Source organism: Onychomys torridus, chromosome 5 (assembly GCF_903995425.1).
Source record: "Onychomys torridus chromosome 5, mOncTor1.1, whole genome shotgun sequence".
Classification (NCBI taxonomy): domain Eukaryota; kingdom Metazoa; phylum Chordata; class Mammalia; order Rodentia; family Cricetidae; genus Onychomys; species Onychomys torridus.
This window is the reverse complement of record NC_050447.1, coordinates 95,723,578-96,011,935: the sequence shown is the minus strand read 5'-3', so window position 1 is coordinate 96,011,935 and position 288,358 is coordinate 95,723,578. Positions and strand designations below refer to the sequence as shown.

Genomic DNA, 288,358 nt, shown 5'->3' with positions numbered 1-288,358 from the left:
CTCTTTTTCATGAATTTAATTTTTTACATATACATATGTATGTACATACATGTATATACACGTATGTTCCTTAATATATAAAAATGCAACCTGCTTAATCTGTATAATGTTACTTATAAGTATCTCTTCAGGGTCTGCTACTGAATATCCAATTGGTATGTGCATGTTTGCACAGGTAGACACTACACACACACACACACACACACACACTCACACACAGAAATCTATTGTTCAAAGTCTTTAGGATTTACACTTTTAAACATCTGGGATCCATGTTACAAACCAAATGATAGTCCACCCAGAGTAACACACCAAGTAATCTCAGAAATTGGAAGGTAGAAGCAGAAGGTTCAAGAATTCAAGGTCAGAAAGGGTTATATGAAATAATGCCCCAATTAAAAATTTTTTTATCATTGTAAATTATTTAAATTACACCTATGTCACTCTAGAACTCAACCTTTCAATAAAGTGAGAATAAACACAACTATTTCCTGTATTTGAATATATTTCACCACAGAAAGTTTGGGGATGTTAATATTCAGTGTTTATTTGAAGTATTAAAAAGAACAGTTGATACATACTGATAGTTAATATTGACTAATTTAACACATGATTGAAACATTAATATACATAAATGAGATAATGTTTTTAACTTTTAGGAGTCTAATGTACTATCCATTGCACATCAGAGTGTTTTTTTAATTATAATTTTAATATCATCAAAATAAGATTAAATAAAAAGTCTGTAACATGTTAGGGTATTGTGAAAGAAATATTTAAAGACAATAGCCTTTAGTTTATTAAAAAAAATCCTATTGGAATGGACTGGCCTTGTCCATTGCTACAAAGAACTAAGATTATTATATGATTAGCACTGCAGAAATTTCAAGAATAAAACCTTGAGGAAAAATATAAATAAAAGAAAGCTGGATCTTGACATCATAATAATTTTTAAGTTTTTCTCATGAGCCATGGACAGTTTTCTGAGATTTTTAAAGAAATGTTTGTTTGTTTTTAAAAACTATTTTAGTCCCATGCATTCTCCACAACACATGCTAAAATTTATTATTTCATTTTATTTTCATGAGAAAAACATGGGAAGGTACCCACAAGGGGAATTTCTATGGTGTCTTTTGCCAAGAAATTTCCACTGAGATTCATTATCTACGTGGAGAGCAAAGTCTTACAGCTTTATAAGGCACAAGAGCCCTCCTTTACTTTGTTTGTTTCCTGTGGTGCCAGGACTCAAATTCAAGGCCTGGTGCCAACAGGCAAAGTGTCTACCCTTAAGCCAAATCACCAGGTCCTTCCTAACTCAGTTATTTTTTTCAGAGTAAGATATATTTCCTCACTTTAAAATACTTCTGATTTTTCATATCAAATATTAAGGATTTATGGTATATAAAGCCACTCTAGACATAGGGGATAGTCAATCCTTATCTACTATTAACACTGAATTCTGATAAAAAAAAGACCAATATTCACTTTTACAAGAAAGTGGGGGTACCGCCACAAAAAGTCAACATTAATTCAAGGTAGGTGTTTTATATGGGTAGAGATTATTCATCTGATTTGATGTAAGTTTTGTATAACTCTGCATGCTATGAGATGTGCAAACTTGCATATTAGAGAATGTGTGCATAGATTAAATTTTGATACTAATAAGAACCTTAATATTTTACAACACTGAAATGCATTTTTAAGGTTGTCCAGAGGTGCTTCTTGCATTGGAATTTCCACTAATTAAAATAAATGTACACAAATATTAAAATGTTGAAGACCTTAATATCAGATTCAATTGAGATGATCTGAGAAATTAAAAAAAAATAGAAGGAAAGAAAATGCAATAATTATGGGAGGAAGAGAACTGTTAGTATTTGGATGCAACTAGAAGAGATATTACATTAAATATTGCACATTAAAAAGCAGATGAGTGTTGTGGTCCATGCCTGCAAGCACAACATTGGTGAAGCTGAGATAGGAATCTCATCACATATTTGAGGCTGCCGAAGCTATCTGGTGAGTTTCAAAAAAGCCTTCAGAGTAAGACCATGGCTCAAACTATATGACTGAAAGAAAGGGAGGGTGGGGGAGAGTGGGGGAGAAAAGGTGCTCTTATGTATAATGGACTTACAACTAAACAAACAGACAAAAATTATGCACAACTGTCTAAATGTATGACAGATTACGACTCACAATGTGAAATTCACTAACATTCACTAACGGATTCATCGTATGCTGATAAGTCATGCTGCTTTAATAACATTTTATCTCTAGGATTTGCAATAAATTATTTTATCTTATTTTTCAAGTTCTGAATTTATTTCAAGAGATCATTTCCTCTTAGCGAAATGCTTGACTTTATAGCCTAAGTTTAAATTGGTAAGTCAGTCAAAAGTTTGGAGAGTAGAGCAATATTTGTTGTTTCTATGTCACTCCGAAGTCATCTAAACTTTAATCTAACTGGAGCATGGTCAGTAGATCACAGATGTTAGAATTTAACATGAGGTAAGTCAACGTGGGTGGTTCCTAGGCATTCTTTAGATCATCCATTTATTATCCTTATTCTTCTAGCTCACATAAGATCAATCTAAGTTTTTCTTTACTTGTTTATTATTCTATTAAAATATGCTGTATTGTAATTCTTGCTTAAATGTATAGAATCATTGATCTTTCTCTTTGTTGTACCAAAAGGCAATATTTATTTAATGCTTTCAAATATGAAATCAATTCAGTGAAGTGACATTCCAAGAAAAGTATCTTAATAACTCATGTTATATTTTATTTAACTCCATATCTTGACTGTCATAGAAATTCCATACTAAAATACAAGTCTTCACCTTCACTGGAATTCACCAGTCAACAAAAGTAATGAATCTAGGCAATGAAAGTGCTCCAAAGATCTTCATTCTTTTGGGTTTCTCCAACCATCCATGGCTGGAAATGCCCCTCTTCATAATGGTGCTTGTTGCTTATGTCTGCACAATGCTGGGAAATATCTCAATTATTGTTCTATCCAGGATAGACCCTCAACTGGACAGCCCGATGTACTTCTTCCTTTCTAACCTCTCTTTCTTGGACCTGTGTTTCACTACAACCACCATCCCTCAGCTACTTCTGAATCTTTGGGGCCCAGATAAATCTATCAGCTATGGGGGCTGTGTGACACAGTTTTATGTTTTTCACTTCCTGGGGGCTACAGAGTGCATCCTCCTGGCTGTGATGTCTTTGGATCGCTATATTGCCATATGCAAGCCCCTACGGTACCCATCCATCATGCACCAGCAACTGTGTATCCTCCTGGTGTCCATGGCATGGCTGAGTGGTTTGGCCAACTCCTTGCTTCAATCAACCCTCACTGTCAAACTGCCACTTTGTGGGAACAACAAGGTAGACAACTTTCTCTGTGAGGTCCCAGTGATGATCAAGATGTCCTGTGCTAACACTGCATTCAATGTAGCTATGCTCTCCATTGTAGGGACTTTCTACTCCCTGGTTCCCTTGTCACTTATCCTTGTTTCCTATGGGTTCATTGTAGCTACTGTGCTTAGGATTCGTTCCTCAGAGGGCAAGAAGAAAGCCTTTAATACATGTGGTTCTCATGTTGTTGTTGTGTCTCTTTTCTATGGACCGGTAATCAGCATGTACGTACAACCCTCATCTTCTAATTCCCAGGACAAGAACAAACTTCTGTCTCTGTTCTACAGTTTGGTGACTCCTATGCTTAACCCTTTTATCTATACTTTGAGGAACAAGGACATGAAAGGAGCCATGAGGAGGCTTCTTGTCTCATTGTATCACAGGGGAACAGAGTAAACCTAACTTTTAAACCCATCCTCTGCATTTGTGGCTTCAGTTCTGACATTATCTTTTTAGCATCCATGAGTTCTGTTCTGTCTACATGTCTTCCCATCATACTGCTATTGTTTCTTCACTTAATGTAAACTCTAAGCCTAGTTTGTCTGCAGTTTGCATGAGCATGAAGATGACCACATAACTAAGTTGCTTTGTATCTATCTAGAGATCTGTTGTAGAAACCTAAGGAATTGGCAATAAATAAATGCTTACTGATCAATTTTGTCAAGCTACAGCAATAGTAACAAAAACAACAATAATGAGGGTAACTCAAAACAATAGAAACATAAATTTTGAATGTCATTTTGGAAAATAAGTAAAAATAACTTAGCCTGCTGTTTACCAAGGCTTAAATTTCTATTCAAGAATTATCTATTTCATAGCTGGGTGTAATTGTACATGCCTTTAGTCCCAGAACTTGGAAAGCTGGTCACAGATGGATCTCTGTGAGTTTAAGGCCAGCCTGGTCTACATAGTAAGTGCCAGGACAGCCGGAGCTACATAAAAGCACCCTGTCTTGGCTGGAGGTGGGGGAGAGAATTAACTATTTCATGAATTACCTGCAAGATCAAGTGAGTTGTTATCTCACATTTTGTAAACTGTCAACCACACATCCACTAGTCTTTTAAGAAGAAAATTCTTTAAAAAAATTGACTTTTATTTTCTATAAGTCTTAATTGATTCTTTTCTTTTGAGTTACTTGGCTAAAACTAGTCTTTTTAGGTTTCAAAAGGAAGAGTTGATGATTAAAATCCTTAGAAAGATTTACATAATTCCTAGAATTGAAATTTTTTGGGAAATGAGATGTAAAATAGATAAGCAAAATGGAAAGCAGAGAAAAATGGAGAAAAAGGTGGAGAAAAAAAATAAAGTAAATTGGCTATCAGATTATGAAGTTTTACATAGAAATGAAGCCTAAAGACTGATGATGATATGTGGTGATATATGTTATTTTATTAATAATATCAAAAAATAAATTAGTAATTGTCTCATACTTTTGTGCTCCCTACCACAACAATACTGTCATCTTTCAACTTCTTTTAGAGGAAAATGTTTCTTTGCTTCTCTAACAACCAAGAATGTATAGAAGGTCTTCATACTCCACCTGTTATTTTCATCCAAACAAAAACCAAAACCTATTAATAGAAAACAAACCTGAGACACAATATGTCTTGATTCCAACCAGTTATTAATGATGATAAGTTTTCTCACTTTTCAACATGTGCTTTATTGCACACATTCTTTATTGTCTGTGCATGTACAGCACACACACATGGGTACAATACACATCTACCTGTAGACTTCAAGGGGAAAATGTTGCACATTGGTTCCTGTTAGAGACAGAGAAACTTCATTCTTTTGTAGACTAACTGGGTCCACAGATAGCCACATCTACTAAGAATCGGGGGAAAAAAAGGGTATAGTTTAGAAAATAACTCATTAGGAGACACTGAATCCCAGACTCACTGAATCCCAGAGACAAAAAGAAGATTAGCTGCAGGCAGGGAGAGAAGTAAAACCTCACTTTGGGGTTGAATTATAGGTAGCTTATTATGATACTTTGAGGGCTGACAGAAAGCTGTTTGTAATAGATTATTATATTTCCCAGGTGTTTGAAATACTAATAAGTAGTAATAAATATAGTTGTAAATATACTACTTTAGGGCATAGTTTTTTTTAAGATTGTGTAAAGATTTTTAATATTTCTTAAAGACTGTGTGTAGCATGAATCTTAAAGGTTCTTATTAATGAAATCAAACCTGAGGCCAGTTATTGGGGTGAATGCTGGAAGATCAGAGACACAGAACAAGCCACAGTTTCCTCACTTTGCTAGTTCCTCAGGTGATCCTGTTTCCTCAGGCTGGAAGCTTCTGAGTCCTCATCCCAATGGCTCTCAGCTGAACTGTGCTGCTCCAAAGCCTGAATGCTAAACCAGCCAAATGCTTAACTAACTAAATGCTTAACTAACTCTGGTGCCTGGTTTTCACGTCTTATATATCTTTCTACTTTCTGCGTCACTTCCTGGGATTAAAGGCATGGGTCACCATGCTTAGCTGTTTGTAAAGCGGCCTTGAACTCACAGAGATCCACCTGGCTCTGCCTCCCAAGTGCTGGGATTAAAGGCGTGCACCACCACCGCCCAACTTCTGCTATGGTTTATTCTTCTCATTTTCTAGCCACCACTGTGGCTCTGTATCTAGTGGCTGTCTGTTCTCTGACCCCAGATGTTTATTTCGGGGAACACACAATATTTTGGGGAACACAATACCACCACAACTGTGTTTACAATTTTAAAGTCAGTATTCATTAGATAGTTGTTTCATCTTATTAACATTGTAACTTATGAATAGATGATAACTTATTGCACTTTAAACATTAAGCACAATATTGTTCTCTTTCTCTATTGAATAAACTTTGTCCTGAATATGTACGTAACTCTTTAATTTGTACCTCTTATAATCAATAAAAGAGGCATAACTTTACATGAATTGTGTCAAAACATTAAAATTCAAGTTTGGATGTTATTTCTCAGTAAACATATTGAAGAACATTTCTCAAATGCAGGTTTTAGAAACATGCAATTTTCTCATGTGTGAGCAAATGTGTCTTATATACATATCTTGAGAAATCCTGCATAAAAATCTATGTTGAGCTTGATGTGGTGGCAATACCAGCACTCAGGAGACAACAGCAGGAATATAATCACTAACTCCTGACCGACCTGGTCTACTGAGTGAGAGCAAGCTCCAAGCAAGCTGGGACTATGTAGGGAAACAATGCATAAAAAATTGCCAACAAAAATTTTATTGAAAAGCATTCTCACTTAATTTTTATATGATTCACTTAGTGAGGACATCATAGGGAAAAAACTTTGAAGTATCTATTGGAAAATGAATTAAAAAAATCAGACAAGAGCTGGGCATTGGTGGCACGTGCCTTTAATCCCAGCACTTGGGAGGCAGAGCCAGGTGGATCTCTGTGAGTTCGAGGCCAGCCTGGTCTACCAAGTGAGTTCCAGAAAAGGCACAAAGCTACACAGAGAAACCCTGTCTCGAAAAACAAAACAAAACAAAACAAAACAAACAAACAAACAAGAAATCCAAAACAAAACAAAAAAATCAGACAAGGGAAAATTATGGTCCCAATAAAGATAAAAATTGACACTGTAATTACTGACAGACAAAGAATGACTAAGAACATAAACAGAATTTAGATTCTTGTTTGAATAAAAATTTCTAGTGTCCAGATTTAGAAGATAAAGAAGGTTGACAAACACTTGGCCCCAATGAACCAAAAGGAAGAAGAAGATGACCCCAATTAACAGAATGAAAGACTGAGGATTGCTGGGAGGAGGAACAACAGTCTTTCCCCGGGGAAAGGCACACCTCTACCAGAGCTTCAGTGTGGTGATATTTTGTTTTTCTATTTTTTTTTTTTAAGATTTATTTATTTATTTTGTATACAGCCTGTATGACTGAAGGCCAGAAGAGGGCACCAGATCTCATTACCTCTGGAAGAGCAGTCAGTGCTCTTAACCTCTGAGCCATCTCTCCAGCCCCAGTGTGGTGATATTTTATTTGTGCTGAAATGTGCTGATATTTTATCTGTGCGTTAATAAATAAAGCTTGCTTGGAGATCAGGGGGGAAAGGCCAGCCATTTTAAGTAAACAAAGAAGTCAGGCAGCACTTGCCGTTGACCCCTTAGCAGGCAGAATCTCTGTGTGTTCAAGGCCACACTAGGGAACACAGCCAAGTGTGGTGACACATGTCTTTAATCCTAGTACCAATCATAGAGACCTGGAGGTCTGTACAGACAGACAGTGACAGAACTGTGTAGGAAGAGGAAGTGAGGTAGCTGGGCTAAGAGAGTCAATGAGAGGGCAGAAAAGTAAGACATAAAAAGCTTGGGTAGACAGGAAGTCGTGCTCTTTGGAAGTTGTGGAGTTGGTGAGATGAGGTTAGCTTGTGACTTTCCATATTGCCCTCATCTCCCTAAGGCTTTAATCCAAATTTCTGGCTCTGTGTTTTTTATTTTATATAAGACCATTTAGAAATTCAGCTACACTTCAGCCCTGAAAGTTTACACACACATACATTATACAGACTGAGCAGGTTGTATTTATGTATTTAGGATTATATGTACATCTACATTATTTTTATGCAACAAAAATTGATTTTAAAAGAGGCTATGGATTTGAGAGAGAAAGGAAGCGTATATGGAAGGAGCTGGAGGGATGAAAGGCAAAGGGGAAATGATGTAATTATAGTCTCAAATACTAAGAGAAATATTTTTTAAAACATAGAAACATTACAAAAGACACAAAAATATCAGAATATTATAGTGGAATACTTTAAAAACTTACTCCATTAGAAAATCTGAAAGAAATGGCTGAATTTCTACATTGATCCAAACCACCAAAGTTATACTTAGAAGAGATCAATGACCTGAACAGACCCATAACAAATTCATAAATTGAAACAACAAACAAACAAACAAACAAACAAACAAAACTTTGGATTAAAGTACAACAACAACAACTCGGGGCTATGCAGATTTCACAGCAGAATTCTACCAGACCTTTATTAAAGAAACAGAAAAAGGGAGAAAGGAGGGAAGCTCTGTTGAGTCGGCCTCTAGGTGGCTCTAGAGGCAAAGACAACTGACTTACACCTTGCTCAGCTCCAGAGAGACTCCCAGGATGATGCTGAGACAGGCCCTGCTAACCCCTCAAGTGCAGGTTAAAACACCGAATCAGTGACACACCAAATTCTAGGAGGCAGACATCTGTCTGCAGAGACAGCGGTGCACCCACGTCCACAGAGCGAGAGCCACGCACAGACGCAGGCTCGTGCTGCCTGACGGCCTGACAACCAAGCCCACAAGCAGTGAAGCATTGTAGGAAGACACTTCAGGCCTCATAGCACAAAAAGACACCACGCACAGACTAGATTGACCCTCATTTCTCTTTCTCTTACCTCTGTGCCTCTCTTAATACCTATTTTCAATGCAGAGAGCTAGCCTTGTCGTGTCTGGTATCCCACATTCTTTCAGACTATACCAGAGAACATTTTCTGGCCTAGAGTTGCGGGCCTCCTTGTCTCAACCTTTAAACTCTACGGTTAGCAGGAGCTAATCTCTCTTCTCTTCATCTCTGTTGTTTCGCCTTCCGTGTGCTTTTCCCTCTTGTGTTGAATTTTATCTTTTTTTTTTTTTTTTTTTTTTTTTTTTTTTTTTTTTTTTTTTTTTTGTATTGTCCTTATACTACTCGCTGGTTTTCTTATGATAACCTCCTTTCCAATCCTAGAAAAAAACGAGATTACAACATAATTACACCAATTCTCCCTTCCTTTTTTTTTTTTGTGCCTCCAAACCCTCCCACATACCCCTCTTTTCTCTCTTTAAAATTTATGACATTTTCATTGTTATCACATACATATATACTCCTAAATGTAATCTGCTCAGTCTGTATAATTCTACTCATATGTATGTTTTCAGGGCTATTTGGTAATGAATAACCAGTGGATGTGCTCTTCCTAGAGAAGACTTTTCCTCCCACTCTTAGCATGCCTTTGTCTATAATTCTTTGTGTAGGGACGAGGCCTCCTGGGCTTTCCCACATCCACTGTAGCATCCTTGTTCAGCTCATGTTTAGGCAGTCATGAAAGTGAGATTTTATGAGTATAGCTTTTGGAGTTATGAGGAGACAATTTCACAGAAAACTCTCCAGTTTTCTGTCTTTCCGATCTTCTCCCTTTCTCACAATGTTGCTTGAGCCTTAGATGTGGGGGTATTTTGTAGATGTATCCATTGGTTGTGATTTATGTAGTGGCCTTTATCTGTTGCAAAGAGAAGTTTCCTTGATGAGGAAGTGTAACAAGTCTTTTTCTCTCCTACCAGTCAGCTCCCAAATAATGACACAGAGAATTATTAATTATATGAAAGCTTGGCTTATAGCTTAGGCTTGTTCCTAACTAGCTCTTACCTCTCTTGCATTTTGTACCTCCTGTTTCCTGTCCATATCTCCTGGCATCTCCCACATCTTACTCCTCCTCTTCCTTTTTCTCCCTGGAAATCCCACCCATATCTCCTGCCTAGCTATTGGCCATTTAGCTTTTTATTACACCAATCACAGCAATACATTTTCACAAGGTGTACAAAAATCCCACAACATTTCCCTATTTTAGTCTAAATAAAAAGGAAAAATTTTAACTCCAACATAGTAAAACTATATATAATAAGAACAACTATCTAGTAAGAATTATACTCACAATGTTTAGTCTATATGTATTTGGCCAATTCAGAGAAAGTACTGTATTATCTATCCTGTCTTAGTCCAAAGTTTTATGCCTAAACCATCTTCTATCATAACTTGTACTACTATCCTAAAAATATCTTTTTAGACCTAAAACATCTTTTCAGATAAACGACTTAAGTTTTTATATTTTTCAACTGTTGGGAGCTATGAGATTGTAACATTAAGCCTGGGGGAGAGAACATATTATTCTGCCAAGTGCGCAATTCTAGGCTGCTGACGCCAGCAGGAGGTACATTGTAGGCAATAACGAGACTGTCTGTTCTTTGACTCAAGGACAGGACAGGGATGTGGTCTTTGTAAGACAGCATCTGCCTATGCTGTGTGAGTGTCAGCATTGTTCTGAGTGCAACTTTTCTATTATTTACTCTGCCTTAAAGTTGTGTGTGAGCAGGCTGAGAAATAAACTCAGGGCTGCAGTATTCACTGACAGTCCTCCGGAATCTATCTTATGTCTCTGTCTTTTCTTAATTAATCTTCACTCCCTGCTCAGATGCTGTTTCCGACTACGCCAGCAGGTACCTGCAGGTGGCGTCCGAACAGAGACCTGAGAGAGCACCAGGAATTTTAGCTCGTAAAATTAAAAGGTAAGGTGACGCTGAGTAACTTTTGAGAGAAGAATGGGCTAAGGTGATAGCCATCTGCTTTTTGCTCATATGCTTGAAGGTATGTTCCCCGCTGGAGGAGCTAAGGTAGGACAACTGCAATTGCTCCAGTTTCTGAAATTTGTAGAGGATGTATGCCACTGGTTCCCTGCAGAAAGGACTGTGAGCCGATTTGTAAAAAGATAGGAATAAGCTGCAGGATTTTTATGATATGTATGGACCTGGGAAGGACCCGGTAGATACATTCAGTTTATGGGCACTCATTAGAGACAGTTTATGAACAAGAGAAGATGCAGGAAAAGTCTGTAGTGGCAGAGAAAAAAAATTGGAGAAAGTGAAACTAAACCTTTCACCCAGAAGAGACTATGTATCTAGAACCTGTTACAGATCTGTTATTAGAATTGGAGCCTTTAGATTCTGGAAAAGAGAAGGAGTTAGAGGAAGAGGCTGCTAAGTCTCATCATGAAGATTTTCCACCTTTAATATCTATTGCTGTGAAGAAGGCAAAGGGAAATCAAAAGGAACTGAGGAAATACAAAACGTTAAAGAGATGGTAGAGTCTTCGACACAAGAAATGAAGGAGTTGCGAGTGACAGAACCAGACAGGCTTTATCCCTGCATTTCAGAGTCCTTCCTCTACTGTAATAGCAAGATTAGACCTGCCAGTCAGAGCAGAAAAACCTCCAGTGATTGTGGTGTTACATAGGCCGCCAGGGTAATGGCCTACACTGTCAGTAGCACAAGCTTCTTTACAGACAGTAATAAGGGAGGCTGCAAACAGAGGCGATGATGTTCAGGGTTTTCAGATGTTCCCTGTAATAGAGCAAAGGGATGCTCAAGGGAATCTGGTCAGAAGCCATGCTCCAATTCCATTTAAACAACTGAAGGAGGAAAAAACTGCATGAGCTCAATATGGGCCCATGGCTTCATTTTCAGAAGCTATGCTGGAGTCCATGGCCACAGACCCCGCCCCCCAGGAGACTGGAAACAGCTAGAGCCTGTCTGTCAAGGGGGAGACTATCTTCTTGGCACAAGCAGTTAGCAAGACCAGAAATGCCTTTTCTCAAGTATATATTATCCATTACATGGATGATATTCTTTTAGCCCACAGGCATGAAGGACACCTCTCAGCAGCCTAAACAAATTTACAAAAGGCCTTAAAAGAGCAAGGGCTTAGGCAGGCTGTGGTGGTACACACCTTTAATCCCAGCATTGGGGAGGCAGAGCCAGGAGGATCTCTGTGAGTTCAAGGCCAGCCTGGTTTACAGAGCGAGATCCAGGACAGGCACCAAAGCTACACAGAGTAACCCTGTCTCGAAAAACAAAGAAATAAAAGAACAAGGGCTTGTTATAGCCTCAAATAAGGTTCAACATGAACCACTTTATTCTTTTTTAGGTTATAATTTATATCCCAAACTATTCTGCCACAGAAGATTCTAATTAGCAAAGATCAGCTACATACTTTAAATGATTTTCAAAGATTATTGGGGGATATACATTGTTTGAGACTTCGCTTCAGGGGAATCTTAAACCTTTGCTTGACATCCTTAAGGGAGATTTATCCCCCACATTGGAGAGAACCCTTACAGAGGAGGCTAGAAGTGCCATGGAAAAGGTAGAATTGGCTATTGTAGAGTAACAAATTCAGTATATAGATTATTCTAGAGGATGGGAGGCATATATCTGTGCTACTAAACATACACCTATTGCTGTATTGTGGCAGGATGGTCTCCTGATGTGGCTGCATTTGCCTATGTCACCAGCAAGAGTCTTGACTCCTTATTATGATGCAATTGCCCATCTTGTGCAGATGGCTAGGACAGATCCTAAAAAGTATTTTGGCAAAGAACCTCGGTTGATTGGAGTACCTTTTACTAAACTACAAGTAGACATGGTTATTCCAAAATAGTGGTACCTGGGCTATTGCTTTTGCTAATTATTCTGGAACCATTGAGAATCATTATCCTTCAAAAAAAATTTTACAATTTGTGTATTTAGTGTTTCCAAGGGTCTTTAGAAATGAACCTGTTGAGAAAGCCCAGACAGTGTTTACAGATGGCTCTTCAAATGGAAGAGCTGCTTTTGTGTTTGAAGGTCAAACTTATCCTTTTCAGACTACCCCAGCTTCTGCTCAGATAGTAGAACTTCATGCAGTAGCTGCCATTTTTCATAAGCTGAACCAAACACCTTTTAATTTATACACAGATACTCATTATATTCCTAAAGCTTTGCCAATCTTGGAAACAGTGGCCTATTTTAATACTGCCAATTCTGTGGTGCAGAAGTTATTCAACCAGATTCAGAGATGCCTGCATTGTCAAAGGCATCTTGCTTTGTTGGTCATATAAGGGCTCATTCAGGACTCTCAGGGCCTTTAACCAAGGGCAATGATTCTGTTGACCAGGCTACTATGCTCACTGGAATATCACAAACTGAAAAGCACAGCATTCACATGCCCTATATCATCAAAGCAGCCAGAGTTTAAGATATCAATTCTGTATTACAAGAGAAGCAGCTAGACAAATTGTTAAACAATTTGCCTTGCATTCCAAACAGTCCTGCAATATAGTATTAACCCCTGAGGATCAAACCTAATCAAATTTGGCAAATGGACGTAACTCATATCTCCAAATTTGAGTGATTAAAATACATCCATGTGACAATAAATACTTTTTCTGGTTTCATAATGGCTACTGCACAAACTGGAGAAACCATAAAGCATGTAATAGCTCATTGTCTCAAATGTTTTGCTATCTTGGGGATGCCTTCCTGCATTAAGACTGACAATGGGGTCCGGATATACTAGTCTAGCCTTTCAGTGTTTCTGTTGCCAGTTTCAGATTGTACATAAGACTGGCATTTCCTATAATCCTCAAGGGCAGGGAATTGTTGAAAGGGCACATGTGTAGCAATAAATCTTTTTTTTTTAAAATATATTTATTTATTAATTTTTTTTTTCATTTTACATATCAACCCCAGTTCCCCCTCCCTCCCTTTCTCCCGCCTCCTCACCTCCCTCCCACTCTACCCCATCCATTCCTCAGAGTGGGTAAGGCCTCCCATGGTAGTCAACAAAGTCTGGCATACCAAGTTGAAGGAGAGCCTATCCCCTCCCCATTGTATCTAGGCTGAGCAAGGTATCCCACCACAGGGAATGGACTCTAAAAAGCCAGTTCATGCACCTAGGATAAATCCTGGCCCTCCTGCCAGGGGACCCACAAACAGATCAAGCCACACAACTGTCACCCACATTCAGTGGGCCTAGTTCAGTCCCATGCAGGTTCCTGAGCTGTCAGTCCAGAGTCAGTGAGCTCCAACTAGCACCGGTCATGTGGGCTTCCCCATCATGACCTTGACCCCTTCTTTTTCTCCTTCTTCTTCTTCTTCTTCTTCCTCTTTTGAATGCTGAATGCCGTTTATTGAAGGAGAGAGGAGGTCTTAAATACAGGCTTACAGCACAATGGGAGGACCCTGGAGAGCAGAAGTTTGCTTCTGATGGTTTTTTTTTTTAAGCAATAAATCTTAAAAGGTCTTATTAATAAAAACAAAAACTCAGAGCCAGGTATTGGGGTGAATGCTGAAAGAGAGATCAGAGAAACAGAACCAGCCACAGCCAACCTCACCTTGCCAATTCCTCAGCTGATCTTGTTTCCTCAGACTGAAAGCTTCTAAGTCTTCACTGTAGATGTAACCGTCTTGTTAAATAAGAAACACAGAGCCAATTTCAGAGTTAATAACCAAGAGGTCAGAGCAATAGCTGAAAGCTGAAAACCTTACCCTTCACTGCTTCTGCTGTCTTTCCTCTCTGCAAGAGACCTACTTCCTGTGTCCTGTCTTTTTTAAAAATAGACTTTCTGTTCTGCCTTCTCATTGGTTATAAACCCAACCAAATGACCTCCTTGTCACTGCCTGTCTGTACAGACCTCCAAGTCTTCTATGGTTGGTATTGAAATTAAAGGCATGTGTCGCCATGCTGGCTGTATCCTTGAACACACAGAGATCTGCCTACCTCCACCTCCCAAGTGCTGGGATTAAAGGCGTGCACCACCACCACCCAGCTTCTGCTATAGCTTGCTCTGACCCCAAGGCAACTTTATTAACATACAAATAAAATCACATTTCAGAACAAATAAAATATCATTGTATTTCCTCTTTTCTATTTTAATAAAAAGAAAAAAGTTATAACTAATGTAAGAAAAACTATATACAAAAGCACAATAACTATATACCATGCATACAAGCAATAAATACCTAAAAAATGTCTTGTCCATTCAAATTTGACAAATTCAGAGAAAATAATTAAATTATCTATCCTAGTTTGGTAAGTCCAAAATGTACCTGATTCACTTTCTATCCTAACTTATATTACTAACAGAACTCTCTTATAACATCTTTCAAATTTATACACTTACACCTCTTAGTGAGTTTCTTTTCTGAAATTCTTAACAAGGAAAGCTATAACTATAACTAACTGATCTTCAAACCCTTCAGAATATGGCATTTAAAATGTTTTAATAACTTAGAATTTTTTTCTTTTTTGTTATGACTATGAGACATGCTGGCTCCTGGCAGTACCAATCTATTTCAGAGAAAATATGGGCATTGAAGAAACTGCATATGGAGTTAACTTTCATTGTGGCAAAAGTTAGCCACTGGACAACAAAATATCCTTGAATCAACTGCTGACAAACAGGACAGACAGGACATGAAACAAAGGACTACCAATTCTTGCCAAAAACAAGTGTGGTTGTGGCTTGAACAAAAAGCATCTTCTGAAGCCAGGACAATAAGGCACTATCCCTGAAGTGAGTGGCCTTTGCAATCTGGAAAAGGTACTGTGCCCTTTTCTTTGAAGGCAGCTAAACAGGCAGTGGGCTGTTGGCTTCTGATGTGCAATGGAACAGCACCTGAAACAGTTATTCTTGAAGAGTAACTAAGCTCACACCTCTCAATAGTAGACTGGCATTTAATAGAGGGATGTGGAGAAGAACAGGATGCTGAGGTGAAGCCACTTATACACAGCCAAGAAGAATGGACAGCTGAATTCAAAAAAATATCAACAATTTCCAGAATTTAAAATCCTGAATCATGACATGACACTACTGGAATTCAAGTGTTTCTGGTACATGGACCGCTCTCACCAAATGTGAGGTCAAACTGTTGACCTTGTGTACATTCTAGTTTACAAATGAGTCTGTCAGATACGCTAAGCCTATAGGCTGAAGATGATGCCCCAACACTGTGGAGAAACCTCAGGTGACTGTCCAGGCAGCTGGCTGTTTCTGTCAACTCACATTTTTTTTTCCTGGAAGCTGCTTTGCATGCACTTCCTGTTTTTATTTTTTATTAGGTAGTATTATTTCCTTCTTGGATCTCTGAGGGAGTTGAAGATCAGTTCGTTATAGTTTTCCTTGTTAAGAATTTCAGAAAAGAAACTCACTAAGAGGTATAAGTGTATAAATTTGATAGATGTTATAAGCATTTTGCTGGTTAAGCATTTGGCTGGTTAAGCATTTGGCTGGTTAAGCTTTTAGGCTTTGGAGCTTTTCAGCTGAGACCCATTTGGATGAGGACTCAGAGGTTTCCAGTCTGAGAAAACAGGGTCAGCTGAGGAACTGGCAAGGTGAGGAAGCTGTGGCTTGTTTTGCTTCTCTGATATTCCAGCATTCACCCCAATACCTGGCCTCAGATTTGATTTTATTAATAAGAACTTTTTAAGATTCCTGCTACACTTCACCCAAATGGATCTCAGTTGAACTGCTGCTAAAAGCAAAAAGCTTAACAAAGGCTCTAGTTCCTGGTCCTTGTGCCTTATATAACTTTCTGCCATCACTTCCTGGGGTTAAAGGTGTGAGTCACCATGCTTGGCTGTTTACAGTGTGGCTTTGAACTCAGAGATCCAGGTGGATCTCTGCCTCCAGAATGCTAGGATTAAAGGTGTATGTGTCACCATTTTCTGGTCTCTGTGTCTATCTAGTAGCTCTTCTGTTCTCTGATCTCAGATAAGTTTATTAGAGTGCACAATATATTGGGGGACATAATATCACCACACACAAGGGAATCTTAAGACTCAGTTACATAAAATAAAAAGGGGGGAATTATATCCTTAATCATCACAAAATTCACTGTACCATGCTCTTTTTATTTTAAATTTTTAAAATTTGGATAGCAATGGATGGTCTACTGCTGATAGACTGTGACACCCTCAAACACCTGACACTTATGCACAAATGAAGTAGCGCTTATCTGAAGTCTTGGCTCAATAGTCTTTGAGGCTGGAACAATCAATTAGGAGCTTTGAAGTTGTTCTGGATGTAGAATTTTGAGGAAACTGCAACAGGCATTCTAAGAGCCTAGATTACCTTGGCTATTTGACTTTATTAGTGTCTGGTTCTTCTTTTTTCTGAAAACACATAAACTTTTAAAGGTAACAACATAAATATCTGTGTTAACGTAAGTATGGAATGTGTGGTGTGTACAAGTCAGCTAAAGATGATTTTTATTTTATGTTTGAGCAGGTAAAAAGCATCTATAAACTTTATGTTTGTTTAGAATGCATAACCAAACCCCTATCAATGCCATATTAAAGAATGGCATGTAGTAAGTCATGAGGATTTTGTAGCCAACAAGATTTATCATGTTTCATCCACTCTCAGAGCTGATCTCCATGAAGAGGGATCAGCATATATATCACATGTCCTATAGTCTTTCTTGGCTTCTTTCTTCATGTCTGTTGTCAAGATTTTCAGGATGTCTCCCCCCAATCATATCTGATCTTCATTAATTTTGAAGAGCACCATAACTTTTTGTTTCCTGTAGAAACAAAACCTCTTCCCCAATGTAACATATTTTTTGACTTCCATTCTGAAGTGAAGGCACTCATAAAATATACAGGTTGGTTTGCTTTAGCAATTTCCATAACCTAATGTCTCTCAGTAGCTATTGTTGTTTTTTTTTTTTTTTTTTTTTTTTTTTTTTTTACAACAAAACACCATACAAGATCCAGATGCCCTGTGTATTTCCCATATTTATGTGGCATATTCTTTTTATATTACTTTATTCTTCCTTCCTTCCTTCCTTCCTTCCTTCCTTCCTTCCTTCCTTCCTTTCTTTTTTGGTTTCTTTGAGACAGGTTTTCTCTGTGTAGCTTTGAGCCTTTCCTGGAACTCACTCTATAGCCCAGGCTGGGCTCAGACTCACAGAGATCTGCCTGCTTCTGCCTCCTGAGTGCTGGGATTAAAGGCATGCGCCACCACCACTCGGCACTTTACTCTTTCTTTAAAGACTTCATTTATTATTTTTAAACTATTTTTCTATGACTGTCTATGCTCATTTCCTTTTCTTTCTAGAGCATCTAAGCACATTTTAAGCACACTGTAACCTGTTCAGAGGTTTCCTCAGCCTGGATCTGACTTTACTCAGTGCCTGCAGCCACACACTTATAGCATTCTATGGCCACATGAGCCAGACCTTAAACTGTTCAGCAGCAGCAATGCCCTCCATCCTGTGGCTGGCTCTGCCCCCTCCCTTAGGTCCACAAGAGCTGAGTTTCATGCCTATGGCCCTGGCCTGGAGCTGGTCTATCTGTCTCAGCTCTGGTAGGTACTTCCACCTAGTCTCCCACCACTGAGTAGCGTGCTGCCTGCTGCTCATAAACTCATTCAAGTGCTCAGTAGCAGGGTCTCTTAAAAGAGCCATGCCTCTGTAGCTCAAGCACTGAGCCTACTCAGAACCTTTTCCCCCAGCTTTCTCAGACCCTATGTAGATTTACATGTCCCACAGCCAGCTCCCAAATAATGACACAGAGACTTCTTATTAATTATGAAAGCTTGCCCTATAGCTTAGGCTTGTTCCTAAACAGCTCTTACTATTTAAATTAATCCATTTATATTAATCTATGTTCTATCACATGGCATTACCTCTCTTCCATCTTGTTCCTCCTGTTTCCTCTCCATGTCTCCTGGCATGCCTAGGTTCCTCCTCCTCTTTCTTTCTTCCTGGAAACTCAGCCTATATCTCTTGCCTAGCTATTGGCCATTCAGCTTTTTATTGTACTAATCACAATAATACTCCTTCACACAGACTATAAATACCCCACAACAAGGAGGTGAGGGCTACACTTATCTGTGGGTATAAAATATTCAGATTGAGTTATGGGTCATGTGTGCTTAGTAAGATGGTGGTTGTTGGTTTTTCTCCAAGATCCATGACTTCATTAGCCTTAGGTAGTTGTCTAGTTTTCTAGTACCTGGCATGTTTTTTCTCCTGTTGAGCAGGTCTTAAGTTTTAAGTATAGATCTGTTGGTTACTGCCCAAGGTATGCATACTACCATTGCACTTTTAGGGTTATCATTCAGTGCTGGTTGTTGTCTTTCATAAGCATAATAACTGGGTAGGATTGTTAGTTGCTTCTCTCTTTTGAAAGCTTGCATGGTAACTTCTGGTACTATGGAAACTAATCCTTGGGAAGGAGGCTTTCAGGTCAGTGATGTCTGATGTGGGAGAGTCCAGTTCAATGTGGACAGTGACACATTTGGGCAAGTAGTTCTGGGTTATATAAGAAAAGACAGACTATAGAACTGAAGAAAATATTAACTAGCTATGTATCAGGCAGAGGATTAATATCTAGAATAATTTAAAAAGCAAAATATTAAAAAACCTAAATAATCCAATCAATAAAAATGTTAATGAAATCAATGAACATCCCTCAAAAGAAAAACAATACAAATGGCCAATAAATATATAAATAATTTTCAATATCCTTAACCATCATGGAAATATAAATTAAAACCACATTGACTTTCAACTCACCCCAGTCAGAATGTCTATTGTTAACAAAATAGACAATAACAAATACAGACAAGGGTGTGGGAAAAGGGGAATCCTTCTACAATTCGGGTAGCATTTAAATTAGTCCAGGTACTATGGGAACCAATAGGAAGGTTTCTGAAAAACCAAAAATAGAACTATCATATGACCTAGTCATTCTAAGCCCAGTTATATAACTGAAAAGACTAAATGAATGTATCATAGATACTTGCATATCCATGTTTATTATAGTGGTGTTCACAAATACCAAGGCATCAAGTCTACCTAAGTCTCTATCAACAGAGAACAGATAAAGAAAATGTGCTGTACATACACAACGGATTTCTTTTTTGCTAAAACTGGATATAATCATGTTAAATGAAATAAGCCAGACTCAGGAAGACAACTGCTACCTATTTTTTTTTCTTATTTGTCAATCCTGGATTTTATGTGTATATGGGCAATATTGTCTATAAATGGCATAATTCATAGAAAAGGTAGAATCATGTATGACTTGAAAGCAGAGGGAAACCATGGGAAGGAAGGAGACTATTGGCAGGGGTCAAAGAGGAAGTGGAAAGGAAGGTGTGTGTGTGTATGTGTGTGTGTGTGTAGGAGACAAATATGGTCAAAATATATGATATACTTGAAAGAAATTGTTTTTGTGAAGCCCAATACTTTTTACAATAGATATACTTTAATAAAAATGGGGAGGGGGCAAAAAGTAGCTGCAGATAAGTCTAGCAAATTCCAAGATATGTTACTTTCCATCTTCATGAAAGCCATGACAAAGATTTCCAAATATATCTGTTTTTTAAACGTTTCTAATTTACAAACTCATTCCAGAAGCAAAGTGCAAACAATGAACACTCATTTGCTTGTCAGGCAAATGACTCTGAGAACACTCTGTTTTGTAAACTACCCACACATGTTACAAACAACAGGGCACACAGCTGTGATAGCATACGCCTATAATTCCAGTCCTTGGGAGGCTAAGGCAGAAGGATGGCTGTGAACTTGAGGCAAGCCTGGACTATATAGCAAGACTCTACCTTAAAACAAAACAAAAATATCAATTAAAACAAAAAGTTCAAATTTCCTTATCCAACAAGTGGTCTAAGGATTTCATCACAAACTTAGCTACAAGGTAGGCATCGGGTACTAAATACATGTCTACATCAGCAGAAAGCTATACCATATAGAGAAGTGGAAAAAGTCATTTACAGCTTTAGCCATTGCACCCGACTTTCCCCACATTAATATCACAATTTACAGAAAAAGTGGAAATAAAGCCAGGAAATACTCAGAGGTATGTGGTATGCTAGCAGAGGCACGTTAGAGCACAAGAGTGTGTTTATAATGCAGAACATGAAAATGCATTTCCTGCTGTAAGTAGTCATCTATATCCATGAGATTGGTGTCATATTAAGAATGGTATTGTATTAAGGATGGTATCATGTCACCATGTTGGTTGGTGGTCAGCATGGTTTCTTGCCAGTGAAAGAATTCTCCAGCATATTGTTGTACACTTTGGAGCACATTGTATGTAACAACATGCAGTATGCCTTGTGAATATTTCTGAAATGTGGACCCTCGAGATGGCTCAGTGGGTAAAGCATTTGCTGCACAAGCCAGATGAATTGATTTTGATCCCCAGAATCCATGTTAAGATGACCATGTTGAAGAGGAAAGGACAAGGGACAGTTAGTTGTGAAGGAGTTAGTATTTCCCCTAAAAAGTCAGACCCACTCCTTTATGGACAATTTTAAGCAACTAAGAGACACAGAAGGAATGGTCCTTTGGTCAGGTCTATCTGGAGTCTAGTTTTGAATCTTGTCTGACATGTGGGTGATGTACCATCAGCTACAAATGAACAACAACAGACAGACAAACTATTGCTTAGATTACTCTACTGAAGTTGAGTCTCTGCAGAATCCCAGTAGAAACAGCCATATAATTCCACACACAGAACATACAAAACAACTAATAAGAGCAAACATTTAAGGAAAACTAATCTTAAAAAATGAAATACTTATCCATGCATGCATTTTTTAGGTGAGCAATGTCCAATGCCTAGAATTATTAAAGACAATTCTTAGAATACACACAGTTGGAGGAATGTCCAAGTATCTTCGTTAGAAAGAATACTTATAATGCAGTTAGGAAACATGAATATAAGCCTGGGAAAGGCTAGTATGTTAACAGTTCTGGTTTGTGGGACACCAGCTTCACAACATGACTTTTTGGGAAAGTATTGCATATTAGAAGTCTTATAAAGAGGTTTAAACACATATAAAAGAGTTGGCAACAATTACCATCACTACACGGAGGAGCTGTACAGAAGTGTGTGTGTGTGTGTGTGTGTGTGTGTGTGTGTGTGTGTGTGTGTGTGTGTGTGAGAGAGAGAGAGAGAGAGAGAGAGAGAGAGAGAGAGAGAGAGAGAGAGAGACTATAAGTCCTAGGTGTCCTGAAACTTTCTTTGTGGACCAGGCTAGTTTCAAATTCACAGAGGTCCATCTACCTTTGCCTCTTGAGTGCTGGGATTAAAGGTGTGTGCCCCTCCCCACCACTGGCACTTTGAGACAGGGTATTATACACACCAGACTGGTCTTAATTCACTATGTAGCCAAGGCTGGTCTTGAACTTTCTTGTATGTGTGCTTGTGTATGTATGTGTGGAGACTAGAGCTCAGCAGTGAGTATCTTCCTCAGTTTTGATCCTTTGTATTTCTTGAGATAGGCTCTCTCACTTAGGCTGACGTTCACCAGCTGGTTAACTTGGCTGGCCAATGATTTCCAGAGATCAGCTGTCTCTGTCTCTGCTCTGGGTTGCAGATGCCTGGATTTTTGTGTGGCCACTAGAGATCTGAGCTCAGGTCCTCACACTTTCATGGCAAGTACTGACCAAGCTATTTACTTAGCCCATATCTTATATACATAACAACAAAATACTTTTTTTGTCTAGGTAAATCCATGTTTATCAGCATCTTTAACTACTGAGTCATCCATAACAAAGAATTTCTCAATTCAAGTTTTCTCTCCCCAGTTTGTCAAGCTTTTAAATAAAAAGACTGATCAAATGGTGGCCTATAATATATCAATATAGGCATTTCTAGGAGTGGCTGTTTCACAGCAGACTTCCTGGTATTCTAGCTCTTACAATCTTTCCGGCCCCTCTTCAGCAGTGTTCCCTGAGCCATAGATGCAGGATCTGTGATGCAGATGTATCCACTGGGGCTGGGGTCTGTATGGTCGGTTGATCTCTGCATCGCATTCAATTGTAGCTTTCTGCAATGGTCTCTGTTTGCTGTAAAGAGAGGTTTCTTTGATCAGGGGTGGTAATTACCATTATCTGTGGGTACAGGGATAAGATTTAGAATGTAGTAAAGGATTATGCTAGCCTAGCACAGTGGTGGTAGAAGGTTGTGGTGATATTTTATTTGTGCTGAAATATGGTGATATTTTATTTGTATGTTAATAAATAAAGTTTGCCTGGAGATCAGAGGAAATAGCAAGCCATTAAGTAAACACAGAAGTCAGGCAGTGGTAGCACATGCCCTTAATCTGATCACTAGTTGAGGGAACAGAGCTAAGCATTGTGACACACACCTTTAATCCCAGTACCAACATAGAGACCTGGAGGTCTGTACAGACAGGCAGTGACAAGGAAGTGAGGTAGCTGGGCTAAGAGCCAATGAGAGGGCAGAGCAGCAAGGCAATAAAGGTGTGAATAGACAGGAAGTAACCCACTTTTGGTACCTGCAGAGCTGGAGAGGTAACTTTGGTTGGTGGCTATCACTATTTCCCTGATCTCCAAGGCTTTCACCCCTATATTTGGCTCTGTGTTTTTTATTTAATAAGACCATTTAGAAATTTGTCTACAGTATGTTCTTTTCCAAGGTCCATGATTTCATAGCCCCAAGAAGCTGAGTAGGTTTTCAATATCAGGTATGATTTCCCTCCTGTTGAATGGGCCATAAGTCCAATTAGATAGTTGGTGGTTGCCACCAACCTGAGAGTGCCACGTATTATGTCTTTATGCATATCTTGCCATGCTAGTAATTGTCAGGGTTCAGAGCTGTTACAGGTTGGTATGAGTATTTGATTGTTCCCCTCCCTTGGTAGCTTGTGTACTAGTCAGGGTTCTCTAGAGGAACAAAACTAATATAATTATTAGGTCCTGCTAGTTCAACAATGGCTGTTTACCAAAATCCAGTAGTTGTTCAGCCCACAAGTCTGGATGTCTCAGTTGGTCTCCAATATACACTGGAATCCTGAAGAAGTATGTTGTAATGCCAGTGAAGAAATGGACTTGCCAGCCAAAGTGAGGGCAAGCAGTCAAGGAAAGCAAACATCTTTCTTCCATGTCCTATATATAGGCTACCAGCAAAATGGGTGGCCCTAATTAAAGATGAATCTCCCCATCCCAAAAGATCTGGACTAAAGGTGGTTCTTCCAACCTCAAAGATCCAAATTAGAAGTGAGTCTTCCTACTTCACATGATTTAATTAAGACAAAATCACTCACAGGTGTGTACCCAGCCACCTAGTTATTTCCAGATGTAGTCAAATTGACAGCCAAGAACAGTCACACAGTTTGCATAGTATTTTCTGGAATCTTGGAAGCTATACCACAGGAAAGGCTTTCAGGTCAGATCCAGTTTAAATCATCAGAGTCCTGTGTCCTAACTATGTGGTCTCTTCAGCAATAGAGTCTTAGCCCCAACCCTTGAGAGGCAGCCAAAGGCTACATACATCTATGATCTACATTATTTTGAGAGTCACTTGGACTACCCTAACCAACCTTTCAAAAGAAGGTTTCTTGTGCCTGGTATTGGGTTTTTTGTTAGTCTATGGTTCTTGTAGAGTGTATTGTCAGTCCAAGTGGCTTAACTTCCTGAGAGAGAGAGAGAGAGTGAGAGAGAGAGAGAGAGAGAAAGAGAGAGAGAGAGAGAGAGAGAGAGAGAGAGAGAGAGAGAGAGAGAGAGTTTGTATTGGTATAACTTTAGGTAAATATAAAGCAATAGTATTCCTTGAGGCTTTATCAAACCACATTGATCTTTGTCCTTCATTCCCTCTTCTCTCTCTGTACTGACTATCCTCCCTCCTCCCCAGTTGGGGCCCCTTCCCCATTACCCCATCTCCTACTTCATGTCACCCAAAGCCTGCTATTTCCCTCCCAAGGAGCACCCTCTATCTCATGATCCTTTTAAACTTTTCTGGTTTCTGCAGTTTCTCATCTATGGTTCCTAGTTCCAAATCCTCAGAACATACAATGCAGTTACTTTGTGGAGTTGCTGGTATCTTTCCACATTTACTGAGTTCTGAGGACAGAACTTAAGGTAGTCAGGCTTCTCTGCAAGTGCTTCAACCCATGGAGTCACCTTTGTGTTCTCTGAAAGCATATTAAACTGCCATATAAAATTAGAGGATAACTTACTGAAAGCTGATAAATAACGCCCCCTCCCTGGGGTGTGTGCGCACGTGTGTGTGTGTGTGTGTGTGTGTGTGTGTGTGTGTGTGTGTTTTGATTTGGCCGTATATAGCCCCACATATTATGGTTGTATGGCTTCCCAGAGAGTTACTCAGTTTTATACCTAACCCGATACTCTCATATCTGCATGATCCTCCCACTATTATACGCGAATTTGTCAAATGCTCTTCTCCCAAATTTCCTTGTCTTTCTGCTTATTTCATTAAATCATTAAATCAAACCTTTCCTCTTGCTTTCATTTTGTAGAAGTAGGTTTGTGTCAATTTAAGAATTACACTTTTAACAAACCAAACAGAAACAAAAGACAACTAGAACCTAAACTTGACCTCTAAATCTTTGAAGATCAATATAAATTTTTATTGAATGTTCTAAGTGGATGGGGTTGCCATACTAAACTGTCCAACTTGGCCTGGTAAGTTTCTTTTTCTCCTACGTCCCAGCTTTTTTTTTTTTTTTTTCATCTATCTGTCTGCTCTCAGCTCATCTTTCCCTAGCTCACTGTTTTCACATTCCCACAAGTCTAACTCTGTTCTGCCCATGACACACCCTAAGACCTCCACCAGCGAAGTATATCCTTGTAAAGTAAATGTGAGAAAAACACATGACATACTTCTAAGAACAGAACAAGGTGAAGGTGACAGGATTTCTCTCCTGCGTAGGTTACGTGACTGGGAGTATGGAGGTCATTCCAATGACCGTCTTTGCCTGGCTGTGATGGTGAAGATGCAGTCTGAGCATATTTCAGAGGAAGCCTTCATACTAGCTTCGAAGCAGCAAGGATTCTTATTACATGAACTGTACATGGGGTGTGTCATAGGGCAGGGAACTGAGCGAGTCATCTGGAAGCCAAGGTTTCAATCTTAGGTTCAGAACTGAATTCTGCCCCCATCCCATGAACTCGTATGAGGACCCTGCTTCAGAAAAGCACAAAACTTGGTGGCATATTTACTACAGCTCTGAGATCTTGAATGGAGGACTCAGCTGTGTGCTCATGTTCTGAAGCAGTGTGACATTAAAGTGAGTGTGGCTTCACAGTGCCCAGTGAGGGTTAATCCACCACATAGCAACTCCCCTGTAGCCTTTTTTGGCTTCTTTCATTTGCATCCCTATGAATACTCCATGTGTCTTTCCTAGGGACACTGACACATCATGATTAGAACCTACAACTTCTGAGAAGTCTGTGTGTGTGTGTGTGTGTGTGTGTGTGTGTGTGTGTGTGTTGTGTGTGTGTGTGTGTGTTACATAGACTTAATGTTTCATGGGTATTACTATACTAAATAGCTCAGTCCCTTAGTTAAATTGCTGAGCAATCACCGCCAGAAGCCAGTAGACGGCTCTAAGATAGGTGTGTGCATTCCTGTATCCATAAGCAAATGTCAGAAGAGTCAATAGTGTTTGTTCCCAAACCTGATCATATCAGCTGCAAATGTTATTGTAAATGACACACTGTAAATGACATAGTCAAACATATAAACAGCTCAAAAAGAGATCCCTTTCCTATATCTTAGAACTCCAGGAGACTCTACAAATCACTGCTTATGTTATGTGTATATAAAAGGAGAAAATAATAGAAGCCTTGGAGAAAAGCACTTCAAAATTCCTTCTCAAGTCTCTTTAAATTCTGATTCTCTTTAGAGAGCAGGATAGTGCACACTGGCTGTTTCTGTATGAACTAGGATGTTAGACTGGACAGCTCATCCTGCAGACTTCCACACAAAGAAAGAGCCATCCTTACAATACTGCTGGGGAATGAAGAGTGATGTTTGAGATGTGAATGAAATCACTTACAATGCTTGCTCACCCAAATTAACTTGTTTCAGTTAATTGATTATCCCAGGTACAAGGGCTCCTATTGAACTGTATTTTAATACTTTACTCTGTTGTAATATGAAGAATTCTGCTTTCCCTCCTGTTTATTTTAAGGAATGTTTTGTGATTCTTAGCTGAAAATATTTTGAGAAAAATTCTAAGGTATTTTCATAAAGTGAACTCTTAATTCTGTTATTTGTGGCTGAGCAGCAGCAAGCACAGCTGTAAAGTTAAATGATAGGTTTGACAACAAATAGAGAGGTCATCTCCAGACAGCTCTTGACATGTTTTGGAATGAATAACATAACCGGGCTGAAAGATACTGTCATTCCTGACCTTGACAAAGAAGAGTCACTGCCTATTGGGAATTAGTTTGTAAAAGGTAAAAAATAAAGGACTTCAGAGAAACCCTTCTCCCAGACCTTCTTCCCCTTATTCTTAACCTGTATTATCTTAGGCAAAATGAGATCCAGACCTATCCCAGGTGGCCAGTATAAATGCAGACAGTAATCATATTCCTTAACTCAATGTCCAGACAACTGGTTTACCTGTGAGACTATTTGAAATTGAGGCACTAACTTCACTTTTAGTATGAATTTTTAGAAAGAAGAGGTTATGACTTGGCACAACCATTAAGAATCTGAATTTATACACTGTCTAAAGGGAGTGCCTCTAATAGTTCCATTCTGTTCCCAAGCAGGCCTTTGGGAATGAGAGATACCCCCATGATGGCTGTTCTTGGATGACTGTATATGAATTTGGCTAGAAGCCAAGATGTAGGGCATTACAGTGAGAGGGTTTCTTAATCAGATTATTTGAAACAGGAAGACTCATTTTAAATCTAGGTTACACCTTTTGGTGGAAGCCCAGATAAAAGGATATAAAAGAAGGATGCTTTGTTTGTGTGTGTGTGTGTGGTTTTTTTCCCCTCACTCTCATTGAGCAGTTCATCTGTCAAGGTGTTGCCAACATTTTTTTTTTTTTTTTTTAAGATTCTAAAGCAGACTGAAGACAAGCAGCTTTCCAGGAATCCCATAGGACTCCAGATTGAGACTTCTGAGACATCCAGTCCCCTGGCCTAAAGAACTGTCAGATTCTCAGCCTTTCATCCTAAAACAGCCATTGATCAACTATCAGAATGCCATATTGTAAGCCAGTATAACAAATACTATATATGAGATTCTATCAGTTCTGTTCCTTTAAAGAACCCAGATTAATACATCCTTATTCCATGGGTCTTCAAAAGTCCTGCTCCAAGATCTATCGATTAGAAGCTGTTAGAGGCCAGCCTGGGTCCTCACAGTCTGGGCTGGCTGAAGGCATCCAGAGGCCCCCCTGGTGCCACTCTGCCCAGGTGGGTGAAAGACATGTACAAGCCAGCCTGAGTCCCCACAGGTTGCAGACATACACAGGCCCTCTTGGTGCTTCAAGGCACCAGGCAGGTAGGTGCCGTTATGACAAGCGAGTATGTAGTGGAGAAGTGGGAGAGGAAGAGAAGCAGATCTGGCCATGTCTGTGAAAAGAGGCAGAACTGAAGAAGCAAAAGTGGTGAGAAGCAGGCTGAGGTGGGTGACCTGCTTGCCACACAGGGTCAGGGTGACATCCCGGCCATGTTTGGGTCTGTGATCTTGTTGCAGCTGGTGTCTATGTTGACATCCATGACCCATGTTGTCATCAAAGGCCATAAGGATTCTGGGGGTCTGGGCTGTCACCTGTGACCGTGTTAATGTCTGAGGGGTCACACTGCTGACACTAGGGCCACACTGATCTGAGTGGCCTGTGCTGCCACCTAAGGCCGTGGTGATGTCTGGGCCTGGGCTAGTGCTGAGGACCACATCTGGGTCCATGGCCCTACAGCAGTCAGAATCTGAGTTGATTTCCATGGCTCCTATTACCACTGAGGGCCACTAGGGTCTAGACAGACACCATAGACCATGTAGGTGTCTGAGGGCTGTAGTTAGAGTTTTCCTGCCTGGCCCAGAGTCAGGACAAATCTCTCTCACCCACCAGGCCCATAGATGCTTGGACCCAACCAAGTAAACACACAGAAACTTACATTGTTTACAAACTGTATGGCCGTGGCAGGCTTCTTGTTATCTACTTTTTCTATCTTAAATTAACCCATTTCTATTAATCTATACTTTGCCACATGGCTTGTGGCTTACCGGTGTCTTTACATGTTGCTTTTCATGGCGGCGGCTGGCGGTGTCTCTCTCCAGCCTTCTACTTCCCAGAATTCTCTTCTCTCTTGTCCCACCTATACTTCCTGCCTGGCCACTGGCCAATCAGAACTTTATTTACACAGAGCGATATCCACAGCAGAGGGCCATGCTGCTGATGGAGTCATACTGGTCTAGGTGACCTGTGCTGCCACCCTGGGCCATGGTGATATCCAGGCCTGAGCTGCTGCCTAGGGTCATTTCTGCATCAGTGGCCCTGTAGTAACCAGGGTCTGAATTGATATCTGTAGCTCCTGTTACCACCAAGGACCATGTGGATGCCTGGGTCTGGTCAGCCATCTGAGTTCATGCTGGTGTCCAAGGGCCATGTTGCAGCAGGAGCCACACTGATCTGGGTGGCTTGCACTGCCACCAGAGCCATGGAGACATCCAGACCCAATCTGCTGCCAAGGGTCATGTCTAGATCCGTGGTCCTACTGCAGCTGGGGTCTGTGCTGATGTCCATGGCCATGTTACCATAGGAGACCATATGAACTGTGCATGTTGAAATCCAAGGGCTGTGCTGAGACAGTCCCCCCCTCCCTCCCTCCCCCCCCCTCCTCTATCACTGGCCCTGGGAGAACTGGTCCTACCCCTGGTTGGACACTATAGCAGGAGAGCTGGGCCTCTGCACTAGGGAGAGATGGCTTCATCCCTCTCTAGAGGTGTGGGAGAGCTGGCTCTGCCCTTCACCTGAGGAGGGCTGGTCAGTCCCTGTGTCCTGGACTGACCAGCTCAGCTCCCACCTAGGCCCACACCCTAGGCCTTGGGTTGGCCCACCCTAATATCTACTTCATCTATGCTGGAGAGCATGAAGAGACAGGTCTTGTGGAATGATAGTCACAGGATCTCCATGACCGGGGCAACAGCAGGATATCTGAGGGAAGTTTTGGTGAAGGTCCAGTGACGATGGTGTGCCAAAGGTGAGTGGTCAGAGGCCTTGAACCAGACTAATGACTCATTGGAACAAACATTTGTGGGTGGGGCTGGTTGGACAAAGTGGTATACTGCATCACACACCTCAGCTCCCAATGCCACTAGGATGAATGAAGAAGTGTTGGAGAGCCAGGGAAGAAGGAGGAGCAAGGTGGGGTTTTTGTTTTGTTTTCAATTAGTTGTGTGGGGGAGTTTCTTTTGGTGGTGGACACTGCAGGGGTGAGGGGTGGATATGGAAGGACTGGGAGGTGAGTGGGATTGGAATGCATGATGTGAAATTCCCAAAGAATCAATAAAGAATTATGTTATAAACAAATAAGAAGCTGTTAGGAAATGGGAGGAAATTTTCACAGAAGTTGTGCCTCTTTGTGAAGACTCAGTGCAGTGGTTCCCCAGACAACAGATCCTTTCCTTGTCTTCCAATCTATAGATCTCCCTTCTCTACTCCTCTGATCCACCACCACCAATGCACCTCTTCTGCAAGCCCAAGGGGATACACATATCCAGTACCTGCATCTCCCTTTCTACATTATACTTTGGACATCAGGACTCAGAACCCCTGCAAAGTGGTTAGAATCTGCTTCTGGACTGAAGGCCTTTCCTTGGTCATCTTCTCAAAACCCACGCTTCCTTGACTCAAAGAGGGCTGGGTTAGCTACTTCACTTGTTCTTTTCATCAATTGTTCAACAGACACAAGTTAATGGAGCAAAGAGTTTCTTTATCTTCCAGTTTTAGTCCATCTTGGCAGGGAGAATGTGGTGTCCAGAGTGGCTCATTTCATGGCGTCAGGAGCTTCTTATATGACAGCAGACAGAAGCAGAGAACCCAGACCAGAACCAGAGACAGGTATGAACTTCAAGACCTGTTCCTAGTGACTCATTTCCTCCAGCTAGGCACCATGTTCCGAAGGGTCCACAATCTCTCCCAAATAGCACCACTAACAGGGAACCAAATCTGTGGGGAACCTGTGGGGGTCACATTCCACATTCAAATCATAACACTAGTGAGAAGAGCTTGGCAATGTGTCTGTGTTCCAGCGTAGAACTCCAAACTACACTTCCTGGTCATTATGAAGTTATGTTTAGTGTCAAATCAAAATAGAACATATGTATTTTACACAGCATCTTGTTTGCTTAACTTATGTTTCATATAGATTTAATTTTTTATATTAATTCTATATACTCGTCTTCACTGAATATTCTTCTGGGACCTGCATTTAGTTTCACTGCTGTTGAAAATACAAATTAGTGCAACTTCTCTAGGAAAATATTGGTATGTGGAAATAAGATACACACACACACACACACACACACACACACACACACACACACACTCTTTGGCTCAAGAATTCCTCTTCGGGTATTTATTCTTCATATAGATTTGTTGTGACGGGTCATCTTCACATCTTCATTTTCAAGTTGCCTAGATTTAGATTCACCATGGAAACGCTCCTGGGTGTGACTAGAAGAGTTTTTCCACAGGATCTTCTGAGGAGGGAAGTCTAACCCTGAGTGTGGGCAACACCATTCCACGGGCTGGGGTGCCAAGCTGAGCAAGTAGGAGCAAGTGGAACTGGACAGATGGCCCAATGGGTCAAAAGCATGGCTGCCTTTCCAGAGGAAGAACAATTCTCAGCATCCACCTGACAGCTCATGACCATCTGTAGCTCCAGTTCCAGATCTGATACCTTCTTCCAATGGCACCAGCCATGCATGTGACACACACACACACACACACACACACACACACACACACACACACACAGGCAAAATACTTGCACATGTACAGTAATAATACAAAGCTCTTGAAAAGAAGGAGAAATTGAGCTGAGCACCAGCGCTCATCCCTCATTGCTTCCTGACTGCAGATGCAATGTCACCAGCCATCTCACGCTCCTGCCACCAGAATGCCCCTCTGTGATGACAGTATCACTTGTCCAGCTGAGAGCCAAAATAAACATTCCCTTGAGTTGCTTCATATATATATACAATATAGTTCTGAACAATTGAAAGCAGCCTGTGTCCACCAGGAAGGGGTTAGTTACATGAGTTAGAGTCTAGCCTGGGGGCAGGGGAGCAGGGCTGTGATGCAGAGAGAAGAGAAGATGTGGAAATTCACTGTGAACTACAGCTGTCATTTGTTCCCAAGGTCAACAGTAATCTACAGAAAAAAGAAGAAAGTGAGACCGAGGTGGAAAGAAAGATTGGAGACAATGAATAAAAGTTATTATTTGTGTCTAATTTGTGGTTGGAGTGAGGTTATCTTTGTATGATGTTTTAATTTCAATTACACGAATGTGTTCTCTATTAAATGATAAAGTAAGACAGTGATTCTGAAATGTAGGTTTGTGTTTGTTTTTCTACCTTGGAATCATCAATCAATGAAATCTTTGGAGGAGAACATCATAGATACAAGATAAGCTGTTACAACTGGCACACTGCCTGTGGGAAGCAGCCCAGGAAACCACCCAGTCATCTATAGCCACCAGTGCAGAAAGCCAGCTGGGAAACCATGCCACATGGAGCAAACACTCCAGGAAGACATATTAACCCCTGTAATGGTGACTCTTAAGAACTAAGATTCCTATCAGACCCTTTCCATAACTTTTGTTCCAGTTTCCATCTTTGAATCAAGAGGAGAAAGCTGAATGTGTTTCCATAGCCAATCACAAAGACTGTTCCACTGCCGGTTAGCTGCTCCCATCATCTCCAGTTAGAGACAAGTGAAACACTCAATTTCCCCCATTATAACCCTCCCTACTCATCTGTCTGTCTGTGAGTCCCTGCCAAATGTGAGTGATGGAGGTGGCTGAGCTATGGTGTGTCAGTTTTCTGTCACCGTGACTCAAGATAAAGCAACTTAAAAGGGGAAAGGTCTATTGTCTTACAGTTACAGAAGGCTCACTACATGGTTGCTTGCTGTTTGGATGTGTAGTGGTACAGTAGAGCCTCTAGAAAATGAGAGAAAGAAAGAGGGACACAAACTGCTAGGACTGGAGAGATAGTTTGCCTATTAAGAGCACCAGCTGTTCTTCCAGAGGATCCAGGTTCGATTCCCAGCACATGATGGTCCACAACCTTCTGTAACTCCAGTACTACATGCATGTGGTACACACACACACACACATATATATATATATAATCAAAACATTCACACACACACACACACACACACACACACACACACACACACACGCGCGCGATATGAGCAGCAGTGTGTCCAAGTTCTGAATGAATACTTGTTGCCTATCTCATTTTGAGTATTTGCAATGGCCTGAGATTTTTAGATATTCCCAATTTTTACCTTTGACCCACAAGCTAAGAATGATTTCTAAAACACTCTCGTACTTATTATTATTCACTTAATATATTTAACATGTTTCAGGCAGATTAAAAGGACGTTGGATTCTGGGAACCTAGGGATTGTATGTGTATATGTGTGTGTCTTAATTCTCATAAGGTAGGGTTTTTAAAAAAACAACTTGGGGTTTTTAATGGTAGTCTAAAGGACAAATATTTTTAATTAGTGTGCTACAAGATAGGTTTTTTTCAAAGACACTTTGAGGCTTACTAGTGTGAATTTTCAGTTATAGAAATTCTGGGAGGAGGTCAAGCACTTGAGGAAATAATACTGGCTGTCAATCAAGAGCCTCTCTGAGCAGGGAACTGGATTTGTAATTCAGGTGAAAGTGGTACATGCACAGTTGCAGCTTTTCATATTGACCACCAGGTGGTGCCAACACGCCTCTAGTGGTTTTGCCAAGTTGCTTTGGTATACTGTTCTCCAGAGGTGTGGGAGATGGGTTACACACACTCCAAGCAAGTTACGGTTAATTATGAGTTCAGCTTTAGTTGCAGCTAAGTATATTCACCAGAGCAACACCCCCCCCCCCAGAACAACATGTGCAAGAAAATTAAGCAGCCTGAAATGGAGAACTATCACTTCTCAGTGGCCTCTGCTTCTCAAATCCCAGACTCTATCCAGATTTCCACCTGTCTGCCATCTGCTGCAGCGTGGTCCAGCCCTTCAGTGCTTAAGTTTGTTGTGAAGCATGTTCTTCTCAGAGTGGGTTGCCATTCCCAGATTGAATGTCTTGACTGGACTCATCTGTCCCAGGATGTCTTGTCAATAAAGTCCTGGTAGCTTTGTCCTTGAGTCCCCAGGACTGGCTGGAGAGAGCCATATGCTTTGCTTGGAAACTGCACTTCTTGGGCCAGAGGAATGGGTCAGAGGGCAAAAGCACCTGACACCAACCTGGATGGCTTGAGTTCTTTGATCCCTGCGACTGCCATGGTGGAAGAAGAGAACACTGATCCTGTTGGTTGGTTTTTACTCTTTGGCCTTTGGGGGCCCGCCACCCACCTCCCAAATAAATACATGCACGGAGACTTATTGTTACTTACGAATGCCTGGCCTTAGCTTCGCTTATTTCTAGCTAGGTTTTCTTAACTTCAATTATCCCATCTACCTTTTGCCTCTGGGCTTTTATCTTTATCCTATATACCTTTTTTTTTCCTTCTTACTCCATGACTTGCTATGTAGCTGGGTAGTTGGCACCTGGAGTCCTCCTCCTTCTCTCACTTCCCAGATTTCCTCTTCCCTGATTTCTCCTCCTATTTTTTCTTTCTGCCTGCCAGCCCCGCTTATCCTTTCTCCTGTCTAGCTATTAGCTGTTCATCTCTTAATTAGACCGATCAGGTGTTTTAGACAGGCAAAGAAACACAGTTTCACAAAGTAAAACAAATGCAACACAAACAAAAAAATCTTTGCATCGTTAAACAAACATCCCACAGCATAAACAAACATAACACATCTTTAATCAATATTCTACAACAATGTTCCCACCAATTGTTCTCTGACATGTTTGTGTGTCACTCCAACCCAGGAACACTAAGTAAATAAATAAAATATAATTAGAATTAAAAATGAAAGAGAAGCTGTTGTCTTGGAAGATGACCCTACAATCACTAGTATGTTGGAATGCATTCTGTAGGTGTCCTAGTCACTTCCTAGGAACTCAGAAAGTGTAGAAACCATGCACTGAAGCCTTGGAATTCAGTGAACTGGAAACAGGTAATTTGTGGATTACTAATGAAAGAGGTCATGAGGTACACTGTCTTGTTCCTGCAATTTTGGGGGCCAGATCCGCTTGAGAAGAGAATGTTTTGAGTTTATAGAGGAGCTGGAGGGATAGCTCGGGTTAGGAGCATGCACTGTTCTTTCAGAGGACCTGTTTGGCTCGCAGTACCGAGTCTTGGTGATTCCCAATACATTGTTACTCCAACTGCAGGTGCAGGCAATCCAACAACTTCTTCTGGCCTCCAAAGGCAACACACACACACACACACACACACACACACACACACACACATTTTAAAAATAACTTATAAAGCTAATCTTGTGCACAGACCATATATACTATATTGCGCCAAAGGATTGAGAGAAATCTCCAAAATCCCCATTTTTCTGCAGGAAAACATAAATGCTTCTGTTGAAAGGGATAAATAGAGACCAAAGGTGTTGTATCAGAGCAGGTGAGGATTTGGATTCAAATGACTTGTGGTTGTTAGAACTTTTTGGATTGGAATATATAGATAAAGTATTGGGGACTTGTAGTAGGTGTACTAGATGTGTTATTTCATCCAACACTCACAGAACTCACTTGTTAAATATAAGACAGAAGAGTATGGGGAATCTGAGAGTTGGAGTAGGCAAGTAGCTTTCCCAAAGTCACACAACTGAGCCAACATTCAAACTAAGGCTTGACTCTTAATGGCATACATTAGGTTACATCGCCTCTTAAAATTTACTAGAATGTGAAGCATGATAAGGTGCCGAGAGCTCTGACAGACTTGCCAGCATTTGTATTTGCCCGTATCTCACATGGGTCTTTGTTTTATTTTGTGTCACTGGGGGGAAAATATACCATGCCACAGTGATCTATTCCACCTGACAGGCAGAATCAAGTTGCGATGCACGACCTCTGAGCAGGCAGGTACAGCAGGGGAGGAAGCAGAGAGCAAGCACACTCACCACTTCAGATGGCAGCATTTCCAGTGCTCTGCAGTTCCCGCTGTGGCTGTGCACTTGGCCTGAACAGCTCATCAGCCTTGGTGTTGTCGGCAATGGGATCTAGCATCTAATTAATGTCTCTTACCTCCTTTTGCAAAATGAGAGTGGACTCTGCTCCTTTGAATGGCACCGCAGAAGTCATGGGCTTAATCAATTTGTTGGCAGTCCAGGGAAGAAATTCTGGCTTTGTTTTGTGCATCTTGTCAGGATGGGAATGAATTAAAGTACTCGGATTGTCAAGGTGTGCTTTCAAGGTGACTCAGGAGCCATGCTCCCCTTTCTACAGCCCAATTATGTTTTCTACCTTCCCTCTAGCTTCCCTATTCTCTAAACTATAACACTGTGTGTAGTCTGAAGTTTAGGAAGGTAAAATATTATTTTCTCTCCTGTATCTTTCTTGTAGTGAAATCAATAACAGTAAAAGCATAGACACACAACTCTTTTTATATGCCTGTAAAATACCGCAGGCCACAGTAAACTGTGTAGCATTTTAATGGACTTTCCCAGTGACCCTTTATAGACTTTCAAGGTTTCTTAGAAAAATGACCTGACTGTAGGACTACATGTATTAACGTCAGTCTTGAAGTCTTTAGAATCCCCTATGGACTAATTTTGATTACGGTGAAGAGCATCTGCATGCATTCATGCATTCATGCAACCAGCCTCTCAGGTTCCCATAAAATAATTGGCATATAAGAAAATAATACTAATCATAAATGTTCCAGTTCACGAGTCTTTCAAATTCATCCCTTCACAATTTCATACACAAATAATGTATTTTGTTCCTCCTCTTCCCCGTTATTTGCATAGCCCCTCCCTCCACTGAAATCTTCTTCTTTCCAACAGTCCCATTCCTCCTTTGTGTCCTTTTGGGGGTTGCCTACAGCATTTAATTAGGGTGGCCTAAGTGAGCATGGGTGGGAGATTATTTTCTTGAGTAAGGGCAAAGTATCAGTGACTACATCACTTAAGAATATGACTCTCCATCAGCGACCATTAACTGACTACAGCTTCTGGTGTGGGTGTGGGGCTTATGAGCCTGTCTCCATCCACAATAGCCCATTAACTTTTCAATGAAGGTGGGGTAGATTACCAGCTAAGAACATGGGCCCTGGGGCCTGGCTTCAACTTCTTGTTTTATATTTTGTGAGATGTAGCATCTTGAACAAGTAATACAATTGTTCTCAAGCTCCATTTCCCTACATGTAAAAGTGAAAACCACTGCAGCCCTGCCAAGGGTGAAGTGTTAAATGAAACAGCACATGCTCTGTGCTTGCCACTTGCCCCTTTGCAAGCATGGTTCTTGTTGGTGCTGGCAGCAGCATGGAGAGACTCACTGTGACAAGGTAAGACTGTGGTGCCAGGCCCTGGAGAGATGCTTAGCAGTTAAGAGTGTTTGCTGCTCTCCTAGAGGACTTGTTTTCTGTTCACAGTCATCCATAACTAGCTCTCGGGGCTCCAACATCCTTGTCTGGCCTCTGTGAGCACTCCCCTCCAATTACATCGGCTCCCCAAACACAATAAAAATAAATCTTAAAAGAGGGTAGTGGAGAGATGGCTCAGAGATTAAGAGAACTTTCTTTTGTTTCAGAGGACCCGAGTTTGATTCCCAGCACCCACACCATGGTTTACAACTGTCTGTAATTCCAGTCCCAGGGAATCCAATGCCCTCTCCTGGTCTCCTTGGGTACTAGGGCACTAGGCACAGATGTGATATACAAACATATGTGCATGCAAAAAGCCTGTACACATTGAAAAAATAAAAATAAGTGGATTACATCTATATATTACATCCATGTACGTGTGTGTGTGTGTGTGTGTGTGTGTGTGTGTGTGTATGTATGTATACTGAGGCACTAGCACTTGGGCCTGCCACTCCCTTGGCTTTGTGTATCCATGTGACCTTCTTCCAGGAGCCTGGACAACAGAGATAGCTCTTGCCATAGTCTTTAGACAGCTTGTAACCTCCACTCAGGCCTCAGCAGTCCTCTGCTCCCCTGGCATACTTGCTCTAAGTCCTGGCTTCTGCTGATATTTGCAGAGCTACAATGTGGAAATCACTATAAAAATATGAACACCTCAGGGGCTTCCTGAGCCTGTGCAAAGCACAATGAAATGGAAAGTCTCCTGGGTCTGGAGTGCCTGGAGCTGGCCCGAAGCCCTTGGTGCCAGTTTCCACCCGGCCTGCTGTTATCGACCTGGGCTTGTTGAGATCAGGAGATACACTTGCAGGGTGCAGAGGCTGGAGGGATTCCTGTAAGTGCCCCCACATGATTCATTTAAAACAAAGCAGCCAGCCAGGAGCACAGTCCCAAAGAAAGCCCCACTAGCCCCACTGTACGGTGCGTTTCTCTTCATTTCTATCCACCCCAGAGCTTCAGAAGTGTAATCCTCCTTAGCCATTGATTCGTGATGATGAGACCATTGTTTTTTTGAGATCGTGGTTTTAAAATCTTTCCCAGAAAATGGGCTTAAAAAGAAACCTCTCTCCACCCTAAACAAAAGACCAGATTAAAAGAGTCCCTGCCTGCATGAATATTTATTCTGGAACCTCTGCCAAATCAGATTAAGGAAGTTCGTCCTGCTGGGCAAACATGGATTCTGTCTTCAGACTTAATGAGAAAGTGACACCTTAATAGTGTATTGAAGCATCCATTTATCCATGCAGCCCGGAGAATGTGGACTGTGCAACTCGGGGCCCAGGAGAGGGGCTGCCTTTGGCAGTTCTGCTGGGGAAGCAGTGCCGTGGGAAGAGGACTCCAAAGACATTCTGCTTCACAAGAGATAGCACTTGGACACCCTGGTCTCCATGTACTTGGAAGAGCTCTCCTGATGCTACCAGGGACTACACCAGGGAGGAGTCGCTTCCTTCAAGTGGTGTCTTCCAGGTGTTTGCAGAGAGCATGAGGGTGCAGGGTGCCGAGGTTTCAGGAGAGGAAGAAGCTTGGCTCAAAATGGTAGATAAAACAAAAACAAAACAAAACAAAACAAAAAAATGGGCTGAACCAACTTCTTGGCTGCAGGAGACTCAGATTTTATGAGATGCTCCAAACATTTCAGACAGTGGATTCCCTCCTTCTTATTACATCAGTCTCCATAGCAAGAAATCTTGGTGCCATACTGCCTCCCCCCATCCGCACCCCCATGCATGCTGGAGCAGCCTTGGGTTCCTTTCTTAGAACATTTACTCAGCTATCTGAGACACAGTCTTGCTATATAGCCCTTTCCAGCCTTGAACTCATAACCCTCTGGCTACCCAAGAGCCACCATGCCTAGCTAGTATAAATGCTTCTTTTGGAAGGCGGCAAAAAACAAAATTCAATGGTGCTGTGATAATTCCTGCAAGTTCAAAGCATTGATGGCCATGAATGATATTTCATTATAAAAATAGATCCTTATTACTCATGGATTACGCATTTGGGGATTGTGTTCTTGCTAAAATTTGTTTAGAGAGCCAAGTTAATACCTGTGGTACCTTTGCAGCTGTTCATGGCCATGCTGAGCAGGGAAAGCAGATAGCCCCAGCCGAGGTCTGGAAAAAACATTCTGCCATCTGCTTTCGGCTGTCCTAGCACAAACAGGTGTCTTTTTCACGCTATATTTAGTGACACATTTTTGTGTCATGCGAGCATGCGCGCGAGCGTGTGTGTGTGTGTGTGTGTGTGTGTGTGTGTGTGTGTGTGTGAATTTCACTGTGTCAATGTCCCCAAGCAGTGTGACTGTGCTGTCTGGTGTTCCTCTGTCAAGGATGCCGCTTGTCTCATAGAGAAAATATGTGCTGAGAAACTTCATTGAGGCATGTTGTATGGTGCTGCTGGGGTGAGCTTAATGTCAATGAATTAATGAAATCTTAAATAAAGAGTCTGTTAGGCAAAAGCTCATGAAAGGAAATGGTTGGCTGCTTAAATGCCATGACTGCCTGAAATGAGAGCAATGTGTGTTTCCGCTGATGGAAGCAGCCAAGCCAGTGTTTGGAAGGACATGTGACTCCCAAGTCTCCCAAGAACCAACTGCCTGCTTAAGAACGGCAATGATACTTGGAAATAGCTGAAGCAAATGCAACCACTGATTCAGCTGAATTTTGTTTCCTACACTCGTATTGAAAGGAAATAAATTTTGGTTCAAAGACAGAATATTTTCCCATCAGGTTTCTGGATACTTTTAGTTGAGGTTGTTCCTATGGTTCCCAGGTAAGCACACAGTCTCCAGGGATGGGCAGGGCACGCTCATCCTGCCATATTCATTTGAGTCTCACACAGAGATTGCTAGCAAACCTGTTTTTCTTGTGAGGCCTGAAATTTTCTCCCCTTTTACCAGGCCCTGGTCCCATAAGACTCTTTTGTGGATGGAAACTGGAGAGGAGTGGACACAGAGATTTTCAGTAATTTTTTAATGTGGAGCATGATCAACTCCATTACAGTGAGGGAGCACAGAGCAGACATTTCATCTGGTAATAGGAGAAAGTAATTATGAGAAAACTTGAGGGTGTACAGAGGACATGCACACAGCAGGCCCAGATCTTGTCTGCCTAGGGGGCCAGGGCAGGAAGGCAATCTCACAGTAGACAGCTTTTCTTTCTTCCCTTTCACTATAAGCACCAAAATTCAATGGGTTTAATTGAAGTGTATCAATAGAAGCCTTTTTTTATAGCAAAAATAAGAAAGTATGACCTACAAAGCAACAGTAATCATTAATTCAAAATCAATTAAGTAATTTATATTTGGGGGTGCTTATGGTGAGTCAGTCATTGCCCGGGCTATGAACACAAGAATAAATGTGATAGCCAGATACTATCTCTGGAAACTCAGTTCAAGTTCAGGCATTTAAAGCCTCCAGACAAGGAGCCAAGGAACAGCACAGAGAGAGATGCAGGACACCAGGTGCCTCTGAGGAGACAGCACTCACCCATCATGATTTGTTCAAATCTAAGGCTGAAAACAGGACCTCAGGGTTAACCAACATAGAAATACTAGATAGGAGCTGAACCTTCACAGTTAGCTATAAATGATAGGGGACTAGAAGCTCCTCCAAGCACCATCAGAGTCAGAATGTTTTCAAGGCCTGGAGGAACCACCTGGTCAAATCTCTAAGAAGAAATGTGGATGGATTGATTGTTCACAGAGAAGATGAAGAGGAATTTCTCCGTTGGCTCCTGTGATGGTTGATGGTTGAGACTATCAACTCGACAGGCTCTAGAATCACTCAGAAGACAAACCTGGGCATGTCTGTGAGGAAGTTTCCAGACTGAGTTAATTAATGTGGGAAGATCCACTCTAAATGTTGGCAGCACTGCTCCATGGGCTGAGGTCCTGCACTGACTGACTATAAAGGAAAAAGCAAGTTGTGAAGCAACATCTGTCATTCTCTGCTTCCTGATGGCACCAGTTAACTTTTGTCAACGGGGGTCACGGAAAAGAAGAACCTGAACTGAGAAAATGCTGCCATCAGGTTAGACTGTAGGCAAGTCAAGTCCATCGGGGTATTTTCATGATTAATGACTGATTCGGGAGGGCCCATGCCACTGTTGGTTGTACTGCCTCTGGGCAGGTGGTCCTGGGTTATATGAAAAAGCAAGTTCAGTGAGCTGTTGAAAGGAAGTCGGAGGATAGACGAACATAGGATGGCAGAGAATGCTAAGGGAAGTCAGGCTCCCTGAAATGGCTGCTACTTGTGCCCAGAAAACACTGTGAAGAGAACCAGAGGAAGACAATAGGGAAAGGAAAAGACAGGAGCCTTCTGAAACACACCAGTGTCTGCTTAATGGACTTTCACTGTAGACTTTCCCATCCTGAATGTGTTGTGGGATATTTGTACACTGTGTGAAGATGTATTGCTGTGATTGGTTTAATAAAGAGCTGAATGGCCAATATCTAGGCAGGACTTCTGGGCAGAGAGAGAAGAAGTAGGAAGAGGAATCTAGACATGCAGGAGAGACACCAGAGGACATGCAGAATACAGAGGAAGCAGGAGGTGCAAGATGGAAGAGAGGTAAAAAGCCACAAGATAAAACGTAGATTAATATAAATGAGTTAATTTAAGTTATAAGAGCGACAAGCTTAAGTTATAGGCTGAGATTTCATAACTAATAGTAAGTTTCCATGTTGATTTTTGTGTGTGTGTGAGCTGGCAGTCGAATGGAAAAACTCCATCTTCAAGAATGTATAAAGCTGTTATTTTTCCTTTCTCTAAGGTGTGGTCTTCTGTCTTTCTTGGTCATTTAATTCTTGGTTCATGTTTAATCCCTTAGACAGCTACTGGCATCTGTTACAAAGCCAGTGAGCAGCACTCCTCCGTGGTCTCTGCATCAGTTCCTGACTCCATACTCCTGTCCAGATTTTCCTCAGTGATGGACTATGACACTAAAATGTAAGCCAAATTAAATCCTTTCCACCCAAAGCTGGTTTTGGTCAGTGTTTTATCGCAGCAGGAAGAAACCAAACTAGAACATTAACTGTGGGTTTACTGTGACCACCTGCTTTAAGTTCCTGCCACTATGCTTGACTGTACCCTCTCTAAGGTAAAAGGGCCAGCCAAAGAAACCTACCCTGACCCTGAAATCAGAGCCAAAGAAACACACTTTGGCCCTGGAAACAGTGCCAGTGAAAGAAGCCCAGTTTTGCCCTGAATATAGAGCCAACTCTGCCCCTGACCACCTGAGCACAAAACCAACCAATGGACAAGCAGGCAAACCAACCAATTCCTGAGCACAAAATCTAGCCAATCTCTGAGCTTGTCAAGCTCAGCGGATTGAAATCTGACCATTTCGCACCCTGAACTCTTCTCCTTGGAAAAACTCCTCCCCTAAGAAGCCGTACATAAGCCCTGTGCCTGTTCAGCTGGCACTGCCCTTCTCCACCATGGCAGAGACAGCCACTCTTCTGGACTCCTCCCCCAAATAAATCTCTTGAAAGAGTTTTGGGTGAAGACCTTTCACCTGAGTGGAGCAGAATTTCTGCTGAGAAACTCTCTTTGCAGAATAGAGCAGAATGCGATGGACACCTCTGTTGGGAAACTCCCTGAGGGCACTGCAGCAGAGCTCAGCTGTGATGGCTCTCTGTCTCCCAGAGGAGCAGGATTGCAACATCCTGTGGGGAGACCATCCCCCACTGGAACCCAGCTTCAGGTATAGCCTGACTTCGGTCAGGATACCTTTCTCCTCACAGCTGTAGGTATCCAGGCTACCTTCCCTTCACAGCTGTAGGTATTGCCTGACTTCCGACAGTCAGGGTACTTTTCCCTCCAGAGATGTAATGCTTGCACCCTCAAACTGTGACTCCCAAACAAACTTTTCTTCCTCAAGTTCCTTTTGTCAAGTATTTTGTCACATTGTAGCCTGGCCTCACACATGGGTATTTGTTGTGACAGTACTGGGATTTCATTGTTTATTGCATTTAGTACTTATTTTATGTAGAATTGGTGTTTTTCTTAAAAACTAAAATAAGGTTGTGGTGGATCTTAGTGGAAATGGCCCCTATAGGCTCATAGGGAGTGGCACCATTAGGAATTGTGGGCTTGTTGGAGTAGGCATGGCAATCTTGGAGGAAGTGTGTCACTGGGGGCCGGCTTTGAGGTTTCAGATGCTCAGCCAGGCTCAGTGTCACTCTCTCTTCTTGCTGCCTTTGGATTCAGAGGTAGAACTCTCAGCTTCTTTTCCAGCACCATGTCTGCCTGCGTGCCACCATGCTTTCCACTATAATGACAATGGACTGAACCTCTGAACTGTAAGCAAGCCCCAATTAAATGTTTTCCTTTGTAAGAGTTGCTGTGGTCATTGTTTCTCTTCACAATGAAACCCTAAGACAAGGGTCAACGATTCTCTTGCGCCCCTTGATTTCTCAGCGCTATGCCCCAGGAATCCAATCAGGGCTCAGAACTTGGGCATTTGTGCTCTCCTGTGTGTGCCTGTCCAGAGCTGAAGCTGCTGTGCTGTTTTAGGATGCTTAGTGTCCCTCAAAGGCTTAGGTATTAAAGGCTTGGTGCGTGGGGTAGCTGTGGGGAGTGGTGAGAAGATTCAGGTGGCTGGTGCATGCTGCTGTAGAGCATCTGGCACCCTGGCCTCTTGCACTCTTGTTTCCTGGCTCTGAGGTTAGAGGTTTTCCTCCACCACACACATCTGACGAGCTTTTCTTTTTATAGTTAATTACAAGTTAATTAATAAAGCTATTGTGTGACAGTGACAGAAAGCTGAGTATATATGGTTCAATTACACAGCAAGGTGATAGCTACAGGAGAGTTCAGGCAATTTTTCTCCACGGTGGTAGGAGGAAACCGGTTGGGCCTGTGAGCTCTTCCTTTGACTCTTGTAGTCTCCCGAGTCAGAGCCACAAAACAAAAAAAGGTTTGTCTTTGTTTCTTTAATAAAGATTAATTTATTTTATATGAGGACAGTTTTGACTGCATGTATGTATGTGTATTAAATGAGTATTTGGTGCCTTCAGAGGTCAGAAGAGGGCATCAGATCTCCTAGAACTAGAGTTATTTATAGATGGTTGTGAGCCACCATGCTGGTACTGGGAATCAAACTCAGGTCCTCTCCAAGAACAGCAGATGCTCTTATCCACCAAGCCCCAGTCCTCACAACCATCTCTAGCCTCAATGTAGATGCTTTTGAATGAGGAGGAGTGGATAGAATTCTTGCTAAAGGAATAAGCAGTTTTAGTGCAGCATTCTCTGAGTTTTATTGAGACTAAATGATTAAAATTTCAAATAAAACCAGGAATAAAACAACATCGTAACAAGTATTGGTGCTTAAAAGTAATATGAGATGCCAAAACACTGAGTTATGTGAATAACAAGATCTTGTAGGAGGACATGTTGGGAAGTGAGTACATTAGGCTTCTAGACTCACACCACCATGCTTTTCACTCCCAATGTTCCTCGTTTTTATTGTCTCCTTTAAAGAGTAGCTCCTGGCAGTATGCTGGTGCTCTTGGTCGATCGGCCTCCAGGGTGCATGCTCAGGTTATACTGAATTAAGAATGGTACTGTGGGGCAGAAATGAATGATGTGACATTTTAAAGTTTGTTATCCCTCCAAATCAATGCTCACATAGCCTGGCAAATCACCCGTGAATGGAGCTGTCCTGGCTGGACAACTGAAAAGTCTCAGTGTCCCTTCCATGGAGAGAACTTCAAATTATATCCACATGCCTATTTGCAAAGTCTGTGAAAGCAAGGCGTTCTCAACATCGTATCTCCCGTCTTATAATTTCTCTCAATCAGGTGACCCTGGAGCATTTGGTCCCCCAATATGAGTTCCCTTTGCATTGCTGTGACAACAGCAGCTGAGGGGAAGATTTATTTAGGCCGTGGTTTCAGAGGACTTTAGACCCTCAGTAGGGAAGACACAGAGAAGTGGCCCAGTCTGTGTCAGCAGAAACTTGTGGAGGAGCTGTTCTCATGACCGTGTCTAGGAAGCAAAGAGGGCACCGGGACCAGGGGCTATAGCCTTCAAACCTGGCAACCTACTTCTGAAAGCTGGGCCCCATCATCCAAAGGTTCCATAGACACCCAAGAGAGTGCCATCAACTTCGGTACAAATGTTGAAAATCTTGAGACTACAGGGGTAGGTGGCTTTTGTTACTTTAATAAACACCTCGGAGAATCATTCACTTTATTTGACTCATAGTTTCCTAGATTTCAGTAAGTCCAGTGGACAGGTGGATTCAATACTCAAACCATAACACCTCATCAAACTCAGCTCAAGGAAAGCTGAAAGGAGAGGCACACAGGCTGTGTTTATGTGGTATCAGTATTTATCACTGACAAAATGCCTGAGAGAATAAATTTAAAGGAGGAAAAATTCACAGTGGCTCATGGTTTCAGAGGTTGCACATGGTCACTTAACACTGTGGCTTTGGAGCTGAGGAGACAAAGTACTTTATGGCAGCAGGAAGATGGAGCAGATGGACTGCTCACCTCACGGCATCAGGGAAGGGTATATTTATATCTACCTCTATCTATCTATCTATCTATCTATCTATCTATCTATCTATCTATCTATCTATCTATCTATCTACAGAAGAGATAGAGACATAGGAAAAAGAGAAGCAAAACTAGTATTCGGATGCCACAATCCCTTTTGGCATTCTCCCAATGATCCAACTTCCCTCCACTAGACCTTACTTCTGAAAAATTCTACCGCCTCCTAATAGCCCACAGGCTGGGACCACACCTTTAACATACAGGCCTTTAGCAGATAGTCAGGGTCCAAACTGTGGCAGTTGAAGTTGTGGCCAATTGTGTCCACAGTTACCTTATTGCCAGCTGTTGTCTACTGGCATCATGACAAAAGTATAGGGTTGTCCTTGTTTGCTTTCAGATGCTATGATTAAACACTGACCAAAATTGTTATGGAGAGGAAAAGTTTATTACAACTCATAAGTTCCAGTGCATTGTCCAGGGAAGCCAAGGCAGGGACTGAGACAGAGATTGTGCAGGAACAGGGCTTATTGGCTTGCTTTTCTTGGCTTGCTCAGTGTGCTTTCTTATACAACATAGGACCACTTGCCCAGGGGTGGTACCACCCATAGTGGGCTGGGCTTGCCCACCATAATTAGTAATCAAGCACATCAATCAGTAATCAAGAACATGCCCCACAGAAATCTCCACAGGCAAATCTCATGGAGACAATTCCTCAACTGAGGTTCTCTCTTCCTAGGTGACTCCAGTTGTTTCGGAGGAGGAACAAGATACGAGATGTATGGAACTAGAAGATAGCTGGTGACACTGTCTTTGAGTCATCAGGTGTGCACAGCAAGCAGGAGATTTAGCTTCTAATAGTACCTGTAGCATGAATATTAAAGGTACTTGTTAATAAAATCAAACCCGAGGCCAATTATTGGGGTGAATGCTAGAAGATCAGAGAAGCAGAACAAGCCACAGTTTCCTCACCTTGCCAGTTCCTCAGCTGGTCTTGTTTCCTCAGACTGCAAGCTTCTGAATCTTTATCCCAATGGCTGTCAGCTGAACTGTGCTGCTCCAAAGCCTGAACGCTAAACCAGCCAAAATGCTTAACAAACCTAGTTCCTAGTCCTCACGCCTTATATACCTTTCTGCTTTCTGTTATCACTCCCTGGGATTAAAGGCTGGATTTCTGGGATTAAAGGCTGTGTCACCATTCCTAGCTGTTTCTACAGTGGCCTTGAACTCAGAGATCCGGCTAGCTCTGCCTCCCAAGTGCTAGGATTAAAGGCGTGCACCACCACCGCCCAACTTCTGCTAAGGCTTGCTCTGACCCATTTTCTAGCCATAATTTTTGGCTTTGTTCTAGTGGCTATCTGTTCTCTGACCCCAGATAAATTTATTACCTGCACAGTATTTTTGGGAACACAATACCACAAGTACCCAATATCTTGCTGCAAGAAATACATTCAATGATAAAGCATGAACCACGAACCCTTGATATTTGAGGATTCTGTGCCTGCAGATTCAGTCAACTGTGGATTCAACAAATTGTAGATCATGTATTGTGGTTAGGTCTGTGAAAATTATGTTCGTAATGAGCAGAAATAGACTTTTTCCTTGTCATTAAATTCCTTAAATACTACAATAGTGATTTACAGCATTTGTATTTTATTATGTGTCACTATTAACCTAGAGACAATTTAGAGCATATAGAAGGCTGCATATAAGTTCTATGCAGAGACCATGATCTTTTATCTGAGGGACTTGAGCATCTGAGGATTTAGGATCCTGGAACCAGCACCGTGAAGATGCTGAGAGATAATGGCACAGTCATGCCCATGCCATCGTTTGAACTTTGTCTTTATTGAGACAAGGATTCGGGTTTATGGGAAGCAGGACAAGGGAATCAGGGCTGTGTGATGTGTGGGTAAGGGCAGCACTGCTGTGAGAATATGCTCAGAGGGTCCCTGTTGTGAGTAAAGGGGGCTGATGCTGGGAAGTCCACAGACTTCCCACTAACAGAGGAAATATGTTATTTCCCTAGTCCCCATTTCCCACTGTGGGATTAACTATCTCAAACCTCTGGGCTATACCAAGCAAACTTTTCAGAATAGAAAATGTAGACAAATGTGATTGCTAGAGAGGAGGATTCTGGTGGCACAGGTGGGCTTGGGTGTACAAAGACTGAATCCCAAATCTGTGGCATGTTCGAAACGGCCAAGGAAGTGACTCACGGGTAAGAGGTGTTTGGTGTTTGCTAGACTTGATCAGAATTCCTGAGCAGATAGAGACCTCAGCCTGTGCTTCTTTCCATCTCTGGGGGATTGACTCCAGGACTCCTAAGGAAACCAGGTTCAAATTCCTTGTAGATAATTGTATAACATTTGTATAGAATCAACATGATCCTCCTGTGTACTTGAAATCATCTCAAGAAGATTTATCATGAAGTGAGTTATCCACTACTATAACAAGCACCCAAGATAATCCACATAAAAAGAACGGTTTGTTGTAGCTCACTGTTTTATAGGGTTTAGCTCATAACTGATTAACCCTGTTGCTTTGGACACATGGCAGTATATCATGGCAGAAGCATGGAGGGAGTTCATCTCATGGCTGGGTACAAATGAGAGGAAGAGGAAGGAGCTGGGGTCCTACAAGCTCTTTTGAGGGTGGGCCCCTAATGATCCCATGCTTTTCACTAGCCTTACCCCTTAACAGTTTCAGTACCTCCCAGGATTACTAAGCTGAGGACCAAGCCTGTAGTACATGGGCCTTTGTGAGGCATTTAATATCAAAGCCACATCACTTATAATACCTAATCTAATGTGAGTACTATGCAAACAGTTCTTAGACTGAATTGTTAAGGAATAAGCAGTTGTTTTTTTAATAAGTTTGATCTGTGGTTGAATGAATCCAGAGGTGCAGAAGCTGTAAACTTGGAGGACTGAATACTACAAATAGGGAGTCTATTATTATTATTATTATTATTATTATTATTATTATTATTATTATTATTATTATTATTATTATTATTATGTGTTTTAATTTTGTACATCAGCCATGGGTTCCCCTATCCTCCCTCCCCCACCCCCACTCCCTCCTTCCTCTCACACCCTCCCCTACATTCCCATGTCCTCCAGGACCAAGACACCCCTGGGGATTAATTTAAACCTGGTGGATTCACTATAGGAAGGTCCTGTCCCCTCCTTCCAGGCTGAGCTTGTGTCCCAAGGTTCCAAACAGCCAGCTCATGCACTAAGGACAGGTCCTGGTCCCACAGACTGAGTGCCTCCCAAACAGATCAAGCTATTCAGTTGTCTCACTTATCCAGAGGGCCTGATCCAGCTGGGGGCTCCACAGCCCTTGGTTCATAATTCATGTGCTTCCATTAGATTGGCTATTTTTCCCTGTTCTTTTTGTAATCTTGGATTCAACAATTCACGCTCTTGCAGTCCCTCCTCTTTCTCGACAGCTGGACACCTGGAACTCCACCTGGGGCCTGGCCGAGGATCTCTGCATCCACTTCCATCAGTTATTGGATGAGAGATCCAAGACGACTGTTAGGGTGTTTAGTCATCTGATCACCAAACTAGGTCAGATCAGGCTTTCTCTTGACCATTGCCAGCAGTCTACAGAGGAAATATCATTGTGGATTTCTGGGAACCTCTCCAGCACTCTGCCTATTCCTGTTCTCCTGTGGTCTTCATTTATCATGGTCTGTTATTCCTTCTCCCTTTCTGTTCTTGATCCAGCTGGGATCTCCTGATCCCCTAAGCTTTCTTTCCCTCAAATCTTGCCCTTCATTACTCCCACTGTCGTCCAGGTTGTTCATGTAGATCTCATCCATTTCTCTGTCATTGGGTGATCCCTGTGTCTTTCCTAGGGTCCTATTTTCTAGGTAGCCTCCCTGGAGTTGTGTAGCAATCTAGTCATCTTTGTTTTACATCTAGTATCCTCCTATGAGTGAGTACATACCATGTTTGTCCTTCTGAGTCTGGGTTACCTCACTCAGGATGATTTTTTCTAGATCCATTCATTTGCCTGCAAACCTCATGATGTCATTGTTTTTCTCTGCTGAGTAGTACTCCATTGTGTATATGTACCATATTTTCTTTATCCATTCTTCAGTTGAAAGACATCTAGGTTGTTTCCAGGTTCTGGCTATTACAAACAATGCTGATATGAACATAGCTGAGCAAATGCCCTTGTGGTATGACTGAGTATTCCTTGGGTATATGCCTAAGAGTGCTATAGCTGGGTCTTGGGGGAGATGGATTCCCAATTTTTTAAGGAAGCGCCATATTGATTTCCAAAGTGGCTGTACAATCTTGCATTCCCACCAGCCATGAAGGAGAGTTCCCCTTGCTCCACATCCTCTCCAGCATAAGCTGCCTTCTGTGTTTTTGATCTTAGCCACTCTGACAGGTGTAAGGTGGTATCTCAGAGTTGTTTGATTTTCATTTCCTGGATAATTAGGGATGTTGAGCAATTCCTTAAATGTCTTTTAGCCATTTGAACTTCCTCTGTGGAGAATTCTCTGTTTAGTTCTATAGCCCATTTCTTAATTGGATTGTTGGGCATTTTGATGTCTAAATTCTTGAGTTCTTTATATATTCTGGACATCAGCCCTCTGTCAGATGTGGGGTTGGTGAAGACCTTTTCCCATTCTGTAGGCTGTCGCTTTGTCTTGTTGACCGTGTCCTTTGCTCTATAAAAGTTTCTCAGTTTCAACAGGTCCCATTGATTGATTGTTTCTCTCAGTGTCTGTGCTATTGGTGTTATATTTAGAAAGTGATCTCCTGTGCCAATGCATTCAAGAGTACTTCCTACTTTCTCTTCTATCAGGTTCAGGGTAACTGGATTTATGTTGAGGTCTTTGATCCACTTGGACTTAAGTTTTGTGCTTGGTGACAGATATGGATCTATTTGCAGCCTTCTACACATTGACATCCAGTTATGCCAGCACCATTTGTTGAAGATGCTTTCTTTTTTCCACTGTACAGTTTTGGCTTCTTTGTCAAAAATTGTGTGTCCATAGGTGTGCAGGTTAATGTCAGGGTCTTCAATTCAATTCCATTGGTCCACATGTCGGTTTTTATGGCAGTGTCAAGCTGTTTTTAATACTGTAGCTCTATAGTAGAGCTTGAGGTTGGGGATCGTGATGCGTCCAGAGGTTGTTTTATTGTACAGGATTCTTTTGGCTATCCTGGGTTTTTTGTTTTTCCATATGAAGTTGAGTATTATTGTTTTCGGGTCTGTGATGAATTGTGTTGGTAATTTGATGGGGATTGCGTTGAATCTGTAGATTGCTATTGGTAAGATCACCATTTTTACTATGTTAATCCTGCCTATCCATGAGCATGGGAGATCTTTCCATTTTCTGACATCTTCCTCAATTTCTTTTTTCAGGGACTTAAAGTTCTTGTCATATAGGTCCTTCACATGCTTAGTTAGAGTAACCCCAAGGTATTTTAAATCATTTGTGGCTATTGTAAAGGCTGATGTATCTGTGATTTCCTCCTCAGCCTGTTTGTCTCTTGTATATAGGAGGGCTACTGATTTATCTGAGTTGATCTTGTATCCTGCTATGTTGCTGAAGGTGTTTATAAGCTGTATCAGTTCCTTGGTTGAATTTTTGGGGTCACTCATGTATACTAACATGTCATCTGCAAATAGGGAGAGCTTGACTTCTTCCTTTCCAATTTGTATCCTCTTAATCTCTTTATGTTTTCTTATAGCTCCGGCTAGAACTTCAAGTACTATATTGAATAAGTATGGGGAGAGGGGACAGCCTTGCCTTGTTCCTGATTTTAGTGGTATTGCTTTGAGTTTCTCTCCATTTAATTTGATGTTGGCTGTTGGCTTGCTGTAGATTGCCTTTATTATGTTTAGGTATGTTCCCTGTATTCCTGATTGCTCCAAGATCTTTATCATGAAGGGGTGTTGGATTTTGTCAAATGCCTTTTCTGCATGACCATGTGGGTTTTTTTTTCCTTGAGTTTGTTTATATGGTGTATTACATTGACGTACTTTCATATGTTAAACCACCCTTGCATCTCTGGGATGAAGCCTACTTGATCTCTCCCCGCCCTCCCTCCCTCCCTCCTTTTTTCCCTCCCTCCCTTCCTCCTTCGTGTCTCTCCCTCCCTCTCTCTCTCCCTCTTTCTCTCTCTTCCTCCCTCTCTTCCTCTTTTTCTCTTTCTTTCTTTTTGTTTGATTGGTTTTTAAAAAATTTATTTATTTTTCCTCCCATTCCCTCCTCCCACCTCCCCTCTGCCCCTCTTCAATCCACTCCTCTTCTGTTTCTGTTCAGAAAGGGGTAGGCCTCCCATGGCTGTCAATAAAGCTGGGAATATCAGGGTGCAGTACGACTAAGCACCGCCCTGTGCATTTAGGCTGGGTGAGACAATCCAATGTGAGGCATAGTTTCCCAAGAGCCATCCAAAGCACGAGGGGATAGCCCGTGCTCCCATTGTTAAGAGTCCCACAGATAGACCAAGTTAAACAACTATTACATATATAGGGATGGCTTAGGTTGGTCCCACACAGGCTCCCTGGTTGTTGGTTCAGACTTGGTGAGTTCCTATGAGTCAGGTTAGTTGTTTCTGTGGGTTTTCTTATAATATCCTTGACCCCTCTGGCTTCTACAATCCTTCCTCCCTCTCTTAAGTAGGATTCCCGAGCTCAGCCTAATGTTAGGCTGTGGGTCTCTGTATCTGTTTCCAGCAGTTACTGGATGAAGGCTCTCTGATGACAGTTGGGGTAGTCACCAATCTGATCATAGGAGATGGCCAGTTCAGTCTATGTAACCACTATTGTTAGGAGTCTGAGCTGGGGTTATCCTTGTAGATTTGTGGGAGTTTCCCTTGCATCAGGTTTCTACCTGACCCCAACACCCCCCACTTTCCAGTCCAGGTACTCTTCCCCTCCACCCACTCCAACCTGACCTCTCAAGTTCCCGTACCCACTTGCTACAGTCTACCCAAGAGATTGCATCTATTTCCCCTTCCCAGGGAGATTCATGTGTTCTCCCACTAGGCTCCTCCTTGTTACCCAGCCCCTCTGGATCTTTGGATTGTAGCATGGTTATCCTTTACTTCACAGCTAATATTCACTTAGTGTACACACCATGTTTGTCTTTCTGGGTCCTGAGTGAGGTAACTAGTTACATCAATTTGCTTTCAAATCCTGATGTCATTGTTTTTAACAGTTGGGTAATACTCCACTGTGTAAATGTGCTGCATTTTCTTTATCCATTCTTCAGTTGAGGGACACCTAGGCTTTACGGCAGAGTATAGTAATAAAAGCAGCATGGTATTGGCATAAAAATAGACACATTGTTCAATGCAATCAAGTCAAAGACCCAGACATAAATCTACACACCTATGGACACTTGATTTCTGACAAAGAAACCACAGTTATATGGTGGAGAAAAGAAAGTATCTTCAACAAATGATGCTGGCATAACTGGATGTCATGCATGTAGAAGAATGTAAATAGACACATATCTATCTCCCTGCATAAAACTCAAGTCCAAGTGGATCAACGACTTCAACATAAAACCAGATACACTGAACCTGATAGAAGAGAAAGGGGGAATGTACTGGCACAGGAGACCACTTCCTGAATAGAACAGCAGCAGCACAGACACTGAGAAAAACAGCTAATAAATAGGACCTCATGAAACTGGAAAGCTTCTGTAAGGCAAAGGACACGGTCAACAAGACAAGAAGGCAGCCTACAGAATGGAAAAAGACCTTCACCAACCCCACATCTGACAGAGGGCTATCTCCAAAATATATAAAGAACTCAAGAAACTAGATATCAAAAAACAAACAAATAATCCAACTAAAAAATGGGATATAGACCTAAACAGAGAATTCTCAGCAGAAGAATCTCAAATGGCAGAGAAACTCTTAAAAAAATGTTCAACATCCTTAGCCATCAGGGAAATCCAAATCAAAATGACTCTGAGATGGCATCTTACACCTGTCAGAATGGCTAAGAGCAACAATACAAATGACAGTTTATGTAGGAGAGGATGTGGAGCAAGGGGAACACTCCTCCATTGCTGGATGGAATGCAAACTTGTACAGTCACTTTGGAAATAAATATGGTGGTTTCTCAGAAAATTGGGAATCAATCTACCTTAAGACCGGGTTATAACACCCTAGGGAATGTACCCAAAGAATGCTCAATCATACCACTAGGACACTTGCTCAACTATGTTCATAGCAGCTTTATTTGTAAAAGCCAGAACCTGGAAACAACCCAAAGCACTTTTTTTTTTTCCAGACAGGGTTTCTCTGTGTAGCTTTGTGCCTTTCCTGGAACTCACTCTGTAGCTCAGGCTGGCCTCAAACTCACAGAGATCTGCCTGCCTCTGCCTCCCAAGTGCTGGGATTAAAGGCGTGTGCCACCACCGCCCCAAAGCACTTTCTTAAAAGGTGTTTCAGGGTTGAGCAGAGGCAGCCATTCAGGTCTGTCTCCAATTGAAATGAAAATGGTCTACAGAAAGGGTACTGAAGAGGGTCCCCTAGGCCTGTGGCACAGCAACCCCTGGAGTGGGTGGGTAGGAGGGTTTATTCACTTTTCTGGTCCACAGCGGTGCTCCTTCTGGAGACACTCAGTGTCCTCCTTGGTCTCCAAACACTTCTTCAATCTGAGAATTGAATGGGTTCTCCTTTCCCAGGACATGAGGCCACCGGAGCTGTATCTTCTTCCAGACACGATCTGCCAGCAGCAATGAAGCCACCTGCAAGAGAGCCGAAGGGAGAAGAGAGACTGATCAGCAGGCTTGGGATGCAACTCAGTTGGCTGAGTGCTTGCCTTGCACACAGAAGCCCAAGGTTTACTCCAAGTGCCATATAACAGAGCACTGAGGCACATGCCTAATCCCACCACTCAAGGGGTAGAAGCAGGAAGATCAGAAGCCAAACCAGTATACACAAGACCTTATCAAACTACATTGAAACTGACTTTGAAGATTTCTCTCTCTCTCTCTCTCTCTCTCTCTCTCTCTCTCTCTGTGTGTGTCTGTGTGTGTGTGTGTCTTAAATCTTTTATCACTGTTAGTATTATCTAAGAAAAACACTTTTTTTTTAAAAGAGGAAGAATTTCTTTTGCCTGTGGCCTGTAGACAGATCACGAAACATGAGAATGGTAGAGGGAAGCTGTTCACCTTATGGCAGCCAGGAAGCCAAGAGGAGACAGGCAAGGGCCAGTGACAAGCTCTTCCTTAAAATCCCACTGTCAGAGACTCCCTTGCTTCAGCCAGGCTCTGCCTCCTGAAGTTTATATCACCTCTCACAATTGCACCATGAGTTGGGGAACCTAGAGTTTAACACTAGAGTCTGGGGGATATTTCACGGTCAAAACTCAGCATCGTCTGTGGTGGGAAGGTCTGAGGACCATTCTTGTGTTCCCGGCTTCCATCTCTGTTTATTTGATCTCTTCCCTTGAGGTGGGTGGGGCCGATCACTTTGTCCTTAGCAATATGGTGATGATGAGCATCAGTCACTTCAGTGACTGTTTCCTTATATAGAACTTGATCTTGCCGGGCTGATGATGTAAGGAGCTGTGAGCTGATGCTAACCTCCCACTAAGGTCCAGCAGAAGCTGGGTCCTCAGTCCAATGCCGAATCTGTCAACCCAGATTGTGATTGCTGTTTTCCCCAATTTTGTCACTGGATGACCCCAGAGACTGGGTAACACACCTTGATTTTAGTTTTGTGACACCTTAAGGACAAGACCAAATTGAGCAATGATCATCAAAAACTGCAAACACACACACACACACACACACACACACACACACACACACACACACGTATATAGTTTTAAGTTCCTGAATTTGTGACTTGGAAATATAGAACAAGTATATATTCTCAAAAACCCATTCCTGCACTCCAGAAGACAGCCAGCAACTCTTCCTTCTGGTAGCCTCAGGCCTGGATGCTGATAAATAGAGGAAGCCTCCCCTGGAGGAACTCCTGACCTAGCAGTCCAGGAGCCAGATATGTGGAATGACCCCACACGTGGAGGGCTGTGAGAGAAAACTGCAAACCAGAAAGGGAGGAAATGCCAACTGTGCCTGGATAGGAAAGGACAGGCTCTCTTGGGAGAAGCTTAGCTTTCGAGGGTAGGTTCTGGATGTTTCTCAGGGAAGCTGTGCATATATATGGCAGAGGCCATGGCGTGTACAGATGGCACTTAGCACATGGGAAGAAAATGGTGTGGTCAGGGAGCTCCTGGCATCCAGAAGATGAGAGTGGGCAGGTGGATCGCTGGGGTTTGGATCCTGGAAAAGACATGGAATGTGGATTGCTTGGCTGGAACAAGAGACGGAGCGTGTCCACCACAGCAGGCCAAGAACTGGCTCTTCCGCCAAATGGCCCTTTCTTGGCTTCTGTAGCTTTAGGCTAGATTCACTTTGTCCTTAGTGGTAGCAGGATCACCTTGGTTGTCCAGTCCTCAGCCCATCTCCATGTGCCATGGATGAGGAGGCTTTTCCTCAGCAGATGATACATTTAGCAAATGGGCCTGGCTGATCCTCAGTGCCAAATGGCTCATCTCAACAGTAATTTTTAATGCTGAAATGAAGAGAAATGTGATTGCTGAGGGTCTGAGAGGAGACACACTCTGCAATAGGAGGGGCACTGGTCTCAAGGACAGTTCACCATGCCAGTTGACAGTGCTGAGTGACATTTGGTAGCTTTCCGGAACTCTGCGGGCCAAATTGCACAATATGTAGGACAGAGTCAATGATCAAAAGCTCTTTCTGGGTTTAAGCTGCGTGGAACACTTTAGTAATTGTTAGAAAAAACCAGGACAGACTGAGCCACTGCATTAATCAGCCCCAGAATTTGTATTTCAGAGACTTATGAAGTGGACCTAAAAAAAATCTATCCAATGAGACTTTTACTTTCAGGTATTGGGGCTCAAACTCAATACCAACTTGTGCATGCCAAACAAACACTGCATCATGTGTCTACCCCTAGCTATGCATCCAATTAAGCATGTGATCATTTTGTTTCTTATTGACTTTTTAGTAAGCATATGTACTGGAGTTCCTTATGACATTATCATATCATTATACTTCACATATTCATCCTATCACTCACACTCCCTTCTCCACAAACAGACACCCTTCTGTTTGATCTCTCTCTCTTTCTCTCTCTCCCTCTCTCTCTCTTACATACACACACACACACACACACACACACACACACACACACACACACGACACAACACTTAAATCTGGGGTCTGCATATGAATGAGAACACATGATGTTTGTCTTTTTTTCTTTCCAGATCTTTTGTCTCCCCCCAACAATTAGGCTTTATCCTCTCCCATGTAGCCTGTTTCTATTTTCATCACATACCTATATACTGAAATCTAAATTATGCAAATGAGAGAAAAAGTAACGTTTTTCTCGTGTCTTTCACACGTATCTCCCTTAACACAATGGTCTCCAGTCACACCCACTCTTCTGCAGATGATGTGACTTTATTCTTCTTTGTGGTTGGACAAAACTCCACATCACAGTTTCTCCACCTGTTCTTGTGTGGCATCTAGGCTGCCTGCATACACTGGCCATTGTGCATGGCAGGAAACACAAATGTGCAAGCATCTCTGTGGTGTGCTGACTTAGAAATCTTCAGGTGTACTCCAAGAGTGCTACAGCTGGATCACAGGGTAGTTTCAGTTCTGTGAAGAGCCTCCATATTGATTTCCTCAGTGGCTACACTAACTTATCTTCCCTTAAGTATGTGATTTTGATAGTATCCATACATCATACTATATAAAACATGTACATACACTGTATGCACATAGCACACATATCATCTGTCCACACACCACACATCCACCGACATACCACACACATTCTTCTTTGTATTAAAAGCAGGAGAAAAGCTCGGGATGACTATCAGGCTGGGGGAAAATTATCTCTCACACAAGGTACAACCTGTCTTTGAGGACAGAGGTCTGGCCTTCTGGTTACTTTTCCTGACATTCTTCAATAAAGGATGCTGATTCCAGGTCTGTAGAAAACTCCTGGCATGCTTTTTAGAGTTTCAACTTGATACATTTAAATTGTCTTTTTAATGACTATGAGGTTAACAAGGCCTTTGTGGGCATTTATTTCCCTAATGTTAATAAGGGAAGAGATAGGGGTGAAGGCATGAAACTGGAAAAGGAAACTGGAAACGAAAGAGCTCAGATTTGAGCTTGTGGTGACTGATTTGAAAGCAATGAATTGGCTGTCACTTTAACAGAGATGAATATATTCATGAGTGTATAGTGCTGAAATGCTGTGTCTACAGTGAAATTGGCAAGCCAATGTGTTAGAGGCTTGCGAGGGAATGATCTACTGCACTCATTCATTCATCATTCATTTGATTCTACTATACTCATTCATTCATCATTCATTCGATTCTCTTCATTGAGTGCTCTCTGCAGGCTTCTCGTCTACCCATTGTCTGTTGCCACTCCCATGATGCACCACACGGGGAGACACATAGTTGTCTTTCACTCCCTTTATTCTGAAAAGCCAGTTGTTTCTCAAGCACAGTGTGAGTCCTTTGTTTTGTTTCTATTCATAGTTTAAAATATTAAGCCTGTATCTAGACATTTCAGGACAGAAAATGTAACAAACAGAAAAACAGAATAAAAAATGATCTATAATTAGAATGGAGGCATCCTTTCCTAACAATGGGTATAGGTCTTTTTAGAGCACACACACACACACACACACACACACACACACACACACACACACACGTCTACAATGGTGTATTCATCTATACTTATAGTATTTTAAAATATGTTTTCCCTAAAGTGTAATGCACAACCTATAAAGTGAACTCTTTTTGGTAAACAGTACCAAGAGTATGTCAGAGGCACAGAGTTGTGTTATTCCCATATACTTACTTGGCTCTCCATTTCCACACTTCCCGTTTGTAAATAGAGTTTTTCATCTCTGTCTTTACCCAATGCACTGTACTCCATCAGACTGCATTTATTTTACAGATGGAAACTTTTTTTTTGAAACACGGTTTTTCTGTGTAACCATGACTGTCCTAGAACCTATTCTGTAGATCAGGCTGGTCTCAAACTCACAGAGATCCGCCTGTCTCTGCCTCTGCCTCCCGAGCGCTAGGATTAAAGGTGTCAGCCACCATCGCCTGACTAGATGGAAACTTGATTACATATTTTCCTAGTGCTTGAGAGAGTCTCTTCATGTCAATACACACACCCCAGTGCAGGAGAGTACCTAGGCTGGTGGCTCACTCACCCCCACACTGAACACATGTGTGGAATGAAATATTCAATAGGAGGTGATGGAGTGGGGTGGTTACCTGGAATCTCTGGGTTAACAGTAGGTCCCCCATGTTTGTTTTCTTTGATAAACTTTTCAGAGCCACTTCCTTGCTCAAAGGTTGTAGTTACTTTTCTCTCTGCTGTGATCAAATACCTGCAAGCAAGTTAAGGCCCTAAGGCTTCGTGTTGCCCACGTTTTAGTGGATTTCATTCCATCATGGCAAGGAAGGACTGCAGCTGGGGCCACTTCATCTGTGTCGGTGGGGGCTTGTGGCGTGACCTGTGTACATCTTAGTGGGTCAAATCTTGGTGGATCAGGAAACACAGACAGATGTAACCGTCAATGTGACCTATTCCTAAGCGACTTATTCCTGCTAACTAGGGACAGTTCAGAAGGTTGCACAGCCTCCACAAACAGCACTGCCGCCCAAGGACAAACTCTTTACAAACATGGGCCTGTGGAGAGCATTTCATGTGTAAGTCATAACATGCATATAAACACCTACAATTCTTAGCACAGTGAAGCCAGAAGTGGTTTCTGAATTCAAGTCAGCTTCCTGCAGTAAAAACAATGTTTGGTTTAATTGCTTGATGAGCTGGAGTTGTGCCAAGTACTTGGTGATCACTGCTGGGAATTAAGAGGATTGGGAAAAATCTATATTGACCCCAGGAGATACGGAGGATCTTGAATGAAACCGCTCTGATTAAGAACTCACTTTGCCTTCTTCTATGCTTTCTCAGTCTGATGTTAAAAACAGAAAATACAATTAGTTTAAAGGTTTGCAAGGGAATCTCCCCCACCCCGGAACAAACTTTTGAACTGGAGCTTACCCCTTCATTAGGATTTAGACAATGAGCATTAGACCTCACAGAGCAGCATGCATATGACGCTGTCATTTCCTTTTACAGCTAGCAACTCTGTGCACATTTGCTATGAAGGACAAGGATTTAGGACAGAAGTCCTAAGAGTGTATCTTTCAAAGTAAGTCTCCATCACTGAGTGTGTCTTCTAAAAGAACGCCTTCTCTGGGCTTAAACATGAACAGCCCACAGGATGAACCATGGAAATAACGGGAGACACACAGTGTTACAGCTTCCCAGAAAAACCCCGATATATGCTGTAGTTGAGAACCACTGCTTCCAAGGCTTGTTGTGCATATATACTGAATGTGTGGTTTTTGGAGGTTGATGGTGGTGGCTTTGATTGGATTTCATTATTAGCTCAGTAAATGACCCATTTCAGCCATGAGGATTGGAGTAAAGTAGTAAGAATGGAAGATTCCACAAAAATCTCATACTTTTTTGGCAACTATAGGGTTAGACTGAAGTTATGAGCAGTAAGACACCATTTCTCTGACTCATTGCCTGCCTCTGTGTTATTGAAAGGACTTGGCTGTACAGAGGCTAGTCAGCGGGCACTGCTACGTGTATACAGCTGCTTATGTATCTGGCTCATTCTCCAAAGGAAAGCATGTCTGAAAGAGCTGTACTGCTCTGTCAGGTGTGACCAATGCTTCTGTCATCCGGAAGCCCAAATGTTGCTAAAACCATAATATCTCCAGATCTACTGAAAATTCTTTGTTCTACCTCAAAATTGTCGTGGAAGAGTCGAGAAAGCAAGGACTTAACTCTCCATTGTCTTATGTAAGTTTCTGGCAGTGTCTTTTTCAGTTTTTACTCGCAAGCCCTGATCACACACTGGGGTGAGGAGGGCAGTGCTATGGAGGAGGTGAATTTCTGGCCTGTGCTACCTAGAGCTTGCAAATGTCTCTTCCCTCAGCCAATAAGCTTCAAACTAAGCCATGCTTCCTGGGCCAACTGTATGGCTATTGACAGGAGAACTTCCCAAGGAGATGTCCGCCCCTCAAACAAATACATCTGTGTGTAGCCCTCCTCCCAAAGTAGAATAAGAAACAGCAGGAGGACAGGATGCCAGCAGCGGCCCTGGCTGGAGAGTATCCGGATGCCTTCCACCCTTCCTCTCGGTAGCCTATTTTTGTTGCTGCTTTTTGTTTTCTATCTTTTTTTTTTTTTTGCTATAAAATCAAAAACCTGTTAGTGAAATAACCATAGAAGAAAATACTAAGCAAAAAAAAAAAAATACTTTTCTGTAATATTTTAACAAGAGCAAATACAACTCAGAGCGAGACTAGACAGATTTCATTGAAAACTTAAAATGGCTTGATGCCTTTGAAGTTGAACTGCTGCTAAATTTAATGCAGGCTTTACCAGACCAAAGCTGAAAATCTGACCTGCTTGTGTTTTCTCCGCAGAAAGAGTGCTCCTCGGAGTCCTGCAGAGAAGACTGTGGCCGGGTGCCCTCTGCTGCAGGAGGGTATTGCTCTCCTCCCCAGCCCTCCTCACCTGCCCCAAAACACTGTCTCTTGGACCTGGTCATGTTGGGCAAAACTGACTTTAAGACTGAAAACATGGCAGCGGTGTAAGATCTACTTAAACACTTACATTTAAGAAGGAATTTAGGTTCAGCTCCAGGCTCTCTGTAGTGAATGAGTGTTTGTTAGTCATCGCAAACAGCGAATTAGATAGGGCAGTTGCTGGTTTGCCCACAGGACTGGCCTGAGGTGACTGCGGAGGAAGTGGGTTCACTGGCCCAGAATGTTTTCCTTCTGCACCTCTCACTCTCTGCCTGGTTGTCACATGGGACCTCCATCAGCCTTCCTAGGGCTCTTGTATCTTGTGAGCTTACAAAGTTGAAGCCAAGGGAGATCTGGAGACTGTGCAGCTCTTAAATACTTCCATTGGCTCTGTGTTGTGTGTCTCTGGCAGTGGACAGGTTCAGGATTGAAGAGGAGTGAAGGGCTTGATTCATGGAGACTCCCTTGCTTGTAACATGATGTTTGTTTTCTCCTCAGTTGGGTAGAGACAATTTGTCTTCAGAACGAAAACAATTGTGTTCCTGTGTCCTGCTCATGTGTTCGCAGGCCTCCTACTTCTTTAACATGGTGCTCTGTAGAGTCAGTCAGATGTTACCTTCAAGTTTGAAGAGGAGGCGTTGAGTAATTGCCGGATAGTGACAGGGAAGGACATTGTTTTGCAGGGAGTGTGGTGTGGATGAGGCTGCCCAGGCTAGAGGCCAAAGATGTTGACACATGGCTGAGGAGGACCTGAGGGAAACTGGGTCTGGTGAGTGCCTGAGGCTCCTTTAAGACCTCCATTTCCTCTTGTCTGACGTGGGGCCCAGTGATGTTTTAAGCAGCTCTTCAGACACTGAAACTTCAGAGACTCAAGCAAATGTTTCACAAGGCTGAGCTATGTTATGTCCATAGGCCATGAATCAGGGCCTTGGGTTGACTCCATTTCTTTCTATTTTTTTTTTTTCAGTTACTTTCACCTAAGAATTGTCCATATTGACAGTGCAGATATAGTTGTAGATATTGGCATAGGTACATATGGTGAGGGCATCAAATCCAGGACTTCAACTACTCCTGAAAGGCTCTGTACTACTGAGATACAGCCCAGTGCTATTATGGTTATCTTTTAGGAATGTGTCTGGTTTCTGGCTTGGGAATATCCATTGGCCTCATTCCTCATGTAAAAAGATGAAACCTTCCTGGGATCTGCTTCGAATCTCCTCTTCTTTTCTCTCCATCTCACTCACATCTCTCTGTCCAGGCTGCGCTGAAGCATGTGGGACCCTCTCCAGTGCTCTCAGCTTTCTCTCATCTTCGGATCTTTGCTTGTGCTGCTTCCTGTGCTCAGGACACTTCTGCAGCTCTTCCTGCCTCTTCATTCCATTTGTTATTTGTGGTCTTAGTTATGCTGTTGCATCCTGCAAACATCCTTTCCTACCATCATTTTCTGCCATCTTCCCATCTCATCCCCCATGACATCATTCTTGCTTGCACACTTAGAGACAGGTATCACATTGTATTAATTATTTCCTCATCTCTCCCCTGCTGTGTGCTGTAATCTTAAACAATGAAAGTGGTTTTCTGTTCATTTTTGAGTTATGACAGTTGGGTAGGCACTCAACACATACTATTGGATGGCAAGTTGCCAGTCTGGACTTTTCAGCTCAGTTTGTATGATAGGTAGAAGGGTTTGAGCATAGCATCCCACTGCTGCCCACTTTAGACATGGCTCTGCCATGTTCACTCACTTATCACTCACTCATGCATTTGGAACAAACCCTATAGGAATCATATTAAGACTATGTGACATATCAGTGTTAGGACTCTGAGTTCAATAACCAATTGTATGTAAAGTAACCAATGTATGTAAAATGCAGACCAGGATAGTCTCCCAATTTGGTAGACTTTGCACTCTAAAATTATTTTAAGAGTCAGACATGGGCAGGCTGACATTTGATCCAGCAAACAAGTATGTTCCGAGGGATAAAACACAGCTCTCTTTGGGCTTTAAGCACTTTTTTGTGTTTGGTTTTAGGTGACACTGTAGCTGACCACCTTTTCATATCCCCATCAGAATGCTGCTGTGCCAAGAGGAGCTAAAGAACTCCTACCTCAGTCGGAGGAAGTGTCCCACTTGTCTTTAGTTCTAACTAAATAGGCAGCTGTGGCAGGAAGGATCATTTGACCCAGAAGCCTAGGGAACACAAGGAGCACCCTCTTCTAAAAAAGAGGGTAGAGCTTCATGTGATTCCAAACAAACAAACAAATAAACAAATAAAGGCACCATTCTTGTGGAACCAGATCCAAATTACCAGTTTCTGGCCAAAAATTCTCTGAACAACTCATTTATTGAACACACAGAAATTCAGTATTCTGAGTGCATTACTAAGATTTTTAAAAATTGGTTGTTTTAAACAGGGAGGTGGATATTTATTCTTCTCTTTCAAGTTTACCATGCATTGAGGTCTTCATTGCTGTTCGTGCATTAGGTGTGCCTTTCTTTTTTCTTCCCTTTTGAGGTAAGTTTTCTCCATGCCCATGGACAACTGCTAAGCTCAGGGCTGGGAAGATGAATTTCATTCAAGTTCTCAAGGGGATATCTGGCCCTTCCTGCACTCAGCCAGTGGGTAGGATCCTTACCATTGCCATATCATGCTGACCAAAGCTGGGTCAGAGTGCCTATGGTGACAGAGGACTGCCTGAGGCAAATGGCCATCCCACCCCGTGGAGAACCAGCTTTCAGGATTTTCAAATGTCACAAGAACTCCCCCATGCTTTCTTCTCTTTTTAAAATAGAAATGTCACAAGCAAGTCAAGTGTATGGGGCAGATAAAAGTAGAGCTTCTGTGGCTGAAGGCAGGATAATGGGAGGGGAGTGGGGACAAGCTTTACTAAGTCTCAGCCCTCAGCTCCCATGGGTCCTGAAGGAGTCAGAGCACAGCCCCTCCCTTCTTAGCACTGCTTGGACTCTGAGAGGAGGAATGACTTACTGCAGCACATTGCTAAAGCCATTTCCCACACATCTCACTTCCAGGAATCCTTGCGGTTTTTACGATTTTAAGTATATTTCCTTTTTTTGAGAATTTCATACATGTATAGAATGCATTTTGATCGTATCCTGCATTTTTTTTTTCTAGGCATTACTTTTCTTTTTATAGAAAGCATGGCTGATGGCTCTTTTCTCATTGGCCACTAGAGAACCCTGAGCAGGTTTTATAGGTCTCCTGGGACAGTTCCTCAGGGCTGGCCTCCACATATGTTATGAACTGTAGAAACCACATCAGAGATCCCGGTAAATTTTGTACCTTATTTTGCTTTCTCTCTGATTTTTAGCATTATTTTTACTGAATATTTTTGTGTTACCTATTTATGAACACTATCTAAAAATTCTTCTGGGAATATACTAGGGTAAAAACCAACACACGAATGCGTATATTTTAGAAAACCAAGCAGATAGCCTCAGCGACCACCATGTGGCAACACTTACCTCATTGGGGTGGAATCCATCCACGGGCTCAATAAGCTGCCACGGCTGGCCACCTCTTCTCTGCCACTCCTCTATGACTAAAGAACACACAATTGGAGGGTTACAGATAAGTCTCAGGATGCCAAGGACAAGGAGCTCATGTGATGTCATCCAGTCTCCCCTGCTCTTTTCTTTAATTCTTCTCTATGGATATTTTTGCCTGCATGCATATGGATGGGCTGTCTGTGTACTTGGTGCCCATGGAGACTAGAAGAGGGCATTAGATCCCTGGGTTGCAAATGGTGGTGAGTTGCCATGTGGGTGCTGGGAATTGAACTCTGGTCTTCTGGAAGAGCAACCAGTGCTCTTAACCACTGAGACATCTTTTCAGCCCCCTAGCTCTTATTGGACCTCATCATGGCTTCCATGAGCTGTTTCCTTGGGCTGGGAGTTTTCTGAATAACAATGATCTACCCATTATGTGATTTTTTTTTTTTTTAAAGTTAGAAAGAGCATGTGTGAAAGTGCTGGGCGAATGTGGCTTGTGTGGCAGGGAGGGCAGGGGAAATCAAGTGAGCGCAAAAATGTGCAGCAGCAATTTAAGTCCATCTGATCTTTTCCTCACGTGGCGGGACAGGCCTTTCTGCAGAAGTGAAGATGACATTTTGCTAATATCTCTTTTCACGCACGGCCATTTGCAGACACTGCCTACGTATGTCAAGCAATCACCTCAAACAATCATTCTGCGTGTCAGAAATATAATTGCATAAAATTATCTCAACACTGCATTTAGAGAGAGCATGGCTACAGAGAAAATATTATGAGCCCCAAAGTGATGAAAAGTAATAAAATTGTCCTTCAACAGGGATCAGAGACTATGCATGTCAGTTCCTCTAAGGCAGCAGTACAATTAATTCTATGTTGTATTATCACAAAGCCAATAAGAATTTCTCACAGAAATTGCAGTCCCTAGAGAGCTTTCAGAGAGAACCATCTGAGACTTCTGCTCCTGGCAGAACACCTCACTTTCCTGGAATTCATCAAAACCTGCAGTGTAGCTACAATTCCAATTGTTCTTTTCAGCCCTTTCTCCAGGTCTCCCAACCTCAAGGCCAGAAGACTGTGCCCTTACCTTCTCCTTCCCTGGGGAAGGATGGAGACACTGTCTGGGAAGTCACTGGCATAAGATTGAATCAACCCTCTGTTGCTTTTTAATTACTGCAGAGATGCCAGCTTCTCTTACTGTCCAACCTTTGCCCCTGAGGTGACAAATAATGTCCCCCCTGTCAGAGTTCACGGGGGAAGTGTCATGCTGATGTTCCCCTTAGCTTATTCCTGAGCAGTGTGATACTAGGTGGCTCTTTTTCTGTTTTCTTTGTTTTAGAGGCAGGGTCTTATATAGCTTGGGTTAGTCTCATTCTTGCTAGCTCTCCAAGGACAGCCTCGAACTCCTGGTCCTCCTGCCCCTACATCCAGAACACTAGCATTATAGGTGTGTACCAGCATGCCCAGCTCCTCTGACTCTTTTATAGTGCACTCCTGGTTTGTATTGGTGGTTGTTAGAAGCTGCTAGTGGTTAGCAGCATTTGTACTTCCTGTAAGACTCTAAATAAGTCATCGGCTGTGCCATTGTGTCATGGAGTGTTCCCCATCCAGAACCTCAAATTGCCTTATGCAGATAGAGGAGTGAGCTTCTCCCTCGCCACTCCCACCCCAGGACTGGTGTGGATTTGTCCTTTCAGTGGAAAGCTATGAGCTGCCCTGAGAAAGAATCCACACTCACTATTATGAAGAAAGCCCAGATGGTTCTAAACAAGATTGCCCCCCTCAACAGCTGGTTTCCTACTGTTGGCTGCAGCGTCCTGTGAGAGGACTGGCTCCAAGAAGCTGCCCCCTCTACACTTCTAGTTGCTTGCCTGCTCTGCCAGTTTTAGGGGGCACAACCTTGGGATCAGGTGTTCTGGTTTATGTTCAATTCCAATTGCTCTAAATTCCTTTGCATGTCATGCTGAGGTTCCTGTGGGCTCCAGGTCTCCTTCCTGACCACAGGACTGGTTCTGCCTGCTCAGGGATGCTCTAGTCCATGCCCTCCTCTGCCTGCTCATTTGCTGTGCAGTCCATTCAGGTATGCTTCAGGTTCTTCACTTTCCTCTTGTCCAGGAGGGCATGAGCCAGTTTTCTCTCCTTTCCTGGGACTTGCTTTTCAGTTTTCCAGCTTTATGTTAATTGTCTATCAAACCCACCTCCAGTCTGAATATCCAACAAGTTACTTGTAATGAAGAGCCAGGAATTTGAGGAGTTTCTGTAAATGCAGAGCTGAGGTCACTCCTATGGACCCTTGAGTGCTCTTTATATTTCTGTAGTACCCATCTCCTCTCTCTTTCTCTCCCTTGGAGGTCTCTAACACAGAAGTTGACAAGGATGGGCTGGAACAGGGATTCTCTTAGGACAGACATCAGGCTCTTGTCCTTGAGACCTCAGAGGTGACACTGCTCCCATTCTCTGTGTTCCTTTCACTTTCCTCATGTTGCTGTGACTTCCTTTAGACCCAGTTTACTTTCTGCTGTGCAGATGTTTACAGAAGAAAGAATAAAGACGATTCCCAACAGGATAGTGGATGGACTGATGTTGGGGTCATTTTCAAGTTCATATACTGGGAGACTAACCCTGCTATACCTGATGGTGATAACAGGTGGAGCCTTTGGGATCTAGCTGGGCCATGAAGTGGAGCCCTCATGGATGGAATTAGTGCCCTAATAGAAGGGGTCCCAGAAAGCTTTGCCATGTGACAGTCTCAAAACCTAGTAGAGGGCTGTCACCAGAACCCAACTATGTAAGCACCATGATGCTGGATTTATCTAGGACTGGATAAATAAAACTCTGTTGTTTCTGGGCCACTCAGTCTATGGTACTTTAATATAGTAGCCCAAGATAACTAATAGATGGTCAGAAATCCCTAGGTAGTGTTCATAAGACCAGGCCGGTAACTGATCTTAACCAAGACCTCAGATACAGTATTGCAAGAGATGGATAAGGAAAGTTACCAGTCAGAGGCCTTTTGTATTAAGCAGATACATAGTGAGTTGCAGACTTGACCCAGAAATCCATGGCTTGTGTGCTGGGGAAGGAAGCCTCACAAAGGACTCTTTGAGTCTCCATATTTGCAGAGGAGATTGAGTGACAAGTTCAGTCAAGGGGCATTCCTCCACCCACTACTACGCACAACTGGTATATACTAATGAAAACATTTGACAGAGAATGACACCATGTAACTATAACTAATGAGACTAATTTTAGTGCAGTTTGTAAACCAGCTCTGAAAATAATGTCAACAGCTGACATACAAGTCCTTCATATTTCCTTTTTAACAAGTGTTATTAGTGAGTAATTCATGTATAATAAATCATACGTGTTTCAAGTGAAAACAAAAACAACAAAATTTGTGCCTTCAGTGGTCAGAAGAAAATCCGTTAAAGAATTGCAGTGACTGGGAGGTGAGGACATTTCACAGTGGAAGGTAAATGTGAGTTTGTTAAAAATGGTTTAAGTCAAGCGATAGCTCCTTGAGGGAGCCGTCACTAGGATTCCTGCATTAAAGAGGTCAGAGTCACTCATGCACAAGTTTCTTCCAGCATGCTTCACCTTTGACTCCATGGATTAAAGTTATTCTAAAATATTTCCACTCTAATTTGAATTTTATGTGCATCAGTAACTGCCAAACTAAAATCTGTGGCCCTCAGAGGAGTGGGGAGATGTTGATGTATCTCTTCACAGAACAGACATAAAATTCAATCAGCAGAATTAGTGAGCATTTTCAAAATGAAAAGCAATGGTCATTCCCTCTTATTCCCTTTGGAGGCTACGCAATCCTACCCTTGTGGGAATTATGAAAGGGAAACACAGCACTGGAGTATACAGCAAAGGGAGGAGGATATTTACTTGCTAATTTTGCCATGATGCGTGGCTGTAATGTATGGAGGAAGGGGCTGGTTCTTCTCGTGGTGTGCAGTGAGGGTATGGAGGCCGGCACCCTCTACATAGGACAGGGGCTTCAGCATGGAGCTGCTACCCAGGGACTTCTTCCCCTTACCACTATACTCAGACAATTCTAAATGCTATCAATAACAATAATTTATTCCTCCCTGTTGGGAAGCTTATCTATGCTTCCAACCTAGCTCAACTCTGCATCATAGTAGACTACCTTGGCAGAGTCCAGCCTTCAGAACAGCTGGTTTGTCATATGAAATAATGGTTAATATTAAAAAAAAAATGACACAGAGTTACCAAGTATACAATTCACAGGGGAAACATTTTTTTTTCCTCACACAATTATTGTGCTTTCAAAGGTACTGGTTACCACATAGAAGTAGCCATCAGGAGTATACAATTTAAGGGTTGTAACTCACAGGCAAGACTCCAGGTTTTATTTGTACCTTCACTATTACTAGATGGAATGATTCTTTGTGGTAGTTTTAGGATAAGATTCTATGTTTTCAGGAAAAAGGCAGCAGCAGACATGGCATTTATTTCTTCCCCAAGAAGGAGGCATAATCAAAGACAATGTGGCAGATCGTTTTGACCGTTTGTTCTTGTGTTTATGAATGGGCATTCACATGTTTGCATGTGTGTGAATGCATATGTGTGCAGACGTGTGTGTGTGTGTGTGTGTGTGTGTGTGTGTGTGTGTGTGTGTATGTGTGTATGTGTGTATACACACTAGAGGTAGATGGTGAGCTTTTTCCTCAATTGCTTGATACGTTGGTTTTTGAGACAAGATTTCTCACTGAACCTGGAGTTCATCAATTTGTCTGGGCTGTCTGGCCAAAAAGCTTCAGAGATCTGCTCAGTGGTGGGATTACAGACATGTGCCACTGAACTCCTTTTCTATGTGGGTGCTGGGGACCTGAACTCAGCTCTTCATGCTTGTGTGGCCGGCACTTTACCAACACAGCCACCTCCCCAGGACCTTCTATTTGTGTTTTGGAAGAACTAAATTAAGCTTCTTGAATGATTATGGAACATCTGTTGGGATTTGGTGCATACTATATTTTCTTTATCTGTAAGTCAGAAAAATTCCACTCACGGCCATCTTTTCAAAGAGTCACAGTAGCAGTGGAGAAAGATTTATAGGGCATGTGGTATCTCTTGCTGTGATGAATAGCAAAACTAGCAGATATTTAAAATAGAAATCTGCATTCTGATCAGCACTATGAGGTCATTGGCTGCTTTTGCTGATGTACAGCGGAGGGAACGAGAGCCTGAGTTTACTATAGCTGGCTTGTCTTGAAAGCCAACGGCAGCAGGAGGTATGTTAAACTGTCAATGTGAAAATGGCCTTATCAGTCAAGACACACTGGGGATGTGGGATAGAAAGGAAAAGGATGTCACATGCTCAAGTTGACATGTCTTGGAGGCAAATTTTCTACTTCTGCTTGGTTCATAAGCAGTTGGAGGATGAGTCAGCAAAAGGCAAATGACAGAATCATCACCTTTCAGGGCTGGACCCAGGCTGTCAGAGTAGAGAGCAAAAAGGTCTTGTGCCTACCTTCAAGTGACAGGGATGCTCAGCTATGATTTTTCTCTGTCACAAGGATATGATTGTGAATTTCAGTGTGATGAAAAAAGAAGGACACTTGTGGTGTGGCAGTCAGCTCTAATACAGTGTGAAAACTAGGGCGGTTTTCACAGGACTACAGACTGCAAATTTAATAAATGCCTCTACTGGCTTTTTATTTTGGATGAAAGGAGACCTGGGTGATAATGAGCTGCATTTATACTGTATCTTCCTCGGGGAACTCGGAGAAATAGTTCTTCAGGTATCATGAGAAGTGCTTGTACTAGAAAAGAGAATACTTATGTGGAAGAATATAGTGGGTGCTTTACACATGATGATGATGAGCCAGTGGATGATGCCAGCTAATGGTTATCCAGTCCTTGAAATTTTACAATCCTGTGACCTGTGTCTGAACTGAGATAAGAATGTGCTTATAAATTCTGGGCTCTTTCTCCAATAGCAAGTTATAAGCACTAGGGACAGATTTCCAGGGTAATATGCTGCCATGATTTTTAAGATGGGAGGTTACCCCCAGAGATGGATCTGGAGTGAATGATCATTCTGCCTACTATGATAAATGCTAGGATTTCAAGTTTAAAATTTCTTAACTTGGCCACAAGTCAAGATATTATAGTAGTCCCTGAAAGGGAGATACAAATTCTGGCCCTTTCAGAAGTAGACATGGCACTATATAGCCATTAAGTGTTGTATGAGGCATTCATCCAGAAAGGTCCCAGGATACCATCCTCTGCCTACACTCTCCTTTTATTATGTCCATGTGTCTTCCCTGCTTGGGTGCTCAATCACTTCAGATGGACAAGAGGAAGCTGGCAAAACTGGATATTAACACTTGCTTTTAAAAAAATGGTAGAGGAATTATTAAACAGGAAATTTCTCTCATTGTTGATAGGAATTTCTGAGCAAAGGACTTAATACTTAGATGTGGAAGATGGTTGATGGAGGAGACAATTTTCTTCAGTGGCGTAGCTGTTGGTAAGGTGCATATGTTTCTGTAAACAAATTCCCACACAAGTACCCTGTAAATAACCCTGATGAAACTCACTGTGCCCTACACAGACACAGAGACATGAAAGTCAAGGGGGGCTAGCTGGGAAGTGGAAGAATATTAATGGGTGTGAGAAGAGGACAAGAGATGGTAGCAGGAGGTGAATATGATTGAAATATATTATATGCATGTTTAAAATGTCATAATGAAACCATTATTATATATAATTAATATGTGCCAATAAAAACACTTAAAAAGGAGTCTCCACTTGGAGGTTTGGAACTGGAGAGGTTAGAGATTCCAGCGAATTGCTTGCAGCACCAGAGATAATGAATGACAGTTGTAGAAATCATTCTGGACAATAAAAAATGTCCCATATGGATGTTAGGCATTATTAGATTTTTAATAACTTTACTCGCATTCAAGGTTGGAAATGACCAGAGATCACTTGGTGGTGCATTTGTTTACATCAAGAATTCATTAATAAGTCTTTAACTCTGCATTTTAATGAGAGGTTATTTATCAAAATGCCTCTCCCCATGAGAGAGATATGTGTCATGTAGGCAGGAAATCTAGTAAAGACTGATCAATCTTGTTGAAAGGATGTTCAGAGCTGAAGTACTACAGTCTGCAATGCAAACCATGTCAGCTAATGTAATATTCAATAATTCATGATGGCCATCTGCTCCATTCCAGATGCCTGGGCTGGGGGGCTAGGGTTGAGGACAGAGATGAGAAATCTTCCCTCTGTTGCACACACAGAAGCATTTCATTAGCATCATCTCGGCTGGCAGTCAATCAACAGGGCCTTTTCTCATGCAGAAAATTGCTCAACAATGAAAATGAATCTTGAGTGGGTTACAAACAACAACTGATTTTCTTTTTTAGAGAGTCAGGATGTAAAGGATAAATCAGTGGCTCCAGTCATCAAGCCTGAGTTTGTGTGGCCACTTGTCAGTGACTCCCATGTTTAGACAGAATGCCATAAAAGAAGAAATATTCTTTCCAGAGAGTTGGGACATGGTTTACTTTTCAAAGGACATTTTGTTGCCTCTCCCTGGGAGATTCTGCTTAGTTTCCATCCAGGCTTACTCTAGGTTGTCCAGGACACTAACACAGGAGCCATGGCCTCACCTTCCCTTCTGTCCACACATAAGCAAGGCATTGCTAGCCTGGCAAGAAATAGCAGTGATCCTATTTGATTAGAGGCTTCCAGCTCCAACTTGCCCCAGCTGGCCACTGGTCCTGCTGATGCAGAGACTCCAGAATGATGGTGAAGTGAGAAGGTGGCCTTGGTCTTCAACCTGTCGGACAGCACCTAATACTTTATTGTTTCTCCATGCTGAGAGTCATCTTGTCACATAGGTAGGGGTGACCCTGCCTCATCTGTTCCATGTCCTGCTGTGCATGCCTATTGTCAAGACAAAACCAGCGACTTACTTTCATGGAAGGCAAAATCCATGTAGAAAAGATCGAAGTTTGTGAACGTCTCAGTGGTTGCAATTTTTTTCAGTGTATTGGAGAGTTGTTCTGCTCTCTGAATATAAGGGAAACAGAGAATTCCGTGAAACCCCAACTTTGACTTTCATGAGACAATTCAGCTAGAAAAAGAAATTGATCTTCCACACACCATTCCACTTTCCTATCTCCAAGCCAACAGCAGAAAACAGCTCTGCACATTAAAGTGTATTCATGTGCAAATGACCAATGAACATACGGAAAATGTTACTATTCATTAGGAGTCAAAGCAATGCAAATTAAAGCAATAAGATTCTACTTTTCCTGCATGAATTTGACAAAGATGAGCTGAACAATCTTGATAATATTGAATGTCAGGATGAATGAACAAAAATGTAGGTTAGTTTCATGGTTCTAGACAGGAGCTTGGCAATACAGATTAAATCTTTAACATGACCAATATATCTTACAGGGGCTTGTATATAGGAAATTGAGATGCCACAAAATACACAACTTGTTATTCATCATGCTGAAAAACTGGAAACAACCATGTGTCCAACTGCACAAAAGGATGGAATAAATCCTGCCACATTCATATGTTGGAGAAACAATTTATGAACACTGGAATTTCTATGAGTATTCTCAATCTAGTAGGCAAAACCCAAGATACCTAAGGAATTGAAAATAGACACATACTGATACATGGATTATTTTTTTTCTGTGTATGCACATGTGTACACACGTGTGTACATGTGTATAGATGTCAGAGGCAAAATTAGACATTACTGCTTAGGATCCATCTACCTTGGTATTGGAGACAAGGGCTTTCATTGCCTGGGCTTGTTCATTTGGTTAGGTTACCTGGCTAGTGAAGCCCAGGGATGCTCCTGACTCCACCTCGCCAGCACTGAGGTTACAATGGTGCCACTGCTTCTGCTTTCTCATTTGGGTGCTGGGGACTGAACTCAGGTCCTTATGATTACATCATAATCACTTCACTGACTGTTTGAGCTATCTCCCCGGCCTGAGTGTGTGTGTGTTTGTGTATATGCATGTGTGTGTATGTGTGTGTGTGTGTGTGTGTGTGTGTGTGTGTGTGTGTATGCATGCGTGTGTGTGCCATACGCAGGCACTGAGGTCAGAGAAGAATGTTGAGTGGCTTACTCTGTCACTCGCTGCCTTATTATCCATGACACAGGCTCTCCTACTGAACCGGAGCTAGGCTGGCTGCTAGCTCCAGAGGTGATCTTGTCTCTGTTCCTTTCAGTACTGTAGTTACAGCTGTGTGTGCAGCCATGCCCAGCTTCTTATGTATGTGCTGGTGATTTGAACTCAGGCCCTCAAACTTGTTCAGCAAAGGCTCTTAGCTATCAATTCATCTTCCTAGCCCCCAAAGCTGTAGCTCAGCCCTCAAATGTGTTATCTTCCTGCCTCTCTGCCTCTTCAACATAACCTCCCCATGTATACCATCACAACTGACTACAGCCCAATTTTTATTGCTGTAGTTCTTAGTAGATTTTCATACATTTAATGTTTTCAAAATTGAAATACATATTTTTAATTTTTATCTTACTGTCTATTTTTAATTTGCAAGTTCTCTACCATATGTCTTATTAACAAAATATGCAGGTGGTGGGTCATGCCTGCCATCTCAGTACTTGAAAAATTGAGGCAAGAAAGAAAATTTCTGTGTTTTCAAAGCAAGCCTAGGCCACATAGTCAGGCTTGTCTTAAAAATAAACAACAAAAACTAAGTTTCATTAATTTTTATAAAGATAATTTACAACCTATGAACAAAGTTTAAGATATTTTGTTTGGAAAATGGATTTCTTTCAGAGATGTGAGGTGATCCTCTCTGATTACACATAAGGCTTATCTTCCTGAGCTCCCCAGTTCACTGCCTCAGATCATTTTACAAATTTTGTGTATATATGTGTTCATTCATGGAAAACATGTGAACTCCTGGAGAAGGGTGGAGGCAGGCAGGACCCACAAGTCCTTTTTCCTTCTCTGGCTCCCTGATCATGTGATTTTGTTATTTGCAGGTTGGTGACCATTATGCTGTAGAATCCTATCCTGAGAGAAAGTCTGCAGCAAACAAGGGACAGAGAGCTCAACAGCTCTACCTCTGAAGTGAGAGTCCGGAGGGTCTTGTTGGAAGACATCCAGCCATTACAGGGACTGACCTGAGAGAAGATAAAGAGCCTTCGGATTAAAGAGGATTAGACACAGTAAGAGGTATGTGTACACATCTGCTCGTGTGTGTACACATGTGCTTGTGTATGTGTGCATTCGAGTGTGTGTGTGTGTGTGTGTGTGTGTGTGTGTGTATGTATGTATGATCAGGTCATGGAGCAGGTCTCTAGGCTTACCTGAAGGCAGCTCAGGAAGGAGAAGAAGTCTGCATAGGTCACATCTTTATTTAGCTGGCCTAGAAAACACAGAGGTCTGATATGTCATATGGAATCAGATGGCAATGCTCAGAGACATTTGTAGATGATCCTGCCTCCCTTTCAGATGGTGGCATTTATCCTGAGTTGATTTGTCAGTTAGCATAGCCTTAAGGAATGCCTGTATTTTACTTCTGTCTGAGCCCAGGTTAGGAAGGGGCCTTAAGGAGTATATGCCCTCTAGTCTAAGAGAGGACAGAACTGGAGTGCTGGCCTGATCTAATCTCCAGAGGAAGATAGAGTCTCCTACAGCTCTAAATGGATCAGAATGACTCGAACAAAGCACATCACCAGGCAACACCTTCTCCTTGGTAATGTCATGGAATTCCAAGTTTCTGTGAGGCTCAGGGAGTCACATTCAAGACGGGAATTGACTAAATCCTTCTTTTGGGGCTTATGAAACACTTAGGTCTGAGCCAGTTGATCTGTGCTGAGGAACTGGTATGCAGAATGTCTGAAATTCTGAACCAAAGTCCTTCAAATATGGCAGGGGTGGCTCCATCACACTTGGGCGGGATGGGGATGCCAGTGGATTTTTGTCTTTCTGGATGACAATGGATTAAGAGTGTCTCCATAGTTGTCTTACTGAGTCCTAGTTAGGAAATGTACCTCGTGGTTCTTTTTTCATTCAGGTTGAAGAGGTTCATAAGCACAAAGGGGAAAGTGCTGCATGGGTTGTTATGGTTTGCACATCTATCCTATTCCGTGTCTGAAACACTCATTCCCTAGCCCGCAACACTGTCTGAAGAGGTTCTGGAAACTAAGAGGCAGCCCTAGCTGAAAGAAGTAGACCACTGGGAATGTGTCTTCAAAGGTTTTACCTGGTTCCCAGTTTCCCCCTTTCTGTCTGCTTCCTGTTAGCCACCAGGTAAAGAACCTCCCCTCCACATACCTCCACTGCCATGGCATCTACAGGGGCACATAGGACCAAGCACGGGGCACTGAATTTTCTGCACGATGAACCCAAATAGACAAGTTTTCGTCCGCACCATTTGTCTCGGGCATTATGTCACAGAGGTGAAAAGTCCAGTGCCCTGGAGCCTATCCAGAAACCTTTGAAGCACTAACTAGACACTGTGATATCTTCTCTTCCCCCAGTGCTGCTCCCTCCCTCTTATAGTCCATCCACCCCAGAAGCAGTCAGTTTTCATGCTGTGACTGACATACAAAATCCAGCTCCCCCACCAATCTCCAGGATGAGCAGCTGATGCTGTATCCATTAAATACTTCTCATGCTCTCAGAGATTAAAGAGGATAACAGAGGATATTAGAGCATCTCAGAGTCAAGAGAAAGACTGCGGGTGATGGAACAGAGCATTGCTTTTCACCCGTACCTTAGATAAACGACACTGAAATGCAGGTTTAACTTGCTCATCTTGGAGGGAACACACGGCCATCCCCCAGTGTGGTGAGGGAATGTCAGGTCTAGAAGGCCACAGCTGACTACTGCCAGTAAAGTCAAGGTGTCTTCACATTTTAGATGGATTCCAAACCACTGCCTTCTGTCCTGGCTTTCATTGCATGGGCTTGGCTTGGACCCTGAACCCCATCTTCCCTGAGGTTCCTGTTTCTACTCACTAAGGATTCTCACTGGGGGTTCTCGCTCAGTTTTATCTTCTATTTTCCCCCTCATTTGCTCTTTTGCTGTATGTCTTTGTACATCTCAGCCCCGTTGTAGTGACAGATGCCTTTAAGCCCATCCTGGGTCCTCCATGTGCCCCATGACTGAAGGCTTTGTAACCTTCCTACTTCTACCTTACGTTCTCAGCTTGTTAAATCTCCCTCTAACCTGGTCTTGTTCCTTGTTGGGATTAGGCTTCATAGGAGAATTGAGACAGCTTGACTGGTACTAATGTGTATTCTCCTCTATCCGCTTATTCTGCTTAGTGCCTGAAGTCTCTTCAAGCTAAGTGGAGGCCACCCACTGTGAGTCCCAATGCATCTCCCTCTCCCTCTTTCAAGCCTTGAGTGCTTTGACATTCAGAAGAACTGAATTTTGTCCTGCTCCCTGAGTACTGGGAACATCACTACTGGACATTCCTTCAAGGTTAAGCCCAGCCTTGCTCCATTCTGCCTTGCTCTCCCCTTCTCCTATCCTGCCCAGATAACAGCATATCTCTGGCTGAGGGCCCTGGGTGTATCCTGGTTCACTGAGCCCAGGGCGCTCTCCCTTTGCCTTCTATATTGCTTACTATTCCAACACTGGCTCCCTCTGAACCTGGTGGACAGAGGGATAGGTCTGATGAACAGGATGAAGTTTCTGTAATATAGTAGAAGATAGTTGGGAAATTCTAATAAGTGTTTTTCTTCTATCTTGCATTTGCTAATTTGAAGGAAGGATGCCTCTGGGGTACTCAAGAAGAAGGGTGCTTGGGAGTGCTTATGGTGGACTAATAGCCAGAAGAGGAGATACAGCTTTTCCCTTCACTGGCACTGGCTCTTGATCATTTGCTTTTTAGATGTTATTGTGATTTTTTTTAAACTTGTTCCCACCTCCCACCCCCATCAAAGAGTGTAAAGAGGTTGTGTTGTATCTGTAATCCCTGGTCAGAAAGACATCCTAGTTAATCAATAGTGGTCTGAGGATGTAGCTTAGTAGTACAGTTAGAGCATGTGAGACCCTGGCTTTGATGACAGCACCAAAAAGAAAAAAAATCCAGTGGTACTGTGCACAGTGACCAGTAATTATCAAGATCTGAAATTTTTTCTATGCACGTGTGTGTGTGTGTGTGTGTGTGTGTTCAGGAGCCACTGGGTTGTTCCCATGGATGTCACTGGTTCTCTCTAAAGATAAAAGGGTAAGGTTCTACTCCAGATGGCTAAAAGACATGGCCTGTAAATCAGAAATTTGCAAATTCTTTAGGATAGTCTTTGTTATTTATTTATATTCACTTATCTATATCTATCTAACTTTATTATATCTATCATATATATCTCCACCTACATATCCTCTCTCTCCTCTGTGTATGTGTGTGTGTGTGTGTGTGTGTGTGTGTGTGTGCACGAGAGAGAGAGAGAGAGAGAGAGAGAGAGAGAGAGAGAGAGAGAGAGAAGAAGGGAGGGAGGGAGGGAGAGGGAGTGGGAGAGGGAAAGAGTAGATCATAGGTCAATGACAAGAATCTTTCTCAGTTACTTTTGACCTTATTTCTTTTGCAAAGGGTCACTCACTGACCCTGGAGCTCACTGATTCCACAAGACTACCTGTCAGTGAGCTCCAGAGCTCTTCCTGTCTCCACTCCATTCCCCACTGCTAGGGCTAGATGATTTCTCTAATCAGTATTCCCCTTCCTTCATTCTCAAGTTGCGGGGTGTCGTTATTATCTACTGTTGTTAAATCAAGTGTGCACAGTCAATTTGAAGGCATTTATGTAGCTAGTCTAGTCAAGAGTTTATGGAAAGAAAATGGAATTTAAAACCAGAAAGCTTCAAATCATGTTACCCTGGTGTGATGAAGTAGACTGGAAAGACACTCCTGCTTCCCCAAGCTTCTTTTAGCATGAGAAATTCAGTGATCTAATGGAATTTGTTAGTCTTCACACCCCATGGCTCAAAGAGACTTCCCCCAGCTCAAGTGGCTGTCCTTTAAATACACAACGCAGTTCAGAAACGAGTAAAGTTCTGTATGTTATCATATTTTTGTCTATAAGGATAAGAAGTTGTATGAAGACGGAAGCTGTGCTCTCCTTAGGTAAAACTGGGCAGGCACTGCTTTGCTTGGATACTATTTGTGGTACACTTTCACAGAGAAAATGACTTCATTTGAAATAGCTGAACACAGATATCTGCTTTTTCTCTTCCAGGGAAGAGACTAGTGAGCTGGTCGTGAATTCTTTTCTCATGTCAGTGGGGGTGGTTTCTCATGGGAATGGGAGTGGAATTTCTTCAGTGAGGTAGTGAAGTTGGCTTAATCAGGAAGTACAGGAGGAGAAAGAGGAAGAGGAGGAGGGGAAGAGGGGAGATCAAAAAGCACGTAAAGTTATATACTCAAGGGAGAACTCTGGCTCATGCTCAAAGAGGAGCCAGCCCTGAATAGAACATTTTACTAACTCATACACCTTGGTCTTATATGTTCCACAAAGGCTGTCATTATTAAATTTCTTTCAGGTCCAGGCCTCAGGTTACACTCTGAACAATTTAAGCAGAGATGGGAGACTGTAAGTCTGGTCACTTGGGCAGATGGGAGATTTGCCAGCAAACATATTGGCAGAAGTATTTTTAAGTACAACAGTATTGTTCCTTTTGAAGAGCTGTCACCCAGGTTTGTCTTGCCCACCTGGCAGAATTATACTCTCCTGATAAGAACATAGGGACTTAATGGCAGGCCAGGACCTAATGGTGGTTGTGACCCTGTGCTGACTTCTTGAGCATGTTCTTTGATATGGGGATTGATCTAATGGGTGGCCATAAGTCAGAGTTGTCTTCTTTTGTTACAGGAATGGAGCTCAACTGAATCTCAGTGAACAAACAGCAGCAGAAACTTTCTCAGCATCCCTAAACATCAGTTATGGCACAGAGTTTTCTTTCTCACAGTTTCTAACAAGTCTAGTTACTATACTTAACTTATCTTCCAGTTGTATTGGAGGCAGTGATCCTTCAGTTAAATTCTACTTTGTGTAACTTAATATTTCCCAAGCAAGCTTATTAGTGAAACTTTTATAGCATAAATTTTACTTCTTTGAAGTTCTCCTGCATTAATATCTATTCATATCATACATATCACACATGCACATCACACATATCATAAATATATATCACACACATCATACACACATATCATACACATAATTACATGCACACATTGCATATATACATATCATATGTATGCATTGTACACATATCATACATACATCCACACATCCACAAACACAATGAAAAGAATCTGCTAGCATAACATACCTAGAGGGTGGTATTGATCATGCAAACTATCCCAGAGAAAAGTTCCATCTGGCAAACCATATAAAATAACATGGCTTCCATTGGGAAGATGGGAATTGAGATGCTTCAGACTCTGCATGACATTGGAGTACATTTGTTCAGGAGTGGTCATTTCTGGTACTGGGTCAGCTCTCCTGTGGTGGAAGAAAGAAAGTGTCTTGATTAGCAGGACAGTCACATACAAACACATTGTATGTGCTGGTTGTTGGTACTATTTGCAAATTGCTTATGACTTCCTACCTTTATGGCACATGGTCAGACTGTATTTACTGACTCCTTATAGTTGAATAAGCCATGTAACTGGTGGGATAAGAGCCTTTGGAATGTTCTTTGACTGTATTGCTGGTATAAGCAAAGTTCCAAATAGTTATGTCACGTGTTTGAGTCTGGAGAGAGAGAGAGAGAGAGAGAGAGAGAGAGAGAGAGAGAGAGAGAGACCCATGTTCCTGAAGAACATGCAGTGTGAACAAGAAGGAGGAAAATTTTATGGCTTTATACTACTAAGAATTTAGGGATTTTTTTCCTTTGTTTGTTTGTTTTTCTGTTTTGGAACATAAACTCATCTATCCTGACTCATGGCTACTGAAGAGGGTCTGATATTGCTTAAGATTTGTTTGGAGCTTTGGGACTTAACATTTGTTTTTAAAAGTTGCACACAGACCACAGTAGGGAGACAGAGCATCTCTGAAGCATGATGTTATTTTATGTGTATGCACTCTCTTACCCTCTATTCTCAGTTTCTATACTAAATTTAGGCTTTCATCATTATTCTGATAGACTGCTATGGTCTGCTTTATTCATACCACTGTCTTTATCTGTTAGTAGTTGTTGTGCTCTTAGAGCATATAAAAACATCAGAGAAATCTCAAATAAATAACTTAATGATTGTCCAAGGGTTTTATTGTTGTGATGAGACACCATGACTATAGCAACTCTTTTAAAAGAAAACATTTAATTGGGGCTGGCTTACAGTCCATTATCATCATGGTGGGAAAGCATGACAGCACACAAGCATACATGGTACTGGAGAGGTAGCTGAGAGTTCTACATCTGTATCTGTAGGCAGCAGGAAGAGACTGCCACACTGGGCATGGCTTGAGCATCTGAGACTTCAAAATCCAGTCTCTAGTGACACACTTCCACCAACAAAGCCACACCTACTACAACAAGGTCACACTTCCTAATAATGTCACTCCCTATGGGCTAAGCTTCAAACACATGAGTCTATAGGGGCCATTTCTATTCAAACCATCACAGTGATGTACCTTAAGGCTTTGGAAAAAGAAAATAAGCCATACCCAAATGTAGTAGATGGACAGAAATACCAGATCACAATAGAAATAGATGAAATATAAACAAACAAACAAAACTACAAAGAATCACTGAAGCAGAGATTTGGTTCTTTGAAAAAATAAGCAAGATCAAGAAACCTGTAGCCAAACTAACTGAAACAAAGAAAAAGGAGATCTAAATTAATAAAATAGAGATGAAAGGAAAGCTATTACAATGGATACCAATGAAATCCAGAAAATCATGAGGATACAAACCTGAAGATTATATTCTACTAAATTGAAAAATTTAAAAGAAGTGGATAGATATCTAGATACATATCACCTACCAAAGTTAAACCAAGATGAAGCAAGTGATTTAAACAGTTCTACAACCAATAATATTGTACCAGTAGCAGGAAACCACCCAATGAAGAAAATTCAAGACCCTCAAAGAAGATCACATATCAATGCTTCTCAAATTATTCCATAAAACAGTAAAGGATGACACTTCTGAGCTATTTCTATGAATCCATTACATCTTAGATAAGGCTGCCCCCAAAAGAAAGAAAAATTACAGGCCAATCTCCATGATTTACATAGGTGGAAATAATCTCAACAAAGTACTTGAAAACCAAATTCAAGAACACATAAAAATGAGATCACCATGCTCAAGTTAGCTTCATTCCAGAGATGCAGGGATGGCTTGACATATGAAAATCAATAATTGTAGTAATTACACAACTTAAGTGGCCCAATCTTTGAGGTTCTATTTCATCCCAGTTGGAGTGTGATAATCAAGGATACAAATGACAATAGCCACTGGAAAGACATGGGAAGGAGCTGATATTCATTTTCTGTGAGAGTGTAAACAGCTCTGGCTACTGTGGAAATTGATATGGAGACTTCTCAAAAAAATCAAACATGGAACTGCTGTGAAATAATCTTTTTGTCCATTCTGATTGATTTGATACAAAGCTGAATGGCTAATTGCTAGGCAAGATTTTCAGGCACATAGGATGCTGGGAAGAAGATAGGCAATGCCATGAGATGGAGAGCAATCAGTATGGGTACTATGGAGATGAGGTAATTAGGCTACGAGGAAGAAAGTAAATTAATAGAAATGGGTTAATTTGACATATAAGAGGTAGTTAGAAACAAGCCTAAACTATTGGCTGAGTTTCATAATTAATAATGTCTCCATGTCATGATTTGGGAGCCGGCTGATGGGACAGAGAAAGATTATGTACATAGAACTACCATAAGGCCCAACTATACCATTTCTGGGTATGCACCAAAGGACTCTGTCCTATCATAGGGATATTTGTACATCTGTGTCTATTGATGCTCTTTTCATAATAGTGAGGGAATAGAATCAGCCTAAATGACCATTAGCTGAGAAATGAAAAATGTGCTGCATGTACACAATGAGATTTTACTGAACATTCAAAGTTTCTGCTGCTGTAGCTCACACATTTTCTCTGTTTCGGGAGTGTTGAACTTTCGTGTCACATTAAAGAGTTTCAAGGACAGTGATGGTTAAGTCTAAAACCACTGAGACACTTTAGGTAATTAGTGGAAATGCTAGGTGCCTCTATATTGCCTTTCTTTCCAAATTCCTGATGCTAAAATTTGTCTTCCAGTCATGACCTTCATTCACTTCAAGTACTTACTAAATAGCCACATGTAGTAAGAGAACTGAGAAAGACATGTGGTACATTATTTCCATAAGAGCTAGCAATATCATTTTTAAAAAAGTTGAAGGTATAAAGAAAGAGACAAATCAAATTCCTAAAACTTGTTCCTGGACAGACTTGTGTTGCAACCCTCTGGCTTTGGCTTTGAATGGAACCCTTTGCCCATTATGGGATATTTACTCCACCTTGATGTTTTGCCATCTGTCTTTATTTTTCTAACCTCTCCACAGGACATCACAAAGTGGGCACTGCAGGAACATCTCACACTGCCAATTCTGTTCCTTCATCCAAATGCTTGCTGCTTCTCTGCCCAGATAGATCCCTGGCAGGGGAGAGGCTGGCATGGACCTCTAGCTGATGTGTCTGGTTTTTGGCTCTTTGGAAAAAGGAAAGCAGGACTGAGTTGGAAGGACCTCTGGAGGGGGGCATTCTCAGTGACTCTGACTTTTGGAGGGAAAGCTTTTATTCAGGCACTATATCTAGTTGTAACCTGTTTGCTCTCTGTACCCAGGGGAACCTGACCCAGGAACTGGAGGGACATTATCTGGCTGGACTAGAGTGTGTTCTCTTTTGCAGTGGAGGCTGGAAGCCACATCTCTGTTTCTCTGTTGTGAGCTCCCTGAAGTCAGGGACTCAGGCCCTTTTTCCATTGGATCCCAGACCTGACTTAGCAGTTGGCTCATTGATGGTGCTCAACATGTGGCTTAAGAAAGTGAATGAAAAATAGAACATGAGGAACACCAGAGTGAGCCAGGGAAAGAAGATGGAATTGAATTAGAGATCCTGCATCTCCTAGCTTTGCTACTCAATGGCAGTAGAACACATTTCTTTACTTTGTGAGCCTCAGTTTCCTCATCTGTAACAAGCAAAGAGTCATACTTGCCTCCTTGGGTTGCTATAGGGATGAAACAATACAGAGAGGAACACAGATACTAGACAAGCAATAGCAGGTCTAAAGGGGTATACACTCTACTGGAAAGTCCTGGGTGACTCATCACGGAGACAGAGACCTGGGTCCTCACAAGGTAGCTTCATGATCCTGGAAGGACCTAGGAATGTACTGGCCCCCGAGCAACAATGGATCATAGAGTGGCATGTCCCACCTTGAACTGATGTGTCTACACTTCATTGAGAGTTCTACGGAACCAAATGAACTTCAGTCCTATTGGACGTTGTTCTCAACACAGGCTTGGGAGGCCCAGTGAATGGGTAGGACAAGGGAAAGGTCTGTGAGCAGGGAGACAGCCAGCTGGCCATTAGTCAGTTATGCTACATTGAGCAAGTCTTACATACCTTCTTGGCTTATTTTTCCTGTTTTCCTAAAATGCTGGGCAGATGCTTGTTTGCATTTTAGCCACAACCACAGGCCAGATGTCTACCTGCAGCATATTTTTAGGGGTCTACATAGATTTTGATACAACTCTTCAAATGTTGAGAGAGATTAATGCTAATGCTGTAGTTTAGCAAAAACCCCTTTTACTGTGGGCCATCAGAATAAATAGGATTGAATGCGAGCTGCACATAGTTTCTTGGCAAATGCAAGTCTATGTTGTTCTGCTTAAGAATGTCAGAATATGAGGGTGGTATGTGTTCTTGTAGGATGACTGTGGTGCTGCTGTATGCTGTTTCAAATGTTTTGGATTCTAAGTCTTGGATCTTGCTGAAGTCTATTTCCTGTGATATAAGCCACAGTAGATCCTGGCATACCTTGTTGTTGTGATGTCAGAATTGAGAGCTATTGGATTGGATTCGGTTCTTTTCAAAGGGAGCTTTCAGTTTCACAGGTTGTTCCTGTTGATTTCACATACTCAGGCTTTCCTTCAGAGATAAACTTATTTGATATGCACACACTATAGCAGAGTAGACTGGGGTAGGGAGTAGAAGAGGGGGAAAACCAGAGTCAAATCCCAACTGAATAGGCCCATTATCATCTTATTAGCATTGTGTGCATCTTTCTCAATGACTTACCCATTGCATACATCATTTCCAATCATGGCATAAATTACGATGGCTGGTTGGTCCAATGCCTGGTTCCTAGACAAGCTGCGAAAACATGGAGTCTGAGCATCATTGTCATCAGCAACACAGGCTGAGCCTGGGGGAATATCTTTGTGTAACTACCCACCAAAACCCAACTAGCTTTTTGGTCTTATTTTATTTTGGTCAGCACTCCCATTCTCCTCTATAATCTCAATTCAATTTCCCATTAGGAAATGACATATCAATGCATAATATTGAAGAGTAGGTTGAAATTTCAACTAAACAGACTCACTGTCATCTTCTTAACATCCTTCAATACACTATTTTCAATAAGTATAGGTGAGTTAGTTGAACTACTTATGCCCAGTCATTGGAGATCCTCAGAGCTGTGGGGCCTACTTAACTCACATAGGTAAGGGCTTCCTGAGGCTTCTGTTCAGGATACTACATACAGCCTCACTTCCGAATTTTAATCCCCAAATAGGCACAAAAGTATTAACTTGCTGTGTATGGCATCTCAGCAAGAGAGGCTAGGGTAGGAGGATTACATAAGTCTGAAATGAGTATGGGTGACATAGTATGAAGCTCTGTATCAAAAACAGAAACAAACAAACAAACAAAAACCTCAAAAAATAGGCTTCTTATTTATAAAGCCAGACTATGATATAATCATTATGTTTTTGCAGCTACTTTTTTCAGAGCTTTATTTTATTCATTTCATATTCATTTTATAATCTTTTGAGAACATACATGAATGAATCATTTTCCAAGGTTACTGGCCCAGGAAGAGGTTGCCCAGTAACTAACAAACTATTGATACTCAGTAGAAATGATAATGGGGTAATACTAAGAATTTTCATTCCTTTCAAGGTAAGTTAACCATATTTAAAACAGTTTCTTAGCTCTATCTTCTACTTACCTTTCTATGAAATTCTTTAGATTACTGGAAGATGCACCTGAATAATTACAATTAAGAAAATAATTGTTTAGGTGACAACACTGGTGTGATCGTCTGGTTGGCTGAGTTCACTTTGGTGATCTCATTGTTCAGCCATCAGAGGCTGTCCAGACCACATTGCTGACAGCAATTGCTCATTTCTGTAGGTTTTACTGTGGTGTTTTATCTTGGATCTCACCTTCAGGGGTTTCTACTTACTTGGCGTTGTATTAACATAACTCAAAGCCCTTTGGATTGGTGGGTTGCCATAGGTGAGTAAATGATTTAGTAGATATAAGAAAAAGTATGTATCTGTCTCCAGAGAGACAAAGTATCCCCAAAACTAAGGATCAGAGAGACAGAGAAAATGATTCTCTAGGAGAGACATCTTCCTGGAGACCTCCATTTAGGGTCCTAGTATTCAGAACACTGAGTCCTGAAGGTAGCAACTCTCTGTGAATAGTCAGTTGCTCTCTGCTTTCTTTTAGAGGGAAGAAATTACAGCCTTTGGCCTGCCAGAGCTGCTGCTGTCCTACAGTGGCTCACATATCTACTGGTCCTTTCATTCAGTTCTAATCTAGGGTTCACAATCTCTCATTTTTAGAATAATAACGAATCAAGAAGTGTTACTATTATCATTCTTTGACATTTTTCTTAATGATAAATAAAAACCAACAACAGCTCAAACTTTTGTTGTCCTAAAATTATAGGACCAGGTCCAGCCAACCTCAAGTCCATCTGGGAATTTGATGTGCAGGGCACGCACAGAGCTTCAGAAAACAAGAGTGAAAAGTTGTCATAGCTTATTAGGTGGATTGTCTCTCCTCATAGGCAATACCTCCTATGACTCTCTTGACTATTCTAGACAAGGATCAAAGACCAGTAGTAAGTAATTGTAGTAGATTTGAAAGGGCAGGCACAGCTGGGGGGAGGGGGGGTGGTCACTTGTAAATACACCAGCATCCTGGAGGCAGAAGATCAAGAGCTCAAGGTCAACCTGGCCTATATGGTAAGATCCTGTCTCAAACAACAAACAAACAAAACATGACACAAAAAGTCACCACAAACAGGAAGCAAGGAACTACTTAGTCTTTACCTAATGTTTTTCTTGTACCAAATTCTCTCTACTCCAAAGTCTTTGTATTTTTCATCCTTTTCATTCCCTTGTGGAAATCTCAGTTTTATAAAGTTTGCTAAGTAGTTTAAGTCTCTCACACTCTATTCTTTCATATTCTCCTTTTTTAAATTTCTGCTATTCTTTTGCCAGACTCAGCACCACATCTTTCTCCTTCCTAGTCTCTATTGTCCTCTTCTGTAGGGGTTTCCTATAGAAGTGTCTGCATGCTGATGTATCTGCTATTGGAGAAACTATTGTGGCAATGACAGCTGGCAGGGAACAAACAACAAAGACAGAGCCTTGCCTGTGGGACATGCAGAACAAGGCAGATATTGGAAGAATTTACACATTTTGCACTTAGCAATTTTAGTTTCACAGAAATGAAAAAAATTGACTCTGGAATAGAGGGCTTTTATTATTTGTTAAGGTGGTCCAATGGAGAACTTACATGCTCTCAGTTAAGAGTAGAAGAGTCCATACAGACTTTTAAAGGCCGAACTGTGGTGTCCTTTAAATAGATAGGTGTGTCTATCCCAAGAAGAGAAGCTCTCATAACCTTGGCATCCGTTGGTTCCCCCTGACTGAATTTTAACACATGGTCCCACTACTGGCTTGGGGTTGACCATACCATCAAGTACCTCACGTTCTATGTATTCTTTCAACTTAGAAACTAATTTTGATGGTCTTCTAGGTGAACCAGTTACTTTTAATGCCTATTAGTAGGTCCCATATTCTTCATGGAAAGAGAAGGAGAATATTTAAATGTAACTAAAATAAGTCTTCACAAATTAGATCATTACTTCAGCAAAACATATTGAGTGTTTGCTATGCCAGGTGTTGTAATTGGTTCTGGGTATAAATCAGTGAATAGAAAATATACAGGCCTGCTATTTGGAAGCCTAATGTTACTAAACAAGCCATAGTCACAAAGTGTTGGGGATTTAGAAAGTCCTGAGGGCTGGTATCAACATGAATGCCAGGAAACTTAGCTATTTCCTTTACTGAGGTCTTAAAATAGGAAAGTATTAAGTGGTCCACAATGCTTTGTGTGCAGTGCTCAGAAACAGTTCAGCTAAGTGCTATAACAGTTGTGGCTATCTTCAGTGGACAGGTTTCTGGGTTTCTTGAGTTCTAGAGTTTACATACTTTTGGAGACTCTCCTTTAGGAAAATGACAAACATAAAACAGATCCAGACGTTAGGCATAAAATACAGCATAGAGACAGGAGTCAAGACCAACCATGGGTAAAACATCGGAATCTTGCAACTTTTACCTATAAGTACAGTTAGCAATCAAGTGAGGAGACCCTAAGGTTCAGCAGCATTAGCTTCAAAAGCCTCCTTTTGACAGCTTTCAGGTCATGGCAGGTCTAGCTCTTGGTCAGGCAGCCAAATTCATAGATGAGGGCCAGAAATAGGAAGAGAAGTGCTTCTGATCTCCAGCGAGCATTGGCATCATTGTAATGTTTGTTAGTTATAAACAGCACCAATTTAAAGTACATTATTTTAGTTCTTGTGTGAGAATCTGTGGGGAGGGTTAGGAAGTACATTTTAGTTTATTAACCACAAATTCATTCAAAAAAAACACGCAGTGTCTCAGAACCATGTGCTGGACTTTAAGCTCAGATGCCTGCAGAGCCTACAGTAGTGTTGCTGAAGCCAACCTATGAAGAGCAGTCATTGCTCAGCCCTGATGACTCCCTGTGGTCCCGGAGGGGTGTCCATGTCATCAGACTTGTCTTCAAAATGGAAATTGGAAACATGAGACTTTTTTTTGCCAAAAATCTGATTTTTAGACACTGGCAATGAATCCAAAAATTGTAAATAATTGTAAAAGATTGCTTCATTTCATCATACAAACCCCACACAGGTTAGGGGGAAACACTGTATGTCAAGAACAAAGTGTTGGCCGGGCAGTGGTGGCATACGCCTTTAATCCCAGCACTTGGGAGGCAGAGTCAGGCGGATCTCTGTGAATTCGAGACCAGTCTGGGCTACCAAGTGAGTTCTAGGAAAGGTGCAAAGCTACACAGGGAAACCCTGTCTCAAAAAAACAAAACAAAACAAAACAAACAAACAACAACAACAACAAAAAAGTGTTAGGTCTGGAGAGATGGCTCAGTGGTTAAGAGCACTGACTGCTCTTCCAGAGGACCTAGGTTTGGTTTCCAGCTCCCACATAGCAGTTCACAACCATCTGTAGGGGGTCTGATGCCTCTTCTAGCCTCTACGGGCACCAGGCACAGCTAGTGCACAGACACATATAAGGACAAATACACTCACACACACACACAAAATAAAAATAAACAAATCCTTAAAAAACAACAACAACAACAAAGTGCCACAAGAACACAGTATTTCTCTGATTTTATGTGATGGTATACCTTTTTCATGTGTGTAGAAACACATGGATTACTATTTTTAGAGAGTTTTTATAATTTTTGCCCATTTTTGTTTGGGCTTATATATAATATATTATATATACATATATGTATATAAATATGTATGCACAGTATGCACACATATACATATGTGGTGGTTTAAAAGAATATGGCCCCCAAAGTAAGTGGCATTATTAGAAGGTGTGGACTTGTTGAAGTAGGCATGGTCTTGTTGGAGGAAGTGTGTCACTGTGGAGGCAGGCTTTGAGGTCTCATGTATGTTCAAGCCACTCCCAGTGAGACAGTTCATTTCCTGTAGCCTTTGGATCAAGATGTAGGAATCTCAGCTCCAGCACCATGTCTGCCTGCATGCCGCCATGTCCCACGATGATAATGGACTAAACCTCTGAAACTATAAGCTGCCCCCTCAGTGAAATATTTTCCTTTATAAGAGTTGCCATGCTCATGGTGTCTCTTCACAGCAATAAAAATCCTAACTAAGACATATATGTAATGGCATTATAGCCTCTCAGTGAATTAATCCTTTTATTGTTAAAATATTCATCTTGGCTACTGTAATTTCTCTGAAGTCTAGCTTTCGGACAATCCTACAGTCAGTGCAGCTTATTTTGATTATTATTGCCTTGGTGTAGCTTTTCCCCACTTGGTTCACTCACTTCCCTGTATTTGAAGTGAGTTTCTTAGAGACAGTGTTCAGTTTTGTGGGTTATTTTTATTTGGTTTTGTCTTTTGTGACAGGGTTGAACCCAGAACCTTATACCCACTAAGCATGCACTCTGCCATTGAGTGCATATTGAGTGCATGTCTAGCCTAGAGTTTGTGTTTTTAATGTACTCTTTTTTATTTTTTTATACAGCATCAAAATAATATGTTTCAATTGTGATTTTTTTTTCTGTTGTTTTTTTGTTTTGTTTTGTTTTTTTGAGACAGGGTTTTTCTGTGTAGTTTTGGTTCCTGTCCTGGATCTCACTCTGTAGACCAGGCTGGACTTGAACTCACAGAGATCCTCATTGTGATGCTTTTATATTTCAGTCTATTCTAATATTATTTTTAATAGATTATGTGCATTCAATGTAATCATCGATAGATTTAAATTTAGGTCTACCATTTAATTATTTATTTTATTTTTTCTGCTTTATCCTCTTATTCCTCTGTATTCTCTAAGATTTATTTATTTATTATGTACATAGAAGAGGGCGACAGATCTCATTACAGATGGTTGTGAGCCATCATGTGGTTGCTGGGAATTGAACTCAGGACCTCTGGAAGAGCAGTTGGTGCTCTTAACCTCTGAGCCATCTCTCCAGTCCCCTGTATTCTTTTAGCTTGTACAATATTTGTTTTTGTTTTTTTGTAATTCTTTTCTTCTGCCCAGTGATTTTTTTTTAATTAAGATTTTTTTTATTAATTTTACATACCAATCATAGATCCTCCTCTTCCCTCATCCTGCCCCTTCAGCCTCCTCTCCAAATTTGTTTTATTATTTGATATAAGGTCTTATTGTATAGCCTAAGATAGCCTGAAACTCTAAATCCTTTTCCTTCTGACTCCTGGGATTACAGGTGTGGGTCACTATGTCTGACTAAACTTTTGCTAGTGTTCTGTTTGAAGGTCTTGCTGGTTCTTTAGGGTTTGGGGATACTGTTCTCACTGTGGAGTCTTTCTCTGGAGGTAAGTTACAGATAGTAGTTCCATTGGTGTCAGTTCCCCACAGAGGAGCCTCACATGCTGGTTACACCCTGCAAAGCCAAAAGGTTTTCTGATGAACACGTTTCACCATATATTGCTGTGACACTCACTTGCTATGAGTTTCCCAGGCATGTGGTTCATGGGAGGGGGGGCGGGTCTTGGGCCACCAAGCCATCCATAAAGCAAGGGTCTTTAAAAAATGGCCTCCTGTGGCTGTTCCAGTATGATGCAGAATTCTAGGAATACAGGGTTTTCTAGATGTTTCCTGCCAGTGAGACATCCACTACCTTTTGTCTAGATATGCCCTCATTTCCTGCTCTTTTGTGTATGGAGTACATGTATGAGTGTGCAGATATTTGTGCCTGTGTGTGCAAATGTGGAGGCCAGAGGAGGATACTGGAGGTTTCCCTCTACCTATTCTCTGCCTAATTGCCTTGAGACAGGGTATCTCACTGAACTGGAAGTTGGCCATTTTGACTCATCTACCTGGCCAACAAGCTCATAGGATCCATCTGTCTCTTCCCTGAATGCTAGGGTTACACACACAAGCAATCATGTCTAGCTCTTTACACAGGTGCTTGGGTTTTGAACACAGGCATTTATGCTTGCAGCATAAACCCTCTTACCTACAGAAACATCTCCTCAGCCCCTCACTGCTCTTTAAAATGTCCATTACTGAAAGCATGGTACAGATTTTCTGAGCCTGCCTTAAGCCATGGCTGCTGCCGTCTGCTGACTTTGTTCCTTCTCACTACAAGTGGGAGCTCCCCAAATCATCCAATTGCTCTGGGATGGACTCTGGTCTTTCCCTCCTGTTTTGTGAGGTTCCATATTTCTATTTGCTTTTAAAGCTATAGATATTCAGGAACCATCCACCTCTTATGATAGTGCTATCCAATTTCCTATGGTTTATTTCACAGGTATTCTAGTAGACCATACTTGCACATCATCTGACAACTTCCTCTCTCCACATAGACTAGACTTCAAATGGTGTAGATTTTTCTAATAATTTCATAATCCATCATGCATTTTCAGAAGAAAGATTTGTTGAAAAAAACCTGATAATTTTACATTTCTTCTCTTCTAAAAACTTTTTTCCCCCAATAAACAGAAGTCTGGAGACTAAGATATTGATCTGGAGCCCCACATCCCAGGCATTTAACAACCATTTGTTGTGACAGTTCCAGACAGTGTTTCTACTACTGGGAATGCTTCACATAACAAATGTTTCAGTCACAAACAAGACAAATTCCCTCAAAATATTTGGATAGGGAAGAATACGTTTCCAACTGGGACTGTAATTTACATCTCAGGGACCCATCTTCAGGAGCACTCTCCACCTGTGTTCATAGAAGGAGAGCTCTGCTCCTCCCCAAAACCATTTGCCTTCAGCACCACCCACCCTACTCACCATCTCCTTGCACCTTTTGGATACTGCTCAAATTTTAACTTTGCTGTGAAATCTTCTACTTCTTCAGAGTTAGTGTCTCCCACCCCAGAGGCTGCAACTTACTTTTGCCCCAGTGACATTCTCACAGAACTGTGATTCCTTTCTTGTTTGTCTTCTTTCCATCTGGTTAGGATCTCCATGAAGGTGGGGCCTCTACCTTGCTCATCTTTCTATTTCTAGAACCCATTGTAATATTGAACAGGAAGATAATGAAGATGAGAAGGCACATCCATGTTTACATAAACCCCAAGAGCATTTAAGCCGTCTATAGACATAGCAGATAGCTTTCCACTTGATGTCTTTTATCTAAAGCCATAAACAAAATAGATTATTGAAAAGAGATGCCCTACAACTTCAGCACACCAGCAAGTACATTTACTTAGAGCAAAGTGTTTGCAATGCAGGTATGCTGATCCTAGCTTAGTGAAAATGTTGACAAAACAACAGGACCAGAATTCTTCACATGGCTACTGTCATGACCCCTGCTCCTACCTGTACTGGCTTGTCTGAGTTTCCTTTTTGTTGAGGTGATAAAATACTTTGACAAAAGCAACTTTGGGGAGAAGGATTTGTTTTAGTTTATAATTCAAAGCGTAGCTTGTGGTGATATTTTATTTGTATGTTAATAAATAAATAAAGTTTGCCTGGAGTCAGAGGAAATAGCAAGCCATTAACACAAGTCAGGCAGAGGTAACACACACCCTTAAATCGATCACTTGGCAGCAGTCTCTGTGTGTTCAAGGACACACTAGGGAACAGCCAAGCATGGTGACACATGCCTTCAATCTCAGTACCAAACATAGAGACCTGGAGGTCTGTACAGACAGGCAGTAACAGGAAGTGAGGTAGCTGGGCTAAGAGCCAATGAGAGGGTAGAACAGCAAGGCAATAAAAGCATGGGTAGACAGGAAGTCATGGAATGTTAGAGGCTGCAGAGCTGGTGAGGTAAGGTGGTTGGTGGCTCTCACTATTTCTCTAATCTCTAAGACTTTCACCCATATATTTGGCTCCTTGTTTTTTATTTAATAAGACTTAGAAATAAGCTTAGAAATTCGGCTATAGCTCATCCTGCTAGGTAAGTTAAGGCAGCAAGAACTTGAAGCATCTGGTCACACTACATCTATAATCAAGAGCAGGGAGAGAATGAACTCATTCATGTTAGAGCTCAGCTCTCTTTCTCTACTCTTGCACAATCCAGGATCTCTTGCCTAGGGAATGGTGCCTCCCATAATGAATGGGTTTTCCCATCTCAGTTAATGGAATGAAAACACACCCCAACCCTGGACATGACCAGAGGCCATTTTTCAAGTGATTCTAGATTTTGTCAAGTTGGCAGTTAATACTAACCATCACAAGTTTGTATGAATATATCCAAAGAAATAGTTCCAATTTGATAAGAAGATCTTCATTGCTTGAAGATTTTTTGAATTCCAAACTCTTGCAAGTATTAAGCCTTATTGAAAAGTTAATACACAGTAAAAGAGGGATTTGTTCCTCTATATGATATGTGTCATATTAGAATTTTTTCTCTTAAAAGTTCCTAATATTATTAAATACTGTATCTTGGATAATATATTAGATTCTTATGAGAAGAAAGAATTTGACCTGTAGGCATTGAGTACTTCTGTGTCATTCTGGTTTTGGATGGAGTATTTGAGAAATGGATACTAAAGATTCTACTGCTGTGGCCCAACTCTGGCAGGGTTCCCAAACAGAAATGTCCTATATGCTCTGCTATAAATAATCTCTGCCATCTCCTTTCAAGGTTTTGAGTTGTGATCAAATGTTCAACCACGTATTTCCTGGCGCGACACTGGTGACCTCAGAGCTTTCCTCCAGTGCTGTTCTTGTGGCTTTTGAAAGTATTATAGACATTTTCATTTTGAAACAATTACTAAAATAATGTAAAAATAGGACAAAGAGCTTCACACATCCTTTACCTAGATTTTTCTAGATATACACACCTACAATGATTATAATGTTCAAAACCACATAACTACCACAAGTACAATACTGCTATCTAATCTAAATACCTAACTTAAATGTCACTGATGACCACTTTCTGGCCTTGGTCTAATTCACTGCACTTGGCTCTCAGGCCTCTTTAATCTGGACAGATTGCTTTGTCTCTGTCTTTATGTCCTTGGAAAATTTGAATGCTACTGGCCAATTCTTTTTAAGTGGCTCTTAGTTGGGGTTTGTCTTAATGTTTCTTCATGACTAAACGTGGGTTATGCAATTATTTTGGCAAAAATACAATACCAGAAGCTCAGTTAGCTTAAGGTACAAAACCTATTTTGTTCCAGATCAGAGATCATGGGAGGTCTAAAAATAAGGAGCCTTACATGTGTAACTGAATTCAGCTTAGCCTGTAATAATATTTTTTATAGTTCAATTATATAGTTTTTCTCTTCATCTTTTTCTTCTTTTTGATTTTATTCCTTCCCAAGGAGACAAAGAGAACTGACTCAGAAGTGTCAGGTTAAAGTATCCAATGCTGACAATTCACCTTGGATTGGCAAGACAATCCAAGATAGAAAAATGATGATTTTCAGGCCAGAATCTAGAAAGGGGCCAGTTCGGCATGGCTGAGAATGTGACCTTCAGTAGGAGACAGGCATGGTTAAAAGTCTGTCACTGACGAGGTAATGGATTATGGTATGTTGTATAACTTTTCCGAGCCCCATTTTCCCTATCTGCAAAAATAGAGTTGCTTTGTGGATTCACTGAGGATGGAGCACATAGCTTTGAGCTGGTCTTGATATTTGCTAGAACACATACATGCAATAAAATCACACCCAAACACCATCCTCTAAGGATGGCCCTGGCTAATAGTTTCAGGTTTCTGGGTGAAACATGATTATCCAGGCAACAGGAAGAAATGATCCTGTTCTCCCTTGTGTACAGCAAGACCTGTGGGGTGTTTACGGGCCTAGAATGAGCCTTGATAGTGCTCTTGTTCACTAGGGAAACACGATCTTTCCATCAGATATAAGTCTTACCACAAGGTGACTGTTCTCATGTTATTCTTGTTAGAATGTCTCCTCAGAAGCAGCTTCCCACTTCAGCTTATCACTCTGTGGTACAAGCTCAACTGATACAGGGTCTCGGAGTAATAAACTGGCCAAAGACGGATTCACAAGAGGAAACAAATAGATGTTTATTAACATGCATTGCACGTGCACAGGTTGAGCACTCAGGGGTGAGTACTATGAAGGGTTGGCTAGAACTTCAACTTATGTCTTCCTAGGCTATACATACGGAGATTTGGGCTTTTGTTTTGGGAAAACAAGTTATAGGAGGGTGACCAGGAGAGACCCAGTAAAGAGGAGGCCTTGCTCTGCTTTCTCTTGAACCAGTCTCAGGGCCTGTGATGGGAGAAGGTTGAAACTAGAATGGCTGCAGAGGCAGACAGCTATTCTACCTGGGATGGAGAAGAGGAAGCCACACAGTGAGCTGTCCTAGGGACCAACTTCTTAGCTCCACCTGATGGCAGCAGCCACAGTGCCACAACTGCTCATCTCCCAAGAGGAACAGGAAGATGGATTTTTAAGTGTAAATCCCCTTGACTTTTAAGGATCAGTGACAAGATGAAAAAATAATGCATGCCCAAGGTAGGGAGGGGGATTCTGAGTTAGAGGTAAGCCAGGGTTGCTTAGTGAGATCCAATCTCTGAAAAACAAAAAACAAAACAAAACAAGCAAACAAAAACAAACAACCCAAGTAAAAAACTCAAGAAAGTGTTTTGAAAAATGAAAACATTCTGATCTAGAATTTCAGAATCATAGAATGTGGGAGAAGTTGAGATCCATCTCATTTAATCCCCCAACTTTACAGATAGAAAAACGGGGGCTTAAATGGAAGAATTGACTGAGGTTAGAAAGCAAGATAAAGGTGGGCTAGGATGTGGATGGAGGTCAAATCATCTATTGATCAGCATTACACAAAGGCCTTTTTAAGACTTCTGGGTTTGCTGCAGAGAGTGGCATTTAGACATTAGAGTAACAAAGCCCGGGGAATCATTGCCATGAATTTAGGGTTTGCCTCTGCCTTGGTTTTTCTCTGGAAGGAGAGAAGAGTGAGTCGTCTTGTGTGTGTTTACAGATATGGTCCTCTAACTTATGTTGATGGACACCTTGTCTGCTGGGAATGTGTCATTGGCATCAGGAGTCACAGCTCTTCAGTCTTTTTGGAGATATCTATCCAGATGAAGTCGGGATGTAGACTAACCCCACAGAAAAGAATTTCAGGGCAGGTCAGTATTTAAAAAAAAATGGCTTTTTGTTTGTTTGTTTAAGAAAAGGACAGAAGTGATGCCCAAGAGTAAGTATTGTGGAGAGAGTGGTTCTAAATGTCCTAAAAATTATGTAAACAGTGTATATGGCTTTTGAGGTTACATCGTTCAAAATATAGACTAGAGATTTGAGTTCAAAAGATTAAGTAAACTGTCTTGATATACTTATTCTTAGCTAATTATTTTTCTTTTTTTATTTTAAAATTTAAAAATTGTTTATATTTTTTTGCTTTTACATCTCAAAGTATCCTCCCTCCCCTCTTCTCGGCAACCCCCCCCCCCCTCTCCACCACACACACACTGTTTCTCTTCAGATAAAGGCAGGCCTCCTTAATGATTTTTTTCTTTATCAAGTAAATTATAAAGTAGTTAATGAGGTGCCTCTGTTCAGGTTTATAGAAAGGAATGCTAATGATATAAAAATGTAAGTCAGAAAGGTCTAAAAATTCCTTAGGGTCCATACATCATCCAAGGTTAATACACATGTTTTGACTGTCAATATGGCTCATAAGTGTGTGTGTGTGTGTGTGTGTGTGTGTGTGTGACAGTTTCCTCAAAAACAGGATCTGGCCCCTTTTAGGCAATTTGGTGTGCTGTGTAATAAGTCTTAACTCTCAGCCAGTCAGCTAGTCACACCAGAGCCACCTGGCCTCTCTTCTTTGTCCTGTTCCTCTAATTTTTTCTATCTTTCTACCCTACTTCAAGGGCAGTAGTGTGCCAGGAGAACACAGTTCAGTGGTCACTCAAATGCTTCTGAGCTGTCCCATCACATAGTTGCCCCAGACAGTTTCTCATTCTACAAGAAATCACCTCTGTTGATCCCCCAACCCCACCCCATTCATCTGAACCTCCTTCCTCATTCCCTCTGAGGAAGTATACTTTTGTGCCAGGTCTCACACACACACACACACACACACACACACACACACACACACACACATAAAGAAGGAAATGTTGTGGAATATTCCTTTACACTGTGTGAAGATGTGTCACTGTGACTGGTTTAATAAAAAGCTAAATTGGCCTAAAGCTTAGGCTTGCTCCACTAACTCCTATAACTTAAATTAACCCATTTCTCATCATCTATGTGTTGCTAAGTGACTTGTAGCTTTTTCTCACCTGCATGTCTTGTTTTCTCTGTGACTGGCTAGTGACTCCTCCTTTCTTCTTCCCAGCACTCCCTCTGTCTGGCAGTCCTGCCTACACCTCCTACCTAGCTTTTGGTTCGTTAACTTTTTATTAAGCCAGTCACAGTGACACATCTTCACACAGTGTAAAGGAATATTCCAAAGCACCTTTCACCCTCCTTGCTCCAGTCTCTTGCCTCCAGACTCTGTTTACCTAGTCTTGCCAACACTTTCTTTTTCTTAAGTACATTTTATTTTAAACTTTTTCTGTTATTGAGTATGTGTGTCTTTAAGTAAGGGTGTTCCACTGTGTGTGTGGATGTCTCTGCTTCCATTATTGGTTTCCTGGGACTGAGATGAGGTTGTCAGGCTCACAGGTCAAGTGTGCTTATGTTGATGACCATAATCTGATTTTCCCAGGTTGGCCTGACTTTGGCCTCTTTCCCTAGCTTCTCTAGGTTTCTTCCATTCACTCCCATTCTCCAGAGGGTTTAATCAAACCCAGAGGAAGGAACAGGCCAAGTGAAGTTTGTTCCCAGTGTGGAGTTTGTGGTGTTGGCAGAGAACATGAGAGTTCACGACCAAATTAGCTTCGCAGCAAGGAGCCCCATGGGTAGAGTAGGCGGGTGAGACTCAAAAGCAAACTTTAGCAGTTCACAGTCTCCAGCAACTAACCTAGGCTCTTCACATGGATCCTGCTCTCCACTTTCTCTGTAGTGGGTGCGCAGGGAGGGAACCCCTTTCCCTCTGTGGTGGGTAGCTTTGTCCTGTGGAAAAAACAGGTCTCAAATATTTTAGCATTTCTGCAAGCAAAACCTTCTAATCCAGGTGTTTACACAAAAGTTTTGCTAGAATTGCAAAAACAAAATGAGGAAGATTGTCAGTGAAAAGAGTATGCCAAGCTTGTAAAAATCTCACTTGGCATCCATAAGGAGGGTCCATGAGCATCCCATGAACCCAGAGTGTTCTCCTCTGTGGGCTGTGAGCTACAGTAGTAGGCAATGGAGGCCCAGGACTAGGACTAGTTTTGTTGTTGCTGTTGTTTTGTTTTGTTTTTTGTTTTTGTTTCGTATTTTTGTTTTGTTTTTTAGCAAGAGTCTTATTTATTTCAGAAGACGACTTATGGATTTTTATTGACTTAAAAATATGCTGTATATCACCCCAATTAGTTCCTGGTAATTGCCAAATTGCTCTGCTCCTCCAAGTCTGACTACTTTAGATGCTTCATAGAAGCCTCTGCTTCAAGGTCCATCTGTGTTGTTGAGTAAGACAGTGTTTTCTTCTTCCTAAAAGGCTGAGTCGTATTGTATTGCACTTGCACATCATATTTGCTCTATCTAGTTACATGCTGGTGGACATTTATCCTTGTTCCACATCTTGGCTGTTAGGAATGATGATATAATGAAGAAGGTAATGTCAGTATCTCTTTGAGATCCTGCTCTTAATTACCTTGGATAAATATTCATAAGTGGGATTGGTCAATCACACAATAATTCAAGTTTTCATATTCAGAGGAATTACAATGCTGCCTTCTATAATGGATAGATGACTTTATATCCTCTCCAATAATATATGATTCTAATTTCTTCATGTCCTAGCCAATACTTGTCATTAGGTTTTCTGGATAATGGTCATCTTATGAAGTATGGGGTAATATCTCAGAATGGTCCCTGTCCTTGATATTAAAGCAGTGGTTCTCAACATGTGGGTCATGACCACTTTGGGAGAGTCTAAGACCCTTGAAAAACACAGCTATTTACATTATGATTCATAACAGTAGCAAAATTACGGTTATGAAGTAGCAACAAAAATAATTTTATGTTTTGGGGTCACCACAACATGAGGAAATGTGCTAAAGGGTTGCAGTGTTTGGAAGGTGGAGACCCACTGTATCAAAGGGGAAAAATGACTGTATTCTAGTTGTAAAGGACCACTGTCCAAGCTTTAATCCTCTTCAAGGTTAAAATTAACTTGAGAGCTTTTAGGTTAAAGAAAAAGTGTTGGATGGGCAAATCCCTGCTTAGCAATATTAATTAAGGTCAGCATTATGTTACTGGCCTCACATGCCTTCTGACTCCTGTCCAGCCGGGAGCTAGACTTAAAACATACGACCCAACCCTAAGCCCATGAAAGCTCAGCTTCAGCACTGACAAAGAACCTGGGTGAAGGAGCACTCAGTTTTCTTGTGTGTGGATGAGGGCATGAACCTGGTCAAGGACACAGAGGGCTGAATCTCCTATTTTCTGCATCCTCCCTAAGCATGAGTCCTGACAACTAATGAACACCCAGATCTGAAAAGTGGAGTATTGTAGCATGGCTATGGCAGCTGGTTTAGGGTACCCCAGTTTCTATGACAGCCTCCACAGCTGGGTACTAATTATCCCCTTGTGGTCTAGTCTTGGAGGGATGAGCTCTTTGCTGGAGACAGGGTGACATCTCAAGCTCAATTCTCCTCCAATTTATTAAATTTTGGCCCTCAGCATGGTCCTGAGCTCAAGCAGCCAAGGCAATTCTTCAGTGCCGCCTCTTCTCCCTCAACCCCACCATCTTCTGGGACTCAGTGTTTACCTCTTCAGTCTGCCTGTACAGACTGTACCTCCAGTGCCAGTACATGCTGAGGAATAACTCTCTTCCCTCCCAGCCCTGGTAGGATGTAGCCCAAGGACTTCCCACTCCAAGAACTCCTTTCCTTGTGTGGCTCATCTCTGTTCTGCACCTTAGACCCTGTTCTCAGTCTTAGTCTTGCCTCATTAGATTCTGTCGTTTCTCATTCCTCTCCTCTCCCAGCCTCTTCTTCCCAGAGGGAGTCACTTCTGTTTCCAGATCCATCTGCTGTCCCCATGCATCACTGTTCCCTTCCTGCCTGCTACTGTCTGCAGGGACCTGAGTGCTGAGTCCGTGCACTGCTGTCCCATCTTTGAGAGCCCCATCCTTCATCATTGACATGTGTCTTTTACATTTATTTGCTATGTTTGTTTGAGACTCTTTAGCATTGAAAATGTGACTTATTTAAAACTACTGAATGAAGAACAGTACAGATGGGGCCAGCAGCCATTGTTTCAATGGCGCACTGATGATGGACGTTTAGGAATGTTTAGGAAACTGTGTCTCTTGTTGCTTCTGCTGCCCACCTCTCCACACCAAGCACTGTGGCGGCACTCAGATATGCTGATGATATCTCCCTTATGTATGGTGGCCTATATGGGTCAAATATGCCCCAGGTTTTACGATGCTTGCTTAATAATAACGTGGCAAGAGGCTAGGGTTGCAGAAGCCAAACCAAGTCCTTACTCCTACCACAGTGATTTTGGGTGTGATGTCTCTCCAAGAGAGAATGGAGTTAAGATGACCCACTCAAGCTGGCTTGTCATCCAGGCCATCCCAGGTGAGATTCTGGTATCATTTCCCAGGTCCAGTTCCAAAGGCAGTTCTATTTTATCCTTCAAGGAAGGGTTTTGTGAGATAACCAGAGGGGGAGGCCACTGTTCTCTGTTCCCTAGATCTCACTTCCCATCTCTGAGAGGTAAGGTGCGGGACCAGCCAACACACAGCACTCTGACCCTGTCCTTTGTCGTGCATTGGCCACCTCTTGCCCTGTCCTTTTCAGCAGGTTGGAGCTGGAAAGGCCTCTGCAGACCATCTCCCTTTCTGATTATGGAGAAGATGGGGTGAGGCTGCTGCTTCCTAAGCCTCACATCAAAGCATTATTCCCAGAATCATAGTGACTCCCACACTTCACATTCTAAAAGGCTCTGTACATATTGGCAGACACTGAAAAGATCTTTTGTAAGACGGGAAAGATGAAAATAGGAACTGTTTCTTTAATTCTTACTATACAATTTAAAAGAAACTCTTTAATATTCCATTCAACTATTTCTTCCTCCTTTTATCTTTCTTGCTGGTTCTGAAAAGTAAATGCAGCCATAAATATGCAGAATGTGGAAAGCTGACTTTTCCTATATCTAATAAAAACCTTGGGGAGTAATTGAAATAACTTGGTGTGGGCAGTCAGGTTACACGCTGCATAATATCAAAAGAAAATGCACAGCAAGGAAAGGCAACAGAAAATAGGAAGAGGAGCTGGAGAACAAAACCAGCACATTAGATAACAGGTAACTACAAGGAACTAAAAATATCCTTTTAGAATTACGTTCTTAGAAGATCTGATGAGAAAGAAGCGTATTCAAAGAAGCAATAATGCTAGACAAAGGTGAGCATTTGTATAATTCTGAGGAATATAAATTGAAGAAAAAGAAATCTCCCATCCTCTCTAGCTCCTGTTCACTGGACTGACAGAAGCTGAGGCTTTGCACTGAATTCACCATGATGAATCCTTTCTTTGTGATGAATCCTTCCTCCTACCTCCCCTTGCCTTTTGCTGTGGACAACCCAGATTTTAAAGGAATGTATGTTGTTAAGACAGCAGACTGCACAAGAAGAACTGATTATTCTTTGTTGCCAAGGTTACTCTTTGTTTGGAGTATCTCATGACAGTCTTCATGGTTTTTACAAAACATCATCAGATTTTGGGTGGGAAAGCGATGTTGACATATCTAGGTCTTGAGAAAGATAGAAATGTTGGCTCTGAAGTCACACACAAAGAGGACAATTATACTGTGCATATCTTAAGAGCCAGACTGCTTATCACTGTAAGAGCCAAAGTTTACCTGCAAGCCCTGATTGTCCAAGGACAAGATAGCTTCCTGGCATGCTGGGAGCTGTAGTTCTTGGGAGACAACAAGGTTTTACTCCTAAACAAGTTGGTTTGAACCAATTATACTGGATGTGCTTGATCACATGTAGGCAGGAGGTACTTAGACAGGAAATACTTCAGCGTGTATGCTTGCCCCTGATGGGACCTGATGAAAAATGCAGTGAACTATGGGTTTTGCTGAAAAATATGACTCATGGCCATTTCCTGGGAACCCAAGGGTGGACCTGGCCAGAGTCCATCTTCTTGGCCAGTATTTAGTTAAAGCTTGTTTTAAATTTGGCTCAGAATTGTAGAACTGGTTTCTTTCTTGTGGATTTCAGGATTAACAATTAGCATGCCTTAACTGCATACCTTTATCCCATTACTCTTTCTAGATTCAATTTCTTTCTAGGGTTTTGTTTTATTTTTGTTTTGTATAAAAAAATAATACCTTTCAGAAAAATAGAGTTGGAGGGAAGGAAAAAAATAACTACTCAAAATTTCTCAAACAACAGTCTTAGGGTGTGTCCTACTAATCTTTTTTCTTAGATACAGCCTTTCACCATTTATTTTAAAAAGTGGGAAAAAAACTGAACTGTAATATCCAATTTCATGGTCTAATTTTCTTTTGTCTATATTTTATCTTTCCAGTTTAAAAAATAGACTATTAGACATAATTCCTAAAAGTTGAATAATATTCCATAGATATGAGCGTCTGCCTTTTCCCAGTCTGTATTGGAAATAAGTCTTGGTAGCACTGGGGGCTCTTTGAGTCTCTCACTAAAGCAGAGAAGTACAAGCAAGGGTATATGCTAGGATTCACAAGCAGCTTCCATGTGCATTGTCCACTCCCACTATCTGTGTTCACGTGCAGAGTAAGGCTGACCTTTCTCTACAGATCATTGCAGCTAGCAGGGCAGTGGAGGCATGACCTTCATTGGATTCTGAATGGTGTTAGACAAGGTGGGCAGGTTTCAGTCATGTAACTTGTTATCTCTGTGACCTGGAACAAAGCTCTTGACCTGTCCATATCTACTTTTTTTCTGAGTTACAGCAATGTGGATAGCCTCATACTTTCCCCATTCTGAGAAAAAAATGTTTTAACATATTGGGTAATTGAGTTGAATGCTGTAGCCAATTTGTACATTGTAAGTTTTCTTTCCCATTTCTACCATAACACTCCCAGAGTCATTGCAATCAATACTACCTTAGTTCTGAGGAAATATAATAATACTTGCTCACAGTGTTTATTGTGGAAAGGATTAACTGAAATACATATACATATACATCTACTGAAATATGTTTTTCATCATTTGGTGGGAGCTCAGTAAATGCCAGCTATTATTAACTGGTTAAAGCACCCTTAGAAAAGTAGGACATTCATTTCATGTAGAATACTTATTTTAAGAAATACATTATTTGTACCACAGTTAGTTAAAACCCATGCTTCTTGGACAACTTCTCCACATCTTTAGTTAGTGAGTGATGGTAACTCATGGCATTAGCCAGGCTGTGGCTTATTAAACCAGGGTCTTGTGGACATGTTGAAGCAGTACGCAACCTCCTAGTCCAATGTGGAGGGTAGAGACTCCCATGAGTGAAGCTTAAAACTCTAACCTCTGCAGAAATGTGGGAGAATGCACTACTGGGCAGAATAGAGCTTTGGCAGTGACCTTGGTTTGCCCTTGTTTAACTGAGGTTCATTAGGTCATGCTTCTTGAGCCATGTATCCCTGAGTATGGCTGAGAATTACTAGAACTGTTTTTACTGTTGGGTGACTGACCTGGCCTCCATATTCTCTTGTCTTCATCCTGTTCTCCTTTTCTGTGTGTAGATGGCTGGACAGCCAGAGCACTGTGCTCAGAAAGGGCAGTGCTGTTGGAAGGGACACTCACTGAGTTCTGGTTGTCTAATGCTAACATTCATGGTACTTCCCAAATAAAGTCAATTCTTACAGGTGCTTTGTTGAAGGCATAAGTGACAGGCTACGCACCATTTTTTGAGATACTCTGGTAATCCCTGTGATTGCAATGGTTTCTTTTCCTCAAACGATGGTAAATGGATTTTTCTTCAATTCTGAAACAAACAAATAAGTATATATTTAATATTAAGGTACTAAATGATGACATTAAAAGGAACATGTTTCTGTAATGATTTTAGAAGTGCAATAAAAATGAACTCAGCAAATCCAAGCTTTACCAACACAGTTTCTTTACACTGTTAATGTATTGTCTGGTGTCCTGTGATACCAGGTACACCCTTATAGGAAGGGTGTTGCTGATGACATCAAACTTTTGCTTTTGTATGGAGCCCAGCAAAGCCACACCTTTCTAATTTTTCCACTAGGAGTTGCTATAATTTCTTTGGCAGCCATTTGTCTTTACCATTCTGTTATTTGAAGGTGGAGCACATTCCCTTTCTTGGCTGCTGTGAGGCTGTGAAAGATGCTTTTGCTTTGGGGTCTGCTCTCTTCTGTATACACGTGTGTGTTGCAGACCTTGTAAAAGCACTCATGTCCACATAGAGTGGTGACTCTAGCTCCCTGCTTCCCTTGTGCCCAGACTGTCTGTGTCACTAGGCCCTGGCTGATGCAATGGAACTAGAAATGTACAGTGGCAATTTCTAGTCATCTTCATTAGGGAACACTTGGAAGGTGACTCTTGCTCTTTATTTCTTCATTCCCTACCTCCATTCTGCTGCCCAGAATAGGAATGTTACTGTCTTGGACTATGGAGTCAAAGATCCACCTTGGAAAGGCAAAGGGGTGAGCTGGAGGAGCCTGTGTCCCTGAGGAGACTGGGTATAGTTGAGCTTCAACACCAGTCCTAGACTGCATGCTTCTGAGCTTTTCTGTGTAAGGAAAGTAAACTCATGTTATATCTTAAAGCCATATGTTAAGTCTCTCTGACTTGGAGCTGAATCTAATATTATGGGGACACATAGCTTGGAGACAAATTTGACACTAGTATTGGGTTATAATTACAGACATTTTAACTAATTTTTTGGCTCCATTTTGTACTATCTTTGATTTTCTATTTTATTTTGCCAAGATTATAATTTAATTTGAATGTAAGTTAATGTTATGTTGCCTGTACTTTTATAGACTTCCTAAAATTCCTTTTGAAACAAGACTGTATATAAACTAATGAATGATAATTTAACTCATAAATATTCCATTACTCTTAAAATGCATCTCCATTTTCATAAATTCATATTTAACAGCCTTACTTAGAATCATCCTTTATTTCAAACATTATGGAAATCATACTCATTGTATTACAGTACTTGGCAACTGTTTGAAATCCTTCAGAAATGTAAATATGAATCATGTTTGGGCTTTCAGGATGCATTGGAAGTAGCATTTAGGAAGACCTACAAACAATGCTTCTTGAACTTTCAAAAAAGAGAAAGAAAGAAAAAGAAAATAAACAGAAGAAGCAGTCTCAAACTCTTATGAAGCCAGTTTTATGCTAATACAAATAAAACAGGTAAAGACACTATATCCGTATCTCCCATCTCCCACCAAAACAACAACAACAACAAAAACCCACCATTACCACCACCAAGAAAAAAAAAAACAACAACAACAACAGCAAAAAAAACTACTCCAAATTACAGGTCAACATCTCTGATGAACATTTATTCAACAATGCTCAATAGAAACTTGCAAAATGAATACAAACATACATCAGAAGTACTTACTATCCATCATGACCAAGCATCAAGACTCTCCATCCTGGAGATGCAGGGATGGTTCAACATACTAAAATCATTAAATGTAATAAACCACAAAGTGGACTGAAATACAAAAATCATATGATCATCTCAATAAATGTAGAAAAGCCTTTGACAAAAGTCAAATACGCCTTCATAATAAAAATCCTAGAGAGAACAGGACTGGAGGGAACATTCCTCAACATAACAAAAGGTACATGTGACAAATGAATAGCCCACACCATCATTAACAGTGAAAAACTCAAACAATTCCACTGAAATCAGAAAAGAGACAGGCTGTCCATTCTCAAGTCCTTTTCAACATTGTGCTCAGAGCACGAGCTGGAGCAGAGGGACAAGTGAAGAAAATCAAGGGAACACAAATAGGAGAAGTCAAACTATCCCTATTTTCAGATGACATGATACTATTCCTAGGAGATCACAAAAGTTCTACCAAAAAGCTTTTTTTCACCAACTATGAAATGATACACAATTTCTTCAGCCTGGCAAGGCACATAATCAGCTTACACAAATCAACAGCTTTTCTATACCAACAACAAGCATACAGAGAAGGAGATCATGGACATGCTTTAATCACAATAGCCTCACAGAAAATAATATATCTAGGAATGAACCTAATGAAGGAGACAAAAGATCTTCACAATGACAACTTCAATTATCTGAAGAAAAAGATAGAGAAAGACACTAGAAAATGGAAAGACATCCTGCACTCATGGATTTGTAGAATTAATATTGTGGAAATTACCATTCTACCAAGTTCATTCATAGATTTAATGTAATGCCAATCAAAATCTTCTCAGCATATGCCTAGGGGACTTGATCTCCTACTCCACACATACTTGTCAGCTATGTTCATTGCTGCTCTATTCATGATAACTTAGAAATAAAAACAACCGAAATGTCCTTCAGCTGATGAATGGATAATGAAAGTGTGGTACATCAACATTGTGGAATATTATTCATTTGTAAAGAAAACTGAAAATTTCAGGTAAATGGATGAGACTAGAAAAAAGTCACACTGAGTGAGATAACCAAGACCCAGAAAGACAAACAGTGCATGCCCTTGCTCTCATCTGAGGGAGTACATACATCCCGGGTTAACTGCAGAAGCCTGGAAAGCATAAGGGGACCATGTATTGGGGGAGAGTGATAGAGAGGGGAACAGCAAGGTGCAACTGATTTGAAGAAGGAATTAAGGAAAATGAATGCGGTACTTTAGTTGGGGAAGGGGAGAGAGATGAATACAGAAGAAAGGTAAAGTAATAAATAGTAAGGATATCTAAAAGAAAGTCACGGAGAATCATATTACTATCTACTTAAAATTAGATGTAACACATATAAATCTGTTTCTACATGTACATATACAGTTTAAATGAAATATTCCATGTGGGCTTACAGTTCTCCCCTTAACCCAAACACTAGGCAGAAAAAGATCCCTTTTTTGAGTTATTGTCAAGGTTGTCCAAGAGACTTCCCAAATACTATAGGTTATTACTGTTGCCTTTGGTTGCCTCCCAGAGGTAAAAGGAAAGTCCTTATTGCTGAAGACACCTATGTGTCTTCAGATATGGGACCCAGATGAACTGAGCTAGATCTGACTTTAAAGACTCCTTTGTGAATACCAGCTTTTGTGGTAACAGATGTTGCTATATAATCTTCCAAGTGAGGGAGTCAACCAATACTCTTATCCAACTATGATGTATATGAACCACAACAATGACCAGCATGCCATGATAACCCTAAGGGCACAATAATTGCACGCATAACTTGGTGGTAACCACAACTCTCTAAGGTTTTTTAATGTCTACTTAACATGAGAGAAGCCATGCATGCCTGGTACTGGAACACAGGGTAATGAAGTTATAGATCTTGGAAGAGAATCTATAATCACTATTTCACTAAAACAGCATAATTCCTAACTATGTTCAAAATACTTATTCTTATACCCACATATAGATTTTTACCCTTCATCAAAGAAACTTCTCTTTTCAACAGAAGGAGACTTATAGAAAGGCACAACTGATCAAAATTAAGAGAACAAGAGTTCATGCGGTGCCCAGTTCCTACTGATATATCTGTAATGTGATTCTTCCACCCAAGGCTTGAACAATGTAGAAGAGGAGTAGGAGGGCCGTAAGAGGCGGAGGATAGGAAGTTTGCTGTGAGATTGTGTCTCCTAGCAATGTTGGAGAGACCACACTCAAGAACTCTCATCAACATGGCAGCCTAAATAAGACCTGATCAACAATAACAAGCATGGTTGTGCTAACACGGCTGGAGGAAATCTCGTGGGATCTCACCCCTAGACAAAGAACTATAAGCACCTGGGGAATGCCGAGATGAAGATAAATATTCTTCCCCAAGGAAGAACACTCCAATTGGTTATCCAATACCAGGAGGTCAACCATGAGAGCACATGCAGGCAGGTAGTCTGATACAGATGGAGTAGGTTGTATTTATGCACTTAGGTATATATGTAATAATAATTAAAGAAAAAGAGACAATGAATTTGAAAGAGAACAAGGTGGGGCACCTGAGAGGGGTTGGCAGGAGGAAACAGAAGGGAGGAAATTATGTAATTATAATTTTAAAAATTATTATAAAAAATGAAGTCTATAAAAAGAGCTCTGTGTGGAAGAAAAGGGGGAACCCAGTTGAACTTGGGTCATACAAATGAAGCTGTCTTGGATCTTTCTTCCCACCACAAACATTTGGTGTATCCTACTAAGTACCCAAGGTCATCATTTTATACACACACACACACACACACACACACACACACACACACACACACACACATGTATATACTGGCCAGCTAACTCTACCTGAATTCCCAACAGCTAACTCTACCTGAATTCCCAACCCTCCAAATTGTGAGATATTAAAAAAAAAAAAAAAACTTGTTTTAAGCCACTAAGTGTAGAGTACTTTGTTGTATGATAGATACTTAGAACAGATGATAATAAAGTTCTAGATTATGAAAATTTTCCTTAGATGATTGAAGGTATTTACTCATGAGTTTCTGGCTTACTAGTGTAGAGTTGAAGCCATTGTGCCTTGGTGTTTTAGAAATCTGGAGTATCACTTTGTTCCAACTGTTCTGAAGTGTTTGAAAGGCAGACTTGGTGCAGATTTCTTTTCCATTTACAGTGTCAGACATTCAAAAGACCTTTCAACTTAGAGATTCATGTTATGCAGTTCTGAGATATATTCTTGAATTATTTCAAAGATGATACTTCCAGGTCATTTTGTCCCTCCTAGAACTATCATTAAGATAATGGTTCGTCTGAACCAGTCTTCCAATTGTCCTAGTTTTTTCTGCCCTATTTTTATCTCTTTGCATTTTTTTAAGGACTGTATTCTTAACTTCATCTTCCAATCCTTCTATAAAATAATATTACTGGCATAATTTAAAAGTAGTTTGGTCACTAAATAGTCATTTAATTTTATATGTTCTCATTTTAGGGCTGTAGTATTTTATCTTTCTGAAGATGTTAATTGTAGTTGTTATTGTAGTTATTTTTCTAAGTATAATAGTAGAAGGTTTTTTGTAGCAAGCGAAGGAGGAGTACATCTGGAGGAGAGGGGAGTTAGGGGGATGTGGGAGGGGTGGAAGGAGGGGAAACTGTGGTCAGGATGGATTGTATGAGAGAAGCATCTATTATCAATTTTAAACAAAGTTTTCTGGTGCTAGAGATATGGCTTGCTAGATGGACATATGGCTTCAAGATATAACATGAGTTTACTTTCCTTACACAGAAAAGCTCAGAAGCATGCAGTCTAGGACTGGTGTTGAAGCTCAACTATACCCAGTTGCTTTTAGAGGACCTGGGTTCAGTTTCTAGCATGTGCATGGCAGTATACAACCTTCTGTAATTCCAGTTCCAGAGGATTTGATGCCCTTTTCTGGCCTCCCTAGGCAATGCAGTTACACAGTGCACAGACATATATGTAGGCAAAAAAAAAAAAAATTAAAAATCTCAAAATATAAAAAATAAAAATAATAAAAATAAAGATTTTCCCTTTTAGTGTCCTTTCTCCTCTTCTCTCCACTTCCGTGTTTGAGATTTTGTCAGATGTCTGATGATCTTGGGTTATTTGATTATATTGGAACATTGGAGCCTCCTGCGTACTAGTCAACTGGGAACTGGGCTGCCAAATGTTATCACTGTGTATGGTTTTAGCTGTGGGATCAGTTGGCTGGGTCTGAGGGACTGTCAGTATTAGGTTGGCCTATGCATACATCTATGAGGTGTTCTCTTAATTAAGTTAACTAATGTGGGAAGACCCAGCCACTGTGGGTGGCACTATTCTCTAGACAGAAGGTTTTGAGCTATCTAAGAGTAGAGAAATAAAACAAGCAGTACTCCGTGGACATTAGTTTCTCTCTACTCTTGACTGTGGCTGTGGTGTGACAAGCCTCTCCAAGTTTCAGTCACCCTATCTTTCCCACAGGTGAGGACTTGAACTATTGGCAAACATAAACCCCTTCTCCTCTAAATTGCTTGTTGCCAGGGTGTTTTATCACAGTACCAGAGATGAAACAAAAACACTGGCTCTTAGTGGCTTTGGACTCTGCTCTAGGTCTGTTCACATTGCTTGGGAAGAAGCAGAAGTTTTGTCTGGTCTGTAGTCATGAGATTACACGCTAGATTGCTGACACCAGGGTTGAGAGGAGATGGAATCTCCCAGTCCAGAGGCCATTGACCTTGGCCTCTCTGAAGGACAAAGCTCTTCTCCCAGGTAGCACAGTTGCCCACCTGTGCAGTTGAGGGGTTAGAAAAGCTGCATTTCCAGTCATCTGAACACCAGTATTTCTGCTTTTAGCTTTCGCTTCCTTTTCTCAGACACCCTGCGCAGACAATCCTCCAGTCCTGAGGGGTCTTACAGTGTAAACTGAGGTTGCTGGCTGACTTCCTCTCACCAGCTTGGGATGCAGCACTTCTGAATCAGTTCCCTATTTGTTATGTTTCTGTCTGGCTGCCCACAGTCTCCGGCTGTTGATTCTTCCTACTCTCTTTGTCCTTGTGGATGAATTCATTTACTGTTCTTGGTAGAAAGCTTCTCAGGGAGAGAGGAAAGTGCTTGTTTTCGGGCTGCTCACTCAGCCAGAAGCCTGAAATGAGTTCTGTGTGGTTTATGCCCTCTGCTTTGACTACTCTATTATATTTTGTGAAAACATATGGGAAGTGGACATTAGATGTGAGTTCAATGCTAAAATAATTTCACGGTCAATAAAGAGTGCTTATTTTCTTTGGGAAAGTAACTGTTACCAACATTTAGTCATAAATACATTTTTAATAATTCTAAAAATGAAATTTATGTACTGAAATTATTGTTTTGCTCATGGCATGCTCAGCTCATGAAGAGTAAATAATGTGGCTATTAGTCTTAAAGACACAGTTATCTGTACTGTTCATTATACGAATATAGATATCTTTGCCAATCACTGATAGATTCGTTAACATTTTTGACTACAAGCAGCATACATAATTTTAGGATTAAAATTTTACACTAAATGCTGGGAGCATTTTAAATACCAGCAGTACTGTCTTGTTCCATAGCCATTCCAATGAATAATTTCCCTCATAAATTTTAGGAACTGAATTTCCCAAGAATCTTGACAGTATGGAGGGGTGTGGGTAAAAGCAATATTTTGAGATGTCTGCAAGTTAAGATTGCGGATAGGGGAGTTTTCTTTATGCAGAGAAATGAACTTGCATTAGTGAGACAATTTAGAATTCTAGGGTGCTAACCATGATGAGGCTAGACTACCAGGACTATTCTCAGTTTTCTCCAATGAGTGTCACTGGGTACATCAACCACACTCCAGGGCATTCCCAGGGCCCAGGAGTGCTTAGCCAACACAAAAACTTCAACACAAATAGTATTGTTTCATTTTGACTTGTTTTGGTATTTTTTTTTTTTTTGTCTTACTGGCCTTTTGCCAGCTAATTTTGATTTTCAGTTTTGTGTAGGTTTTATTTTTTGCTTCATTTTGTTTCTTTGGTTCTTGATTTTTTTTTATTTTTGAGAGAGAGAGAGAGACAGACAGACAGAATACATATAAAGTTGGGTGGGAAGAATCTGGGAGGAGTTGGGGGAAAGGAAAATGTGATCAAAATACATTGTATGATATTTTATTAAAAAAATCAAGCAAAACCAAGTAACCTCAAGAATGAGCTTCAAGAATAATGTAGCTAGGACAGATTTATGTATGAAAAAAATGATCTGGTATTGACTTGAGTAGACTTACTTAGAGCAGGACAAGAACAACTTTCCAAAAGTGTTAGCTGAGGTCATTATGATGAGTCAAATGTGCTGAGCTTTAAACAGTAGTCATTTTTTATGTCCTGGTCAACTTTTTTATGCATTACATTTTTTTTTCTGAGAAATTCATATATGAGCACTGCATCTGTATCATTCTTGCCTCTCTCCACTTCAACTCCTCCCATGGTCCCTACCTCTTTCCAAATTCATGGTCTCTTCTTTATTATTATTGCATTGTAAAAAAGTTCATAATGTAAAAATACATAATGTAAAAAGTATATATAAATATACATGTGTATACACATATACACACACACACACACACACACACTCACACACACACACATGAGTCCATTTGGCATTGCTTGTATGTACATGTGCCCTTCCCTGAGCCCTTGAGATTGGACAGCCTCTACGATGGCTCATCCCTGGAGAAAACTGATTCTCCCTCCCTTGGCAGCCATTCATCACCTGTAGCTTTTTAATCCAGGGGTGGGTGGGGCCATTTGAAATTTCACATTTATGGAAATTTTATAATTTTGTGGGCTTTACAGCTGGGCAGAACCAAAAGCTATGCACTATCTAACAACTCCCCAGTCACAAGCATGTGAAACCTCCCTTTGAGTTGTCGCTCAGAGGAATACACAGTCTCCCACATCAATACAGGCTATTGCCATCACCCGTGGTCACTTTCCAGAACTTGAAAGTGGACTCCATTGCTGAAGACACCACACACTGTCGACACAGAACTTGGATGAACTGAGCTGAAACTGACCCGGAAGTCTTCTGCCTGAGGACTGGCTCTCACAGGGGCTGAAGGAGCTTTGCAGCTGCCAAGAGACAGGCAGTCTTGGGCCATTTTTAAATTCTCTCCAGAAACACAAATAGTTTGGATGTAAATTTTGAGATCATATTCAATTAAACCATGGGGAATAAGTCCCAGAAATGACCGAGAAGGCTAGGAACAGGCTCGGGAAGAGATAAAGGGCGATGTTGATGTGAAGGCTATGGCAGAGGAGTGAACTCCAAAAGCTGGATAACTTGAAGACCATGCTGGATGTATCATGGGAAGGGGCTCTTCTACTAGGAAATTTTGGAGGAAAGGGTGCAGAGTTTTCTTTCTTATGGGGATGGAAATCAGGCCAGTAGGCTGGGAAAGATGAATGAGAGACCTTTAAAGTATTTCTTTTCCTTTGATCCTGGCTACATCCCAGACTCCTCACTCTTCCTTCACTCAATCACAGAGCCACCAAGATTCAGCCTTGGAGGGTAGTAAACATGAAGATCATGACTTGTTGAGTAATCAGGGAGGCTGGCAATGGGGTAATTTAATCTATAGGGAGAGGGGTGACTATAGGATACATTTGAGTTTGTACATGGGAGTAGACTCCATAGCCCTTGTATTAGATGTTCACGGCTGCTAGGCTCAGAAAGACAACACACCTGTTAGGTTAACCACTCAGTAACATTTCCTCTGCTGCTGTTCTATAGGTTAGAGAAGTTACAATTCTCTTCATCCTGGCTTTTCTCAGCCCTACGATTAAATGATTTAGGCCATGATGTTAGTGAGATCACTAAAATGTGATGAAACTGCATTGACAGTGTGGGTGCTTATGAACCTCAACGTGACAGAAGAGACTGTTTTAACATGACAGTGTTTCTTAGAGGATGCTCCACAGAGCATCAGCTTCTTAAGAAGCATCTTTCTCTTAAACACACACACACACACAGTCCCAAGTTCACGTAAATACATTTAGAAAATGTGTCATAACATCAGCAAAACAGACCAAGATAATAATGTTCATTTTAAAGAAACACAGAGGGTGTGTGTAGCAGGAATCTTAAAAAGTTCTTATTAATAAAAACAAACCTGAGGCCAGTTATTGGGGTGAATGCTGGAAGATCAGAGACATAGAACAAGCCACAGCCTCCTCACCTCGCCAGTTCCTCAGCTGGTCTTGTTTCCTCAGACTGGAAGCTTCTGAGTCCTCATCCAAATGGGTCTCAGCTGAACTGTGCTGCTCAAAGCCTAAAAGCTTAACCAGCCAAATGCTGCTAGTTTCTGATCTTTATGTCTTATATATCTTTCTCTTTCTGCTGTCACTCCCTGGGATTAAAGGTGTGTGTCTCTATGCTGGCTGTATCCTTGAACACACAGAGATCCAGCTAGCTCTGCCTCCCAAGTGCTGGGATTAAAGGCATGCACCACCACCGCCCAGCTTCTGCTATGGCTTGCTCTGACCCCTTTCCTAGCTACCATTTGTGGCTCTGTACCTAGTGGCTGTCTGTTCTCTGACCCCAGATATATTTATTAGGGTACACAATATTTTGGGGAATACAATACCACCACAGGTTTGGGCATATTAAATGCCCCATAGACAATGAATATGTTTCCATTTATTTAAACTAGCATTCCTAAAGCTTGCTTGAATTATGATTTTTTAAAAAATACGTATAATACTCAGCAAAGGAAACAAATAGCCAGGTGAACAGACACCCTACAGAACAGAAGAAAAATATTTTCTATGTACACACTACAGAGGATTAACATACAGCATATACAAAGAACTAAAAAAAATTAAATATCAAGAAGTTAAATAGTCTAATCAATAAAGGGGCTAATGAGATGAGCAGGCAGTTCTCAAAATATGAAGTACAATGGCCAATAAATGCATAAAAAAATGTTCAACCTCACTAGCCATCAGAGGAATGCTAAAAAGAATGGAAGGAAGAAAAATATATCCTGAGACTCTATGTCTTCTTTGTCACATAAGAAACTGCTGAATTTTCATCCCTAAATGGGACACCTGTACCATACCACCTCCTCTCAAGGCTAAGGGATAACTGTGGAAAATGGGGTAGAAAGATTGTAGAAGCCAGACTGGTGGATGACTATTAGGAAACAGTGTCCTCTGGACACAATAGGGCAGCTCTGCATATGCACTCACAGCATTGTGACAGCATGCACGTGACTTGTGCAAGCTCATGGAGAGGGAAGGTGAGCAAGAAGTTCCATTCAGAGCTGAGGATAGCTGCTGGGAGAGGGAAAGACAGCTTTTTTGTTTTTTAATGAAAGAGCACAGCTCTTTTGACCACACTACAGTGGAAGATGATACATTCATGACTAATATGGGCAGCACAAATTGAACTTTATGAGTTTTAAAAAAAGGATATAAAGTTGGAAGAGTAGGGAAGGGGCTGGATCTCGGGGTAGTTGGGGGAGGGGATGAATGATTAAAACACATAGTATGAAATTCTCAAAGAAATAAAGTAATAAAATGCTGGAGAGGGTGTGGATAAAAGCGAACATTGCTGGTGAGAACGTAAACTAGTCCAGCCACTTTGGAAATCCCTGTTGATATTCCTCTAGAAACTAAAGACATCCCTAAAATAAGAGCCAGCTATACCACTGCTGCATGTTTACCCAAGGGACTCCAAGTCAACACCTGGGCTTTATTGCAGTGTTGTTCACAATAGGTGAGTTGTAAAAACCAACATAGGTGTTGAATAACAGAGAAACAGATAAAGTAATCTCTCTCTTTCCCCTGCCCTTCTCTACATACACATATTATATATAGTTCTATCCATATGTGTTTACACATATATACACACATGGATTTTTCAGCCATAAAGAAGAATGAAATTATGCCATTTGCAGAAAAATGGATACACCTGGAGCTAATCATATTACGCGAATAAAGTCAATCTTAAAAGGACAGATACTGTACCTTTTCTCTTATTATAGATCCCAGACTCCATAAATCTATAACATCATGTAAATACCAGTGACATAAAAATATGAGTGAAACTGTCTTGGGGAGCAAAGATGGCCAATGGGAGAGCGGAGGAGAAGGGGAAGAGTAAGTGGGGTGTGGGGTGTTGTGTTTAAAGTACCTTATATATTTGCATGGTAATTACCTTATGCAATCTGCACAATAAAAAGGAAACTACACATATCACTTAAAAAAGAAAATGCATGTCTTTAACCCCAGCATTCAGGAGACAAGTTCAACTGGATCTCCACAAGTTCACGGCCAGTCTGATCTACATAGCAAGTTCTGGGGACAGCCATGGCTAGATAGTGAGACCTTGTGTCAAAAAAACCAACCAAACAAACAAACAAAACCATGTTTTGATTTGAAAGAAAATGGCCCCAAAGGGAGTGGCACTATCAGTAGGTGTGGCCTTGTTGGAGGAAGTGTGTCACTATGGGAGTGGGCTTTGAGGTCTCCTATGCCCAAGCTATGCCCAGTGTCACAGTTCACTTCCTGTTGCCTATGATCAAGATGTAGAACTCTTGGCTCCTTCTTCAGCACCATGCCTACCTACCTGCATGCCACCATGTTTCCTACCATGTTGATAATAGACTAAACCTCTGAAACTGTAAGCCACCCAAATTAAATGTTTTCCCTTATAAATTTGCTGTGGTCATGGTGTCCCTCCACAGCAACTGAAACCCTAGACATATGCAATAACCTTTGTCATCTTGTAGAATTAGTATTTCATAAAGTAGGTTGTTGTTGTTTTTTTTTTTAAGAAAATTGATGGGTTTTGTATTTGAACATTAAGATACTCTAAAAAAAAAAAAAAAAGTCTCATGTCCTGTTGGCTATGAGAATCCTATTAGAGAATTTGGAAGATGTTAATTTGTTTTGATCACTGTGGGATGAAAAACAGACCATTTTTTACAGAATCTCAAAGACAGGTTTAATTTGTCTCATATCGACCAGATTTACCCCTTAACCAATAATGCCCTTTCCTTTATTTTTTATACTTAGCTGTTGAATTAGTAATTGTCTTTTAAACTAATTTCCTCCAATTTGTTGGTAGCTATTTCATGCTGATTGTGTGATCTAGCAGTTGACTGAATGCTGCTAATTCTTGCACAACATTGCTTATAGGATACACTTGGAAGTCCGAGGGTTAAAGAGATACTGATTGACTTCGGCATAACTCTCATTATGCAGCTGGTGATTCAATTCTGCCTGTTTATGCTCCTCTACCCTTGCCCTATCATTTTGCCTGAAATGTTAATTCCTACAAATCTGGTTTGATTTGGACAATCTGAGAAAATGTATATGAAGGAGCTCTGTAACTGTAAAGCAGTCTGCAGCTGTAAAGTGGTATGATGAACTGGGTTGGCATTCGTTTTAAGATTTATTTTTATAATTACTTCAATTATGTGTACATGTATACATCTATTTGTAAATATGTGCATGTGAGTGCAGATGCCCTCGGAGTTTGGAAGAGGGCCCTGGGTCTCCTGGAGCTGGAGTTAAGGCAGCCATGAATTGCTTAATGTTGGGGGCAGGAAACTAAACTTAAGTCCTCTGCAAAATCAGTCCTCGCTATTAACCACTAACCCATCTCTTTATCCCTAGGTTGAGATTTCTTTTGCTGTGTACCCACTATATGCTGAATATTGAGCCAGGCGCTAAGGCTACAAAATGAAGTTGTGAGATTTCAGCCTTTGAGATGCTTTGTCTGGGTGCAGGGCAGGTGGGCTGGAAGATAATAAACAGCCATGGTAAGTCAGGTGATGCTGACATTGAGCACACAGTAGAAACTCAGTGGGAATCATTCAGTCAGATAGGAAGAGGAGGTGAGATACTGATTGCTGAGCAGTGAGAGTTGACACACAGCAGGGAGTAACAAATGGGGGTGGATACTCAATTGGTGAATGTGCCACCCAAGGTGGGGGCAGATATTTATGGAGATGTGCTTAAGCTCCCCAGTAATCAGGAGATGGTAAATTAGAACAGTGAAATATTGTTAGATTGGAAGAAAACTAAAAAAGTAGACAATATACTGTATTGTCAGAGGGTGGGGAAACATGTTTTCATACATTAGCCGTGAGAATATTAATTGGTAAAGTCCAATTTAGAAGGCTCATGAAATTAATAATACATACATTTTGATTTGACAATTTCCCTACAGAAATCTTTGTACACATTTATAAAGTGGTAGTACAGAATGTTCACTGCAGTATTATTGGGAATAATGGGACTCTGAGAATAAGTTGAATAACCACAGAAGAAAGGAACCATGCCATAAAACACTATGTACTGTTTAAAAGGATAAAAGGGGTCCAAAGTATTATTAAAGTAAAACATATCTTTTAGTCTATTATACACAACATATCATTATAGGGAAATTGCAACAGTACACTTACTTAATTAAGTACAAATGTCAGCATGGGAATACCTAGAAAGTATATGGATGGAATTGCACTCTACCAATTGATCTCAGCACTTTCTTCTGGGAGGAAGTGTAATCAGAACACAGGAAAGGGGACTTCCATTTTTTACTATTGGTAACTTTTTGTAAATCAAAATGTATCCATACTCTGAATAATTGAGAAGTGGAAAGTTACAAATAAGTGGAGGTTAGGGAAAGTTATTGTAGGTGCAAGGATTTGCAGGATGCCATGGGGATAGTCCCTTCAGCTGGAGCCATAGATTCTGTAGGTGATTATTCCAGCCCAAAGCTGGTGCTTATGTGTCCCTAGATTCTGACTCTTCTTGCCTTTGTTAGGGTTTCATTTCTAACTTTGTTCTTCTTTCTGTTTTCCAGATCATATTATCACTACAAGAATGCTTCAGAATTTCTCGTCAAAAAAAAAAGAAAGAAAAAAAAGAAAAAAGTCTTCCTGATTTATGATTCCCCTCCAGCTCTCACTTACTTTGTTTTGTAGCAAAACTCAATCCACCTGTTCAGTTGATCACCTCCTGACCCCACTTTCCAAGCAGCCTGGCCTCCCACCTCAACCTGCTGCAATGGGAGGGCTCTGTGGCTGCCAGCACCCGCTGTCACATTTGCTCTGCTCTTCCTCCATCTTCCCTTCTTTTTCCTGTAACAGCCTTAGGCGGATGGCCACTTCCTCAGAAACACTTTCTTCACCTAAGCCCTTCTAGTCCCTTTCTAGTGGGGGTGGGGGGCTGTCCCTTCTCAGTCCTCTCTCCTCGATCAAATGGAGCTTGTCTCCACCTCTGTCATCACTGTTTCTTTGTTTCACTTCTGCCTTAGAGCAGAATTCTCCACGTTTTGACATCAGAATCACACTCTTAACATTATTGAGGACCCTGCCGAGAGGTGTTGGTATGTGTGCTTTAGACTAGTCACTCTTTATGAAGACATTTGAATGGATATTTACTTATTAATTCTGTTTAAATAACAATCATGAATCCACTACATGTTGGTGTAACTTCTATTTGTTTTATGTTCGCAAATATCTTTCATGACTAGTTTAGTAGAAAATAGCCTGGATTCATCGCTTCCATGTCCAGCCATTGCGTGCTGCTGTTTGAGAGAAGTATATGGAGATGCTCTGGCCTCATGTGCTTGTAGCTGGAAAACGGAGCTGCATGTTAACACGCATTTTAGAGAACTGTGGATAAATGTTTTAGATTTTACATCAACACTTAACAACTGGTAGTTTTTTTTTTTTTTCTGATGGTCAAGTAAAATCTGAAATTATATCTGTGAACCTTTTATACCTTATCACATTAAAATGTATTGGTGTACCTTATACTTTCAATGGATCTTTTAGCCTTGTTAAGATTTTGCACACTATATTCTGGTCATTTGGAAAAAGTATTGACTCACTGAACTATGTATAAATACTAGTACATTTCATGACATAAGTTTGAGTAATTTTATTTCTTAATATTGTTGTATATCTCATTAGAGAAAACATAAATAGTGGGTCTCGGTCAAGCTCATGGAAGGAAATACAAATTTTCTGTAATTAAGTTTTTCTTTGAAGTTAAAATTTTATGATTAGCAGCTAATAATGTTAGATATTTTCCTTGAAATGGCCTGCTCATTTAATTCATTTTAGATAAAATATTCACCATACATCAAAGTCTGAAAAACATAATTTATTATATAGTCATCTTTCTTTCTTTCATTCATTCTTTCTTTTTTTTTTGATACAGGTTTTCTTTATGTAGCTCTGGCAGTTTTGGAACATACTACATAGATTAGGCTGGTCTTAAACACATAGAGATTTACTTATCTCTGATTCTTGAGTTCTGGGATTAAAGGCATGTGTCACACACCCAGCAACATATATTAATTTTTCAAAAGAAATAGGGTTCTAGGAAAAACAGATTCAGCCCTCAGCTTACCTACATGTATGGTTTTTCCTTTAGACACCAACATCCTGTTAATACTTCATTATACAGCAGAAGTCCTCACCCATATTTGTAGTTTTATCAGATTAAATGATAAAAGTCATAAAATAATAGTACATTTTTACTGCTTCATAAATGCTTCTGCTTCTGCTTTTGAGACAGGGTCTCATGTTTCCCAGGATGACCTTGAGATCACTGTAAGCCCAAAGATTACTTTGAACTTTGGATCCTCTTGATGCCACAATGGCATCAAGGTAACATCTTCAAGGGAAGATGAACCCCTTGCATTTTAAGGAGGGAGTTGTAGAAATGAAGAACACCATGACTACAAATGTAATTGGCTGGCACAGGATTTCCTTCACACGTTGCCAGTTTTAGCTCCTATTGCTTTTGTAACATCAGCACAATGACTACTTGGCAGAGGTAAATTCTGTCTCAGACTTGTGAAAATGGATTTTGCCTTGTGAGCCCCCTGAAAGGCCCTAGCAACCATGGGCCCCAGTGGGAGAACTATGGCTTCCATCACACTCCCATCAGTCACCCACAGTGCAAATGGCCAGCTCTGGGGTTAATTATTTGTTTAAACATAAGAGCATAATAATGACAGGGCTAATCACTTGCAACAATATCACATGTAATTTGTGAATCATAGAATTAATAAGCTTATTAAGCCTGCTAGTGGTTAGTGCCTACCTGTCTTTTTTTTTTTTTTTTTTTTTTAACCATGAAATTAGGTTAACAAATCTTGTTTGCAAATCCCTACTCTCCAATTTGCTTCCCTAAGTGACTAGGTTCAGAGTGATGTATTACTTTTCACAATTGTTCTTTCTTTTAATGTCTGTGGGATGGAGAAAATAGATAACCTTTAACTCCAAGATTCTGGGACAGCACTCATAAAAAAGTGTCCTTGAATGGCATGACTGTGCCACTTTTAACAACGGCTTTGTCTCCTTCTTCCTAAGCATTTCCCAGATCTCTAGTTCACATAGTAAATTGAAGCCAGAGGACAGTATTTAAACTAGAGAATTCAATCTGGTTTGATTCATTTGGATGGATCTGCTGATGGCATTCTTTGTGCTAGAGTTTTGCTGTGGCCTTAAATGTGCCATCCTTCTGCCTCCACCTCCCCAATGCTGGGATTAAGGGTGTCCACCATCACACCTAGTCTGTGGACTTTATTTTTACCACTCTCGCTTGAGTTTTAAATGGTAACTTTGTTAACTGCTTTTGTGACATTTTATGGCTAACTTAACTCCTATGGGAGTGTGTGTGTGTGAGAAAGGGGCGGGGGAGTGGTTTTTTGAAACAGGGTTTCTCTGTGTTGTTTTGGTGCCTGTCCTGGATCTCACTCTGTAGACCAGGCTGGCCTGGAACTCACAGAGATCCACCTGCCTCTGCCTCCCGAGTGCTGGAATTAAAGGTGTGCACCACCGCCGCCGACTGAGACAGGGAGTTTTGAGATAAGATCTTTCACTGGAACATGGAGCTCATCAATTAGGCTGAGTTGGTAGGCCAGTGAGCTTCAGGAATCTGCCTGTCACTTCCTACACCTCACTCTTTACATGAGTGCTGGGATTTGGATTCAGGTCCTCAGATTGGGACCATCAGCACTTTACTCTGAGCTGTCTATCTTCCTGAACTCATACCCCTACCTTCTCTTTTTCTTTCTAGTTCTGGAGACCACTCTAATCCACCCCTGCCCTCAAACCCTCAGCTTTAAAGACTCTGTCATTTAGCCCTGGCTTGCAAAGTACCACCTTTGAATAAAGGTGATTCAGATAGTCACTAATGGATTCAGATGGTTGGTTATTTATTTCAAAGAAAGAAAGGTTTATTTTAGCCTGTGATCCATTGTGGTAGGAAGACATGGCCACAGGTATATGGTCACATTGAGTCTACAGCCTGGAAGCAGACCATGGACCAGGAGTGAGGTCTGTCTGTAAACCTTCGAGTCTGTTCTCTGTGACTCACTGCCTCCAGCAAGACTCCACCTTCTGAAGGTTCCAGGACTCTACAGAACAGTACCACCAGTTGGGGCCCAAGCGTTTAAACATATGAGCCAATGAATGACTTTTCACATTAAACAGCAACAGACAATAAGTTTAATGAAATGATTTTTATGTTTTTTAGTGATTTGTAATTTTAGGTTTATTTTCACTTTTCATTAACAAATAAATAGAAAAACGTTTTAATATTTTCAAAAATATTTAAATGTTTTTCTTAGACCCCTCAACCCGGGGCTTAGGAAACGTCATGGAAGAGTGGGCAGAGAGAACTTAAGATCCAGGAGATGGGGAAGGGAGCTGTGAAATGCTGTCCTCTGGACATGACCTGGCTGTTGTAGACAAAAACTCACACCAGCTGTGGTTGCCTGCATAGAACCTGTGTAGGACCAAGGTAGTTAAAAGTCCAGCAGTGACTGGGGAGGGTCTCACTAGGACCCACTTTTAGCTAAGGAGCTCCTGGCAGGTAGTGATGGCTGTTGGGGGAGGGAGAACCACTTTTGGGGGGGGGGCTATGGCTATTGGCAGGTTGCTTCTGCCCCATTGGTTGACACCACACCCATGCCCATGTCAGTACTAATTGTGTTTAGGGAATTATAAAAAAGAATGAATGTTTAAGACACACAAATACACCTCATGAAAGTAGAAAGCATTTGCTGACTGTCCTTCAGTAACCATCGAAACAACAAGAGGTGGTTACATTTGTTTCGCTTGGGTTCACTTCTTTTTCTGCTTGGGATTTGCTGTGGAGGAAGGGTATATATACATGACAATAGTCATAACAACAATTATGACCAGAGGACGTTTCTGTTGTCACTTTACAGCCATCGAGTATCGCACAATATGGAACTTATTGTGCGTGAGCCTGCCCTTTCCTACTCATAAACCCTGCCTCTGTCAAACATGGGGCTGCGAATGTTTCAGATTTTCTACATCTTATCTTAAAGGCCAGGCTGGTTAAGATGTGAAGATGTGTATAGAGGAAAATCAGGAGACACTCTCCTCACATATTGACTGCAAAGTGACTAAAATCCCATCATATAGCAGAATCCCATCTCCCTATAACCACTAAACTTAAATGCTGGGGGAAACTTCAGCCCAACTGGGATTTATCGTGTAAAAGAGGCCAGACATTCCCTCCTGGGTGGGAGCCACAGCAGTATCCTGTAACAGTGAAGGAAGCTTTGCGCTGCACTGTGGGGAGTTTGGGATTTTAGATGTTGCTCTCAATGAGAGCCTCACCCTAGGAGTGGAAGTTGGGGTGCTGTTCCCCATCCTAAAGATAGGATATTTTTGTTATACAAAACTGCCTTTGAAAGTTATCTGGACACAGATACTCTTTTTTATCTTGTAAAGATACTTCCATTTACACTTTTAATTCTGCTTTTCCAGAGTCAGGCTGCCAGCTCCCACTGTTGTTTTAGTCTCTTTACTTAACTCATTCTTGAGTCACAGTGGAGAAAAAAGAAAATCACATTATTCCAAGGTTGGCTACTTACAGAATTTCTGAAGCCCGAGTCAGGGGACAGATATTGTTAATGGCAACACAATGAAAGGAACTCAAAATTCATTTAAGTGAGGGGTCATGTTTGGGTTTTGAGCTGTGTCTGAGATTTTGTTTGCCTTCAGCTTATGACAGAGAGACTATGTTCAGAGAGGAAAAAGCAATTGACAGAGAAGGGAAGGATCCGAGCCAGCTTCTCTTATGAACTACAAGCTCGTACTTGTATGAGGTACATTTCTAAAGATTATTGTTCATACTCATGCTGCAAGGCTCATCATAGATGCCAGGCAGCACATTCCTGAGGCCCAGCTAAGTGGAGAACTCCATTAAGTCTGTCCTGTGTGTTCAAAACGCATCTCCCACTGGTCTACGCTACTCTTGCTCTTTAAATGTTTTTGTGGTGCTAGGTACCAGATTCAGTGTCTCGATCTGCTTTCTATTGTTGTGATTAAACTCTGACTTAATGCAGCTTGGGGAGGAAAAGGTCCTAGTTCTTGAGGGAAGCCAAGGTAGGCAGTCAAGGCAGGAACCTGGAGGTAGGAACTGAAACAGAAGCCATGGAAGAATACTATTTACTGGCTTTTCCCCCATGAATTGCTCAACCTTATTTCTTATGCAACTCAGAACCACCTGCCCAGGAATGGCACTGCTCCCCTGTGCCCCCACAGTGGGCTGGCATCTTCCTACATTAATCAAGAAAATGTCCTACAGACTTGCTTACAGGCAATCTTATGGAGGCATTTTATCAATGAGATTTTTATCAAATGAGATTCCCTCTTCCTAAATAACTTTAGCTGTGTCAGATGACAAAATTCCAGCCAGGACACTCAGGATCTCATACATTCTAGGTAAGTGAGTTACCTCAATATTTCTTTTATTTTCTTCTTTCTACCAGAAGAGAACCTCAACTATATGTTAATCTATTTGAGATGTTTTATATGGCTTTTAAACCTTTCATTCTTTTAAAAAGAATAGCCTAGCACAGATTATCTGCAGGTATAATTTACATATGGCATAATAAGATGGTTTAATAGTAACACCATTCCTGAGGAGTGTATTGAATGATGATATGCAAAGAATGTCAGCTCTCAATGTATCTCCTTAATGGATGAATCCATTGCAACTGATATTCCAGAGGTTTTTCTTTTCAATAAATAGGAGTTAGATAGGCTGTTCATCATTCTACCTGAGTGACAGGGAACACAGGTGTAGTACATCGAAACAGCTGGTGAAAAGGTAGCCAGAGGCCCCACAGTGTGCAAAGGCACATGTTTAAAGCACGAGAATCGCCAGCTGTGCAGTGTACCTTCAACCTCCTTAGAAATATTACAGACAACATGTAGAGAGTCACGCCGAGCAAGCTGAACAAGCAGACAGCTTTTTATGGATAACAATACAGAGTTCAGGGTGCTGTGTTAACAGACTAGCCCAGAACAGAGATGACTTCCACATAAGTCACAGCTGGATGGCCACTTCCAGTATGAAATATTGCTATGGTTTGAATGTGTTCTCAGAAAGTTCATGACCTGAAAACTTAATCCCCAAATTCATTTGTTGATGGTACTTGAAGAAGGTGCCTTAGGGAGATAACCAGGGTTGGATAAGGTCATGAAAATGGAGACTCTGTGGTTGGATCAATGGTTTTATAAGAAGAGGAATAGAGACTTGAAAGAGGCTGCTTGAGATTAGTCATGTGATGTCCTTGTCACATGAAGACACAAGAAGCTGGCACCTTTACCTTGGACTTGCTGGCCTCCTAAATGAAAAGAAATAAGTGTATTATAAAGTGGATGGATGAATGGGGGATTGGAATGGAAGGATTAAGTCAGGAGGAAGAGGGAAAAGGGGAATGAGGGAGGGAATATAAAGAAAAACAGCTAAAATTAAGGGCCATTTGAGGGGGTAGTATAGAAACCTAATGCAGTAGAACCTTCATAAAAATATATACATCTATGAAAGCAATCTAACTGAAATAGCCAAATAACTGGGAGACAGCCCAACTGGCCATCTCTTGTCACCAAATGAAGCTCCCAGTACCAGGATTGGGTTATATTCAGTTGGGTTGTTGGCCAAAGGACTCCCATGGGAACTCCCAAACAACACAGGCTATTGCCAAGATATAGGTTGATTTTCAGAAACTGACAGCAAGACCCCATTGCTGAAGACTCATTGAACATGGAGAATTGAGCTAGTGCCCACATAGAGCTTTCACTCCTACATTCTAGCATCTTTGGTACAGAAAGGTACTTTGCAACTACTAATGGAAAAACACAAACACCAAACTAGCCACAAACCCTTTGATCTACAGTGGTGTCCTGCCTGTAAGATATACTAAAGCAATGGTGGCACAAAGCTATTCGGAGTAACCAACCAATGTCTGATTTGACTTAAGGTCCACTCCATGAGATGGAACCCATACCTGACACTGCTTTGGTGACCAAGAACATGAGACTAGACAGCCCATGGATCTAGGGCAAAACCAAATACTACTGAAAAACAAACAACAACAAACAAAAAGTACCAATAAAATGACTCCTAACTACGTTCTGCTATACTCATAGATAGTCATAGATACTCATAGCCGGCCTTGCTCAGCCATCATCAGAGAAGCTTCCTCCTGCAGCAGATGGGAACAAATATGGAAACCCACCACCAAATATTATACAGAGAGTGAGAAACCTTGGAACATTTAACCCTAAATAGGATGTCTCCATCAAATCCCTCCCCTTGGGGCTCAGAGAATCCTGTGAAAGAAGAGAGAGAAGGCATATAAGAGCCAAAGGGGATGGAGGATACCAATAAAACCAGTCCCTCTAAAGCAACATGATCAAAGCTCATATGAACTCACAGAGACTGAAGCAGCATGCACAGGGCCTGCATGGATGTGAATGAGATAGGGTCCTAGAGCTGAACAGAAAAGTAGACACATGGCCCCCAACCCTAACTCAAAAACTATCTCCAACTGAAAACCACTTGCAAATGAAAATGTAGTATTCTTCTAGAAAGTCTCACTATGGAAACAAAGTATATTCTTAAGGATATGCTGCATGCCCAGAAGTAGATGGCCAACAGAAAGTGGACTCAACAGCATCTTCAGAGGTGTTGTGTCGGGGCTCTCTCTTTCTTCTTCTTCTTCTTCTTCTTCTTCTTCTTCTTCTTCTTCTTCTTCTTCTTCTTCTTCTTCTTCTTCTTATTTTTATTCTTATTCTTTCTTTGTTTTAATAAATTTTATCTTATTTTTTATTTTGTTTATATATTTTCTCTTAGAAATCAGGCACTCCCTCAGCGTGCCTTCAGTAACTCAGTGCAGGCAGCTTCATCATCATCAGCTACTAAAGGCCTTTAAAGACCCCTCCATCACAGACCATACTCTTGTTCTCTTGCTCTGTCTCTCTCTTGTTCCCACCAAGAAGGCATTTTACTCATTCCCCCCAATAAACCTCTTGTGTGAGATCTGTTGTATGGTGTGATCACTGCACATTCCTTGACCCTAAAACTGCCAAGGTACTCCCAGCACTTAATCCTAACAGTTACTTCTTACTAACCACACTTACTAATTATTAGAAAAATTTGCATACACAACAAGAACTAACTTAAAATATAGTTACATTTTACAATGAAACATAATTTGAAAACACAGCTCTGCCTTCCTTATACTCACAGACAGGCTCTACAGAATTATGACTGTGGTTTTTTTTTTTTTTTTTTTTTTTTTTAAGTTGGTTATATTTCCTGATTTCTTCTCTAACCATTTTATGACCCCAGTCTCTTTTGGAGCCTGGGCTCCTTGCTCTGCATCCCAAAAGATGATGGATAGTTTTCATAAGCACTTTCCCACTGAACCCAGTGGCTCTGTGCCAAACCTGCCATTAGCATTTTTACCTTATGTTGTCATTATATTCCCTTTGTCTCATCTATATTGTTGATTGTAATTGACTGCAGGAAAGGACATATCTTATTTACCATGAAAAGTACTATGTTATCCATGTCTAATTTATGGTAAGTATTTAATGAGTATTTTTCAAGTGAATGAGTACAGGTAATAAACACATTATTTATGGGATGTGATGTTCTTTGTCAAACAATAAAAAATAAAACACCTGTTAAAACTGGAAACCAGGCCTGCTCACATTTATATCCCGCCCCCCCCCCTCTCCCGGCATTGCCGTGGCCTGACTTCTGCTGCCCTCTGGCTCTCTTGCTATTGCCTGAGCTGGGGAGGGATGGTCATATTGCTGTCATTGCTCTTCCCTGTCTTCTATTTACACAAAGAAGTCACTCATCTGCCATATTCCTTATGCTTATTGCCAATTACCTTTCATACCTTGGGCTTTCTATTATATAGAAATGCTTGCAAACCTCCATAACATCTTAGGTGTCCATGCTGGGTGTAGCCCTGGGATACACACTTTGGATTTTCAGTCAACATCCATCACTCATGGAAAACTGACTTATTGAGTCATGACCTGTGCTCAAATCTAGAGCACTGAAGCCACAATAATTAACAGACCCCATGACTCGAAAATTAATTTTATCTATTATTTTTGTTAGTGTTAGTTTCTTGACTCAAATGTGCAGTCAGAAAAATTCACTGTTGTGTATTTTCCATCAGATGTAAATTGCAGCCCCCAGCAGGAACATTTCCTCTTCAATGTAGATTGTAGCCTGTAGCCTGTTGCAGTAGCTGGACCACATCAGTGGCATGATTTGGATATGTCATTCATGGTCTAGAAGCAACTCAAAATGATTATTCTTATTTCAACAGTGTGGGAGCAAGCTCTGTCTCCTAGTCTCTCCTCATGCAAGTAAGCTACCGTGTACTGTGAGTGTTCAGTGTCTGAGTGTGCAAACAGTGTGTGAGTGTGAAAACATACCCGCTAGTGGAGTCCAGAAATCCAGTAACACCAGAGAGTTGGGGCCAGTTGAGCTCATCAGTCAGAGCTGATGGCAAGTTGAAGAAGGAGTTCTAAAGGAAAGAAATAATAAAGTAGTTATTATCAGTGGTCACTTGTTTTGTGCTGGTGATGAGAATACCCACAGCAAAGCTGGTTCTCCATCTGTCTGTCTGACCTTTGGCATTTACAGAAGATGACTCATGTTTGGCTGTCACCTGAGAATTCACAATAGTAAGAATCACTGGTTTCCATTAGTCCTGTGAAGTAGGAGGAACACGTGGAGTCTCACGCATTTGAGGGGGATGCATTGGGACAGGAAATCTCCAATCCTGAAATATTCTGAGGTCTCCTACATCTTTCATTTGAGAACATCAGAAAGTTGACTACTTAAAAAGTAATTGCCCTGAAAACAGTATTGAAAGTCAAACAGAATGGCCTTCGTCAAGAAGGCGATGCCTCTGGACCCTTGGAGTCTGAAGCACTTCTGAGAATCAGACTGTAGCTTCTTTCCCCATAAATATGCAGCTATATTCAGTATGTCTTACTGTGGGAACTGGAAACAAAATGTTCTGTCTTTTCCATCAAAGGGTTAAATAAGACAAAACTCCACTTTAAAAATGATAAAGAAACCACTCAGCAAATTTCTCCAGGGTCTGCACATTTTGAAATCAAAATATGTGCTCAAGGCTGCATTCCATTTTCCAAAGTTGTTCTTGCCTCATCAGCTGCACCTCTGTGAGTTGGCCAATCACATAAGAGTGTGAGGCCACGCTCTGACCACTCACAGTGAGGCACAGGACCTCTCTGCATTAGGAGTAAAAGCCCAGTGGGCCTGATGCTGTGTGTGCTTGCCTGCTTGATTTGGCTTGGCCACACTCCCAACGGGGGAAATCAAACTTTTCTCTTGCCAAAATACTTTGGATTTTGTAGTTCATTTTCTTGGGACCCAAGATCTGTTCTAACACTATCATCTCAGAAGATTTGCATACCTGCTGTGGTGTGAATATGGTGTGTAACCTCTGAAACTCCTGTTAGAATTTAATCCCCAGTGGGAGGCGTCCAGAGAACAAACATAACCAGACTGTTAGAAGTAGAGTTTTGAAGAGATAAATTAGGATTAGATAAGGTCACTAGGGTGGAAATCCATGATTGAATGCTGTCATCTTTATAAGTGGAGGCACACACATATGTTCACAGTCACCGTATGTTTCATACTACCTCAGCACTGCCAGCAAGAGGATGTTACTACAAGTAACCCCTAAACCTTGAACCTTCAGAAGCAGAAGCAAAAGTAAACTTCTTTATAGTTGATGCAGTCTTTATTATCATTAGCAATAGAAAATGGACTTATGCCCCCTTGTGACTAATGCAAAACGTTGAGAGCCTATGGCCTGGAAGGTTGTTCCAGGAATGTTCATTTCAGTCGCAGTTCTATGGCTGGAATGAACTTGTGGAAGAAAACTGTTCTGCTCTGACTACTGATTATTTCTTTTAAAAGTGGCTCCTGGCACAAATCCTTCCAGGAGCCTTATTTCTAGAAGGAACGTACCTAAACAGATGTGTTTGGAAGTCCTCTACTATGTCGATTGACTTGTCAAAATTAGCCACATAACCAAGAGGTGTTCAAGCGCAGCCTCCATCCGCCCATCTTGCTTTGCATCTTTCCCCCGTGGTCTCCAGCACAGGGGAGACCTGGAGGAAGGGCATGGCAAGGAAGGATGGCTTCCTGAGGTAGAACTGCACTGATTGGGAGTTACCTCCTTCAGAGAACAGAAATGGATTCTTTGAAAAGAGGCTCCTAGAATTACCTCGGAGGAGCAAGAAATCCACGACAGAAACTTTGTCACCTTGGTGCTTCCCACTCACACATTCTGCTCTGAACTCCTCTACTCCAGCTACTCTACGTGTGGCTTCTATTTCTTCTACCAGTGTGGGCAAAGCCTCCCTCTGTCTGTTTTACTTTCCCCCTATATCTTTTTGCTTACAATGCATGTTTGCTGTAGGATTTGGGAATATTCAATTCTGCTAGAGAAGGCAAGGAAAGCAAACAGAGTGGATAAAACTCATAAGCTGTATTAAGCAGATATATGAGTAAGCAAACGGCTTGTGAGATGTAGGCAGAATTTATGAGCTGGTTCTCCATAAGACAGGTTAAAAGTTAAGAGAAGGAATGCACTCCTCCTCTACCCTCCATCCTCACCCTTTTCTCTGTCCGTAAAGTGGTGACTGACTTGGAAACCCAGATGAAACAAGATTTTGGGGTCTGGTGGGGCTGTTCTTTCTTCTACGATAGGAGTGAGACAAGAACTCTGCTGGTATGGGGAGAACTGGCTAGTACTTTGTCATAAAATAATAGTTCAGGAGAAGGGTATTCTGAAAGATACCAGCAAGGGAAGGGCTTCCCCCTGGGAATCAGATCCATGTCTAGCTCTACAAGGGCAGCACACTCTATTGATTTGAATATAGCACCTTGACACATGGCTCCATACTCTATGCAGCCACTGTTCACTGTTTTTCCCAACCTGTCAAATGACTGGGGAAGAGGATATGTTGAGGGGGTGTGTAGGACATGTGGGGAAAGGGCAGTTGATAGTGTCTTTGGAGTTGTGATCTTCGAGTCCCCAGCATTCTTTCAGCTCATTTCTCCGGAGAACTGGGTCTCATTTACTGGGGGTAGTTCCTGAAATCCTTGCTAGTGTACAGGAAGCCCAAAGTGCTCTGGCGCTGTCTGTATTAGTTAGCATTTAAGCTGTGCTGGACAGCAGCTGGTATTGAATTGCAGCTGGAACCCCAGGGAATTTGCATTCCATGACTAAAGCCCTGGAAATCTTGGGCAGACCAGATGCACAGATTTAACCCCAGTGATTTGAATAACTTCAAAATAATTTAGAGCTGTGTCTCCCTCATTGAATGTTTTAGATTTCACTCATGGTATTTTGGCAAAGCCTGACTGTTTCTGGAAGAAGTTTGTCAAGGAAGACACAGTTCTAGCAGTTCCTTGGCTTCAGTATTGTCTGACTCAGCAGGGCTTTGGGAAAGATCTGAAGACACAGTGAGGAATTGGGTAGCCAGTGGAAAGACCAACACAGTACACAGCATGTGCTTAGGGTGAGCCGCCCCTTTCTAAGAGGATTGTCCCAGGCTTCAAGGAATATAGTTTATTGTCAGATAACAGACATGACTTGAGTAGCACAACAGGAGCATCCACAGATCCCCACCTCCTGCTTCCTTAGTTAGCTTGGTAGATAAAAACGAAAAGCAACAGCCATTAATAACAAATGTGTGAAAATCCCGAGCAAAAGGAGAACATTTAAATCATATTAAACAGTAAAAGCCACATTCATGCAACATTATACCAAAGGCATTTCCAGCAGGGGAAAGGCAAATGAAGATTTCCCTCATCAACTCCTGTTTATTCCTCTTGAGCATTCATATTCTTGAAAGTCTCCTAAATGTATCTTAAGTGCACAAATGTGGAAAGACTATATTTACCCAGAAAATTTTCCAGTTAAAAGAACTTGTACTGCTCAGAGAGGGTCAAGCCGACTAGTACATTGCTTCATGCTTTCCTCTGTATTTTCCAATAACATGACTGAATTTATATGTAGTAATTAACATGTTTATACTAGTTTTTGTAGCAGTTTCATTTAACATTGTTTGTGTTTGTTTTCATATATTGAGAAAACCAATTTTTTAAATTTTAATAACCATTAAGAAAAATACAATAATTTGGATTCATGACTAGTTTTTAAAGAGTAATTTTTGCTTGCTCTTTGACAATTTCATAAATGTATACAATGTATCTTCATAGTCTCCAACCCAAATCACTCCTGATTCAGGACTGTTTGAAGCCATCATGTCAGCAAGCTGGTGTTGGTCCCTTTGAGGCTTTATTAGTGAGAGAAACAACAACGGTGTCAACCACGTGTCATCTGGCTCCGTCTATCTTCCAACGACAAAGAAAGCTCTTTGAATGCATGCAGTTTGTCCTCCCCATCCCGCAAGACTGTAGGCAATTTTCATAAGGTATTCTCTTTCCTAACATACATAACTGGCTGAGACCTGAACTGATTATTTTCAAACAATATAATGTCATTTGAAGGTATTATCAGGAAAAAAAAAAAAAAAAGGGAAAATATCAGTTAAATATGTCTTTTATGTTCGATTACCAGGAACTGAACAGTTAAAGAATACAAAGAGGAATTGTTGGTTTAGAAAGAAAGAAGTAGCTGTTGAGTTGTTTCCTCAAGGCTGAAGAACGAGAAACAAAAGGACCTTGGGATCATAGATTTCCGAGCTTCCCTGGCCTGCAGTTCCTTCATCCTGCTGCAGGTGGTGCATGTGAGCTTCTCTTGCTAAAGGCTTTTAGGTTCCCGTGTATCTCCATATTGCCAACTGACTGTTCAAGTCCTCCATCCTTGTCGCTACCCAGATGTCTTTTCTTATACAAATATCAAATTATCCAACTTAAAGAGCTCCCTTGACTTTCTTGCACACTTCTCTGTTCCGGCCCCATCCTTCAGGCTTTGCTACACAAATGCATTCTGTAACCAACCAAATGGTACCCATCAGCAAGTGTGCTAGAATGTGCTGTTTTCTGGGTGATGTTTGCATTTTTCAGACAGGATAAGTAACTAGCATTGAAGTCCTCTTACATGCCAGGTACAGAGACAGGAAATGGGCACAAAATGTTTAACTTAGTAACAGAACACTGCGGAGCAAGAATTTCCCTCTCTCTTTCCCTCCTTCCGTTTCTGCCATTTCCTAGAACTCAGCAGGATCTGTTGGTGAACAGCTGTATCCCAGGCATGAGAACTGAAAGTTCAAGGCCAGCCTGGGTTATACTACTGCTCCCTGAATGAAAAGGAAATGATAGGAGAACTTTGTGAACACACACCACCAATACTCCCTTCTCAATGTTCCTTTCTGAAAAGGAGCCAAGACATCACCTTCAACCAAACAGCAGTCAATTGATGTTCAGTCACTAACCCAGTGAGATGGGCTGGAAAGGCTCCTTTCCACCTTGGATCCTATGGCTGCTGATGTGGTCCTCAGGGGATTTCTATATCTTTTTTTTTTTTTCTACAGAAAAATCCTCTATACCATGTGGTATAAGGTCTAGGTCCTGCAAGGGCTCAGCTGAGCAAATCTAAGGAAGTTTGGATGCTACACCCAGGCAACAGAGCTTATAAGTAACAGGGCTGGATTTGAACCTAGCTTGATGGAATTAGGGAGAGAAAGGCTTGAAGCTGAGATGATCTTCACTATGCTCAGTCTTAGCACTTTTATGTGTATATATAGTCCTCACAAGTTTCAAAATTCTATGAAATCAAAATTGGCTGAATTGGAGTGCTAATTGTTGAAAAGTGTTTTAAGTTACCTTGGTTGGTCTGTTAGTCTCTGAACTTTGGGGAAAAAGTTCACAGATTCTCAGTTCACTTCTTTCATCTCTGTTTCTATTTTATGGAAGCTACATCTAGCATATGAAGAGTGCACAATGAGTATTCTGGGGATAAAAACTAAAACATTATGTGGCTCCAAACAGATACAAAAAGACCCCACATGCTCAGAATCTGCTCTGGCTTCTAATGGGGACAGGAAGCACTGTGACAATGACAATGTAGAGGTCTATGATGGGCACATGGAGTTCTGGGAATAGAAAACAAATAAATATATCACCTGACTCCTTCTCCTGGGATCTCAGGCTAGATAATGTACCACGGTTGTCATAAAATAACATTTTGATGTTTAAATTTCAACAAAGAAGTTTGACTTCATGAGTTTGCTTTGTATGCTTTATACTCCAGGATGCATGAGATTAAAGGAAGATCCCTGCAGAGTTAGGATTCAATACACACACACACACACACACACACACACACACACACACACACACACACACGGGGGTGGGGTGGGGGGAGGAAGAGAGACCTCAAGCATCACACTGGAGTTGCTGCCTTATGGAATCCATTGTATAAGGGATGTCGATGAGAGATCCCCATCCTTTAAGGCATTCCCTCACCTCTCTGTGCCACAACTTTATTACTAACAAAACTACATTTACTAAGGCACCTACTGGTTGATAGAAGCATTTAGAAAAGATACATGTGCATGAAGTCTGATTTGCAAATGTTCAGTGAAAATTAGGGAAGTTCAGGCTGAATTCTTCTGTGGCAGCATGCAGAAAGTATGTTTGTGTTACATGCGGTTCAGTGGGAAGGAGTCTTGTAAGCATATGTCTAATGTGAATGCAAAGGTCTAAGTGGCCTCCTAAAAATTCATATGTTAAACTCACACCTGATGCTAAGAGTGCTAAGAATTGGAGCATTTGGAAAGTAAGTCACCAGATCTGTGTACAGTTGTGAATGGAATTAGTGCCCTTATAAGAAAACCTGTCACATTCCACTTTGTCCTCTTTCACCCCTTGAGAAGACAGCTAAAAGCACCATCTTTGAAACAGACAGCAAACCCTCAGCAGAGACTGAACATTTAGGACTTCTCAGTGTTCATAATTATGGATAATAAGCTGCTGTAAGGTATTTTGTTATATTGGCTATAACAGATGAAAACAGTGAGTCCTGTAAGGCTAGAAGAGAGTGCACAGAAGAGAGGGAGAAAGAAGTTCAAACACTGGTAGTGCCAGATGTAAACCACAAGATTAAACTCATTGAACTATGTGCAAAGGAGACCAGCAAACCTAGTGCAACAAACTGTCTTCACATTTATTAGCTTAAACCATGCTACAGGTAAGCAAGACCAATAGCAACAGCCTCTCTGCATCTATTATGATGCCCACTAAAACTTCAACTGTGGGTCATTTGTCACAGTGCCCACCAAAACATCAACTGTGGGTCATCTATCACAGTACTCACCAAAACTTCAACTGTGGGTCATCTATCACAGTACTCACCAAAACTTCAACTGTGGGTCATTTGTCACAGTGCTCACCAAAACTTCAACTGTGGGTCATCTATCACAGTACTCACCAAAACTTCAACTGTGGGTCATCTATCACAGTACTCACCAAAACTTCAACTGTGGGTCATCTATCACAGTACTCACCAAAACTTCAACTGTGGGTCATTTGTCACAGTGCTCACCAAAACTTCAACTGTGGGTCATCTATCACAGTACTCACCAAAACTTCAACTGTGGGTCATCTATCACAGTACTCACCAAAACTTCAACTGTGGGTCATCTATCACAGTACTCACCAAAACTTCAACTGTGGGTCATCTACCATAATGTCCACCAAAACTTCAACTGTGGGTCATCTATTATGGTGCCCACTAAAACCTCAAATGTGAGTCATCTACCATGATGTCCACTAAAACTTCAACTGTGGGTCGTCTATCACAGTGCCCACTAAAACCTCAACTGTGGTCATCTATCATGGTGGCCATTAAAGCTTCAACTGTGGGCCATCTATCATGGTGCCCATTAAAGCTTCAAGGATGGAGTCTTCTTTTTGACCCTATGGCTTGAGGGCAGGAAAAACATAGTCAGATGAAAAATCTGAAGAACATAGAATAGCAGGGAGCATTTAATCTTGCAATGTTTTGCTTAATTGCTTTTTTTTTTACCTTGTCAGATCTTTGAATTGTATCTTTTTCCCCCTTTCTACAGTTTATCATTTAAATTCTAACCTTATGTTTTATTTCTCCAATTAATGAGGTGAAGGATGAATTTCTGTAACTGCTTCATACTAAGTAAGAACACTGTACAACTGGACTTTACCCAACTCCATTTCTTCCACCAGTTTTTTATTTTATTTCATTTTTCATTTTATTTTTATGGGTGATTGGAGAATTCTATCCAGATTCATAAAAACAAGAAAACAGGAGTTTAAAATGTCCTACTTTTATGCAAAAAACCCCCAGAAATCAGTTATTTTATGGGGGACAGTGAATTTTTTCTCATAAACAGAAAAATTCTTCAAGGGCCAGAAAAAAGCAACCAAAATTGTTTAGCATAAATTTTTCATCTTTTGATCTTTGCAAAAGTTTGGTTAAGTATTTTGTCTCAGGTTTGTTTATTTTATGTATATGAGTGCGTGCCTGGTGCCAGCAGAGGTCGAAAGAAGGCATCAGATATGCTGGAACTGCAGTTAAAGACGGTTGTGGGCCACCAAGAGGTGTCTTCTGGAAGAACAAGTGCCCTTAACCTCTGACCCATCTCTCTAGTCCCAGGTTTGGTTATTTCTAAGGCAGTTCCACTTAAATCATCTGGGGTATCAAAATCCTTCCCAAATCCCCCAGATAATATATGGAATTTGATGCTAGATGAAGTCCAAGTTTTCATTCAAGTTCGAGATGTAAGAATCGAGAGATCTTACTAGGTCCACCTATTAACCATGTCCACCTGAGCCGGGCTCTCTCTCCTCACTGCACTGATCACAAGCAATACTCTCATTTCCTTCTTCCCTTCTATTACCTTATCACAATACATTGTGTGATGTCACAATACACGGTTGCACACTGTGGCAGCTGTTTTTTTTTGACAGTTCAATGTAAACCAAGACGTACCTGGGAAGAGGAACTTCATTTGAGAAAATGCTTCCACCAGATTTCCGGTAGGCAAAACTGTAGAGCATTTTCTTGATTAATGATTGATTTGGGAGGGCCCAGCACACTGAGGTAGTGCCACCACTGGGAAGGTAGTCACACTGAGGTAGTGCCACTGCTGGGCAGGTGGTCACACTGAGGTAGTGCCTCTGTTGGGCAGGTGGTCCTGGGTGGTATAAGAAAGCAGGCTGAGCAAGCTATGTGGAGAAACCTAGCAAGCAGCATTCCTCCAGGGTTCTGCTTTAGTTCTTGCCTCTAGGTTCTTGCCTTGAGTTCCCGCATTAGCTTCCCTCAGTGCACTGTGATCTGGGATATGCTAACCAAACTCTTTCCTGGCTGGATTGTTTTTGGCCATGGTCTCTATCACCTACAGTAGAAAATGCACTAAGTTGCACACTCTCATGAACCTTGGTTATTGCCTTAACTCCTGTCCAGTGGCCCTGCTCTTCCCTTCTCCTCCTACTCTGTTAAGCCATTATGGGCCAGAATCTTGTAGGAGCTTATTTAAAAAAATTTTTTTTACTTATTATTTGACAATTTCATACATATATACAATTTATCTTGATCCCTAGCACTCCTCTACTCCCTCTGGATGCCCCAAAATGTTCCTCTCCACTTAAATGTCCTTTTCTTTTCTTTTGAAAACTCACTGAGTCCAATTAGTGCTGTTTGCAGGCACATTTTCAACCCATGAGTTGACATACCCCTAAAGAAAAATGGCTGCTTCTCCTCCAGCAGCAATCAATTGCCAATAGCTCCTGGGATAGGGGTGGAGCCTCATGAACCCTTTCTCTATCCATGGTGGGATTTTTGATTGGCTTGGTCTTGTCCAGGTCTTATGCAGATAACCATAGCTGCAGTGAGTTCATTCATCAGCTGTGCTGTGTCCAGAAGAAAACATTTCACAGCCTTTGTTCTCACCCTCCAGCTCTTGTGTTCATTCTGTTTTCCTTTCGCACAATGGTTCCTAAACCTTACAGAAGTTGGTATAGTAATCCTATTTAGGGCTGAGTATTCAACTGTAATTTATTTTTAGAACTTCGAACAGTTCTGACTCTCTGCATTGACTATTCCCATTACAAAAAGAAGCTTCTCTGACCAAGATTGAGAACAACATTAATGCATCAGTACAAACATAAATATTTAGAAAGCAGCTTGGCATGTTTGTTCAGCAAAACAACAGATAGTAGGTTCCTCTCCATATCCCTAAAACCTATGACTTCCCAAGCCAATGGCTTTTGAACCTGTTTATAGTATCAAGCATGAATTCTCTCCTGTGCACCAGGCCTCAAATGCAAGGATTAGTTATCCCACAACAATCATACCACTATGATACCAGTAATATATTTTTCCAGGATGTAGTATGCAGGGTCCACTGTTGGGTAAGTTCATTGATGCCTTTTCTCCTCTAGCATCCTTTGTAGCACCTTTTGGCAATATGAGAACTAACTAGCATGAAGACAAATTTCAGGTCAATATCAGCTTGATTTTTCTATGTCCTATATCCAAAGTGTATTGTGTCTTCCATAGTTAGATCTTACCATCTAGTTATGATAGGCAATTGTGAGCAATGGCAATAGCATGTGTTGTTTTGGAGGCCTTTGGAGCATCCTTGTGGGGAGATATCCAATACCTGCCATTGATGTTTTTACTTAATGATTCATATCCTCAAAGAAAGCACTGTCTGCCCAGGCAGGGTCCCTCCATTCAAACTGCTTACTGTAAATTATATATTTAAATTAGCATATCAAATACTGGGTTTCCATAAGGGCTTTTCATACATCCTTAGTTTTGATTAGCCTTTCACCACTTCCTCCCTCCCCTTCTCGCCTGTCCCCCTGAATCTTGTGCGAGCTTCTTTAAGGTACAGCTCTTGGTTGGGCAGGCTTACAATGGGTCCATAGAATCTTACATTTTAAGAGCCCCAAATGACTATGGTGACTAGCTAAGTTTGATAAATGCTTGTCAATGGGTAGGTACTGCTGTTATTCCTCATAGCCTTGTTCATTTCCCCAGCACCTTCTCTGTCCCTTATCCTACCCTAACCAACCACCTGCTGTTCCTTGAGCCTCCACTTCCTCTTCACAGTGCTAAGCCTTGTCACAAAATCTTCCTCCTACTACATTTCTGTTGGCCATAGAGCCAGAAGTAAATCTTGAGTTTCTCTTAGAGTTCTTCCTGGACTCCCCACTCTCTTGCCTTGCATGTCCTCTTCCACACTATCATCTACTTTGTGTATTCTCATCTAATTGTCCCCAATATGCTAGCAATATGGCAAAGTTGGCTAAACCTTTCTGAGAAAGACCAGATCATAGGTATTGTAAGCTTCATACGATCATCTGGTCTCCATTGCAGTTACTCAGTTTGGTTGCAATGCAACCCTACACAGTATGAAAATGAACAAACATGACTATGTCCAAATAAAGTCTAATTTGAATCAACTGGTGAGTGGCAACACTGTGCCCAAGCCTATAGTTTGCTAATTTAAGCTTTACCTTAAATCAATCAGCTAGTCTTTCTAACTCTCGGGTGGCTTTTAAGATCCTATTTTAGTCTACTAAGTTGCTATTAAAAATACTTTAGACTGGGTGCCTTATAAACAACAGAAATTTATTCTGGAGGGAGTCTGGGAAGTCCAAGATTATGGTAGTCCATATTGTGTCTGGTGAGAGTTCACTCTGTTTCGTAGCTGACTCCTCATCGCTGGGTTCCAACTTGATAAAACAACAAGGGTAAGAGAACATCTTACACTTTTATGAGGTAATTACTCCCATTTGACATGGTGGAATCTTGTTATTTTGGTCATTGATATATTGCTATCATATTTGCTTTTTGAGACTGACTTATACTACATACCAAGACCATGTGGGGCCACACACATCTTGGAGAGATCTTGGTACAAAACTGCTCTCTCTGCCTCCGTTCCCTACCATTGTCCGTAACTTAGCTCACTAGGCTACAGTAAAAACTGAGTACAGTCTGTGGTTGGGAAGACATGTACCCATTATGTCATTATTAAAGATGAGAGAAAAATAGATAAGGAGAAATGAATGGGACTCTAGGAGTGAAAACACACTCCCAGGGAGCTTAAAAATCTAGCTGGGAAGATAAATTTGCAACTATAATAATAATAATATGAACACATATCACTGAGTTTTATATTATCTCATTTTATATTTGTTATTATATGAATTTTAATATCCCTTCTAAATTCATATTTAAAACCTAATACCCAATGCCAACAATTTTAGATAAAAGCTTTGGGAAATTATTTAATCATCAAGACTCACACCAGGTATGGAAACATGAGCTTATAATTCCAGCACTCAGGAGGCAGAGACAATAGTCACACAGTCACTATATTGTAGTTCTATTCATTGTTGGGGGAACCTCCACATCAACTGTCACAGTGCCTGTACCAGTTTACTGTCCTGCCAAAGTGCATCAGCTTCCTCTTTACCCTCATCCTTGGTTGTACTTGTCATAGGTTCTCTTGATGACAGCCATTCTGATTTTGGTGAGATAAAATCCCAAAGCAGTTTTAACTTTCATTTCCCTGAAGGCTAAGGAGGCCAAACATTTTTTCAAAAACCAAATCATTTTGATTACTTTAATTTTATCTATCTATCTATCTATCTATCTATTTAATGTGTAATGGTGTTTTGCCTGCATGTATGTCTGTGTGAGGGTGTCAGATACCCTGCAACTGGAGTTACAGACAGTTGTGAGCTGCCTGTGGGTGCTGGGAATTGAACCCATGTCCTCTGCAAGCTAGTGCTCTTAACTACAGAACCATCTCTCCAATCCCTTTCTATGCCCAGCGGATTTGAGATCCTTGGAGTTTTCCTGAGATGCACTAATTAAATGAGATCCATTTGGTGGTTAATTTGGAAGTGAGTGTAGATATGAGTAACCAGAGGACAAGAAGTTGTTCTCTAGTCCTAGTAGCTCACTTGGTAGCATAGGAATAGACTGGTACACTGATTTCCTGTGAAAATCACCACCTACTGGTTGGGAGAGCAGGCATGTGGGCAGGGTAATTACAAATGCTTATTAGAGGCATGAGACTTGTGGTGGTTTGAAAGAAAATAGCCCCCAGAGGGTGTGGCACCATTAGGAGGTGTGGCCTTGTTAAAGTAAGTGTGTCTCTGCGGGGTTGGGCTTTGAGGTCTTTTTTGCTCAAGCTTCCCTCATTGTGAACTAAGACCACTTTCTGTTGCCTGCAACATGTAGGACTCTCAGCTACTTCTCCAGCATTGTGTCTGCCTGCACACTGCTATATCCTACCATGATGATAATGGACTGAACCTTTGAACTGTAAGCCACCCCAATTAAGTATTTTCCTTGTTTAGCTTGAACTGTTTAGGGGGCCCCCAGGCAGTGGGATCAGGACCTGTCCCTAGTGCATGAGTTGGCTTTTTGGAGCCTTGGTTTAAGGAGGAGGGGCTTTGACCTGCCTCAACTGAATGTATCAGGCTCTGCTGACTCACCATGTGAGACCTTTCCTTGGAGGAGGTGAGGATGGAGGTGGGTTGGGGGGAAAGGCTGGGAAATGGGAGGAGGGAGGACAGGGGAATCTGTGGTTGGTATGTAAAATGAATCTCTTAATAAAAAAAAAAAAAGAGTTTCCATGGTCATAGTGTCTCATCATAGCAGTAGAAACCCTAAGACAGGACTTAAAATAATTCCATCTTGAAGATTTTCATAACCATGGGTACTTGGCATTTTAATTCTCACAGAAGGCAGTAGGGGCTGAAATGGTGAGTCTAGATTTGCACCCATACTGGAAGGAAAAGACCCATTGATGTGCTCATTCTGGGCACAGTGAGAAGGGTATAGTAGCCAGGATTAGGCCATGTCACCCATAGTCAAGAATAGGTAAATGAGCCGAAGAATGCTGTTTATCTTGTGATCTGATGGCTGCTAGAGAAAGGAACTCTCCGTGGCTAACACAATTGTCTTTCTCTGCCAGAATAAATGAGTAGTAACCAGAATTGAAAAATTACTTCTCACCATTTAGCATCTTTCTTCTGCTGCCCTGCAAGATGTCAGACAGACAGGAAATGCAATTTTGTCCAGTTTTTATTACACAACAGCCTTTTTTTCATTCTAAGAAGTAATTTAAAAAGTACTCAAAATGCTCAGATATTTAAGGAGTGGACATGCAGTTAACTCAGATTGAATTTTCATATTTTATGGGCACCATGAAAATCTGCTTTTATGCATGGTGGAAGCTTTTTAAGTGCCTGATAAATCCAGAATATGGGAAGCAAGAGGAGTGAGGGAGCGAGGTAGGAGCCCTGATGCTGTCTGTGCTGCTTGTGGGCTAATAAAGAGTCACTGAGCTGACAGACAGAATCATCTCAAAGAGGAATGAGGCACATGGGGCTTAAATACCGAGCTGCCTGCTCTCGGTGAATATGCATTTTCTGCAGCCAGATTAAGGATTCATTTTGTCCTTGACACAGCATGAAATTCAGTCTGAGCTCCTTCCCCTACAGACAACAGCCATCAGGGGTCAAGCTAAGATGTTATAATTGGACAAGCAACAGTTTCACAAGCAAAACAAACATTTGAGAAATTGATTTTTTCAGAATCTCTTCTCTTCCTTCCCTTTCTTCTCCAACCCATCACGCAACTCCAGTTCAATGGGAGGCAGCATTTAATATTTTGAAAATAACATTTGAGCAGATGGGCGAGCAAGCAGGAGGGCGGTGCCTACTGTTGGCCTCTATGTAATCTTTCAACCTTGTCTTCTTTTCTGATAAAGCAACCCAAGCTGTTACTGTTTTTACTTTGAAGGAAAAACAAAACAAAATCCCCAACAACCGCATCCACATTCTTTGATTGTCTCTGTTTTTCTTCAAAACCTTTCTAAATTGAGGTCTTCCTTCTGAGACAGGTAGTTTGATTTGTACCTGATCACCAAGGTTTAGACATGCTGGAGAGAAGCCAAGGCTGTTTATCAAGGGAGGAAGGGGCAGAACCATCCTATGGCCCCCAGAAGAATGAATCTGGGAACTATAAGGGTGGCTCTTGCCACTCTCCCCTTACTGAGCTACAAGTATCTTTCCAGATGAACACAATCGTAAGCTAATTTACCATGAACAGGCCCCCGGGGTGTGAGTTGCCTAACTAGAGGGTGGCAGGTCAGGGTAGAGAAGATGCTGCAGGAGAGCCCACAGTGGATACTTTCTTTCCAGTGGAGAGACAGGGACAGGATATTTTCTGTTGTACTAGAAAACAAAGGCAAGGCATGCTGGGTGCTCTCATAAGGGACAGAATGGCTTGCTTTCTCAAAACCCTAAACATGTGCTCACCAGTTCCTCTTATAGGAAGTTATTATTGGACAGGACATTTTGGTCCATGGGCTAGATCCTGCCAACTTCCTGGTTTGGAAATACATTTTACTGGATCACAGCCACATTAATTAATTTACATATTGTCTGTGGTTGCTTTCATATAACAGCAAAGGTGAGCAGTTGTGATAGAAATTGTACTCTCACAAAATATTAAACAATTTTTTGCTCAGACTTTTATATAATTGTCAACATTTTCAAATATATTATTAATTTTAAATATATATATTTAATTGAAATATAATTACATCAACTTCCCCCCTCCTTTCCCTACCCCGAGGACCCTCCCACTTCCCTTCCCCACTTTCAAGTTGATAGCCTCTCATTCTTTGATTATTAATGTTACATAGACATATATATGTTGTATGTGTATGCACAAACAAATACAACTGGCCAAGTCTTTTTTTGTTGTTTGTGTGTATATGGTTTCAAGAGAAGGAGGGACAGGAGTCAGGTTGTTTGATAAAGCCTCAAGAAATCATATTATTTTATATTGACCTAAAATTATGCATAATATCTATAAGAATGAATACCTATCTATATCTATATAAATGGAATTACACCACTTGGGTTGACAATGTTCCCCACAAGAACCATAAACTAATGAAACTCCTAGCACTGGGCATGAGAAAATTCCATTCAAACGATGGGTCAGGGCAGTCCACATGATTTCCTAAGCAATATGAACTATTGATGACTATTGATGTGAACTTTGGTTGCCTCTTAGGGGTCGAGGGATGGCTTCTATTGCTGAAGACACCACACATGTATGTGTAAGTTCCCTAAAGGCCTGTATGTTAAATGCTGGGTCCTCAGCTGAGTGCTGTTGGGAGGTAGTAGACTCTTGGATAAGAGGGACTAACAGAGAGTCCCTAGGTCACTGATAGTATGCCCCTGAAGGGGACAGTGAGAACCTTTGACTACCTGCTTCCTGGTCATGGAGTAGACTGTTACTCTGTGACATGCTCTCACTGTGTGGTCTCAGAAGTCTTAACACAATAGGCTAATCAATCTTGAACTGGAAGCTCCCAAACTAACCAAACCTTTTCTCTTTAAAAGTTAATTATTTCAGGTATTTTGTTACGGTGATGGAAACTGATTAATGTAGTGATCTCTTTAGCAGTTGTCATCAGGTTGCATGCCTGTTCTGATTCTAGATGGCATCAGAGTTGTCTGCTTTTTTATTTCTTACTTATTTTCTAGTTTATGATACTTTGCTACAAGTCTAAGCCTCCTAGGCTGAGTTTACCTTGCTTGAGTTTACATCCAACTAATCTGCCCTAACCACTGAAATCTCAATGAATTTTCTGCAATCCACATCTGATGAGTGCATTTCTCAGCTTTAAGAGTTCTGGATGAGTTATGAATTCTTCAATGCAGCTTCAAGGCCCCTGAAGACCCACCTCCCACATATCTTCCTAGCTACTCTTGGTTTTCCTCCCTGTGTTTTGTGAGTTTCAATTAAACTTCATCAAACTTCCTGCTTCAAAGCCTTTGTCCATGTGGTCTTTCCACCATTGAGACACTTCTTCCTAGTTCTGTGAGCATACGATTGCCCTCAATGCATCCTTCCATTTAAAATGTGGGTTTCTTCCTCCAGGAAGCCTTCCCTTCATGGTGGGGGCAGGTGCACTTCCTAGCACGGACTGCCTGGACTTGCTATTGCTAGTGTGCCTTTTCTTATGAGTAAGTGAGCTCAGAGAGGACCTGGCTTCCTTCCATCACAAGGCTTAGGGCACAGGGGACTCAATGACAGCACTTGTTGATTTAATCAATGAACAGACAGTGCTCTGAGGCTGGGCCTGCCTAGCATGACTCTAGAAATACTGCTTGAGGTGTAGTTTATACTGTTAACACATGCCACAATCACTAAAAGCCAAACAACAGAAACCTAAGACCACTGAGCTCAACATACTTCATGTATATTAACTGGACATAATTTTCATACCTAGGCTGACTCTTTTTATAAATGATGAAATTCTGTACATAATAACTCTTCCAGATAGGAAGTGCTTTTTCAGGGAGCATAATTCATTACAGTTCCAAAGCAAACCAGGAAGCAGCTCAACATCCATTTACGGGTCAATGGTTTGGTACATTACAGCATGTTCACTGAGAAGGGCATTGTGGAGCATCAATAAAGCCAATCAGCTACAGACTAAATAGAAACATGGATAAGGGCAACACTGAGTGCTAACTGACAAACTGGAAATTTCCAGTGACTAAACACATACATATGCATAGATGCAGATATATGTATCGTGAGGATGCAGTGGAAGAGAGGGAAGAAGTACCAAGAACAGTCCAAGATGTGGGGTGATAGATGGTTTCACAAAAGTGGTCTATTATCACTGTGTCCTCTTTCCTGTTACAACATTTAAAAATATTGAAAAACAGTTTTGATATTTAAATGTTAGGATAATTTTCTCTAGCTGGCAGAATAAAGGCATTTTTTTAAAAGCAAGTTCTTAATAATATCTGTATTTTTATCTTTTCATTCACTACATATTTGACATTCATAATTTTTTAAAAGACTAGTCTTTACTCATTTTAATTTTTATGTATACATGTGTTTTTCTTGCTTGAATGTCTGTGAATTACATGTATTCCATGTCCTCAGAGACCAGAAGAAGGCATCAAATCCCTTGGAACTGGAGTTACAGATGGCTGCTGAGAATAAAACCAGGGTCCTTTGGAAGAGTGGTCTGTGCTCTCAGTGGTAGCTCAACTCAATATGTGTAATTCATAAAAGCAACAAAGCAAATCCTTACTCCTTTCCATCCCCCACTTTAGGCAGATAGACTTCCTTCTCCTTTGAGCTGGACTATTGTTATGTGAATGTGACTGATGGTCACTTCTGGTTCAGTGGAGGACATGATGTAGTAAGTGTGCTTGTGCAGAGTGTACTGTCCTCCTGCATTATGCCATACTTTTGAGGAGACTGTGCTCTGGACAGACTGTCTACCTACAAACCACATATGGAGCTGACCAGGGTCTAAAACCAACAGAACCTGACCTAGACAGATGACTCCAGGTAACTCATAGTTGTGTGAGAAGAAGTCCTGGTTGTTTGAAGTCACTAGCAATTTAGAATGATTGGTGGCTATTGTGATAACTGGGTGATGAAAAATTATTTTTAATATCAACTTACTAATTAAGATACCTCTTTTGTTCTTGACCTACTTTACTCTTATGAAGTGGTATACTATACAAGCAGGTGGTCCATGATGTAAGTGGTTAGGCTGACTTTTAGCCTGCAGAGGAATGTTAACCTGAAGACATTTTTAAGAATCCCAAAATACCAACAGCTTAAAACAGAAGACAAAACGATACAAAAATACACCATTGTCTTTCTACCCATACTATTGTGACCACAATGATAAGATTTGTAAATACTGATTACTTTCATTCATTGTTAGTTCCACCTCAACCTCCTGCCCCTTCCTTTTAAAGACATGGACTCATTATGAAACCCTGCCTGGCCTGAGACTCTCTGTTGTGACCAGTCTGGCCTCTAATGCTTAAGAGATCTATCTGCCTCTGCTTTCCGAGTTCTAATATTAAAAGTAGACACCACTATGCCAGCGCTCATCCAATCCAGTCATTTCTCAAAGATATTACCTGGATATTGTGAATAGCCCAGTAATAGACACAGAGATGAAGGCACCCCTGTGGTATGTTGACTTGGAATCCTTCAGTATGTACCCAAGAGTAAGATAGCTCATTCTCATGGTAGTTCTCTTTTCAGATGCTTGATGAACTTCCATATTCATTTTTATGGTAGCTACATCCATTTAGATTCCCACCAGCTGTGAATAAGGATTCCTCTTTCTCCACATCCTTGCCAGAATCTGTTCTCTTGACAATAATCACTCTGACTAGGGAGAGATGGAATCTTTCAAAAAATTCTTTGAAATTTTCAATGAGATAAAATCTTAAGTCAATTTAAAAATTCACATTCCCTCAATGGCTAAGGATATTGAGCTTTTTAAAAGTATTTACTGTTATTTTTATTTCTTCTATCCTGTCTATTTGGTTCATTAACCCATATTTGATAGCATGATTTTTTTTTGATGTTTCATTTTTCTAGTTCTTCATTATCTTTGATATTACTCTCCCATCTGATGTATAGTTTACAAAGATTTTTTCCCCCATTCTGTGGATGTCTCTTCACTCTATGGTTTCCTTTGATATAAAGAAGTTTCTTAATTTCATGTAATTCCATTTTATAGTTCTTGATTGATATTTCCTGTGCTATTGGAGTCCCATTCAAAAAAGTTATTGCTTGTGTCAATATCTTGAAGTGATTTCTCCTAGCAGTTTTAAAATTTCACATCTTATATTAACATTTTTGCACTTTACATTGATTTTTATGTTTTTTATTTAAAAAATTTATTCATTTTACATACTAACCACAGATCCCCTTCTCATCCTTCCTCCCACTGCTCCCCCAACATTCTTCCTCCCAACCCACCCCTATCCCCTCCTTCCAAAGGGTAAGGGCCTCCCATGGGGAGTCAGCAAAGTCAGGTACATTCTGTTGAGGCAGGACCAAGCCTCCTGCATCAAGGGTGAACAAGGTGTCTGACCATAGGTAATGGGCTCCAGCTCATGCACCAGGGATAGATCCTGATCCCACTGCCAGAGGTCTCCCAAACAGCCCAAGTTACACTAGCTTTTCCCCTTACCCCATAATGGCTCCCTCTATCGAAATACCTCTGTTCTTGCTCTCCCATTCCATCCCTCCCCCATCTTGACCATCCCATTCCCTCATGTTCTCATCCCCCATCTTCTCCCCTTTACCACCCACTCCACTCCCTGTTTAAATACTGACCACAGCCTATGTCGGAGAGGATGTGGAATAAGGGGAAGACTCCTTCATTGCTGGTGGAGTGCAAACTTGTACAGCCACTTTGGAAATCAGTATGGAGGTTTCTCAGAAAATTGGGAATCTACCTCAAGACCCAGTGATACCACTCTTGGGCATATACCCAAAGGATGCTCAATCATACCACAAGGATACTTGCTCAACAATGTTCATAACAGCATTATTTATAAAAGCTAAAACCTGGAAAAAACCTGGATGTCCCTCAACCAAAGAATAGATAAAGAAAATGTGGCACATATACACAATGGAGTATTACTCAGCTGTTAAAAAACAAAAACAAAACAAAACAAAAAAACAATGACATCATGAAATTTATAGGCAAATGGATGGAACTAGAAAATATCATCCTGAATGAGGTAACCCAGACTCAGAGAGACAAACATGGTAAGTACTCACCCATAAGTAGATATTAGACGTAAAGCAAAGGATAATCAGACTACAACCCACAGCTCCAGAGAAGCTAGGAAACAAGGAAGATCCTAAGAGGGACACATGGATCACTTTGGGAAAGGGAAATACATGTGATCTCCATGAGTAAACCGGGGATGAGGGGGGCAATAGAGGGGGGGGGGATGGGGGATGAGAGCATGAGGGAACAGGATGGTTGAGCTGGGAGCAGGGGACAGAGTGGGAGAGCAATTAACGAGTTATCTTGATAGAGAAAGACATTGTGGGGTAAGGGAAAAACCTAGTTCTAGGGATATTCTCAGGAACCCCCAAGGATGACCCCAGATTAGACTACTAACAATAATGGAGAGAGTGCCTAAACTGGCCCACCCTGGTAATCACATTGGTGAATAATTCACATTGGTGAATGTCATCATAGAGCCTTCATCCAGTAACTGATGGAAGCAGATGCAGAGATACACGGCCAAGCACCAGGCTGAGCTCTGGGAGTCCAGTCAAAGAGAGGGAAGAGGGATTATATGAGCAGGGTGGGGTGTCAAGATCATGATGGGGAAATCTACAGAGACAGCTAAACCAAGCTTGTAGGAACTCACGAAATTTAGACTGACAGCTGTGGAGCCTGCATGGGTCCAGACTAGGCCCTCTGAATGTTATACAGTTTGGTCTGATTGAGGTCTCCCAACAAAGAAAAGTCCAGCAGATGGATTCACTATGGAATTCTACCATATTTTGAAGAAGCAACCCCAGTGCTGCTTAAACTGTCCACAAAACAGAAAGGGAACACAATGCCAACCCCATCCTATGAAGACAGATGATCCCAATATCAAATAAACCAATTTCCTTATAAATACAGATTCAAAAAATCCCAATAAAAATTTTGCAAATCAAATTTAAAAACACATGAACAAGATCATACAAACAAGAGATAGATCCTGATCCCATTGCCAGGATGTTCCCAGCATCCACCTGTCTCTGTCCCCAGTGCTGGGGTTACAGCTTTGTGACCACACCTGGCCTTTTATTTGGGGTAATCCTAATTCAGTTCCTCTTATTTGTATATCCATTTTAGATACTAAGCCATCTCCTCAGCCCATGTCTTTTAATTTTACATTTTTTATTATTGCAAACATTAAAAATTTATGGAATTATGTTTAGAATTTTCTTTGGTTCTTTTAGAACCATGATAAAAAGATTGGTGTACTTCTTAAAACACCACCACCACCACCAATGATGTGTGTTTGATATGTTTTCTAAATCTGAATGACCGCAAATAGAGTTCCATGGCTTTGTATGAGAACAATAGCTTATAGAGTGTTTTGGATACATATTCTCTCCTCTCAAAGCACCGTGGAGGTGACTTTGCTATGCTTTGAAATTAAGTATTGAGAATGAAATCTGAAGTCAAATGGATTATTCCTACAGTATACCTGCTTTTCTTTTCTTTTCTCCCTCATCTTTTGAAGAGAACATCTGCGAGAAATTTCACATGATCCTTGTGAAACAAAAGACAAGCAGGATGCTGAGGAAGGAGCTGTTTTTCTGCTTTGGCCTCAGTAGGAAACTTGATTGAAGACCAGGGCTTTGACTGTTATTGTTGAGTCACAGCTTTCCTTCTGCTGTCTTTTCTCTTTCTGGGTTTCATATTCAACACCCAGGACCATCTGGCAGGCCTTTCATCTCAAGTGCTACGTTTGTCCTGAGAGGAGCAGTTTCCCAAGTCAGCTGACTTGTTTGGACATCCTGCTTTTGGTGCATTCCAGCTTGCTGGTCTGCACTGGTACTCCAGTTGTCCCCGTGGTAAGAGCGGCCTTCCTCCATCCTACATGGCCATGGTTACCATCTCTGGCCAATTATTGTCAAGACTTGGAATTTACTGTTTTATCCACTCACTTTCTTTCCTCTATAGCCATTTTCAAAAGAGCAATTAAAATTTTTATTTAGAATTCTTTATTCTATTTTGTGTGTGTGTGTGTGTGTACACCACATGTGTGCCTGGTGCTTGAGGAGTTCAGAAGAAAGTATCACATTCTCTGGAGCTGGAGTTACACATGGTTGTGATGCACCATGTGGCTGCTGGGAACTGAATCCAGAGCCTCTGCAAGAGAAGCAGTGTTGCTCCAGCACTCCTGAACCACTTTTTTTTTTTTTTTTTGTACCCAAGTAATTTTGTGTATTCAGATGTGCCTCCTTGTTACTCAACTTTTCAAAGGGACTTGGGAGTTATTCAATTTGAAAGTGCTTGGGTTAATTTGGGTTAGTGTTTAATCTACTTAATTTGGGGGAGAAGCGATCAGGGAAAATGTATAATTTCTAAAGTTTTAGTTCTTAGAATTAGCTTTGGTGTTCCAGGAGACAGAAGAACCTCATCCAGAGACAGTTACCTGACAAGGGCTTCCACTCTGCCCAGGTCCCCTATCCATGAGCAAACATGTCACTCCCTGCTATAATGGATAGGATGGCTCTTGTCATGACCTGTTATGTCAGTGTACCTCACGTTTCTTATTGCACTGCTTGAGCCAAGTGCCACCCCAAAGAGACAATTGTGATGTGCTACTTGTGGTGCTCTGGGCCAGGTCCATGCAGTACTTCATGGCTACAAAAGCACCTCTGAGCCCTGTGCTCAAAAAGACCCTGACCTGGTTTAGTGCTCGGCTGCCCTACCTACCTTATGAGTCATATATTTGCATGAAAGGGTTAAGGAAATGTGTGTCAAGGAGGTACCTGGAAACTAAGCCTATACTGGATTCTGTCTTCTGCTACCACCCAAGGATTGTGGCCACTCATTCTCCCAGTCCGACTCTGTCCTCTGCAGGTGTTGTGTCCTCCAACTGAGTAGTGTCCAGGTGGTATAACTGCAAGAAGGTTCTGATGCTGCCCCCGGCCCTTGTGAGAAACCAGGTACAAGAGAGGTAAGAGTTTGGGTCTGGCACGATGGCAGTTATCTTCTCACTGGTGGTGCTAGCATCTGGTGGGCAGGGATGCCCAATTCCATCTAACCCAGCACTTATCAGTGCAAGAGTGTGAAGACCCTTGGGAGTCAGCTGACTACTGTAGGCTGGGATAGTGAATCCTGAGCAAGGGAAGTACCTGGTTGAATAGAAATTTTGAGGGGTACTAGGGACTCTACAGGAAATTTTTTGCCTGAGTGTCTCAGGTTATGACCCACAGAAGTGATGAGCCTGCACTTTCCCTGGGTACCTTCTGTCTGAGGAAGCATTTGTCTGGTAGCTCTGCTTTGGGGAGTCATCTGAACATCCTTCCAGCCTTCCTGAGTCTGACTTTAATTTCTCTGCTCTGAGGAGCTCAAAGCAACTATGGAATTGTGGAATTTTGGTAGTTTCACCCATGAGTTCAATGCCCTTTTTATTGTATGTAAAAATGTCATTGCATAACATAGAGATGAACAGAATATCTATGCTGGCAATTTAAGACTTAAAATATTAGATGACAAATTAAAATCACCATGTCAAAGAGGAGACTGTCAAAGAAAATGAAAAGGAAAGAGCTGTATGTTTTACCATATGTCTTAGAGTTTCTATTCTTGTGGTAAAAAGCAGCTTGAAGGGGAAAGTGTTTACTCCAGCTTACAATTCCACATCACAGTCCATCATTGAGGGAAGTCTGGGTAGGAACTCTAACAGAGCAGGAACCCGAAGGCACAAGCTGATGCAGATGCCATGGAGAAGTACTGCTTACTGGCTTGCTTCCCATGGCCTCCTTAACTTGCTTTCTTAGAGCTTTAAGGCAGTGGTTCTCAACCTGTGGGTCACAATCCCTTTGCATATCACATATCTTGTTTCTTAGTTAGGGTTTCTAGTGCTGTGAAGAGACACTGTGACCACAGCAACCTTTAAAAAGGAAAAAAAACATTTAATTGAGATAGTTTATATTTTTAGAGGTTTAGTTCATTATCATAATGGTGTGTTGTGGTGTGCAGGCAGACATGATGCTGAAGAAGGAGCTGAGAGTCCTACATCTTGACCCACATGCAACAGGAAGTGGTCTGAGACACTGGGTGTGACTTGAGCATATGTGAGACCTCAAAGCCTGCCTCCACAGTGACACACTTTCTCTAACACGGCCATACCTACTCCAACAAACCACATCTCCTAATAGTACCACTCACTATGATTTTATGGGGGCAATTACATTCAAACTGCTACATCCTGTATATCAGATATTTACATTACAATCTATAATAGTAGCAAAATTACAATTCTGAAGTAGGAATAAATAATTTTATGGTTGGAGTTACCACAACATGAGAAACTGGTATTAAAGGGTTGCAGCATTAGGAAGGTTGAAAAACACCGCTAAGGAACATTAGCTCGGGGTGACACTAACCACCGTGAGCTGGGCCCTCCCACATCAATCATCAACCAAAGAAAAAGCCTTGCAGATTTGTTTGCAGGCTGATCTGGTGGGGTGTTTTCTCAGTTGAGTTTTCTTCTCTGCAATGACTAACTTGTAGCGAGTTGACTTGACACACAAACATGTCACCTTTCAACTAGAACCTTTCCTTTCTCATTTATCCCCAAGATGATATGTTACTATTAATATCACAGTATAAAACATCCTAACTTTTAAAAGTCCCAGTCTTAAAAATTTAAAAACTTTAAAAGTCCCATCTCTTTAATTATCCAAAGTCTCTTAACTATGGGTTCATATAACAAAACAAAAACAAAAACAAAGTTAAATGCTTTCTTACTCCAAGAGGGAAAAACCAGGGAATAATTATAATGAATTCAAAGCAAAACCAAGTTCAACAGCATACAAAGTTCAGTGCTTGACATCTGGAGCCCACTCATGATCCTTCCAGGCTCTAAAGGGCCTGAGTAATTGGTTCTTATGAAGCCTGCCATCTAAAGCACACACAACTTGTCTTATATGTTCAGGCTGTCTCTACACATTGGTTGCTGCTGTCCTTGGTAGTTGTCCCATGGTATTGGCATCTCCTGCTGCAACATAGCTGCATTTTAACCAATAGCCTTTCTGAGTTTTCTTTAGGGACTCAGACTCTGTAACATGGTGCCATGTCTCAACTTTTCCCTATAATCTCTTCAGCTCTGGGCCTTCTACTGCAACTGTGCCTGTATCTCTAACAATAGCCTTTCCCAGTATCTTTTCATGGACTCCAGCCCTGCCACACAGTGCCAAGCCTCAACTGATCTCTACCACTCCTTCCTGTCTTCAAAACAAGCACCACTTGGGTAATTCTTACACAATCAAGTGCAGCTGCCAGCATGGGATACAGCCTTGGACCCTTTGGATTATAGCTTTGGTGTGCTGACCTTGAGGAAATACTTCCAGATTTATGATCCTCAATGATGCTGTTCTCTTCTTAATCACAGATAATTCCTCAGCTTTAGCTCACCAGCATCAATTGTCCCAGTGAAGCAAATGTTTTATTTCAGTGGTGCTGGTCTCTTGTTTATTACAGCTAACTCTTCAAATGATCAAACATCACAGATACTTAATTCAAAATATTAAAAGGCCTGATAGAGTCTTGTCTTAGGCATTGTTCTATTGCTGTGAAGAGAAACCATGACCAAGACCTAGGCAACTCTTTTATTTTTATTTTTTATTATTTATTTATTTATTTATTTCTGAGACAGGGTTTCTCTGTGTAGTTTTGGTGCCTGTCCTGGATCTCACTCTGTAGACCAGGCTGGCCTTGAACTCACAGAGATCCACCTGGCTCTGTCTCCCGAGTGCTGGGATTAAAGGCATGGGGCACCACTGCCTGGCTAGGGAACTCTTATAAAAGAAGGCATTTAATTGGGGAGTGGCTTACAGTTCAGAGGGTTAGTCCATTATCAACATAGTGAGGAGCATGGTAGCATGCAGGCAGGCAGGCATGGTGCTGGAGAAGTAGTGGAGAGCTACATCCTGATTCACAGGCAGCCATGGGAAGGGGGGATATGGGCTTTTAAAACCTCAAAGCCTACCCAACAACATACCTCCTCCATCAAGGAAACACCGACTCCAACAAGATCACACCTCCCAATCCCTCCAAATAGTTCATCTAGCCAGCAAATATATGAGCCTATAAGGGCTCATTTAAACCACCACAAGTCTTTAAGACTTTCAGACTTTCCTCTGAATTGCCGCAAGCCATGTCTCCATCGTCTACATTTTTCTCAACACCTTTCTCTTCCAAGCTCCCAGCATTTGTCTTTTAAATTTCCACTATAGCTCATTCAGCTCTGGCTGCTCAATGGTGTTTTTAGCCTAAAGTTCTTCCATAATCTTCCCAAAATTCCATAGTCAGGTCTGTCAAAGCAATACCCCATGAGCTGGTACCAATTTTTGTCCTAGGGTTTCTATTGCTATGAAAAGACACCATAACCAAAATCAAGCTGGGAAGAACAGAGTTTATTTTACCTTACAGGTTGTAGTCCATCATTTAGGAAAGTCAAGGCAGGAACTCAGGACAGGATCCTGGAGGCAGGAGCTGATGCGGAGGCCATGGAGGAGTGCTGCTTACTGGCTTGCTTCCTATAGCTTGCTTAGCCTGTTCTCTTATGCCACCCAGGACCACTTGCTCAGGGATGGCATTGCCCACAATGAGCTGAGCCCTCCCACATCAATCATCTGTCAATGACATGCTCTGCAGACTTTTCTATAGCAAATCTGATGTGGGCATTTTCTGGACTGAGGCTCCTTCTTCCCAAATGACTCTAGCTTGTGTTGACATGAAACTAGCCAGCACAGCATCTTTAATGAAACTTTTAAAAACATGTCTCATGTAGCCCAGGCTGCCTTCAAACTCAATATGTAGATAAGACTAGTCTTTAATTACTGATGCTCTCTCCAACAGATTAGACTATAGGCATGCACAACCACACACATCTCCATTTTTCATTTTAATTACTTAGTACTGGCCCTGACGGTTATGTAGATGGTTCTGGTACAGGTGTTGGCACATCCTCGTGTGACAGCTCTCACCTTAGGAAGCTGAAGCTGCAGATGGCACAGCACCCTTTGTTTGGGTGTGTGCCATTCAGACTGCCCTCTCACTCTCATCCTTTGACCCATAAATCCTATGTGTTTGCACAGTTCAACTGGGGAAGAAAATGGCTCTTGTGAAAACCTGGCAGGTGAGAACTAGAGAACACACAGTTGTCATCCTCTTTCGCCACATACCATAGTCCCTTGGGATTTGTGGGGGATGGTTCCAGAGCCCCTTTGAATACCAAAATTTATGGATGCTTGAGTTTCTTATATAAAATGGAACAGCATTTACATATGACCTATACACATCCTCCAGATACTTTTAAATACCCCTGGACTACTTATAATGCCAAATACAATAGGAGTGCCACATCATCAGGTAATGTGCTGTATTGTTTAAGGAACAATGATGAGAAAAAGTCTTTACATGTCTGTTGAAACACGGTCAAAGAATGACACATGGTGAATGATGTCTTGGGGAAGTGCGAGAAAGGTTCCAGGAAAAAAGGCAGAGGGCCTTTTACCTCATGTTCATTTTGTTTTCTGGATTGTTCTTGGATGTGATTTCATGCCTCCTGTGTTAAACATTTACATTCAATTTATAAGATATGTTTATTCTTGTTGGATGTTGGAAGAAAGCTACAGAACTCAATCTGTTGAACGGGTATGCTGAGTGCTCTCCTTATTGTACCCTGAATCTGGATATGGCCTTCTGTCTTCTTTTTTTGCTTTCCCAGATATAAGCTATACTGCATGTCAGACAATTATATTTAAATTGGTGTGTCCTGAGAAAGTTCTGGAAGGGGCTGCTCTGTTAATATTTAGTAGGCGCTTACTGGCGTTTATTTACATGTTTTTCTGATCATGTTTTTCCTAACTCAAACAACCTTCCTTGGATCATTGCTTTCTTTGTTTCATTCATGTAAAAAAGTACACTGAAACTAAGAAATATTGTCTGCAGCATTAGACTGTCATTGGTCCCGTTCTAAGGTCCTTGACCTATGGTAGGTCTCATAGACACAGATCTGCAGAGGTCCACAAAAGCCGACACACGTCCCTTACAAATGCCGTGAACACAGCTTGTCTGCAGCTGCCATCTACAGTTGGTTGATTCTGTGGGTATGGAACCTGCAGAGATGGTTGATTGCCTATATTCACATGATCTGATCATCTAACACATGGAAACCTCTCTCATGATGCCCAGTGTTTGATAGTGTCAGTGACTATTGGTGTCTTCTTTCTTTCCTGTTGTCTGTGAGTCTCTCATTATTTATGATGGCTGTCTTTGTTATTTTCTTCACTTAAAAACCCTTACAGGATCATTCTGTTCTTCAGAGAGGGGGGTGGATTCTCTGTCCCCTGCTGTTCCCACATGAAGCATGGGAGTGGCTCTCAAGAGCCCAGCAGTCTGCTCTGCCCAGCCTCAAGTCATGCTTATAGACAGCATCCAGGCTGGAAACACTCTCCATGCTCCTGACTTCAGGAGAAGCCAGTACATGACTCTTTCTGCACACCAGCTGCTGTCTTGACTCTCAACTGCCATCTTTGCCTTTTCTGACAGTACTGAGATGAGGCTGGAAAGGTGAGGAGGAGAAACGTTTGCCTGCATTTGCCGAGAAGGGAAATGACGTGGATGTCCCTTGCAAAGGAAAATTTGCACCTGTTTGGAGTTGGCTTCCCTTTAAGAGCACAGGGAACAAAAGCAAAGGCCAGCACATCCTGAATGAGTACTGCCCAAATTACTTACCAAAGACATCTGCGAAGCTGTTAGCCACTCAGGAGGAATGTGAAAATGAGCCCCAGCTGAGTCTCCCAGCAAAATGATTCCCCTGGGCTGTGAACCTAGGAAGCACAATTTATTTATATTATTTATGTACTCAAGCAGTGGGCAGCCTCAAGAGTGAGTAGTTATTGGAGCAGATAGCCTGGTGTGCATCGAATGCACAGTACATCCTAACAGTGATACATTGCCACGTTTCATGTGTTGGAGAGTGTGAAGGGAACATTTAGGAGCCGAATGAAATTTCTCAGCCGTAAGAACTGCTAGCTAAGCTGCACAAATGCAGGTGTGCTTCCTGGCTCAGCGTAAAAGCAACTGCTGTACAACATCTAGAATGAATGATGGATGAACACAAGAATTAGACTTGATCTGAGTTCAGAAATATGTCCTAAATTTTGGTTCTGGAAATGGCTTTCTTAGAGAATACACTGATTCTCTTTAAGAGTTAATGACCTCATGGAGCAATTTTGATAGTTTAAAGATGTGATGGTCTCTTTAAAGTCCTTAAATCCACATACACAAAGGCACTAGATGGACAGTTCTGGCTGATTAACAGAGAGAAAGAGATAGAAAGGTCCCTGTGCAGCCTGCATGTCTGGATGTAAGAATCACTTAATCAGATTCAGAGACACATCTACACAAATCACTTACTGGTGGGTATACCCTCTAGCCACTTAAGGGCCTAGAAAAATCAAATGATCCTTCTAGAGTCAGAGAAGTCTCCTTCCTCCATTCTCAAGCCCCTGGAGTGAGCCAGAGGTTGGCCCAGCTTTATTGTAGTGGTTCCCTAGCCTTGGCTTCTCTGGAAGCTGCTGCTGGCCCACAAGAACGGAGAAGAAGAAAGAGGGTCTAGGACATCTGAGAGGGCAATGTGGTGGGATGCGGAGATTCAGGGTCTTCTTTCCTCTGCTCATTAGCCCAGAAGGTTAAATCTGCAGTTGTTGTTGTTGTTATTTTATTACAGTTCTGGAACTGAACATTGGGCCTCATGCATACTAAACTAGTGTTTTAGCACGGAGATGCTCCCCAAACTCCAGAGTTATTCAGTCTTCTCTCTCTTTTTCTTCTTGTAGTACTGAGGATCAAACTTAGGACCCAGCACATGCTAAGCAAATACTTTACCACTATGCTATATCTCTTAACCATCTTTTTACATCTTACTTTGAGGCAGGATCTCATTATCTTGCTCAGGCCAGCCTGAAATCATCCTGAGGCCCAAACAGGACTTGAACATTCAATCTCTTGTCTCAACATATGAGTAGATGAGGTTACAGGCCTATGTCACCAGGCTTGGTTATACACTTATTTGTTCTTTCTCAACAAATATTTCTAATTTGCATAACTTTTCAATGGACCTTTCAATTCCCTATCCTCTCTATTTCCCCTCTTACAGTTTGTGGATAAAATTAGAGTGGTTATCCAGGAAACACCTGTTGAATGAGTGCATAACTAAAACCATCTTCTAGGGAGCAGAGAAGCATTGAGTAACAAAATATGGACAGTGCCTTAGTTTTGGTTAATCCCTGGAGTTTGTTTTCAGCATTGGTGGCTCAGATGCCCAGGCATTTTCACTTTTAGAGGAGGAAGCTTTTGCTTAGTTATTTCTGGAAGCATCTGCAGGCTGAAGCTTGGCTTCTCTCTTAAGTCATTCAGATATTCACCATTAGAGACTGTCTCCTCAGTACAGTGTGGCTAAGCTTAATGTATGTTGAAAAGGACATGCAAAGATTAGATATTACTTCCTATGTCATTACTTGGAAAAGTCCCAGCTTCTGATTACTCTGTTATTTGCCCTGCAGTCTTCCCTGATGTTATCATTAAGGTTTCTAGTCCCCAAGGGAAAGAGCCAATTAAACAAATTACATTCTGCATCTTCTAGATCTGCCTCTTCTTCTATTCCTGTCTTTTTCTGATCAGTTTTGAGAACCCATCTAAATGGGCCCTGTAAAATAACTGTTAACCTCAGACTCTGCCATACAGAGATGATTTTTTTCTCTTCACTTTGACTCAACTAGAAAAGAAGTATCTACTGCAGTAAGACACTGACTTTTAGTTCATACCTTCACAGAATTTCTTCTCATATGGAATGCCATCTTTTGGATCAATACCCTTTAAAAGAGAAATGAAGAGATTAGCAGTGTGATTTTAAATTTATGAGACACATACACTAAATCCTTCCCAACTGAATTTAACATGCAAAGTCAGATCAATAAATAAAATCCTTTGAAGCCTTTTGGGTCCCTAATCCAACATATACTCCATGTAATGAGCTGGCTTTAAGAGGAATTGAGGATAGAACAGGAAGATAATAAGAAATGAGGCCCATTTGTTCAGAGCAATCTGGGGCAACCATTTAGAAGAGGAGCAGGGACAGGAATGACTCTCCTTGGAGCACTGAGGGCTGACTGAGTCTTGGGGACGTAGGTCAAGGGTGTGTTCTACAGTCTCTGAGCTGGAGATCCAAGTGTCCAGACATCTCAGGAACACCAATTTTCATCCATTTCACCCTTTCAACCCACACTCAACCCAGGGGACATTGATGAAGCATGGAGACACTTGTGGTTATCACAGTGGAACGGGGTACTCTTGGTATATTGTGGATGGAAGCATAGGAGGCTGCAGTATACCCTACAGCTTCTAAGATGATATGTCTAACTCAAATGTCAACAACTCCAGGGCTAAGAGACCCAAGAAGGGCACCTGGTCTTGAGTGTGACTGAGTCACCACAGTCAAACCTCCAAACTAAAGTGAGACACTTAGCAGAGCACCTGTCCCTTAGAAGAGACATTAGTCGTATTTTAAGACAAAAGTGCTTGGTGGACATAGATATGATGGAAAAAGTAAGTTCTTGCTCCTGGTCTTGAAGGTCCAGTGCACATGGAAACATGCTGGGAAGTCCAGAAGGAAACAGAAACATCCAACTTTATTGGCCTTTGTGCTTCCCATAATTAACTGATGACAAGAGCCAACCCTCAACACACATATACCTGTTCGCATTACAGTCAACAGTGGAGCCAGGCAACACTGTGCAGTAGTAAGTAGTGGCCTTGATGACTGCAGGCTCCTTGGTTTTGACTTTGTGATTCTGAGTCATTTTTCCTCTGCAGAACGGGACAGGTGTGAAGACACAAAGATGTTCTGTCTTTCTAGTTAGTAATGATGAGCTTCAGGTTTTGCCACCTGAGCTCACGGTGGATTTCTTTTAGTCTTTGCTTGGCCACTTCCTTGTGGAGGTGGCATACCATGTCATAAACAGTGGGGACCATGGAACAAAGATAGCATTCCCACATACTAATCCTTTGTCCTGAGATAAGATAACCAAGCTTTGATTTACAACAAAAAGAGCTACCTTGGGGTCCTCTACACCTTCAAGCTCTAGTGCAGGTTTTCTATCCCATAAAGAGGTAGCATGACTGAGGTAGCATGAATGTTTGAGATTGACACAGTAGTTATCTGTTATGCTGTTTATATACCAGAAGCCACAGGTCTTGATGCCCACCATAGGGATTGCTAATATAAGCCTGAGCCACTGGTGTCCTGGAGAGAGAAAAAGGACTAAGCAGAAAAATGAAGCAACAATTTCCTTCAAAGCCAGGCAGCTTTATCTTGAAGGCTGCTTGTTTGCACAGCTCCTGCCTGTGAAGGTGCTGGGAGGGGCTGGGAGCTCCAGAACCTTCTATGTCATCTCTTCTCAAGTTTTAGGTCAAGAACCTCTTGGGTCTCACATATCAGATATCCTGCATATCATATATTTACAGCATGATTCATAACAATAGTAAAATTACAGTTATGAAGTAGCAACGAAATAATTTTATGGGTGGGGGTCACCACAACATGAGGAACCATATTAAAGGGTTGCAGCATTAGGAAGGTTGAGAACAACTCTTCTAGGTAGAGCAGAGAGGCCATGCTGTCATTGATAGGATGTAAGTATTTCTATGTAAGCACTCCATGGTTGGGAGAAAACAAAAACAAAAATAAAAGAAACCAACCTGACTTTCCAAGACTCTTATTACTTGCTAGGATTTCCTTCATGTGTCTAAGTGACTACTTTTATCCTTGAGTTTGTGTTTGTAAGTTGGTTTCTTTGTTTTCCACAAGGACCCTCAAATCATGTGAATGTCAGATGACTGTAACACACGAAGCTGTATCCATTGCTTCCTGCAGGTTAAGTATTGGATTGGCTTCCTGCTTTCTTCCCTTCTCTCTCTCTGAAAGCTATAAACCCATTGTGTCTAGAGAACTGGGGCAGCACAACCAGAAGCTTCGAGGTGTGAGTGGTGCACGCAGGGTAATTTCCATGCTACCTGACAAGTCTTATGAAAGAAAACAAAAATGGCCATAACAAAATGGCAACATCATGTGGCTTTTCCCAACAGCTGTGTGGGTGCTATAAGGGTGCTAGCATCAACTCCCCTTTTCTGACACATCAAACAGAATAAAGGAATTAGACAGGGGTGACCACAGCATGGCTTAAACAGGCTGTTTCTGAGGTGGCCTCAGTTCTGACATCACTGATGGTCTTCCTATGTGATGGAAAATCTTTATCCCTCATGCAAATAGCTGGGGAAGAGTTCCCTGGGCTCTCATCTTCCCAGTGTGGCCCATGAAAATCCACACTGGGGAAGGCAGAAAGTAAGAGGTGCTGTTCAACTTTAACCCTTGCTTACCCAAATGCCATTACAGTTGGAGTCCTGATGAACATCCCAGTTGTCTGGCCTACAATGAAAACATCAGCATTAGTCTTTGGCATATATGGAATGCTCAGTGAATGTTAGTTCCATGAATGGGTGTCACAGGAAATGCCACTGTGAGATAATAGTGTTCTTCGAGGAAGAGCACCCTATATGTGTTGTAACATCCAAAAGCTGCCACTTAGTGAACCATGTCTTAACAATAAAAACCCTGAGTCAGATATTAGATTGAAAGCTGAAAGATCAGAGAAACAGAACAGTCAGACACCAGAGACTTCTTTCCTCTACAAAATCTCAGACCGAATGGGTCAGCCTGTTTCTGCAAATCTTCAAACTGAATGGGGAATCATCTTGTCTCTAGGAATCCTCGGACTAAATGGGCCGAAGATCCTGTCTCCACCCACTTTATATTCCTATCTCCACCTCCCTAGTGTTGAGATTAAAGGTATGTGCCACCACTGCCTGGATCTGTTTCTCTTTTAGACTGGGTGTAGCCCAGGGTGGCCTTGAACTCCTGATCTTCTTGCTTCCTTCTCCTAATGACTAAGATTAAAGGCATATGCCACCACTGCCTGGCCTCTATGGTTAACTAGTGGCTAGCTCCACCCTCTGATCTCCAGGCAAGCTGTATTTGTCAGAATGCAAACAAAATATCACACAACAACGTAGCCTCTACATTCTTGATTTGGAGAATTTCTGAGAACCTTGGCTTGAAGGCAGTCTTTCCAATGACTGAGGGTTCCTGTGGCCTATGGAGCTGTGGAATGGTGTGCATAAGGAGTAAGTCTGCAGTCCATCTTCTTTAGCAAAGTGAAGCTGCAAACGCTGCCTGTGAGCTGTGCAGCCCCTGGTCAGCTTGCTGGTCCAGCATTGCAATCCTGTGACAGCAAAGGGTAGTACAGCCATGTCTTGAAGGCAGAGCTATGGTGGTTGTCCATCAGGTCATGACTCAAGCAGGGCATGGGTCATATTGTTTGGAGTCCACACCTTGCTCTAAAGGAACAGGACACAATTCCTGGGTCTACCTTATTGGGAGAACCCACTTGGGGCCTGTGTCAATATGTGCAGTCATTTTTGTGTAACTAGTTTTTCTCAATAGAATGCCATGCCATTGAAGGGGCAACTTTCTGTTTTGTTTAGTGCCTAACTCCACCCCAAGTGCTTTGCAAGTATAAGATTCTTGGTAAGCATATTTGTATAAACAACTATTCTCCCTGCAACTAGGAATCCCCAGGTTGGAGGAAAGCCATCGTGTCTCACGTCTCCAATAAAAGTTACCTTCTGCCGGGGTACACTGTCTTGTCACTGTCGTTACAGTCTCTGCCTCGCCAGTGATAGCCCCGCAATGTCTGAAATCGTAGAGCACACACAGAAGGGCTTAGTCCAGCTTTGACACTGCCCATAGTGAAGGTTAATCAGGGCTATCTAAGGAATATTGACATCCACAGTTTTTTAGCTCAAATATTGAAGATCAGTAGGGAGATTAAGATTAATGTAAGATAAACTGTGTGAGGTAAAATGTAATATGACACCAAACCCAGACAAAAGTGGGAGTGTATGCATATATGAATGTGTTGATGAGTGACATTGGGTATGTGCCTATGTGTGAAGGTTTTAGGGTATGTGTATATGTATATATGTGCATGTGGGTATGTGTGTACATATGCGTGTGTCCTTACATATATGCATATGTATATGTGTGTGTATGCGTGCATGTGTGTGTGTGTGTGTGTGTGTGTGTGTATGCATCCATGTATACTCCTCGAAACAGCAGGACTGCCCAGCTTCTCAGGGTATTCATCTATTTGGCCAATGATGAAACTTTTCATTGGATAATTCAAAAATAATGTATGTCAACTGCAAATCATTTGGATTTGTACGTTGCTGAAGAGCTTAAAACAAACAGGAATCAAAATTCTATCCAACCATGTTCCTTCTTGCAGTCTCTCATCCTGTGGGGAGTTGTTTGTTTCCCCAGAAACTTCTTTGGCATCTTAGCAACTCTAAACCAAACTCACACATGCACACAATTGAAAAAGTAAGCTGAGCTTATGAATTTCCAAATAATTGACACCACCCTTGTGGTAATGATAGCCCAATGGGGAACTGCAGGTGGGAACGGGGAGAGGAGGGAACAGAACTGGGTTTATGGTTTGCTTTGATGGCTGGTGATTTTATGAAGTCAAAAAGCCCTTGAAATTGTGAACTGATATATGTTCATCAAATGAAATTCAGTCTTGTCTTATTAAAGGAAAGAACTTTGTAGATGAAATATAATAAGGAGTGAACACATACTCATTCATGGCAATACTCACTGGGATAACACTGTATTTGTCAGAATCTACATCTTTGAATGGCATGGCTTTCTTTATGGATCTAGGAAGGAAAACAAAATGCCTGGTGAGATAAGAAAAAGCTGTTTGTGAAAATAAACATGTGCAGATACTGGTTGTTTATGTGACAGACATTGATCTAAAAATAAAACCCAGAGTTTGAGTAGCCTCATAGGAATGTCAGCCACACTTGGCTAATCGCTGCTCTCCATTCAAACAGTTTCTCTCTGTTTATTGTGGGCCATTTGAGGAGGTAAAATAAATGAATTGGAGTTGTAGGAGACATGGGATATTGATGTTATAGTACTCAGGAAATATAGACTACATGTTGGTACTAGCCAATGAACCCCAGCACTCCTGTGGTTTGAACAGGAATGGCCCCCAGAGGATCATATATTTGAATGCTTGGTCATTAGGGAGTGGCAATACTCGATAGAGATCAGGAGGTGTGGCCTTGTTGGAGGGGGTGGGGGATGGGCTTTGGGGTTTCAAATGCTCAAGACAAGCCCGCTGTCTCTTTCTTCCTGCTGCCTGTGCCCAGATGTAGAACTCTCAACTTTTCCAGCACCATGTCTGCCTGCAAGCCACCACTCTCCCCACCATGTGACGATGGACTAAACCTCTGAAGTGTAAGCCAGCCCCAATTAAATGATCTCCTTTATAAGAGCTGCCATGGTCAGGGCGTCTCTTCACAGCAGCAGAACACTGACTAAGACAATTGTCTTTAACCCTTGTTAAGAAACACTTTTATTTTAACCACTCACTGTAAGAATCTTGGGCATTTAATGGTCATTAGCTAGTAACACACTCTTCCTTATGAGACTGGGTAGCCAAGAACACAGGCATGATAACATAAATCAGACCAAAGTTATGGATACTCTAAGAGGAAGGACACTCCGTGCCTTGCTACCAGACTCTTCCTGTAGCAAAATGGCAGCACTACTTTCCCCTCCATTCGGGGGAAATCAGATATAGGACAGCAGAAGTTTGCAGTCATGGGGCAGGATGAGGCTGTGCCTGGAATCTAAAATTTAGCCTTAGTAACATGGGACTTTGTGGGATTTTGTAATTTTTTTTTTTAATCAAAGGCATCCAAATGGAGCTCAAAACAAGTGTGGTGGACATTTACAATCTATTTGTTCACCTAAAGAAGAGGGCTGGGAGTCTAGAGGGTCAATGGGAGCAGAGGGTAATCTGTGGCCACCAGATCTGTGGCCACTGAAGAGTAACTTTACCTGTTTGAAAGGGGACAATAATAGTGCCTGCCTCAACAAACACAATGGTCCTTGATGTCCTTGATGTACAGAAAGCATCAGCTAATTTGTTCTGATGATGATTACTGAACCACAGGTTGGTTTGAAGGGCAAATGAGGCTTCACTTGTGTGTGCTTTGTAAGTCATAAATTACCAAATACATTATGGTGTGGTACAAACTATAATTGAATCACAGTGGCTTTTAAAAAAAGAATAAAACGTGCTGTTTTTGCTTTTATCGTAAAGGAATAATTTTCTTTTTAAGTTGGGCCAAGAAAATCCATGGCCCCAGATGCTCCTGAATTCAAAATTTCAAAGGTAGTTCAATTAAAGAGTTATCACTTGGATATCTTTGGAAACTTCAATGGTGCCATTAATGGAGAGGGGTCCCAAATCAGCTCAAATCAGGCTGATGAAATGACTGGACACCTGGGGAGCGGGCTACACCTCAGCCTTGAAGCATCTTCTTTCATGTCTGACAGTCCCTTCTCCTCATAACCTGAGGCTTTCTGTGCCTAACCCCATCCCCAGAAAGGGGTGAAGCTACTGGTTCTGGGATTCAGGCCAGCTGGCTGCAGGGCTCTTGTTGGCGGATGAGCTAGGAAAAGTTTGTCACTCTTCAATTCTTAAGAGACCCTGAATGTGGGTCAGAATCACAGCTGCCTCCTCTTTTCTCCAGCTATCATAATGGCAGCCTAGAGATGATCTTCAGCAAATGTAGTCCCCATGAAGCTCAAGAGATAATGAATGGTGGAGCATAGGAAAACTTTTATCATGGCTTGAATTATGTTCATCTCCCAGTAACTGTCAACTGGGCCTTAACACAGGTAGGTCTTTGTAGATGTAATTCAGTTAATTTGATGTCCTGAGAATGGACCTTCATCAAATACAACAGGCAGGCTCTAAGAGGTAAAACAAACATTGGGGTGGGGGATGATGTAATGGAAAGTGGAGGTGGGGATTGGAGGGGTGCAGCTATAAGGATTGATGGCTTCCACAGCACCCAGGAAGAGGCAAGGAATGATTCTACCAGGAGCATCTGTTAGAGGACCATAGACCTGATGCCCTTGGCTTTGAATTTCTGGTTTCCAGGACTAAGAGAGCATACATTGTGCCTTTTTGTTGCAGCAGCAGCAGCAGCAGCAGCAACTGACCCAGCTCCTTAGAGCATCCCTGCAGCCTGTCTCTGGTACCTGTGAGCATTCTCATGTCTTCCTTTCTTCTACCTATGACATCCAGGCTGGAGCAGAATGGAATAAAGTAATAGGAGCTCCTACAGGAAAGCAAGAGAAAACAGGTGGCCAAGAAGATGCTGCTGTGGTCTACATGAACAGCTCACATCCATTAAACCGTTACTTGTGTATGTATTATTTTAGCTCTGTCTCCTGATGCACAAGCAATTGTTGGACACAGATAGCCAGGAGTCACATTTGAGGACAAATTATCCAAGACCTACCTAGAGAATGTTTGGGAAAATGTAGTACTCTCTCACTAGGTTGGTTTTTAAGGCTCTCAAATGGTGCTGAGGTAGCAAGGGTTCAACTTACAGTTTGATTTTAGATATGGGAAAACAAGTCCAAAGACATTAAGGGGCTCATGTTCTTTAAATCAACTCAAGATTAAAAACAAACAACAAACAAACAAACAAAACAATAAAACTCTGAAAAGGAGTATAAAGGATACATAGAGCTACATACACCCAGGGGTGGAGGTGTTGGGTCCTCATTGGCCTGGGGGTGTTACTTTTTTTGTGGCTTGGAGAGATGATTTAGAGCTAAAATGTCCCTAGATGCTTCTGTGCAGAAGGCTTGGTTGCCAGGTGGTGGCACTGTGGAAGAGCATGGGGCTTCATCAGAGGAAGCTCTTTGAGAGTTAGCCTTTGAAAGGAGTGTGTGTGAGTTTTCCTTGAGCTGTCCATTCTTCTTACTAACACAGAGAGCGAGGAGAAAGCTGGACTATTTTGATTCTCAAGTCATCATGTGTCTTACTGTTTGGAATATTAATTCTATGATGTTTCGTTTAAGCTCGGACATAGGGTGAAGCTCAGATCTGGGGTCGTTTTGCTGCTGTCCTTTACAGCACTGGTGACTGAACCAAGACCTCTGTGCTAGCTGGGATAATGGTCTACTATTGAGCCTCATCAGTCAGCCTGGGAAATGACATTGACCTGTTTATTGGGGGGGTGGATGGTTGGAGGGTTGTAGAATTTGGGGCAGTGTCTTTCTGTGGTTACAGGCATGACCAGTGCTGTCTGTGAGGAGTGGAAGAAGCCCTGAGTGAGAGAATTCCTGAGTAAATGTGTGCTGCTGACATGGGCACAGCCATGTAAAGGACCTTATCGACTCAGACCCATGGGAAAGTGGCAAAGCCTTTTCCCTAGGGTGAAGCCTTTCTCTGGCTTGTATAGATGTTGATAGTGTATGCAGAAGATGTCTATCATCGTTTCCTCCATCTTGATATTTACTGCCTGAAGACTACTACCTCACAGACTCTGCTCCTACAGAGATGAACTAAACCTGCCTCCTTGGTCCAGCTGTATACCATAAACTTGCCTCCTGGTTTAACTGTGTAATAACTCCTCTTCCTAGTTCAGCTGTGTGCAATAAGCCTGCCTCTCTGTTCTACTCTATATAGTAAACACACTGAGCTTTAGGGGTCCTGAGGTTTCTCCATCAGAGAGCCAGGTCCACCCAACCCCAGCATTTCTTTCTGTCTCTGTATGCTGTTTTTTCTTCATTCCTTCACCACCTGAATCAGGTAAAGTCCCTAAAGCAGTGCAGGAATGTGGCAGCCAACCTCTTCCATATGTTATGTGGCAAGAAGAGGCTTCCCCCGAGTCTTAAGTAATAATTGCCTGAAACCCTCACTGGGACACTGCTCACTGGGGCTGAGATTTCCTGTGATACATTTCCAAATTTATTTTGTTCAAAGTGGGTTTCTCTTTTAGTTTCCGTACAAGCTGTGTTTTGAGCAAGAAACATGATCAGTTTCAGGAGGATGCCTTTTAAATATGCACATCAGTTTAGACCCCAGAAAACAAAGACAAGCCAAGAGATGTCACAACTGCTTCGATAGTAGAAATAGTATACATACAATTCAATTTTCTGGCAGATCTTGGACAAAAATGGTAGTGAACAAATATTGGGACCACTTCTAGGATATTTCTGGGGAGATAAAAAGGAGATTTGATTAACTCAAGGAATGGTTCCCACCAAAAGACCCCTCTGTTGTCCCAATGGCTGGACCCAAACCTGGTTCCATTGTGTTTATCCAGATGTAGTTTTTGCTCATGTCCCCACATCCCATATTCATTCTGTCTCCTATACAGAGGCCTGTGCTGGTTCCTGGGATTGGAACTCAGTCTTCCCCTTCATCCAGCCATCTGCTCCCACCTTCATAGCCACCCTCACACTTCACTTCTTCCCAAATAGGTCTTGCCTGCTTTGTCCAGGCACTCAAACAACATTTCTCTTCAGAATTGCTTTGAAAATAGGCTTAAAATGCTTTTAAATAAAGCAATTCTATCCTATCGGGATGTTAAGGAGATGCTTATAGGGAGACACAGTTGAGTACCACCAGCCCTGAATCCCTCGGGTGCCTGTGAGGTGTACTTGTAAGCATTAACATGATTTTCATCCTGGCCGAGAGCTGGTAACATTCTCAGAACATCAATGAGGTATTGTACGGGTCTTTGAGATATCTTCCCGGCATTCCAGGCCTAGAGGAGCAACACCCACATCTATGCAAAGCACAGGGATGGCCTCAGCTCACCATGTGGGTGGAGTTACCAGCTTTTGGCATTAGTTGTGGGGTCCAAAGCATAGGCACTAATAGGGGCTCTTTAGGAACCCTGCAGGGAATGCTGATGACTCAGAATTAGGCAAAAAGGAGATGGTGGGAAGTAAGGCAGAAATGCAGGAGGCTTTATAACTCGAGATACAGTCCATATCTAGTCATACTAGTCATACTGAACTGGGCAGGGTGGATTCTGACAATCTGTCTTTCCTCATTTTTTTTTTTTTTCATATTGTTCTCATGCCCACTTTCTTAGGTTATTCTGCAGCCACTAAGGCTTGAGAAACACTGTTCCCGATCCTTGTCACTCAAGATATGGTTATAGTGTCAATGCCACCTAGGAGCCTCAAGAAATGCACAGCCCTCCCCACAACATATCACAAGACAGTCTGTATTTCAACGAGATTTTCAATGTGCATACCAAAGTGAAGAAGTCTCAATCCTGCCACATGATGTGGACACATGTAAAGACTTGGCGTATTAGGGGATGGTAAAACATTTCAGTCTTTCTGGAACATTGGGATCTATAGAACCCCATGAACCATGAAAGAAACAAGACATTATGACAGCTTAGGATTCATCTTCCTATTACCCTGAGGACAGTAGAGAATCCTTGAAGGGGTCAGATAGGGGTCTATATTTGTATCTTAAAAGGATATCTAGGGATGGGTTTCTTAGGGAAGGAAGAAGGAGAAGAACTCATTGGAGCTGCAAGACTGGGCTTCCTAGCCTCAGGCTGCCTGTGTACTGTGTGACAGCCTCTGCTTGCCAGATGTCAGCAGCACAAATAAAGTGTCAAGTGCCAAGTGTCTCCTATCCTGGGCTGGAGGTGAGGATCAAAACTGGACCTGTTAGGAACCACACTGATGTCACATAGGGTGTAGGGCAGTGACAGTGGAGGCAGGGGTGCTTTAGTAGGTTAAAGTCGAAGACTTAGGGTCTGACTGAGGTCAGAATTGTTGACACATAATAGAACAAACATTAGCATGACCTTATACAAAACATTGGTACCAGCTTGCAAGCACAGACACATTCTGAGACTTAAGTCAGCTGCATTCAGATGTTGGAGCTCCTTCTCTTAGTATTTACCTTAGTCTGAAAGTCTGTCTAATTATTCTAATGACAACGTAGAGTTCAACACTGATGATAACCAACAGAAAAAAATTACACGAATAGTCTTATAATTACTACACAAGAGGTACAATAGAATAAAATTTTATAATTACACAATTGTTCATTGTCAAAATCTATCTGGAAGGCTGCTGCTGCCTTTGCTGTTCATCACAAAGATACTGAGGTCAGGAAGTATGCAGTAGCCAATGCAGCATGTCCAGAGTCGTCCTGTTTCTTCGGTCCAGAGAGGGCTATTCTCATCTTCTCTTTGTGTCACTCATAGGGTCAAAGACAATTGTTCCCAAGCTACCTTTCCAACTCCAATGTACTTGCAAAGACAAACTGAGATAGACATGCAAGCTACACCACAGAAATCCTCGCTTCCACATGCTTGCCAGACCCCACCTTTCAATGTGAACTTTGCTAGACAGAGTCAGGTGGTCTGTTAATAATGTAGAAAAGGGGTTAAAGTTCTGAATTTGGCTGGATCCAAATCTGTCTGAAAGGAAGGTGTAGAATGTAGACAGTCTCTGGGGACAGTGCAATCTAGCCAGCTTCCCTCGCCAGATGGTGAGTGATGCAGAGCAACAAATGGGGCTTGGATACAGACCATGGGGTGAAGGATATAAACAAGGTCAAAGTGTGTGTGCATGGGATTAAATCATTTTCCTATACACATCTAACCTGAAATTAAATTTCTAATTCAATTGCTTTTTGACTCTGTTTATATTATATTACCTGGATTTCACTGTTCTGGGCTGGGTTTTGAACTCATGTGAACATAGGCATGTGTTAGCTTCCCAGGTGACTATATTGGCCAGGTAGACCTGTGCTTAGTGCTCTGTGTACAGAAGCACAGGCTGTTCCCAGCAGAATTCCATACCCACAGAGACCAATTCAAAGGTGCTCCTCAGGTTCAGCACTGAGGAGGCCTGGTCAGCGAGTTATCAGCATAGTAGACACATTGGATTTGGAAAGAGCTATTCATGGATTTATGTGATGCATTGCCCATGTACTAGTTACATAGAGAACTGATTTAGTTGAGAAAAACTATCCAGTTTGTATAGGTGAAAATTAAGTAAAATATCCATATTTCAGCTATTCTAAACAATTGGTGTATATGTTCTCTTCTAAATACTCAAAAATTCTCCTGGACTTTCCCGAGATCCACACTTTTTCTTCAGCTTTTGATGCCTTCCATAACAAATAACTTTTCACCAGTCCAGATTTTTTAAAAGATAATTCTTTTTATTAAAGATTAATTCTTATTTTTTCTGTTATGTCTGTGTCTGTGTGTCTGTGTGTCTGTGTGTGCGTTTGTACTTGAGAGTGCAATGCCCTCAGAGGCCAGAAGAGGTCGCTAGATTCCCTGGAGCTGGAGTTGCAGGAAGTTGTAGACTGTCTGAAATGGATGCTGGGAATCAAGTTTCGGTCCTCTGCAAGAGCAGTACATGCTCTTAACCTCCGGGCCGTATCTCCAGCTCCTCCCAGTCCAGCTTTTCTAGGAGAGGGCTGTGAGGAAGAGTTCTCTGGGTCTTGGCTAGTAGGTCTTCAGTCATACTAGCCATCAAGTAGAATTAATTACAGCAAATATTCCCTGAGCAGATTGTCAAAGACACATTTTTCCCTAATTATTTTAATCTGGAGTGTAAACACATCAAGAGAAACTTCTGGGGGAAGTTTTCTTCTCTTAATTGTTGAGACAATCCATGGATCCCCCTCCCTTTTTTTTTTTGAAATTGGAATCCTGCCTCACCAATTATGCTTTCAAAAAAAAATTGTAAAATCCTAATTAGCCTTTGAGTTTGTGCCAAGGCAGTTTGTGCCAGTAAAATAAACAATGTCCTAAAATAAGTCTTAAACCTGAGCTGAGTGGAACAAAAGGCAAGCCACACTGTCCTCCATTCTGCCCAGGTTTCTGCAAATGCTGGTCATGGGGATTTTGTGGCGTTTCTGCTTCTTAGTCAGCACCTTAAGCAGACTAGCTGAACTGGCCACCACTGCCCTTTAATTATTCTGTGACCAGCAGTGAGTGGTGAAGCTGACATCATGACTGATTAACCAATTATGTAGAGATGTCTCTGTGGCACCACTTAACTTGGCTCAGCCTTGTTCATCAAAACTCACAGGATCCCTTCAGGTTGCCATCTGAAAATATTGTATAGGGCGCACAGAAGGAAACCGAGTGCTTATTATTTAAACGTGATTGGACAGTCTGTGTGTTCCGTTGCTGAGTCTGGTCAGCCTGGACCTCAGTGTTTTCCCTTTGTTTCTTTGTTGCTAGATCAATACTGTTAGATGCTTTGCCTGATGGTGAATGCTGAGGGACGCTGGCAGAGGAGACGATGACAGGGCCTGTGAGGCCTCACTGTCACCGTGCCCAGCATCCAGCCTACTTTCCTACTTACCTTTCAACGGGGACTGGCTTGCCCCACTTACAAGAACTGAAAGTGTAATTGCTGAGGCAGGGTTTCAACAATTCCATAGAAAGGAGCCTACGTCGACCACTCAACTGGCTGGTTTGAGCTAAGCGTTCTCACTATTGAGAAAGAGGGCGAATGGAGCTGAGCCGCAGTGGTGGTGACTTTCACGTTCCCGGTCCTAAGTCCTCTGCAGGGTAGCAGGCGCTTTGAATATCTAAGTTCTATGAGTCCTTTTACAGAAGATGCTATCATTGGCCTAATCCCACAACTCAGTGACGTGAAACACTGCCTGATGTCGTGCTTTAGAAAGAGGAAGAGAGGAGGCCACAACTTTCTCTAGAACGGTCTGTCAGAGAACTGGGGTTTCTCAACTTGGCGATGCCATCAGAGTGTTACAGTGTGTGTGTGTGGGGTGATGGCTAGTGCTGCTGTCATGCAGCAGGCAGACGACAGAGATGGGGTTTGATACCACAGAGCGCATGGCAGCTCCTACAGAGGAGCCAGCCCTAAATGTCAGAGTACTGGGGCTGGCACTGCCTGCCATAGAGCGGAGGCAGAGTGAAGAGACAGAAAATGGAAATGAGCTCATGTTCTTATTTCAGTCCAAAGTGACTGTAGTATTGCTGGGCTTTGTCCAGAGAAGCCTCTGGCGTTTGGAGTGTGAAAGCAGGGCCTGTGAAGGAGAGCACGCTAAGGAGAAGGCTGGCCTGCTACCAGGTGATTGCTTACCATGGTGGAGGACCTCTTGAGGATGTGTCTCGCCTTCTCCACTGTAAATTTCCAGGCCTCCTATGGGAGCAAAATGAGATAACACTATAATTCCTATTTCACCTGTAATTTATCTGTCTTTTCTAAAATTAGAATCCAAGTCTACAGATATGCAATAAATGAACTATTCCACTAACATGAGATGAATTAGTTTACAGAAAGGCAATTTATTGTTACTAGATGTCCTCAATAAGACTTTGCACCATGGGCTATGCTAATTACTTTTCAAATGTTACTTCATGCAGTCTTTATCACAGCCCCCAAAGGACATCACCATGGCACTCGATGAAGAAGGCAAATGTCCTAAAGCAAAGACGCTGCCTCCAGGTTGGTAAGCAGCGCTGGCAGACTGTATTCTGAACCTCTGCTCCCTGACAGCCGTGTGTGCTGGCATCCCTGTCCCTGAGCGAGTGGCCCCTCTGTAAATTCTGTCCCCAATAGAGCATCAACAGCCCTGCGGATCTAACAGCACTGCTGGGGCAACCACTGCTGGGCAAACTCACTCCATCTATCACTTCCCTGCTCCTCTCCTGGCTCTCTCTCTCTGCTGTTCTCTCACATTCATTCTGGAGCATTTAACTACACCTTTGAGGTATGCACACACTGGAAAGAGTTAACTCATCACCAGTGAAGATAGTTATGAGACTCCCAAGGACCAATGTATCTGTGGGAGGCAGACAGGCACAACTTGAGGTTTGGGGAGGGAGCACACCACACGCTGCTTCCCAGCACGGGCATCCCAGACTCGGTGTACATGTGCCGGTCCCTCTGTTCCCCTCCTTGACCTGCCCCTGGGCAGTTCTAAAATCTCCTGCTCAGTCACTGGCATATTCACTGGAAAACTCCATTTCCTACTCTTGCATCTCATCTGAAGCTGAAATAAATGCCCACCCTAGGTCACTGGTAAGGCCATCTTTGTATTGAACACATACATACATACATATATATATATATATGTATATATGTATATATACATATATATATGTATATACATATATATGTGTATATACATGTATATACATATACATACATACATACATACATGATGAAAAGGAGACTTCTCAGATGGAAGCAACAGCAACAAGCCTCATGGGAACTAAGAGCCTCAGCTTTTTAGGCGGATATTCAGGAACCGGGTCACTGTTTAACTTTCGTCTACTGTTGGGGAGCTCCTTTTCCTCCTTGCAGGCCTACGGGTGGGGTGCCAGGAGAGGAGGAGTAGCATGACCCCCTTATTTGAGCTGGAGTCAGAGTTCCCACAAAGAAGGGCTCCAAGCCAACTCCACTCATCCTCCATGGGTAGACACTGAAATTGCCCTCTAGTGCCTGCCTGAAATCCTGCTCCTTTGGCTCCAGTTCAGAGGATAGCAAGCATGTGTCTTAGGTCACAGGCTGGGGGGTAGCTAAGAGTGCACAGCAATAACCCTAAGAAAGATGACCTTCTCCAACTGGTCTTGGTGGCCAGGTTATCTGGTACAGGGTATGCTTCTTAGAAAACAAAAACACCACTGTGCAAAAAAGAAAAGAAGAGAAGAGAAAAGAAAAGAAAAATTGAAAATACCAAGGCACTGAATATGTTCTCTGCTACTCCCCTGGCCATCTAGCCGTATTATAGGATATCCTAACCTCTTTGGGATAGGTTGGCTAAGGCCCTAGTGTGATGGTACTATACAGTAGGCCTCTCTATGCTGCATGCCAATGCCATACCCAGTGTCCATTTCTGTTTGTTGGCATCAGGGACAATAGAATTAATGACAGGACTCACTTTTAAAACATGGATCTCTCTAACATAAAAACTGATTAGAAGATGTCAGACTAAAATTAACCTTCTTGAATTACCTTGGGCTTTTTCTAGGAATTCAGGAAAACCCTGGAAACTGTACACTTGTATAAAGGAATCCCAGGTGTGTCCAGTATAACAGATACCAGACATGCATGCTGATTTAATTTTGGCCACTCTTGTTAGCCTCAAGCTCATTGTCTACATGTGAATCTTCCAGGCCATGTCCTACCGTCTCCATGTGCCCAGCATCCATCTGGGATGCTGAGGCCCATTTAAACCTCTATACGGCCTGGCAGGTGTTCAAAAGATGTTGAAATAAAAGCCAAAAGAAAACATTTATGTTTACTATACTCTCAGTGACAGAGAGATGTGGGGAAAGGGGGAAGGGGGAAGGAAGGTGGAGAGGGAAGGAGAGGGAAAGGTAAGGAAGAGAGAGAGCTAGAGATAGAGAGATAGAGAAGCAGAGGGAAAGAGAGAGGGGAAGGGGGAAAGAGAGGGAGGGGGAAGAGAGGGAGGGGGAGGTAAGGAAAAAGGAGAGGGAGGGGGAAGAGAGGGAGGGGGAAGAAAGGAGAGGGAAATTGCTGCTTTTGGTAGCTGCAGACGAAGGAAAGAGGCCTCTGGAAAAACCCTCAGCATGTGACTAGCCTTGAGAAACCATGTTATTTGATTTAAAGTCTTTATTGTTTGATTGTTTCCTACTTTTCTTTCTTTTTTAATTTTTTTATTATGTGTTTTAATTTTATACATCAGCCATGGGTTCCCCTGTCCTCCCCCCTCCCGCCCCCACCCCCACCTTCCCCCAGCCCCGCCCCTCCATTCCCATGTCCTCCAGGACCAAGACTCCCCTGGGGATTCATTTAAACCTGGTGGATTCAGTACAGGCAGGTCCAGTCCCCTCCTTCCAAGCTGAGCAAAGTGTCCCCACATAAGCCCCAGGTTCCAAACAGCCAGCTCATGCACTAAGGACAGGTCCCGGTCCCACAGCCTGGATGCCTCCCAAGCATTTCAAGCTATTCAGTTGTCTCACTTATCTAGAGGGCCTGATCCAGCTGGGGGCTCCACAGCCTTTGGTTCATAATTCATGTGCTTCCATTTGATTGGCTATTTGTCCCTATTCTTTTTGCAATCTTGGATTCAACCATTCACGATTTTGCAGTCCCTCCTCTTTCTCAACAGTTGGACTCCTGGGGCTCCACCTGGGGCCTGGCTGAGGATCTCTGCATCCACTTCCATCAGTTATTGGATGAGCGTTCCAGCATGACTGTTAGGGTGTTTAGTCATCTGATCAGTAACTTTCAGTCCTTTCCAACCCCATTTCCCTCTTCACCCTCCCTTCCCTGCTGTGTCTCTTATCCCTTCCTGCCTTCATATTGTCTTCCTGTGTGTGACCCACTTAGTTGAATCAGAGTTTCTTGACTGCACAAATGTGGGAGGTTTTGATGGAAGCAGGGATAACTTACCAGCAGCTACACCACTGGAGAAAATGAAGCTCTCATCCCCAGTAGCCATCAACATGTCCTGGCCCTCCCCTCTACCTTCTGTTCTTACATTATTTTTACTTCCTCCCTAACCAAGGAAGTGAAAGACCTTTATAATGAAACTGTAAATTACCAAAGGAAAAACAGAAAATACCAAAAGATGGAAAGGCTTCCATGATCATGGATTGGGATAATTGATATCATGAAAGTTGTTGAATTGCCAAGAAACAGTCTATATGTTCAATATAATTCCCATCAAAATCCCAATGTCAGTATCCACAAAAATAGTAAGAAAATTTTCAAATTACTATGGAAACAGGAAACAAAGATCCCAGATAGTACAGTGATCATGAGCAAAAATCATACCACTAGAGGTGTCAGCATACCTGATCTCAAGCTATTCTGCAAGAAAAACAGCATGGTGCTGGCACAAAATATAATGGAATATAATGGAAGTCTCAAACATAAACCTATATAGATTTAAGCCTGGTTTTGACAAAGATGTCAAAAAATATGCATTGAAGAAAAGGCTGCTTCACCAGTAAATGATTCTGGGACAACTGTCTATATGTAGGTATATGTAGGAGAATTAAACTAGATCCACATATCTCACCCTGTACAAATATCAACTACATATGGACCTTAGTGCGAGAGTGGAAACTTTAAACTGCTGGAGAAGAAAAGCAGGTAAAACTCTTCAAGATACAGACAAGGGCAAGGCCTTTCTTAATGGAGTCTGGTTGCTCAGAAAATAAGGCCAATAGTTGATAAATAGTTCTTCAGAAAACTGCAAAGCTTCTGTACAGGAAAGGAAATAATTGACTGAGTGGAGAGACAGCCTGAAGGATGTGGGAAAATATTTTTTAGCTTTACATCTAATAGAGAATACATAGAATATATAGAGAACTCAAAAACCCAAGCAATAAGAAAACAAGCCACCCAGTCACCAATGAAATATATATATTTAGTTGCTACACTAAATGTACAAATTGGGAGTTCAAAAGAAAAAAAGGAAACTACAAATGGCCAATCAATGGATTTAACAGTGCTCAATATCCCTAACCACTGGGGAAATGCAGATGAAAACTACATTGATGTCCCATCTCACTGACATCAAAATGACAAGTGGGAACAAATGACAAGCATCGGCAGGATCTGGGCAAAAGGAATTCCTTCTACGCTGCTAGTGGGGTGACAAGAAGCTAGTCCTGTTATCTTGGAGCTCTGTGTAGAACTTTAGAAGAAAACTGAAAACAGACCTCCTGTGTGGGCAGGTCCAGTCTGGGTACCTGCCCAAATGACTCCAAGCCAACATATCACAAAGATGATGAGTATCTACTGCAGCACTATCTGTAACAGCTAAGCTATAGAAACAGCCTAGCTGACCGTCAGAGGGATGAATAAAGAAAAAAAATGTATATATATGATTTTTTCAGCCATAAAAAGGATAAAGTAATATTATTTGCAGGAAAACGGATGCAACTGGAGATAGTAAGTGGTTCCTAGGTTTTAAGTAGATTCATAAGTCATATATAGATGACATGACAATAGCAGTTAGACGATGTAGGGGAACAAAGGGGACTGTGGGAAGGCGGGGACGGGAGTAAGGGAAAGGTACAGGAGCATCATAGGACAAATATGTCCAATATACAATGCAAGCTTGTGTTAAAATGCCCTGAAGTCACATACTACTGTGTACAGTTAATATATACAATTAAAAGACTTTTAACTAGTAAAAAGCATCCCTATTATGTTAAGCAAGTAAAATAGGGTTCCTGATTTTACATATACAGAAAAGTAAAGAAATACTGTGGTTGATATAGTGTACACCCCAATAAACTTATCTGGGGTCATAATATTAAACATAGAGGTTCAGCAGTGGTAGCACATGCCTTTAATCCTAGCATTCCAGAGGCAGAAATCCATCCAGATCTCTGTGAGTTCAAGGCCACACTGGAAACAGCCAGGCATGGTGACTCCCAGGCCTTTAATCCCGGGAAGTGATGGCAGAAAGCAGAAAGTATTTAAGGCCTTGTGAGGATGAGGAACTAGGCCTGGTTAAGCTTTTAGGCTTTTGAGCAGCAGTTCAGTTGAGATTCATTTGGATGAGGACTCAGAGGCTTCCAGTCTGAGGAAACAGGATCAGTTGAGAAATTGGCAAGGTGAGGTGGCTGTGGCTTGTTCTGCTTCTCTGATCTTCCAGCATTCACCCCAATACCAGGCCCTGGGTTTGTTTTTATTAATAAGACCTTTTAAGTTCCTGCTACAAAATACACCATAGTCACTGTGGAGGTAATATTCTCCCTTTTGGTCTTGGTGCATTCCAGTTTTAAGAATGAGGACCATTCCGACAATACATGCGTAGTATTCTTGCTGTTGTCCTTAAGTTTGTCATAGCACTGCATCAAAGGCCTCCAACTCCAGAGAGTTCTGTGCTGATTCTGTGGTCCCTGTAGGAGCCCAAGGGCAAGTTCATCAGGGTGCTGCTGCATGGGGGTGCCAGGGGAGGTGGGATGAGGGGCAGAAGGGAGTAGGGGTTGGGTTTCAGGGATAGGCACCAGCTTTTCTAAGGAAGGAGTAAGAACATTCGAGAATAGACAGATGTGGACTCTAACTTGGCCACTTGCTCAGTACCCACCTCAAAATTCTAGCTACATGGATCAGAAGGAAAGTCTACACCTTTACTGGAAAAGGGTAGTATCTAGAAATCAGACATTTGAAGCATTTCTTCGAGACATGGTTTGGATGATACCATATCAAAGCAAAAAGGGCATAGCCTGATGCTTTAGCGTGCTTATGGAGAATAAGTGAAGGGATCGAGGCTTCAAACCCCATAGGCACTCCTTGGTTGGAGTGTGCCTAGAGGGTGTTGGGTACTAGTTTCAATGCTACAGTGATGTGGAGACAGTCCCTCTGATAAAGTCTGCTGGGCCAGGGGCACGGTTACATCCATGCAGCCTCTTTTAACTGAGTCTGTCCTTGGAGTTTCTGGGTGACTATTGTGACTAATGCCTCAGATACTGTTTCTGCATGAGGTCGAAACAATGGTGAGGTACTTTATTCAGCAATGAAGTGAAGAGTATACAGAAGCTGCAGAAGATGCCTTGGTCCCCACCCCTGGGCATCACCCCAGGACAGAAGGCCCCCCTCTTAACTATTTAAGGCACAGATAAGGGCCCTAAACAAGTTCATGGCCTTGAAGGCTCAGGCATGGAGTGCATGGGTGAGTAAATCTGCCATTTGATTCCAGGGGCAGGCCAGCTGTGTGTAATGCTTGAGAGTTTAGGAGCATGCAGAGACTGTTTAGATTATTACACTGTGGACTTGAGAAGGCTTCTCAGTGGTCTTACAGCTTAAGATGAGCTCTTGCTCAAATCTTTTATCATTCCTGAGAAGTATACTCATTCCTGCTTTACAATGTGGTGCACTCAAAAAGGCAGGCAACTCTTCTAGAACTAAAAAGCGTATGGGAGGTCTGACTATGGGAAGAGCCCAAAGCGTTCAGACTTCAAAGCCCATTAAACCTTCCCTTGTTCTACAGTGCCATTAACAATGACAAAAACCAAGTTTCTGCATTTTGATTGAAAAATCATAGATTCAGGATACATCTAGAACTGTTACTCTGGAAGGTACCCCCTATTAGATGAATGTCCCCTACCTTTCATGGCTCAGAGCTATCACTTTGGGCCTCCCTTGATGTCACTAATAGTAGGGCAGCAATGACGACATGTTGAACCACAGGGGACGGAGATTACCAAACAGAGACTGGGGGAGCACTGTGCACCTCAGGCTTCATCTCCTCCTATTACTCAGCCTATATTACTGGTTCGAAGGCAGCACAGCAGGTGCTGAGCTAGGGAGTGCAGGGTTGGAGAGTTCTGTAAAAACAGCTGTTGCCTCCTTGTCTTTGTGAATTTCGACTTTATTTGGGGAATAAGACAAGGCATACCTGGAATGTGTGACAATGAGAAAAGTAAAGGAAACTAGAAAGGATGTCTTTACTGGGAAAAGAGGGATGATGAGCTGGCCTCGGGAAGAAGCAGTCTTACACTATGTTTTCAAAGGCGGAAGTAGGTGGAAAGATAATGAGTATTTTAGTTGTCAGGAATACCATAAGGGTCCAGAGGTATAATGTATGGATCAGTATGTTGAATAATCCAGACATTTTGGCTACAAAAGAAACCTGGATGATGGGTAGAGAGTGGGAGACATTGGGGCATAGTGGCTCATGCCTTTAATCCTTGCATTCTGGAGGCAAAAGCAAGTAGATCTCCATGAGTTCAAGACGAGTATGGTCTACACCAGGGCTATATAGTGAGCCCTTGTCTTTATTCTTGAGTTAGAGTTGGCTGTTGAGAGCTTTTAAGAAAGGGTATCCTTCTGTTACCCTTTAACCATCCCCTACCTTGATACAAGTGGTCTGATGGGAAAAAATGGGAAAAGGGGATGCTCTTTAGGAAAGAGGGAGGGGGGTAACTACAAAAGAAGGTGGGTAAAGGGGAATAGCAGGACACAAGTTACCTGATAGGAGAAATGGGAACACTGGGGCTCCTTAAGGAAGGGAGGTAGTTAAATACAGAAGGAGGGAGGAGAGTACAACAACAATAAGAATGTCTAGAAAAAGCTACAAGGAATCATACTATTAACTATTTACCAATAAAACCACCTGTAATACATGAAATCCCATGTATAAATATACATGTATAGTTTCACAAACGTTTCTCATCTGGGCTGATAGTGCTCCCTCCAAGAGTCAAAGGCCATCTAACAAAACCTCAATGTCAGACATAAGAGTTCTCTTTTGAGTTGTTGGACAGGGTTAACATACAACCCATTGATATTGCCCATGGTTAACCCTCCAGAGATGGAAGGTAGATGTTTGTTGATGAAGACAACATGTACCTCAGAAACAGAGCCCAGAGACCCCTTACTGAAAATGACCTGAACGTTTCCGCCTTGAGGACTCACTTTCGTGGTACCAGAAGGTCCCATGCAAGCTCCCAAATGAGGGAGATGACCCACAGTCCTACCAAGCTGTAGGTATGAACCACATCAATGAGCAGCGTGGCACTATAACCCCAAGGGTACAATAAGGTATGAGGGTGCAATGAGCAGCGTGGCACATATACCTTAGCAGTAGTCAACAGCTCTCTAACTGGAGACCCACTCAATAGGAGGGAGACTGTGACTGGTACTGGAAACCTAAGTGCTAGTGAAATCATGGTCATTGGAGGAGAACCTACAACCACTAATTTATTGCACTGGTGTAATCCTAACAACAGTCTGTAAGATCTGTCATTATGTCCACAGATAAGTGTAGTCTCCCCGCCTCATCAAGGAAACTTCTCTTTGCAACAAAGACTACTATAGACCACAAGCAATTAAAAATAAAAAGTGTCATAGTCTCATACTTACTAATTCAAACTGAACTTTTGCCAAAATACAGTAGAAAATATAAATAAAGCATTGCCATTTTCCAGTTTAAAAAAAAAATGATGTGGAAAGTTAGAGACACTTAGGGAAGTAGCTTAGTTTACTTGTCCTAATGACAAGAACACTGTATGTAAAAGTAAAAATAATTTTCCCCTGGTAACCTTTGAATGTTGACTACTTGATCTTTGTCTTCATATACAAAGTAGAAAGACTGCTCTTCCATATTCTAAAAAATTAGATTTTAGAGGGGACTACATATTCTAATGAGCATCTTTCAGACAACATAAGCAGATTCTCTACCAGTAACAAGAGACTCTGTCTTCTATCTGAATCCACTTGATTCTTTCTGGTGTTAGGTATGGTCAGATCTTTTCAGACCCACATTACTTTTTTGAGTTGGTTATCATCTTTCCTTATTCCAGCTTCAAACCTTCTTTATCCATTTAACATCCTTATGGATGGGTTGCTAAGGAAAGCATTACACAAATTCACAAAGCTATAAGCCTTTAGCCCAAGCATATGGTTTAAAGAACCGTGGATATATACACTGGACTTCTACACTCAAGTGTTGGCAAGTACCCAAGAGCAACACATCTTTGAAAGAGGTGAGGAAGGGCCTTTGCTCCACTTTCAAGGCACATATGAGTGTTTGATAAAACACATCTGTTTAGTATGATTTAATTGTCAATCCAAATCAGAGCTGCCTCTAAGTCTTCAGACAAAAGGATGCTGAGATTATTGATTCATGTTACCAGTTGGATTGTGTTTGACCTAAATTCCTCTGTTTAAGACCTAATTTCTTGGTATCCCCAAACATGACCTTCTATGGAAACAGGAGCATTATAGATGAAATGGGTTAAGATGAGATAAGGGCATACTGGAGTAGAATGTGCCCTTACTTCTATATTAGTGGTGTTTTTATAACTTGGACACATGAAGAGAAAAATACATATAAAAAAAGAGGAAAGATGGCATGAAAACATAGGAAAACACCATCTATAAGGAATGCCAAAGACTGACAGCAAATTTCCAGAACAGAGGGACAAGGAACAGAAGTCACATTCTACTCAGAAGGCTAATACTGCTGACACTTTGATCGTGGACCTCCAGTCTTCAGAACTGTGAGACACAAAACTCCTGTTGTTTAAGCAGAGGGCCTTGGCCGCCCCAGAACATGGTTACAACTTCTCTCACTCTCCAGAGTGATGATAACCAAGAGTACTTGATCTTGACCTAAGAGGAGTTTGGATACTAGAAGAGCAGGAGCTTAGGCTTGGGCAAAAGGGTGCCTTGTTGGGATTCTGACAAGCCACAGGGAAAGGGAGCAGAAGGGAAAGCAAATGGCATAGTCTGGAAGCTCCAATGTGACAAAACTTCCATCTTCAGTGGAAACTCTAAAAATATCATACTGATCAGAGGCCATGATTCCATTATTATTTGCCATTTTACATGTATTTGGAACCAACAGTGCCTGTGACTTTGAGTCTCATCATTGGCCAGTTAGAACCTTGGGCAAGTAACTTTAGCATCTTGTCCTGCAGTTTTTCCTCTGTAAAATGGAGGCAGTAAGAACAAGATAGTAAACATGACATTAGTCTGGCATCAGTGCTAATGACAACTCTGGCTTTTATTTTGGGTTATTCTATCAGTATACTACTGAAAGAATGACAATGATTATGTTAACCTATGTAAACTTGTGCTACATTTTCGATGATCTTGAAGCTTAGAAAACAGAATTATACTTTATGTTTTACAAATGAGGAAAAATTCCTGTTGCCACCAAGCACCAAAAGGATGCCAGGGTCAGATCAGCCACCTGAGTCCAGGTTGGTGTCTGAGGGCCAGGATGCATCCAGATCTGAGTGGCCTGCACTGCTACTCAATGTCCTCTGCAGCAGCTGGGTCTGGATGTCACCACTGCCAACATGGCCCTCAATCTTGGGTGTCTGCATGGCTTTAGATGGTAACAGGAACATCGGACACTAGCACAGACCCTGGCTGCAGTAGGGTCACGTACCCTAACATGGCCTTCAGCTGAAGCTCTGGCCTGGACTTCACCATGACATTGAGTAGCATTCCCCAAGTGAAAGGCTTCAGCCAAGAGCACTAGGCCACATCAACTACAATGGTGAAGTATGGAGAAAAGACAGTGACCAGGTGTTCTTAGGCAGCTATATTATGTTCCTTGACACTGTAAAAGCATTGGTGAATTGGATAAGACATGTTCTCTAACTCATCTTTCTTGTGTTCCGTGTTGTTAAAAAACTAGATTCTGGGGTATGAGAGTGAAGGAAGTAAAGACAAATGGTGTTGTTAGGCACGAGTTTCTACGGTAACAATTTTTAGTGATTGAGTTCTATGCTATCAATTATAGCAGCAGCAGATTTGAAAAGTACCAAAAGTGCCTTTGTTCACTCCATGCTTTTGACAGCAGTGATAGATTTCCACAAAGGAGAAAGACCCTGGGGAGGGAAGTGATGATGATTGAGATGGATGGTTTATTCTAATTGTCAAGAGCATGCTGGAAAGAAGAGATTTGGGGGTGGAGAATGATCACTCATTTACTCTAATTTTTTTTCTAAAAGTTTATAAGAACAGGTTTTCCATTAAACCCAAATTAAATGTACAAGTTTACCTTTAAAATGGTACAGCATTTAGAAGATACTATATCTAAGGGCATCAATGTTCCCTTAAAGAGATAAGCACATACACGACTATAGGCAGCTCTGTGTACTGAATGCTTGTGTGCACTCTCCTCTAGCCCACAGGTTTAAATTTCTATTCCAATTTGGATGTGGAACTCTGTGGATGTGATGATATCATGAGGGTGAAGCTTACATGAGGGATTTGTGACCTAAGAAGAAGGTATTTGGGTATGGTGGCTCATACATGTAATCCCAGCACTTATATGGTTGATGTAGGAGGATCATGAGTTTGAGGCCAGCCCTGGTGACACAGGGAGACCCTGTCTCAAAAGAGCAATATCAAATAAACAAAACTGAAGATTTCATTAAGGTACCTCTCCCTTCCCCACAAGGTATTCCAAGAATCTGCATTCACTGGGGGGATGAATGCAGCTGTTCTGAGCTGATATCCTGATATTGGACTTCTAGATCCCATAACTGAGGAATATATTTCAGTTATTTATAATGTATGATACTTTTAAATGACAGTCTTAATGTATTCTTTGGAAACTTTACACTTATATATAATCATACTTTTTAAAATAGCATCCTAAAATGGCTAAGATAGGCAGACTAGAAACAGCCAACCAAAAAAGTACAGAAAAGGGCTTTGAGGTTATTTCCAGTAAGTAGACATACAAGGGCTAGATATTACATGTTTGTGAGTTTCCATCTCATACGGGCAACCTGGCCTTTGGGTGGAATTTGCAGGTGTATTTTTATCTGTGTGCCATAGCATTGCACAGTGACTATTTGCCAATACCTAGGATTTAGCTTCAGCAAAGTCCAGTTTCTTTCATGCTCTGACATTTTCCAGCTCGATAGGCATTTATAACTTTAAGATAAATAGAAAAATAAAGTCAAATTCATGTTGTTTTCTTCCAGGATAAAGAAATATAGAAGTGAGAGAAAAGAGCACTCCTTTTAAATGCATCCTCTTTATTGCACACTGCCTCATCTTCATACAGACTTCATCAACACTTCTTCCCTGCTCATGTTGTACTATACAGAGAGCTATGAGTACCATTGGCATATTTAACCATGGCTATTGCTTTCTTTCCTTAAGCAATGCCGTAAAAACTACTTCACCTAGCACTTTATCTGTCCTACTCCTTTTCAATGATTCAGACTTTATCAGTATTACCACTGTCCTGGTTAATCTACATTGTCAACCTGACTGCATTTAGAACCACCTAGTGACACATCTCTGGGTATGTGAGGACCCTTCTGCAGAAGTGTAACCAAGGGGTGGCGGTGCACCACCCTACAGGCTAATGTCCCAGACTAAATAAAATAGGGGAAAGGAAAAGCCTGATGAAAGCATCTGCTTCTCTCTGCTTCCTGACAGTTGATGTGACTTCCACTGCCTCATGCCCACATTGCTTTGTAGGTGAGAGCATGAAGACCCAGTGTGGCCCAAGGGCTTGTCAAAGACTTTGCCAGCTGCCACCTGTTCCCTTTGACTTCCTCTGCTTTATGTCTGGGCATGCAGACAGCTCTCCAGTGAAACTCCGAGGTCTAGTCATACTTATAGGATGCTAACACATTCCCTAAACAAATGATTTCTCGTAAATAAACATGTCAGTTAGATTGTATGTTCCCTCCCAGTTTTATAACAGAGTGTTATTATCATCATAATTATACCACTTTTCTATTTGCCCTCAAGTCATTAAATAAATCTTACCCAGTGTTATACAACTAAGCAGTTTGTAATCATAGTCTTTTATTTTCACACATGTGTGTGCGCGCATGCATGCGTGTGTGTGTGTGTGTGTGTGTGTGTGTGTGTGTGTGTGTGTGCAGGTACCATGGTATGCATGTGTAGTTCAGGGGAGAACTTGCTGGAGTCAGTTCATCTCTTCTAACATGTGGATCCTGTGGGTCATCAGGCTTGGCGGCAAGCACCTTTTACCAGCTGAGCTATCTCACTGGCCCTGGATTAGTTTTTTAGCTACTATAACAAATTACCTTAAATGCTGTGTTTTAAGAATGGGAACTTATTCTCTTGCAGTTCTTGAGGTCAGAAATCTAGGCTGAGTTAGGATGTCAGTAAGGCATGTTCCTTCTGTACAAACCCAAAGGGAACCTCTTCTTTGTGTCCAGTTGTTGTTGACATCCCTTTGTCTGGTTGCCTATCACTTCATGCCTTCCCGCTATTGTCTCATTTTCCTCCCCTTCTCTACTCTCCCTTTCCTTTCTTGCTTTTTTCCCCCTTTACTTGTGAGTGTATGTATATATGTATGTGTGCTTTCCGTGCGCTGTGCATGTAGAGGCAGGGGACAACCTTGGTCCTCAGGAGCTGTCTACCTTGGTTTTTGAGGCAAGGTCTCTTATTGGATGGGACTTGTTGATTAGGCTCAGCTTCCTGATCAGTTTTGCCCCAGGGAACCCCTGTCCCTGTCTCTGCAGTGTTGGAGTGCAGGCACATGCTACTGTGCCAGGCTTTACATACATGCTAGGGTTCTCATTTTTATATGCAATCATTTTTCCTACTGTGCCATCTCCCCAGCCCCATGGTTACATTGTCTTCTCCAACTCTGATCCTAAAGTTTGCCTGTTGTAAAAATCCTATGATTACTTTGGACTCACACAGATAATCCAAGATAATCCCCCCCAATCCAGAGATCCTTAACTAAATCACATCCAAAAATTTTATTTTGCCATAAAAGACACTATACTTACAGCTTCTCGGTACTAGAGTGTAGATTCTTTGTGGGGTTCAGGAAGCGTATTATCCTTTCTACGCCTCTTCCTTCATTCAGCAAATAGTTACTGAGTGATTAATTCATGCAGTGAACTGTGCTGGGCTCTGGGGAAACTGCTGGAAATGGCATAGCTAGATTCTCTACTGTCATGGAATTTACACCCTAATGGGAGACAGACATTAAATAATGATATTATGATTACTTAATAAACTCAAAGTAGGTGATAGAATAGTGGAAAGAACAGAATGGCGACATATGCCACAGGACCTGGCTTTCCTTGGAGATTTAGAAATAAACCTTCTAGAAGGAGATGGCTTCCTATTTGAACTCTGATGGAGATGACTCATCATGGGAAGAGAAGGGTCAAGAGAAGTCAATGAAACTTCAGAGTTCAAAAGATCTTTTAGAACTGTTCAAGTTCATCAAGGTCATGAGCTTTCTCAAGCTAAGAAGGAAAACCACATTCTTAGAGGTAGTGGAAATCCTCAAGAACAAAAAAGAAATATTTTCCACTGTAAGCTGTCATTTTATTATTCACATACAAGTAATGATAATACACTCTCCCCCAACACCATATACACAATGATTATGGAAACTATATTTTGATTTCTCAAATTTAGGTGGGATTTACCTTTTGCCATTTAGTTTTATAGATTTATTGACCTTCTCTTATGTACTCTGGTTCTTGAGTGTTCCTTGTTTTTGCACATCTTCGTGGCATAATCAGTACTTAGAAACTTTCTTTCAGAATTGCAAACACTGATGCTTCATTTGGAAATAGAATATCCCCTAGAGGGCACCATGTTAGAGACTTGGGATATAATGAGTGGTTTTAGGTGACTGTGGATATACCCTCGAAGGGGATGATTGCAGGACAACCTTCAACCACCCCGCCATCATGTCTCTTTACTTGCTTATATGCTCTAGCCATGATGTTCCACCACACATCTAGAGCAACAAGGCCAGTCAGTCATGGACTGACATCTCCAAAAACATGAGCCAAAATAAGAAACAATGTTTTTAAAAATATCTTGAGCATCAAATAAAGACTTTCTCCAAGGGGTTCTGATTTCTTCCATGTACCCTTCCACTCAGGGGGAACTTATTTGTATCTTTGTTTTCCTTCCAATATTCTTGACATTTCTTGAGTTTAATGACTCCCAAATAAGTCTTTAAGGAAATCTAAGTAGATATATTGTCCAAGGTTCTAAATCTAGATTTTAAAAAGAAGTCCACCTTGGTATCTTTGGCAAGACCATTGAGTTGCTTGGCCACAGGACTGCAGAATGAGTTAAGTCCAGCTGCGATTTAGGCTCAGTTTCACGAGCACTTTTATACCTCAGATACTTATGGAGCAGATTGATCTAGTTGACCTTTGGTATTTCTATATAACTTATTGCTTAGTGACCATAAAAGTCTTATATGGCAGCAAATATATGAGAAATAAGGGAAACTAGTTTTAATTTTTGCCTTTTTAATGATAAAAAGGTGAATATTTACCACTAAATTTTGATTCTTTGACTTTTTTTTCTTCCCTTTCTATATAGGAACCTATTTATGGTCCTTAGTCATTTCTTTCTTTTTTTTTCTTTTTTTTTTTTTGTTTTTTTGAGACAAGGTTTCCCTGTGTAGCTTTATGCCTTTTCTGGAACTCGCTTTGTAGACCAGGCTGGTCTCAAACTCACAGACATCTGCCTGCCTCTGCCTCCCAAGTGCTGGGATTAAAGGCATGCACCACTACCACACAGCTCCTTACTGATTTTTAAGAGTGCTTTGGATTATAGAAAAATAATTCTTTGTGTGGCATATTATAAAAACATTTCTCAAGTTTTCCATTTGTTCTTTGGTATTGTGTACATGGCAGATATATTAATATTTTTCGTTCAGACTTCTAGGTTATAAAATGTATATAGAACTTCTCAGGTTTTTCTTTGTCTGTGGTATGGCCTCATTCTTTCTTATTCAAACTTTAGCTTATGTGGAATTTGCTATGGTATCATGAACAAGTAAACATTTAGCTTAACACTCCCCTCCACTGCCCCCCCAACAGACACACATCATGTCCATTACCCTCCCCACACACAGACACACAACATGTCCAGCACCCCCAGACACACACACAGACATACATCATGTCCAGCACCACCCGCTAGCCACACAGACACATACCATATTCAGCACCCTCCCACACACAGATGCACATCATGTCCAGCATCCCCTTCACAGACACACATCTTGTGCAGCATTTCCTCCACAGATACACACTATTTCCAGCATTTAGTTCTAAGATGTAAATGAAGAATGTTTTACCACTAATTTCTGTTTCTAACTGGCATATCTTTTCTGTTTCATTGTTTAAAAATCCTTAGATATTTAAACAGGAAGTTTTAAAGAATTGCCAATTAAAACGTAAAGCAAACAACTTTCTCAACCTTTTCCTCATATGTAGCCTCCGTCTGCCCCGGAACTCCCATCTGGACCATAGGTGAGTGCCTGGGTTATAGTCAGAGAGGCAACTGTACCTGGGTCCCACCGCTGGACACAGGCCACTCCGGGAGGACCTGACCAACTTGGCCCCAGTTGCCTGCCAATCGGCGGGCCCTGCGGGAAGGCTCCCCTTTTCCAAGACTGCAGGCAGACACTGCAGTCTTCACACCCTGCCCCTACACCCATTTGCCGGAGACCCCAGCCACTTCCTGAGACTCAGAGACCAGCCCCCAGCTTCCATCATGCCCTGGAACTCCCATTTGGACAAGAGACCAGAGGAACTCCCATCTGGACAAGAGGAGCTCCCATCTGGACAAAATGAGGAGACATCAGAGACTTCCAAAGACTCAGAGTCCAGCCCCCCAGTTCCTATCCAGCCATCACTCTCATCTGGACCAGCGCTCCCATCTGGCCCAGAGCTTCCATCTGGACCAGAGAGAGGCTCCCTAAATCTGTCAACTCTCTCTGTACCAAGTACACTGATAAGACCAAGAAGGAACACAAGAAGAGATGGGCAGACATCAAGGCAGAAGTACATACAACAAAATAAAGAGCAATACAGCATCACCAGTACCTCGCCCTTCTCCAACAGCTAGACCTGAACATCACGGAATGGAAGAAGAAAAAGAAAACAACCTTATAAGTAACATCATGAAGAGGCTAGAGCCTTGTATAGAAGAAATAAAAAATAAAGTAGAGGAACAGACAAACAAAAATGGGAAGAATGCTATAAAAAAAAAAAACTAGAGGAAAGGACAATTAAAGCAGAAGAAAACAATAAAACCTTGAATGAAAATCACGAAAAAGCAAGGGAGACAATCCAAGACCTGAAGAGGGAAATAGAAAAAAATGAAGAAGACACTAGCAGAAGGAATGTTGGAAATAGAAAATCTGAGTAAACAAACAGGAACTTCAGAGGCAAGTATAACCAACAGAATGCAAGAGATGGAAGAGAGGATCTCTGGTGTTGAAGATACGGTAGAAGAAATAGATTCATCAGTCAAAGAAAACACTAAAACCAACAAAGTCATGACCCAAAATGTTCAAGAAATTTGGGACACCATGAAAAGACCAAATCTACGAATAATAGGGATAGAGGAAGGAGAAGAATACCAACTCAAAGGCACAGAAAATATATTTAACAAGATCATAGAAGAAAACTTTCCCAACTTAAAGAAGGAAATGCCTATGAAGATACAAGAAGCCTATACAACACCAAACAGACTAGACCCCCCAAAAAAGTCCCCTGGGCACATAATAAACAACTAAATGTACAGAATAAAGAAAGAATATTAAGGGCAGCAAAGGAAAAAGGCCAAGTGACTTATAAAGGCAAACCCATCAGAATAACACCAGATTTCTTGATGTAGACTTTGAAAGCCAGAAGGACCTGGACAGATATAATGCAGACACTAAGAGACCATGGATGCCAGCCTAGACTAATATACCCAGCAAAACTTTCAGTCATCATAGATGGAGTGAACAAGACCTTCCAAGACAAAACCAGATTTAAACAATACTTATCCACAAACTTAGCCCTACAGAAAGCACTAGAAGGAAAATTCCAACCTAAGGAAGGCAGATACACCCATGAAAACACAGGCAATAGATAACACCACAGCAGTAAACCCCAAAGAATAGAAGTACACACACACTACCACCAAAAAATAGAAATAACAACAGGAATGAACAATCACTGGTCATTAATATCCCTTAATATCAATGGACTTAATTCACCTACAAAAAGACACAGACTAACAGAATGAATATGAAAACAGGACCCATCTTTCTGCTGCATACAAGAAACACACCTCAAATTCAAAGATAGACACCTCCTAAGAATAAAAGGTTGGGAAAAGCCTTTCCAGTCAAATGGTCTTAAGAAGAAGCTGGTGTAGCCATCCTAATATCTAACAAAATAGACTTCAAACTAAAATCAATCAAAAGAGATGATGAAGGACATTACACTCATCACAGGAAAGATCCACCAAGATGAAGTTTCAATTCTGAACATTTATGCCCCAAACACAAGGGCACCCACATATGTAAAAGAAACATTACTAAAGCTTAAATCACATATAAAACCCGACACATTAATAGTGGGAGACTTCAACACCCCACTTTCACCTCTGGACAGATCGGCCAAATTGAAACTTAACAGAGACATAATGGACTTAACTGATGTTATGGCACAAATGGACTTAATCAATATCTAAGAACATTCCACCCAAACAAAAAAGAATATACCTTTTTCTCAGCACCCCATGGAACCTTCTCTAAAATCGACCACATACTTGGCCACAAAGCAAATCTCAACAGATACAAAAAAATTGGAATAACCCACTGTGTTCTATGGGACCACCATGGTTTAAAGTTAGATTTCAACAACAAAAAAAACTACAGAAATCCTGCAATTTCATGGAAACTGAACAATGCTCAACTGAATCACCAATGGGTTAAGGAGGAAATAAAGAAGAAATTAAAGACTTCCTAGAGATCAATGAAAATGAATACAACACATACCCAAACTTATGGGATACTATGAAAGCAGTGCTAAGAGGGAAATTCATAGCACTGAATGCCCACATAAAGAAGCTGGAGAAATCTCACGCTAGTGACTTGACAGCACACCTGAAAGCCCTTGAAGAGGAAGAAGCAAAGTCTCCCAAGAGGAACAGATGCCAGGAAATTATCAAATTGAGTGCTGAAATCAATAAAATAGACACAAAGAGAAAAAGACAAAGGATTAATGAAACAAAGAGTTGGTTCTTTGATAAGATCAACAAGATAGACAAGCCCTTATCCAAACTAACCAAAAGACAGAGAGAGAGCGCATCTAAATTAACAAAATCAGAAATGAAAAGGGGGATGTAACAACAGACAATGAGGAAATCCAGAGAATCATCAGGTCATACTTCAAAAACCTCTACTCCACAAAGCTGGAAAATCTAAAAGAAATGGATAATTTTCTGGATAGGTACCACATACCTAAGTTAAATCAAGACCAGAGAAACCATTTAAATAGTCCAATAACCCCTAAGGAAATAGGATCAGTCATTAAAAGTCTCCCAACCAATAAAAGCCCTTGACCTGATGGTTTGACTGCAGAATTCTACCAGATCTTCAAAGAAGACTTAATACCAATACTCTTTAAATTGTTCCACACAATAGAAGCAGAAGGTATATTACCAAACTCCTTCTATGAGGCTACAATTACCCTGATTCCTAAACCAAACAAAAATGCAACAAAGAAAGAGAACTATAGACCGATCTCCCTCATGAACATTGATGCAAAAATACTCAATAAAATTCTGACGAACAGACTCCAAGAAAACAACAAAACAATTATCCACCATGATCAAGTAGGCTTCATCCCAGGGATGCAAGGATGGTTCAACAAACGAAAGCCCGTCAATGTAATACTACATATAAACAAACTCAAAGAAAAAAACCACATGATCATCTCACTAGACGCAGAAAATGCATTTGACAAAATCCAACACCCCTTCATGATAAAGGTCTTGGAGTGATCAGGAATACAGGGAACATACCTAAACATAATAAAGGCAATCTACAGCAAGCCAACAGCCAACATCAAATTAAATGGAGAGAAACTCAAAGCAATACCGCTAAAATCAGGAACAAGGCAACGCTGTCCCCTCTCCACATACTTATTGAATATAGTACTTGAAGTTCTAGCCAGAGCTATAAGACAACATAAAGAGATTAAGGGGATACAAATTGGAAAGGAAGAACTCATGCTCTCCCTATTTGCAGATGACATGTTAGTATACATGAGTGACACCAAAAATTCAACCACGGAACTGATACAGCTAATAAAAACCTTCAGCAACATAGCAGGATACAAGATCAACTCAAAAAAATCAGAAGCCCTTCTATATACAGTAGACAAACAGGCTGAGAAGGAAATCAGAGATACATCACCCTTTACAATAGCCACAAATGTTATAAAATACCTTGGGGTTACGCTAACTAAGCATGTGAAGGACCTATATGACAAGAACTTTAAGTCCCTGAAAAAAGAAATTGAAGAAGATGTCAGAAAATGGAAAGATCTCCCATGCTCATGGATAGGCAGGATTAACATAGTAAAAATGGCGATCTTACCAAAAGCAATCTACAGATTCAATGCAATTCACCTCAAATTACCAACACAATTCTTCACAGATCTGGAAAGAATAATACTCAAGTTCATATGGAAAAACAAAAACCCCAGTATAGCCAAAAGAATCCTGTACAATAAAACAACCTCTGGAGGCATCACTATCCCCGACCTCAAGCTCTAGTATAGAGCTACTGTAATAAAAACAGCTTGGTGCTGGCATAAAAACTGACATGTGGACCAATGGAATCGAATTGAAGACCCTGACATTAACCTGCACACCTATGAACATATAATTTTTGACAAAGAAGCCAAAAATGTACAATGGAAAAAAGAAAGCATCTTCAACAAATGGTGCTGGCATAACTGGATGTCAATGTGTAGAAGGCTGCAAATAGATCCATATCTGTCACCGTGCACAAAACTTAAGTCCAAATGGATCAAAGACCTCAACATAAATCCAGCTACTCTGAACCTGATAGTAGAGAAAGTAGGACATACTCTTGAATGCATTGTCACCAGAGATCTCTTTCTAAATATAACACCAGTAGTACAGACACTGATAGAAACAATCAATCAATGGGACCTGTTGAAACTGAGAAGCTTTTGTAGAGCAAAGGACACAGTCAACAAGACAAAGTGACAGCCTACAGAATGGGAAAAGGTCTTCACCAACCCCACATCTGACAGAGGGCTGATATCCAGAATATATAAAGAACTTATGAAATTAGACATCAAAATGCCCAATAGTCCAATTAAGAAATGGGCTATAGAACTAAAGAGAGAATTCTCCACAGAGGAAGTTCAAATGGCTGAAAGACATTTAAGGAATTGCTCAACATCCCTAATTATCCAGGAAATGCAAATCAAAATGACTCTGAGATACCACCTTACACCTGTCAGAATGGCTAAGATCAAAAGCACAGAAGACAGCTTATGCTGGAGATGATGTGGAGCAAGGGGAACTCTCCTCCACTGCTGGTGGGAATGCAAGCTTGTACAGCAACTTTGGAAATCAATATGCTTCCTTAGAAAATTAGGAATCCATCTCCCCCAATACCCAGCTATAGCACTCTTGGGCATATACCCAAGGAATGCTCAATCATACCACAAGGGCATTTGCTCAGCTATGTTTGTATCAGCTTTGTTTATAATAGCCCGAACCTGGAAACAACCTAGATGCCCTTCAACTGAAGAATGGATAAAGAAAATCTGGTACATATACACAATGGAGTACTACTCAGCAGAGAAAAACAATGACATCATGAGGTTTGCAGGCCAATGGATGGATCTAGAAAAAATCATCCTGAGTGAGGCAACCCAGACTCAGAAGGACAAACATGGTATGTACTCACTCATAGGAGGATACTAGATGTAAAACAAAGATGACTAGACTGCTACACAACTCCAGGGAGGCTTCCTAGAAAACGGGACCCTAGGAAAGACCCAAGGATCACCCAATGACAGAGAAATGGATGAGATCTACATGAACAAACTGGATGGCAGTGGGAGTAATGAAGGGCAAGATTTGAGGGAAAGAATGCTTAGGGGATCAGGAGATCCCAGCTGGATCAAGAACAGAAAGGGAGAATGAGGAATAACAGACCATGATAAATGAAGACCTCATGAGACCAGGAATAGGCAGAGTGCTCAAGAGGTCCCCAGAAATCCACAATGATATATCCTCTGTAGTCTGCTGGCAATGGTCGAGAGAAAGCCTGATCTGACCTCATCTGGCCAAACACCCTAACAGTCGTCTTGGAACTCTCATCCAATAACTGATGGAAGTGGACGCAGCCAGGCCCCAGGTGGAGCTCCAGGTGTCCAACTGTCGAACAAGAGGAGGGTCTGCAAGAGCGTGAATTGTTGAATCCAAGATTGCAAAAAGCACAGGGACAAATAGCCAAACAAATGGAAGCACATGAATTATGAACCAAAGGCTCTGGAGCCCCCAGCTTGATCAGGCCCTCTGGATAAATTAGACCATTGAATAGCCTGATCAGTTTGGGAGGCATCCAGTCTGTGGGACCAGGATCTGTCCTTAGTGCATGAGCTGGCTGTTTGAAACCTTGGGCTTACACATGGACACTTTGCTCAGTCTGGAAGGAGGTGACAGGACCTGCCTGTACTGAATGTACCAGATTTAAATGAATCCCCAGGGGTGCCTTTATCCTGGAGGACATGGGAATGGAGGGGAGGGGCTGGGGGGAAGGCGGGGGTGGTGGCGGGAGGGGGGAGGACAGGGGAACCTATGGCTGATGTATAAAATTTAAAACACATAATAATAAAGAAAAAAATTTATTTAAAAAAAAGAAGTGTAGTTACCACAATAAATGCATAAATTCTAAAATAAAAAGAAAATAAAGATACTGGAAAGTGTATGGAAGGTTGTTGAGGATATGTGTGAGCCAAGGTAGTATTGTTTATTATTGACCCATAATGTGTACCTATCCTGCAGTGACAGCTTTGGAAAGCTGTGTTATATGAATAAAATATGACTATCTATATCTTGAAACCTGTCAGCTTCTTCCAATATGCTTTTGATTAGTTTATTTCTGGTGTCAGTACCCAAAGGTCTAGCAATCATTCAGGCATAGCCATGGGTTTAATTAATTTTAATTTAATTTGACAAACTTTAACTCTTCTAGAATATTAAGGTACCAAATTAAGGTGAAATGTTGTAAGTTGCTCTTTCTTTTCCTTCAGAAAGAACATTAGAATTTCTGATATTTTGCCAACAGTAGGGACCAGCTACCACTCACAAAGGAAACTCTCCTAACTCCAGCTTGGATGCTTACATACTTAGCTTCTTCTTTACTTAACAGTATGTGTTTTCAGCATTTAGATACATAAGAAAATCCTGCTCAAATGCTACACACAGTTAAGGCAGAACAAGCACAAGTTTGTTACTAAATTCCAAACAAGACAGAGAAAACGATCCTGTCTAGTTTGGGGTTGGAACTGTTATCATCTAGAATTGTGTGTGAGAGAAGCCAGGCAGGTTCCAGGGAGAAGCTGGTAAGAGAAGTGATTCTTTCCTTGACACAGGGATTCTGTTAACTGAGAACTTTTCATTCATTTTTTTCTCAAAATCTGTCACAAAATGGTTAAGTCCTGATTACTATGACGAAAGGACACATGCAAACTTGAGAGACTTAGGTCTTAGAAAACAGACAAGAGTTAAGGAAACACAGATGCACACACAAAATAAAATTGATCTTAGAATTACAGATTAGGTTTTTGACTAAAACAATTGCTGGTGACTAGAAGAGTGTTTGGTTGTGAACAGGCAGGCGAAAATATGTCAGTCCTCTTGCCAAGTTCATGGTATTTTTGATTCGTGTATTCATTTCTTCATTCACCATTTATCGAATACCTTTTCGATTCCAGGAACTATCGTAGCTCTGAGAATATGCCCTCAGAAGGTTCTCATTCAAGTGTAGGGCTCTGCTGCAGCGGCTGTCACAATAGGGGAATAAATAGGATATACATTCCCAAGATGTAACTGTGGCCTGTGTCAGAAAGGCTTACTAGAAAGGGAAGAAGAGATGCTCACAGTGAATCTTCTAGAACTTAGCAGCAGGAAGGCCCAAATCTAAAAAATGCAATGAGATTTTTCCTGGGCCATATTGACTATGAAAATGAAGGATGTGTGCTGGGAATGCAAACACTAACAAGTTTGGGCAACGAGTGGAGAGATGTGGAGCATCAGGAAGGCTTGACTATTCATATTTTGCAGGTAAGTCTGGGTTCCAGTTGCAACCTATTTATTTAATATATACCTATAGGCCATCTTTTGTATGCCATCTCTTATGCCAGGCAGTGGAGGCAGCCGCTTTCACTAGATAGCCTTACAATCTCCTAAGCCAGCATTTAAAACTTAAGAAGTCCTTGATCCTGTTCAAAGAAAGACAGGAAAGAGTTTGACAAATCCATGGAGAGTGGGTGGAAATCAAGGAATGGTTGAGGGAAAGGATGATGAGGGCAAGTGCAGATTTGATTTTGGATATCGGGAATCTTAGATAACAAAGGAAAGGTCATTGCAGAAGGGACACTGTTTTCAGGTCGTCAACAGTGACTTTCCAGCCTGGGTTCCAGTAGAAGAGCTCTCACCTTTCAGTGCAAAGGCCCCCTGCTCAAGTGCTGCAGCAGGCAAGGTGTGGTGTGTAGGGGTGTGGGGGCGGGGAGGCCAGAGGGGTGGGGGGGGCAGAGGGGCGGGAGGCCAGAGGTGCCGTGTGCCTACTCTCCTTTGAAGATACCTGGCTTCCTGTGAGAGAGATTAGCAGGCTGCTCTCCCACTTTCTCAAGGAGAGCTCAGCCTTCCTCTGCAGGCTCCTATTCCTCCCTGAATCTCTGTTGAAAGACCTGTCTGCTCCCCACTGTATATTTTCTAGCTATGCCCCCACCCTGACCGCCATTTTCATCTGTATTACCTACCATATTTGTTGGAATACATAATTCCTTCTACATCAATAATTTCTGGCTGCAATAAAGGAAAATATTATTCTTTAGAAGCTAAGAGACTTTAGAGAAGTCTTTACTTATGAAATAGGAATATCTGTCCTGCATATCAATGACAGTTAAAAAAGAGATAACAGGGTACCTGGTACATACCAGGTATGTAGTAAGTTCTCAAGAAATGCTCCTTGAAGCATGACTGAGTGGACGAATGGCCGTGTAGACTCATTAGTATGGAGGACATTGGTACACGTGTGCAAGATTACTGAAAATTAAGTCCTTCAGTGTATTTCCTTGTCACTAAAGCCAAAGGTGCCTCTGGCTCTCAGTAGCCACCACTCTGAATGTGCTCCAGTCTATGCTAAACACAGGTAGGTTGGTTTCACTTCCTACTCACAAGTCATGCATCTTAAATCAAGACCTTCAGTCTCAACTGTAAAATGTTTGGAAATAAATACCTATAAGTTTGGCCCTGTGAAACTTGATTAAAATTGGAGAGATTAGTAGGAATTCAAGTATACACACATGAACACACATGAAAGAGAGACAGAACCACACCATTGTAGTTTTGTGATTTGTGCATCGTTCCTTGGTACTCCACTGAGAAGGGCTAAAAGCAATGAGATCCCAGGAGCAAGGGACACTTTAAGTAGCCAGACCTTGGCTTCTAAATATCATTGTTCAACAAAAGAAACCAGTTTCTTGATATAAATGGCTGATTCCATGGTTGCAGTTGGAAAAAAATGCATGACAAGCTATGCCTGGCTGAGAGACCAGAGGGAAAGAAAGTGCTTATAAGAAGAAGACATGCAAAGGGATGCAGATACAGAGCCCAAGAGTTCAAATGGTGACAGAACTAGGAAAGTTGAGCCATAAAAGAAGCAATCCAGATTTAGACTCTAACGTAGAGTGTAAAGTACAAATGTATCAGACTACAATTAAAAATAAATGATTTGCTGAGTATCTTGGAGAAAGATATATTTCTTTCCAGAAGAATTTCAAATAATGCAACAGAAACCTTTATTCCACAAGGCTGGGCTTGGGCTTCCCTGTTCACCTTGAATATAAGCCGAACTGACTTCTAAATAACAAAGTAAGAGGAACAGGGAAATAATGACCATATAGTGGGGACACATGTCCAATGGCACCTATCCAAGTGATTCAGGCTGACCTTACAGATAGTAATGGGCATAATGCAGCCCTAGCAGGATATAAGAAGGGTATATCCCATTTTCTTTTAAAAAAAATACTATAACCCTGTCTACCAAGAGAAAAATATCAAACATAATTTTTTTTTTTTTTAAGTAAGGTGCATTATCACAGATGTCTGAAAACTGGCAAGGTTATGAAAAGCAAGGAAAGACTAAAAAGTTGTCACTGCAACTGAACCAAGCTCAAAGGAACTCATGGACTTTAGACTGATACCTGTGGAACCTGCATGGGACCAGACTAGACTTTTTGCATACAGGACTCGAGACCCCCAACAAGACCACCAGAGACACGAACTCACCCAAATGCAAAAGCAAGGTTTATTGGAACAGTTCAAGCAGCGCAGCAGGGACCTTGTCAAGCATCCCAATGCAACAAAGGCTAGAGGAGGTGTCCACCCTCTGCAAGCTCAGTTTTTAAAGGCAAAAATCACAAGGCTACATCAGTTAAAGGTGCTAGTACCAGTACAATTGGCTCAAGTTTTAGGGGCTTTTCAGAATTTCTGTGTTATCTTTCTTTGTAGATTTAACCGGTTGTTTGTCAAACTTTATAGACTATCTTCTGCATTGGGTCATTCTGTGGTTAATCAGTTGCTACCAGATAGTCCTTCAAACATCCTGACTTTGAGCTTTTGAGTTTCTGGGACCTATGTTAGCAGCTTTGGTCTAATTTTGAACTCAGAGAATTTTGAAACTCAGGCCTATTTCAAGCTGGGATGAGGGGCTTGCTTGAAATGGGGGTGTTTTGGCTCTTCAGTGTAGCTGGGTCTGTTTGAGGGGACCCTGGGAGTGTGCACAGGATCTATCTCTGGTACATGAGCTGGCTTTCTGTATCCCAGTACCTATGATAAAGCAGGAAGGGGCTTGGTTCTGCCTCAACTGAATGTACCAGGTTTAGCTGACCCCGCCATGGGAGAACTTACCCTGTTGGAGGAGGGGATAAGGGAGTGGGGAGGTGAGAAGGGAGTGGGAGGAAGGATGAGAGGGGAATCTGTGGTTGGTATGTAAAATGAATATAAAAAATGAAAAAAATGAAAATAAAACACCATGAGTGTTTAAAAAAACGTTGCCACTGACTGAAGGACGCTATGGAGACATGAGAACTATCTAGTCACCATTCTATTTCAGTGCAGAGACACCATAATCAAGGCAAGCCTCATAAAAGAAAACATTGAAATTGCTCAAAGTTTCAGAGACTTAGTTCATTATCATCATGATGGGAGCACGCTGGCATGCATGGTTTTGGGAGAGTAGCTGAGATCTACACTTTGGTCCACAGACCAAGAGAAAGAGTGACTCTGGACTGGCTTGAGCTTTTGAAACCTCAAAGCCCACCCCCATGAAATACTCCCTCCTACAAGGCTACACCTACTTCAACAAGGCCACACTTCTTAGCCCTTCTAATTCTTTGAAATAGCCACTACCTGGTGACTAGGCTTTCAACTATGTGAGCCTATGGAGGTCATTCTTAGGCAAACCACCATAAGAACTAAATGGAATGTGCACCAAGAGCAGACGCTAGGATAGTATGTTAGTGATAAAACTAATGATATCTTTAATTAAGCCTGGTGTTTAGTTAATAGCCAGGCAAATAAAATAGTGTAATTAATGACACTTTCTTTAGTTTTGACTGGTGAGAAGTTTATCTTCTGTGTTATTCTAGTAACTTTTTGTAAATTAGAGATTGTTACTAGAAATTTTGGGAAGACTCACCTGGGGTACCATACATTACCATGAAAATTGAGGATTTTTCATCTTGCTGATCAAAGAATTTGAGAACTGATTTAGAAAGATGCTTGGGAACAATTTCATTAGAATTTAAAAGAAAAAGCCTATAGCAGGCAAACTGTAAATCTCAGTAGCTGCCTGGAGCAGGGAGATGGAGAAGAGGAAGAGATAAAGCTAAGCCATTTGAGTTAGCCATGCAGATGAATAAGGAAACAGGCAGCTGAGGTGAAGGAGTAGATAGCTTCAGAAAAAGAGGGAGGAAGCCCAGAGTGGGAAAGCATGCCCATGCTTTGGCAAGTATCAAAATGAAGGGACAAGAAACAAATGTATTCACTTTCTGAGTAGTCCAGAAAATTGGCAGGCTTAACTCAGCCCTGGCTCCAGCTTCATAAGTGACTGCATTTGAGGTATGGAGTGCCTTGGAAAGAAATTTGTATTATCTCCTTGAAGGGGTAATTATTCCTCCCATCTCAAGTCATCATGGCTTAATGTGAATCCTGAGGAATATTCTCTTCATCAAGTGCTTGACCAGCTTGGCTGGGTTAATACTAATGGTTTAGGTAGCTTGGCCTGCTAGAGCTCTATCCACACCAGAGAAATAGCTTTTCCTTAGTGGGCCTCCAGAGAGCTCTGATCACAGCTACTGTAACAAAATTGCTAAAAAGCAAAAAGTTTATTAAGAGAAGAAGAGCTAGGGGAAGAGTAGACTTGTACTTTTGTCCTTGAGATCTTAGCCCTAAGTCTGTGCAGCCTAAGAACTTGAATTAGAAGAGATAGATATTTTTATATAAAATAAAGTCTTAAAACAACTTGTTTATTTTCCAGCCACACAAGAAATTATCACATGTCACTTTTGTTTAATTAAAGTACAGACTAACTACTTCCAACAACCAACAACCTGTGAACCCAATCCCAGAACTCTCTGTGCACCACACATCCATTCGCTCAGTACCAGAGAGTGAATGGCTCTTGTGGAGCTGGATTCACCATGGAAGCTTCTTTGAAGTCTGCCTGCTTCCTAAGACAGTGCTCTTCCTCCAGGCAGAGTAGGTGTCCTGGAGGCCTGAGAGAATGAGAAGGACCTAGCTCCACGGAAGTGTGCTATTTGAATATAATTTTCTTTTCATGTGGATTGGGTGTGTGTGTCAGTCTTGCATGTGCCTTTGGGATGCTAGTAAATATGGAAGGTGTCTACAGCACAGTTATAATTGAGACCGGTCTGCGAAAGCTATCGAGTCTCCTGGGAATTTCAGGACTGGTGGCCCAGAGGGTGCAGTTGGGAAAGGGAGAACTACAGTTGAATTTTAGTTTGTAAGCTCTGGTGTAAGACAATGTGTACAATCAGGCTTTGTACACATAAACCCATACACCAGCACCAGTTATTCTTCTGTTTTGTATGCAAAGAGTGTGGGTGATGGAATGTACCCCTCCCTAAAGACCCATCTGTGTGGTCTTTGCAAGGCACACCTGCACAGTTTACTTCTCCCTTCTCTCATTTCCTCACCTCTCATTTACACCCATAGCACTCTCCATACGCTTACATCCTAATAAGGAAATCCATGTAACTTTACTATCTTAGAGTATAAGATGTAGACAACAATATCACTTCCATAATATTAACTGAATTAATACATATGAAGCACTTGGATCAGTCATTAGCACATCGGAAGTACTGGAAGTTGGTTTATGATGGTGGTTGAGAAGATAATTAGCATTTTATGGGGAGAGTTGGGAATTGTTTTACAGAGAAGGTCATAGTTGAGACGAGCTTGCAAAACATGCTGCACCCACCTTGCTTGCATCCTGAGTTTCATCATCTTAAGAATCTCAGGGCACTTACAAGAGCCTACTGTAGGCAAAGTTGTCTAAGACAGAGCTGTTTTATAATCAGGGCTGAGTGTCATATATATACACAAATATGGGTGTTGGTAGACATAACAAGATATGAAAACACCATATCCCCAAATGCTAGCAACAAAGTATGATGGTGTGTAGGTGGTTTCCACTCATGATTGCATAGCTGATTGAGAGGAAAAGATGAAAATTCAAGATCTAGAATTCAATTTCTCCTGACTGCGTATTGGTTTTGTACCATGATGAAATAGAAAATTTAGAGTTCTAACCATTGTAAGCTGAGGATCATCTGTTCTGAACAATTCCACCAACATGAAATTCAAGAATAAAATTTTATATAAAAGAGCTGATTTGTGGTGGCATTTCAGAGTAGTGCCTATTTTGGGGCATTGACAAAGCTTGTCACAGGGGAACCTAGGGGGCTTAAGATTGTTTGCATATCTGTATGAGTGGCTTGAACTCTATGGAAATAAAAAAATAGTCTTGTACATTTAAAAAATATATGTTCAAAATGTAATGTTAAGGAGAAATGCAAAAACAAACAAACAAACAAACCCCAACAACAACAACAAAAACTGACACACAACATTATCAGAATTCTGCGGTGTAATCTTATTTTTAAAATTAAGTGAACATTTTAACGTTATCCCTTCTGGTGGTAGGATTCCAGTTGGTTGTTTTGGAAACAGGGCAGTGACAAAAAACCCACTCAGTGTTGGGTGGTGGGGACAGCAGCCGCATCTGATGGGAGGGGTTCCTGGAATAGCGACTTGCCTTGCTGCAATTTACTAAGCCCTTCAGTATTCCGCTTCTTCCCTGTGAGTAAGAGGTCCTAATGGAGCCTGTGTCTTAGGACTGCATGGACCACTAGACAAGACGAAATACAACCTCTTCCCCCAGAGTCTGGGGAAGCGCTCAGGACATGCCAGTTACTGCTGTCGAAGGCAGGCTCAAGGCAGAGAACTGGGAATCTAGAGGGACTACCTCCCTTTTCTGGATCATCTGCAGAGATAGGGACTGGTGATGGGTAGGGCAGAGGGAGAGGGTCTGGAGCTGTCTGGGGTAAGTGAAGACAGGTGCTGAGGCAGCTGCAGAGGGAGGGATGAAGGGCCACCAGTGGCCCAGAATGCCCCTGAGTGGAAGCTGAACACTCCCGGATGAAATCCTTTCTGTTCCCTCCCAGCCAAAGAGGGTTGTTAAAATGTTCCCAAGTTGGCAGCTGAAAGAGGGGTGAGTGCTGGCATGTGAAAGGCCCGAGGTTCAAATTCCAGCACCACAGTGAAAGGGGGGGTTAAGCTGGGGAAGACAAAGAAATGAAACCTGATGGATAAACTACTGCAGACAGTATGTTCAAACCAGAAGTGTTATTGACGATCAGCTAAAGCTGAGCATTGTGTGGACAGCTGAGGATATAATGCAACCATATTATGGTGCAACCATATTATGGTGCTAAAATCCAAATCATTTGATGCTATGATTTAAATCAGGAATGTCCCCAAAGCCTAGTCCGTTGAAAGCTTGTTCCTAATGAAATGTTCAGAGATGGAGCTTTGGGGAAGTGACTGAACCATGAGGGCTGTGACCTCATCAATGACTCTACTTATTGATGAGCTCAGAGCTTGATGTGTTACTGCAGGATGATGAAAACCCACGAGGCAGGCTCTAGTTGAAGGCAGTGGGTCTTTTGTGGAGTAAACCTTCCTCCTGGCCCCTTCTCTCTCTGCTTCTGAGTCACCATAAAGTGAGTTGCTTACTCCATCCCTACATCTTTTTTTTTTTTTTTTTTTTTTTTGAGCTGAGGATTGAACCCAGGGCCTTGCGCTTGCTAGGCAAGCACTCTACCACTGAGCTAAATCCCCAACCATGTCTTGCTCCACCACAAGCCTGTGAACAGAGCCAAGTGATCACAGATTGAAACCTTTGAACTACATGCCCAAGCAAGCCTTTCCTAATTGTAAATTGCCTCTTTCAGGCACTTTGTCATAATGATGATAAGCTGACTAATATGTTTGCTTCCTTTGCAGAGATACATTTCCTTTTTCCAATATCAAATAGTGATTATGATGAGACAATATTCACATGCTATTTGACCACTGGAATTTTTTTTTTTCACTTAAAATTAACTTCTCTAGAAATCAGTGGATTCTACAGCTTCTTGGAGGGAATTAGGGAAATTTCATTGACAGTTAATTACCGAAGAAGCATGAACTATATGCCCCAGGAAACTTATTTCCACTTGTCTTGCTCAGGTTTGTGATATTTAATATCTTGTATGTGTGCATTTCTCCAGAGCGCGCGCTCTCTCTTTTCTCTCTCCCTCTGGGTTCTGGGAGTTGAAACTCAGGTCCTCATCTCATGTGGCAAGTGTTTTACCAACTAAGACATCTCCCCAACCCCGATATTTAATATTTTATCCATAAAAATAATGTGTGTTGGTTAAGTCACAAAGTAATATAGTTGACTTTATTTAAACATAAATAAAATATTTTAAAACCCAAACCCATTAATGCAGAAAAATCATGATTTTAGGGAAAGGGGTATAGAATTATTTGAAAAGGATGCTCATGAAAATCAATACTGTGAGCTTTATTTAGTTTAATACTGTGCTCTGATATACAGTGTGTAGACAGAATTATGTCAACATTTACAGCCTTGTCTGACCACAATCCAACTAAAAGTTGCCCAAAATGATATGATACAGATGACTCTTATAAACCATCTTAAATAATCATGATATTGACAATAATCTTATTAGATATCTTTTTAACAATATTTTAATGTATTATAGGAGTATGTGTATTGCAGGTATTGTGATAATCATTATATACATATATGTATATATTCATATATATATATATGTATGTATTTGCTTGCTTTACTTAGGAAGCTTTGGGAGGGTGATATTTTATGATACTCATCTTATGGATAAGGACAGTCAAACCCAGATGAGAGCAACCACCTAAGCAGGTTTTCTTGGGATATGGAATTTTTAGTGCTGATCCCTGAAATGTTCTGGACATTCTAAGATGAGTTGGCTGTCCTGCAAGAGTAACTCATTTGGTTTTTAAGGGATAAGGTGATTTAAATCTCTGATTTCTCTCTCATTTGATTTTCCTATCTACTACCAGTCCAGTTCAAGATTATTGCTAGCAGTAGAAGAACCTAGACATTCTTTGCATGGGAGGAAAGATCAAGGATGAAGCAAGATGAAACATTTTACATGGAATAATTGAAAATATCATCTGATAATCACTTTCAGCAAAGAGGTGGGAAACAAAATTCATATATAAATATCAGTAGCCTTCATACATAGCCAGGACAAGCATACTGAAAAACAAACCAGTAAAATGATCCCATTCACAGCAACCACAAGGTAAAAAAAAATATCTGGGAATGAACCTGGCCAAGGAAATTGTAAACCTTTACAATGAAAGCTTTAAGACACTGGGGGAAGACATGGAAGAAGATACTGGAAGATGGTAAGACATCCCCCTCCCCACCATGGTCATGGACTGGAGGAATCGATATTATGAAAATGACTCTCCTATCCAAGGCAATATAGAAGTTCCATGTCATCTCAATCAAGATACCAGGGACATTCTTTACACACAATCATAAGCTCTATACAGAAACACAGAAGACCAAGGACATCTAAAGCAATCCTGAACAAAAGAAAACTTTGGTGGGTATTACCATATTTAATTTCAAATTACCCTACAGAGCCATAGTAATGAACATCATGACACTGGCAAAAAATAGGCATATAGATCAATGGTGTAGACCAGTGTACCCAGAAATAAGTCTACACAACAACAGCTGCCTGATTTTTGGCAAATAATCTAAAAATATACACTGGAGAAGACAGCATCCTCACCAAATGAGTCTGGAAAATCTGGCCATGGACATTTAGAAGAATAAAATTTGGTGCCTGTATTTCACCCTGCGAAAACCTTAACTACAAATCAAATGAATCAAATTCTTCAGTGTAAGGTTTGATACCTGATATTGCTAGAGGAAAGAGTAGGAGATGAACTTCAATATGCGTGTATATGTAGCAATTTTCTGAATAGGACTCTGGTATCATAGGGGAGAAGCAAACAATTGACAAATGGGATCTAATGAAACTAAAATGCTTCTGCATGGCAAAGGAAACTGTTCAGGAAGATGCAGCTCATAGAAGAAACTATTTGTCACTTCTACATAGAAGAGAGGACTAGTACCTAGAATATACTAGAGGGGGGAAACTCTAAGAAAGAAAGGCCAATTTAAAAATGATATGGAACTAAATAGTCCTCAAAAGAAATTACAAATCCTGGGAAACATTCTAAAGTGTTCAATATCCTTGCCACCAGGGAACTGCAGATTAAAACTACTTTAAGATTCCGTCTCACCCCAGTCAGAATGAAGGGCCATCATCAAGGATTATTGAGGTTACAAATGGCAGCCAACACTGGTGTGGATGTGAAGAAAAAGTAATATTTACACACTGCTGGCAGATTGTAAACTAGTGCATCCACTTTGGATGCTACCCTAGAGGTTCCTCAGAACACTAGAACTAGATCTACCATGTGACTCAGTCATAACTCTCTTGGACATGTGCTCACCGGACTGCATACCGCACCACAGAGACACTGCACATCCATGTTCATTGTACCTTTACTCACAAGAGCTAGGAATCAGAATAATTCTAGATATCTATCAATTGATGAATAGATATTGAAAATGTTATACACAGATAAATAGAATCTTACTCAGCTAGAAAGAAAAATTCTATTATAAAATTTACAGGAAAAATTATACTGAGTGGGGTAACCCAGGCTCAGAAAGACAAATACAGCATGTTTTCCTTCATTTCAGATTCTAGCCTTGACCCTTCAGTTTCCAGTCCACAAACCACTGAGCAAATGAAGCCAAGTCTCCCTTTATAACATCTCCAAAGGGTCTAAAGGCTATTGGAAAATGACATTCAGAGCAGAACCCACTCACCTGGGGAAGTGGGTAGAGATGACACTGTGATTGGAAAGCATCCTGCTTGCAAAATTCCAGAGCATGGCACACCACATCAGCATTCATAGCTTCACCGAGTCTGGTGGGAAATGGAGCAAAGCAAAAGCTATTAAGATCTCTCAGGCATTGGGAAGCAGAAGTACTGTTGGAGGCCATTAAATCCCCAGAATGGATTCTGATAAATCCCCGGAATGGATTCTGATAAATCCCCGGAATGGATTCTGATAAATCCCTGGAATAGATTCTGATGCCCTCACAACCTGGCCTTACAGCTTCACCCAGCACCACGACTGCTCTGTGTTTTCCTGCCATACTCAGCTCTCCTGTCTCTTGCATAAGGTCCTGAAGCCAGGATGGGACACACAATCCCTGAACTATGAGTTAGCCTCTTAGAAGAACACTGGATTATTTTCAGGAGAAGCCACAAAATTGGGAAAGGAAAAAAGAAATGATATGATGAAATGGGAATAATATTTTGAAGTTTATTGGACCCAATAGAAAAAACTACTTTACTTATATATAGTTTTACACATTTAAAATTATTTTCTTATATATAATCCAAATCACCTCTTCCCTTTCAAACTGAACATAGCTCTTATTCTTGTAAAAGAAAAATACTATTGTTAATTTGTTTCTTTTATGGAGAAATCTATAAGGACAGTGGTCTTCAAATACTGTGGTTGTGTCTAGATTTGAAGGAGCTAAAACAAGGTGTGATGGCTCATCTTCATTGTCCAGTTTAGTATTTTTAAATGATCTAGGAAAAACATCCTCTTGTGGGGGCATTCACAGAGAGGCTGAATGTGAGTGGTACTATCTGATGGGCTAGTGGTCCAGACTTAATGAGCAAGGGAAAAGAAGGAAGCTTTCTGAGCACTAATCTCTCTCTCTCTCTCTCTCTCTCTCTCTCTCTCTCTCTCTCTCTCTCTCTCTCTCCTTATTAAGTGGCAATGCAGCTGACCTTGACTTATGCTTTCACCATAGCAATGAACAGTGTCCCCTCAAATCACAAGTCCAAACAATTTCTTCTCCCTAAGTTTCTTCTTGCTAGGCATTTGGTCAAAGCAATGAGAAAAGTGGTGAACACTGAAAATTGTTACTGAGAAATGAGTTCATTATGGTGACTTCCTAGCTGTGTAGGTCTAGGCCTTCTGAACTTGTTTACAGGAGAAATACAGAAGAGAGCTGTGGGCTAGAGTAAACAGAGAACAATGGGTAATTCTTATAAGAGTTCAGATGACAATAATGTGTACAGAAATGCGGTGAGTAAGAAAGGACTGTATAAGGTTTCAAAGAGGAATAATGACACCTGAAACAAGGTTGAAGGTCATTTGTAGTATATACTGGCAAATAATCTGGCTGCATTTTGTCTATCCCCTAAAACTCTCAGTAAGGCTGAATTCAAAAGTAATGGAATACATTGTTTGGTGGAGGAAATTTCATTAAGGCTATGGCATAGTTATTGCTCTCTGCATTTAGTGAGGTTTAGAGTTCAGAGCAGAATGTTATGAAAAATATTCAGGTCGGAGAACAGAGGAGTGTGAGAAAGTTTATGGTTGAAGACAAGGTGCTGGGAACAAAGCATCTTTAACTGTTAGATTAACACTATTGAAAACAAACTATGAGTTTCATAGTGACAGCAGGAACGGTATCAGAATTCCATCTATTACAAGCATTATAACATTGCAAATTCATTTACAAAGAAGGTGTCTGAAAACACAGAGACTTCAAGTTACTATCCTGGAAAAAAGAGCATGCTGGAGAAGTAATTCTCTAGGGTTAGCCGTCTACTTAGAGGCTGCTGCATCTGTCGTCCAAGGGGACTGGACTACATTCTAAATTGGCAACAGAAGTTGGCATTGTTCACATGCACAACATAAGAGATAAGGAGTCGTAAGAGCTTGCAACAACACCTTAGAAAGACACCAAGGTCAGACAGTGAATAGCAGGGACAGATTATGGATGTAGACTCGTGACTAGGTTGTGCATGAAGTAGTGGAGGTAAGGTCTAAGATGCAGTGGAGTCTCCAGAATATGGGTTTTGTTGAGGTAATCTGCAGGCATTGAGCAGAGGCTGATCTAAGTGGGAGGTCACAATTGCCAGAGTAATGGGACTTGAAGGCTGAGTCTATTCAACTCTGTTAGAGCCCAAATGATATTTGAGAAGTGTTTGCTTTAGATCTTCCTTAAAGGTTTGTTAGAATTCTACATCAATCTGTCTAGTTTGGGGATTTTATTTTGGAAGAGACCTTTAATAGCTACCCCAGTCTTGTTATGGGTCTATTTAAACTGTGTCTGAGGCTTTACCTTTGACAGGTAATATGCATTTAGAAAATTAACCATTGATTTTAGATTTTTCAACATCTTGGAATGTAAGTTATCAAATTATTCTCTTACAGTCTTCCAGACTTCTTTGGAATCTGTCTGTCTCTTGTTTTAATTTGGTTGTTCCTTCACTTTCTTTTGGTTTGTTTGGCTACAGATTTGGCAATCTTATTAATATTTTCAACGAACCAATTCTGAATAATGCTGTTTGTTCTTTTGGTTTCTTTTTCATTAATTTCTCCCATGATAGGTGTGTGTGTGTGTGTGTGTGTGTGTGTGTGTGTGTGTGTGTCCCTGTATATTGTTTTTGGGTTTGGTTTCTAATTTTGTCTAAAGCCTTGAGTTCTATCATTAGATTAATTTTGGAGATATCTCTGATTTTTAAGAAATATAATCATTTAGAGGCACAAACTCTCCTTTTAGGATAACTTGTCTGTATCCCAGAGGTTGTGGTGGACTGTACTCTCACTTCCATTTGATATAGGAATTAAAACAATTCTTCCCTGATTTTCTTCCCTGTCATACTGTCCACTTAAAACTGTATTGTTCAGTCTTCAGGTATTTATGTGTTGTCTGAGATTAGCATTGTGATTGCTTTCCAGTCTTATTCCACTGTGGTTTTGTAAGATGCAGGGAGTCATTCCAATTATTTTGTGTCTCATAAGGCTTGTTTTGTGGATTCTATTGTGAGCAATTTTAGAGAGTCTTCTATGTGTCTCTGAGAAGAATGTTTATTCCCTACTTATTGCATGGAATGTTCTAGAAATATCTATTGAATGTTGTTGATCTGTAGTATACTTTAGTTCTGAACTTTTTCTGATTTTTAATTTTGAAGACTCATATCTAGACATGAAAGTGAGGTGTGTGAAGCCTTTAATTATTTTTGTATTAGGACACATGTGGCCTTTTATGCTTTTTAGTGTACATTTTTTTTTTAAAATGGGGTCCCTGTGAGTTGGTGCACACATACTTACAATAATTATATCATCTTGATGAACTGTTCCTTTTATTAATCTTCACCTCTTTTGACTAGTTTTGGTTTGCCATTATGCTATTAGACATGAGAATCAGATCAGCTTAAATTCAACTTCTGTTTGCTTGGTAGGTTGTTTGCCAACCTTTAATTCTCAATTTTTGGACATACTTCCTAGTTTTGTGAATTTCATGGTGAAAAATGTGAGTTGAATCCACTCCATCTGTAATTTATGTGTTAAGACCATTTACATTAAAGGTTGTTATTCTTAAACATTTGCTATCATTGAGTCAATGCATCACTTAATCCCAATGAGAGAAGCTCGTTGAAGTTGATGGAAATTAACAGAGACCCACACAACCAGAAAACTCAGTCCTAAATGGGATCACACCCCTCCCCTCAAGGCTCAGGGACCTATGCAGAATAGGAGGCCAAAAGTGTGTAAGAGCCAGAGGTGAGGTATGATGTCTGGGTACAGAAGCTCTGTCAAAGAGGGCTCTCACTAAACTAGTGAAGGTCAGGTGGAGTTGGGAGAAAGCCTACCTCATTCCAAAGATTTAGTGTCACTCTTTTATGAGTCTCTATCATTGTGAACTCATGATTTTTTTAGGTTTAAAAAATATATTTATATTTTTTGTAACAGGGAAGAGGTAAACATGGTCTTCCACTCTCACAAATCATGCAATTAGATTTCCCACATTTGAACAAATTGCAGGGGTCAGCACATCTACATTGCAGTTGGTGAGCCTTGCCCTGGGAAAATCACCTTCATGATCATGGCCTCTTCCTATCTGAGGAATATTGTAGGTCTTTTCTTTTTCTTTTCTTTCCTTTTATTTTCTTTTAACAAAACAGTTTCTCACTGTGCAATCCTGGCTGACTGGAACTTAACATGTAGACCAAGCTGGCTTTAAACTCACAGAGGGAGAGCTTGCCTTGCCTTGTAGGAGTTGGGACTATAGTTGTGAGCCACTACACTTGGTTTGGGTCTAATAAATTCTGTTACTATTTTGTGAAAAAAATAGTTACAATGCTTTGTATTTTTTTATGTCAATAAAAGTCATCATATTTGAGTCATATGATAACTGTTGTAATTTCTGCTCTTTAGTTTTCTTATGAAAATGTTGTCCGTTTCTGATCTCTGAGAGCTATTGGACTTGGGACACAGGGAAGCAACAGTTGAGTACCAGGAAGTAAGACAATGCTTAGAGGGCCCAGAGCTAGATTTTCTAAAGCAGCATTGAGAACAATGTAGTTCAGGAACAATGTAGTCTTCCACCTGGAGACTGGCTACGATGGATTTCTACCTAGATAGCCTTTTCTAGGTATCAAGATGGCCTTGATATTTGTTATCCCCAAACATATATGCATTTGTAGGGTCTCTGCTCATGAATGAGATCTATACCCCTTTAGAAAGGAGGCCCACGTAACTTGTTTGCCAATTCTGCTTCACAAGTTTGAAAAAAGAAGGTGGTGTATATGAAGCAGAATAAACCTTTCAGAAGGCATCTAATCTGCTGACACCTTGATCTTGTACTCCAGATCTATGAGTGATAAATTTCTGTTGTTTCTAAAATTTCCAGTGTCAGGTATTTTGTTACAATAGTTCAAATAGATTCAGACACTGCATAGCTAATTTTGAAGGTAATATCTTATTTCTCAGGTTCCCTCTTTCTTTACAGAATCCTATGGCTATGGCTGTGAATAGGAAATGCAATTGCTGCATAATTAGTTCATGAATTATTGAGAACTGACTAGTATGAGATAATAGGAGAACTGGCCTCTAGGTCAGGAAATCCATTTCATATTGGAAGGCAGCTATTCAGGTAAAATTAAATCATGAGCTTGTCATTTTCAGGGCCTGAGTCAACTCCAAGTTGCTTCTGACTGTTTAAAACAAGCAGTAAGAGGAGGACACATGCAAGGAGAGATCCTTATCAGCATAGAGCTGATGATGGGGTGCTAGTCCTGATAGGGTGCTGGTCCTGATGGGGTGCTGGCACTGATGGGGTATTGGTCTGACAGGGTGCTGGCACTTATAGGGCACTGGAGCTGACAGGGTGCTAGACCTCTATAGACAAGAGGTGGACAGACAAGTGGTGGACAGAATCATTTATATTGTGTCTGTCTTACTCCAAAACTGTCTAACCAGCTCTGTTTCTTCCCTTCCTCTACCCCCTTTCCTTCCTTCTTCCTTTGACATATAGTCAGAATTTTGCTGATTACCTGAAAATACACACAAAATGAATAAAATGTAGGCTTTTGAAAGCTGTCAACTTAGCAGGGACTCTGAAAAGTAGAGTGGTAATTAAATTGTAAACACATGTCCTAAGTGCTGTTCTAGACGTTTGCACAGCATACTGTTATGTGCATGCATGAATGTGTGCATGTGCCAATTTGCTTGTATGTGGTAGAAGTGGAATATCCTTATTAGCTTGGAGAGGATCAGGGAAGCTTCCAGAAGAGATGACCTGGAAGTGAGCTCCCAAGAAGTAGGATGATGTGTCTGGGTATAGGTTTTAGATGTATCAAACACAGGAAACAACTGTAAAAGTCTTTAGACAAAACCTGTCTGTAGTGTGAGAATGTGGTATGCTGAGAGGTAGCAAGAGATGAATTTGGAAGGGCCGTGAGGACCAGTTCATGAAGAGTCTTATATGTGGGGCCAGGAGTCCTGAGAAGGAATTGTAGATCTTTAAGAATGTTATGTAAAAGAATGCCTTAGTTAGGTTTGATTTCAAAGATACTATTTTTTCTGTATCGGTAGATTTTGAAATTTAAGGAAAACTTGGAAGGCCCCAGGCCTGACTTTAGCTCATAGGCCATGACAATAATTGGGGTCTGGAGTAAAGGATAGGGTCCCAGCCCCAGCCATACTCCAGAATAATCAGTTTCTGTAATATAGATAAGTTTAGCATTAATAGAGACAGGTGCACATGCAGAACACAGATCTCCATGGTCTGCATGATTTTAAACTTCTGTCTTTAAACTTCTCTGGCTCTAGGCTATATACTATTTTAGAGGGTTACAATATTTTTTAAGCTTCACCATTATACACACAACTCAGAGCTAACCACACATTCATTATAGGAATATTCAGACGAGCACTATATACAAGGAGAGTTCCAGAGAACAACCTGTGTGGCCATCAGTGGCAGAGTGCATGAACAAAACCCTAGAGATACAATTGAGTATCACATAGAGTGAATGTGCTACAGTGCTGAGAGAGTTATATGGGTGATCTCAGACATTCACACTGAAGTGGCACATTCGAAATGATATATAAAATGTTACATTATGTTAAGAACTAAAAATATACTTTAAAAGGCTGTACATACTATATATATATACACACACAGTTATTTTTATCATGTTTATGTGCATGACATGTAGGAGTGTGTGCCGTGGCACAGATGTAGAGGTGAGAAGACAACTTTGTGGAATCAGTTCTCTCCTTCAACCTTTACACGGGTCCCAGGAACTCAGGTGGTCTGGCTTATGTGGTAAGCACCTTTACCTGATAAGCCATCTTGCTGGCATGTAAATACATATATAATAGTAAAAGTACATGAAGAAGATTAACACAGAACCTAGGATGTTCATGGGAGTGTGAAAGATAAAAGAGAGAAACTAGAAGGTTAGACCCAGTTGATTATCATGGTCCTAGAGTTGTCTGTGGACATGGGTCTAGGTGCTTGTTGTATAATTCAAATGAACTGAGTAAATAACCAAGTCACACACATAAGACAATCATGTATGGAAGTAAACCAGGCTTCTGCTATTAAGTTATTCTAAAGAGACACTTGCGTTCCTCAATATGACTATCAGATTATTAAAATATGGATCCCAACAACGGGAATTTCCCCAGGACTCTCATGCTGGGAGATGAAGAAGACTGGAAGCCTGGCTCCAGTCACAGGAGAACCTTGTTTCCTATAACAGGGATTCCACAGTTCTCATCACTTGTTAGAATGCTTTGCAGAATGAGACTGAAGCCCAGATAATGATAAGTCAATGGCTGGGCCACACTTTGACCAGCTTAGATGTTCATACTGCTGGCCCTCTATTTAAATGTCAGCTTCATTTTAGAACAGATAATGAACTGGAGTGAATCACTGCATCTCTTCTCCCTCTTCTTAGTGTGGCCACATTGAACAAACCTCCCTTTTCTACTCTTTACTATTAATTTGGATTAATTTACTATTAATCCATTTGAATTGGATTCTTGAGGATAGATGGACTGGACCTGTGACTGTACCTGGCTTCCTAGGGTATAGATTGTGAGCTCAAGTTGGGTAATATGGGCCAATTTTGAGAGACTGTCATGAACATGAACATGACTCATCTTATCCAGTGCTGCAAAGAGTGGTATAAACAGAAGGAAGAGAATTATAAATAAAATAAACAGATCATGATGCCACAGAGGGGCTAGAGGTAATAGGCTAGGACACCTGAGAACAGAGGTCTGGAAGCCATTGGAAGAGAGCAGGGCCAATACCAGGAGGTCAGAGACAGGGTCAGTCACCATGTCAGTGGATAGTGTAGGGTTATCTGTTGGTGGTAGTGTCTGTAAATCTTGCATGGAAGGTGCTGTCCGTAAATCTTGCAGAGAAAAGGAGGCAGATTTTCACACTGTACTTCTAGAGACCCTTTACTGAAGTGACAGCATCAGAATCAGGTGTCAGTTTCTCTCTGTTATGGTGTCAGGGAGAGCAGAGCCAGCCTTTCTCTATTAAGTGCAGTGAGCAGAAAGCTGCATTCTGACCTGTGCCAGCAATGGAGACAGATCTCTATGCCATACTCACAGTTTTACAATGTCTGATCCAAACATCTGAACCAAGAAATAGCAGGTGGTTTTCAAGAAGAGTTTTTCTAAGGGAAAAAAGGTAAATAGAATATATTTTATTATCATAGTTTAGAACATGAGTCAATGTTTATGACTAAGATTAAGACTCAGTGAGTAACTAATGATAAATTTGAGTACTAGTTTTAAGGGTTTGGTAATTTTAAAGTTACTGTGGCTATAAAAATATCATTTCCAGAGGTTAGAGCAATGGTTCAGAGGTTAAGAGTTGCTCCTCCAGAGGACTTGGGTTCAATTACCAGAATCCACATTGTTACTTACAACCATCTGTAGCTCAAAATCTATGGGATCAGATGCCCACTTCTGGACTCCTTAAGCATCAGGTATACAAGTGGTCCACAGACATGCATGTAGGCAAAATACTCATACCCATAAAAAATAACCTTTCCCATAAAAGATTCTGCAGATGTTTGAAGATCATTAGTTTGTTATAAAATTAAAGATTTCATTTTTTTTTTACATCAAGAAAAATAAAAATGTTGGCTAGGATCTACTCTGTTGACTGACAAGCATATTGACAAAGAAATTAGGGAAACTACCTTTCACAATAGCCTCAAGAAATAAAATATCTTGAGATAACTCTAGCCAAGCAAGTTGATGACTTGTATAAAAAAATCCTTTAAGACCCGAAAAATAAATTGAAGAATACACCAGAAGATGGAAATATCTCCTTTCCTTGGAGGTTTGGTAGGATTAATACTGTGAAAATACAATCTACAGATTCAATTAAATTCTCATTAAAAATTCCAACACAATTCTTCATAGAAGTTTTTAAAACAAAATCTTCATTTTTATATGAAAATACAAAACATCAAAGGATAGTTAAACAGTCCTGAATAACAAAAGAACCACTGGCGGTTAACCCCAATTCCAAGTTATACTACAGAGCTATAGTAATAAAAACAGGAGGGTGTCAGCATAAAAACAGACACATTGATCAATGGAATTGAATTAAAGACACACACATGCAGACCCGATTTTTGACAAGCAAAACAAAAATTACATTAGAGAAAAGATGGCATTATCAATAAATGAAGCTGATAAAACTGTAGCTGCGTGTAGAAAAATGGAAATAGATATGTATGTATCACCCTACACAAAAATCAACCCAAACAGATCAAGGACTTCAACATAAGATCAGGTACTCTGAACCCGATAGAAGAGAAAGTAAGGACTAGGCTTGGGCTCATTGGCACAGGAAAGGAATTTCCTAACAGGACATAAATATCACAGATATTAAGTCCAATAATTAATATACGGAAACTTGCAAAGCTAAAAGGTTGTGTACAGCAAAGGAAAACATCATTAGAGCAAAGTGGTAGCCAATAGAATAGGTAAAAGTGTAACATGGATTGTTAAACGGTCTTATTAATAAAAAATAAAAATAAAAATAAACAAAGCCTGGAACTAGGTATTGGGGTGAAAACTGAAAGATCAGAGAAGCAGAACAAGCCAGAGCCACCCTTACCTCACCAGCTCCTCAGCCGATCCTGTTTTCACGAATCCTCAGACTGAACGCCTCTGAGTCCTCTCCCCGGAGGATCTCAGTTGAACTGCTGCTTAGTTCCTGTCTCCTCACACTTTATACACCGTTTTCCACCCAGCCATGTCACTTCCTGGGATTAAAGGTAAGTGTGCTTTCCAAGCAAAGGCATGAGATCTCAAGTGCTAGGATTAAAGGTGTGTGCCACCACTGCCTGACTTTGTTCTTAGTGTGGCCTTGAACTCACAGAGATCCATCAGGATCTGTTTCCCAAGTGATATGATTAAGGGTTTGTGCCACCACCGTCTGGCCTCTCTGTCTAATCTAGTGGCTGGCTCTGTCCTTTGATCCCCAGATAAGTTTATTAGAGTTCACAATATATCATCATATTTAGGGTACACAAGATATCACCACAGAAAAGCTTCATTAATTACTCATCTGATAGAGGAGTAATAGCTAAAAAACACAAAGAATTAAAAACCTTCACATCAATTTAAAAATGAGGCACAGAACTAAACAGCCATCAAAAATTTAAACACAAATGCCTGAGAAACAAAAAATGTTCAACATCTTTAGTGATCAGGAAAATGCAGGTGAAAACCATTTTGAGATTTCATCTTATTCCATTCAGAATGGCTAGGATCAATAAAACAAATGATAGCACATGATGTTGAGGGATGAGGGGAAAGGGGAACACTTATCCACTGCTGGTGGGAGTGCAAGCTGGCAAAGTCACTATGGAAATCAGTGTGGAGATTATTAAAAAAGCTGGAAATGGATACGCCACAAGATCCAGCTATACCACTCTTGGGCAATATTCCCAAAAGCCTCTGGAACCTTGATACAGAAGTCTTGCTTACCCATGTTCAGTGTTCTATTCATAGTAGCCAGAAATTTGAAATAGCCTAGATGGTCATCACCTGATGAATGGGTAACAAAAATGGGGTACATTTTACACAACAGCATATTATTCAGTTATTAAAATATGAAATTTTGAGATAAATGTATGGAACTAGAAACAATTATCTTGAGCAATGTAACCTAAACCCCCAAAATATGTTTAATTTTATATGTGGATGTCAGCTTTTAAACTTTAGATAACTGTATTTCAATTTGAATAACCACAGAGGTTAGGTAGCTAGTGAGGGACTGAGGGGAGGAGGGAATCTTTCAAGAAAGGAGTAATAGAGTGTGCAATAGGTAAAGGAGAAACTAGACTAGGAGGATTCAATGGCCAGGGGATGGGAGGACAGGATAAAAGAGGAAACCTGAGGAGAGACTAACATTAAAGCCTTTTCTCAAAAGCTAAATGGAAACTTACTACTGCAGAAGCTTCCTAAAATATATACATATTTGAAAATAAAGTAAAGGGAGTTGCTGTATAATAGGGGAGACAATGTCCCAACTAGACATCATATGCCACCAAGCAAAACTTCCAGGGGCAAGAATAGGTTACATTTTGTTGAGTTGTTGGCCAGAGGGGTTCCATAGATCCTCCTCCAAACATCACAGGTTATTTACAAAATTATTGGTTCCTTTCCATAACCTGATGGTAAGACTCTATTGGTGAAGAAGCAACCTAGTTATGTCATCAAACATGGAGAAAATGAGCTGGCCTCCAATTAAAAGCTTAACCCTTACTTGGGTACAGGAAAAGTACTCAATTTATCTCAGCTAAAAGAACCTGTGACCTACAACAGTGACCTGTCTCTGAGACATACTGGTGCAACAGCAACATAAATGTTATGGGAGTAATCAGCCACTTTTTAAAATATTGGATTTAAGGCACCTTCCATAAGATGAAATCCATCCATGATAGAATAACCCAACATTGCATAGAACATGGACCTGGAGGAAAACCAGTATTGTTATGCTACATGAATGTAGAAATAAAATGACTCCTAATTACATATTGCTATACACATAGTATAGAGCATCATTCAGTGCTCATCAGAGATGCTTCTTGCAATAGATGGGAATTAACACAGAGACCCATAACTTGACAATGTGCAGAGAATGAGAGACCTTGGAACACTCAAACCTGAATGGGATGTCTTTATCAAACCCTTTCCCTCAAGGCTCGGAGATCTTAGAGGTGGCTGAAAGATCATAAGAACCAGAGGTGGTGGATGACTTCAAGGAAACAATGTCTTCTGGAGACAACAGAACTGATATACATATGAATGTACTGTATAAAAAAATTAAATGAAGACATTTTTTTAAAGATACTTTTTGGAGTTAAAAAGAAACACGGCTTGTATTCCTTTTGTTGTTCATTTGAGGGAAGAGTTCCACTCAGCTGACTAGGTTTTAGTACAGAGCAAGGGAAGACCCACTCTCAGAGGTGTTGCTGAATTAAATCAATGTCTAAGAACCCAAAGAATATGTATACATGCCCATTAAGAAGATATCCTCTGTGTTAGCTGGGTTTTTTTGTCAACTTGACACATTAGAATCATTTTACAGGGGGGACCCTCAGTTGTCTCCATTATATTTGCATTTATGGAACCCAGTAGGACATTTTTTCAATTAATGTTTGATGTATGTCACAGATTGGGTTTCTATGACCATGGATACTCTTATAAAGGAAAACATTTAATTGGAGATGGCTTACAGTTTCAGAGGATTAGCCCATTATCATCATGACAAGAAGCATGGCAGCATGCAGTCAGTTGTGGTGCTAGAGAAGGAGCTGAGAATTCGACATTGGGATCAGCAGGCACAAGGAAGTGAATGTCACAGTAGACCAGGTTTGAGCAAAGCCTGCCCCCTAGTGATGTACTTCCTCCAACAAAGCCACACCTACTCCAATAAGGCCACACCTCCTAATCATGCCACTCCTTATGAGCCTGTGGGGGCCATTTTTATTCAAACCACCACAATGTACAAGGACCTAGATTATTGTGGGTGGTACCACCCCTGAGCAGATGTTCCTGTGGTGTATAAGAAAGCAGACTGAGAAAATCATGAGAAGCAAGCCAATAAGCACTGTTACTCCATGGCTTCTGCTGCAGGTCCTGACTCCAGATTTCTACTGGAGATTACTGCCTTGACTTCTTGTGATGATGGACTGTGATGTGGAACTATAAGTCAAATCAACATTTCCTTCCTGCCTTGCTTTGCACATACTGGTTCATCACTGGAATAGAAACTCTAACGCAACCTCCTCCTGCCTTCTGGGAACACACTGAAGCTTAGTAGATGGGTCCGTCTGCACCATGTAACATGTTAACTCCGTTTCTCCACCTTATGGGTCTACAGTGGAACCCTAGTAGTTAAACTTAGGATCTATGGACAGAGAGCTGTCCTTGGAAGAAATTGAATCCTGACAGGAAAGCTTATCTTGTCAAATTGGATCTCAAACTAGGGAGCCTAGGGCTGGCTGGGAGGGCGAGGTCACAACAAAATGAAAGTGGGAGAAATGCCTGTGGGGGTTTGAGTAAGATGGCTCCCGTAGGCATTAGTGGGTGCAGCCTGCTGGAGGAAGTGTGTCCTTGGGGTGGGTTCTGAGGTTTCAGATGCTCACCTTAGGCTCAGTGTCTCACTCTCTTTCTGTTTCCTGCTGATCTAGATGTAGAACTCTCAGCTCCTTCTCTGCCTGTGTGATGCCATGTTTCCCACCATGATGATAATGGACTAAACCTCTGCATTGTAAGCCAGCTACTACTAAATGTTTTCCTTTATAGGAGTTGCCATGGCCAGGCGGTGGTGGTGCATGCCTGTAATCCCAGCACTCGGGAGGCGGAGGCAGGTGGATCTCTGTGAGTTCTAGGCCAGCCTGGTCTACAGAGCTAGTCCAGGACAGGCCCCAAAGCTACAGAGAAACCTTGTCTCGGAAAAAAAAAGAGTTGCCATGGTCATGGTGTCTCTTTACAGCAATACAACACTAAGACAAAGCCCCAGCATTTCAGTTTTCTTGGTAAATAAGGCTAATTTTTTTCTATTATATATATATATATATATATATATATATATATATATGTGTGTGTGTGTGTGTGTGTGTGTGTGTTATGCTATTATATATATTATATATGTGCTATTTTATATATATGCTATTATATAAATATGTATACACACACACACATATATGCTATTTTGTATTTTATAACAAGGCATAAGACTTCAAACATGCTGTGTTTTGGAAGTGGGCAGGCAGTTAGAATCAAATCCCACGTGGACGCTGAGCCTACTGAAACAGAGAATTGCAGGAGGCACTGCAAACAGCTGCATGGCAGCAAAGCAAACACTTAGATGGAGCAGGCAGATCTCCAGGAAGACACGGAAGGCTAACTAGGACTTGAAAATAAATAGACATATAGCACATAGAGAGACTGAAACAGTCATCTAAGACTCCTCCAAAGAGCACTCGAAAAGGTTGACAAAGCTCTACTAGTAAAGTCTACTAATTCCTCAGATCTCTTACCAAAGAAATGGGAGGTTTGGGAATATTTCTTAACTTATTCTGTGAGGCTAGTATCAAAATGCATCCCTTCAAAAAATAAATCCAGTTGGGCAGTGGTGGTTCACGCCTTTAATCCCGGCACTCAGGAGGCAGAGCAACGTGGATCTCTGTGACTATGAGTTTGAGGCCAGCTTAGTCTACAGAGTGAGTTCCAGGATAGCCAGGACTGTTTCACAGAGAAATCCTATCTTGAAAAATAACATATATATACATACACATATATATATATACATATATGTATATATACATATACATGGATATATTTTGGATATATATGATATATATTTATCCAAATTTTTTTATGAATATAACCTCAAAGATCTTCAACAAAATGATAAAAATCAAACCCAGCAATGTAGAAAAATGTTGTACATTGACCAAGTAGGATTCATCCCAAGAATGCAAGGTGTAACATTTGAAATCAGCTATCATATCACACTACATCAATAAAGGACAGAGCCCATATGATCATCTAATAGATGGAGAAGATATTTGACAGAATACTATACCTCTATGTGATACCACTCCCCCCACCCCTTGTAGCAGAACTCTACCAAAACCCAACTAGTAATGAGAGGGGAAGTCGTTAATTTGGTAAAGGCTGTTTACAAAACTCCCCTACTAACATGATGTTTAATGACAAAAGCTAGAATACTTTCTCTATAAGATAATGAAAAAGCAAAAATGTCTGCATCGCTATTTCTACTCAACATTACAGTGGAAATCCTAGCCAGAATACTTGATCAACCAAAAGAAATGCAAGGCATCCAGATTAAAAACAACAAAAGAAACTATTATACAGATGATATCAACATGCAGGTAGCAAATCCTAAGGAATTCATCAATAAACTATGAGAACTAATAAACAAATGTATTTGGTAGTATCAAAAAGAATTAAATATTTAGAAACAAATTTGACAAAATAAAAAAATAAAATTGACAAAAAAATACAGAAGTTTGATGTGGAGCTCACACCTATAATTACAGTGCTTTGCAAGCCTGAGGCCAGAAGATTGCTCCAATTTTGAGGTAAATCTATGATACACAGTGAGTTCCAGGATACCTGGGCTACTGTATGAGATATTTTCTTAAAAGCATGCTAATATATTCTTTAAAATAATATTACTAAAATAAGTTAAGGAAGACCCAAATAAACAAAAACACACACCTTGTTGATGAATCAATTAGTTAATGGTATTAAGATATTCCCTAATCTGACCTATTAGTTCAATGCTATTTCCAAAATTATCCTATCCTATCTGAAGAAACTTAAAAACTGATCTTATGACCCAGCATAGTTTTTAAAAAAAAATCTTGAAAAAGAAAAACAGAGAAGACTCATACTTCACATTTTGAAACCTACAAAAACTACAGTAGCCAAGATAGTATGGTATTTGAATGGGAGACTAGTGGGCCAATGAAACAGAATCAAAGGCTAGAAACCCTGAACTTAGAGTGTGCCAAGCCAATTTCAATGAGGAAATTTGACAAATGATACTCTGAAAACTGACAGCTATAAGCAGAAGAATAAATGAGGTCACTCACTCTGGTGATTTGAATCAGATGTCCCCCAGAGTCTTGAGTGTCCCCAGTTGGTGGCACTGCTTAGGTAGGGTTAGGAAGTATGGTCTTGCCAAAGGAAGTACATCACTGGGGCTGGATTGAAGTTTTAAAAGCTGCACACCATTTCCAGTTCACTCTCTCTGCTTCCTACTTGTGGTTTATGATATGAGTGAGCTCTCAGCTTCTAGCTCCAGCACCATGTCTGCCATTATAGTGTTGGACTCTTATCCTTCAGAAACTTAAATTCAGATAAACCAATCTATGTATCTGTAAGTTGCCTTGGTTATAGCATTTATTTATTTATTTATTTATTTATTTATTTATTTAGTTAGTTAGTTATTTTTATAGCAATAGAAAAGTAACTAATACACCCTCCTCATACTAGTATGCAAAAATTTACCTCAATGGACCAAAGACCTACATATAAGAGCTAAAATGATAAAAATCTTCACAGAAAATATAGGTATAAATCTTTGTGTCTTTGTGTTAGGTGATATTTCCCTTAATATGATAGCAAGAGAACAAGAAGGAAAAAAATAGACAATTAGCAAATAAAACTCATGGAAGTGAATTAATATAGACCAGATTCCTGCACTGTAAGACCAAATCAACATAGGGCCAAGTACAGTAGCTAAGCCTGATAAACATGGAAAGAGCCATAACCAATTAGCCAATGAATTGTTTCTTCTCTTCAATTCCTTTAGCTCTTAGAAATGCTGGCAGATCTTGCTACTGGATGGATGCCTGTGAACTTGCTTTATTCTGAGAGCTGATTCATGAATTGTAACTTGTTTGGTTTTACTGTGTTCTGTTTTGTAGATAATTGTTCAAGTAAAACTATTAATTTTAAAGGTGTAAATAATTTTCCTTCTCACAGATGTCTCCTCTAGATTTTCTGCAGCCAGTGGAATCTGCAGCAGAACTTTATGACCCAGGGAATACCTGGTAATGAGGCATAGTACCTGAGGCCATTTAGAGCTATTGGTTTGCTGCCTCAGGGGATCATGGGTGAGTTCTCTCTAGGATTCTGAAATTGCATGAATTTATGCTTTGAGGTGATAGGTTTGACCAAATTTTTTATTCAAAGAGTGTTTGGAAGGTGATTCTCCAATTATAAATTTAAAAACTCTCTTTGTGCATTGCGCCCATGTTGAAGGCTGAGCAGTGATGTAAAAGAGCATAAGTCCTTGAGGTACATGGTATCTAACCAGTTCAGACAGAAACTGACTTGGGTTTGTAAGAACAGGGCTAGTATTTGATAATCAGACAGAAACTAGAGGTAGATAATCAGAGGCTCTTTTGGAATGAAGGAGTCTACATTCTCTGTCTTAGGTAAACAGGACACAGAGGTTCATCTAGATGTAAGGAATTTACAACTATTTTCCCCCACTCTGAGACTGCAAATCTTGGAGCCTTATCTTGGAGTCATGGTGGCTGCTATGGGGAAATTTTAAATCAGATAAAATTGTTCACTCTAGGTACATCAAAAAAGAATCAGAAACTCCCCAGGAGCTGTGAGAATGATCCACATAAAAGGAACCCTCATGGGACTGGAGAGATGGCTCAGAGGTTAAGAGCACTGACTGCTCTTCCAGAGGACCTGAGTTCAATTCCCAGCACCCACATGGTGGCTCACAACCATCTGTAATGAGATCTGGTGCCCTCCTCTGTGTACATAATAAATAATAAATTTTTTTTAAAAAGGAGTCCTCAGAGAATTCATTCCCTGGACAGTGACCAGCTAATTGAATTAGCCCCAGTGCTTTGATGAATTTCTTCTTACAGTGGAAATTCTTTGTCTGCACAATGTCTTTCAGGTCTCATCTGTGTTCTGCCAACTGAAAAGCTCTCCCTAGCCTTCCAAGGCTTTGCCCTGAGCCTGCTCATCCCGCACCTCAACCTCCTGGTTGCAAGAGTTAACAAAAGTCCATTTGCAAAGCTATTTCTTCTCTGTACATGGAAGAAGAGAAGATTCTGTCCTTAAAAGCTGTTCCAATGACCCTGGATCTGTGGAACAAGCCTTTCCTCTGACTCTCAGAGTAGCAAAGCCTTCCTACTCAGTTTCTTCAATGTCTTTTCAGGGAATGGTGTTCAGTGCTGAAACTGAACAGCTAACTAGCTAACAGCAGTTTAGGACCGTAATCAGAAAGGCTGATCAAGAAAAGGACAAGAATCCTTTGATTCCATTCTCTTGTTGAAGTGAGTGAAAAGGTCGGAAGGCTTTAAAAATACTCAGAATGAATGTGTTTCTGGGAAGATGAATGGATCCCAAAGTTGATTGATAGTAATGCTTACCTGGGAGAGATGAAGTTCTCTTATTCTTGTCTGTCTCTAATGTTATGACAAGTATTATTTACAGGTTTGGGCTCTAGGATCTGTATCAACACACATCAGGGATCCATACACTTGAAAATTAATAAATGGATGCACTTTGTTGTACTGTCTTTAGAGGCTGGCTTTGTTTAATGAACAATTAAGAAGGATCAAAAAAGATAAGGTTAGCTGAATATAAACGTGATGGAAGTTTCTGGATAAATATTTATTGGTGAAATTATTAAAGCCACTCCATGTAGTTAAAAGGGAGGTTTATTTTGTGGGGTAACTTACAAATGAAGGGATAGGTTGCAGGGTCTGGGAAAGGTATGGCGCAGTCTGGTGGTGTTCTCTGGAGAACTCTGAGAAACATTGTCTCAAAACGAAAGGAAAAAATAAAAATAAATGAAAATGTGGCCACAGTGTTTGGTTGTTTTCACTGTAGTATGGTGTGGTTTAAAGAAATTTTTAAGAGAGGTTCATAATTAAATGAGGAGGAAGGCAGTTTGGAAATGTTTAAAGTCACGCTAATGTTGAAGTAGCTTAGCCTGGAGCAGGGCAATTTAAAAAGCAACATTAGTGTGTTCTTTGATTAACTTGCATTACTGGCTGAGAGGCAGAGAAAATCCATCTTCCTTTGGTTTGATGAGAAGCACTGTGAGCGTGTTTCTGTGACTGTTTTGCTCCACTCAAAGTGAATGGCTTCAGGGTTCTCATTCAGAGCAGGCCCCTGTGAAGAATCTTTCTTCAACTAGATTCTGTGATGCCAACTCAGGAGACCCCTGGAGCAGTGGTGGATGTGAGGACAAAGAAGGTTCTTCCCAGAGATAAATTACAAGCTCAGCATGGGAGAATACACGGGAGCAGAACACATGCAAAGCTCCTGCTAAAGAGATAGATGTACCCAGCAAGCTACAATTAGATGGTACCCCAAGTGTCATTGCAACCCAAGTGGTGACCAGCATAGGAGTTTTGATAGGAACCAACTGTGGTTCTATTATGTTCCTAAAGTTCCTGTGACAGGAAGTTAGTCCTCACACCACAATGTTGGCATCTGTGGCCTAATAAGAGGTTATTGCCCTTGTGGATAGATTGATGTCATATTATGGGATGGCACAGCAGGAAACATGACACTTGGCTCATACACTTGCACTATGGGCCTCCAGAACTCCAAGACAAATACATTTCTGTTCATTATAGCCTGTATTGTTTTGTTTTTAGTACCACCAAATAATGGAGGATGCTTTAGGCAAATGCTATGAGATAGAGGTGTGTGTGTGTGTGTGTGTGTGTGTGTGTGTGTGTGTGTGTGTGTGTGTGATGGGTTTTACTAGGACCCAAACCCAAGGCCTTGTGCATTGTAGGCAAATGTTCTATCACTGAGCTCCATTCCCAGCTCTGAAGACAAGATCCAAAGCAGATCTTATTTACTATTAGATCATGCTTATGACCTAGCAGGTGCAAGAACATTTCTACAGATCTAGGGATTGAAGACTGAAAAGGCCCATCAATGAAAGAAAACATGGCCATTACAGAGGGCAAAGAAACATTTGTAAAGGATCACTGGGCAGCCCTCACGCATTAGGCTTGCACATATACATTTGCAAATGAAACCTCAGACATTCCCATCAGTAAGTCATGTAAGTTGGCTGTCGATTTCTTGTTTATCAGACTCTTCTGAGCTGTTGAGGGTCTTTACCCTCACCTTGTAAGCAGGAACACCAAGGGTGAGAGAGCCCAAGGCCACAGGAGTAGTTAACAGTTAAGCTGAAACTAAAGATCTTTTTACTCTAAAGGTCAATGTTATTTGTAACATATATTTCAATATGCTAAGGACATTTTATTTGATACCCTACCTACCTCAGGCAGAGCAGGTATTGTTAAACACTAACCATTAGTAAGTACCTTGAAGCACAGAGAGCTGTTAACCACGTTGCTAGCTCTGTGGCTTCATATTCCAGGACATATGTGTTGCTTTGTTCCTTGTAAGACTACATGAGATCTTAACTATTATATTTAATGGAGATAGGATTTCTGAATGGGTGGCCAGGGAAGGATATCTTAATGGGTGACCAGGGAAGTGACATTCTGATATGACACTCAGAATGTGTGAGTTTGTTCACTTCTGGCCACAATGATTCCATACCATTTTCCCTTGATGATTCTGAGATTATTCTGAAGTGTTTACTAATGAGAACCAGAGGTGAATGCTCAGGTGAAAGTGAAGGCCAGAAAGACATTGTACAGTGTGAAACATCAGTCTTTTCAGATGTTGGAAGGGCTGAGATCTACCCAGGGATCATTCTCTAGAGTGAGGCTCACATGTTGTTTCCACTAAGGCTAGTAATTTTGTGTTTGTTGACTTTAAGGGCAAAGAGAATACTTAGAAATCATTATTAAATGAATGTGTGTTCATGTGCATCATTTCATCTTCATGTATTCCTCCTGATTCTGGATTATCATATAGAAGCCAATATTAGATCCAAGGAGACACTATGGGATGGGCCTATAATTATGTTTTCTGGGAGAAAGCCTTAACTAGGAGACAGTCTTTTCACTATTCTGTATAATCTACACAGCCGTTCTGTGCAGGTTTTCACAGCTACTAAATCAGAATGGAATACCAAGCCTGACTTTAAGTCTGTCAAGTGGTGTGACCATTTTGAGCTGAACAGCAGTACTGGTTTTCATCTGAAAGTCTGACATTTTGATAAGATCAAGATGACCCCTAGCACCTTTTTCTTTGCTGGAGTTTCTCCAGCTGGGTAGGAAACACAACCCTGAAAGCCATATTGTCTGCCTTGCTTCCCCTAGGACAGGCCAGCTTCCCATTCTCCAGGCTTCCCCTCTCTGACCTTCGGACAACATAACTTTTCCTGGAGAAAGAACAACCAGACTCGAGGTGCAATGATCCGAGGTGACCCTGAGGCAACGGTATGGGCACAGCAAGTGGAAGGGCAGCTTGAGTGACAGCTGTGACTCCCTGCAAATCCCTCCTTTGCAAAACGGAGTAATGCTTCCCTCTTTAACCCAGAGATGTGACACGTGTCACTGTAACCAGTGGGTGCGGCGTGCACGTCATAGAGAGAGATTTTTCACTTAGCTCTCAGTTTTGGAGGCAAAAAGGCTAAGATGAGGTAGCCTCACTGGTTCATTTCTGTCTCCTTTCTGCAACAAAACACAGTAGAAGGGAGGAAGCAAGAAGATGATGGCTTTTCCAAAACTTGCCTCTTTAAATATTTTTGGGATGTTCTCTGTCTCTCTGTCTCTCTGTCTCTCTATCTGTCTTTCTCTCTCTCTTCCTCTCTCTCTCTCTCTTCCTGTGTGTGTGTGTGTGTGTGTGTGTATGTGTGTGTGTGTGTGTGTGTGTGTGTGTGTGTGTGTGAGAGAGAGAGAGAGAGAGAGAGAGAGAGAGAGAGAGAGAGAGAGAATATGGGTGTATGATATGAGGGGGACACAGGTGCCACAGTTCACATGTGAGGTCAGGACAATTTCATAACTTCATGGAGACAATTCTCTCCTTCCATTTGTGTGGGTTCTGGGGGGTTCAACTTGGTCATCAGGCTTTGCTGCAAGCACTTTTATCCAGTGTACCATCTCACTGATTTCCATGAGTGCCTTTTATTTTGTAGAGACAATACTTCATTATGTTGCACAGGACCTTCACCTTCCAAATAGCTGGTGCCCCAGGTATGTGCTAAAATGCCTAGTACATCTGTTCTTTTTTTCTAACAACCTGTTCTTAGCTGCAAATTCTCTCCATAATATCAGCACCCTTCTTCCCAGGGTGATGCCCATGGCTGTATCACCTGTGTTAGGCCGTGACAGACACACAATGACTAAGCCTCCAGTACATGAATCTTTGGAGGACACATTCAAACTGAACCCAAACTGTAGAAGGAAGACTTTTGACAGATTCTGCATGTCCAATAATAAAGCATAAATCAAAGACATAAGATGTTTACATGACAAAGAACAATTGAGGAATTGTCCCATTAAGACAATTAACGTAGTTTTAAAAACATAATGCTAAATTAAAACAGGATGTTGCAAAGCAATGCATAACTATTGATGTAAAATTAAAGCCTTCAGAGAGGAGAACACTAGAAAGGTAACTGGGAAGTAGTGGAGCTTTGGAATCTCTTTGATACCTCCCACCAAAGTACTTGGCTAGCAAAGTCCACAGAAAACAGTTAAAACAAATTTAGGAACTCCCATGAACACAGCATAGTGTTCTGTAAAGATGACTCATTTGCCTCTGTGCCAAAGGAGAGCCCAGAGGTCTCAGGTGCTGGCTGGAAAGCTGAATGAGCCAACCAGAAGATGGCAACGGAGCCTAGGAGTTTTGCCCACAGCACTTAAAGTCAGAAGGATTGAGAGTTAGTATAATCTGATACCCCAGATCCCTTGTGAGCAGGGCCCATGCTCAGGGAAGCTGCCGAGCTGCTTAAACATGGAGCTAAAGGAAGCTTAGGGGAAAGATGCAGAAAAGCTGAGCAACAAGCAACCTGTACTTCAAACAATGCACAAAAGCAGCAAAGATGATGCTCTGAGCATTCAGAAACACTATCTTATGCCACCTCTTTTTAAGAGTTTTGGAAGATTAATTTCCCACATGCAAAAATAAGCAATAGAAATGTATCTAGGTCAACTCCCATACAAAGCTATAATAAGGGGGGGAGAAGAATAACATTCCTACAGATAGTCAAACCATGGCAGAAACCATGCCAAAAGAAAAGATTAAAAGAGTTTCAAAATGAGTGTTGTTAATAAAATGATATAAGACACAAAAGAAGAGAAGAAATCCAAGTTAGAAAAACTCAGACATGGGATAAAAGAAATCAGGAAAAAACAGAAATTGTAAAGGAGATGAAGTTTCATTTGAATAAACACAGAACAAATGAAAACAACAGACAGGGCCTTCAGAGAAATCAGAGAGTAAGGGAGGAAGACACTGAATGATAAGACACACATACAGTGTGGGTTACAGCCCAGTGAGAGCACTGGTTAGTGTACATGGATGGGGTCCTGGGTTCCACCCTAGCACTCAGCACATCCACACAAAGAGAGATAGAAAGGATTCAAAGGGGAGGTAAAGTATCAGACAGAAAATAAAGATTTGATATATGGACAAGAGGAAACTTGTGAAGAAATCCAAAGCCTGTCCTTCAGTTAGGAAATGCATATGCTTGAAAGCACTGCGTGCCTGAGAACATGGACTTTCAGTAATGAACACCGAAACATGTTATGCTCAGCACACTAACTTTCACAGAAAACAAAAAGAAAAGTGTCTTTTGAAACGCTTGTCAAACCTAACAAGTGACTTGCAAGGAAAAAGAAAACTAGATCAATATTAACCTTCTCATTTATTTTTCATTTTTAAAAATATTTTTTTATTTTTATTTTATGTGTATGAGTGTTTTGTTTTTATGTGCATATGTGCACCATGTATGTGCCTGGTTCCGAAGGGGGTCAGAAGAGGGCCTTGGACCCCTTGGAATTGGAGTTTACAGACTGTTGTGAGCTGCCTCACATAGGTGCTGAGAACCAAACCTGGTCCTCTGCAAGAGTAGCAAGTGGTCTTAACTGCTGAGCCATCTTTCCAGCCCCACATTAGACTTTTTAGTAAGAGTTTTGTGAAAATAAATTACATACCAAGGATTTTGGGGCATGTATTATGTATATGTGTGTGTATGTGTTGTTTGTACATGTGTGTGCACATGTGCGTGCACTCACACTGGTACACATATCTATGAGCATCCCTGGAAGCCAGAAGAGGACACTTGGTGTCCTGCTCTATCACTTTCCACTTTACTCCTTTGAGGCAGGGTTTTCCACCAATCTGGATGCCAGGCTGGTAGCCAGCAAGCTCTTGTGACCCTCCTGTCTCTGCATCTCCATTCTCACAGTCCTGGAGTCACAGGGGAGTGCAACATTTTATGTGTTTGCTAGGGGTTTGAACTGAGACTTGTAGCAAGTGTTCCTACCTACTGAGCTATCCCTGGAGACCTACAGTCAATGATTCATATCCACAAAAATTGTGGTTTTCAAATCTAAAGGTTGCAGACAGCCTGTTATCAACATTCAAGAATTCAGGGGCACTTCTCCCCAAGTCTGCTTCTTGAAGAATAAGCTTTAGAAGACAGTTCTACTATAGGGACATCCACAGGAGAGGTCTGGTGGCCATGAGTCACCAGTTGGTGACTGGATGGGTATTTGAAACAATGGCAATATGCTCAGATCATACAGGTCAATGCTTCCAAGAGGTAGGGAAATGGGCAAACTATGCACAAAACCAATCTTAACTGCTCTCAGTAAGTGTGAACTACACAAAGTAAGAACTAGGAACTATACTGAAACAGACACTATGGACTGTTAGTGTGTGGTAAGGGGCAGGCAAATGGGAACTTCCAGGCTATTTATTTCTATCCATCGCTTTGACAATTAGGACTTTAAAATAAAGAGACACCAACCAAGAAACAAAAGCGAGCAAGAAAAATACCTGTAGTTTGGGATTTGAGTTGGAAGTAGAACCATGAACTCATTAGATTTATGCTAAACACTGGACATGTAAGTGTCTATGCTTGTTTTTTTTTTATCCCTGTCCACAGAAGAGGCTGAGAAAGATTGACCATTAGTATAATTAGGATTCCCAAGCACCCAGGCTTTAGTCTTAATGTACAAATTCTCTCTCTCTCTCTCTCTCTCTCTCTCTCTCTCTCTCTCTCTCTCTCTCTCACACACACACACACACACACACACACACACACACACACACACACACACAAAACCAAAACAAACAAACAAACAAACAAAAAAACAAAAAAACTTCCTAGATTTCTAAGAAAAATGACTGATTTCAAGCTCCAGGAGTGTACAAGACACTGTTGGAATACCTGTCTCTTCCGGTTACTGAGAAAGCTGTCCCGGGTTGTCTGAGCTCATTGTCAACCTGGCTCTTCCAGTTATTGAGAAAGCTGTCCAGGGTTACCTGAGCTCATCATCAAATTGAAAAGGAGGTTCTGACCTTCTGGTCAAAGAAGGGGTTATTTGAGCTTCAACAAGATAATGATTGCAATTGACTGAAATCTCTCAGGTATGTTTAAATCATGACTTTGTAGCATTTTAAAGAAAATGATTACTTTGGAATGATAACTGAAAACCAATGAACTCTCTTAAAAACTGCTAAGTAAAGAATAAAGCATGTGTTTTGGTTTTTCAAACTGAACTAGGTACTATAGGAAAATATTAAAATAAGATAATGAGGGAATAGGTCAAATATACTTCAATTAATGAATGAAAAGTTGGAATATTCCAATGGTATACTGTAGCTGAAGTTTTCCTGGTCCTGCCTGGCCCGTGGTCAGGACAAATCTCTCCCACTAACATCCCTTAAGTAAACACACAGAGACTTATATTACTTATAAACTATATGGTTGTGGCAGGCTTCTTGCCTTCTGTTCTTATATCTTAAATTAATCCGTTTCTATAAATCTATACCTTGTCATGTGGCTTGTGGCTTACCAGTAACTTACATCTTGCTATACTCACTGTGGCAGCTGGAAGCATCTCTCTGCCTCGGCCCTCCTGTTCCCAGAATTCTCCTCTCTCTTTGTCCTGCCTATAATTCTTGCCTGGCTACTGGCCAATCAGCATTTTATTATCAATCAATCATAGCAATACCTTCACAGCATAGAGAACATCCCACAGTAGTATACCTCCCAAAAAGTTGAAGCGTCAACAGCTGCTAAAATTACAAAGAGGACAGAGGACAGAGAGGGAAGGAAGGAGGGACGGAGAGAGGGGAGGGAGGGAGAGGGAGGGAGGGAGAGAGAGAGAGAGAGAGAGAGAGGAGAGGGGGGGAGAGGAGAGAGAGAGAGAGAGAGAGAGAGAGAGAGAGAGAGAGAGAGAGAGAAGACCATGTATCATTTTGCCAAAGGAATCAAATTGGAGTGTCCAAGCTCTGGATCTAGGTTCCATTATGAGAAATCACAGAGCTTAAAAGAAACACGTTCAATTACACCACATGTATACAGGAAGTTAGGAAATCCCAGGTTGTGGGAAGTGTTACAAAGTTTAGACATTTTCTTTTGCAGGTGGATAAAAATGGGTTAAAGATTATATGGAGCACATGGATAGAACCTCTGAGGAGGCTAATGATCTGTTCTTTCTAAACTGAAGTCTTTACAGAGGGACTTGTCTTTCTTTTTTAAAATATTTATTTTCATTTTATGTGCATTGGTGTTTTGCCTGCACATATGTCTGTGTGGGTGTCAAGTCCCCAGAACTGGAGTTACAGACAATTATGAGTTGCTATGTGGATGCTGGGAATTGAACCCAGGTCCTCTGGAAGAGCAGTCAGTGCTCTTAACTACTGAGCCATCTCTCCAGACCTGAGGAGCTTATCTTTCAAAACTGGAAAACTATACATTCAATTTATGTGTTTTCTACACCTGTTCTGTTCTACCCAGAAATTGTTTTTGAAATTGCTAACAAAGTAACTACAATTTACTTATAAACCCATGTGAGTGAATATGTAAATATGAAATCCTGCAAAAACAATATTCATTAACTTCATTTTTCTTTCTAGGGAGTTGTTGGAAAACAGAACTGGGGCAGACAAAGCCAGAAGGTGTTTCCAGTTTATATGCTGTGATTTAATTTCACAGAAGACCTGATGTAAATGCATCAAGATCTTAACAACGATCCATCTGGGACATTATATGCACATGTGTATATACTATTCTCTCCAAATCTTTTTTTTTTTTTTGAGTTCTAAATATTTAATCCTTTAAATTCATGAACAATGTAATTCTCAGAAAATGACTTTTTGCTACTGTCGTGGGGTAGCATATAAATAGAAGATACAATCACCGTTAGGTTGGATACCATACTTAACAGAAAAAATAATGTCAGCCTTCTTGGTGAATTAGTTTTCACGAAGAGAAAGAAAATTTGACTCTCAAATACATAACTATTATGCACACAGAAAATAGAGTAAATATTTTCTTTCTGCTGAGTCTGAAAAACAAACCCAAAGCTGTCTAAAAGCACCCATCAGTTCCTTAGTTTTCAGGATGGGTGAAAAAGTTCAATGAGATCCAGATGAAATGAATAGCTTGAACTGTTTGGGAGGCACCCAGGCTGTGGGACTGGGACCTGTCCTTAGTGCATGAGCTGGCTGTTTGGAACCTGGGGCTTACACAGGGACACTTTGCTCAGCCTGGAAGGAGGGGACTGGAGCTGCCTGTACTGAATCCACCGGGTTTAAAAGAATCCCCAGGAGAGTCTTGGCCCTGGAGGACATGGGAATGGAGGGGAGGGCATGGGGGAAGGTGGGTGTGGGGACAGGAGTGGGGAGGACAGGGGAACCCATGGCTGATGTGTAAAATTAAAACACAAATATAATAATAATAAAAAAAGAAAAAAAAGAAAGGGTGTCTTTGATACCTTGCTATTTGGGATTTTGTGATCAGGAATCCTCCCAGCCTAACATCTGTATTAGTAGGACTGTGTGTATGTCTGTGAATGTTTGCATAAGTAAACAGAATTATTTATTGACTTCTTAGTATCTGAGGTGATTACCATCAGGTGGGAAAATCATTATTATTGTGACACAATGGTAATTGGCCATTCAACACTTTCTCCCTATATGGCCTTAGTGATGTCTGCTGTGATAGAGAATGTCCTACAGATACTACCTAGAGTGGACATTTGACTTCAGTCTCTCTAAACACCACAAGAATAGGAATCGAAGGAAAGCACAGGCTAATTCTGCCCCGGTCAGCCTCCTCTGGGTGCAAGCTCCCTCTTGGTGACTCATGGAGAAGACAAGTAGACACAGAGCATCAGGGCCCTTGCAGATTTACCTGGGAGGTAGTTGCACAGTCTCTCCATTGCCACCTGGACTGACGAGTTGTGGACTTCAGCCAGCTGTTCAATCACAGATACCACCACCACACACCCTGCAGGGAGCAGAAGAACATGTCAGCAGGTCACACTGGGCTGGAGGGGCTAGGGAAGAGAAGTAGAAAGACTGGGTCCTTAAAGACACCAACTGAAGCACAAAACTTCCCTTCCTTTCTCCCTTAAACATCTCCAGCAGACCTAAAAGCACTGGGATTTACAGTTCAATGAGGAGACTGCAGGATGAGGGCTCAGAAAATCTGGGGTTGTCAGAGTAGTTTCACACCTTTGAACTAATGTGACTTTGGGGAAGTAATTCATCTGGCTTACACCCTAGAGAAACTAAGAGGAAGAGATGATGTTTAAATGAGATAGGGTGAGGAGAGTTGTATACAATATGTATACTAGCTTCTCAAATAGTCACTTGCTCCTCTGCAATAGGTGTCTTTGTTATCTGTAGATCATTCCTATCCCACAAAATTGTGGCCTGTGACCTAAAGTCATTTTTCTAATTTTGAGCAGTAGGTGAGAAGACCTGGGAATGAGTTCCAGACTCAACATCTTCCCTTTTTAAGTTTTGGTTACCTTATGAAGCAGGAAATAAGATGCTTTCTACGGTGCAAGATGATGATTAACTGCAATGATGGTGCAACTGAGTGCGCCTTTAGAACACAACCTCCCGTGAAACATCTCAGGCTACAAAGCTCACAGTGAAAAGTGTGAACCAAGGGCTGGAGAGATGGCTCAGAGGTTAAGAGCACCGACTGCTCTTCCAGAGGTCCTGAGTTCAATTCCCAGCACCCACATGGTGGCTCACAACCATCTGTAATGAGATCTGGCAACCTCTTATGTATATACAATAAATAAATACATCTTTTTTTTAAAAAAAGGGAAGTGTGAACCGAATGTTATGAGTGTCCAGAAGAAAACTTGAGCACATTAGGAATATATTCTCTCCCTTACTTTGGTATAAGAGAAGTATGACTCCCCAAGGTTGCTAAGCTCTCATTTCTTGAAGGTTCTATTACTTGCCTCAATCTACCAAGCTGTTGGATGGGTACAAACATTCTCTTCCTATAGAAAAAGATACTCCTTCTTCATAGAAAAGTATTGTCTTGGCCCAAGATCTGTAAGTGTGTGAGTAGTTGCTAGACTTCATCCTCTTAGGAAAAGTGGTCATTTGTCAGATCGTTCCATATGAAGATGCTAACTAGAAGTGAGACCGAGAAAATCAGCAAGCAAGAGCCCTCAATTTATAGACCAATGTCATTAAAGCCAAATTCCCACCATGGTCCCTGGGAGAAGGTGAGCAATGCCATCGGGCATTTCTAGACAGAAAGAAATAAAACCTATATGAAAGGAGAGGATACCGTGAAGGAATGAGAGCTATCCACCTCTCTAGGTACTGAAGTGCCTGAGAGCTATTTGCTTACACTTGCTCTGTTTCCTCTGACTGGGGAGGTGGTGCTCACTAGACATGAGATACTGAGACCTGTGCAACTGCCATCTTGCTGAGCTGACAGCACCTACTTGTTGGTATGTTCAATAACATCAACCATTGAGTGACTGTATATTTTAATGAATTCACAACCCTCGAGGGCTTTCTTATATTGCCACAAATTTAGTAGCTGGTGCCAATTGACATTCTATGGCCTAAAAATCATTTTCATGTATATCTGTTCTGTTTTAAAAGTATAAAAACAATGCAATCTCACTTAAGTAAACAGTGAAGACATGAAACAGGATAGCAAGATAATAACCCACTCAACTTATCTGATATGACCAATTGCACTTAATTTTGTGTATATCAAGTATATTTTAAAACATTAAACTACAAATGGAAAATGACAAATTGTTTTGCTTCGGTGTAGTAAGAGGCTGCAGTGCAGTGGAAAAGGAAAAGACTGAATAAAACAAACACAAGGTTCAAATACTGGATCAGTCATGGGTAAGTGCTCTGACTTTGAATGGGCTGTCTACCTTTGAAAACTTCGTTCTTAGGGTTGGGGATTTAGCTCAGTGGTAGAGCGCTTGCCTAGCAAGCACAAGGCCCTGGGTTCGATCCTCAGCTCTGGGGTGGGGGAAGAAAGAACTTCATTCTTGAGTTTGGAGTGGACTCTACCTTCCTTAGCAGTGGAATGGGGTCTCCTCTCTTTGAATGACTGGCCCTATGCCTGGTTCATAAAATAGGGGCAAGGATTGTTTACTGGTTTGAAGTGAGCCTATTTAAGAGCTTGTCAGAAACAATCTGGTCACCAGTAAGGGTTTTCCTGGGAAAGGGTTACTGGCTACTTCTACAGCTGCTTCCTAGCTCCATTACCTTACTGGTCTGTTTCAATTCCCACTCTGGCCAACAGGTAGCTTCCTTTGAGCCAAATAGCAGATTCTATTGGAAACATGCATAATGTGCAGCTCCTAATCACACCAGCATGTGGTGAAGAGCAGCCTAAGAGACTGCTCTGAATCACTTCCAGAGGCAGCTCATCAGTGAGCTGCACTAATTGATGCCCAGGGTTGACTCAATGTGGGGTGAATATGGGAATCTGGAAGTGACATTAGAAGGTTGCTACATCACCAAGCAGAGATTCCATTGGGAATTGTGTTTATACTCAGCCTGTTGCTATTATGACTCCAGACAGCTTAAATACAAAGGAATACTATTATTATACCACATGTAATTTGCTATAGTTTTCATGAAAAATGTTTTCAGTCTGAACTCTTATGCAGATGCAAAGGAGCATGAGTGATTTTCATGACTGAAGTGAACTAGGAGTATTTAGAAGTTAGTTCTAGATCCACTGTGAGAGCAGGGTAGTATTTATCAAAAGAATAAGGCCACAATTCATCTTGACTTTACAGGATTTTCTTGTTAAAAATATGAAGATACAGGAGCATAAAAACATTTGTGAGTTGTCATGCTCCCTCTGTTTCCCTTAAGATGCCATTCTTTGAGATATTAAACCTTAAGAGGGATCAGAAATTAGCATGCTACTCCCCTCCAGTAAATCTGTATCCTGAAGTAAGCTCATTTAGTCCCAACTTTTCCTCAGAGGCTCAGGTTTTAGAAGCTGTTTTTCTTCTCCTTCTTTGCCAATCATCACTTCCAAGCCATTTGAAACCTTCCACAAAATCCTTTTGGAACTTTATCTTCTCTACCCAATCAGCATCCATATCACACTCTTCTCCCTTATTGGTGAAATTATTAAGGCCACTCCACGTAGTTAAAAGGGAGGTTTATTTTGTGGGGTAGCTTACAAATGAAGGGATAGGTTGCAGGGTCTGGGAAAAGTATGGCACAGTCTGGCGGTGTTCTCTGGAGAACTCTGCTCTGTGTCTACCTCCAGCGTCCAGCGTCCTGGAACCAAGAGAAACCTCTCCTCTTGATCCTGGGTCTTCAGCGTCCTCCCTCAGCCCTGCCTTGTAGGTGTGACCATTACCAAAGCCTCAATGGGTGTTGGAACTTCCAGGCCAAGGCTGGAATGACTACCCACTACACTCCCTTATCTCATAATTGCATCCAGACATCTCCCTTTTCTGTGACAGACACATTCTAGAACCCACTTAGGTACCCAAACCTACAGATGCTCAAGACCTTCCACCTATATACACCCTCCTAGATCCTACAAGTCACCTCATGGTTACTTATAACACCTAATATGATGTGCATAGTCTGCAAATAGTTATTATACTGTATTGCTCAGGAAATAATGAAAAGAGAAAAAATCTGTACGTGTTCAAGACAGACAACTACAACATATTTTGATCAGAGGTTGGTTGAATACATAGGTCTGGAAGCCATGAACATAAAGGACCCGCTGTACTGATGGCCTTGACTGGCACTAGATGCTGCTCTGATATTGACTTCCTGGAGAGCAGTCAGTCATGCTTTTTCTTCCACTCCAGCGACAGCACCATGTGTGAGTACCACACATGTTTCCTAAAAGAGTGAGCGAAGAAAACAAGCTTAGGAAACACACTACCCCTGCAGGGAGAGGGACTACCTCCCCAAGAAGATAGACATCAGAAACCTGAGTCAGGATATTAGTAGCTAGAGAAACTAGTTCACTGCTCCTCTTTTCTCCCAGTTGGGCAGACAGGGAGGGGACATGAGAAAACCTGCAAACAGTTTCTCCCAAATCAGAGGAGTCTCATGACATTGACAAGAAACTTGTTCTAGGCAAGAAAATGCTAGAACTTGATAGGCCTCAGGTAAACAGAATGATCCCTAGTAGTGTGATCCTTGTCTAAGGGGCATTCCCAATCCATTTCCCAAATTCCTAACAACTTGATGCTAATTAGCAGCCGAAGGACTAGGGAGTGGAGACTTTGCTGAGACCATGCAGAACAGAAGTGGGAAAGCATTATCAGCAGAGAAACAAGACCTACAGCCTGAAAGAGCATGGCAGACTTCTCCACGTTTCCCACAATATAATTAGTGACACATTTTCTTTCTCTTGCTTACTTAAAAATCATAGCTTGTTATAAATTAATAGCCCAATAGACCTGCGAGGATACAAGGTGGGGATGCCAAACATTCATTCAAATCAGCAGAAGCATTGGGGGAACATGAGACATAAAGGGTGCTTCTTGGAATTTGATTTTAAGAATGTTCATTCCAATGGCCCCATGGATTGGGATATCCCTTTCTTGAGAAATCCACTCCTACACTTATGTGCATTTGTTTTAAACCATGGCTTAAAGGGATGCATACAAAGTGCCCCAGGCTCTGTGGAGACCAGTCTGTTTCTTTGAAGTATGGGTACAGGCTTTCCTTTTGACTTTGACTCAAAGAAATCCCATCAAAGACTCGTGATGGTTGCAGTTCCTTAGCACTGCTGGCTAAAATTGGAAAATCATTAGGTAGATAAAAAGGAGCCAGGCCCCAGGGGTGGAGAGAGAAAAGATAAAGAATGAGAAATGCCAGTTGTCTGTGAATACCAGGCGAACCCTCCCACTTGCATTGCCTAGTGAAGAGTTAGGATCAAAAGGACCCCACAGATGTGCAGGTAATGGGGTTTGAAACACCGAACACCCTGGCTGGGAACAGCTTTGATGTAGGGCTCCATCTTCACCTCCCTCCAGTAGGTTGCACTCCCTTCCAGTTGAATTGTTAATTTATGGTCTGTGGAGAAATGTGTATTGCATTCTTCAGCAGCAAGAATGGAGGCATCCTCTAAGTCTAATAAGAGCTTTCCCTGCCTTGACAAGCTAACAACTGTTTTCCTGGGAGAGATGGGTGTGGAGTAATTCCCCCCATTACAGATTACTTGCTGGCCTCTAATAAAAGGCCTGGCTTTGTTCAAGTGTGTTTGTCCAACCTGGTGTTGAATTCAGAAATGAGGACCAGGAGAGCTATGTGTTTCACTCAGCGGTCACTATCTAAGACCTCATATATAGCAAATCTCTTTGTATCTGGAGTCTGAAAATAGTGTGTGTAATAAAGCAGACACCCCTGATATAGCGAGGAGAGAAGTAAACGGGTCTGATTATAACTACCTGCTGCAGGGATCCACTTCTGGCCAAGCACCTTAGGGGGGAGTCTGCGCACTGTGGCCTGGAATCCTGCCTGTGTGGTACATTAAAAATGCTGAGCAGCTCACCAGTTCTATTTCTCATAATGGGTGGAACTTATGTCACAGCCCTTTAAGTCTATCCTCGTAACTTGCTTTGGCAAACAGAATGTTCAGGGAGTGACAGTGGCTCGGAATAGAACCTGTACCTCAAGAGGTTTGGTGGCTGTCAGTGACATTTGACCTCTTGTAGGTTGCAGCCAAGAATGTGAGCTAACCTGCTTGAGGAAAATTAAGGCACCCCAGCCATAGGCCTGCCAACTACCAGTTGTATGAAAGAGGTCATTCTGGATCATTCATTCCTGCCATTTCCCCATCTACCAGGTGTGTATAGCTGCTCAGGTGGGCCCAGGGTCTTTCGGCTGCAGATATTCAATAGGACCTGGCCCACAGAATCCTGAACAAGTAAATGATCCCTGTGTGAGTGGGGGTGTTTGTGACACAGAGTTGCAGGGCTATAGTGATAGAGCTAATAGCGTGAACATGGTGCCTGCAGCAGGAACACATTTAACAAATGTTACTTCCCCTCTGCTGAGGCAGCCACAGGGGACAGACAGACAGACATACTTTTCATGAACACTTCTGGAGACCAAAGCTCAGAAATTTACCTGTGAAAAATGTGTGGCATTACCCACGTTTTCACTTTTCTGGGACTGAATTTACTTTTGTTGCAGGCATCTCTGTCTTTCTACATTTGGGTAGATTCTAAGGCTCTCGGTCCTAACCTAACTGCCACTTGGAATATTGCTTTTGATGAGAAAATACTCAGCAAGTTCTAAACTGCCTACTGGGCCAAGAACATTGGGAAGAAGAGAGCACCATATTTGGTAGTCACTGGTGAAAACAAGAGCTGGGGGCGAGCAGCAGTCAGGCGAGGCAAGAGAAGAAATTAGGCTGTGTTAAGAGCATAGGGGAATGCTATAACTTAGTCACAAATACATTAAAAGTGAGTCATGGGGCCGGAGGGATGGCTCAGTGGTTAAGAGCACTGGCTTCTCTTCCAAAGGACCCAGGTTCAATTCCTAGTACCCACACAGTAGCTCACAACTGTCGGTAATTCCTGTTCTAAGAGATCTGACACCCTCACACAGACATATATGCAGGCTAAACACCAATGCACATGAAATAAAAATAAGTAAATAAAAGGTAGGTTATTTAAAAGAAGGTGAGTTGTAAAGAAATGAAGTTAAGATACTCCATGCTATCAATCAATCCCCTTACTTATGTAACACATACTTATTAGCACCTGCAGGATGTGCTCAGAGGCTTGAGAATAGGTGAATGGGAGAAGTTTATGCATCTATGTTTATAAAATAACATTCTATTAACTTCTTTCTTTGTGATGTCTGATGGATTTGACATTGGGGCAAAATATAGCACAAATGATGTATTCTTTCCTCTTCTATGAAATTACACTTATTGGAATTATTTCCATCTTAATATTTTATGGAACTCACTAGTGAAACCATCCGGCTTTTGAGATTTCCTGCTCCTGTTTGACTACTGTCCCCTCAATGTATGCTCTCCCAAAGAGGTCAGTAAAATGATTTAAAGCCTGGGACTGAGAAAGAGGAGTGTGGCCCCAGGTGAGAATTCAGGGGCTGGGAGAAAGGAGAAGCGAAAGAGCTAGGCAGGCAGATGAGAGTTTCAGTTGTAGGGTAGAGTACATTTTATTGGGATTTAAAAATTGCTAGTGTAGATGTCAATTTAATTAGTTGCAAAGTATGTGATCTAGGACAGATTGTAAATATGACAGTAGAACTGTGAAACTAATCGCTCATATGGATATAAATAAACATGAACACCAGTGATTTGTTCTTACGCACATTCACTTTAAAAACACACAAGCAAGATTTTAACTCTATGTTGATAATTCTTTACCTTGAATTCTTTTCAATGACAACTCTATTTCAATTCTTCTTCCACTACATATTTTATACCAGTGTAATATACCTTAATGGTAAAAACTATTGATCACATTATTGTAATTTTTACATTAAATTTTTATTAAGTATGGTCTATTAAAATTTTAGATAGGGTTTCTATATTAATAAAGTTAACATATAAACAAAATATATTCCCAACATAAGAGAAAATATTGAATAATAAGGCAAAAATTTTTTAGAATTGTATAGCTTAATGAAATGGTTAGGTCTCCTAAATTAATAGTGATATCTATTAATGAATATCATATATCTATGCAGAGACAAAATTCAGCATAACTTTTGTTCCTGTGTTTTCATTTTTACACATGCAAGTGCTGAGAAAGGTATTTTCCTAAATAGATGGGAATAGTGATATTTTCATACAGAAACATAACTCAGTTCTTTGAACTTCCTCAGAGTTAAATACCAAAATTTTAGAATGAGTTATCATCAAAAAATTATTTGAAACGATCTATAACCTGACAACTTTGTTGTCTCTTATAGTTTATCTGAAAGAACTAAAAATCAACTGACTTGAAAAACAGTGCTGCTAGTGGAGTCTTTCACTTTTTTGGTTTTTGATGAATATACCTTCAAATTAACTAATGTTTACCTTTTAATTATATTTGCTATCATTTTACTTACACCTGTTGAAATAAAAAAAAAGGAAAGTGAATGTTTCTATTTTCCACTCATTTTTATTTGTATGACTTTCACAACTGCCTTTGTGTGTGTGGCATGGGGGTGGCAAGAATGGAAATCTTGCCTTACTCTTGATCTCGGAAGGAAACTATAGTTAAATCTGCAGTGAACAGTAGGGTTCTCATAAGTGTCCTTTATCAGGTTGGGGGAGTCCATTTCCTTTTTTTTTATAATTTGTTGAGATATCTTAACAGATGTTGTCAAATAATTCACATTTCTGCTGGGTTGATAATGTAACTATACCCTTTATTTTGCAAATTTCATGCGCTCCATCAACATTCAGATCATAAGTCAGTCATGCATTTCGAGCAAAGATGCCATTTGATCATGAAATATCATTTATTTAATTTTATATGTTGCTGAATTTATAATGTGGGTATTTTAAGAGATTTTTAAATCTATGTTTATGTAGTAATGTTCTGCTAACTTCTTTCATGTGGTATCTGTCTGGATTTAACACTAGAACAAAATATAACACAAACTGGGTTATAGTTCTTCCTCTTATTTTATGAAAAGAATTACATTTCATGGAAATTATTTTTATGGAACTTGCTAGTAAAAACAGCTTGCCTTGAGATTTCATAAACTTGGCCAACATGCCCTAAATGCATGTCCTTCTTGGAATTTGGTCGTCTATATGCCTTCTGTGGAAAAGAGGTGTTACTGTTGTAATTAGTGGAGATGAGGTCATGCTAGAATAGAACAGGCCCATAATCAATACAGTAAACATTCTCACAAGAAGAGGCAACCACACATCCAGAAGAGAAGGCAGGGGATACACAGCTGTAAGACAAAGAACAGGGTGACATATTGCAACCTCCGAAGCCAGGAGACAAGTATAGAGGACCTCAGACCTGCAACCTCAGAACTGGGAGAGAATCCATTCCTATAGTCGTAGTACACCTAACTGTGGTAGTTTTGTTTTGTTTTGATTGCAGCCCAAGAACACTAACATACTTCTAATTATTCATTTAATTTCTTGACTTGATATAGTTCTATCCAGGCCTTATAGTTCTTCTTAAGTCATTTTTCAGTGTTCTGGTCTTCTTTAATAATTTCCCACCATATCTTAATTCTTGACTTTCATGACACAAAATTGTCCATAACAGTCTATTATAATCATTTTAATTTATTTTGGGTATATAGTGGTGTTTAAAATTATGTTTACCCATTTTAAATGGTGAGTTCTTTTATGAGTTCATTGGTTTTGTTTATTTTCTCAGAGAACAGTATCTGGTTTTCATTAATACATTTGTTTTTTATTTTATTTTATTAATTTTAATTCTATTCTATTCTGATGTTTATTTTCTTAGTTTGGGTTTGAAATGTTGTTCTCTGGATTCTTGAGGTAGAATGCAGATTATTGACCTTAGATCTTTATTCTAAAGAAAGTTATATACTTTTCTTTAAATATGATTTAGCTGCCATCAGAATATAATAATATATGCAAAAAATATATATATATGCTAGACTTCTTCCATCCTGTTTTGGAAAGAAAATGTATTACTTTGCTTTCACATTTTCTCATTCTTGAATTTTAATTTGATAGATAACTGAATGATTTCAATCTTTTAAAATAAACTGATGCTTGTTTTACTGAATGACCTGTGCTTTAATCAAGGGAAAGCCCCAAACAATACCATTTGAAATAGCCTCAAAGCTACATTCCAGAATAAATCTAATCAAGGGAGTACAACAAAAACTTTTAAGCCACTGAAAGAAGAAATTGAAAAGCCTCCCATACTCATGGATTGGCAGGACAGATATGAAAACGGCCAGCCTACCAAAACCAATCTCCAGATTCAATGGAATTCTCTTCAAAATTCCAGTGTAGGTCTTCACAGACATTGAAAACATTACCTTAAACTTAATGTAGAAATAGAAAAGACCTAGGATAATCAAAACAATACTGAACAGCTATACACCAATGAAACAAAAATTATAGGAGATGTCACCAGTCCAGATTTCAAGTTATACTAGAATTATAGTGATGAAACCTGGATGGTACTAGTATAAAAAGAGACACATTGGTCAACTGAACAGGCTGAGGATGCATGTGTAAGCCCACAGTACTATAGTCACCTCATTTTTGACAAAGGCCAACAATACACTTTGGAAAAAGAGAACATCCTCAATATAATGTGCTGGTCAAACTGGATGGCTATATGTAGAGAATGAAACTAGATCCTCATCTCTCATCCTTCATAAACCTCAGCACCAAATAGATCAAGAGCCTGAACATATGACCTGATGCTCTGAATCTGAGGGGAAGAAAGTGGGTAATACTTTTCAACTCACTGGCACAGAATAAAGTTTCTGAATAGCATCTGATAGCACAAGCAACTAAAAAATGAACTACAAAGCTTCTGTGCAGCATAGGAAACTATCACTTCAGTAGTGAGGTAGCCTACAGAATGACAATCTTTTGCATATATACATAGAGGATTTGTATCTAGACTACTCAAAAAACAAACAAATAAACCAAAAAATTTAAACATCAAGGAAACAAACAAGCCGGGCGGTGGTACCGCACGCCTTTAATCCCTGCACTTGGGAGGCAGAGCCAGGTGGATCTCTGTGAGTTCGAAGGCAGCCTGGTCTACAGAGTGAGATCCAGGAAAGGCACCAAAACTACACAAAGAAACCCTGTCTTGAAAAACCAAAGAGAGAGAGAGACAGACAGACAGACAGACAGAAGAAAGGAAAACAAACAAGCCAATTAAAAACATGGGCATGGAACTATAACAGAGTTCTCAAAAAATGAAATACAAATTGCTGAAAAACACTTTTGAAAACATTATACATCCCTACCTATCAGGGGAATGAAAATTAAATCTACTTTGAGGTTTCATCTTTCTCCAGTCAGAATGCTAAGATCAAACACCAAATAACAAATGCTGTGGATATGGTGAAGGGGACTACTTATCCACTATGGGTGGGAGTGCAAACTTGTGCATCCACTATGGCAATCAGGAGAAGGTTTCTCAATCATGTAGAGGTTTCTCAATAAGCTAGAAATATATCCACCCCAAGATCCATCTATACCACTCTTGAACATTACTCAAAGGACTCCATTTTCTACTCTAGAGATATTTGCTCATCCATGTTCATTGCTGCTTCATTCACAATAGCCAGGAAATTGAAACAGCCTAGATGTCCATCAGCTGATGAATGAACAATGAAAATGTGGGATATTTACACAATGCAATATCATTCATCTTTTAATAAAAATGAAATTGTAGAATTCTCAGGTAAATGGATGGAGCTGGAAACATCATTTTGTGTGAGATACAGAAAGACTGACATTACAGGTATTCTATCACAGTGGATGTTATCCTTGACTCTTCAGATAATGTGTGGCTCATTTGAAATACCTAGATAGATAAAAAAAAAAAATCATTAACAGGTTACAGAGAAGGGCTTTCAAGGAAGAAGATGTAGAACACATTGTTAAAGGGGAATGGTGGAATAATAAGAGTTAAATTTGGGTGAGGAAGAGGGCAAAGTAGAAGAGAGAATATAGGGAGGGATAAATAACACAAAAGACCTTTCAAAAAGTCATAAAAATATGCTACTGTTGAAGCTTCAATATACATGCATGTACATACACATATATTATATATATTATATACATTAAAGTACCAGGCAACAAAACACCCAGAGAATAACAACTAGAAAGCCCAGTGCTGAGAATGGGCTGCTTCTTTTGATAGAGTTGTTGGTTAGTGAGGTCCTATAGATTCCAAAAAATACTTTACAGGATATTGCCAATATTCTTGGTTATCCTCCAGAACTTAATAATAAGATCCTGTTACTGAAGACACTGCCTGTTTCAGTCATAGAACATGAAGAAATCAAGCTGTTGCAGACCTGGATGCTTCATCCCTATTGGCTAGCTTTCATGTGATAGAAGGTGCTGAGCAAGCAAGAAGAGGAAAGTAATCACCAATTTTACCCAGCTGTGAAACCTGTGACCTACAGCATTGGCAGGCCTGACATGCCCACTGGTGTAACAGTGGCATTAATGCCATGGGGGTACCCAAGAACTTTCTGATTGAACTTAATCCTTGATCCACAAAATAAAACCTATACTTTGACCATTATCAGGCCAAGACCCTATGGCTAGACAGGTCATAGGCCACAGGGAAGAACCTACTGCTATTATTCTGCCAAATAATAGAGTATTAAATTGACTTCTAATGACTTATCATCATACCAGTAATCAATGCACCTCTCAGTCCTCCTCAGAGAATCTTTTGTTTGCAGTAGATGGCACAGAGGACCACAACTGGCCAGGGTAAAGAATGTAAGAGATGCAGAATGCTCAGCCCTGAATGTAACATATATGCTGGACCCCTCTGTTCAAGGCATAGGGATCGTTGAAGATGAGGGGACAGAAAGAATAACAGACAGATGTGGTTGATGGCTGTAGGTAAATGGTGTGTACTGGACCCAGGAGGGCAAATGCACCCATGAACTCACAGCAGGTGTGAACAACATTCCCAAGTCCTTTGTATGTTCAAGAAAGACTAAACCCCAGCATGGAGAGGGGAGTTGGACATGACATACCACTTCTAATTGTGGATCAATTGGCAATTGTTAGCTATAGAGAGAAAGGAAGTTAAGCTTTCTCTATAGTGGAGCCCCTGGTACACTGACCAGTGGAAGACCACTCATCCAAGAATATTTAGGCAGCACAAATATTTTTGGTTTTGATGGGTTGAAAAAAAAGAGAAGAAAAGGACACAAAGGTGGCCTGGGAGAGGCATGGGTCTAGGAAGAGTTAAGGCACGAAGGGTGAATATAGCCAAAATACATTTTATGAAATTCTCAAAGAATTAATAAAAATTTTAAAAATTCAAAATGGGACTGGGGAAATGACTTAGTTGGTAGAATAGCATTTGCTGTATAAGCATGTTGACCTGAGTTTGATTCCTAGAATCCACATTAAAAATAAATAATAGCTGGTTATCGTTTGCTTTACATATCGAAGAGAGAGAAGAGGGATTCTAAGAGCAAAGGCCACCAAGATCATGATGGGGAAATCTGCAGGCAACAGAACCAAGCTAGTGGGAACTCATTAACTTTAGACCAATAGCTGTGGAGCCTCCATGAGACTGGACTAGGCCCTCTGCATAAACGACAGTTGTGTAGCTTGGTCTGCTTAAGGGGTCCCCCCCCCCCCCCCAACCCCCCCCCCACCTCCCCAGCAGTAGGATCAGGATCTGTCCCTGGTGCATGAGCTGGCATTTTGGAGGCCATTATATATGATGGGACACCTTGAGCAGCCCTGATGCAGAGGAAGGGGCTTGGACCTGCCTCAACTTAATGTACCTGGCTCTGCTTACTCCCCATGGGAGGCCTTACCTTTTCGAAGGAAGGAATGGGGGATTGGCTGGGGGGAGAAGGCTGAGGTAGAGCAGGAGGAGAGAGGAGAGGGGGAATCTGTCATTGGTATATAAAATGAGTAAAACATTTCTTAATAAAGAAAAATAAATAAAGCTGTGCAAAACTATACTAAAACATCTATTATGTTGTCATTAGGTGGAGAACTCTGGGATTATTGCTAGGTCTTTTGTGTTGTTCAGATCCTTATATCCTCATTTTTGTCTCATTCCATATATTAAGATTTAAGAAATGTTCAAGTCTTAAGTTATATTTCTTAATTTCAAAATTTCCTTTACAATTCTGTCACTGTTTCTTACATTTTAAGGATCCTATTAATTTCACATATGTAGGAACAATACAATATGTAGTAGTAATATATAACAATTTATCTTTTGTTGGTGTAATGGTGCCTTTATCATTAGAAAGGATGCCTCTGGTTTTATACTTTTCTATAGCTTAAAGCTATTTTGTATCACAAAGTAAGAAGCCTGTGGTTTCTCTTCTTGTGGTCCATCATATCCTGTCCTTTTATTTTCAACCTATGTATGCCCTTCAATCTAGGCATGTCTCTAGTATACATAATCTAGTTGGATGTTACTTTAGAAAGAACAACCTAGTTCTGATTATCTTGTCTTTTGAATGGCATGTGTGGTCCCCACAGAGAATGCCACTCTAAGATTTCTAGCTGCATGTGTTGCTCATGTGTGTTCTTCATTGGTCTTCTATCTATGTTGTTGTTGTTGGTGGTGGTGGTATGTGAATGTGTGTATATGAGTGTGTGTGTGTGTGTGTGTGTGTGTGTGTGTAAACAAGGATATTTTAGTTCTACTTTCTCCCTGGTGATTTTTTTCAGTCGTGTTTCACTTGAATGTTTCTATTCCCAGTGGTTCCTAAATTATAATGTGCAGCTTCAATCTATCAAAATTTATATCACGCTAACAGCAATTTAATTAGCACAAAAGTTTACAGCTTTGCTTCTGTGCTGTTCCATTTCTTCCTATCTCCTTTGGGCTAATTCTCTCACGTTGTAGACCAAACAATAGTCTTTAAATTACCTTTTTAAAAACATTTTCACTCGACATATTCAGAAAAATATTTGTGTGTAAAAATATATCTCCTTTCATATGTACCATAACCTGAGCTTTCTACCTCTGCTTATGACTAAACTACCTTGTATTATGTTTTCTTTCTGTTTAAAGGACTTCTCTGTTAGTCCTTTTTAATTTTAATGTGTGTATGCATGCACAGGTACATGTTTATATGGCAATATATGTGTGTATGAGTGTTTTCACATATGCAAACAAATGTGTATATAAAGGTGAACATGTGACACCCAGAGAGGCCTGCACCTAGGTCCCAGCACTGGGCACCAGCCATTCCGGGGAAGACCTGTCCAAATAGGCCCCAGGTTCTGGCTATAGGGCAGGACCCCCCACCCCCACCGGGAAGGTTCCCCCTCTCCAAGACCCTCCGTGAACCCTACAACCTCCACTCCCTGCCCCCACACCCATCTGCCAGAGACCCCAGCCACTTCCCGAGACTTAGAAACCACCCCCCCAGCTTCCATCCTGACCAGGAACTCCCATCTGGACCAGAGGTGAGTGCCTGGGGTTATAGTCAGAGAGGCACCAGCCTCTTGGTCCCACCCCTGGGCACCAGCCATCCCGGGAGGACCTGCACAACTTGGCCCCAGTTTCCAGCCATTTGGTGGGCCCTGTGGGAAGGCTCCCCTTTTCCAAGATTGCAGACAGACCCTGCAATCTCCACACCCTGTCCCCATACCCATCTGTCCCAGACCCTAGCCACTTCCTGAGACTCCAAGACCAGCCCCCAACTTCCATCCTGCCCTGGAAATCCCACCTGGACCAGAGGTGAGTGCCTGGGGTCACACCCAGAGAGGCCCACACCTGGGTTACAGCCCGTGGCACCAGCCACTCCAGGGAAGATCTGCCCAACTGGGCCCCAGGTTCTGGCCATAGGACAGGACCCCCCATCCCCACGGGGAGGGTTCCCCCTCTCCAAGACACTCCAGTGAACTCTACAACCTCCATGCCCTGCCCCCACACCCATCTGCCAGAGACCCGAGCCACTTCCAGAGACTTAGAAACCAGCCCCCAGCTCCTTTCCACCCCTAAACTCCCATCTGGACCAGAGAGACCCCAGTCACTTCCAGAGACTTGGAGGCCAGCACCCAGCTTCCATCCAGCCCCAGAACTCCCATCTGGACCAGAGTCCCCAGCTACCATCTGCCCTGGAACTCCCATGTGGACCAGAGCTTCCATCCTGTACCGGAACTCCCATCTGGACAAGAGAAGCTCCCATCTGGACAAGATAAGGAGACCCCAGGGACTTCCTGAGACTCAGAGTCCAGCCCCCAGCTCCCAGCTGGCCAGCATTGTCATCTGGACCAGAGCTCCCATCCAGCCCAGAGCGTCCATTTGGAGCAGAGAGAGGTTCCCTAAATCTATCAGCTCTGTCTGGACCAAGTGCACTGATAAGACCAAGAACGAATCCACAAGGAGATGGGCAGACATCAAGGAAGAAGTACATACAACAAAATAAAGAGCAATACAGCATCACCAGAACCTAGCCCTTCTCCAACAGCTAGACCTGAACATCACAGAATGGAAGAAGCAGAAGAAAAAATTATAAGTAACATCATGAAGAGGCTAGAGCTTTATATAGAAGAAATCAAAAATAAAGTGGAAGAACAGACAAACAAAAAATGGGAAAACTGCTATAAAAAACTAGAGGAAAGAACAATTAAAGCAGAAGAAAACAGTAAGGCCCTCAAGGAAAATAATGAAAAAGCAAGGAAACACACAAGGGAAACAGTCCAAGAGCTGAAGAGGGAAATAGAAAAAATGAAGAAGACACAAGCAGAGGAAATGCTGGAAATAGAAAATCTGAGTAAACAAACAGGAACTTCAGAGGCAAGTATAACCAACAGAATGAAAGAGATGGAAGAGAGGATCTCTGGTGTTGAAGATACAGTAGAAGAAATAGATTCATCAGTCAAAGAAAACACTAAAACCAACAAAGTCATGACCCAAAATGTCCAAGAAATTTGGGACACCATGAAAAGACCAAACCTATGAATAATAGGGATAGAGGAAGGAGAAGAATACCAACTCAAAGGCACAGAAAATATATTTAACAAGATCAGAAAAGAAAACTTTCCCAACTTAAAGAAGGAAATGCCTATGAAGATACAAGAAAGCCTATAGAACACCAAACAGACTAGACCCTCAAAAAAACTCCCGTTGCCACATAATAATTAAACAACTAAACGTACAGAATAAAGAAAGAATATTAAGGACAGCAAAGGAAAAAGGCCAAGTGCCTTATAAAGGCAAACTCATCAGAATAACACCCGATTTCTCAATGGAGACTTTGAAAGCCAGAAGGACCTGGAAAGATATAATGCAGACATTAAGAGACCAAGGATGCCAGCCTAGACTAATATACCCAGCAAAACTTTCCATCATCATAGATGGAGTGAACAAGACATTCCAAGACAAAGACAGATTTAAACAATACTTATCTACAAACCCAGCCCTATAAAAAGCACTAGAAGGAAAATTCCAACCTAAGGAAGGCAGATACACCTATGAAAACACAGGCAATAGATAACACCACAGCAGTAAAGCCCAAAGAAGAGAAGTACACACACACTATCACCAAAAAATAAAAATAATAACAGGAATGAACAATCACTGGTCATTAATATCCCTTAATATCAGTGGACTTAATTCACCTATAAAAAGACACAGACTAACAGAATGGACACAAAAACAGGACCCATCTTTCTGCTGCATACAAGAAACACACCTCAAATTCAAAGATAGACACCTCCTAAGAATAAAAGGCTGGGAAAAGACTTTCGAATCAAATGGTCTTAAGAAGCAAGCTGGTGTAGCCATCCTAATATCCAACAAAATAGACTTCAAACTAAAATCAATCAAAAGAGATGATGAAGGACATTACATACTCATCATAGAAAAGATCCACCAAGATGAGTCTCAATCCTGAACATTTATGCCCCAAACACAAGGGCACCCACATATGTAATAGAAACATTACTAAAGCTTAAATCATATATGAAACCCCACACATTAATAGTGGGAGACTTCAATACCCCACTTTCACCTCTGGACAGATCTGCCAAATTGAAACTTAACAGAGAAGTAATGGACTTAACTGATGTTATGACTCAAATGTACTTAATCGATATCTACAGAACATTCCACCTGAACAAAAAAGAATATACCTTCTTCTCAGCACCCCATGGAACCTTCTCTAAAGTCGACCACATACTTGGCCACAAAGCAAACCTCAAAAGATACAAAACAATTAGAATAATCTCCTGTGTTCCATCGGACCACCATGGTTTAAAGTTAGATGTCAACAACAACAACAAAAAATATGGAAAACCTACAATCTCATGGAAACTGAATAATGCTCAACTGAATCACCAATGGGTTAAGGAAGAAATAAAGAAAGAAATTAAAGACTTCCTAGAGATCAATGAAAATGAATACACCACATACCCAAACTTATGGGACACTGTTAAAGCAGTGCTAAGAGGGAAATTCATAGCACTAAATGCCCACATAAAGAAGTTGAAGAAATCTCACACTAGTGACTTGACAGCACACCTGAAAGTTCTTGAACAGGAAGAAGCAAAATCTCGCAGGAGGAACAGACGCCAGGAAATTATCAAAATGAGAGCTGAAATCAATAAAATAGACACAAAGAGAACAATACAAAGGATTAATGAAACAAAGAGTTGGTCCTTTGAGAAGATCAATAAGATAGACAAGCCCTAATCCAAACTAACCAAAAGACTGAGAGAGAGCATCCAAATTAACAAAATCAGAAATGAAAAGTGGGACATAACAACAGACAATGAGGTAATCCAGAGAATCATCAGGTCATATTTCAAAAACCTCTACTCCACAAAACTGGAAAATCTAAAAGAAATGGATAATTTTCTGGATAGGTACCACATACCTAAGTTAAATTAAGACCAGACAAACCATTCAAATATTCCAATAACACCTAAGGAAATAGAATCACTCATTAAAAGTCTCCCAACCAAAAAAAAGCCCAGGACCAGATGGTGTCAGTGCAGAATTCTACCAGATCTTCAAAGAAGACTTAATACCAATACTCTTTAAATTGTTCCACATAATAAAAGCAGAAGGTATATTACCATACTCTTTCTATGATGCTACAATTACCCTGATTCCTAAACCAAACAAAGATGCAACAAAGAAAGAGAACTACGGACCGATCTCCCTCATGAACATTGATGCAAAAACACTCAATAAAATACTGTCAAACAGACTCCAAGATCACATCAAAACAATTATCCACTATGATCAAGTAGTCTTCATCCCAGGGATGCAAGGGTGGTTCAACATATGAAAGTCCGTCAATGTAATACACCATATAAACAATCTCAAAGAAAAAAACCACATGATCATCTCACTAGACGCAGAAAATGCATTTGAGAAAATCCAACACCCCTTCATGATAAAGGTCTTGGAGTGATCAGGAATACAGGGAACATACCTAAACATAATAAAGGCAATCTACAGCAAGCCAACAGCCAATATCAAATTAAATGGAGAGGAACTCAAAGCAATACCACTAAAATCAGGAACAAGGCAAGGCTGTCCCCTCTCCCCCCTACTTATTCAATATAGTACTTGAAGTTCTAGCCAGAGCTATAAGACAACATAAGGAGATTAAGGGAATACAAACTGGAAAGGAAGAAGTCAAGCTCTCCCTATTTGCAGATGACATGTTAGTATACATGAGTGACCGCAAAAATTCAACCAAGGAACTGATACAGCCTCTTCCTTCTAAGTCGAGATTAGTGGCAGATCACCACACTTGCCAGATATTTGCATGGGTAGTAGAGACTGAATTATGGTCCTGGCATTTATACAGCAAGAGCTTTACTCACTGTGCCACCTCTCCAGCCCTTACAGCACTTATTTTTAAGAGTTATTTCTTTTTTTATGTGTATGAACATTTTGTTTGCGTGTATGTATGTGCACTGTCTGTGTGCATGGTTGTGAGCTACCATGTGGGTGCTGGAAACTGAACTTGGGCCCTCTGTAAGAGCAGTAAGTGCTCTTAACCACTAAGTCATCTTTCCAGCTCCCTGTTAATTCTTCTTGTATGACAAATTTACTAGCAATGCTTCTCAGTTTTATTCATCAGGAAATGTATTCATATTTTATGCTCACTTTAAGTCATAGTTTAATATGGCATAGAATTCTGGGTTAATAGCTTTTTGTCCCCTTTCATGCCTTCTGTCATTCTACTGCCTTCTGCCTCCACAGCTCTATAATGAAACAGTATAAATTAGCTAGTCTGTTTTCCTGCAGAGGACATATCATATTTCTGTTGTGTTCAAGGGCTTCAAATTGTATTTGTTTTCAGGAGACTGGCTATGAGGTGTCAAGATTTGGTCTGTATTTATTCTGTTTGAAGTTTAAGAGGCTTGGATCAGTGGATTAATATCTTCCCTCAGTTTTGAAGCAGTGTTGACTTTTATCTTTTTTTCAGGTAGTTTTACAAACTTCCTCTGTCTTCCTCTCCTCTTAGAACAACCATCCCACAGATGCTGAGATACTGGACACTGTAGCACATGTTCCTGAGGTTTGGGTCATTTCTGTCAAGTCTGCTTTTGCTCTAGCTTTGTTTTGGATAATTTCCATTGATCTATGTTCAGGCACATGGATCCTTTCTTCTGTGAACTAAAATCTGCCCAGCCTAGCTAGTGAATTATTATTGTTTTTCAAGTCTAGACTTCTCATTTAGCCCCTTATTATCATCTTACGTGTCTGTTCAAAGTCTATTTGCTGAACATTGGCAAAATACTTTCAATACAATTGTATTTGAAGTTGCTGCTGACGCTAGTTGAACATAAGGTAATTAGCCTCCAGACCTATAACCTTCCTATCTCTCCATAGTACTGAACTTCTGGTCAATCAGTCTCCTCAGACACAGCCAAGAGATTTTGTTCATACTTTGATAACTGTAAACCAGTTAGCTTATCAGCAAAAGGATATGGCATTGGAGCAATTTGTTTTTCTTTCCAAATGTGCAGCGTGAAGTTTTTGAGTAAAAGCTTAAATCTAAAAGTTTCCAAGACTGAAAAAATAAATCCCATAAAACATACAAAAATTGCATCAGTAAAACTCTCATCCAGACAGAAACTATTCTATATTTATTGATCTCTGTTACATGTACATGGCTATTCATGTGTATTTGGAGAATGACTTTGGGCATAAGCCAGAGATCCTCTTACGATACTATCACACTATTCAGTTTGGTGGCCTTTCCCATTTTGAGTATTTCAGTGTTTGTGAGGCAGAATTGTAAGGCTTTTTGTTCCTGGTGTAGTCCTCTGAGGGGGTTGGTGTGTTTAATGTCACTCTGCTCTTTTTTTAACACAATAACAAAAGGATTTGTGTATGTAATTGGGATACTAACCAATTTATTTTGGGTTACTGTGTTTTCTGGAGTGGGCCTAAAATAGTCAACAAATCCTTTTAAAAGTTGAGTTTTCTCTAGGTGGAGCTGGACAGAAAATAAATCAGCATGTTGCTGACATCTTCCACTAAGCAGCAGCCTCTGTCTAGTCATTGACAGAAGGCAGTTAGTAAGCAAAGGGACCCTGATTCTGCTAATGGGAGTGTCTGAATACTGTCAACAGTCAAAGTGAGGTCCTAAATGAGAGCTCAGCCCTGTGTTGGTTCAAATGAGAATGTTCCCTCTCCTCCTGGAGGCTCATATATTTGAATGTTTGGTAGCAAGGATTAGGGAGTGTGGCTGTTAGCGGAGATGTGTCTCCAGTGGGCTTTGATGTTTCAAAAGCCCTTACCAGACCCAATAATTCCCTTTCTTTCTGCCTCCAGCTTGCAGATCAGAATATAAGCTGTCAGCAACTGCTCCAGCTCCATGCCTCCCTGCCTACTGTCATGATCCCTACCATGATGGTCACGATTCACCCTGTGAAACTGTAAGCAAGTCTCCAATTAAATGCTCTATTTTATAAGTTGCTGTGACCATGGTGTCTCTTCACAGCAATAGAACAGTATCGAAGACAAGACCCATCTGACATCTGTTTCAACCTTTTCAATCCTTAGCAAAGAACCCAATTACATCATGTCCAGACTTCTGATGTACAGAAACTATGAAACAACAAACACGTGTAATTTTGAGTTTATTAATGGAGAACAATTTATTATACATCTATAGAAAGCCATGCTCCGTGCAATCATCTTATTTATTTTTAAATTTTCTTAGTATATATCCATTGGACACAGTATTGTGCTGTATCAGTACATTTTCATACCCTAGCCTGTGTGCAGAGGTCAGGGGGGAACTTGGATGAACCAGTTCTCTCTTTGCAGCATGTGGGTCCTGAGGATCATGCAGGCTGCCTCCCCAATGTCTGGGAGTCTGTCTTAAGTGTGGCTCTCATTACAGGATGGGGATAATCCCTAGATTGTGACAATAGCTCCAGGGTAGACTCTAGATTTGTGAAGTTTCCTCTCTTGCTGAGCTACAAAACTACATTTTTAACCATCACCCATCTCTGCAGGCAGCTGTTATTCTGACTGTCCAGTTTATTCCCTAGAGACTTGGGATACTATATCTGCACAGTATTCACATTTTCAGGAAACTGTTGGAAAATCTTTCCTTGTAGAGGATCTTTCCTTCAAACCCTCTCAGAATGACACAAGCTGTACTTTCACAAGTTATCATTCTGTTTCCTTGGACTCTACATTGCAACAGACTTAATCTCAGGACTTTTAGAACACAGCTTCAGTATATTTCTTTCTTGATTCTCAAGTTTGGATAATCACAGCCCTTTTGAGAACGTGTGATGTGCCAAGACAGTCCTAAGTCCACCATGGTATCTACATGTTTAACCTGATACCTTACCCTGTGCCATTCTCATCTTTCTGGGAAGGAAGGTGCAGAGGGTTAAGCAATGCCCCCGATGCCTAATGTGTAGAGTGGCAGAGTCAGAGTTTATCCATCTATGAGCCTGGACTTTTTAACCCTTGTTCATCCTATTGTATCCAGGTGAACAGCTAGAAAATTCAGTAAAGTACTAGACAGAAAATACAGACCATGAGTGACCTCACGATTCAGAAAGAACTGTACGAACATTGTAAACTGACATTCCTATATTCAGTCTGTCTAGGAAGATCTATAGAGACTGATCGGCACATTATAACTTCTTGGGGATTTCATTTGATACTGTGCAACTTTTTCATTCCTTCCTCTTTCCCACAGAGCACTCATAAAAAGGGAAAAAAGTATTATTAACTGTTTCCCTAAAGACTAGCATGCTGCTACTTTTTTAAAAAGCTCTGCTCACTCTGTGACCTTGCCCCAAAGTCATAGACCCTTTATTTATTTTTTTTCTTTGTTGTGTCTCTCTGGTTTTTCTTTTCAAGGTTTTGACCCCAGGATACCACAGAAAAAAGAAAGTAGATAGAATGAGGACAACTCAAATGATCAGGAAGCTGCCATTTACATAAAGACTGGACTAAATTCAATGATAATTTAAAAGTAAAGACAGAAGGAGAGGAGCATACACAAGATTACCAAAGTGAGGGATAAGTGCAGAGTGGCACCCAGGAACCAGAGTGTGACCTAGCAAAACTCTTGTAAGTCCTTGGACTGCAAGTGAGAGGCAGAACAGCAGGCTGGGGCCACGGACTGCTGTGAGATTTCCTCCCCACCTCACCCACACCCCCTCCCCACCCACACCCCATGAACTCTCAGCCTTGTGCCTTGGCAGCAGCTCAAGCTCTTGAGGGCTAAGGATGGAGCCCACTCCAAAGTCTGAGATCTATGGATGTCAAGATGGTTTGGGAACTGAAGCCACTATGAGAGGGGAACTCGTGATACCCAAAGGAAGCACGGATGGCAAGAGGCAAAGCTCTCTGCTACCCACAGAAATGCTGTCTATGAATTACTGCCCAGTTACAGAGAAAGAGTGATTGAAGTCTGTGACATCTAAATTATGACCCTGAATTTGCAAGCTTCTCTTCCCGTTCTGTCCAAACCTTTCCTGTTAATGACACTCTTTCCTATTCACACCTTTGTCTCTTGTTCCAACCAGAGTTTCTGAGCATGCTGGGATGTGCAGAAGGGGAGATGCCTGACTCTGAAGGCATGCTTAATAAAACATGAATGAGAGAATAAATGGGTCTTTAAAACCCTTAAGTGGCTTCTTTGGTGTTAAATAGTACCTTAAAACCCTCAAAACTCAATGAATTAGTTTAATAAGTGTCAATGAAAAGCATACAGACTATGTTGGCCTGTAAATCATCCTGTACTGAAACTGATGTTTTAGGGAACAGAACCTGGCTTATTACTGATTCCATAACCTCTGAAAAGTCGAGGCACAGTCCAGTGAGCCCTTGTTCAGAGGGCAGACGTGATGGCTAGTGAAGTGTTGATAACAGGGAATTCCCATAGCTAGTCCTCACTCAGGGTGAGGTTAAGACCCATGTTCTTGTGTCTGGTGTTCAATTCCCCAGTTTAAGGCTCCTGGTTGGAAGCTAGGCTGTTTGTTGTCTTGGGGATGTTGCTCTATAGCCTTGCACCTTCTGTGGTGACTCCTTTTGCAGAGTCTGCTCAGTTGCAACCACACCACTCCTCCGGGAACTGTATCTGTCTGTCCCTAGGACCTCCTCCTACTTGCCTCCTATTCAGTGGCGTGATGGCAGCCCAGGTTCTCTTAAGAGTATGAATCTGGGATTGGCAACCATAGGGAGGGCCCAGGAATCTGAGCTGTACCACCACACAGACCTGACCAAAGGACAGAGAGCAACAGAACAAGATCATCTGCAGGACACAATTGGAGCCAGCATCGAGAGGATGCCCCAGATCGCTGACAGTCACCATTTCGTGACACCTGGCTTGATGTTTAGGATCCACCATTTCTCTGACTTTCAATTCTAACCTTCATTCCTTGGATTATCCTAAGAAAGTTTCCTCCTTTACATGCTCATCTTAACTCATTGGGATTCTTTTATTCATTTGGGGGCAGTGGGAACTAAATCTAGGGCTCCACACCTGCCAACCATGCATGCTGCCCTTCAGCTTGTCTCGGGCCCAATTCAATTCCACAAACTTGTAATCTAAGTAGGCATTACATGCCTGGTTGCCATATGCTGCTTAGGGACTCAGTGTCTGGGAAAGAAGATAAAGGGACACACACACAAAAAATAGAGTGGAATATTGACAACAGCCACTTAGAAATACGGCTATTACTTCTATCACCCCAGCAGCACAAAAGACTAAAGGAAAGTGGGGACTCATCAACTCAAAAAGAATTTATCCTAGAGGGGACACAGTTAGAAACTGAAGAAAAACTCACCGAATAGGAAAAAATATTAGCGAGTCATAGATTTGACATGGGACCTGTGTGTGTGTGTGTGTGTGTGTGTGTGTGTTGGAATATGAAAAAGAAAACTCTATTGAAAATCATGAAATTTGGAGGTAAAGGAATAGAATATATTACACTGACTCGAGTAACTCAGACCCAGAAAGAAAAACGCTGTGTGCTCTTGTTTGTGATTTTTCGCTCCAAATCGATAAATGTGACTGTGAACCCTAGAACACCACTGGGACTAGGGACGTAGAAAGGGGCCAAGAAGGGAGGAACTGTAGAATGGGGAACAGCGAGGCAGAGGCTCCATGAAGGGAGAAATGAGAAACATGGGGGGCTCCCGCTGAGGAGGGGAGATGGAGGGTAAGACAGGAGATGGGAGGAAGAGCAAACAAAAACACTAGGATCCTTGAAAAAGACAGAGCATTGTCCTTTTGTATTTACCTAAAATGACATCTGTCACAAATATATGTGTATAGGACATGCATTTCTGTAAGCGTTGGGGAGCTGCACAAAAATGACTGCAGAGCAGGAGCTTCTGAAGCTCTGTAAGAACAACTGTGATATTTAAATGCTCGTGTTCATGGACATGGAGGAACTCAGGCCATGGAACACTATTATGGACAGGAAACAGGAACTACTTCCACTGCAGGGGAGGTGTCTAGGATGCTTGAGTTCCTGTGAAGTTTTTTACTTATTTGATTTTAGTTAAGGGAAGAACACACTTCCCTGATCAAGGAAGGGTTGTGTATTGAGACTGTAGGTAATGAGCAAGAAAGATGAATTCTTGCTGCGCTGGACTGTCCAGCTTCTCATCTCTTGTTCCATAGGTTTCATTGCCCTGGGTTTTTGAGAGGGGAGGGGCCTGCTGCAGAGTCTTTGAGATAACTGAATCTCCCACTTTTCACTGGTCATCTTCCAATACAAAAATGTCTAAAATTCTGAATTTTTTTTAAAATTCACTTATTTTTATTTTATGAGCATTGGTGTGTTGCCTGCATGTGTGTCTGTGTGAGGGTGTCAGGTCCCCTAGAACTGAAGTTACACACAGTTGTGAGCCATCATGTATTGCTGGGAATAGAACCTGGGTCCTTTATAAAACCACCATGTAGGTGCTGGGAATAGAATCCAGGTCCTCTGGAAGAGCAGTCAATGCCCTTAATGGTTGTGTTGTCTCTCCAGCACCAAAATATCATCATGTCTGCCACCTTTGGGGACTTTGTGGGTAGACAGCCTTTAGTTGCCTGCTGCTGGTCTGGTTAGCCTTGCCGCATGCTGTGTGACCTCTGTGGATCCACCTCCAGCACTGTGGTGTACAGGCAGGCTGTGTTTTAGTCACACTCAGTGCCTAGTTGGGATTTTAATCTTTACCAGTCTCTAGACTTTTCTCTAAAATGAGCAGTAACTTTCTTGAAGACAAACACTTTAAAATTTTTTGGTATTTATCTTTGTATTCTTGGTTCACACCCCAGAGCTCACTGTCTGTTAGCCATTCAGTGACCATGTAGGGAATTAGTATGCTGAACTGTTTGGAGGGACACTTTCTGCACACAATAAACCTCTGCATAAAATTTCCCAGGAGAATTCTCTCTCTGGGATTCATGTGCTGTCATGTAACAAGTCACCCCCTCCTGGGACCACTGAGGGTAGGTATCCAAGGGACTTTCCTAGATGAAGTACACTTCTAACCATCCTTCGCCCCCAAAGCACTAAACATATGAGTAAAGTTATCTTAGTTTCCTACCCATCAATCCACCATTTCCATCTACCCATCAACTCAGTCACCCCCACGTGCACAGAAAATCACCATCCAGGCTCTGCCCAAATTCCTTACCCACAAAATCATGTGGCAACAAATGATTATTATTTTCATTTGCTCTGCAACAATAGATACATAGAACAAATTCCTGGAATTCTCTTAACACAACTTCCAACTCCCCATAGCCTTTCTGGGGACCAAGCAGGGAAGGAAATAGGAACCTTATGTCCATTCTACTGATGTGAAGATCTGGGGATCTCAGGGTAGATTGCTGGCCCAAACCCAGTAACTCCACTTGAAGCCAGCCTGGAAATGGAACTGACTCCCAGGACCCTTTCCTCAGTGTATTCCATTTGACAGGCTTACAGATGTGTTGTGAGAAAATGAGATGGCAGTTAAGTTGGGATTTTAGGAAACTAAAGACCGAACGAAGATGACCTGGCACCTCCTGAATCTGGTTCTTTGGGTTTTATTTTTAAAGGAATATTTGGATGTAGAGATGAGTTCCCTGATGTGCATAATATGATCATGGCTTTGGCAAAACATGACTAATTCAGACTTTTTGATACTGCCTCTACATGTAATTCGTAAGTGTCAGAATTTGTGCCTGAATTGTCTGTGTGTAGTATTTGGCCATCACACTTATCCCTAGGGTTCTTTTTGTTTAGGATTCCATGTTGAAGTCTGCTTACTGAATAATTGTTTCTTAATTCTGACTCTATGTGGCATCATTGCCCATGCTATCTCAGTTCCCTCTACTGCTACATGCTCCATATATAATATGAATATGGAAGGTGTTATAGTTAGGGTTTCTATTGCTGTGATGAAACACCATGACCAAAAGCAACTTGGAGAGGAAAGGGTTTATTTCAGTTTATACTTCCAGGTAATAGCCCATCTCTGAGGGGGGGGGGGTCTTGGTAAGAACCCCAACAGGAACCTGGGAGCTAGGAACTGATGTAGGGGCCATGGAGGAGTGCCTTTTACTGGCTTGCTCAGCTTGCTTTCTTATAGAACTCAGGATCACCAGCCAGGGAAGGAACCACCCACAATGGGTTGGGCTTTCCCCAATCAATCCCTAATTAAGAAAATGCCCTACAGACTTTCCAATCTCATGGAGGCATTTGCTTAGTTGAGGCTCCCTTCTCTCAGGTGACTTCAGTTTGTGTCAAGTTGACATAAATCTAGCCAGTATAGAAGTTTTCACCTTATTCCTTATTATCCCCAGAAGACACAAAGCAAATACAAAGAGAAACTGGAAATAAGATGTTCCTATGAAGAAGTCACTAGGCCATATCTCAGTCAGTGTTCAGAGTTTCTGCTGGACCTCCACAGTGAGATTCCCCAAAGAATGAAGGAAGCTTAGGGGGCTGAGCTCTCGCTGTATACCTGCACGCATGATCTTAGTTCTCACAGTTCTCCTGTGAAGTCCATATCATTAGCCTCGTCCACTAAGAAGGACACAGGGTTAGGGAGAAGGTGAGGTAAGAGCCAGCAATAGATCAGCAAGAGGAGGAGGAGGAGGAGGAGGAGGAGGAGGAGGAGGAGGAGGAGGAGGAGGAGGAGGAGGAGGAGGAGGAGGAGGAGGGAGGAGGAGGAGGAGGAGGAGGAGGAGGAGGAGAAGGAGGAGGAGGAGGAGGAGGAGGAGGAGGAGGGGGGGGATGGCAACCTAACCCAGATGTCTTAGGTCAGAGCCATGGAGACAACTGAGAATTTCAGACTATTAGAGAAGTTGATCCCAAAGAAAACCTGTCCAAAAACAGAAGAGGACTTTTGTTTGTTTCTTTTTTGAGACAGGGGTCTCAATATGTAGCCCAGACTAGCCTCCATCTGGTGATCCTCCTGCCTCTTTCTCTTGAGTGCTAGGGATACAGATAAGTATATGCCATCCCATCTAACTTTAAGCAAAGTATCAGACTTCATTGTTATGAACATATAGAAAAAAATTTTAAATGTACATACCTGCACAGTTGTGGCCGTTGGAGTAGCTGGCACCTGGCTGGTCCTCATAGGGTGCAGAGGCCAATGAGTGAGAGAGCAGGAGAAGAAAGAGAGAGGTGGCCTTGCGGACTTTCCAAGGGGACTTCATCCTGAGATGTGTACCAGGAGACACCGTCTTGGTCCCAAAGATCACTCTACTTCCCAGTCCTCCTTGGCCTCTCTATAGTTACCACACCCCAAATGCAGGCTGCCATAAACACACTTCGCAGCAAGTGTGATGCAATCCCGTGTGCACGCACGCGCGCGCGAGCACACACAGGGAACTGGCTATTTTGAGACCTCTGAGAGAGGCTCCGGGTCTGGGAAGAGCTGGAGAAGTCCTTGGTGGGCAGTCCCTCTGAGCAAAGACTTCAGGGAAAGAAATGCTCAAGTTACACAGTGACAGCAACAGCACTTCCGGCCTCGGGCTGAAGTCAGTAACCATAAACCACAAGAACCTTGAGGTTTGCCGAGCACTCTGTCGGGTTGGAGGAGAGGAGAGGTCCTTCCCCATTCGTTCTTGCAAAACAAAACTAAACGAAAACTAAAATCAAAGAAGAACTCTTCACTCCACCTGTACACAGTCCTTCAGCAATCTGAGTGGCAGCACCCACATAGTGAAGAAGTTACAGTTGTAATGTAGAATAATTGTGGTTATAATATGTAATGCAGGATTATATTTAAACTTACTTCACTTTCTTTTAAATGGCTGTGTATGTGAGGATGGACTGCTTGTTTTGTCAGAGAACTTTCTGGTTGAGTGGTGACTTTTCTCCAGCAAAGAGAGACTATTCTTTGCAGGGCCCAGCTTTCTTAAAGCCTTCCATTTGGTATGCAGGAAACAATGGGCTGTCAGCAGGACTGGATCTTAAATCTAATAAGAAAAAAGATGTGAGTTAGCTACCTATTATTTACTTGCCTGGGCAGGCAGCATCATTTTCCCTCAGCATTTCAGAATGTGTTTGTTTCCCACCTGTAGGTGATTTGTTCACTTTTGAGGGACTGATTTTTCTGCTTTGATGGTGAGAATTTGGCACCGTTTTTCTGGGGAAAGCAATCTGGAAACGGGGACTTGGAAATGAAAGGTACATAATCTGAATGCCTTGATAATTGTTTCTTAGATAGATTACACCAAAGTTGTATGTAACATTCAGACAAGCTCTGAGGCTAAATTACCCAAGTCCAGATAAGAATAAAAGGTTGTGTGACTGTCCCTTCCTGTTTTGGCTCCAAGAAGAACTTATTACAGGCTTAGAATTATTAAAGCTATTTAAATTGGTTAGCATTTTTAATCTAGTATCATTTAAAACAATTCATATATTTATTCAATGTATCTTGATCATACCCACCCTCAATCCCCACTCCACACGCACTCTCCCTGGACACACCCTCACATGTCCCCTTCTTACTTTGGTGTCCTCTCCAGAGGACAATTAGTGCTGCCTGCTGAATGCTAACTTGACCTTGTGCAGATCTTTTGCTTGGCCAAGGTGCTGCTGCTTTTGGTCCCTGACCTTCTGGTCCAGGGAAGCTTTAGACATTGATGGAGTGACTGAAGAACAAGAGCTCATGTTTGACTCTCGTATCTACCTTCATGTGAGGAATGTATTAGGCAAGTGAGTCGACTTTCTTCCTCCAATTTCCTCGGTTACCATGGGTAATGGTAGTATTCAGGTGATGGGGAACTGAAAAGCACCATGCCAGGCAAGAAGTAAATGCATAGTAAACTAAAGCTCTGGCTCTTACCCCGGTGAAGGTGCAATCACATCTATGGCCCAGGCCTACCTTAGAGAGAATTCTAAGGCTGCATGATAGTTGCAGGGTAATATGTAATGTTTGGGAAAATTATCATAAACATAAAAGGGCAGACTTTACTGAACATTTTTTTTTCTGGGCCAGTGAAACTTCAAGAGTTCATGATCAAGTCTGTCTGACCCAGAGACTAAAGAAAAGCATTTGGGACCCTCAAGTTGGTCTCAATGCGCAGCTGTAAGCATGCACAGAAAACCTTCATCTTCTACATGCGATCCAGTCAGCTCCACCCACAACCATCCCAGGAGTTGGGAGCGTTGAAAACATCTGGTGCACTCAGACTGTTGAGTTGGCCCACTAAGTGACCCTGAATTAGTTTTACCCTCTCACTGGTGACATGCCTCGGCTAGAAAAGGAGTTAAGATGGTTTCCTTCACAGAGGTATGGAAGGGTAGAACCTACTATAAAACAGGCATTCAGTAAACAGCAGTGTACTTCACATTGGACAGCTGATTTCTTGGTGGGCAATGCCAAAGGAATGCAGAAATGGGTGAGCGAGGCAGCCAGCTGACACTAGAAGCAACATGTACATGCACATACCACCACTAACCAAACCTCAGTGGTCCTCACCACAAAAGTGGGGGCTCTCAGACTGAGAGTATCCTTTCCCATCAGGGCTCCCTTTGTTCATCAGGTATTGAAATCAAATGACCCTATATTTCTGATCAGCCAGGTAAGAAGCCACCTGTGGTGTGACATCCCCAGAGGACTCCTGCTGTCAGACGCTCCAGTTTTGATTTTCTTAAAATCTGTTCTTGAGAATGAGATTCCTTCCCTGCAGCCCTTTGTTTTTCTGCTCAGATGCAAACCTCAGCCTTTCTTTCTGCAGCAGGAGGCTGGTGTTTTGTGATCCTGAAAACTGCACCCTGTGCATGTGTTAGAGAGATGATGAGGTGCCCAGACTTTGTGTGAAGTGTGTGGATATCAATGAATGGCTGAGTTTCCTGTTTGGAAAAGAGCAAGGCAGAGAGCTAAGAGAGTCTGCCAGAAGCAAATACAGAGGTGGGCAAGCCATGTAAACACAGGCTTCAGGGAGTCACAGGTTATCTTAGGAGGACGTCAGAGGCCAGGTGGGTTTAACCCATCTTTACCTGGGGCTCAGAGCTATAAAGGTAAATTTGAATGCTCATCACTAAATAAAGCAAATACAGCTTCACTAAGAATGTGGTTCATTCAATTCACCTTAGATAAGGAAATCCAGAGGCCAACCTACTACCCTAGGACTGCTTTCATCCTCAGGAGTCGCTCACAGCTTGAAATGACTGCTAGCACCCAAGCCACCACGTGTATGCTGCAGGTCACCAGAAAAAGGAAGCAGAATAAAGAGCAAACACACATGTTCTCTTAGGAGAAAAAATCTCCTCCAACATTCCTGCTTGCATTTCATTGGCTATACCTAGTTGCAAAGGGTACTGGGAAATGGAATCACGTGTTCACTCACAACTGCCAGGGAAGTGGGCATGAGTAGTCTTTAGTCTGTGGGCAATGTAATCAGCAAAACATCAGGCTTTGAAAAATATGGTATTGGTATTTAAACTGCCTTATATCAACCATATATAAGTGTATGTGGAATTTTTTCTGAATTTTTATTATCCTTTATTACAAGTTTTAGGAAGATGAATAGAAACATAATTTTACTTGGTTTTTTTTTGTTGTTGTTGTTGTTTTGTGGGGGGTGGGGGAGGGATGGGCATATATAGATGCGCCCTGGAAGCATTTAACCCACATCCTAGGTTATTCACAGAAATGAAGCTGTCAAAAGCCCAGGTGTAAACCTCAGTTGAGGCTCAGCTGTTGAGGCTCACCAGGGTGGGACCTGTGTATAAGTAGGCTCCTGTCTTAGTGGGGGTTTGCAATTACATTTCAAAAAAATAAACCTATGGATTAGCTACATACTTTCTTATGATATGATCACAGAGGAAGCTGAAAATTAAGGACAACCAGAATGCTAGAAAATGCTTTGTGTTTCAGGTAGATGACACTGAATCCTGCAGTTGTGTGGAATCCTTATGTTACTTGGCCAAAGAAAGCAGTGGTGGTCAAGAGGTCTGTGCCATCCAGCATCTAGATAATGGAGACATGTCTGTACTCCAGTGGACGGGAACTATTTAACTCCAAGACCCAAATACTCATGTGAGCTTGGACCAGTGGGTCAGTCTGTGATCCTCAAAAGGCATTACAAGTCCTTGTGACTGGAGTTAGAGAAGAGACATGGTAAAAGAGTCCCGAAACTGCTTTGCGTGGTGGGTAGCAGAGAGCAGGTGGTCAAAATGCAGAAATCAAGCCCTCATCTGAGCATCCTCCCAGTGTTTCCACTGGGAGGAAAAGCTGGAGGAAGCAAGGGTAGGGATGATACATTCACAGATCTGGGGAAGTCAATATCCATTGCAAAGAGCTCCCTATATGACCCCCTGCTGAGATAAATATGAGCTTAGAAAGAAAGAAAGCCACAGGAACACAACAAAAATGAAAAAGAGTAAAAGAAAAAATAAGTATCTCAGCCGAAAGGACATGTCATACCACTCTGTTATTTAAGACCTCAAAGCTCCCTGGTGCCCATCACATCAAGAGTAACAGATTCAGATGGTCTCACAGATCTGTGTCATCTGAAGCCTGTTTCTGTCTCCTCTTGTGTTTCTAATCACAGTTTTCTTGTGCATTGCATTCTGATCATGCTGAATTGTGTTTGATGCCCCAAGATATGACCAAATAGCTATGCCCCACTTCCTTGGCGTGTGCCACCGCTGGCCTGTAATAGCCTTCTCCTAGTCTTGCAGCCTGCCCCTTTCCCTTCAAGGTCACTCTTCTTAGAAGGGCTCCCTGTCCTCTGTCGAGCGTACTTTGCTCCAGTGTCACTGTTCCCCAGACACGTTGGCATCACTCTACATCTGTGTCTCCCAGGGGCTGTGGGTTCCTGCACAGGTATTTGGTGACATCACGACAGAACATGTATTGTATGTACTTCAGGCAGATACCCAGGAAATATTAGTGGGGGAAAGTGAGTGAAACAGAGCAAAATAAAGAACATATGTTAGGTACTGCAGTGTGGAAGGGAAAGAATTTTTTTAGGTGTTGTTATTAGGAGTATTACATAACTGAAAAGCATTTGAGGCATTAAATTTGGGTCTCAGTACTAAAGCTTAGTGTCAATGCTGAGGAAAAAAGTTGGCATTGGAGGCAGTAAAGGGCTAATGTATGAAGAGGGGCTCCAGAGGCAGTCCAAGGACTGTGCAGAAAGAAATGAGGAAGCCAGAGGTCAGCGCCTCTAGAGTGTAAAGTCCAGAGTTACATAATTTCCTCCAGGTCTGTCACACTTTTGGTGTCAAGATGGCACAGTTTATTTCCTCAAAGACTCGTGCCTGCCGAGCCCAGGGTGAGTGAAGGACAGCCCAGTGACAATTGGCCAAGCTCAGAACCTCTAAATGAACTGCTTGTGGAGCAGGAAGGTAGCACATAGAGTGATCGCTAGTCAGGAGAAAGAAGAAAGGTGGTCTCGATGTGTGCCCCTCCAGCAGCAGGTCCCCTTCAGCACGGACATGTCTTTATTATACTGCATTCAGTTGCTTCATGCTATGACTTGAGATTCACATGCTGTGAAGAGAACAGCTAACATAGACCTGGATTACTGAGCTGGCCAGAAGAGGCTGTGACCTGCACCCTGCTGAAAGGGGTGCAAGTTGGTCTGAGAGGACCTGTTTTCCACCCACCCCCAAAAGAGAACTTTGAAAAGTGACCATCACCTGCTGTAGTTTTCGAACATGCTTGTTGAAGCCAAAGGAGGACAGGTTTTGTGTGAAAGTCAAGTTACACTTTAAGTTTGAATGACTATGCCTAAGAAATTCATGAAGCAAAAATGTCTTTGGTCTGCAGGCCTCTTGCTCAAGGACAGATAGTTCCTGAAATGCTGGAGGCTACTGTTTATGGGAGGTAACAAGCCACATGTTTTCACTCCCCTAAACAACCCTAAACAAGTTTGTTTGACCCATCTGCGCCAGATGTGCTTGATCACATGTGGGCAGGAGGTTCATAGGCAGGAAATGTATACTTGTTCCTAATTGGATGTAGGCTGGAGGTACATCAGGATGTATCCTTGCCCCTGATTGGACCTCATGGGAAGTACTAAGCCACTTTAAACCCTGATTTGGGGCCATTTTCTGGAGACCCAGAGATGGACCTGACCAGAGCCCATCCACTCACCCAGTATTTAATGAAAGCTTGCTTCAACTTTGCCTTTAAATTGTGGTAGTGGTCTTATTCTCAAATGGTAGGATTAACATTTCATCAGTAGAATACTGTTTCAGTAGTGAAAAGGGTTCAGTTAAACTGAATCAAACTGCAATATACATACATATATATATATATATATATATATATATATATATATATATATCCAAGATTTGTCTTAAGACATTTAATTTTTATTATTATTTTTTGCTCAGGATGAAACCAAAAGCCTTGTGCTTGCTTGGCAGGTGCTCTGCCACTGACTACATTTCTAGCCCTGTACTCGTGCATTTTGAAAAGAGAATAAGGGACCTCAGGATGAAGATGAGGGCTGACAGAGCCGGGGAAGTGAAAAATTACCAAAGGGACAGGAGTCTAGACCAAGTGGAGCCATCTGCTATAACTGGCACTTTCCAAAGTCTCCCTGCTCCTGCAGACACTGGGAGGCAGGAGATACGGCTTCTGGTATGGCTGAAACAAAATCAATTCTCCAGGCTGCCTTGATTCTTCCAGGACAGAGACTTACTTAAGGGAGTTAGTAGTAGTTAGTTAAGGCCACCCTGGGGATGATGCCTTGATCTGTCAGAAGCGATGCCACCACTGGCTTAAGCCTTTAGGCCAAGATGGAGGTGTGAGATGAGGACTCAGAGGAACCTGGTAAGCTTTGGTAAAGGACAGAATCAGTCACAGTGTATGTTTCTATTAAGGATTTGCCCTTTCTCTGGGTCTGGACAGGCCTGTGGACACATCCCTGGGTTTGTGTGAGGCCTCATCTTTAAGAGAAGTAGACGCTTCTGCCTTGGTGTCCAGACTTTTGTGTATGAAGTCTGTCTGTTTCAGAGACCACTCAGACTCTGAGGTGACAGGGAAAAGGAGAGGACCCTGCTGACCTGACCTCTCAGCTATGCCTGTGGGGAAATGAGGTATGTGACTGAATCCCACCTTTGACCTGCCAGACCAGAGGGAATCCATTTCTGGCTCTCTAGACTGGCCCAGTTTCCAGGACATACCATTCATGTCCCTAGTTATTTCTAACAGGATCCAAAAATCAGAGTTGAGCTCAGATAACACAATCCAATGTAAAACTAGGGTTTGTTTTATGTCCTTGTGTGGGGGAACTTTTGTGTATAACAACAGATAATGAGAATGGTGTGTGACCTTGGGATTGGGTATGGTTTGCCAGTCTGTGCCACATCCAGATTATTAAGGGTTTTACTAAATCGGGCCTGTTTCTTTAAAGCTGTGCTAAGGAAGGGAAGCATTAACATTATTCATTTAAATTAAACCAAGTTCTGAAACACAGGCCATGTCTGGTGATCAGAGACGACCTTGTGTGTCCTAAAGAGATGAGTCAGACTCAGGAAAGAACTATGTGTATAAAATCTCTAAAGACAAACATTGTCAAACAGATCTTCTGATAGTACTGCTAGCTGCTTATTGTTACTGCAATGGGACCAGGAAGGGTGAGAGGAGGCTCACACAGTCACCTGACCAGGCTGTTGTCTTAGTTAGGGTTTCTATTGCTGTGATGAAACACCATGACCATGGCAACTCTTATAAAGGAAAACATTTAATTGGGACTGGCTTACAGTTCAGAGGTTCAGTCCATTATCATCATAGTGGGAGGCATGACGGCATGCAGGCAGACATGGTGCTGGAGAGACAGCTGAGAGTTCTACATCTGGATCCTCAGGCAGCAGGAAGAGAGAGAGACTCTGGGCTTAGCTTGAGCAACTGAAATCTCAAAGCCTACCCCCAATGATATACTTCCTCTAACAAGGCGACATCCCCTAATAGCGCCACTCCCTATGGGCCTACGGGGGCCATTTTCATTCAAACCACGACAACTGTTGAATGTGTTGCGGTTGGATTGGAAACTGACAGTCACCTATGAATGAACAATGGGCTTTCCCCCAAGCTGGCAAAGAAAGCATTTGCCTTGACTCCATTTCCTCCAGAGCTCAGGGAACATGATGGTAGCTTGAAACATGCACAGACTACTACAGAAACAGATGGCAGAGAGTTTGAGATGATTGTCTGGGGCCAAAGGACAGGATAGAAGCCCTGTTCTTGTTTCTGAAGCTAGCATCTCTCTGCTGTATCCTTTCAGGTTCCTTCAAGTGCTCTCACTTCCCACTCTTTCCAAAAGACCGTTGTTGTGATATTAGTCATTCACATTTCATTTGAATAAATATTTTTGCAAGAGGATGTAAAAGATGAAAATTATTGGGTGAATAGAAATCACATACCAAATTGTAATCAGAACGAAATAAGCTTTTCCTATCTACATAGCTGTTGAATTTCACAATTTGGAAAATCACTCTTGTGAGATGCCTTGCTCAAACAATTACCAAATTGTTTCCTTTCTTTTACGTTTATATATGTAGGCATTTTTAGTGGATAGCCATCCCAACATTGGCCTGGAAGTTCCAACCCCCATTGAGGCTTCGGTAATGGTCACGCCCACAAGGCAGGGCAGAGGAGGAAGCAGAGGATGGAGAGGAGGGCTCCTGCTTGGTTCCGGGACCCTGGAAGCTGGAGGTAGACCGAGCAGAGTTCTCCAGAGAACACTGCTGGACTGCGCCATACCTTTGCCAGACCCTGCAAGCTACCCCTTCATTTGTAAGTTACCCCACAAAATAAACCTCCCTTTTAACTGCGTGGAGTGGCCTTAATCATTTCACCAATAGGCATTATTCTGGGATTTTGCCACTAGGCAGAGGTCAAGGTTTTGGTGAGCCTCGTAAGTTAGTTAGAGGTAGAAAAAGGCAGCTCTAGGCCCTCATCTCATTTGCCCGAGAGCAGGAAAGCCTATCACCCACTCATGCTAGAGCGGTCTGAAATGATCAATCTCTTTGCAAGGACTTCCTGCCTGCTGGCTCAGCACCAGGGTATGACTGCTTCAACTCCTGCCAAACGGGTCCAGTCCTCTGGTAAACCGGTCTCTGCCACCATCAAACTCTTCTTTCCTATGAAGCTACGATGACTACCCTCTACCTTGTGTTGCTGAAGTCTTACTGGAGCGGCCTGACCTCCCAAAATACATCTTCCTGCAAACCTGCCTTTGAATGTGTTAATGTGACAGACATCACATGACACTCTCCCAAAGCAAGTTGGAGGAGGAAAGGATTTATTTAGCTTATAGCTTCCAGTCCTTCACCGAGGGAAGCCAAGGTCAGAACGCACAGTATGCGCTTGAAGCAGAAACTGTAGAGGGATTCTGTCTGCTTACTAGCTTGCTCCCTAGCTTTCTTATACAACCCAGAAATTCCTGCACAGGGGTGGTCCTGCCCTCAGTGGGTACTCCTATACCAATTAGCAATTTTAAAAAAAATGCCCCACAGATATGACCGCAGGGCAGTCTAAGTAATTCTTAACTGTGACTCCTTCAGATAATGCTGGGCTGTGTCAAGTTGACAGACAATGCTCACTAGCAGAACATGGTATTTATTGCCTGCAACTCAGTTAAACTTGTCTCTTAGGCTGCACCTTCCACACTATTGATGGCTTGTGAAATAATCCCTGACTCTATGTACCCTTTGGATCTGGACTGGTTGTCTTCCCTGATAGAGTCCCACCACAGTAGCTGTGTTGAGGACTAAGGTGACAACCTCCCCTTTGTGCACATGGGCTTCTGATCTTTTCCATCCCACTGGCCTGCACAGCTGAAGTCCAATGGTTTTGCAGCTGATACCATCTGAATTAGAATGTCCCAGATGCTAGAGTCACCTCAACGTAGAGACATAATTTGGAGTTTGTAGTAAAGTCTGAGAAGTCTGTTGTTTTGCTCATGACCTGGTAACTAATGCTCACACCCATAGTACCTGCCATGTTCTCTCTGACTAAGAGTGACTTATCTTCAGACCCTCATGTATCCATCTTCAGGAACTGTACTCTTGATAAGCTATTCTCTAGAGTACACAGCACCACCCTCAGTGCTTTGCTGAACACTGTCACAGTGCTGTTGCCTGCCAAAGCCATGCCCTGTTCTGTGATCTGTGGTTTTTTTTTCAATTTATTATATTTGTGTTTTAATTTTACATATCAGCCATGCGTTCCCCTGTCCTCCCCCTCCCACCCCCACCTTCCCCCCAGCCCCTCCCCTCCATTCCCATCTCCTCCAGGGCCAAGACTCCCATGGGGATTCATTTAAACCTGGTAGATTCAGTACAGGCAGGTCCAGTCCCTTCCTTCCAGGCTGAGCAAAGTGTCCCTGCATAAGCCCAAGATTCCAAACAGCCAGCTCATGCACTAAGGACAGGTCTGGGTCCCACAGCCTGGGTGCCTCCCAAACAGTTCAAGCTATTCAATTGTCTTACTTATCCAGAGGGCCTGCTCCAGCTGAGGGCTCCACAGCCTTTGGTTCATAATTCAGGAGTCCAATTGTTGAGAAAGAGGAGGGACTGTAAGAGTGTGAACTGTTGAGACCAAGATTGAAAAAGCACAGGGACAAATAGCCAAACGAATGGAAGCACATGAATTATGATCTGTGGCTTTTGTGATGCCATTCTCCACGGCACATGCTTAAAAATAATGGTTCATCTTATCTGATGTTTTCCAGAGAGTGACTCTTAGGAATATGTCTCCTTGCAAGCTAAGCGTATGAATAAAACACCAACGGGAATTTCCCTTCAGATATCTGAGGAGATTTCTCTCCTGAACCAGTTAAAGAATGGCTGCAGCTTCAGCCTTAAAATAGGAAATCTTCTTTGGGGTTTAAAAGGTTTACTGCCACTCTTCAATGTGAGTAATTGCTTGGATTGAAAAAAGAAAAGGCTAATGATTGGAACGCTGCTTCTTGGAGGGGGCTATCTGAAGATACACCTGTAGAAGCAATCCATATCAGTTTACACTGACTACCCTAAAGGCTGAATCTGAACAGCTTTCCGACTTCAGCATTGGCGTGATCAGACACCTGTGAACGGTGTGCTTAAAGGAGGGCAACGGGATGTTCTCAACCACGATCCACAGACTTTTCATCCCATCTTTGACAAATCAAAACGCAGACAAAAACAAAACAAAACAAAAAAACGTAGACTTTTGATCCCACTGGGTCCTGTATTGTTAGGTTATGAATGAAAACTAGATACTGACCGTTCTTCCTCATTTTCTTCCATATGTGAATTTGCAATACAAATTCTAGGGAATTGTACATTGAAACAGTCAAAATGTTTCAGCGAACATCTTTTAGACTTTCAGTATTAAAACTATTATGAATAAAGCTTATAATTTTGTTTTCAATGTCAGTATGTAGCTTTTAAATATCATATATAGTATATATACTGTTAGCATTTAGGCGTCTGTACTGGCCTGCCCTTAGGGTCCTGACAGGGTATACCTCAGCTGCAGCCACTAAGAGCACCACCCGCTGTGTGCATTATAAAAAGCAGACCTTGCCTACCTCCTGTCTTGTCTTTCTCTTTCTTTGCTCTCATCCCCAGGAACAAGTCCTATCCCCTTCTCTGCCCTCCCTCCAATAAACCTCCCTCCCACATGGGCCCTATTGTATAGTGGGAAGAAGTCACACAACATATACTATATATATATATATATATATATATATATATATATATATATATATATATATTACTAATGGAAAAACAAATGAAAAATCAAGCCTAACTTAATTGGCTTAACTGTCTTCACAGGGGCTGGAAAGCTGCATTGATTCACTCATCCAATGCATATTGATTATCCACAGGCAGGCGCTGTTACAGGCATGAAAATTTGCATAGATTTCTGCCACTACTGTTGACTTGCAGCACCATCTGGAAAACTGATTTATTTAAAGAGTTGAATCACTTTTGCATTTTGTCACTATTTAGCCACACGATCAGAGCTGACAGCTACATGCAAAGCTTAACCTGGGGACACTCAGGAGCCCACTGCTGCCATAAACAGAAAGTTGAATTTGGACTGCTGTATCTTTTGCTGTGGCTGAGGCTGGCCCCCGGCACCTGTGTACAAGATAATCCCTGTGTTCACTGCAGCATGTGCTAGAATAAAGCAAAACAACCTCTTGGGAAAAAAAAACCAACAACTAAACACTATGCTTTTTAATCTGTTCCTAATTATCCATAAAAATTCTTATATTTTAGACTCACAAACCACTCTGACAATATTGTGAAGGCTATCCAGCTTCTTTCTGGGAAAAATGAGCATAATTTAAGTACACTAAATTTTAAAGTAATTTTCAAATTATTCTTTGACAATTTCATATATGCATGTAATGGCACATAAACATTATACTTGCTTATTATATTTTTATCATAATCCCCCTACATTTCCTATTTTTCTCTTTTCCCTCCGGTCTTAGGTTTTCTATTGCTACAACAAAACACCATGACCAAAAGGCAAGTTGGTGAGGAAAGGGTTTATTTGGCTTACACTTCCATATTGCAGTTTATCTCTGAAGGAAGTCAGGACAGGAACTCAAGCAGGGAAGGACACTGGAGGCAGGAGCTGATGCAGAGGCCATGGAGGGTAGCTGCTTACTGGCTTGCTTCCCATGGCTTGCTCGGCCCACCTTCTTATAGAACCCAGGACCAACAGCCCAGGGATGGCACCACCCACAATGGGCTGGGCCCTTCCCCATTGAACATGAAATTAAAAAATCTCTTACAGCTGGATCCCATCAAGGCATTTTCTCATCTGAGGCTTCTTCCTCTGATGATCTAGCTTATGTCAAGTTGACACAAAACCAGCCGTTACACCTCCTTTTAACACATTCCCCCTCCTACTTTTGTTTCTTTTAAAAAATGTAACCCATAGAGTTTAATTGATTGCAAGTGTGTGGCTGTGTGGTTATTTACTGGATTGTGGTCAGCTTGCCAGTGGCTACACCACTGAAGTAAAATTATTCCCCCTCTCCCACAATTATTAATGCAATAGCTACTCAGCTATGGGTAAGGCCTCACATACTCCTCCACTGTCCATGATGGAATGTTGAAGGGTTTAATCTCATGCAGGTAACCATAGCTACTTGGAGTTCACATGCCCAATGGCCGAGTTATATCTAGGAGACAGCTTTCCACATCATATCTCCCCATCTTCTGGCTCTTACACTCTTTCTGCCTCCTCTTCTGTGATGTTCTCTGAGGATTGGGGTGATTTAGGGCTGAGCACTCAACAGTTACTTCTCAGCATTTGACTAGTTATCAGTGCCTGCATTAACTGCCACCCATTAAAGAGAGAAACTTCTCTGACCAAGGTTGAGTGCTGTACTAATCTAAGGCTAACAATAAATATTTAGAAGGCTGAGGCTAGAGAGATGCCTCAGTGATTAAGAGCACTGGCTATTCTTCTAGAGGTACAGGGTTCAATTCTCAGCAACCACATGATGGCTCACAACCAGCTATAATGTTATCTGATGCCCCCTTCTGTATGATGATATATACGTTCATTCAAATAGAAAACTCATATACATAAAATACATAAATAAATCTTAAAAATTAGAAGGTGATTGACAACATGTCTGTCTAACAAAACAAAGGCATGTTTTCTTCCATACAGCCTATAACTTCCTCAACATGGGCTCTTGGCCAGATTTATAGTACCAGACATGAATGAATTTACGACTGTGGAAGAAGCATCAAATCAAATCGTAAAATATTTGATTACTCTTGTAATGTTCATGCTACTATTTTATCAGGAAACATTTTGCTTGGCAGGTAAATATTGTAGCATTCTAGCATTTGGGGTCAACCACTAAGCAAGCCCATAGATGATTTTTCTTCCTTAGTGGCCTGCATAGCGCCTTCTGGCACAGTGAAAGCTACTAGCAAAGAGGAAGTGCCTAGGTCATTTCCAGTTTGCTTTCTTTATGTCTTGCAACCAAAGTTAAACATAAATTTAAAACATCTTGTCTTCTAAAGGTTTGTGGATCTCATCCAGCCAAGAACTATTGGCCTGGAAGCCCTTCCCTTCCTTTAGTACTTTTTCTCTGTGTCACAGATGTGAATCTTCCATGAAGTTCCTCTCTTTAAAGTTAATAGTTTGGGTGAAGACTTTATGTAGAAACCCTTGGTATGCTGTTAGATGGTGGAATATACCCTTCTTGTTGAGTAAGATCACCAGAGAGCAGCACATGGTGATGGCTGTGTTGCTGAGGGAATTTGGTGTATGGGAAACTGCTGCTGAAGCACTGATTTTCTTTTTGCAAGTTAGATGCCCGGCAGTTGTGTGCACTTCATTCCTTCTTTCCACTTTGTGGCAATAAACCCATGTTCTTTTGTATATTTGTTTCACATTTCTGACATACTCTTTTGTGCAATCTGATGAAGGCAGGTAGCTGTCCACCACTGTAGGTTGTCCCATTTCCCATGCCTGTGGATGGGATGCTTTCTGAGAGTAGAATGGTGACATTGATTTAAAATTGGTTATGGAGTTATTGGTCATTGTGGGAACCTATACAATTGCTCCCCAAAGGTGTTCATGTACTAACCTGGAATCTGAAAATATGGTATGTTAGCTGGCAAAAGAGATTTATTTGTTGATTTTAGATTACTTTCTGGCTTGAAGTCCAGGAGACTATCCTGGACCTATCAATTTCAAGTGTTATTATCTCAGCAGTTCTGGGACTCAAACACCTTGTATGTATTAGGTAACAGCTCCGCTAAACAGAGAATTCTCAACAGAAGAAGCTCAAATGGCTGAAAGACATTTAAGGAATTGCTCAACATCGTTAATAATCAGGGAAATGCAAATCAAAACAACTCTGAGATACCATCTTATACCCATCAGAATGGCTAAGATCAAAAACACTGATGACAGCTTATGTTGCAGAGGATGTGGAGCAAGGGGAACACTTCTATACTGTTGGTGGGAGTGCAAACTTGTATAGCCACTTTGGAAATCAATATGGCGTTTTCTTAGAAAATTGGGAATCAATCTCCCTCAAGACCCATATGTCCAAAGAATGCTCAATCATACCACAAAGACACATGCTCAACTATGTTCATAGCAGCATTATTTGTAATAGCAAGAAACTGAAAACTATCTAGATACCTTTCAAATGAAAAAAGGATAAAGAAAATGTGTTACATATACACAATGGACTCAGCAGAGAAAAACAATGACATCATGATGTTTGCAGACAAATGGATGGAACTAGAAAAAATCATCCTGAGTGAGGTAACCCAGACTCAGAAAGACAAACATGGTATGTACTCACTCATAAGAGGATACTAGATGTAAAGCAAAGGATAACCAGACTGAAACTCACAACTCCAGGGAGGCTACCTAGTAAAGAGGACCCTGAGAAAGACACAGGGATTGACCAAGAACAGAGAAATGGATTAGCGCAAACTACATGAGCAAACTGGGGGTGGGGGGTTAATGGAGGGCAAGGGTCGGGGGAAAGAGAGCTTAGGGGAGTGGGAGGTCCCAGCTGGATCAGGAAGAGAGTGGGAGAAATGGGAGGGAGATACCATGATGAATGAAAACCCCAGTGGAATAGGAAGAAGCAGAGTGCTAGAGAGGTCCCCAGAAATCCACAAAGATGCCTCCACTATAGACTACTGGCAATGGTTGAGAGAGTACCTGAACTGACCTGCTCTAGTGATCAGATGGCTGAACACCCTGGCTGTCATGATAGAACTCTCATCCAGTGTCTGATGGAAGTGGATGCAGAGATCCACAGCCGTGCCCCAGGTGGAGCTCCAGGAGCCCAATAGGCAAGAGAGAGGAGGGATTGTATGAGTGAGAGTTATTGAGACCATGATTGGAAAAAGCATAGGGACAAATAGCCAAACTAGTGGAAATGCATGAACTGTGAACCAAAAGCTGAGGAGCCCTCATGGAACTGGACCAGGCCCTCTGGATAAGTGAGACAGTTGATTAGCTTGAACTGTTTTGGAGGCCCCCAAGCAGTGGAGCTGGGATCTGTCCTTGGTGCATGGGCTGGCTTTTTGGAGCCTGGGGCCTATTCTGGGACACTTTGCTCAGCCTTGGTGTAGGGAGGAGGGGACTGGACCTGCCTCAACTGAATCTACCAGGCTGGGCTGAATCCCCAGGGGAGACCTTGCCTTGGAGGAGATGGGAATGGGGGGTGGGTTGGGGAGGAGGGCTGGGCTGTGGGAGGAGGGAGGACAGGGTAATCCATGGCTGATTTGTGAAATTAAGTTAATTATTATAATAAGATATATTTAAGAAATCTGTCACCTAGCCACATCACTAGTACAAAGGGCATTATTAAAGAGAGGCAGAAGAACCACAGTAAGAGTAGAGATGTGGCCAGGAAAACAGCTTGGAACATGGAGAGGGTACTGTGGGCCAAGAACATGGATGGCCTCTGAAAGCTGGGAAAGCAGAGTAGTCCTCTGAACCTCCCAGGAGAACACAGATCTGCCAATATCTTGACTTTGTTCTACAAGACCCTTTGGGATTTCAGACGTCAAGCTGTGCAAGGTAATAAGTTTGTATTTTAGCATAATTTTATAATTTATTATAATAAAAACAGAACATTAATATGGTCATTAATGATCTAATTTTGAAAGAATGAAAGGTTAAATTAGAAGTGAGATCAAATGTGCAGGCTACCTGATAGGTATCATTACTTCATTTCATGGCTGAAGAAACCAGGATCAGACTGATTAACCTACAAGATCACAGAGTCAGGATTCAGACCCACATGTATATGATTCTCAAGTCTATCATTACCCACTGGGCATCTGGGCTCCTCCTCACCCAGGCCTGGCTGCTACATGGGTCACGTTCAATTAGTATTACCTAATAAATGAATGAGGAAAGAAAGAGTGAAGAAATTGCCATCAAAAAGCCTACATGGACCTTAACATATGCCTAACCAATAGCAGAGTCCAACAAAGCTTTCACAGTGACTTTTGATAACAAATGCTATTATATCCCATTTGTAAGTGTACCCTTCATGCAAGTTGTCTACTGATGAAAGACTTCTACCATTAGCAGAAGATAAGGAAGTCATATCTCATTAACCTAAGCAGTTAGGCAGTTTGTAGAATATCTGATTCCAGTACATGTGGAGAAAAAAAACAACAACAACAACAAGGTGTCTAGAAGGGATGAAACCCTGTCCTCAAGTGGAGTCTCTTGATCAAACTTATGAGTAACTGAGGAGGAGATTCCTGAAAGCAATCAGCAAAAAGAGACAGGAACACAGAGCCAGGAGAGGCTGCTCAGCTCCCAAAGTGATAATCAGGAAGAGACCCAAAGAGGACGGCTGGGTTACTCAGTGGAGAACATAGATGTGAGGGTCTCCTAAAACAGAAAATCAAGCTGCAGAAGCCTGGAGCCATCCCAAGGCATGCTGCTTGCAAGTTACAGAACCACTGATTTAGGAAAACCTAAATCTCAATGGAAGAATGATACACAGACTCATGAATTCTAAGAACAGAGAGATCATTAGGTCCTAATAAAGGCACAAGATTGGAATCATCCAAGAACAGTACAGTAGTTAATCTGCCATAAATGAGGACAGCAGCAGTTTGTGGGCTGGGCCTCGCGCTGAATAAAAATGAGAAAGCAAGCAGAGCAACAGTATTCTCTTCCCAGTGTGACCATTTGTTTCATGTCCCTGCTGCTTAAGCTACAACCACTCTTGCAAGCACACCTTCCCCTCCATAGTGATGGACCACACCCTCAAACTATGAGCCCAGAGGACCAGATGACACATTCTTCTTGAAGTTTCTCTTGTCAGGTTTTGTTTTGTTTTGTTTTGTTTTTTAATCACAGTCACGAGAAAAGCAACTAGCGCAGAAAATTGGTACCACGGATTGGAGCTCCTTTGTGATAAACCTCACTGGGTGATTCAGAAGCCTTTGGGGCTCATTTGAAGAGGAGGGAGGAATTTGGATGACTAGAGAAGCCTTGAGTGCTGCTAACAGATTATAATGGCCATTCTGGTAGGAATGTGAAATGCCAGAATTGCAAGAGAAACACAGACGGTGGCGGCCTGACTCATGAGGTTTTAGAGGGGAACAAGGACTTTGTAGGAACTGAGCTAGAGGCCTGTTAGGTTACATTCTAGGGATGCTAGATGGACTTTGACCATGTCTTGAAGAACTGATTGAAGCTAAATTCAAAAGTAATGGACTAAGTTGTTGGCAGAGGAAGTGTCAGGAAAAAAATAACATTCAGGCTGTGGTATGGTTGCTGCTGACTGCTCTCGGTCAGAGTTACAAGAAGAAGCAAAGATATATGAAAAACGTACAGTTTAATTTTTTATAAAGGCTTTTGAGCCCTTTTAAAGTTGCAGACAAGGCAAAGTTCAGAGAAACCGAATGTAATTATTTAAAAGATTAGCATCCATTGGGTAATGATTTCCTCTGTTGAAACATTCAGTCCTGGAGGGAGAAAGGGAGGTTAATAAGACTCAGAAAGTACACAAAGTTAACAGGTTTCAGGAATTCAGAAGGTCCTTTCCCAAGATTACACGAGCATGTATCAGTTGCTGAGGAGAGAAGATGCTCAGCCAAGCTGTCAGCTGTCTGCAAGTCCTGCCAGGAGGTCCAGGGATTTGGCTCTCCTGGGTTAGCACCTACATCAGGGTGGGCTGTCCAGGGATACAGCTTTTTTTGAGTCATCCATGCTCCTGTAGGTAACCCCTCACCCATGCTTTGAATGTGAACCCAATAAACTCAATGGGTTGCCAATTTAGACTTTGGTGGAATCATGATTTTGTTCTGCTGATAATGCTATATCTGGGTAAATATACATTTGTCCAGGTTTCCCCGGGGGAAATCACACAAGACCATTATTAAAGGGACACTTTGGGATCTGCACTGGGACAATAATAAAGATTCCTTAAGGGCAAGCCTACCATCCTTCAGAGGCTCTTACCTGTGAAAATACAAATCTACTTGACATCAGAGAGAATGCTGCTGAAGGGGTCCCCTGATCAAAAACAGCAGTTTAGGGATTTTTTTAATTTTTATTCAGCTAGTAGGGCACACAGAGGTCAACACGGCTGTTGTAGAAGGGAACCAGATAACATCCTGAGATAGCAGAAACTCTAGTAGCATCAGCCTTGTGGTTTTGCAGGCATGCAAAATGTAGGGGATACAGGCTCACAGAGGCTTGGACTAAGGTTTCAGGAAGCCATTGAGGCCAGAGGATGTGTAGCAGGGTAGTATTCCCTGTAGGGAGGCCCTGAGAGGTCATTACACAAATGTGTGAAAGTGAAGCCTAAATTGCAATGATGACCCGAAGGATATTGAAGATGTCAGGACCCAAGGAATTCTGCTGAGGAAAGCTGCAGGCACAGGGTGCGGTTGGCTCAAGAGGAGACAATATGTGCTGCAGGCAGCCAGACTGGAGGAGCAGGGATACAGGATCAGGATAGAGCTCAGAAGATGCCGTCATAAGCACCCAATGTTGGACATGGAGCTGTAGAGTTTGCTACTTTTTCTGCTTGGTTCAACACTGATCTAGTCTGATCTTTTTTGCTCTTTCTGGCCTTCCTTTTCGTGAATGGGTTCACAGTTAGGGGCTCTTAAAAGAAACTTTGGACCTATGAGCAGTGTTGAAACAGACTGTGGGTATTTTTGAAATTAGAGTAAAAGCATTTTGCATTATGAGATTTGCACTATAAGACTATGGAAGCAGGACTGAGATGTAAAGATTTTAAATTTTTATTTAGAATATATTTGACTGTTAATGAGTATACTTGTGAGGGTTGTACTTCATTGTCAACTTGACTGAATTTTAGAAACACCTAGGAGACACACCTCTTGGCATGCCTGTGTGGATACTCCCAGCAAGATTTAACTGAGAAGACTCCCCAGTCCAAATGTGGGGGACACCAGAGGTTCCAGACTAGGGAAGAAGAGAAAAGTGAGCTGAGCACAAATAGTCATCTGTTTCTGCTTCTTGACAGTGGACACACTGTGAATAGCTGCTTCGTGTTGCTTTCGCCAGGCCTCAAACCATGACTGACAATAGACCTTTCTTAACTTGATTTTTCCAAGTATTTTGTCACAACAGTGAGCAAAGTAACCACTTCAAAGTGAGTCCTCTGTATTTTCCCAGAGCTTCTGTTTTGTTTGGGAACTATCTATAGTTCTCTGTCTAGTGCTGTGGGCCACAGTAGCTCAAAAGTTTACATGCTTCAGGGTCAATGTTTTTGGTCTCAGTTTAAATTTTTCATGAAGAGATTGGTTGGCCTCTGTTACACTGGTCAACTCTAGACAGGAGAAAAGGGAGTCAAGACTGCAAGACAGCTCTCAAAGAAGACTGTGGGAGGACCAGAGGCTTAGGAGGGTGTAAGGCAGTCTACCCCACCCCCACCCCCACCCCCTGCTCAGGCTGCTCAAAAGGGCTGGCATTCTCCCCAGATCATTAAACACATTCTAGAAAGAAAGGAGAAGTGGGAGTGGGAATAAATAGAAGAAAACAGGAACCTTCTTCCTTTGTACTTGAACTTGGGAGAGCTGAGTTAGCACTCTTCTGGATGGTTAGTCAAGAAACAGAGCTGCAGGAGGCAGCTTGGCTCACTGGATGTAGTGGGTAGCCATTCCAGCCTACGAGGCAGGGCTGAGAGAGGACACAGAAGACCCAGGATTGAGATGCGGGGGAGCACTTGGTGCCTGGACCCTGGACACTAGAGGTAGACCGAGCAGAGTTCTCCGGAGAACACCACCGGACTGTGCCATACCTTTGCCAGACCCTGCAACCTACTTATCCCTTCATTTGTAAGTTACCCCACAGAATAAACCTCCCTTTTAACTACGTGAAGTGGCCTTAATAATTTCACCAATAACTGGACGTCACTCCTTTGTTACATTACTGTAAAGAAATTAAAGGAAACTGGAAGGAAAAAGGCAACAAATGGTGAAGGCATTACTCCGAATCAGGAAATTGGTTCACCATTACACTGGATTTCACAACAGGTGACTGTACTGATTTCTTCTCATCTCCTTAATGAGTCTCAGGGGGAAAATTATATTATTAATGTAGTTTTGATTGCTTTATTCTCAGGTCAGCTTGAGAAGTTTGTTATGATATTAAATTATTCATTATTATAAGAAAAACATGTAAATAGAAGTGAAGTACCTAAGTATCCAATGTGGCATTTACAGACTTTGGGGGAGGGGAAAGGAGAATGTGAAAATAAAATAAAAGGGATAGATAAGTGGCTGGAAAAAAAGTGGATTTGATCTTTCCAGAATCATGAAATTGCAGAGAGCTGACCTCAGGTGTCCTAGGTAATTTTACACTCATCCGTATCTCTCAGACCATCTAGAACATTCCTGTAGTCCACAAAGTTAGACCAATGAATGTAGCTGCGAGACATGCTGCACACTGGAAATCTGGGCATCCAAAGGGAAAAGTAGGCAAGTGGTATACAATAAGGTTTTGTGGTTTGCTATTGGTTGGCACAGTTTGAGCAGATTTTGTAAATTGGACTGTTTCTGGAAAGCAAGTTATCCTGTCTTTGAGACAATGGGCTATGTGTAGCAGCCACTGGATCAACTACTCTGAGGTCTTATCTTGGGACACATGGGTCTGAAAAGGCTGATATTTAAGGACTTGGGTGTTTAGACTGCCTGAAGTGCTCACCATGGTATGATCTGCACAACTTACCTGTTTTGTGAGTGAGTGGGGCATATATTTTCAAAACTGTAGCTTCTGCTTCATGA

General features: G+C 41.4%; 2 protein-coding genes, 1 long non-coding RNA gene and 1 other non-coding gene across 5 annotated transcripts; 2 read left to right on the top strand and 2 right to left on the bottom strand.

Annotated features, from left to right (window-relative positions):
• Positions 1-2,871: 2,871 nt before the first annotated feature.
• LOC118584160 (olfactory receptor 2B11-like) lies at positions 2,872-3,816 on the top strand. The gene has a single exon (XM_036188191.1). It carries the CDS (start codon positions 2,872-2,874, stop codon positions 3,814-3,816), a length of 945 nt encoding a protein of 314 aa, XP_036044084.1.
• Positions 3,817-10,626: 6,810 nt separating this feature from the next.
• On the top strand, positions 10,627-31,690 carry LOC118584161. Of its 2 annotated transcripts, none has more exons than XR_004945008.1 (3): positions 10,627-10,756; positions 27,876-28,031; positions 30,469-31,690. It is a non-coding gene; the product is annotated as an uncharacterized LOC118584161 (long non-coding RNA). The 2 variants fall into 2 exon arrangements; XR_004945007.1 differs by having other exon boundaries at positions 27,876-28,237.
• Positions 31,691-54,409: 22,719 nt separating this feature from the next.
• Aoah (acyloxyacyl hydrolase) lies at positions 54,410-267,094 on the bottom strand. Its single transcript, XM_036188387.1, has 21 exons — positions 266,691-267,094; positions 237,911-238,006; positions 218,162-218,228; positions 210,038-210,137; positions 175,072-175,131; positions 170,105-170,175; positions 165,740-165,800; positions 164,703-164,773; positions 163,401-163,449; positions 160,790-160,838; positions 158,697-158,791; positions 129,756-129,847; positions 105,228-105,310; positions 86,446-86,482; positions 85,515-85,589; positions 80,543-80,715; positions 75,569-75,627; positions 75,323-75,382; positions 73,179-73,275; positions 65,200-65,276; positions 54,410-54,771 (listed from the first exon to the last, which is right to left on the bottom strand). Exons 1-21 carry the CDS (start codon positions 266,815-266,817, stop codon positions 54,643-54,645), a joined length of 1,728 nt encoding a protein of 575 aa, XP_036044280.1. The 5' UTR covers positions 266,818-267,094; the 3' UTR covers positions 54,410-54,642.
• On the bottom strand, positions 213,999-214,158 carry LOC118584958. Its single transcript, XR_004945122.1, has one exon. It is a non-coding gene; the product is annotated as a U1 spliceosomal RNA (small nuclear RNA).
• Positions 267,095-288,358: the final 21,264 nt, after the last annotated feature.

Excerpts from the sequence above, each read along its gene's own strand:
- Aoah (XM_036188387.1), bottom strand. The coding sequence starts at position 266,817 with ATGAAGTCCCCTTGGAAAGTCCGCAAGGCCACCTCTCTCTTTCTTCTC. Across the intron at positions 86,483-105,227 it reads CCAGAGTATCTCAAAAAATG|GTGCATCTTCCAGTAATCTA; the intron begins GTGCGTAGCCTG and ends GTAATTATTCAG. Across the intron at positions 85,590-86,445 it reads CTAAAGAATTTCATAGAAAG|CTTGTCTAGGAACCAGGCAT; the intron begins GTAAGTAGAAGA and ends ATGTTTTCGCAG.
- LOC118584160 (XM_036188191.1), top strand. The coding sequence starts at position 2,872 with ATGAATCTAGGCAATGAAAGTGCTCCAAAGATCTTCATTCTTTTGGGT.